The sequence below is a fragment of the Dendropsophus ebraccatus genome, chromosome 3 (assembly GCF_027789765.1).
Source record: "Dendropsophus ebraccatus isolate aDenEbr1 chromosome 3, aDenEbr1.pat, whole genome shotgun sequence".
Lineage (NCBI taxonomy): Eukaryota > Metazoa > Chordata > Amphibia > Anura > Hylidae > Dendropsophus > Dendropsophus ebraccatus.
Genome location: NC_091456.1, coordinates 130020672 through 130309029, shown reverse-complemented (window position 1 = coordinate 130309029; position 288358 = coordinate 130020672). Strand labels below are relative to the sequence as shown.

The window sequence follows — 288358 nt, the reverse complement described above, 5'->3', positions numbered from 1 at the left end:
CAGGAGGCCAAGCTAAAGGTATTGTTTCATCTGAGTTAATCAGTGGAATTAGTGTATACCTGTAGTGCATAGTTGAAGGGGTTCTGTATACTCACAATGTATAGTTTTTAGGGGTCTCGCATATCTGTAGTGCATAGTTGGGGGGGCTTTATACCTATAGTGTATAGTTGGGGGGGTCCTGTATACCTGCAGTGTGTAGTTGGGGGGGCTGTATACCTATAGTGTATAGTTGGGGGGGTCCTGTATACCTGCAGTATGTAGTTGGGGGGGCTGTATACCTGTAGTGTATAGTTGAGGGAGGTCCTGTATACCTGCAGTGTACAGTTGGTGAAGGTCCTGTATACCTGTACTGTATAGCTCGGGGGTCCTGTATACCTGTAGTATATAGTTGGTGCTGTATACCTGTAATGTATAGTTGGTGGAGGTCTTGTATACCTGTAGTTTATAGTTTGAGGGTCCTGGTTACCTGTAGTGTATAATTGGTGGAGGTCTTGTATACCTGTAGTATATAGTTCGGGGGTCCTATATACCTGTAGTGAATAGTTTCAGGGTCCTATATAACTATAGTATAGAGTTGGTGAAGGTCCTGTATACCTGTAGTGTATAGTTTGGGGTCCTATATACCTGTAGTATATAGCTGGTGGAGTTCCTGTATACCTGTATTATAGAGTTGATGTAGGTCCTGTATACCTGTAGTGTATAGTTTTGGGGTCCTGTATACCTGTAGTGTATAGTTTGGGGTCCTGTATACCTGTAGTATATAGTTGGTGGAGGTCCTGTATACCTGAAGTATATAGTTGGTGGAGTTCCTGTATACCTGCAGTGTATAATTTTGGGGTCCTTTATACCTGTAGTTTAAAGTTTGGGGTCCTGTATACCTGTAGTATATAGTTTTGTGGAGGTCCCGTGCACCTGTAGTGTATAGTTTTGGTGTCCTGTATACCTGTAGTGTCCTGTATACCTGCAGGGTTGTATTTACCCGTATGGCAGTGTTATTCAGTCACAGTGTGTCGGTATTGGTCATGTCTGGTATGGCGGTGTTATCCAGTCACAGTATGGCGGTATTGGTCAGGTCTGGTGTGGCGGTGTTATCCAGTCACGGTATGGTGGTATTGGTTAGGTCTGGTATAGCAGTGTTATCCAGCACAGTATGGCGGTATTGGTCAGGTCTGGTATGGCAGTGTTATCCAGTCACAATATGGCGGTATTGGTCAGGTCTGGTATGACAGTATTATCCAGCACAGTATAGCAGTATTGGTCAGGTCTGGTGTGGCGGTGTTATCCATTCACAGTATGGCAGTATTGGTCAGGTCTGGTATGGCGGTGTTATCCAGTCACAGTTTGGCGGTATTGGTCAGGTCTGATATGACAGTGTTATCCAGTCACAGTATGGCGGTATTGGTCAGGTCTGGTATGACAGTGTTATCCAGCACAGTATGGCGGTATTGTTCAGGTCTGGTGTGGCAGTGTTATCCAGCACAGTATGGCGGTATTGGTCAGGTCTGGTGTGGCAGTGTTACCCAGTCACAGTTTGGTATACCTGTAGTGCCCTGTATATACATGTACTGTATGGATGGAGTAGGGGGCCCTGTATATACATGTACTGTATAGTTGGAGTAGGGGGTCCTGTATATATATGTTCTGTATAGATGGAGTAGGGGGTCCTGTATATACATGTACTCTATAGTTGGAGTAGGGGGCCCTGTATATATATGTCCTGTATAGATGGAGTAGGGGGTCCTGTATATACATACACTGTATAGATGGAGTAGGGGGTCCTGTATATACATGTACTGTATAGATGGAGTAGGAGGTCCTGTATATACATGTACTGTATAGATGGAGTAGGGGGCCCTGTATATACATGTACTGTATAGATGGAGTAGGGGGTCCTGTATACATGTACTGTATAGATGGAGTAGGGGGTCCTGTATATACATGTACTGTATAGATGGAGTAGGGGGTCCTGTATACATGTACTGTATAGATGGAGTAGGGGGTCCTGTATATACATGTACTGTATAGATGGAGTAGGGGGCCCTGTATATATATGTACTATATAGATGGAGTAGGGGGTCCTGTATATACATGTACTGTATAGATGGAGTAGGGGGTCCTGTATATACATGTACTGTATAAATAGAATAGGGGGCCCTGTATATCTATGTCCTGTATAGGTGGAGTAGGGGGCCCTGTATATACATGTACTGTATGGATGGAGTAGGGGGTCCTGTATATACATGTACTGTATAGATAGAGTAGGGGGTTCTGTATATACATGTACTTTATAGATGGAGTAGGGGGTACTGTATATACATGTACTGTATAGATGGAGTAGGGGGTCCTGTATATACATGTACTGTATAGATGGAGTAGGGGGTCCTGTATATACATGTACTGTATAGATGGAGTAGGGGGTCCTGTATATACATGTACTGTATGGATGGAGTAGGGGGTCCTGTATATACATGTACTGTATAGATAGAGTAGGGGGTCCTGTATATACATGTACTGTATAGATGGAGTAGGGGGTCCTGTATATACATGTATATACAGGACCCCCTACTCCATCCATACAGTACATGTACTGTATAGATGGAGTAGGGGGTCCTGTATATACATGTACTGTATAGATGGAGTAGGGGGTCCTGTATATACATGTACTGTATAGATGGAGTAGGGGGTCCTGTATATACATGTACTGTATAGATGGAGTAGGGGGTCCTGTATATACATGTACTGTATAGATGGAGTAGGGGGTCCTGTATATACATGTACTGTATAGATGGAGTAGGGGGCCCTGTATATACATGTACTGTATTGATGGAGTAGGGGGCCCTGTATATACATGTACTGTATAGATGGAGTAGGAGGTCCTGTATATACATGTACTGTATAGATGGAGTAGGGGGTCCTGTATATACATGTACTGTATAGATGGAGTAGGGGGTCCTGTATATACATGTACTGTATAGATGGAGTAGGGGGCCCTGTATATACATGTACTGTATAGATGGAGTAGGGGGCCCTGTATATACATGTACTGTATAGATGGAGTAGGGGGTCCTGTATATACATGTACTGTATGGATGGAGTAGGGGGTCCTGTATATACATGTACTGTATAGATGGAGTAGGGGGTCCTGTATATACATGTACTGTATAGATGGAGTAGGGGGTCTACCAGTTATTACTGTGGATGTTGTGAGGCAGCTGCCCTAGCAACCATTGCTCCCTGTAAAAATGAAAGCAGTAATCCTATTGGTTGCTAAGGCTCCAACTGCTGTGTCTGCTGCAGGGCCGTTTTAATACATTGGTGGGCCCAGTGCACAGCCCTCAAGAGTGGGCCCCCCCTTACCTTTCTGCACATTGTATAATGTACTGAATTTGCCCCCACACTGTATCAAGAGCCCCAATACATACAGTAGTTACCTTATAACACTATTTCCACCATACAGTGATTACATATTACAGAAAAACTGCACTAAACAAAACAGAAAGATATCACCATTGATACCATTACATAATACCGCCACACCATGACCCCTATCAGTACAAGCCTATAACAGAGTGAAGTTACATCCAGTGACTCACCGGAGGCGTCTTCTCCGATCAGAGTCTGTCACCTTTTCTTTTTCTCTCCATCCAGCCTGGGCCACCTTGAAGTCTTCTCCTGGCTGTGAATCTTCTCTCCAGAATCTGCCAGACAAATATTTTAGGCTCCAACACATACAGTAGTTAGGTCCCTTGTACCCCTATACAGTAGTTACACCCCTCTGTACCCCTACATAGTTACACCCCTCTGTGCCTCCATAGTTTTAAGGTGTCCCTGTAGTATATAGACCCTCATGTGCTCCTCCAGTTATATACAGCCCTCCTGTGCGCTCCCCCATTAGTATATAGCCCCCCTGTGCACTCTCCCCAGTAGTATATAGCCCCCTGTGCTCACCCACAATAGTATATAGCCCCCCTGTGCTCTCCCCCAATAGTATATAGCCCCCCTATGCTCTCCCACAATAGTATATAGCCCCCCTGTGCTCTCCCACAATAGTATATAGCCCCCCTGTGCTCTCCCACAATAGTATATAGCCCCCTGTGCTCTCCCCCAATAGTATATAGCCCCCCTGTGCTCTCCCACAATAGTATATAGCCCCCCTGTGCTCTCCCACAATAGTATATAGCCCCCCTGTGCTCCCCCTCAATAGTATATAGCCCCCCTGTGCTCTCCATAATATATAGCCCCCTGTGCTCTCCCCCATAGTATATAGACCCCTGTGCTCCCCAATAGTATATAGCTCCCCTGTGCTCCCCAATAGTATATAGCCCCTGTGCTCCCCAATAGTATATAGCTAACCTGTGCTCCCCAATAGTATATAACCCCCTGTGCTCCCCCATAGTATATAGCCCCCTGTGCTCCCCCATAGTATATAGCCCCCTGTGCTCCCCCATAGTATATAGCCCCCTGTGCTCCCCAGTAGTATATAGCCCCCTGTGCTCCCCATAGTATATAGCTCCCCTGTGCTCCCCCATAGTATATAGCTCTCCTGTGCTCCCCCATAGTATATAGCCCCCTGTGCTCCCCCAAAGTATATAGCTCCCCTGTGCTCCCCCATAGTATATAGCTCCCCTGTGCTCCCCAATAGTATATAGCCCCCTGTGCTTCCCAATAGTATATAGCTCCCCTGTGCTCCCCAATAGTATATAGCTCCCCTGTGCTCCCCCATAGTGTATAGCCCCCTGTGCTCCCCCATAGTATATAGCTCCCCTGTGCTCCCCCATAGTATATAGCCCCCTGTGCTCCCCCATAGTATATAGCCCCCTGTGCTCCCCAATAGTATATAGCCCCCGTTCTCCCCCATAGTATATAGCCCCCTGTGCTCCCCAATAGTATATAGCCCCCGTTCTCCCCCATAGTATATAGCCCCCGTTCTCCCCCATAGTATATAGCCCCCTGTGCTCCCCAATAGTATATAGCCCCCGTTCTCCCCCATAGTATATAGCCCCCCTGTTCTCCCCCATAGTATATAGCCCCCTGTGCTCCCCAATAGTATATAGCTCCCCCTCCCATATAACATTGAAAAAAACAAACACTGTTACTCACCTGGGTCCACGCGTTCCTCTTCTCTTCCCTCTTGTGGCCGCACTTCCTGCGGTCACAAGAGGCAGCACTCCCCTTACCCTCGCGACGACGCTCCAGTGACGTCGGGCGCTAGAGGGAGAGTGCGGCCTCTTGTGACCGCAGGAAGTGCGGCCACAAGAGTGACTGACAGGGAGGGAGCCAATGGCTCTCTCTCTGTCAGTGTCGCTGCTGCTGCAGCGCTGAAGCGCCGCAGCAGCAGCGGACGGGGGCAGCGGCGGACGGGGGGGCCCTGCAGGGGGCGCCATGGAGGGGTAAGTAGATTACCCATCCATGGCGCTCCCCCATGACAGGCTGGTGGCCGGAGCCCTGTGCGACCGCATTGGTCGCACATAGCAACGGCCGGCCTGCTCGGGGGGGGCCCCTTTAACCAGTGGGCCCCGGTGCACGTGCACCATGTGCCCTCTGGTTAAAGCGGCCCTGGTCTGCTGCAGCTAATTATATCACCTGTGTGTGCAGTGAGGAGATTTTCCCATTCATCTCTATGGGGCGCTCTTTCCCCTCCCCCTTCCCTCCTGTACATCTGGCGGGGACAGGACCTTCGCAATAACCTTCCCGGGCACCCAATGTATCTGCGTGCCAAATTTGGGGTCAAACGGTTCAGGCGTTTGGAAGTCTATAGAGGACAGACAGACAGACAGACAGACAGAAGGACAGACAGACAGACAGACAGACAGACAGACTTTGATTTTTATGATATAGATGACATGATATATTTGCAATGCAGTATTAGTTATGTGGCAGTGACCTTTAGCATCACTGCTGTTATCTAATGGGTGCTATTTCTTTACTTTTACCAATAAATCACTAATTATTATTCATGCTCAGGGCTCTATAAGCAGGCAGCTAGGTGATGTTTCTAATGTTTCACATTGAAAGAACATCCAATTTCATATTCACAGCTAGAGTCAGAGATTAACACAGCCCTGACATGCAAAACATATAAAACTGCAATCACATTGATGCCAATCAGTAACTTAAATAGTGGAAAGACAATGTTCAACACTCAAAAAGTTATAAATTAGGTATTACAATTTGTTAAAGGGCCTAAAAAGCAGTGTGAATGCGAACCAGAAATCATGGGATATCTTTACCTCACTTTATACATGGGCATAGGCAGTGCAGAGTAATGTCCATAGGAAGCTAATAGGGAAGAGTCTGGGGGTGGGCACTGGTCTGGCCTAACATTCACAGTGACTTTATACAGTCACATGTGGGCAGGTGAGCATTGTTGTGAAAAGGCCATCTTACTAGTAGCTGAATGCTGCTGTAGTTGTCCTCTATATACAGAGCATCTCTAATGGAGATGCTCTGAGTACTGGGTGATGCACAGAGCCGCCCTTGTCAATCACAGAGAGAGCCTCTATGTGCTGCTGACAGGCTAGGTCCTCCCTTCCGGCAATCTAGATTTTACCCTACCATTGACCCTACTGTGTTAGGAATGACAACCCCAATGTGAGGACGACTGTTTTCTGGTGGCCCCTATGAATCCAATCCAATGCAGTGCAATATCTGTTGCAATCCTTCTCAAATGTTTCTAGTAAGGCTTTACTTAAAGGAGAAGTCCGGTCCGGCCAAAATTATTTTTTTATATGTTATTACTTATGAAAAGTTATACAATTTTCTAATGCACATTAATTATGGGAAATGCTCATATACTGCTATTTCCCTTAATTTAGTGTATCAGGAAGTGTTAGAATTATCTCTGAAGCAGTGACGTCACGACGAAAGGTGTAATTCCTATGGAGTGTCCAGCAGGGGGGGCTCTCTATATAGAAGTCAATGAGTACCATTGACTTTTATATATAGTGCGCCCCTGCTGGACACTCCATAGGAATTACAGTGTATGCACTGTACTTTTGTGACTTCATGAATACATTTATGGAATACTTTGGGGAGCAAGTGTCCTTGCTCCCCAAAGTATCCCATAAATGTATTCAATAAATACATTTGCTGGGCACCAAGCAGGGAGGGAGAGAGGTGCCATCTACCTCCCCCCTCCCTGCTCGGTTCTGGGATCATATACAAAGTACTACTCCCCCATTTTCTGCAGATAATGGGGGAGTAGTACCTTTTGCTATCCCTATCACCGCCCGCTCTGCCACCGCCGCCGCTCACACAGGGGCTGCTTTTCATGCCCCCCGCCGCTCCCCCTCCTCCTCCCGGCTTCAAACTTACTATCGCGCTGCTGATTCCCCGCCGTACGCGCCGCTCCTCACTATCCGGCCGGCCGCTGACGCTCGCCCACACGCCCGTTCGCACGCCCGTTCCTCACACTATCTGGCCGCCGCTCTCTGCTCTTGCATGCCAGCCGCATCAGCCCGCCCCCACCCCGGCCGGGGACACCAGGAAGCGCCGTGCTCCCGGCCGGGGTGGGGACGGCTGGTGCGGCCGGCATGCAAGAGCAGAGAGCGGCGGCCAGATAGTGTGAGGAACGGGGCGTGCGAACGGGCGTGCGAACGAGCGGGCGGGCGGGAGTCAGCGGCCGGCCGGATAGTGAGGAGCGGTGCGGGCGCCGGGGAATCAGCAGCGCGATAGTAAGTTTGAAGCCGGGAGGAGCAGGGGGAGCGGCGGGGGGCATGAAAATCAGCCCCTGTGTGAGCGGCGGCGGAGCGGGCGGTGATAGGGATAGCAAAAGGTACTACTCCCCCATTATCTGCAGATAATGGGGGAGTAGTACTTTGTATATGTTCCCAGCACCGAGCAGGGAGGGGGAGGTAGATGGCACCTCTCTCCCTCCCTGCTCGGTGCCCAGCAAATTTATTCATTGAATACATTTATGGGATACTTTGGGGAGCAAGGACACTTGCTCCCCAAAGTATTCCATAAATGTATTCATGAAGTCACAAAAGTACAGTGCATAACTTTACATACACTGTAATTCCTATGGAGTGTCCAGCAGGGGCGCACTATATATAGAAGTCAATGGTACTCATTGACTTCTATATATAGAGCGCCCCCTGCTGGACACTCCATAGGAATTACACCTTTCGTCGTGAAGTCACTGCTTCAGAAATAATTCTAACACTTCCTGATACACTAAATTGAGGGAAATAGCAGTATATGAGCATTTCCCATAATTAATGTACATAAGAAAATTGTATAACTTTCCATAAGTAATAACATATAAAAAAATAATTTTGGCCTGACTTCTCCTTTAACATACTATATCGAACCAAAGTAATGATTGTGCTTTAGCAGACAGATAAAGGGGATGCCCGGGCCTCACCAGCTGTGTCTATGCAAACATTAAAAATATTGTTCCATCTACTTTTCATTTGTCTACTAATCTCTGTATAACATCAAAACACTGGAAGCAAAATAAGTCAGTAATGTTGCTAAAGCAGAGATTGTTGGAATCAGGGTAAGGATTGTACAGCTTATAGTCCGGCTGAGTGGGCTGTCACTGCTGAGACAAGTCCATCTTGGAAGTGACAGTGGAATCGTTCTGTAGAAGGACCCAGGATACTGCAGGTTATGTAAGGTGAGGTAAGAATAGCAAACAATATAAATGCCCAGAGAACTCCTTTAAAGGGGTAGTGCGGCGATTAACTTTTATTTACTAAATAACACACATTACAAAGTTATACAACTTTGTAATGTGTGTTATTTAAGTGAATAGCCTATCTTGTGTCAACGACGTCATCTTCGGGAGGCCGGCCGAACCGCTCCGGCCGTCCCCCATGCCGTTCCCCATGCCGCCCCCTATGCCGGCTGGCTGAGCATAACTGTGCTTGGCCAATCGCGGCTGAGCAGCTGATGACGCAGCAGAGGGGGGCCGGCATGAGGGACGACTGGAGCCGTTCGGCCGACAGCGAACACGTAAGTATAATGCACCAACACTTCCGGGGTGGGGGGAACACGGGGAAGGGGGCACTTCACTTGAATAACTCACATTATAAAGTTGTATAACTTTGCAATGTGTGTTATTTAGTGAATAAAAGTTAAACTCCGCACTACCCAAAGAGTAACATGAAGCTCCTGGGCCCCACTCCATTTGGGTATCCTACATACCACATATAAAAATGGTGTCTTTTTAGGTAATGACTATTTAGTGCCAAACTAACATGCGGTGTGCACAAAGCCTAAAGAGTTTAAGTGATGAGAATAGTTATATATTCAATTATTAAATATTAATTGTAATGCGTTTAACACTTTCTGATTATAGTAGATAATAGCTAATTTATTCCATTCAGTATTGTTACAACATTGTTTCAAAAACATAAAAGGTACTAGGAAGGTGAATACTTTTTATAGACACCTTAGAACACAAAGGAAAATGAACATTTTAATAATTAAAACCCATCTGTTGAAAATCCTTTAAAATGTGATGTTTTATGTAGTCAACTGAAACCAGGCAAGCAGTGCTGCCCACTTTTTATTTAGAGGTAGCGACCCTGTAACCACTTTTACTGTAACTACCCAATTAATGACATTTTTTTGTAGCTTTACAAAAATGTTGTTTTTATTTCATTAACATAGATTTGTTTCAGGAAGACAGCAAGGGTGGAGAACCTCATTACTCAGGCTGTTCACACCTCTTCTTCAAAGGTTAGATTGAAAATTTTCATAATGATTTTGTATAGCACACTTGCAGCGCAGGGTGTATGGAAACCTGTAATTTTATTTCTTAAACATTAAAAGAATCATTGCTGCTGAATTTAATTGTGAGTGGTTTACTTCCAGAGAAGTCATGTTGAACTTTGTATATGACCTGATGTACAAGCTGCTGAGGGTCATTAATAAAACCTATATGACGGTATAAATAATTATAGTGAGGGTGGTATGCATAATGCATAAGTCTTACATTTTACTGCTCAAAAGTGATTAATGACTTTGTTGTGACATGGATTATAATATGTCACACTAGAAACAGCAGGGCATGTATTAGGTTAAAGACAATGTTAGCCTTTATAAAATTGAATTTGGAATATTCAAACACAATAGCTACAAAAATAGTTTGATGTACTTTAATTTAGTGTCTGAAATATAGAATTGTATGTAGAAACAGATATATCTCATTGCAGAATTGTTATGGTATGACATGACCTCTGACCTATGGATGAAAGTATACACTGTCAGGGCCCCAGGGAACAGAGAGACACTGGACAAGTGGGCCCTATGACTAAGACCCCCCCACACTGTCCCTACCTACTTGCAGAGCAGGCCCTAAACACGATTTCAGGCGCGATCATGACATACACTTTATACTTTTGTTGACCAAACCACAAAGTGTATTGGGATCTCTTGAGATCCTGCTGACATCATCTGCCTGGTTTTGATGGTCTCCATACAGGAGCCATCCCTATATAGTGTCCCAGAGCAGGTGTGCCACTACTTCTCAGTGCTGCCCATGCAATACTGCTTGCCTGCTATCTTTTTCCCATACAATAAACGATTTCTTCCCATTCCCTCCAAACATCCTCCCTCCCTCTCTTACTCACACCTGCTATCTCTATCTCTGCTCCTGCTTACTGCTGGAGACGTCTCTCCTAACCCTGGTCCTTCAACCTTTACTAACAGCTTCTTTTCATCGGCCTCATACAGAAACCCTTTCAACCTGATTAAGATTCCCTGCATGCCAGACCCCATCTCCATTAACTGTGCTCTATGGAACTCTAGATCTGTCTGCAACAAACTCACGGAAACCCACGACTTATTCCTCAATAAATCGCTCAACCTGCTGGCTCTCACAGAAACATGGCTTCAAGAGTCAGACACAGCCTCACCTGCTGCTCTGACCCATGGAGGCTTTTAATTTTCCCATACTGCTAGACCTGATAACAGACATGGTGGAGGAGTGGGTGTACTTCTCTCTCAGGACTGCACTTACCAGGTCATTCCCCCTGAGCCCTCCCTCTCATTCTCCTCTTTTGAGGTGCACACCATTAGACTCTTCCGGCCCTTTTCCCTGAGAGTCGCAGTCATATATCGCTACCCTGGTTCACAACGACGCTTTCTTGACCACTTTTCTACCTGGCTTCCTTACTTTCTATCTTCTGACATTCCTGCCCTCATCATGGGCGATTTTAATATCCCTATTGACAAACCACTTTCCCCATCATCCTCTCAGTTTCTTTCCTCCTCCCTTGGCCTCTCCCAGCATTCTGACTCTCCAACCCACAAGGGTGGGAATACCCTGGACCTTGTCTTCTCCAGACTTTGCCCAGTTTCTCGCCTTAATAACACTCCTACCGGGCTCTCGGACCACAATCTTCTCTCCTTTTCAATCACTAATACTCCTCCTGACACCCCAACCTTGGTCATGTACAGAAACTTACGTGCCATCAACACCCAACAACTTACAGACTCTGTACAGTCATCACTGCCTCCTATCTCTTCGCTCTCTTGTCCCAACCTGGCTGCCAAATGCTATCACGACACCCTCAAAACAACCCTTGACAAAATGGCACCCCTCACACCTCAATCAGCAAAACGCAGACGACCACAACCTTGGCACACACCTTCAACTCGTTTTCTTAGACGGTGTTCTAGGTGTGCTGAACGTTCGTGGAGGAAGTCTAAAACTGATGCAAACCTCCTACATTACAAATTTGTGCTTAGAAGCTACTACTCCGCTCTTTATTCTGCTAAACAATCTTACTTTACCTCTCTCATCTCTTCTCTATCCCATAACCCAAAACATCTCTTTGATACCCTCAACTCCCTCCTCAAACCCAAAGTTCAGACACCCGTAACTAACCTCTGTGCTGAAGACCTAGCATCCTACTTCAAGGAAAAGATAGATACCATCCGTCAGGAGACTACCTCCCAGTCCCAAAGAAGTGTCCATCCCATTCCCTCTTGTATTTCCTCCTCTTCCCTCTCAGTATTTGAACCTGTAACAGAGGAATAAGTCTCAAGACTCCTCTCCTCCTCTCGCCCCACCACCTGCCGTAGTGACCCTATTCCCTCACACCTTGTCCAGTCTCTTTCTCCTGTTGTCACTACTTACCTTACTAAAATCTTCAACCTCTCCCTCTCCTCTGGCATCTTCCCCTCGGCTTTCAAACACTCCATTATCACTCCCTTACTGAAAAAACCCTCCCTAGACCCCTCCTGTGCTGCCAACTATCGACCTGTCTCTAATCTTCCTTTTATCTCCAAACTGTTGGAACGTCTGGTCTATTCCCGCCTAACCCGCTACCTCTCTGACAATTCTCTTCTTGACCTCCTTCAGTCCGGTTTCCGTCCTCACCACTCTACAGAAACTGCCCTTACTAAAGTCTCTAACGATCTCCTCACCGCCAAATCTAAAGGTGACCATTCACTTCTCATCCTCCTGGACCTATCTGCAGCTTTTGACACTGTAGACCACCAGCTCCTCCTCTCCCCGCTCCGCTCTATCGGCCTCAAGGACTCTGCTCTTTCCTGGTTTTCCTCCTATCTCTCTGACCGCTCCTTTAGCGTATCACTTTCTGGCTCCACCTCATCTTCTCTCCCCCTTACAGTCAGGGTTCCTCAGGGATCAGTCCTGGGCCCTCTCCTTTTCTCACTTTACACTTTACCCATCGGACAAATCATAAGCAAGTTTGGTTTTCAGTACCATCTCTATGCTGATGACACCCAGCTGTATACCTCCTCCCGTGATATCACCCCCGCTCTTCTACAAAACACCAGTAACTGTCTGTCTGCCATCTCTAACGCTATGTCCTCCCTATTCCTAAAACTAAACCTTTCTAAGACTGAGCTTCTTGTATTCCCTCCCTCTGCTAAACACCCTCCACCTGACATCTCGATCTCTGTCTGTGGTGCAACCATAACCCCTACACAGTAAGCCCGCTGCCTTGGGGTTATGTTTGACTCGGATCTCTCCTTTACTCCTCATATTAAATCTCTTTCACGTTCCTGTAATCTGCATCTAAAAAACATCTCTAAAATCCGTCCCTTCCTTACTGTTGAATCTGCTAAAACTCTTATTGTCGCTCTGATTCATTCCCGTCTTGACTACTGCAATTCCTTACTAATCGGCCTTCCTTCCTCCAAACTCTCCTCTCTCCAGTCCATTCTCAATACAGCGGCCAGGCTCATCCCCATGTCCAGCCGCTATACTGATGCCTCCCCCCTGTGCCAGTCACTACACTGGCTCCCTGTTAAACACAGGATACAATATAAAGTCCTCCTGCACACCCACAAGGCTTTCCACAGTGCTGCATCTCCATACATCTCCTCCCTCATCTCTGTCTACCGCCCTACCCGTGCCCTACGCTCCTCTAACGACTTAAGACTAACATCCACCTTGATCCGCACCTCTCACTCCCGTCTCCAGGACTTCACCCGAGCTGCACCAGTTCTATGGAATGCATTACCCAAGACTGTCAGACTCACCTCCAATACCCAAAGCTTCAAACGTGCCCTCAAAACACATCTGTTCAAGCAGGCTTACCAGGTTCCTTAATTTTTACTCAACCCTCAACGACCCCGCCCCCCCCCCCCCCCACACACACACACAGACACCTCCACCACGTACACACACACAGACACATACACACACAGCATTTAAGCACTTAGACCTGTGCATGCAGGCATTGGCTGGTGACAGGTTCACCCCCCCTTACCCGCACTGCCTTATTTATAAAGATGGCCGGACCATAAGAACAACGATGCACTTTGCCCCTCTGCCATTTTGTCTTGCACCCCCTCCTGGCAGTTTGTAAGCTCATGCATGCGAGCAGGGACCTCACTCCTCATGTATGGATAATTATATGTATCTCTGTAATGTCTATTTTTTGTCTATGTATGTACCCCAGAATTGTAAAGTGCTGCGGAATCTGTTGGTGCGTATACTGACCAGAGACTTGGGTGCACATTTTGTCTTTCAAACTAAAATCCTTTACATTGCTGTCTGCCTTTAATGGGAACCAACCAGCATGATTGGTGCTGTCCGCCCAGTTCACTAGTTGTTGCCCCTCTCCTGGCCTTTCATGCCACAATACAACACATATTTCCCCAATGTAAAGATAACTTAGCAGACTCGGCTCGTATGGTAGGGGAGCTGCAATAAAGATCTATAGGGTGCAGTTGGGAGCCATATCAGCACACTGTTGCTGATTGGTTTCCTTTAAATATATATAGTAATCTATGACTTCTTAAAACTATAGGTAGATTAGAATGTTAGGCAGTACTGGTGCCCGTATGTATGCCAACAATATACATCCGACCTTGTAATTGTAGCTTATCCCCAAAGAAGTAAAATTTTGCTCATGTGAGAGGGAAGGCTGCTTCATGTGAGTGCTTGTAATCACAGTCTAACAACATACTGTACTCGCTTTCAATAAGCAATAGCTTTTTTAGAATCTCGGGATGTAATGGACGGGTTCAGCTGTCACAGTTCCTCTGTTATTCATTTTTAAAATGTCAGCAATTCCTTTTCCATAAGTTAACTTTTATGCTGTCTCAAAAAATGTAATAAAATTGCCAGCAATTCATCAGCACTGTGCTTCTGAGATTTATGTTGAACCCAGGACAATACAGTGGGATGTAGGGTTGCACTTGGCAGGGAGCCCAGATAAGTGGTTGTCTGCGTAGCAGAGTTAATGTGAGACTCCTCCGTTGCCTGACTTGGAATCCTTCAGGAATATTCTGGGATACATCTGCAGTTTATGCGCATCAGGTTACCTCAGGATAGAATTAGGACATATGCGCTGGAAATGGGGTTGCAAACATAACAAATGCTAACAACATGTCCATTGAATTATAAGATCTGTAAAGAAGGGTTTTTAGTGGAGAGCATTCTTTTGAGATGTCATTTTATAGGGCCTGTCTTTGCTAGTGATATGTTGCTGGAAAAGTTGTATGGGCGCTTAAAGTTGTTTAATGTCAGTTAAAGGTAAAGTGATTATAAATCTAACTACCCTTAGGGAAAAGTGATCTAATGTACATGACACAGATGTGAACCTGACTGTCATCTCTGTGAATTATTTTAGGATGACACAAAACAGTGTGTTTTCGCAGGAGCAGATAATTCTAAGTACTGTAACCTGGGGCATCTATTGTAAATTAGGCAGCAATTAAAGTTATTTATCATTTTCATTACAGCCTCACACAATATATGTTATGACCATGTCGTTTGTGTCATAGCAAAGTTCTTCAAGGGCCTCCAAGTTATCCAGATTCTTGAGTAACATAATACTGTCATCCTTTATGTTTATTACGCTACACAATTATGTACGAAAAAGATATTTCACTGTGTAATCGCCCTACAAAGTCATCAATAACGTTATTACAGAGAATGGAACCAAACAATATCCCATGAGAACTGCTGAATCTGAGTTTGTAGCACTAATAACCATGTACATACACCCAGTGGCATAACAATAGGGGTCACAGGTGCAACTGGGCTCTATCCCAAGGAGGCCCCAAGTGCACAAAGGGGGCTATTTTCTGTGTTAGGGAGCACAAAGGGGTTAAATACTAATAGAATCTAGGGCTTTATTACTATCTGGGGCACTATAGGTGGGGAAAAGTTGAGGAGGATGCTGTAAATGTGTGGAGCCTAAGATCTGGCAGATTTTGTAGAGACAAGTCGTGGCAGAAAGAAGTCATTATGGTTGGAAAAAAAGATATTACCTGACCTCAGTCCTCCATAAAGCCAGAATTCCATTATTACTTTTTTTTTTAAGTCACCAGAGAACTGTCTTATTAGGCAGCCTTCACTGGTACCCAGTTCCAAATGGCTTGCACTGCTAGATAGCTGTTAGTTCGGGAAGACACATAGTTTCTCCTATATAAGTGTCGCTACTTCCAGAACACAGAAAAATACTATTCTTCAGTGCACAGTGTCAGAGAGGCTTTCCCAAGCCTCTGATCTGCCGCAAGCTGTAACACCTCCTAGCTGTTAGAGATGAGCAAATCGGTTTGGCCGGTATGGGATCCGGTTCGGATTTTTCCAAAAGTCCGACTCCGGTCGAATTTGGATTTTTGGAAGTCTGCTCCGATTTTTTTTCTTTTCTTGCTTTCTAAAATGCCAGCCGCCATTCTAGAAAGCAGGAAGTGTTCTAGGCGGGAAAAGCACTTTCCCATGATGCCCGGAACACATCCAATCAGCAGGGATCTTGCACTAGCCCACCCCCTGTGTGACGTGGTATTGCTTTAAGAGGAACGGTCTCATGACCGCACAACGCAGTCTGCACAGAGAGAGAGAGAGAGAGAGAAAGAGAGGAAGGAGTCTGTTACTGCACACAGCTTGTCAGTGATAAAACGCTGCTGCTGCTGTACTCTGCTGTACTCTTCTGTACTGACTACTGAGAAGATATTTACAAAAGCAAAGACCACAAAATTATTAGGAAAGCGGATAGGAGAAACATTTACTATGAGAGGGTGAAAGACAGATAGATTAGGCATAGGAAAGCAAAGGGTGCACAGAAGAAAAACGTGCTCTACAGATATATAAGGACTATACTGTCGCCCTTGTGAGAGTGTATATGACATAGGTGTTCTCCTGAGGCACAAATATACCTCGTGCATTTGTTGAGAATATTACTCTACTGCATCCCTTCACTGCATTTGTGACCTTATTCCTGCATAGACCCTGTAATGGTGAATTTCCTGCATAGACCCTGTAATGGTGAATATTGAAGTCTAAAAAAAAAAATTTACTTTGAGATATCGAAAAGATAATGATGTTACTGACATGTAGAGCCCTAAATTCAACCAAATACACTACCCCCGTATCATATAGATGCTTTAAACTATGAAATCCAAAGAAATCAGAAATAGCGCTCTATTGGTAGGGTCTGCTGTAGGCCAGATCAATAGAATACCGAGCCGGGATCAGTGTCATTACAACCCTGAGTCCTGGGTCAGTAAGAGATAGGGATCCCCCCTACATGACCGCATCGCATGTGGGGGGGGGATCCAGCCTCTAGACACCAGGGAAGGGCCTATAGAGGTCTTTTAAATGCAGCGAACGATCAAACGACGAACGAGAAATCGTTCATTTGGATCTTTCAACATGTTATCAAATCATCGTTCGTCGTTCGCAACAAATTCGCAGATCGTTCCGTGTGAACAGTCGTTAACCAATGTGTGAGATAGGCTTAAGCGATCGCAAAACGATTTCCCGTACGATATATCGTACCATCTAAACGCTGATCGTTATGAAAAAAAATCGTTACTCCGACATCGTTAATCATACGATCGGGCCAATTATCGTTTCGTGTAAACGCACCTTAAGCCTACACAGTGGGAATGCAGGATCCAGCTAATTACTAGTCTTTATCAATGACCCTTGAGTTGGGATATTTTCAGGTGTGTCAACTGTAAGCCATAGAAGCAATCTAAAGCAATATACTATACACACAATTCTGTTAAAATTTATCTGACATCCTTTCCATAGTTTTTTTTTGTTTGTTTATTATGATAAAACCCAGAAGTTGTAGAATAAATCTAGCTGGCCAACGATCTGTGTCAAATGTAGGAAATTTCATTAACAAGCATCTTCAAATTGACACAGCCGCAAGCAGAAAATTACAAAAAGAACTTCTCTGCACTCCATTCATCTCTACAGTATGATGATGCAAATGAAAAGAAGAATGAAAACAAATGCAGGTTTATACACTGACTTAGCATTTTAGGTTTCTGATGACCTTTGATGTTAAGTCATTAAAAAAAAAAAATAATAATTATATATATATATATATATATATATATATATATATATAGTGGTGCCTTGGATTACGAGCATAATTCGTTCCGGGACCGTGCTTGTAATCCAAATCCACTCTTAAACCAAAGCAAATTTTCCCATAAGAAATCACTGATATGTGGATAATTGGTTCCACAACCCAAAAATAATGATTTATTATTCTGAATAACATTAAAAACAAAAAAACAAACATTCAGAAACAGCAGAATCTGTGATATTATAAGTTACTGTACAGTAATGGAGAGGATGGAAAACACAAGGGCTGACAGAGACTGCAAAAAGAATGAGGGAATGAGCAGGACAGATGTGGGCACATACATGCAGCACTCTCTGTCCGGGAAGAGAGGGGTTACAGCTATGAAGAGATTACCTCCACAGTCCTGTCCCCTGATGTAAGCCCCAGCCTGAAGTGGATATGCGATGATTTGTAAGATAAGGGAGACTTCCTGGGTCAGAGTACAGGGCTGTAGACCCCGCTATGCAGATCATGCCCCTCCTCCACTCGCGCTCCCACCCAGTACAGGGAGCTCTTAAACCAAAGCAATGCTCTTAAACCAAGTCACAATTTAAAAAAACTGTGAGCTCTTAAACCAAAACGCTCTTAAACCAAGTTACTCTTAAACCAAGGTACCACTGTATGTATATTTTTTAATGACTTAACATCAAAGGTCATCAGAAATCAGAAGAGAGGGAGAGAGATAGATAGATGATTTAACATTACTAATGAAAGCTAAGATCTATTCAGGGCCGTTTCTTGCTCCGGGCGGGCCGGGCGATGGCAAGGGGCGGCGCCAGCTAGGGGGCGCTAGTGGCTCCCCCCGGGACCTCACCCACTGGGGTTGAATAGCGTGCCACGCGCCCCCCACCCCCGACCGTCACCTGGCCAGGCCGCTGACTGCGCTCATCTGCTGCCGCCTGCATCCCGGCTGCATCCCCACTCCCCCTCCGAGCATCAATCCCCGCCGCCTGCACCCCCCCACGAGCGTTAAAGCCCCGCTCAGGCTGCCACCCCCCCCCCCCCCCGACGGCATCCCGGCGGCATCCCTCGCGCTCAGCTGACCGCGCATCACAGGTCCAGGCTGCTGCTACTGCTGCTGCTGCCGCCGCCGCCACTGTACGCCTGCTGGAGGAGCCGTCCCTGCGGTGACAAGTTGGAGAAGATACGAAGATAGAGGGACCTGCTCCATACCAGAAATAGGTGAGTATAATTATTTTTTTGTGTGCTGGGAAATGCAGGGGACAGTACAGGGGGACAGCATTACAATGGGGACAGTACAGGGACGCAGCATTACAATGGGGACAGTACAGGGACTCAGCATTACAATGGGGACAGTACAGGGACGCAGCATTACAATGGGGACAGTACAGGGGGACAGCATTACAATGGGGACGGTACAGGGACGCGGCATTACAATGGGGACAGTACAGGGGGACAGCATTACAATGGGGACAGTACAGGGACGCCGCATTACAATGGGGACAGTACAGGGACGCGGCATTACAATGGGGACAGTACAGGGATGCGGCATTACAATGGGGACAGCACAGGGACGCAGCATTACAATGGGGACAGTACAGGGGGACAGCATTACAATGGGGACAGTACAGGGACGCGGAATTACAATGGGGACAGTACAGGGGGGCAGCATTACAATGGGGACAGCATACAATAGGGACAGCAAAGGGAACAGCATTATAATAGGGACAGCAGAGGGGACAGTATTACAATAGGGACAGCAAAGGGGACAGCATTACAATAGGGACAGCAAATGGGACAGCATTACAATGGGGACAGCACAGGGGGCAGCATTACAATAGGGACAGCAAAGGGGACAGCATTACAATGGGGACAGCATAGGGGACAGTATTACAATGGATCAGCACAGGTGAGAGTATTATGATGGGAACAGAGCTCAGGGGACATTATTCCTATATGGGGACAGCATTACAATGGGGACAGCACAGGGGGACTGTATTACAATGGGGACAACGCACAGGGACACTTACGATGGGGACAGAGCACATGGGAACAGTATTACAATGGGGACAGAGCTCAGGGGGCATTATTCCTATATGGGGACACAGCAGTAAATCCTATATACAGGGGGCAACCCTCATAGCTACTGATTTTATTGCACATGACACAAAGAAGTGGTTGTTGTAAAAGTGCGGAGCCTAAGATGTTTGGCAGGTTTAGAAGAGATGAATTGTAGCTGCAAGTCTTCCTGGTGGTCTGGGCCGGATGGAGAGGAAAAGGGAAAGTGACGCCTCAGATCAAAGAAGACGTCACCTGTGAGTCACTGAATGACTTTTGAAAGGTTGGGTAACACTGCTGTGTGCCATTATGCAATAATACACACTCTGCTTCTTTCTAGCAACAACCCTATCCAACATCGCACAGACATCAATTGGGGGGGGGGCACTTCTATCAAGATTCGCCCTGTAGTCAAAATTACCTAGAAACTGCCCTGGATCTATTCAGTACATAACTGAAGGCATAGCTGTACTCTTAGAGTTGACTGTTTTACACTGAACTTACAAAATTTAAATGGGTGGATAGAAGCTGCAATAGCAGACACCACCCATGAAGAAGAGTGGTTCTTGTCAGTTGGATTTACAGGTAGCATATACTGTATGTCTGCCAGAGGTTTGAACATATGCACAGATGTGCTTGAGTAACATTTGTTTTTGACTTGCTGTAGATTTTACCGTTTAAATGGCAAAATAGATCGGACATGTATCTCCCCTATCTGAAAAAACAAAAAACTTTTCTAGAGAAGTTCTTTAATTTTCACAACTTTTCTATTTACTTTCTCTGAATACTTTGAATACAGTAAAATTTGTCACATATTTCTTTGACAATGGGACAGATTAGTAATCAGAAAAAAGGCCAGGGATCAGAGGTGAAAACACAGACTTGGATTGAGGAGTTCAGGAGCCCTTTGGCAGGTAGCTAATAAAACAGTGCATGGAGCTTTTGGAAATAGCTGAATTTGTGCATATGGCAATTATTGCTACCAATATTCAAGTACAGTGGTACCTTGGTTTCAGAGAAACTTGGATTGAGAACGTTTTGCAAAAATTGTGACTTGGTTTAAGAGCATTGCTTTGGTTTAAGAGCTTCCTGTTCTTGGTGAGAGGGAACATTGTGGAGAGGTATGGTCTGCATAGCGTGGTCTACAGCACTGTACTGTGATCCAAGAAGTCTCCCTCACCTTCCAAATCATAACAGATCCACTTCAGGCTGGGGCCTGCATCAGGGGACAGGACTGTGGAGGTAATCTCTCCAGAGCTGTAACCCCTCTTTCCCCAGACAGGGAGTGCTGCTATTCTTTGCCCACATATGCCCTACTCATTCCTCCTTACAGTCTCTGTCAGACCTTGTGTTTCCCATCCTCTCTATTCCTGCTATAATTTGCCTGCGTTCACACTCAGCTATACACACTGCTGCTATAAAGTGCCTGCGCCCACACTCAGCTATACACACTGTTGATATAAAGTGCCTGCGCCCACACTAAGTTATACACACTGTTGATATAAAGTGCCTGCGCCCACACTCAGCTATACACACGGTTGCTATAATGTGCCTGCACTTACATTTAGTCATTCACACTGCTGTATACAAAGGTTTCTGTCACTGTTCTCCTGCACAGCTCTGTGATTCTAACTTTCTGATTGGTCCATGCTGAACACACACCCTTCCCCATTGCTATAAGGTGACCACACAGACCTCTGACAGCAGCCCTGCTTCTCTATTCTAGTCTGTTGTATTACGCTCCTGCATTATGGGGATCTGCAGTTCCATCCTGTATCTACAAATTGCTGCTGCTTTTCCCTGGTTTATGCACTTACTAGAGATGAGCAAATACGATTCGATTGAGATGGTATTCGATCAAATATTGCGGTATTCGAAAGATTCAAATTCAATCGAGTAGTGTGACAAATACGCAGGAAACATTCGAAAGCCCTCCCATTGCACATGGCGCTTCTTTTAATCCAATCACCATGCAGGGAGGCCGTGAGGGACCCTGGGAGTACGCACGCAGCATGAAAACGGCTTCTACCCTCACTGGATGGCTGAACCACATGACCTCGAATATTTAATAATTGACTTCCGCCTCTCGACTGCAGATGCGCTTTCAACCTAGCAAGTGACTTATAGTGTCCCTGGTTTAGCCCACTGAGGTCACGTAAACGTTATACATCTTGTGCCTGTTGCCCAGTAAAAGTCATGTGATATTTATTGTGCCAGTTGCCCAGTAAAAGGCAAGTGATACCTATTGTGCCAGTTGCCCAGTAAAAGGCAAGTGATACCTATTGTGCCGGATCACAGAAGACATAAGCAAAGAACATAATAAAACCAGGCACAGACTTAAGGTCAAAAGCGCAGTCTTTGATGCAGCGGTCGGATCTTCACCGCAGAGGGTCAGACCTACAAACTTAAGGATGAACATTAGCACATTAGTGCAGCAGCGATCTTTAGACATAAGTGTGAGCAGCAGCGCATGCGCAAGGTGCACGATTTTAGAATCCCACATTAAAGTTTCCACGCAGGCGCATCCACACAGGTAGGGGCGAGATTGTCCTTACAGGGGCGCATGCGCCAGTTGGTATATGCAAATGTTTGCGATTGGTGGAGAGCTGGGAATCTCCCACCTACGTAAGTGAGAATGGCCATAAATAGGCACGCTATCCCAGGACACACCGCCACCTGCCCTGTGCCTGATGACGCCCCTGTTAGGGTGAAACTAGTCGCGGGGGCAGAGTGTGTCAGTCTTTTAATTAGCAGTTTTGGAGTTTTCAGCCGGTGTCAATAGTTTATATTTACATTGGTGGATTTAGCTGCTTTGTTCTACCGGGATTACTCTGCAGTTATTGGTTGATCTGGTTCACATATACACTACTGGGTAGTGACCCCAGGTGGCCCACGGGCCCCACAGTCACCTCAGACTAGCTGAGATACTTAGTGTATATGGGGAAGATCGTTATAACGTGCAGATCCCCGGGCAGCTATCCACCCCTTTAAAGAGGTGTTGTGTATTCAATACCAATTACTATATACCCCAATACTAAGGGGGGATTTTTACAAAGAGTACACGGCTGTATATTCTCCCATAACTGTGTTTTTAATAGAGCACACATCTATTTTTTCCTATTGTTTCTAATATACTAATAAAAGTTATATTTTAATTTTATATTGTATACTAGTGGTGACCCCCATGTGGGAGGGGAAACTTTGAGATAGAGGGAGCCCTGTGGGCTATCGGCCCTATGTGTATTGTATATCACCGCAGAGGGTGGCACTGATGTCTTTTCAGGCACGATCCGGGCGCATGCTCCATTGTGAGCAGCAGGGGAATTCGGATGCAGGCGCACACAGATGTACCCGCATCCAAATTCCGAGGCGGTAAAGATCACCCTGGTAGTACTGCAGTACCAGCCAGGATGATCTTTTCTGACACTAGCCATTCCGTGACCCGGACGGTTCACGGAACGGCTGGTGTCTCACACCATGAGAACATGGCCTTATAATTAATAATTTAGAAGTGGTGGGACCCAAGTGGTCAGACCCCATCTAACTTAAAGCCCATTATCAGTAAGGAGTGTTTCTAGAAACGCAGCTTTGGGTCAATAATTGACACAGGTAAAACTTTTGTGCGGGCAGTAAAATTTATAGCTATTGGCTGCACAGCTACCCAGCTAAAGGTATATGGGCCCTGGTGAAAATAATTTAGCTTGCCCCCCCCCCCCCCATCCCATTGGTTGAGCGCAGTTAGACGACAAAAGAAAAATAATAAAAATTAACACATTCTTCAGTGTTGACAGCCATAACTGAACATTTTACTGAAGGCCACTTTACACCTGCTGAGTATAGTGCGCAGGTCCAATTTTATTCACAAGATGCCTGCACAATTTTAATTTTTTTCTGAATGTCACCAAAAAAAATAGCGATTTTTGCTACTGTGCAATTTTTTTGTGTGGTGATTGCAATGACAGTGTCCTAAACACTGTTTTAAAGTGTCACTGTCACTATAAAATAACTTTTGACATGTCATAGAGACATCACAGAGACACGTCAAAAGTTTTGGTCCGGGTCTCAGACCTCAGACCTGTACTGATTGGGAGAACGACCTGGGAGAAGACCGTGCTGCAGCCAGCATGTCTTCTCTCCGCTCTCAGTTAGAAAAAAAAAAGAGTCAGGCTAATAATGTAAGTCTATGGAGCCTGACTGATTATGCAGACACTGAGCAGGGAGCAGACATGCTGTAGCATGGTCTTCTCCCCGCTCATTCTGGCGATCGGTACGAGTCTGTGACAGTGACACTTTAAAGGGAAACAGTCACTAAATATCCCCTCTGCAGCTATAAATACATTCCTAATTGGCCAGCCATATAAGCAATTGTTATGAGCATTACTTATATGGCCTGAAAAAGTACTTTGTAAATCTGAACTATTAACCGATGGCGGGAAACAACTTTCTTAATAACGCCCAGGGTGGCGTGATTGCCGAAGAGGTTTTTCCGTTATCAGTGACTAGATAGCAGATGAGGACCATCCCCATGCCTTCATAGGAAGGATGTACAAAGTTCAATTTTGGGGCCATACAAGTAACGCTCATAGCTATTACTTATATGGCTGAAAACAGCACTCGGACCATATAGCAATGTATTTATAGCTACAGGGGGATTTCTCAGCGATTGGTTCCCTTTAAAGTGAATCCAAGTTTCAATCTAGTTCTTTAATGGTGCATCTACACGTAACGATTATCGTGTGAATTTGCGCGATAACGATTGAATTCGAACGATAATCGTACGTGTAAACGCAGCGAACGATCAAACGACAAATGAGAAATCGTTCATTTTGATCTTTCAACATGTTCTCAAATCGTCGTTTGTCATTCACAAAAAATTCACAGATCACAGATTCACAGTTCCGTGTAAACAGTCGTTCGCCGATTTAACCAATGTGTGAGATAGGCTTAAGCGACTGCAAAACGATCGCAAAGCGAATTTTCCGTACGATATATCGTACCTTCTAAACGCTGATCGTTATGAAAAAAAAATCGTTACACCGACATCGTTAATCGTACAATCGGGACAATTATCGTTTTGTGTAAACGCACCTTTAGTGTTTTGCATTATTATTATAAACTGCAATAATCGACTATCCTGTTTCTGCCCACATGTATTTGGCACCCATTTTGTATATATTATAATCATCTTCATTATCTAAGGTAGAGATGCCTAATGGATAATGGAGGAGGTAAGGGCAGCATCACATTGAGCTCTGCTTCTTCTCTTATGTTAATTAGCATGCTACACTTCTGAGCCCAGCAAAATAAACATATAGGTGCTGGAATGGTTCAGATGTAGTCATGTTACTATGTTTGGACCAATAAAGTGATTTGTGTTGCTGCTTTGCACTATAGTATATATCTGCACCACCTTTAGCCATGCTGACATGTTATGAGAACAGCCCTAATACAGGGCGCATTGTGTACTGTTGTCTCGCTACATTCTTCCCACTCTGGCTGTACTGGTCTCCTTATGAGGGACATTTACTTTTTGCAGCAAACAAGTGACTAGAAGGGAAGGTGGTAGAAGGGGTAAATCTACTCACTTTTCTTCCATAAGTAAATGTCCCTGACAAGGAGACCAGAGAGCCGCTGACTGTCCTCACCCACATGCTGGACCCTGCACTGCTTCCCTGTGAAGTTGTGACAGTCTGTGACCTCTGATCCCTCCTCCATGAGCAGAAGGATTACCTCAGCCAGTAGAAGCAGTCCGAGGAAGAAGCAGCGTGCAGGCCGGGTGAGGGCGTCCTTTCTCCCTCAGCTGTTACCAGAGCCCTGAGGTGATGAATCTATTTCCAGCTGCTGCAGGGGTCAGTGCTCTCCTCTGTCATACTGTGAACTCCCTGCCTCCTCTTCCTCCTGGTGCCAGACCATGCTCTCCCGCCCCTCCCCCTCAGACAGCAGAGGGAAGCAGGAAACAGGTGATTGGGAGGACTCAGGACCCCACACTGCAGCGTTAGGCAGCCTGTAGGCTCAGTGCAGTTCTCCTGAATCGGCTGCCGTTATCACAGCTAATTCGGGAGAACTGCAGAGAGGCAGGAAGTGGCGAGGAAGCCCAGTGGGCCCCCTGTAGCTAAGGGCCCGATCGTCATGGCGATCGTTGCAACCCCTCTAGCTACTCCACTCAGTGCCGGATCAAAGGGGAGGGCACCCAGGGCACGTGCCTCAGGGCCTCCACCACCCAGGGGCCCCCACCAGCTCGAACCCGGAAGCAGTGTTCCGAGTTCAGACTGATGGATCTATGACAGGGGTGGGGAACTCAGTTCCGCGAGTCGCATCAGGCCCCTGACATCTCCTGATGTGGCCCACTAGACACAGGAGAGTGCTGTGCCTGGCAGCTCCTCTCTGGTGGGCTGTGCGCGATGACATCACTTCATCACGCGCCGCCTGCTGGAGAAGACTTGCGCTGCAGGAGATGACTGAGGACCCGGCGAGTTCTGGAGCAAGGACAGCAGGAGACATTATTACTATATGGAGGCACAGCAGTAGACATTATTATTATTATATGGAGGCACAGTGAGACATTATTACTATATGGAGGGCACAGCAGGAGACATTATTACTATATGGAGGTACAGCAAGAGACATTATTATTATTATATGGAGGAACAGTGAGACATTATTACTATATGGAGGCACAGCAGTAGACATTATTATTATTATTATATGGAGGCACAGTGAGACATTATTACTATATGGAGGGCACAGCAGGAAACATTACTATGTGGGGGCACAGCAGGAGACATTATTACTATATGGAGGCACAGCAGGAGACATTATTACTATATGGAGAGCACAGCAGGGGGCATAATAACTATATGGGGGCACAGTAGGGGACATTATTACTATATAAACGGCACAGCAGGAGGCATTATTACTATACGGAGAGCACATCAGGGGGCATAATAACTATATGGGGGCACAGTAGGGGGCATTATCACTATACGGGGACATAGGAACTTTTGTTCTAACTATTTGGGGGCCCAGCAGGGGATCATACATACAGGGGGAAACCCACATTCCTACTCACTTTACTGGAAATCACACCAAAAAGTGGAATTACTACTGTTTGGGACCTTATGGGTTGGAATAAGGGAAGGAAGTTGCTGGAAAAGTGTCGAGTCTAAGATGTTTGTCTGGCAGGTTCTGAAGAGATAAATTGTAGCTGAATGAAATAATCATGGTGGTCTGGGCCAGATGGAGAAAAAAAGGGAAAGTGACATCTCAGATCAAAGAAGACATCATCTGTGAGTCACTGAATGACGTTTCTTTTGTATTTTTTAGAACATTAGTCAGTAGGGGTGCCCTGGGGTAAAATAAAAGGTTAGCCATAATACCCACACTGCTTCTCCCTAGAAAAATCCCCCCCTATTAACTGATCAATGTCTTTCTACATGTTCAATAGCGTTTAATAGTGATGTGCGACCGATGGCTGATCGAGCCTTATAATAGGCTCTGTAAGCGAGCTCCTATCTAGCAGAACAGTGCTACTTTCCCAAGATATCACACTATGTAATATGTCCCTAACACAGTAGGTAAGAACGCAAAGAAAGTGCCAGGTTCTCACATTGCATTATTAACACAAACACAACGTGAGAACACTGAGCCATTCCCTTTCCTGTCTTTAGGGCCTGGCATCTTCCTCTGCACTGCAGCCTTTTGTGACTATCACGTGCACAACAGAGGAGGGGGGTCTGTGCTAAGTCACCTACTCGCCTGCAGTAAGCGGGCATCTGTATAGATCACGGTATAGTTTTTTTTGAGGGGGTGGGAAGACAACAAGATTGTCGCCTGGGGCCTCCACCAACCTTAATCTGGCCCTGACGCCACTGCATCTACCTGTTTAAACAGAGGATATGTGGCCAACAGCAATATAGTGATCATTTGTGTGGCCTGCTCATGTGCATAATCCTATCTTCTAGAAGTACTGCAAACTAATGCTGATCTTGCTGATCGGTGCTCACTTGCATCCTTTCCTCCTGGCCGTGCAAAGGACCCTAATGGCCCTATTCCACGGGCCATCTAGAGGAGCAAACGAGTGCTCTCACCGCTCGTTTGCTCCTCGTTCCCTGCTCTCTGCAGCTGCGTTGAATAGCGGCGGCAGTGAGCGGGGAACGAGAAGTGCGGGAGGGGCGGCGGGGGACTGCCCGGGTGATCGCTGATCGTCCGGGCAGCCCATAGGATACAGCAGCGTCTGCTGCCAATGTTCCTATTCAACGGAGCGACGGCAGCAGATCGTTGCTGTATCAGCAACATGTTGAAAAACAAGCGACTGCAACAATCAGCCGACATGAACGATGTCGGCTGATCGTTGCACTCTATTCCACGTCTGTAGCGGCCGAATACAGCCGATATTTGTTCCGTGGAATAGGGCCTTTAGTTTTATACCTCTTTCAAAGTTTATATAAGCACAAACTCGAGAACACAGTAAACTATTGGCTTTTTAATACTATATTTTGTACATATACTTTGTCCCTTGTTTGACAGCTGCTTTACAGTGCCTTGGGCATTCCAGTTATCTGACATGCAATTCCCCATTGAAATGTATTGCCTTGGATTTTGTTCATTATAAATGCACAGAACAAGTGCTTTTTATCTGTTAATTGCTGTAATGCACCTTCTAAAGCTTTTTCTAAAAGATATTTTATTTGCATATTGAGTTTCCTTAAACATTAATTTCTAAAAAATAAAAATGTATATGTATATCCAGCGACGCACATCGGTCAAAAGGTAAAACAAGCTGTTTCTGTGCACAATATAAACTCAATCTATGTAGATAATCCTTGCACACAATACACTAGACCTTGGATTTTAAGAAAATGTACATTAGAAATTCCAGTGCAACAAACTGAACTGTTAGAAAATGGGATAACGGGCACCTGGGAGTCTTTACCTTGCTGCCTAAATACATTCTGCTGAAATAGAATGTGAGTCAGATATTTGTATTTAATCTAGGACAGGATTTCTTAGGTTTTGGCATCTGTACTTCTAGTGTCTGTCTTATACTTATGTGTCTATTTGCCTATTAACCCCTCAGTGACCAAGCAAATTTTGCTTTTCATTTTTTCCCTGTCGTGTTTAAAAGGCCATAGTTACATAGTTAATACAGTTGAAAAAAGACACATGCCCATCAAGTTCAACCAAGGAGGGGATGGATACAGGGAAGGGGGAGGGGTGATAGGTTCTATACATATGCATTTATATTCATATGCATTTATATTATTTTGCTCTAAGAACTTGTCTAGGCCGGTTTTGAAGCCCTCTACTGTTTTTGTTGTGACCAGATCCTGTGGTAGACTGTTCCACAGATTCACAGTTCTCATGGTAAAGAAGGCTTGTCGCCTCCGGAGATTGAACCTTTTTTTCTCCAGGCGGAGGCAGTGCCCTCTTGTCCTTTGAGGGGGTTTTACCTGGAACATCTTTTTCCCATATTTCTTGTAGGGGCCATTTATATATTTAAATAAATGAATCATATCTCCCCTTAAACGTCTCTTTAATATTTTCATCTACAAACCCATATGAGCTCTTTTTTCAAATTTTTGGTGACTTTCACCATTTATATAACATATTATTTTAATAAAAATTAAAACATTTAAAAAAATTAAAGTGTTTAAAGTGCTTTATTTTGGCTTCTATGACATTTTTATTGTTTGGTCTACTGGGCGATTTTTTGCGCCATGGGGTACATTTTTTGCTCCATGATCTGTATTCTTTACCGATACCCCACTTGCATATATGTGACTTTTTAATAACTTTTTATTTTTTTTTCCGGGATGTGAGCAAAAAATCAGCAATTTTGCACTTTGACAGTCTTTTGCTTTTAAGCCATTTATGATGCAGGTTTAGGAATGTGATATTTTAATAGTTTGGGTGATTCCACAGAGGTCGCATTTACACGCAATGAATCAGCCGCATGGTGCTGTCATTATAGGGCGGTGCATATGAATACAGTCCCCCTGCTCCCAGAATCTTATCACAGATGCTGCCCGGGCGGGGGAGAAGTCTGTTACATGCATTCCACATGCGTGTTCCGTGCAGAACACAGAATGTGTGAATGTGGCCATACAGTGAAACCAAATAAATAAATAGGGAGGGGTGGAGTAATTTAAACTTGTTTAAAGAGATGGATTCATTTACATATTACATTTTTTACACAATTTTGTAGTCCATGTACTGGACTTCTATGAACGAAACCCTGATTGCTGTGGTGTAATGGTCCTTTGGAAGAATGAGCAAAATTCCCCAGACACACACCACAGTCTTGTAGAAAGTCTCGACAGAACATTGGCAGCTGTTATAAGTACAAGAGATCTGTGTGTGTGTGTTTGTTGGCACTTAGGGTGAGCTCCATCTTAATGTCTATTAAAGGAGAAGTCTGGTGAAAATGTTTATTAAAGTATTGTATTGCCCCCAAAAGTTATACAAATCACTTATTACGGGAAATGCACATAGAGTGCTTTTTTCCCTGCACTTACTACTGCATCAAGGCTTCACTTCCTGGATAACATGGTGATGTCACGACCCGACTCCCAAAGCTGTGAAGGCTGTGGCTGCTGGAGAGGATGATGGCAGGGGGACACTGAGGGACACAGGGCACTAGAGGGACACTGGGCATCCCCCTGCCATCATCCTCTCCAGCAGCCACAGCCCGCACAGCTCTGGGAGTCGGGTCGTGACATCACCATGTTATCCAGGAAGTGAAGCCTTGATGCAGTAGTAAGTGCAGGGAAAAAAGCACTTTCTGTGCATTTCCCATAATAAGTGTATATTGGTAATTTGTATAACTTTTGGGGGGCAATACAATACTTTCATAAACATTTTCGCCGGACTTCTCCTTTAATCTAGAATGTGATGTCCTAAAAGTGTAGGTAGTTACATACTTTTGCCCCTATTTTGTATATAGAAAAAAAATAATGGGGGAGATTTACCAAACTGGTGTAAAGTAGAATTGGCCCAGTTGCCCCTAGCAACCACCTTTCTTTCCTCACAGATTCGTTGGAAAATGAAAGGTGGAATCTGATTGATTGCTAGGGGCAATGGGCCAATTCTACTTTACAACAGTTTGATAAATCTTTAAAAATATTTATCTTTAAAATATTCCTGGGCCAGCTATTTTGCTGACGAATAATGAACCTTGACTAAACTGTATGTCATGGTGCTGTTATGTGTATATGGAGCGGGCTCGAGAGCTGAGTCCCCTCCATACCTAGTATCCGCCTGCTCCGTTCAGCAGCTGACAACCAGCACTAATAGCCAGTAGAAAGAAATATCTGTAGATGACTATTTAATTATTCAAATGCCACTGTCGAACAGATAAAAACACACCAGATATTTCTTTAAAAAAGGTTGACCATAAAAACCTAAATAAAATAATACAGCAATAATATATGAATTGTACATTACCTTTATAATTTAGATTTTCTCTAGAAAACAATTTTTTAGCCTGATAGAAAATATTGATAGCAACATCCAGTTTAATGGTTTAGTTATCTTATTTTTATAATCATTTTACAACTACCATGTAATACTATTCAGAGCTAAAGATATATGATTTACAATATTTATGATTAGTTTTGCTTTCTAATCTGTCTAGGTTATCAGGCTTATATGTAGCTAAGACGGCCACAATGTAAATGAAAGTTGACAAGTTACATCCATTTTCATGCCCCGCATATGTTCAGTTTGGTTGTGAATTGCTATAAAATGTATTGTTCCTCCTAGAACTATTTTCCACATGTACCTTTCATTTTTGTCCCCTAATTTTTTATTTATGGCACCACAGCTGTTTACTTTTGCATCTTACATTTTGGTTACTGAATTATGTAAAATCTATAATATGTCAACTGTCTGTTCCAAGCAATATATAGGGTATCCATTCATTACTGTATTGAAGCCTGACCTTGTACTATCAGATCTCCAGGAAATGAAATAAAATAACACTTTTAGGCTCTGTTCACATCTGCATTGTAGCCTTTTAAGTTTTTAAAAAAAAGTCACAACACGATACCAGATCTGTGGTACCCAGCATTATCTGGGTGACCCTGATGACTTCTAATGGGGTTCAATCATTTTGTTGGCAAGAATACTACGGCATACCATGGTTTTCTTCACTGAACCAGCCAAAAAATTTGACAAAGATGCCAAAAGACCTCCAGGTTAAAGGCCCCAGTACACATTCTTTGAAAGTCATCTAAAGCTGCCATTGGTGGGACCAGCCTTATCCCCCCCCCCACCCCCTTTATTCAGACTGCATGAACATTCGGCTGAGCTGACCATACATGTGTATGTGGGGATTGGATGAGTAGCTGTCGGCTCAATGGACATTTAGTCAATAGCTATTGAAGGTGTATGAGCCTTTAAAAGAGTTATCCAGGGTTTGAAAAAGCACAAATATTTAATTTCAAAAACCTGCAGCATTTCTGTCCTCACAATGTGTCAGGGAATTACAATTCAGCTCCATTCACCCCAATATAGGTGAGATGCAAAACATCAACCAAACTGAGAACAAAAGTGGTCCTGTTTCTGCAAGAAAACAACCATGTTTTTCTAAACCTGGCTAATCTCTTTAAGGCTAGGTTCGCTTTTACAGTTGTTCATTTCTTATTTTTCCTATTGGCTCAACACAACCCAGAATGTGTGTCCCAAGATCAATGGCTTGCAAAAAAAAGGATGATTTTTCATGCTCTGTTGGGAGATATATATGCTATGTGCATGGCCCCCCCAGTGGTTATAATGTACATTGCAGCCCAGTGAAAGTTTTCCTTCAATGTCATGATATTATTAACAAAATGTAAGAAGTAAGGATGCACAGAACTGCAGATCTAATGTGCCATTTAGAGCATATTCCATTATACAGGATAGAAAGATCAGTGCAGTATGAATTTTTCAAACAAATACACCAAACAGAACACGACAGACAATAATGGGGTCTTTTGAGAGAGTTCTGTTATAAATGGAGGGCATAATGTAAGTGTAACTAAAGCCATCAAATTTAAAGATGAATTGAAATTATATATATATATATATATATACACATTTCCCTAATGAATAGCATCAAGGGGATTAAAACAGATATTCCTTAAGCAGATGTAAAGCCATTTGTGATGTCTAAATGAAAACACGGCTGTGCTGGAATGTGCAGCAAATGTTCATCAATGACAGCAATATGTGACCACTTCAGGGAATGTGCACATTTGCTGCTGGTATAGATGCTTAATGCAAGTCAGTGCCTGCTAGCAATGCGCACAAGCCTAAATACATCATTGAAGAACACAATGCAGGGTTTGGACCAAGCAGATGTAGAATACCTGAAATGCCTGCTTGGATTAGCAATTGCAAAAATTCCTGTCACAATTGCTTACGGATGGAGCATATTTTCTGAAAACATTGAAAATATGTTTAGGGCAAGGTTTTGTGTACAATGCTAACCTAAAGTGCTGTATTGTTATTATAAGCTATGGATATTGAAGATGCAAACACGCACCCAAAGCTATGCAAAGCACTAACTACCGTGAGATGAAAAGCAATACCTGCTGGCAGCCCAGTTATACAAATAATCCTGAAATCATAGTTTCCTTTGCAAATATAAATGCAACATCCACAGTGAGCGGAGGTGACTAAAATCATACTACACTCACAAATACAAACAGTGGGACAACAAAAAAGAATATACAGTGGTACCTTGGTTTAAGAGTAACTTAGATTAAGGGTAGCCTCACACATACCGACTCGGCTAGGTCCTGGCAGATCACTTTCATTACATACACCCAGTGGTCTCAACGACCGCTGGGTGTATGTAATTCTGCCTGCCGCTTAACCCCTTTAGCTGCGCCTGGCACCCACTCTGTATACATTACCTGTACCTGTCCGCGCTGCACGGGGTCCCGGCGTACTGCTCTCCCGCCTGGCCAATCAGTGGCTGCAGCAGGGCAACACATTGATTGGCCGGGTGGGAGAGCAGTACACCGGGACCCCGTGCAGCGCGGACAGGTAATGTATACAGAGCGGGCGGCGGGTGCAGCTGAAGGGGTTAACCGGCTGGCAGAATTACATACACGTAGCGGGTGTATGTAATGAAAGTGATCTGCCAGGACCTAGCTGACTCGCAGCATTATTAACGCTGCGAGTCGGTATGTGTGAAGCTACCCTAAGGCTATATTCACACTGCGTATGTTTCCGCCCGTAGTGCGAACCGCGAATATACGCACGTAGTTTTAAGGTTGATGCGTTCGCTTGAAAGTATACAATATACGCCCGCACAGTGCACACTACGTATGAGCTTACGGCCGGATCGTATACGGCGCCGTGAAAAATAAACAAGACCATTGTTTGAGGACGGAAATGTTGAAAATCACGGCCGTGGATTTCAGTGCGGCCCCGTACGGAGTACTTATTTCAGCCAAATTGAACTTGATTTTTCGATCCAAAAGGTTCTGTGTGGTTTACGGGGCTGGGCGAAGATTTCCAAGTAAATGACCTGCTTCAGATCGCTTCGAAACAAGCTAGGGAAGCATAACTGTACTACGGGCGTATGTTCGCGATTCGTACGCATCCGGCCGCATGTCTATTTTTCCCACGCCCGTAGTTTCAGCCGCACATGTACGGCGGCGTACAATCTACGGACGGAAACATACACAGTGTGAACATAGCCTAAGGCTGGATTAACACACAGTATATTTCAGGCAGTATTTGGTCCTCATGCCAGGTCCTCATATTGCAACCAAAACCAGGAGTGGATTGAAAGCACAGAAAGGCTCTGGTCACGTAATGTTGTAATTGAGTGGATGGCCGTCATTTAATGACAAATATTTGCTGTTATCTTAAAACAACGGCTGTTGTTTTGAAATAATGGCCGTTATTTACTGTTATATGGCGGCCATCCACTCAATTTCAACAGTGTGTGAACAGAGCCTTTCTGTGTTTTCAATCCACTTCTGGTTTTGGTTGCTATGAGGACCTGACATGAGGACCAAATACTGCCTGAAATTTGGTTTAAGAGCTCACAGTTTTTCGAAATTGTGACTTGGTTTAGGAGCATTGTTTTGGTTTAAGAGCTCCCTGTGCTGGGTGGGAGAGGGTGGTTTGCATAGCAGTGTCTACAGCATTGTACTCTGGCCCAGGAAGTCTCCCTCACTTTCCAAATCATAGCAGGTACACTTTAGACTGGGGCTTGGATCAGGGGACAGGACTGTGGGGGTAATGTCTTCATAGCTGTAACCCCTCTCTGCCCGGACAAAGAGTGCTGCATGTACAGTATGTGCCCACACATGTCTTGCTCATTCCTTCATGCTCCCTGCAGTCGCTGTCAGCCCTTGTTTTTCCCATCCTCTCCATTATGGGGATCTGCAGTCCCATCCTGTATCTACAAACAGCTGATGTTTTTGCAGGTTTATGCACTTATTATACATTATACACCACATGCTGATTGCTATACTGTACAGTATCTTACAATATCACATATCCAGCTGTTTCTTAATCTTTGTTTCATTTGTTTTACAATTTGTTACCAATGGAACCAATTGTCTGCATTTCAGTGATTTCTTATGGGAAGTTTTGCTTTGGTTTAACCCCTTCAAGACCGAGCCCTTTTATGCAAAAATAGTCCAGGTCAAACTAATGCAATGTTCCTCCCCGCCTTCTAAGAGCCATAGCACTTTTATTTTTCCACCTACAGGGCTGGTTGAGGTGTCATTTTTTGCGCCATAATCTCTAGTTTAATATCATATTGGTGTAGCAGAAAAATTTTGATTGCTCTTTATAAATTTTTTTGTGATATATATTATTTAATAAAATCATCAATCCTGGTACATTTTTTTTGTTTCCGTTTACGCCGTTCACCGTGCGGGAAGAATAATGTTATATTTTAATAGCTCAGATAATTCCGCATGCTATGATATGAAATATTTATATTTTTATAATGGGCAAGGGGGTATTTTAAACTTTTATTGGGAGGGGGTTTATAAGGTTTTTTTAATACTTTTAAAAACTTTTTTGTTACACTTTTTAAAAACTTTTATTTACTGTAAAATATGTAATCATTACATAGCATAGATCAATGTTATTGGCGATCTATGTATAGAGTCTGGCTGAGAGCAGACTCTACACATAGATCGCGGATCCGACAGGACAGAGGTAAGGAGCTTACCCCACCTGTTGGCACATGCGATCGGGACCCCCAATCTGTCACTGAGCACCTTAAACGCTGCAATCGCTGTAGATCGCAGCATTTAAGGGGTTAATGAGACTGAGCTGCGGGATCATTACCTGCAGCCCCGGAGACTGATGTTAGTTGGACCGCTCTCACTGCAGCGCACCCGCTCTCATCAATAACCCCGTCAGTACAGGGAACGTATATATACATTCCTACTGCACGGGGTATGTGCAGTAGGAACGCATATATACATATTACTGACACAAGGGGGTTAAGAGTGGATTTGGATTACAAGCACAGTCCCGGAACGAATTATGCTCATAATCCAAGGCACCACTGTATTGTTTACATAATATCCAAGAAAAGAACTTGGCAGGCATATTTCTTATATGTGCTGTATTGTTTGGAATGGTCCTTATAATGTCAGTGTCCAGTAAAATATTACTTATGCATACAAATTCTTGAGTTGAATTTGAGTAACTGAGGTCTTTTAGGGACACAAAAGAGAAAGTACACAAAAAATACTCCCAGAGATTCTTCCCTTAATCGCCTTCTTTCCTTTGATCTAATTCTGTCTCATATTACAATTACAACTGATTAATATTTACAGAAATGTTCTCTGCATATCCCAGGAGATCAGCTATAGCCCTCCTCCTTCTCACTAACCTGTGTCTGGCTATAAGTCAACTCGGTGTAGAAGTAGCTTCCTGCCGCTTTGTATGTAAAGGAAGACAACAAATATTAACCCCTTCTGATATTTGAATCCTGATGTCCAGTGATGAAATGGGTACAACTTCCCAAATTTTACATGCACAGGCAGTATTATATGGTCATATTAAATGGGATATCAGAGGGGTTATCTAGGAAGCAAAAATGGTGTAACCCTTACCATATTGGCCAATGCATGTAGGTATTGTGATATGGTACCTGCCCTCCCAGTCTCAGAACATATAAATCCAAGACATAGCTGGAAGTAGACTGTCAAGGAGTGCAGAAGTCATGGCCGACAGAATGCAAAGAGGCAAGTTTGAGAAAATCATTAGTCCAAAGAGGTTATTGAGTTATATGGTTTATGTGTTGCAGTGAAGCTCAACTCTATCCAAATAAACGGGGCAGCAATACTAAACAAAACAGGTGGAGAGGGGTTCTGCTGTTTTTGGAAGAAATCTGCCATGATTTTCTAATCCTAAATAATTTCTTTAATATAATCATTTGGCTAAGCTACACCACATTTAAAGGACTACTAGGGGAAAATGAAAGACATCGTATCTGATACTACAGCTAAGCTCAGAACTGTATTTATAGTATTTGTTTACTCACTATAGTACAATAGCATCTGTTTACACACTGTACATTCTCTTGGGATGACATACATTAGTATCTGTTCACACACTGCAGCAGGTTCATGGGATCATGCGCATTAGTATCTGTTCACACACTGCAGCAGGTTCAATGGGATCATGTGTATTAGTATCTGTTCACATACTGCAGTAGGTGTATTGTTTTAGTATCTGTTGTCACTCTGCAGTTGGTCAATTGGGTCATGTGCAATAGCTTTTGTCCATTATGTGTAATGGTATTTGTTTACACACTGCAGCAGTTTTATGGGATTATATGTTTTAGTATCTGTTTACACACTGCAGCAGGTTCATAGGATCATGTGTATTAGCATTTGTTCACACACTGCAGCAGGTTCATAGGATTATGCGTATTAGTAGTGATGAGCGAGTACTAAAATAATCGGGTGCTCGTTACTCGAGCCGAGTATTTCCCAATACTCGAGTGCTTGTTTCAGAGTAACGAACCCCATCGAAGTCACTGGGATACTCCAGCATTTTTTGAGGGGACTCAAGTTCGGTAGAGGGAGGGTCGTGTGAAAACCTGACAACCTCAGAAATTGATGGAAACACAACGGAAATGGACAGGAAACAGCAAGGGCAGCATGTATGCATGCCTCTGAGGCTGCCTAATGGCACCATTATGCCTAATTCTGTGCTATAGCCTGGTTAAAACAAAGGTAGGCATAGGGACCACCCAAAAACACAGCCTGACACAGCATGGCATTGAGAACACAGGGAACCATTAAAACAGAGGTAGCTTATCATGAACCACCCAAAAATTCTGCCTGACACAGCATAGCGGTGAAGACAGAGTGGTAGAAGCGGTAGCCAGTCAGCCTTCCAAAAATTATACCAGACCTAGCATGGCAGTGAGCTCACAGAGAACCATTAAAAGTGAGTGAGGAAGAAAGTGAGCCTCCCCCCAAATTAGGCCAAAGACAGCATGGCATTGAGCACACAGAGAACTGCCGGGATCAGCAGTAGCCAACATGGGGGCCAGGCAGGAGCAACAGTAACCAACATGGAGGCCAGGCAGGAGCAACAGTAACCAACATGGAGGCCAGGCAGGAGCAACAGTAGTTAACATGGAGGCCAGGCAGGATCAGCAGTAGCCAACATGGAGGCTAGGGCAGGCACACCAGTAGTCAGCAGTAGTCAACATGGATGCCAGTAAAGGCCCAGCAGTAGCCAACATGGATGCCAGTAAAGGCCCAGCATAAGTCAACATGGATGCCAGTAAAGGCCCAGCAATAGTCAACATGGATGCCAGTTAAGGCCCAGCAAAAAGGAGGCAAGGGCAGGCCCAGCAGTAGTCAACATGGATGCCAGTAAAGGCCCAGCAATAGTCAACATGGATGCCAGTTAAGGCCCAGCAAAAAGGAGGCAAGGGCAGGCCCAGCAGTAGTCAACATGGACGCCAGTAAAGGCCCAGAAGTAGTCAACATGGATGCCAGTTAAAGGAGAAGTCCGGCCAAAATTAATTTTTGATATGTTGTTACTTATGAAAAGTTATACAAATTTCTAATGTACATTAATTATGGGAAATGCACATATAGAGCTATTTCCCTTAATTTAGTAGATCAGGAAGTGTTAGAAATATCTCTGAAGAAGTGACGTCACGACCCAGGGTGTAATTCCTATGGAGTGTCCAGCAGGGGGCGCTCTTTATATAGAAGTCTATGGGACTTTATTGTTTCTATGTAATGTAATGTAATGTAGTGTACAGTGCTTTATTGAATGAATACATCTATGGAATACTTTGGGGAGCAAGTGTCCTTGCTCCCCAAAGTATTGCATAAATGTATTCATTCAATACATTCAATACACAGTAAGCCCGCCGATCCGCCGCATTTCCGCCGCATTCCCGCCGATCCGCCACACGCTGATCCGCCGCATTCCCGCCGATCCGGACCATATACATTGAACTACAGCTCCCATCATCTGCTTCTAGTATGAACAGGTGATGGGAGCTGTAGTTGGGTAATGGATATGACATGCCGCCGGGCGCAGGGGGGAGCCGCTCAGTACACAGGAGCGCTCCCCCCTCCTCCTCCTCCTTCCGGGATAACTTCCGCCTATACCAATGCTGACTCCCTGCCTGGCCGCCGCTCTCCGCTCTCCCCCCCCCATACATACCGGCTCCCGATGCATCCTGGTGTCCGCGCTGATGCCGGGAGCCGGTATATGTGAGCGGAGAGCGGCGGCCAGGCAGGGAGTCAGCATTGGTATAGGCGGAAGTTATCACGGAAGGAAGAGGAGGAGGGGGGAGCGCTCCTGTGTACTGAGCGGCTCCCCCCTGCGCCCGGCGGCATGTGATATCCCTTACCCAACTACAGCTCCCATCACCTGTTCATACTAGAAGCAGATGATGGGAGCTGTAGTTCAATGTATATGGTCCGGATCGGCGGGAATGCGGCGGATCAGCGGGAATGCGGCGGAAATGCGGCGGATCGGCGGGCTTACTATGTATTGAATGAATACATTTATGCAATACTTTGGGGAGCAAGGACACTTGCTCCCCAAAGTATTCCATAGATCTATTCATTCAATAAAGCACTGTACACTACATTACATTACATAGAAACCCATAGAAACAATAAAGTCCCATAGACTTCTATATAGAGAGCGCCCCCTGCTGGACACTCCATAGGAATTACACCCTGGGTCGTGACGTCACTTCTTCAGAGATATTTCTAACACTTCCTGATCTACTAAATTAAGGGAAATAGCAGTATATGTGCATTTCCCATAATTAATGTACATTAGAAATTTGTATAACTTTTCATAAGTAACAACATATCAAAAATTAATTTTGGCCGGACTTCTCCTTTAAGGCCCAGCAACAAGGATGCAAGGGCAGGCACAGCAGTAGTCAACATGGATGCCAGTTAAGGCCCAGCAGTAGTCAACATGGATGTCAGTTAAGGCCCAGCAGTAGTCAACATGGATTCCAGTTAAGGCCAAGCAGTGGCCAACATGGAGGCAAGGGCAGGCACACCAGTAGTCAGCTGTAGTCAACATGGATGCCAGTTGACTTGCGGAAATGCGCACAGATGCGGTGCACCTGTTGAGCAAGTCAGCCACATTGGGGTAAGTTTTAAGGAACCGCAGCGACATTAGGTTGAAGACGTGGGCCAGGCATGGTACATGTGTGAGGCTGCCGATTTGCAGAGCCAACACCAGGTTCCGCCCTTGTCACACGCAACCAAGCTCACTGCTAATTACACACGAACCTGGGTGCTGACAGCTAACTGGCTAGGCCAGCTGTCAGTCACCATCAAGGGTACACCTGATGCCTCTCGACCGGGGGTGGTGAGGCCCCGACCACAGCTAGACCAAAAAAACTAAAATAAAACAGCTGGCTGGTTGGCGGGGGCGCGATCGGCGGGCCCCCGGCAACCAGTCCCGCTTCTCCGCAGACGTAGTGTGACGTCAGAGCATGGCATTGAGGACACAGAGAACAATACAGTCTGCTAAAGAGGCCACAGAATTTGATCAAATGCACTTTCAATCCTTTAAAGAGTCTCTAAGAGACGGCAAGTGCGGTAGCCAGTGGATTAAAAAGACCTGGTCAATCCTGCCTTCAAAAAGGCTACTACAACATCCAAGAAAGGAAAGAAGCTACTGGTAAAAGGCCTGGTCAATTCTGTCTTCAAAACGGCTAAAACATCCAAGGAAGATAGAAGGTGCTGTTCAGCAGTTTGAGCACTGCCTGTTGGCGCTTACCCATGGCAGTGCAGCTGCGCCTAAAACTAAAATAGCCGGATTATAGCTAGATTTAGCCTCACACCCTCATGCAGTTGTGTGTGATAGGCATCTCTTTGGAGGTAGGGACGAAGAATAACAATACAGTCTTCTTAAGAGGCCCCAAGCTAAAAAATGAAAGGACGGCAGAGAACCCCCGCAAGTTGACATCCACAGATTATATGGTTTGAAATGGATAACACAAGGATGCCAAATTAGGATCCACCATTATCACTGTCTGTTCCTTTGAACAGTGACGTGTATCTTGGAGATACAATAGATGACCAGACAGCCCTGCAAAATTGCACTTGAATTAAAGTCTATTTGTTTTTAAAATTTTAATTGAAGGTTAGAAAATAAAAAAACATAAAGTGGCCATTACCGGCCTTTAGATGAGGCAGATGTGGAATCTCACAAAAATTAGGCTTGACACAGTAGAGTAAGAGTAAAAAAATAAATAAAAAAAGAATAGCTGGCTGGTTGGCGGGGGCGCAATCGGCAGGCCCCCGGCAACCAGTGCTGCTCCTCCGCAGACGTAGTGTGACGTCAGAGCATGGCAGTGAGGACACAGAGAACAACGAGGCAAGGGCAGGCACACCAGTAGTCTACATAGATGCCAGTTAAGGCCCAACAACAATGAGGCAAGGGCAGGCCCACCAGTAGTCTACATGGATGCCAATTAAGGCCCAGCAACAACGAGGCAAGGGCAGGCACACCAGTAGTCTATATGGATGCCAGTTAAGGCCCAGCAACAACCAGGCAAGGGCAGGCACACCAGTAGTCTACATGGATGCCAGTTAAGGCCCAGCAACAACAAGGCAAGGGCAGGCACACCAGTAGTCTACATGGATGCCAGAGGTAGGCATATGGACCACAAATCATTTGGTACGAAATGGTCAAAACAATGAGGTAAAATTAGGGACGCCAGTAAACTATAGGCCCAGCAGTGGTCGACATGGATGCCAGTTAAGGCCCAGCCAAAAGGAGGCAAGGGCAGGCACACCAGTAGTCAACATGGATGCAGAGGTAGGCATATGGACCACAAATCATTTGGTTTGAAATGGACAAAACTAAGGGTTAACATCTGGCATTCCACAATGGCTCTGCGTTGCTGGTAAACCCTGGCTACCATCTGGAAGGTGGAATTCCACCTCGTGGGCACGTCGCACAGCAGTCTGTGAGCCGGCAGTTGCAAGCGCCTTTGCACTCCCCTAAGGGTGGCAGCATCCGTGGTTGACTTGCGGAAATGCGCACAGATGCGCCGCACCTTGGTGAGCAAGTCAGCCAAATTAGGGTAGGTCTTAAGAAACAGCTGCAACACTAGGTTGAACACGTGGGTCAGCAGTGAAGTTCTATGCAGGATGTACTACAAATCCCAGCAATACAGTGTAGTACCCACTAGTTTTGGGGGGGCTGTACAGTACAATCCGGCTAGGCCAGCTGTCAGTCACCATCAAGGGTACACTTGATGCCTCTCGACCGGGGGTGGTGAGGCCACGACCACGGCTAGACAAGAAAAATTAAAATAAAACAGCTGGCTGGTTGGCGGGAGCGCGATCGGCGGGCCCCCGGCAACCAGTCCCGCTCCTGTAGCAGTTGGAGTAACATTGCCTGCATCACGTGATTACCTTCTCCTACCCCCACCACCCTTTCGAATTTTCAATTTGAATGTAGCAGTTGGGGTAACATTCCCTGCATAATGTGACTCACCACCTCTCCACCCACCGCTTTTTTGATTTTGAAATTGAATTTGATCCTTGAGGATCTGGCAATTGTCTCACCATTACAAGTGGGTAAGGAAGCAAGTGAGCCCACCCAAAAATTTGAGTGAGTCCAGGGGCTGGAATATGTAGTGGACATGAACCCGGGTGCTGACAGCTAACTGGCTAGGCCTGCTCTCACTCACCACTCACCATCAAGAGTACACTTGATGCCTCTTGACCGGGGGTGGTGAGGCCCCGGCAACGGCTAGACCAAAAAAATAAAATGAAACAGCTGGCTGGTTGGCGGGGGCACGATCGGCGGGCCCCCGGCAACCAGTCTCGCTCCTCCGCAGATGTAGTGTGACGTCAGAGCATGGCAGTGAGGACACAGAGAACCATTAGAAGTGATACAGAAGCAATACAGTGTAGTGCCCACTAGTTTAGGGGGGGCTTGACGGTGCTATCTGGTATGGGCAACAACTGTACACACTTTGTCACCACAATACAATGAGCAGTGAAGTAAGTTCTATGCAGGATGCACTAGAAATCCCAGCTATACAGTGCAGTACACACTAGTTTAGGGGGGTGCTATCTGGTATGGGCAACAACTGTACACATTTTCCAACTAACACCAAGATATAGAGAAACAATGGTAAGCACACCATGACATATTAACTAAAATTAATGTTTTATTGAAAATCACAAATACAAAATAATACGGCAACAATACATGATGAAACCCCCTAAAAACCATTAAAATCAACCCACATGATACAAGAGTTGTTTGGAATATAACCAACAACCCACTCCCTGGCCCATATATACAACGCAGCTCCCTGGTATATAGTAATGTCAATTAGATATAGCTGTTACTGTGCAAAGTAAACATTCTTCCTGCAGAACCTATAAAGTGCAAGTGCATATATCATCTAAATAATGTAAATAAATATACAGTGATACAAAAATGTGTTAAATAGCCAAATAAGATACTACTAGCAGCAGGGGCGTAGCTAGGGGTTCAGCCTAGGGGGTGCGAGTGAGTCTGAGTGGGCCCCCAACCAACCTTACCCATAGGGAACCTCAGCAGGTGACAAGGCTTTCTGAATAATAAAGGGAATATTCTTCTACATTACTCATAGTGGATAAGGATAAAGAGCAGTGTAAGAGGCTTCTGTACATTTTACATATAGAACCACAAAAAAATTTAAAGTGCTTAAAGGGAACCATTCACCCCCTGGCCCCAGGCAGAAACTGACATACAGTGACATAAAGGTCAATATACTTACCACATCGCTCCCGGTCCCGTCCCGGATCCCGTTGTTGACACGGAGAAATCGCCGATTCTTCTTCTCCCGCCCATTATGGTAATGAGCTGAGATGAGTCCAACGTCCATAGGAAACGACGGACGAGTCCAACTTATTCATGAGGTCCTCTTCTCGTCGCCGCCCATCCACGCCTCCTGGAACTTGATTGACGTCTTCAGTCTTCAGTCTTCTGACGAATTCCCGCGCAGGCGCCGTTGCGATGGTCTCATCACCTCTCTGCGCCTGCGCGGTAAACAGGATACGTGTTCGAGGCAATCGGCGCACGCGCAGTAAACAGTGAAGCTGCGGAGCGGCTTCAATTGTGAACTGCGCATGCGCCGAAAACGACTGTCACGGCGCCTGCGCGGGATCCGGCGAGAAGAAAGAAGACGAGGAGGAAGAGGACCCGGCGTCAATCAAGTGTCGGAGGCGGGGAGAAGGCTGGACTTCGGACTCGGCGGCGCTCATTAGCATAATGGGCGCGAGAAGAAGAATCGCCAATTTCTCCGTGTCAACAACGGGATTTGGGACGGGACCGGGAGCGATGTGGTAAGTATATTGACCTTTATGTCACTGTATGTCAGTTTCTGCCGGGGGCCACGGGGTGAATGGTTTCCTTTAAGATTAGAAAAATATAGCTGCCTTCTTCCACAGACAGCACCACTCTTGTCCTCAGTTTGTGTGTGGTATTCGACTGAAGTGAATAGTGCCAAGCTGTGATACCACACACAACCTAAGAGCAGGGGTGGCACTGTTTTGGAAGAAAGCAACTATGTTTTTTTTTCTTAATTCTGGAGAACCCTTTTAACCAGATTATCTTTGCCTAAAAATAATAGTGGTATAGGTAATAAGTTTTTAGACATTAAGGCTATGTTCACACTGCGTATGAGCCCGGCCGCATTTCGTATGATGGCGTACATGTGCGGCTGAAACTACGTGCGTGGGAAAAATCAACATGCGGCCGGATGCGTACGAACTGCGAACATACGCCCGTAGTATAGTTATGCTTCCCTAGCTTGATTCGAAGCGATCTGAGGCAGGTCATTTACTTGGAAATCTTCGCCCAGCCCAATAAAACTCACAGAACCTTTTTGATCGAAAAATCAAGTTCAATTTGGCTGAAATAAGTACTTCGTACGGGACCGCATGGAAATCCACGGCCGTGAGTTTCAACATTTCCGTCCTCAAACAATGGTCTTGTTCATTTTTCACGGCGCCGTATACGATCCGGCCGTAAGCTCACACGTAGTGTGCACTGTGCAGTCGTATATCGTATACTTTAAAGCGAATGCATCAACCTTAAAACTACGTACAGAAACATACGCAGTATGAACATAGCCTCAAAGGGGTGAGCTGGTTGTGATCATACATGTACAATCCAAGATATGTGATGAGCTGCTAGATATCCATTTCCTATCTATCTATATCTATCTATGTTCTATCTATCTATCTATCTATCTATCTCCCTATCTATCTATCTATCTATCTATCTATCTATCTATCTATCTATCTATCTCCTATCTCTCTATCTATCATCTATCTATTTATCTATCTATCTATCTCCTATCTATCTATCTATCTATCTCTCTATCTCCTATCTATCTCTCTATCTCTCTATCTCTCTATCTCTCTATCTATCTCCTATCTATCTATCTATCTATCTATCTATCTATCTATCTATCTATCTCCTATCTATCTATCATCTATCTATCATCTATCTATCTATCTATCTATCACATTACAGGAGGAGATATAAGAGGACAATGATCACATGTCCTTCATGCACCAGCATCTTCTCAGCCCCGCCCCCTCATGACATCACCACAGGTCCTTCATCCACAAGAATCCTCTCCAGTTCTCAGCCCCGCCCCCTTATGACGTCACCACAGGTCCTTCCTCATCGCTCTGCAGGCTGTCTGCAAAAGAAATAGCTTTTGCAGACAGCATTAAGCCTCTGAGACCTCAGTGGGCCCCTGCCAGTGTGGGCCCAGGAGCCACTGCCCCCCCTGCACCCCCCAAAATTCGCTTATGACTAGCAGGCAAGAACCACAGTATATTACCAGGACCCAACAGAGACACCAGAGAGCCTCTAGACCGGGAGACCGAACTGTACACATTTTGTCACCCCAATACAATAAGCAGTGAAGAAAGTTCTATGCAGGATGCACTACATATCCCAGCCATACAGTGCAGTACACACTAGTTTAGGGGGGGGCTTGACAGTGCTATCTGGTATGGGCAACAACTGTACACACTGTCACCCCAATACAATGAGCAGTGAAGTAAATTCTATGCAGGATGCACTACAAATCCCAGCTTTACAGTGCAGTACACCAGGACCACCAGACCCAAAATAAAAAAGGAGTACACTGAGCACTTCTTAGGGGTGTGTATGCAACACCTAATGCCCCCTTTCTGCCAGCAGCCGGTCACCACAGTGTGCCGGTTAAATCGCGGTAGCAGCGCTGCAACTCCCAGCCAGCAGTCTCTAGCAGTAATAGTATTAATAAAAGCTTTTAGCCCTGAAAAGGGCTGTTTGTTTATATTGCTAGTATTCCCTGCCTACTTGAACTGTAAATCCTACACCGACACTCTCCCTGACCAGCAGCAGCTCTGTCCCTAATCTCTCACAGCATGCGTCTGAAGCGAGCACTGCCGACCTCGAGTTTTATATGGCAGGGTCATCCTATCTTGCCAACCAATCGCTGCTATTGACATGTATGGGTCGCACGTCATCGCAGGATGTACCAAAGAGTCTCCTGCATGTTTATTGGCTGTGAAAAAGCGCACAAACTTACAGGAAACGGATGATGAGATTTCCTTGGGTATCGCGAGATGCTCGTCCGAGTAACGAGTACCATCGATTACCCTAATACTCGATCGAGTACCAAGCTCGGACGAGCACGTTCGCTCATCTCTACGTATTAGCATTTTTTTTACACACTGCAGCAGTTTTATGGGATTTTCTGTACACACTGCAGCAGCTTTATGGGATTATGTGTATTAGCATCTGTTCACACACTGCAGCAGTTTTATGGGATTTTGTGTTTTAGTATCTGTTCACACACTTGACTTCTACTGTTTGCCTAGTTAAGTCCACCAGTTATAATTGCTGATATGGACTTATGCACAGTCATAGTCGATTATGTCCGAGATTATAATGATACAAATATGTGTATTTTTAAAGTGGATTTATATACATGAGAGAGTTATTTATGGTATAGCATATTATGTTTTTGGAGGGTAAGGGTTAATCCTTGTTTGGTTTTCAAAGAGTTTAATGAAGTATAAGTATAAGTATACATACAAGTAGCCTAACATAGGCTTAGCAACAAGGCCTAACATTAGGCCAACAATAAAACACAGGCAGATATTATAATCATTAATCATAAATAACCTTGTTCTATATCCTGTGCCGAACGTCTTATCCAACGTATTCAGGGATACCTATACGGGATCTCGCACAGAAAAGCACCGCCAAGCAATAGACGGTTTTCTGCCTTTAACTCAAACAGAAATATAGAACCAACACAAAACATAAATCAGACAATGTACGGTCAAGAAACAGAATCTCGCACTCACCAAGCTTGAAAGATGCGGGTGGTTTATTGCAGGTACGTCAGAGCCAGTATTGCGGGGAGAGGGAGGGTGGAGAATCAGGTGTGTTCACAGGAGCAACAATGTTTCACGCCTACTGCGGCGCTTCGTTGGGCTAGGAACAGCGTGTACGTGGGGGGGAGGTGCATATATACATGTGATAAGAACAATAAAGTTACACAGACATCAATAAAGTTTTAGAAACTTACAAAACAGGTTATAGCGGAGCATAACATCATAAGAGCGTATTGAAGTCATTTCTCTCGTTAAGGCCGCTTGGCCCTGTAGCATCCAAACGCATAATCCATATGGTTTCGCGTTTAAGAAGAAGCTTAAACCTGTCCTCACCATTGGCTGGGGGACCGACTCTTTCCAGACCAATGTATCGTAGCAACTTAGTATCACCTGAATGTACTATACGCACGTGATCTATCAGTCTGGGGACTCCCTTGCCCGTACAGACAGAGTACTGATGTTCCTTAAACCTGGTCCATAAAGGGCGTTTGGTTTTTACAACATAGTACCTGCCGCACGGGCAGAGGATGGCATAGACCACGTGGGTTGTTCTACATGTGATGAAATCGCGGATAAAGCAATCTCTGCCCCCAAGGTTGATGTAGGCTTGATTCAACATCTGGGGGCAGTATTGGCAGAGGGGGGCAGAGATTGCTTCATTGCTTCAAACCATTTTGAGTGATTAGGCCAACGAACAATTTATTACACCAGGGAGGAGGGTGAGAGAAAAAACCAAAATGAACTGGGCAGAACACATTGGACAAGACAAAACACAAGGACAACACAAGACAAAACAACCACCACAGATGCACAAACATACAGTTCTCTCTTGACCTTGGGGGCCAAGCCCTGTGTACGGACTCCGAGATTGGACCTCACCCGAACCAGTCCAGGGAAACCCCTCTAGAAGTCATGGAGAGCTCATGCTGTAACACTCCAGCTCACCACAGCCTCACATAAAACAGCCCTACCGGTCTAACAGTATCATATCAATAATATATAATGATGTGGGGAAGACAGGGGGAAAAGGATCATCAGAGGAAACTTAAGAGGAAACAGGCAGATCAAAAAGCCATAACCAACATAAATATCTCAAGTCGACTGGAACCCATTCACACTATTTCCAGGATTATAGCTCAGTCCGCCATCATGGTGGGGAGGCTCTGGTAACACTCTTCCACAGCGGCAAAATGGGCGAGCATCTTCCCTTTCCAAGATCCATGTGCGGAGCCGGGTCACCAGACGAGTGTGGCGAGTCCCTGGACAGCAACCCCAATGATTCCAACACCACTTCTCCCTCAGTGAGGGAGGTAAAACTGTGTGTGCGATTCTTGAACAGGAACACCAGGCGGAAGGGGAAGGCCCATCTGTAGCGAATGTCCCGTTTCTGAAGGATTAACAAGAGCGGCTTGCGATTGCGTCTCCTCTGGATCGTGCGTGGGGAAAGATCTGCATAAATTTGAATGGGTGTATCTCGCAGTTGCAGCTGAGGTGCATCCCGCGCAGCCCGTAACAGTTTCTCTTTGGTGGAATAATAATGTGGCTTCACAACGATATCTCTGGGTAGGCCATCTGCTCTGGGGGCCGTGAGGGCACGATGGGCCCTGTCCAGGTCATAGTAACGATCTGCCATGTCAGGCAGCAGTTGATGCAGCAATTCCTTTGTAGCTTCTTCCACATCCGTCACGGATTCGGGTAGACCCCTGATCCGGAAATTGTCCCTGCGGGACCTATTTTCCAGGTCCTCTAGTTTGGAATTGGCCTCTTCCAGTTGATCCGACAAGACCTCCATCTCTTGGGAATGCTGGTTTATAGTAGTAATAGTGAAGTCCACCTTTTTCTCAATAGCTTCTATGCGGCCACCCAATGCCTGGAAATCAGCCTTCAATTCAGATGTAATTTTAGCACATGTCTTCTCTAATTCTTGTTGGAGAAGGACCGAAAATCGTGCTATAAGAATTTTGTCCCCAGAATAGAGGGTGGCAGCAGCAGGGTCCCCTTCATCTGCTGAATTATCATCAGCCTCCTGTGTTTCTGGGCTGGATTGGCTGAAAGGCAGTTCAGCTATCAACCTGTCTAGGGAAGAGGCCTGAGAGTTGTCCCCAAATAAGTCTGAGGCTGGGCTGGGAGTTCTGGGCCGAGGAGTGGGTGTCTCCACCAACCTGGGAGTTTGCTGTAGCCGTGGAGAGCTGTGCTGCGCCATGGGGCTTCTAATGGCAGCGTCCGGCTGTCCTCGCTTCTGCTCCGTCCCCCTTTGTGATGTCACCGGAGCGGTTCGGGTGCGGTATTGTCCGCCGCCTCTTTTTCCCGTTCTGGACGCCATTCAGGACCCCCACTGATATCTGGAGCCTCCCTGCACCTTCCGCTACCTGACCCGACTGGGTAGCGGGTAATAATTGGCTCAAAATCGCTGCGGGTGGCTGGAGCGCTGTCTTATATTTTGTTTCTAGAAGCTCAGAACTGAACTGCAGAAAGATGCCATGGTTGAGCCTTCCAGCTCAATGCACTTCATCCAGGCATTTTAGCTCGTAAGAACAGGTCATTTGCAGGGGTTCCAAGTGTTGATAAGCTATGGATGGCCCATCCCAAATCTAAGCCATTAATTAATTTTCCTTGGAAAAACCCTTTAAGTGGCAAGAATAAAAGAGTCAATGGTTGTAATGTTTCTACAGTTTAGCATCTGTAACAGGGTTATATTTTGGGGCCCAACTATGAGTCTGATAATGGAAAAGAACAGCATCATAAAGATCTATGGTGCTGTTAGTGCAGGTAACTGGACCCACAGGTTTTGCATTTGTAATACAGATGTTAAAATCCAGCCACATTGCAAATATTCCCAGTAGATATGTGACTGTGCCCTTAATCCATCAATTTATCAACTTTTACAACTTATGCCAGGTTAAGCAGTCATGTAGACCACTTATAGATAGGGATATACTTTCGGAAATTTAAGAGGATGGCAAAAACTAAATAAATTGTAAGCTAGATACATTCAATTATTAAACACATTTTTAATCAGAAAGAAATGCTACATGTAAGGTTACAATCTATTTGGCCTCCTTAATTAGCCCTTTATGAGCAATATTCCTACACACATTACACACATGCTATATAAAGAGGAAAAAAAATCACTTTCATTCCTACACTGCCAATATAGTCAGCTGTATGTCATAAAAAATCAGGAATTGTACAAAATGACTTACTAATAAACATGGCCATCTGGTAGTAATATATATTTTTTGGACTCTGACCATAGGAGCTTACACTCTGCAGGGAGACAAGAGATTAACCTGCAAGGTATAAACCAATTTGTTTTTCAAACGAATCATTTACTTACAATGCAGAACAATCAATAATGCTGTATGGGCTTGTCATCCTGCCAAACAGAAAGTGCATTGAGTGATGACACAGCAAAGTTAAAAAGATATGGAGCCACATTAGAGGCAAGTTAAAGTAATAGCTGTACTGGGTACTGATTTAAACTATATTAACAGGCATACCTATATGGAGTTTGGTCTTTGGTGGCGCAATTCATGCTTTTATATGTAGATGAGTGACAAGTGCTTATTGTGCGGGCCAAATTGGCATAAGTGCCCATTGCCTAACCTTCAGTGTCTCAACATTGCCATGCCTCTTTTGACTGCTGACCAACATGAGTCTCGCTAAGCTTTCAATCAAGTCTAAGAATCCTTTTACATCAATCAATCCTTTTACATCAATCAAAAATATCACAATATCGTTCGTGTGGCCATTTAAATGTATTTCCATCACCCGCTCATCCCCTGTTCACACAGGGAGAAGTGCAGCCAATAGCAATATATTTTGCCGCAGTTAAAAAGATGCAATCAACAGAGGATCGGGTGTTTTTCTGCTCCTTAGCTGATTGCTGTCACTTTTACACAGGGCGATTATCGGCCAAAGATGCGTTTCTAGTAACACCCCTTGCCCACAATCTGCCCCTGTAAAAAGGCCTTAAGGGGTACCACATATCATAATGGAGAAGTGACTGAGCACTTGTGGCAATCGGGACCACCCAATGAGCACTTATTTACATAAAAGAGAAACTTCCATCCCATCAATGACTTATAAAGTTTTGTTTATTAGTACCTGTAAACTTCCTGCTAATTCTCCAGGACTGTCCACTCTGGACTGTATGGTTGCTAAGCAACAATATGATGCTTCGAGTGTTGTAGAATTGGGCTTGTGTGCAGAACTTGCTGAGCGTGATATGGTTGCCTCAGCATGTGGATGTAACTGTCTAAAAAATTGATTCAATAGTATAAAGACGGACATAGAAATAGTATAACTATTAGACATGTAAATTTCTTTAGTTACTACTGTCATGCTGAACTAACCTTTTTGATGAGTTACAATAGTGATGGCAAAAATTATTACAAATTTCACAAGGAAGTAATAATTTGGCCAATCAGTTGCCACAATGGTGACCAACCTCAAGCATTTCCTTGTGTTGAGACTGAAACCAGGAAGTAGAGCAGCTGGTCTGAGCACCACTCAAATGGTGGTCTCAGGGAATAGTGGGAACTGTTTTTGTTATTTAGCCTGGCTTAAAGGGATACTCTTTTTCCTTGTACAAAGTTATATAATTTTGTAATATGCTTCAATCACCAATCTGCCCCCCTTCCCTCCCCCCCCCTCAACCTCCCACCAGAAAGCTAAGTAAACTCATTCTTACCTAATGACTGTTGACCCCAGGCTGCTCTGTGGCAGCCATTTTGTGACAATAACGTCATCAAGAGGGAAACTGGTCTAAGCCCTGTTAGGCCAGCCTCCCTTTGTCAGATGACACAGGTTGCTCAGCTATGATTTGCTGAGCAAGCTATAAGCCATCTAACAGTTTTACAGAGTCAGTTAGACATCACAGGAGACAAAGTTCATCCCCAAACCAGGATATGAAAAAAATGACACCAACTGGAGCTTCAGTTCAGTTTTTTTTTTTTATCAGAGCCGAAGTTGTCCTTTAAGGAACAGGCAATATGAATGTATTAGTATGCATCCTTTTATGAGGTGATGCCTTATAAGGTGAAAACTGTTTGACAATCCCAGCTTAAGCTACCCTAGATCCTAAACGATGGTCAAGAACATTCAGAACTATAAGGGTATATTCACACAGGCGTCCTGCTCTCCCGCCCGGCCAATCAGTGGCTGCGGCTGGGCAACACACTAATTGGCCGGACAGGAGAGCAGGACGGAGGACCCGTGCAGCAAGGAGAGGTAATGTATGCTGCTTACAGCGGGGGAGCCGGCGGGAGTAGAAGGGGTTAAGCGCGGTATAATTACATACTCGCTGCGGTCGTTTAGACCGCAGCAAGTATGTAGTTTATGGGAACTGCCAGGACCTGCCGGGCTCGCAGCGAGAATCTCGCTGCGAGCCCGCCTGTGTGAATATACCCTTAAGAAGGTATTAATCTACCACCAGGTGTGACTGTATTGCTCCTAGGACTCCTGCTATTACAAACTGTATGTAGGTGCCGTGTAATTCATGTATCTTACACTATAAAAAAATTATATCTGAATCTTGCTAACAAAATCTCAGTAAACTGAATAAAGAAACATTGCTTCATTATAAATGCATGTATTTGCAATCTGCAATAAATTGGTTCAGCCATCTCATTATAAACACATACAATCCACAATATTGTAATTAAATAAGTGAACTATAAACCAATGCATTTACAATCTGCAGCAAAATAACTCAATTACTGCATTACACATGCAGGCATTTATTGTCCAAAATATAGCTGCTCAATTACCAACAATGCAGGTAGTCAAATCCCAGATAAAAGTGATTGAGTACGCATATTACAAAAGCAAGTGTAGTACTTAAAATCTACACAATTCTACAGGAATGCAGGAAAAATGTACTCTTTATCAATGTACACTTGGTTTAACATGGATATTAATCCTTATCCAATCACAAAAAAATAAAATATGTAATTCACAGGAAGTAGGGAAAATCAATAGCAGAACTAAAATAGAGACTTTTTTCAACCTCTCAAATTTTTCACAACTTCAACTCGTATTTTCATGTTCCAGCCACTTAATTTTACCACTATCCAATCCAATCAATATTCCTGCTGGGAATGTTACAGAACTGCTGACTTAGGCACACACAATGTCAAAAATAGAGAAAAGGCAGACGATTTTGATATTGAAATAAAAAAGTTTTTGCTGCGTTTTAACTGACTGCAATGACAATGCATTAAAGTTAATGGGAAGACGGACGTCCAATGCACACAATGCACTGAATAACAGACATGATCATTATTTTCTGACGTCTTTTGCAAACAGCGGACGTTTTTTATTAGTTGTTCACACACAGTTTCTTTTTCCACCATTCTTTCTCTGTTTTTACTATTATATTCAATGGACTTTCCCATTTCCAAAGGCCAATTAGTAACCCCAAACTAGAATAATGTACCAACACCAGTCATTGCACTAAGGGGAGGCCAGACAGCTAAATAACGTCCGTTATTTTAGACTCAAAATGACGGATATAATTTTAAACGGGGCTGAAAAAACTTTTTGTGAATATAGCCTTAGGAGCAACAATATAAAAACAATGTTGGGATCAGGGCACCCAAGGCTACAAATGGATAAAAAGAACTCACATTGTTAGGTTATGTTCACACAATGTTTTTTCCTCTCCGTTTTTGAAAATAAAAAATCTGTCACTTTGCTGTTTGGCTGTCCGTGCAATGACGGCTGTTGGTACATTATTCTCTTTTGGTTGGACTAATTGCCTTTGAGTGTATCTTTAACTGAAAATTGCATTAAATTTAAAAGTAAAAACAGTGAAAAAAGAAAAACTGTGTGAACAACTAAAAAGTAACGTCCTGTATTTGCAAAAGACGTTCGAAAATAATTGTCCTGATCATTGTTTTAAACACTATGTGCATTGAACATCCGTCAAGGCATTGAAGTCAATCATATAACGGCAATAACGGACGTCTTTTTAAATAGAAAAGGTGCCTGCCTTTTCTTTTTTTTTTTACATTGTGTGAACATAACCATATACTGACACAGATCCTGTAAAAGCCTTATGTGCTTAGAATATGTTGGTACTTGTTCATTTTAAAAGGGGTACTCCAAAAGTATTAGCGGCCATGTTTTTGTAATCCTGGATAACCCGGTTAAATAATTTACAAATATGTTAGGAATGACATTGCTTATCAAATGGAGGGATGTTTCTGAGATGACAGTGTAGGAACATTCTGAACATTCGGGCGGAAAACTTTTGACTGGGTGCACGTTGTTGTCATGATGCAAGTAGTTAAGGAATCTATCCACTAAGCTCTCATGGATGTGACTATATTTCACTTCTGAACAACCTCCACTTTGTATGAAAATTTAATATGGCACCTATATATAGAAGTATATGGAGCAAATCTCCTGCAGTTATTTCTGTTGGATCTTTTTTAAGCCTGACAGGAATGGAGGAACAGAGCCATATTCCAGTGATGAAGCATTCATTCTAGTGTAGAATGATTTTTTTTTATCATATGCAGTCATGTGCAATGTGCATAATATGCTGCTCTGATGCCCAAAGACTTTTTGCCATATACAAAAACACCCATATTTGTCATTGATCAATGAAGATGGGGGCTCAGATACAGATTTTTCATTGGTGCACAGCGGCTGGAAGTTATGTCTGATGCAGAGCGTGCCACAAGGACTCTGTTGTGCTGATATGTATGACAATATACAAGATCAGGATGTCATATGATTATGGAATTAGTGGAAAAGCGTAATAAAATAACCAAAATTGTGACTACAAGTTTATGCTTTACCTTTTTCTTTAGCTGACAGCAAAGTTTTCTTTAGCAAATTAAATAATTAATTCCTAACATGTTTTATTAGTATGCTGAGCCTGTTAATCAGACAGCTTCTATTTGATTTACTTATGTTTGCTGTGTTGGTTTACAACATCTCAGCGCTAGAAGTACTTCGGGGCACAAGCATCAGAGCATGATTAAAAGAAAAAACAGGGCTGCATTATTAATCAAGGAAGAAAGAAAAGTTGCCATTAAGTAGTGGAAGGTTTGCTTCAATGCAAATCTAAAGTAATAGTAGATGTAATTCGATAGCAATGGTTGTATGCCTTTATAAATGGCAAAAAACATCAAAGACCTATAGCTTTATATGGCTACATTTATAAAATTAAGCTGATGTGATCATCTTATCACCATTGGCCCAGCTTCTCTAATCCTTAGTTATTAGCTGCTCTTGACAGAAAAATAGTTGGTAATCCATAGTGGCATCTACTTTGCTGGGGCAGAAGTCACTTTTCCAGCTGCTCTTCATTCAGGCTCATAAAATGAGGTCGTGGACAAGAGACCCCGCTCTACTATTACATCCATATTAGCAGGGATTATGCAAATGAGACAAAGTGGTTGCTACTACAGAGACCATATGGGGGACTGGCACAGCAGGAGAGAAAGAACTTGGAACATTTTCAAGTATATTGTGAAGTTACAGTGAAATGTAATTTTTTTTATCTTTAAAAAAGTGACCTTACCCTGTAAACAATCATACAATAACTAGAGATGAGCGAACCTGGAGCATGCTCGAGTCGATCCGAACCCGAACTTTCGGCATTTGATTAGCGGTGGCTGCTGAAGTTGGATAAAGCCTTAAGGCTATGTGGAAAACATGGATATAGTCATTGGCTGTATCCCTGTTTTCCCGACAACCTTAGAGCTTTATCCAAGTTCAGCAGCCCCAGCTAATCAAATGCCGATCGTTCGGGTTCGGATCGACTCTAACCCAAACCCGGTTCGCTCATCTCTAACAATTACCATACAATGTTTACTGTAAAACAAAAAACCTTTTGTTGATGGCATATCCTGCCCCACTTAGGCATTTCTCACAGTATTGTGTAGATTTACCAAGAGCCTCCATGGGTCCTTATGACTGCTAGGCTTCTGCCTTTAAATGTAATTTGTACCTAACTGGCCATGGTTTCAAACCTTTGAATGTACAGATTTAGTCTTTTTTTTTTTTGAGTGTCAAAACAGCAATGATTTGTGTTGGGCTATTCAGGATATGTGTGTGTGTGTGTGTGTGTATGTATGTTCCTGTATGAGTATACGGTTTGTGTTTATATATATATATATATATATATATATATATATATATATATATATATATATAAAGGAAACCTGTCAGGTTAGAAAATGCCAAATAATCCAAGTATAGCCCCATATTTCATCTGGTAAGCACATTACTTATGTACTTTTGTCCATAACTGCATTGAAGAAAAAAGTGTTTTCATCTTGGTTTGTAAGAGCTGCCCACTAGAATTGAGGGTCAAAAAAAGAGATGACAGATCATGTGCGATGAGGGACACAGAGGAAGTTGGAGAATCTATGAAGGGTACCGTGCTTTCACCATTACATCTTGAGGCACCTGGGCTCCAAGAGCTAGGCTTGGGACGAGCTGTAAATCAGCTAGGCTAGGACGGGCTTGGAAGTATGAAAAAGTCGCAGAGGTGTTAAAAAGAAAATTCTGCACAGGGCACCATTTACCCTAAGGCCAACCCTGAATACAATATATTAATGTGCCAGGGATTGAGGTTGGCTTGCTGCATCTGTTGATGTAGCCCAACTATATGTACAGCAGGAGCAATGTCTCAGACCACAAAGTTAGAAAACAGTCAGACATACACATCAGGGACTTTCCATTGACATGTTTATTTTGCTATATACAATAGCATAGCTATTGTATATTATATACACATATATACTGCATATACCCATGTATTATAGACACACAATTTACTGTGAAACCTGACTTATTTGCAACGTACCCTACAGCACATGAACTCTTCAGTGTTCACGGGATAATGAAAATACTATAACCATTTGGGTTCTCTTGGCTATTGGCCCACTACGACCGCCCATGATTCCCCAGCCCATTGATTTCTAAAGTATGGATCTGCACTGACAGACACTGTACAGGCTACAGGGTAAGTAATCTGCTCCTTTCTGATGGTCACTCACTCTCTGACTCAGGCCTGAAGTTCAGGAGACCTAAAGACAGGAGTCTTGTTTACCTGTGTGGTATTATTGGCATGGATAAGCATCTACCTACACCAAGGGGCTTTACATGTCTGTGACTGATAAAATGTTATCTTGAACCTTTTCTGATTATTGTTAAGGTTAATCTTCAAATTATAAAATATCTGCAGGATATGGAAAGTTATGTACAATGATCTGGATAATAAGTCACATCTGAGTGAATTGTAATAAATATTCTAAATAATTCCATTAATCTAGCCTCTTTTTGTTCGCCCTTTGCCTTTTTTTAAGCATATTATACTTATTGGTTCATTTGTAACCTTGAATTCCTTTTATCATTTCATTATACAAATGCCATTAGCTGCCAGGCTTAATATTTTCTAAGAAACAGAAGTTTACATTGCATATAGGTTGCTTAATGTGATATTACCTGAAAAGAATTTTGAAATATGTATAGTGAAAAGAGTGTTAGCGAACAATAATCCTTTCAGAAAAAAATCATTTCTAGAATTGATGTGTTCTATGTGTGACATAGTGATCAATTAAATCTGCTGCAGAGGTAAAGAATGTATTTCTGTTGTACACTACTAAGGATAAGAAAACTTGCAGTCACTGATAAGAAGCTCCTTTGTGTGTGTGTGTGGGGGGGGGGGGCTGTACAAATTGGAGCTATAGGGGCAGTATGGGGTTCTATTACTGTTAGAAAGTTTTATTAATACCTGGGAAACAGCAGGTACAGTATTGGCAGAATTAGAAGATGGGGAATAGGTTGGGAGGTTGCTGGACAAGCATAGTTGCCAACAATCTCAGTTTTGCCGGGACTGTCCCCGATTTGACAGGGCAGTCCCGGAAAATTAATGCCCCGGGTATGTCCTGGCAAGCCCTTCCAACCATATCACACCATGCCCCTGTGACGTCATGCTCCACACTTGTAATGGCCTCGAATGCATTTAAACATAACCACAGGCTTATAGTTATGGCAGGAGGCAGTATATTCTGCCTCCATCCACCAGAGGCCGCTTTCTCCTCCCAGCTACAGGGCCTGACAAGGACGCGACTCCTGCCTCTAGGCTAGAAGAGCCTGGACAAATTGAAGATGTCTGTGTTCTGCAGGGGTCCAGGTAATGAGGTGCCCACATAAGGGATTATGCTGAAGGAGGAAAAGTTGTACATTGGTGTGAGAGGATAGAAGACTGATAATCAGAGCTGTAACTGTTATACATTATATACCAGTCACAGCTCTGATTACCAATCTCCCAGTATACTAGCCTATCACACCAATGTATAGCTTTTCCTCCTTCAGCATAATCCCTTATGTGGGCACCTTATTATACCACCAGTCTCATACCACTGTATAATAGAGTGTGGGGTGAGACTGGTGGTATAATAAGGTGCCTATGAACTTTGTCAAAGTGCCTCTATAACCAGTGTCAGTTCCCCTTTGAATTGCATCAGGGTGCCCCTATAACTAGTGTCAGTGTCCCAGGAACTGTGCCAGGGTGCCCACTAAACTAGTGTTAGTGTGGCTATGAATTGTGCCAGGGTGCCTCTGTGGCGGTTGCTCAACTGGTCACTTGCTAGATGGAACTGTGTGACACCACTTCTATGGTGGATGGTCGGTGGAATATAGCTCAGCCAGTTAGGAGGTTGTTGTGATGCAAGTGCTGACTCAGCACACAGGTGTGATGGTATACCTGCTTGTTGTGTGTGGCTGTCTATACCCTTTCCCAAAGGTTAGTGACCTGCTGGGCTGTGATGGGTCCCTTGGACGATTATCACGGTGGTCCAGATTGGAGATATGACTCACCTGGACTATCGGTACCACCACCCACAGAAAGGGGAAATGACCCAAGGACGGTGAAGCTTGTGTGTAGGTGCTAGTGCAATGATCACTGAGTCCCAGTAGAATAAATAAACTTTCCTTTACTAGCAAGCCTCTGGTAATACAGGATAAATAGTGACTGAATTTGTGCCGAGAGATACTGAGGTAGTGAGTAGAATAACAGTGCTGACTAGTAATGTGCTGAGAAGAGTAGAGAGTTTAGAGAAGAGGAGTTTGTCCTGAGAGTCCACTCCCAACCCAATATAGTACTGTGCTCTGCCTTAACTTTTAGAAGAAGAAGAATACTTGAAAGAATACTTGTGCCCGTGTTTCGACCTGTGTCAGCATACCACCTTATGCCCTGTAGTGTTGAGTTACCCAGGGTGACACAAGCCCCAGTCCTAGTTACCGGAGTTAAGCAAAGTGTCCTAGTGTGTCCCGGAGTCTGCGAGTATGTAGGCTCTTGGCTGCTTTGCTCTATACGGATCAGTTCCTCTGTCTAGGATACTGTCTTGTACTGTGTTGAGATGTTCAAGGTGTGGGTTGGGGTGATCCCTGACTTGTCCTCTCTTTAGGTGTTTAGCACTGCATCTTTAGTGGAAGTGTTGCTTTGAGAAACAAAGTCTCTGTATTCTCCATTTGCATCTGTACACTACAGCTGGTCTGTCCCAGACAGGGAACCTGGCAGGGTCAGGCTCCACACCACACACCTATAACCAGTGTCAATGTAGCTATGAATTGTGCCAGGGTGCCACTATAACCAGTGTCAGTGTGGCTATGAATTGCACCAGGGTGCCCCTATAACCATTGTCAGTGGCCCTATGAACTGTGCCAGGGTGTCCTTGTAACCAGTGTGCGTGCCCCAAGAAATGTACCAGGGTGTCCCAATAACTGGTGTCAGTTACCCTATGAATTGTGCCAGGGTGCCTCTATAACCAGTTTCAGTGCCCCCAAGAACTGTACCAGAGTACCCCTATAATTAGTGTCAGTTCCCCTACGAGTTTTGCCAGGGTGCCCCTATACCCAGTTTCTGTGTCCCTATGAACTGTGCCAGGGTGCCCCTAAAACCAGTGTTAGGGCCCCTATGAACTGTCTCATACAACAACGGCTTTTGCTACGCTGAAGTCCAATTCTCATACAGGTGTGTGAACCTGGGGCCTACAGCCCAGTACAAAATCCAATGGATGAATGAAAAATGCACACCACCACAACAGGCTGAATTTTATCTTCTATCTTTAGTTTATATATGACATATTTATAAATACATCACACCGGAGCGCTAGAAGTAGCTGTGAAGAGGACGTAGAGCTTTAAATCTTTGCCCGTCACCGGGCTAGCACAGTCCAAGTTAGGAGTAGCAAGACACCAACTGCACTTCACAGATAGCGATGCAAGGGCAACGTCGCACGTCTGCGACGCTTTGAGGCACTATGCCCCCTTTCTCAAGCATGAACTGACATCACCCATCACCAGTTAAAAAGGTTAGGAAGCCTCGCAAGAGTTCTTCCGAAACTATTTAAAAGATACAAATAAGATGTTGAACATAGCAACAATTATTACACATTTTATCCAATATCCTTATAAATATACTCTGTCACATATCGATAATTATCATAAGCCAACTAAGATAAGTGTCTCACGAACCTAGATGAAGCTGCTTTACAGGAAAACACTAAAGTTACAAATTTCTTTTTGGATACACTGCATTTAAGGTTTGTATCCAGTATACCTCACCTTGTAGTAAAGTTCTTTTTCTCGCATCATCACTCTCCCCGTTTACCTCTTTCAAGATAATCCACTGTAGCTCACTTACGTTATGTTTACAGTCCACAAAATGTTTAGCTACCCCTGTATCTCCATACTTTGTAGTTAGTATCTCATCTGTCCCTTTCTTCAACCCCTTTCTTATGGCTGCACGATGTTTCCCATGTCTCACTTTGACACTTCAAGAGGTTTGGCCAACATGACACAGCCCCCACACAGGTATTTCAGCAATTAGATCACACCAGTGCTGCTTCATGAGTACCAACCCCGAATTTTATATGCATTCCCTTTTCTTGGATGCATGACAACTTCTCCTCTGCTAGAGCTACAATTTTGACATCTACCACAAGGAAAAGTGCCACGTTGTCTGGACATTTTTTTTTTTTTTACATCAACCCTTACAAGATGATTGGCAATCGTTTTCCCTAATTTATACACAAACCTAGGGGGTTTAGTGAACCAAACGGCCATATTTAGGATCGTGCCTAAGCATCCTCCAATGACTAGATATAACTCTTTTATTCATCTCTGAATGTCATAAGTAGAAATGCACATCAGGTCATTCTTCTCTTTAGGTCTAGCACACAGGCTCTCTCGTCTAATTTACCAACTTCTTCACCAACCTTAAGTAATTCCTTTTTACCATACCCTCTCATAGTGTATTTCTCAATAAGCTTCCACTTGTTTCTGTGGTGTTCACTGTCAGTGTTACATATCCGTTGGATCCTGACAATTTGTTCACGAGGGAATCCCTTTAAAAGTCTGAGGGGCATGAACACTATTTCTTAGCAGGACATTATTTTTATCTCCAGGTTTGGAAAGTAAAGTGGTAGTTACAGAAGTCTCCACATAAGTTCCACATCCAAAATGTGTATGCATTTCATGTCACACTCTAATGTAAACTCAATTAGTGAGTGACATGAATTCAGATAAGACACAAAGATACACGTCATCGACGTATCTAGACCCTGACCATGTTAACTCAATTCATGTTAACAAAGGTGTCTTCAAACATGGCCATGAAAATATTTGCTACATTTGGTGCTACAGGGGACCCCATTGAGGCAATTAATAATCACCGCCAAAGCTGAAGTAAGTTTTTTTTCAGCATAATGTCCAACAATTACATAATGCCCAACAATCAAAAACGCAATCTGAGAGTTCAATTTGTTGTTAAAGAGAACCAATCACCTAAATGTAACTGTCCCTATTATGTAAGTATATCTCTCCCTAAGTCTATTCATGAAGATACAGACTGCATTTGCAGTCTGTATCTTTATACTTTACCTGATCCTCTGTTCCCTGGCTGTTCCGGTGGGCGCCGCCATCTTGATGATGTCACTTGCGTTCCCGGGGTGCGTTCCAGCGTGACGTCATCAAGATGGCGCCGCCGCCGGAACAGCCAGGGAACAGAGAATCGGGTAAAGTATAAAGATACAGACTGCAAAGGCAGTCTGTATCTTCATAGATAGACTTCATGAAGATACAGACTGTATTTGCAGTCTGTATCTTTATACTTTACCTATCCTCTGCTTCAGGGCCGCACGGCCGGGCGCCGCCATCTTGATTACGGGCCTTGCGTTCCACCGCTGGAACGCAAGTGACGTAATCAAGATGGCGGCGCCGGCCTTGCTGCACCGAAGAAGAGGATAGGTAAAGTATAAAGATACAGACTGCAGAGGCAGTCTGTATCTTCATAGATTAGAGAAGAGGGACTAGAAAATACAAAGCGATCTTGCGCTGTATAGCGCGAGATCACTGTGTATTAACGGAGCGGCGGGCAAAGGATCATGGGAACCTTTCCTGCCGCTCTGCATGACGGGAGTTTCCTGTCTCGCGCCGGCTCTTTTGAAAAGAGCCGGCTCGAGACAGGAAAGTAAAAAGTGAATAATTAAAAAACGTGGCAATAAAAATAATGAATTATATTTACAAATGTCAATAAAATGATGATTTACATCTAATTAGGGAATAACTTTTTTTAACTTTCGTCCATGATTGGTTCTCTTTAAGGCAGAGTTGTTCCCTTACTGCAACCATAGAATCTTCATAAGGAATATTTGTGTACTGAAAGAGCTGAAATGGTTGCGTGGTATTAAGGGACTCTGTGATTTTGCCCAGCTCAGCATTTAGAGAATACCAGCAAGCTAAAGAAGGTAGGGAGGTTATATAGATCGGGGATTCAGAAAGTTGGGGATATTGTCAAGGGGACAGTAATCAAAAGCTGGGTAAGGGTAATGGAGGAATTCAATATCGACCATGGCTTATGGTTAGAATATGAGGGTTTGAAAACAGCATTGATGGCAGACTTAAAACAGAGGTCGTTGCAAGTGGCAGGGCAAGATTGGCTAGTTAAGGTTAAGATAAGGTTGTTTTATTTGTTGTGATTTCTAATCTGTATTTTCATGTAGATATTTGTTCTATTTTCCTTTGCTATTTACTGATGAAAAATAGTGAAAAAAGTAAAATAAAGTTTAATATAAAAAAAAATATTTGTGTACAGACGTTTTATGTCCTTGGTACACATCCACGCAACATCGCTTAAATCCATTTTCTCAATAACTTCTAAAAATTCCTGTGTATCTTCAAACAATTAGATAACTTTTTGACCGAGTTTTGGAGATGGCTATCTACATAAATGGCCAAAGGAAAAAACACAGGTAATGCCCAAAACAATCGGCGTCCTGGTTTTTGTTTTTTCTTAGGTTTTTATGAACCTTAGGCACCAAATATAACAATCGGGTTCTGGGATGGTCATTGGATAAAGCTTGTTTCTCTACCAAATCAATTAAATCAGAATAAGCCTCTTCAAGTAATGCATCTATCTTTCGCTTATATTCAAACGTGGGATCTCCCCTCAACCGCATGTATAGGTTTTCAACCTGTAATTGCGACATGGCTTCTTCTATGTACATTTCCCTATTCATTACAACCACCCCACCCCCCTTGTTGGCTTTCTTTATAATAAACTCGTCATCATCCATCAGTTCTTTTAACCATGCTGTTCTGTTCGAGGGGTTCTTACTAATAGCAGTTTTTATTTATTTTTTTGTTTAATTTTTGTTCCACGTCTTTTTTTTACACTTGTACTGTTCTGTCAAAACAGCCATTTTCTAAAAAATAAATAAAGCAGTTATAATCTCATTTTGGTCTATATAGTACATCTTCTACTATTTATCAGTTTATCTACGTCCTTTTGGTCCATGCAGAGTTACACATACATACATTTTATATAATGCTGGTGAAAATGTGACTGTAGATGGTGTCAGTCAGAGGTAGGTGCCCATTCAGACAGTTTATTCCAAGTAAGCCTACAAACTATGGCGTCAAAATATGGACTCTAGAGAAAGAGCTGAAAAAAATCAAGGTATGCGAGTAGTTTTGGATTTGACACATGGACTCAAAGGAGGAAATGTTATAAGTTACAATTTTTTCCCATCACACCAACTGGGGCAGATGTTGCTGAAAAAAAAAATGACCATGCTGGGTACTGTTAGAAAAAATAAGCCAGAGCTGCTGCTAGGTATCCTCAGTAAGAGAGACGTTTATAGTTCTACGTTTTATTTCACAATAGTAGTTTCTTACGTTCCCAAAAAATCCCAACGTGTCATTCTGATGAGCACAATACACCATGATAATGCAATCAGTAACCGAGACAACAGAAAGCCAGACAGGATTTTACATTACAGTGCAAAAAGGGGAGTGTATACTCTAGATCAGCTCACAGGCACTTACACATGTAAACACAAAACTAATTGGTGGCCAGTGGTTGTTTTATAAAACATTCTTGATGTGTTGGCGTACAATGCATTTGTGTTATGGCGTGAAATAGACCCAATTTTTTTTGCAAGGCTAAAAAACATGTAAAAAACATGGCCGTATTTCATAACAATAGCCATATTTGCACAATAATGGTCGTTGTTTGAGCAAATATGAACGTTGTTATGAAATACCGCCATATTTTTTACGTAGTGTGAACATAGCCTAAGGGTGGGTTCACACTACAGAATTCTCGTGGATAAACTCTGCGGAATTCCGTCGCGTGTCCGCGCGCACGGCAGCGCGCCTTTCCGACGGCTCCATAGACACCATTCTATGGGCCGGCGTATTCCGCAATCCGCCGAAAAAAGTGACATGTCACTAAAATAAAACACTTAAATTAGTTAAAAATCCAAACTTTATTTGGCCCGGTCAAAAATAACCGGCACATTATATGTGTATAGTAGAACCGAACAGAACAGCAGGGTTAAGGCCATTGTTTCATTTTTTTATCCACACAACTTTCCCATTTTTCCAAAACCTCTGATTTAACAATTTCCTTAAAACTATCAAATATAGTACTATGTACCACAGGATCATAGGTGCTTTTCGTCTGCAATTTATAAGGCAATTCGATGTCACTAAGTTTTCTACTCCAGTTGACTAAAAAAAATGAATTTTTAATCTCAGGCTGCGACAGAATTTGGTAAAAAAAAAAAAAGAGGTCATTGGAACAAACCCCAGTCCTTTATTAATCACTCTTTTTTCATCTTTAGTCAGATTTTTAGAAGAGATCATCAGCTCACCTTCGTAGTCTTCTTTTACCCTTTGTTGGTGGGTTGTGCCACGCCAGATAAATCTGCGTCATCCTGCACTAGGATGTCTAGAACCTCTAAAAAAAAGGAGATTTAGACTCTTTTTTACAGAAGATCTTACGGTTATAGGTTCTTTGAACCTTGTGGAAATCTCACCATCCGTAGATGTACTGTCAGAACTTTTGTATTTCCGTCCTTTCTTAAAGAGTCACTGTCATTTTAATTTTTTTTTTTTTTTTTTTTGCAGAAATCAATAGTACAGGCGATTTTAAGAAACTTTGTAATTGGGTTTCTTAGTTGTCAAATGCTTTTTTTTTATGAAAAAGCAGTTTGAGGCCATATTTCATAAAAACGCCTATGTTTGCGCAAACAATGGCCGTCATTTGTGATGAAATACGGCCGTGTTTTTTATGTAGTGTAAACACAGCCTGAAACTCTCCCCCCTGTCTTAATGATTGTCTATGGAGAGAGGAGGGGTTGAGGGAGATGAGGCACCAAAACAGGACAACAAAGAGTTAATTTAAAGCTACATCACCGAGATTTCTCCTCTGACATCATTAGCTTTACACAGCTTCCTGCTGTGTAATCCCTTGTTCTCTGCTCTCTGCTGCAACTAATCTCCCTCCCTCCTTCCTCCTCCCCCCCCTCTCCATAGAACAGACAGGACCCGACTGTGCAAAAGAGTTGAGATTTCCTGATAATGAGCAGTGGATGAGAGATAGGAGGGAGGAGGGAGGGGGGACCTGGGTAAAGTCTATTTGAATGCAGATAATGGCATATTTGCCTAATAAACCCAATTACAAAGTTTCTTAAAATCGCCTAGACTATTGATTTCTGCAAAAAAAACAAAAAAAAAACAACGAAATGACAGTGACACTTTAAAATTATTATGTGTCTCGCGACGTTCTTTAGACCATGTGTATACACGATCCAGTTGATAGTCTCTGATGTCTCTTTCAAATTTAGCAAGTTTGTTCTGTAAAATACATACACGCAATTGATCAATGTTAACTTTCCGTTCATCATTTACTTTCTCCACGTTCTCAACAGTCTCTTTCCTTTTAAATTCTTTCAATGTACAAAAAATGTCAGCCTGAGTGTTTTTAATCGCTGTTTGTAAATGACCAACAATCAAAATCATGAGATCAAGAGAATGCCGATTGCACAATGCAAACCACTTTGTTTTATAGTCAATATCTTTGGGTAGCAATATAGGATGTATTGGACTCCGTAATCCACGTGGAATCCTTTTGGTCTTAATATACTCAGTAAGAGTGGAGGCATGTAACAATAGACTAGTTTCCTTTTTCTTTAAAGTGAATCTGTCATTTAATTTTTTTTGCAGAAATCAATAGTACATTAGTACGTATCTGATACGTCATGGTGCCACGCGGGGTGTTCAGAGAGGGGTCCCGCCGGGACCCCTCTCTGAACGGCGCTGATCCCGGCTGACATGTGCAGCCGGGCAGTGCCTCTATTAGCCGGCGCGGGTCCCGTTGCCGCACCGGCTAATAAAAGCCTCTAAATGCAGCTGTCAAACCTGACAGCTGCACTTAGAGGCTTTCCTCCGTGCATCCCTGGTGTCTAGTGGGTCGGATCTCCCCCCTGCGATGCGATCACGGGGTAGAGATCCGTCCTTCTGCCCGTGCCGGGCCTCAGCGTCGGAATGACGCTGATCCCAGCTCGGCAATAGATTGCTATGGCCTGCAGCAGGCCATAGCAATCTATGACCGATCTAATCGATCTTTGCTGTGTATATACACAGCATTGATCTCTATGAGAGATCAGTGCTGTCTATATACAAGTCCCCCAGGGGGACTTCTAGTTAAAGTAAAAATAAAAGTAAAAATGTTTTTTTATTAATAAAAAATCCCCTCCCCCATTAAAAGTCCAAATCACCCCTCTTTTCCCATTTTATAAATAAATAAACAAATAAATAAACATATTTAGTATCGCCGCGCGCGTAATCGCCCGAACTATTAATTAATCACATTCCTGATCTCGCACGGTAAACGGCGTAAGCGCAAAAAAATTCCAAAGTGCAAAATTGCGCATTTTGGGTTGCATCAAATCCAGAAAAAATGTAATAAAAAGTGATCAAAAAGTCGTATATGCGCAATCAAGGTACCGATAGAAAGAACGCATCATGGCGCAAAAAATTACACCTCACACAACCCCATAGACCAAAGGATAAAAGCGCTGTAAGCCTGGAAATAGAGCAATTTTAAGGTACATATATCTGTTAACAATGGTTTGAATTTTTTACAAGCCATCAGATAATATAAAAGTTATACATGTTATATATCGTTGTAATCGTAACGACTTGAGGAACATGCATAACTAGTCAGTTTTACCACAGGGAGAACGGCGTAAATGCAAAACTCCCCGAAATCAAAAAAAATTCCTTTTTTTTTTTTTCAATTTGACAGCGCAAATGATTTTTTTCCGGTTTCGCAGCATATGTTAAGGAAAAATAATGCCTGTCATTGCAAAGTAAAATTGGTTTCACAAAAAATAAGTGCTCATATACGTCTCTAGGTGAAAAAATGCAAGCGCTATGGACTTTTAAACATAAAGTGGGAAAAAGCAAAAGTGCAAAAACGAAAATTGGCTTTGACCTTAAGGGGTTAAAGAGGATGTACAATCAGGTACATCCTCTTTAATATGACCCACAGATAGAATGGCACAGTCACGGGGAAGCCGATGCCGCAGTCTGGTTTCCGTTTATGGCGCTGTTCTATCCATGGGTACTATCACCATCATTGTCCTTGTCTTCTGTCTCTATCAATGACTGTCTCTGCTTCTCCTTAGAAGTATGAGAAGATCTTGACTGTGAAGGATTTTACAACTATCTGGTGAGTGGCCACTATACACAGGGCACCTATCATCTTATCAGTACATTATATGTGATGTTATATGGTTACATACATGGATGGTTTATCAGAAAGACCATACCCCTATGGAAGCCCCAGTCAAATTTTTGAAGTTTTTAAAATGTCTTCTTCTTATGTCTTGCAGTTACCCCTGCTGTACGTTACCTTGGCTGCCCTACAAAATCATCTCTCATCAGTAGCATTGTCATACTACACTTTGCCATCATGTTGCTGCTCCAGGTCCTTGACCTGCCATTCTCCAATCCCGGGCTGGCATCTGACATCACTGCAGCCTGAAGATCCTTTACGCTCCTCTGAACCTCAGCACAGGCCGGGTAATTACTCTACCCATCACACATCACATCCACATTACACATTGCATGATAGGTATAGACACACACACACACATAGATTAGACATTGGACCGGTTCTGGAATTTATTCTGATCGCCAGATTTGGGGTCGGGAAGGAATTCTAAAGTTCTTTCTTTTACCCTGCCAACATCTTTTTCCTTGTCTGTATTCCCATTGGTCGTTTATGTAGTAAATGCTGTGTGAACCGCAATGTATTAGGATTCCTTTACATTTGCTGATTATCACCAGACAGGAACGGTCACTGCCAATTGGTATGTGTAAAAGTGCCAGTGATCGGCTGATCTTACTGATCAGCGCTGGTTTATGGTGCTTCAACAGGCCATGTAAAAAAGGCCCTTATTCTCCAGGTATATCAGGTGTTAATTTCAAATGTGGTGTGAACAGAGCCATGCTCCTGTCATGACATCTGGTTTTGCTCCATGACAGTAAGGTTCAGGGTTTATGTCCCCTTGCTTTCAGTTACCCTTGGATAACTACCCTTTCCTTTTGCTGACAATGCAGTTCCTAAATACAGTAACCCAAACTAGCAGAAAGTCCAGGACCATAGCAACACCATGGTCTACCTGTATGGGAGGTCCAAAAAGTAGAAGTGGCTCCAAAGCTCCGGATAAAATTTCAAAATCTTTATTGTACCATATAAAAAAAATAAAAATAAATAAAAACTGTCCCAACGCGTTTTGGGAAGGATCCCCTTAGTCATGGCCATGGTCCTATTGAGTGTCCTCTAAGGCCTTGGATGTGTTCACCCCCTCTGCTGAGCTTCTAGCTACATGTGATATAGTTTGGCATCTTCAGAAACTCTCTGACTGCTCATTCACAAGTAATGTGTCTACAGTGTGAGAGCCACATGTGAAATGTGTAAAAGATGCATTTTATGTATAAAGGAAGTATGTAAACTTTGCGACTATAATGGCTTTTCCCATTGCATATCATATCACATTAGCAAATACACAAGGGGCTTTACATGTTTCTATCTGTTACTGGTAACCTGTTATTTTGCACCTATTCTCTTGTTTATTCCCTTTGGGATTATTCTGAAAATTAGAAAATGTTTGCAAGATATGGAGACTTATGGATAAGGATCTGGATAATAAATCACATCTGTATGAGGAAGTTGTAATAAATATTCTTTGTACTGTATTTTCATTCATCTAGCTTATTTCCTGTCCTTTTTTGCCTTTTTTAGCATATTGTACTTATTGGTTCATTTGTAACCTTGAATTCCTTTTATCATTTCATTATACACATGCCATTAGCTGTCAAGCTTAATATTTTCCAAGTTACAGAATTTTACCCTGGTTATGGGTTGCTTAATGTACTATGAGTTGAAAAGAACTCAGAAATACATAGTCAAAGGATCTTTGCAAATAATAAACCTTTTAGAAAAATAATCTCTAGAATTGATGCATTCTATATGTTATAAAGTGATCAGTTAAAACTAAAGTAGAGGCAGGTAATATAATTAATTATGCATAACAATATAGTTACCTTTTTGGTTCCTTCTGCTTTTTCTCTGTGCCCATATATAATTATTAGTAATGCGTGAAACACCCAAAATTTTATTTCGGTAGGTTTTTGTGTCTATTGGTCATCAAACTTCTTTCTGATAAGAAGTCTGATTTGAAAGATGCAGAGCGCCTGGCCCAGGGAGTGTAAGAAGTTGAGTGGAGATACAGTATAGCATCCCTACTTACTTCCTTTGGGGTAGAAAGAAAGTAGAAATGCATAAAGCATCACTGTCTACTGTAGAAGAGGTGTTAAGCCTGTCAAAATTAGGGATGGTCCGAACCTGCCGAGGTTTGGGTTCGTATGAACCCGAACGCTCGGCAGCAGATTCCCGCTGTCTGACCGCTCCGTGGAGCGGGCGCATACAGAGGGAGGAACGCCTGGAAAACTGGGATGCAGCCTATGGCTATATCCCAGTTTTCCAGGCGGTCCTTCCACTGGATCCGCCTGCTGCACGGAGCGGGCAGACAGCGGGAATCATTACCGAGGGTTCAGGTTCGTACGAACCCAAACCGAACTCGGTTCGGACCATCCCTAGTCAAAATGCTTGTAGCTTTCATGCTACTCCATTCTAGGGCACCATATAAACTACATGAGCAGCAAGGCAGATGCTGAATGCATTCCCGCTCAAACAGTTTGCGTGGGCAGTTCACAGGACATCAACATTTTTCTCAGTCATGCATGCTGCATTGCACTGTCCCAGAACCCTATTTGTCCACTTCTGCCGCATATATATATAATTTATTTTAGGGATGAGCGAACTGAACTTTGAGAAAGCAACACATGAAAGCAACTTCAGTGTTCAAGCTTATCAAATTTATTAAGGGAAAATCTCAGTTCATATCTTTACAATTGTGGTTCAAAAAAATAGGAGAACCCCGTTTAGCCGCAACAAAAAAAGTAAAAAAAAAACAGTCCAAAAAAAGGTCCCATCACTGTCCCATGTTGGCGACTCATTGGGATTCTTGGTGTCCAAGACCGTGCACCCCAGTGCTGATGTCTGGTCCTTTAATTATGGGCAAGGGCTGTACATGTCTGTTACTGCCCATTGGGTCAACATTCCTCCAGAAGACCACCAAAAAGTTAGCCCATTCTTGTCACTGTCACCTCCCCGGTGCTTTAGGGGGCTAGTTCTGCAAAAGTTCTGCCTCCACCAGCTTGCAACCATCCACCGCTTTGACTGCAGTCCAACCTTCCCCGGTGTCTTACCAACGAGGTCAGGCCCGGCGCTCATAGACTGTCCTCCATTTTGTGAGCCTGGGTGAACGGAGCCACAGTGGGCAGGAGCTCCTCCTGACCATCAGGTAGGAGATATATGAATGGCTGACCCAAGGTCAACTAACGGTGGGAAGTGTTGTAGCCCACAAATGGAGGAACCTTTTCTCTGCAGTGAAGCAGGGAGGGCTGAGTCATACACCTTGTATGGCACATGTGATAAACCTCATAGTGCACAGGTTTCTTCGAACATGTCGTGCCAATTGTTGATCCCTTTTAAGGACATGAGTCTGTGAGCAGGCATCAACAACATCATCCCACTCGTCCATGTTCTTGAAAGTGCGGTGAACAACATAATCAGCGAGGATTCCCAGGCCACCAATCCAAGGCTGAACATCCTCCTTCTCCTCCTCCTCCATGAATAGTCTGTTCTCAATCATATTGGCCTGGGTGCAATCAGGTACTGTCTCCTCCTCCTCCTCCTCCTCAAATAGTCTGCTTTAAAGCATACTGGGCTGGGTGCAATCAAGTGGTGCCGTCTCCTTCTCCTCCGTCAATTGTCTGTCCTCCACCACACTGGGTCCAATACAGTACTATTACTGCTTCTGGTTCCACTGTCAAATGTCTGTTTTCCACCCTACTGGGTCCAAGGAACTTTGTGTCCTATGTCCCGTGTAATCACTTACACCTAATTTTTTTTCACTATTTTTGCACTTTGATTTTTTCCACTTTTTTCATTGTAATAGCAACTGCAAGTAAACGAAACTATACCCTATTAGAGATGAGCGAACTTTTCAAAAGTTCGTTCCGACTATACTTCCGGATTTTTTTTAAAATTTTGGTTCGATTGAATTTCGGATTTCTTTGGATTTCATAGTTTAAAGCATTTATATGATATGGGGGTAGTGTATTTGGTTGAATTTAGGGCTCTACATGTCAGTAACATCATTATCTTTTCGATATCTCAAAGTAAAATTTTTTTTTTTAGACTTCAATATTCACCATTACAGGGTCTATGCAGGAAAAAGGTTTTATTCTACACACATGCACAAGATAAATATTTGTGCCTCAGGAAAACACCTATGTCATATACACTCTCGCAAGGGTCCAACTATAGTACTTGTATATCTGTATAGCACTTTTTTTAGAGTTTAATTCCACACACATGCACAAGGTATATATTTGTGTCTCAGGAAAACACGTATGTCATATACACTCTCGCAAAGGTCCAGGTATAGTACTTGTACTTGTTCGGAGCGGACTTCCAAAAATCCGAATCCGACCGGACTCGGACTTTTGGAATAATACGAACTGGATCCCATACTGGCCGAACCGGTTCGCTCATCTCTATACCCTATCAGACTCACACTATTGTAGCTGCAATTATGCAGCTGTTATATCCAGATTTGTTTTAGGTTCGGTTCGTAGAAATCCGAATTTCACGATCGCCGGATCGCCGAACTTTTCAAAAGTATGCTCATCCCATATATATATATATATATATATATATATATATGCTCATCCCATATATATATATATATATATATATATATATATATATATATATATATATATATACAGTATACTTCACAATGGAGTGTACTCACAGTCTTGTTGATGGAGTGCCAGCAACTGAGAGGAGATTGGATTCACGTCTCCTCTTAAATATGCCCAAGAAGTTCCAGCACTACATGGAAGTGCTGCGACTTCTTGGGCATATATATATATATATGCAAAAAAGGGGTCCGTGGAGCCTCAGTTACGAGTCTCAAAACACGGGAATAGCCAGATATCCCTCTCTCCAGAGAAGGAAGCCCATTGCCAAGGGGTGCCCCCCAGTGGGGAGAGCACCAAACCACCCTGATACGTAGTCCCTCAGGTCCTCACTCTGTTGCTAGCTTTAGGACCTAAATAAGGAAACACCAGGGTGGCCCCTGTGAGTCAAAATCTAACTCTGTGGCGAGTATAACGACATAAGACAAGGGTTACCAAGGCTAGGCATCCATCCACAGACTGCAGTTTCGGGGTATTTGCCCCTCGTCAGTGTGGAGCAGGATTCTGGCTACTGGGGCAATGATAAATAGATCAACAAAACACAACAATCACTGAACTCAGGGAGAACAGCGAAAAATTCCAATGGAGTACCCATTTACGAGTCTCCATTGATTGTCCCATACAAAATTTAAATATGCAAAAAAGGGGTCCGTGGAGCCTCAGTTACGAGTCTCAAAACACGGGAATAGCCAGATATCCCTCTCTCCAGAGAAGGAAGCCCATTGCCAAGGGGTGCCCCCCAGTGGGGAGAGCACCAAACCACCCTGATACGTAGTCCCTCAGGTCCTCACTCTGTTGCAAGCTTTAGGACCTAAATAGGGAAACACCAGGGTGGCCCCTGTGAGTCTAAATCTAACTCTGTGGCGAGTATAACGACATAAGACAAGGGTTACCAAGGCTAGGCATCCATCCACAGACTGCAGTTTCGGGGTATTTGCCCCTCGTCAGTGTGGAGCAGGATTCTGGCTACTGGGGAAATGATAAATAGACCAACAAAACACAACAATCACTGAACTCAGGGAGAACAGCGAAAAATTCCAATGGAGTACCCATTTACGAGTCTCCATTGATTGTCCCATACAAAATTTAAATATGCAAAAAAGGGGTCAGTGGAGCCTCAGTTACGAGTCTCAAAACACGGGAATAGCCAGATATCCCTCTCTCTAGAGAAGGAAGCCCATTGCCAAGGGGTGCCCCCCAGTGGGGAGAGCACCAAACCACCCTGATACGTAGTCCCTCAGGTCCTCACTCTGTTGCGAGCTTTAGGATCTAAATAGGGAAACACCAGGGTGGCCCCTGTGAGTCAAAGTCTTACTCTGTGGCGAGTATAACGACATAAGACAAGGGTTACCAAGGCTAGGCATCCATCCACAGACTGAAGTTTCGGGGTATTTGCCCCTTGTCAGTGTGGAGCAGGATTCTGGCTACTGGGGCAATGATAAATAGACCAACAAAACACAACAATCACTGAACTCAGGGAGAACAGCGAAAAATTCCAATGGAGTACCAATTTACGAGTCTCCATTGATTGTCCCATACAAAATTTAAATATGCAAAAAAGAGGTCCGTGGAGCCTCAGTTACGAGTCTCAAAACACGGGAATAGCCAGATATCCCTTTCTCCAGAGAAGGAAGCCCATTGCCAAGGGGTGCCCCCCAGTGGGGAGAGCACCAAACCACCCTGATACGTAGTCCCTCAGGTCCTCACTCTGTTGCAAGCTTTAGGACCTAAATAGGGAAACACCAGGGTGGCCCCTGTGAGTCAAAGTCTAACTCTGTGGCGAGTATATCGACATAAGACAAGGGTTACCAAGGCTAGGCATCCATCCACAGACTGCAGTTTCGGGGTATTTGCCCCTCGTCAGTGTGGAGCAGGATTCTGGCTACTGGGGCAATGATAAATAGACCAACAAAACACAACAATCACTGAACTCAGGGAGAACAGCGAAAAATTCCAATGGAGTACCCATTTACAAGTCTCCATTGATTGTCCCATACAAAATTAAATATGCAAAAAAGGGGTCCGTGGAGCCTCAGTTACGAGTCTCAAAACACGGGAATAGCCAGATATATATATATATATATATATAGCTGGACTACTATTGTCTTTGAAGGGTAAATTATCTGAAGTGTCTCTTTAGAGTCACTGGCCTATCAGGACCAAGATGTACTATCTCATGCTCTGTCCAAACCTGTCACAGGTTACACGTACCTCAGGTCTACTCCACCATTGGGAAACTTTCCCTGCAGTATAGGTTGGTATAAGGTGGTAGTGGAAACTTTGAGGTTAGTTCCACTCTATGTTATCCATTGTATTCAAAGAGTGTTCTACACATTGGGCCTGGCCATCCAGCCAGTGCCTGTTGCTGTTCTTCTAGCATGTCACTTATTCCTAATTCCAGCGTTCCGCTCTTTTTCCGGCTATTGCTGGTTAGAAAAGCCTAGGATGTGATTTTTTTCCATGCAGAGACAGCTGTTTCCCCTCAACTATCATTCTTTTTGAAGGATTTGCTCCTATTAGCCAGAATGCTTCTCCACACTGATGAGGGGCAAATGCCCCAAAACAGCTGTCTGTGCATGGATGTACATGTACACTAATAAACAATTCTGCGTCTTTACTGTAATATTCGCCCCGCTTCGATCACTGGAAGTGTATAGTCCAGGTGCAAATGGCTTGCTCATATCCCGCTTTCTGACCTGCTGTATTTTGTGACATGACGTGAATATTACACATCCCATTTGTGGGTGTTCCTAAGTTCAGACACCTGGTTCCAACCAGCATCCTGGGATGACTCACTCCCCTGCTCTTGCAGCATCTCGCAGAGGGGACCACCCCTTGCATTGAGATCAATGCCTCATCATGTGACTGTGGCAATGCTTTGAACAGAAAATATGTAGCCTGTTTCATAGGCAGAAATTAGAGAGTGGGAGGGCCAGCCACCAGGAACTGTGATGATAGGGATCATGGGACTCCCAACAGCTAGCACTGGAAGTGCAAGAAAGATGCCGCAATTGCATAAGCCATCTGAGCATGGTGCAAAGAAAGAATTTTGACTGCAAAATGATACAGACAACAAGGTATGCAGTTCCCCCGTTTACAGGACACTTTGTTTTTTTAAACTTGTGGTTGGATAACCCCTTTAATGGAGTAAAGTTAAACTTTATCATTGTAATTCTATAATCATATAGTTGTAAAATACATAAAAATGATACTAGTCTCCTTGAGCTGCCATTCGCTTCCGACTGTACCATAAATCTTCTATATTCTACTTTTAATGTTTTATTACTTTAATTTTACACGACTGACATTTACAGTTACATCATATAACTGTATAGAAAAAAATTAGCCTGCTGACTTTGTCTAGCTAGCCTGCAAGTGTTTTTCCTAACACAACATAATAGCAGCCAGATTATATATATATATATATATATATATATATATATATATATATATATATATATATATATATAATGTCAGTGTGGAGTGTTTTTCGCTAGTTTTATGCCTATTCAGCCAACTTCTAAATGATAAATGAAAATCACCTAGAGATTTATTGTGCTGGTTTGCTAAAACTACTAAAATGTGAAGCATAGATCAAGTTGTTTATGACTGATGGAACCCAACAGACTGAAGCCGGGCTATTTATTAAAGAAATAATTAAAAAGCATAAATGACAAACTCTTCTACTAATTCGAGAAGGCTTCTGCCTAAATGAACAGACCTCAGGGGGTTACTTTGGATTCTTGTCAGACATATAGAAGCTTCTTTCCTGCTCGCTTTGAATTGCAGACAAGCTCTTCCAGACATTTTGTTTGTGGTTGAGAATGCATCCTGAGCATCTAAAAATATTGCTCTGTGGATAGTCCTTATTTAAATGTGTTAGAAAAAAAAAAAAAAAAAGAAAGAAAGAAAGAAAGAAAGGAGGCTTACGACACTACAGACAGTTTGTCCTTTCACTGACATATTTAATATTTGCCAGTCACTCAGACACAAGCATGTGATAATAAGTCTAAGTCTAATGCAGATATATTTAGAACAAACTGCTGTGTCTTCTCCGCTTTCGCTCTGACGTGCCATTTTATGTCTCAACAGTTTAAGAATTTCACATTAAAGTCATTGTTTCGACAATGTCAGTAATCCTTGCTCCACATTATAGATGGTAATACTTTGGGGCAGTAACGCCAGTTTTTATTAAACTACATACATGTTTCTGCTTCCCAACAAGTTTTTTTTATCATATCTTCCAGTGCCGAGAACACAACAGATGTTACCGAGTTGCAAGTTTTACCCATTCTGTGTGTTATAGACTGTGAATTAATGTAAAGTCACACAAAACAGGAATAATGAAGTCTTAATGCAGATGTTTTGTTTTAGTGCAGATAAGAAGGGGAATTTAATTTGTTTGATTAAAAAAATTTAATTTTACTTCATTTGTCTATAAAGTCAACTAATGCCGCCATGTGTTCATTTGTTTGATGCTAACTTAAAGTGATGTTTTATTTTTGAGTCGCAGCCAATGTAATATCTAGCTTTTCTGTAACATATCTTAATTACAATTTGTACTTTATACATGTTTTTTTTCATTTGCATGTATTGAACTTGAAGCCATTGACAAGCCAGTTAAATTGCCGGTTTACTGTGCTTTTTAATTTTTTTTAAGGGTATAGGTTGGGAGGATGGAAAAAGACAACATTATGAGCAGTTACAGTGACTGGTGACTGAACGTTAAGAAAGTTATAACAAGGCATCAGGGATTGTTTTCACACACAGGAAATAAATATGTTACTGTGCAAAAGTGTTAGGTAGGTATGGAAAAATGCTGCAAAGTAAAAATGTTAGTGTTAATAGTTTATTTTCATCAATTAACAAAATGCTAAGTAAATGAACAGAAGAGAAATCTGAATCTAAATGTGATAATAATCAAAAATTTTATATAGGGTGAAACAGTCATTTAGTGAAAATGAAAAGGAGTGTAGGAGACTTCAAGTGAATCTGTGACCCCCTGACTGACTCCTGTGCTGGCGGCATCACTGGATAGATATCATAATAAAATGATACCTCAACTTATTTGTGTGGGGATATCTGTCCACAGCGCTAACTGGCAATAAATGTATACTGTTAAGTTCTGTAGGATAGCTCTGTGCTAGTACAGTAATTGAAGTGAATTAAATAGAAATAGATTCAGTGCTCAGTACCACAACCTGTGAATGCAAATACTCCAACTAAGTATCCAAAATGGGTAGGGATCAGTATTTTGTACCTTTGGATCCTCCATAGGAGCTGGTGGAAGCAAGGTCGCTGTCCAGGGCTCTCAGCGTAATACCACTTACCACACCAGTACATGGACTTACTTGGTCATATGGTCATATGTCCTGATACAAGACTTATGGACAATTGAACTGTATGAGACTCTAGACCACCATCGATATCTGCTTTACTGTAACATATGCCTGCCTTTTGCATATGTCACAAATTCAGCTACGACCCGTACTTCATGCCCGCTCTGCTCTTATTCTACCTTCAGCAAACACATCAGGGATGCAGGTCTGCCTGCTCCCCCCCCAACACACACACACTTACCCTGCCATGCCCCTGTTTATTCTCTGCGTAGCCAGCGCACATGTTCTTATCTCTTTTATAGGGGCAGTATTCCCTTATTTGGTTAGTCGCACCAAGCACTCCCCTAAATGCCTGCCCCTATACTGACCCTACATTGCTGCCCTAGTATTGTGGTCCCAGCTTCTCTGCCCATAATTCCTTCCTGTGATTCCTGCCCATGACTCCTAGTTCCTGTCTGTAAGTCCTGCCTGAGATTCCTGCTGTGTTTCTGCCTGCTGTCATACTTGTGTGTCTCCAGCTGCACCTCGCCATCTACCGCTAGCAAGCCAAGTTACAAGTAGTGGCCTGGGGGTTGCCTGTCGCAGCAGGTTCATCCTACCTTGCTGCGGGCTCTGGTGAAGACCAGCAGCTCCTTAGACTTCTCTCCATGGTATGGCTTATGCCATCGCTAGCAGCGGTCCAGTGGATCCATGACTCCTGCATAATCAGGGACATACACTGTAGGCACAGGAAACAATAGGCTCGGCTTCTTTGACACTTTTTACATAAAAAAGTGTGTTTTTATTTTAATAAAAATAAAAACACAGACACAGGTAATAAAGATATGGCTTAATGTTTTCACTGATACCTATGCAGCATTGCCACCAGCTTGGTAAGTGGTCAGGGGGTCAGAGATTTACTTTAATACGGGGTGTGGAACAGCCAAACTCTACTCAAGCTTCAAAGGTGAGATTGTGAAAGACAGTTTCACATCGCAGGTCATACACTAGGAGGAGAATGAGCACAGCAACAAGACACAAGGTAGTTATACTGCTTTAGAAACGTCTCTTCCAGGCAAAGACATTGAGAAATGGGCAATGTTGTGGACTGTAGACACAGTGGTTGGCATAGGAAATGCTGCTGCTCTCCACTTACTGGTCCCATCTTGACACACAGAAAATGGGTGTGCAAGGAATCAGGCAGGTGTGCAATGCATTTCACATAGTTTCATATAGTTGACATATAGTAAATGGCATCCAGTCAAATGACCTGTAGACTATGCCAGATTACCAAACAGGAACTATTTTTACATAAAGGAAATAAATAAGTAGTTACTCAGCATTTATTTTTATGGCAGTTACTACAGATGGGTGAAGCAGCTGGCATTTTTTTTAAGTAGGTTCCTGTATTTTGGGTCAGATTTGTAAAAATTTGTGAATCTAATACAAACAAATCTTATTAAAACCAAGCCAAGATATAGGAGCTACAATAGTGAGACTATTACAGAGTAGACAAATTTAAAAAAAATGTCAATTAGCCAGTCAATTATTCAATTTCCACTATGGACATCAGCAGCATAAAATCATAAAGCTTTCTAACAAAACATTTCACACTTTCCAATCCTGCTTTGAGTACCCTTTCACGTTCCCTTGTGTGGCCACTTTTGTGGCATGAATTTAAGTGTCAATCAATTGTTTTCAATTTCAATAATTCAATAAAATTTTATTTTAATTTGAAATCAATTAGAAGTTTTATTTTTTAATTCAATTTCAATTTAATTCAAAGTTTCAATTTTTCAATTTAATTTCTTTTAAATTTTTCAATAATTCAAGTTCAATTCCATGTTTAATTCTTTTAAAATTTAATTTCAATTTTATTTGATTTGTTCGCTATGAAAGTCCAGTGCTCATTAGCTAAGCCCTCATCCCTCCTTTGGTGCTGCAACAGCAACGCTGAATAGAGGTCACACCACTCTGGACACCTAGCCATCCAACAGCCTAACCAACCAACGCGTTCCAATCACCCTTCAAGTACCCTTCAACTCACCTTGTGTTGCAATAAATTGTCCTTTACAAAGATGTCAAGATGTCTAAAGAAGTCTAGCTCTTTTCAAGATTTGGCCAGTGGCAGCGGGAGAGGTAGCAGTCAGGGAGGTGGGGGTGGAAGTGGGTACACAAAGGGGCACTCCAATAGCTAGGGGACAGATTAGCATTCAGGAAGGCCCAGGCACTCAACGGGTACCCCAAGACAGCACCAGCACTCAACAGCAGTCAAGCTACAAAGACATGCCCACTGCGGTCAGAGATGTTGCAGTTTTTCTGTCTCAGTGGTTGGAAAGACAATGATCCTATAAGCAGAATGTTGAAAGGGGGAGGGCACAATCCTAAACTGGGTGCTTTCTATAACAGACCAATAACCAATTGTAGCTGAACAGAAAAGAACAGAGGTATGTTATAAAAAGGAGCACTCCAACAAAAAAAAGCTAAACTATGAAAATATTACAAGTTCCAAAAAGCAAAAAATATACAATGGCATAGGTCAATCAATGACCCACAGTGTATACCATATTATACCACATAAGATATGAGAAAATATAATATATGAATAAATAAATAAGCAAAATAAGCTAGTGCAAAAAAAGAAAATCCAGCACACATAAGTACAGAAAAAAGCAGTTATATCACCATTTCAAGAGGTAGAGGAGTATGCACGTGGCGACCCATGATACCCTGTGCGTTACATCCCAACAGGAACTTTGTCAGGGGTGGGTCATTGATTGATATACTGGTCACACCTTCTTATTCAGCACATAGAACTTTATATGTTACAGGAGGAGGGTTTGTTGGTTGTACTGTTTACCGTTGCAGGCCCGGGGGATTCTTTTATTGTATAGGTCCCTCATGGTTGTGGATATTTCAAGTGTTTTTAAATAGTGTATAGCAGCGCTTCTCAAACTTTTTCTACTGGAGCCTCACCCAATAGACCAAGGCAATGCTTGCGCCTCACCAGACTGACCAAGAGGATGCATGGGCCTCACTATCTGTGGTGAAAGTCCATTTAAAAGCTGAAAATAACGCTAGAGCTACCTTTCACTCATCTCCCAAGCTCTATATACTAATAAAGCAAATACAAAATCAATTAATAATGTTGCTAAAATGGAGATTTTTGTTAACAGCAAGAGGACTATGCAGATCATGGTTAATTTTGTGAAAACTGGCTCCCCAGCTGGGCCTCACCAACAACTAGGGGGCGCCTCACTGGTGAGGCCCACCTCACAGTTTGAGAAGTACTGCTCTAAAGGATAAACCATTTGCAACACAGGCATATATTATCCACAGCTCAATGCTTCCACAAAGTGCACCGTGCAACCCATACCTCATATTATCCAATAAAAAATCCCCACAACATTTCCCTTCTTGTTACCATACCCCTGGGGGTTTTAGCCACTTGTACTTGTGACAAGAAGTAGGAGCAGTCATGACCTATTTTTACGAACATGCATGGTGACTGGCTGATAAATGTTTCGGAGTTCTTACAATATCACCAGGGTAGTAAGATGTCACACAATAGATCAACAAAGGGTACTTATTGTGTGAGTTTTTAACAGATAAACCCTTGCTCCTGCCAAATGACAGTGCTGTAAGTTAACATGAGTTTAATGAATTTAATAACGAATCATTGTGAATTCGCTTTGCAGAATGAAGCTTTGCTAGATTCGCTTCGCTCATTTCTAGCAGTTTTGTGGGGAAAAAAAAAAAACAATCTTGTAATCCCAGCAGAAGAGTATCTGTTTGGCATCTACTGGGCAGGTATATTGTATATAGTTTAACCTTTTTCCAACAACATCCAGCCTCTACATTCAGAGATTTTCCTCAGGTATGCAGTGAACATAAATCACACAATGTCAGCAAGATTAATACAAATCTGTCAGGAAATTCTATCACAATCTCCGAACAGCAATATTGTACAGTTCCTGCATCATCTTAACTGTTTTTAACCCTGCAACAGAAGATACAGTTTAATAACAAGCAGCATGGAAGAACAAGGACCAGCGGGAGGTCAGTTTGGCTTCCAGTTAATGACACACAGCTTAGCAGTTCCTCCTGTGAGATTTCTCCTTGGCTCCTGAGTAAGTGTTAGTTGTCTGTCTGTGCTACCATACCTTGTTCCAAAAACCGAGTTTCTTTCGTCATTTCACCTGAATTACATGTTTACATTTCTATTTATATCACTCTTTTTAGTCACCATAGTAACTTTATACACACATTATATATGACTCAGATCCAGGGCCGGACTGGGACTAAAAATCAGCCCTGGCATTTCCGAGCACACAGGCCCACTCACCGTGCGGTGATAAGTTATGAGAGGATGTTGTGAGTGCAGCCTGGCTACATGTATCATCACGGCCATGACTGGAATTACAGATAATAACACAGTAAAAGGGGTCAGAAGCTTCTGTCTCTGTACTATGTAGCTGAGCTGCAGTTACAGGTCATCACCACTACACAGTGTACAGAGACAGACTGCTTCTGGCCCGGTCACTGTGCTCAGTTTAACACCACCACCACATACTGACTAATACCACCACACACTGACTAATACCACCACATACTGATTAATACCACCGCATACTGACTAATGCAACCGCATACTGACTAATACAACCACATACTAACTAATACCACCACATACTGACTAATACCACTGCATACTGACTAATACCACCGCATACTGACTAATGTCACCGCATACTAACTAATACCACCACATACTAACTAATATCACAGCATACTGACTGACACCTCCACATACTAATACCACCACACACTGACTAATACCACCGCATACTGACTAATACCACCGCATACTGACTAATCCCACCGCATACTGACTAATGTCACCGCAGACAGACATATTAGGCTCCTCACTCTGACACCATCCTCATCTCTATACTAACTGCACATCTGTACTGTCCCCTTTACACCCTCATTTAGTGGGTAGGCTGACTTTATGTGACCCCCTTATTGTATATGCATCCCTCTATGTAGCCCCCTTATAGATGGCCCCCTCTCTTATCCCCCCTCTCTTATAGATGGCCCCCTCTGTTATAGATGCCCCCTCTCTCTTCTCCCCCCTCCTTTATAGATGGCCCCCTCTCTCTTCTCCCCCCTCCTTTATAGATGGCCCCCTCTCTCTTCTCCCCCCTCCTTTATAGATGGCCCCCTCTCTCTTCTCCCCCTCCCTTATAGATGTCCCCCTCTGTTATAGATGCCCCCCTCTCTCTTCTCCCCCCTCCTTTATAGATGGCCCCCTCTCTCTTCTCCCCCCTCCTTTATAGATGGCCCCCTCTCTCTTCTCCCCCCTCCTTTATAGATGGCCCCCTCTCTCTTCTCCCCCCTCCTTTATAGATGGCCCCCTCTCTCTTCTCCCCTCCTTTATAGATGGCCCCCTCTCTCTTCTCCCCCCTCCTTTATAGATGGCCCCCTCTCTCTTCTCCCCCCTCCTTTATAGATGGCCCCCTCTCTCTTCTCCCCCCTCCTTTATAGATGGCCCCCCTCTCTCTTCTCCCCCCTCCTTTATAGATGGCCCCCCCTCTCTCTTCTCCCCCCTACTTTATAGATGGCCCCCTCTCTTCTCCCCCCTCCTTTATAGATGATCCCCTCTCTTCTCCCCCCTCCTTTATAGATGGCCCCCCTCTCTCTTCTCCCCCCTCCTTTATAGATGGCCCCCCTCTCTCTTCTCCCCCCTCCTTTATAGATGGCCCCCTCTCTTCTCCCCCCTACTTTATAGATGGCCCCCCTCTCTCTTCTCCCCCCTCCTTTATAGATGGCCCCCGGTCTCTGCAGCCTGCTCCTGTTACCTCGTATCACCACAGCCCGCTCGGTCCGCCTCCTGTCACCGGAGCCCGCCTCGGTCACCGCAGCCCGCTCGGTCCGAATCCTGTCACCGGAGCCCGCCTCTGCCCGCTCCGGTCACCGCAGCCCGCTCGGCCCGCCTCCTGTCACCGGATCACAGCCTCTGCCCGCTACAGTCACCTTAGCCCGCTCGGCCCGCCCCTGACGTGCGCCGCTAATCCAATCAACGTAGAGCAGCGTGGGGCCGCTGCGGTGCACGTAACACGCGTTCCACGGCCGGCCGCAGCGGCCCCACGTTGATTGGATTAGCGGCGCACGTCAGGGGCGGGCCGAGCGGGCTGCAGTGACCGGAGGGGGCAGAGGCTGTGATCCGGTGACAGGAGGCGGACCGAGCGGACTGCGGTGACCGGAGCGGGCAGAAGCGGACGGGGAAGAGAAATGGGCCGCGGCGGTGATTTTTTTTTTTTGATGCAGCCCGGGCGGCCCACGGACTGGTAATCTGGCCAGCCCAGCGGGCATTTGCCCGGCTTGCCAGATTACCAGTCCGGGCCTGCTCAGATCTGTTGGACATAAAGTCCATTGCTAAAAAAAACTTGTCACCTGCACCTACTAAACATACTTAAAGGGTAGCTGACATTATTTAGGGAACTTTCCGTTATAAGAGTATGTTCACACTGAGCAAATGTTGTGGAATTCCGGGGTGGAGAGTTCCCGCTTGCCTTGCACGCCTCCGCCGCTCTCTGCGCAAAGAAATGACATGAGCGGAGAGTGACGCTCGTGCAGGCGTGCAAGTCTTCCCATAGAGAAACAGTGTAACACTGAGGCGGGCAGGAAGTCTCCACACGGAATTCCACCACATTTGCTCAGTGTGAAGATACCCTAAGGTGTACTGTGTGTACATGAGAAGTAGAATTATTTATGGCCGTTCGTTGTACACGGCAACCTTCACCAGACTACTTTTTAGTTGTCTCTAAGCCAGTGGCTATAGCCTAGCCTGTGTGATGGCTTTTATACTATACACAGACACACACAAAAGAGGAGATCCTGCCCCCCCCCCCCTATATCTCTACAGTATACACAAACACAGCAGCAGCCAAGAATGCGTAATGGAGCAGTAGGGAAGAGTCTAATCTTGCCGTGGGGCAAGGCCTATTACTTACTATTATCTGTTTTTCCACTGTTAAAGTCCTATTAAACAGTCTGATATGAGCCATCTATGGATGTAAGAGTAGCAATGAGCGAGATTGACCCTTGTCTTTAGGGCCTTCACAAGGTACGAACAGTCATGCTGTTGCCCCGCACAAATGATATTTAAATATATTGCTGTTGGATGCACATTCCTTATTTAGAAAGGGAGATGTGCGGCTAATAGCTATTTATTTTGCTCAGTACAAATGATGTGATCAGCTGAGGATTGGGTGCTTTCCGGCTCCTTGGCTGATCGCTGACACTTGACTTTCAGTGGAAGAAGTGTTTCCTTGCTAATAATCCACCCATATAAAGGGCACTTTGCTCAAGGTTTAATTGGGCGTGTTTAGTAAAAAGAGAAAGATGCACTTTTCTCTGATAAGATATATTACAAAGTTTCCTATATTGAAACACACAGTGACCAACATCTATCTTTAAATATGGAATGTCTCTGCAAATTGAGTTGGGAGAAAGTCAGATGGGTCCCTCTTTAAGAAAGAGAGGGATAAACTACAGTATCTTGAAGCTGAACCTAAAACAGAAAGACTTTATATTCAGCATATAAGGAAAAATAAACATAGCATACAAACTATCCTCTTTCAAATGTGAAAAATCAGACCGATCTTGACATCATTTACATATGAAAAAATGATTCCTGCTTCAGAGTATTTTGTTGCTGATATGAAGATGAACACTTCTCTCTGAATTGGTATAATTGCCATATTACAAGTACAATCCCCCCTCAGCTAGCTTTTGCAGCAATTTCAGAAGTACAGTATAAATAAACTACATGCTGCATTGAAGAAGCATTTGGTGATTCTGTCATTTAATGTACATCTCTGTTACAGCTTTAATTTAGAAAACATTGCCTCTGTCACTTCGTTGTCTTTGCAGCTTATTTTTGTTGTTGAAACACATTATTTTCACTCGAGAACTTCCTGTGCGTTGGAATTATTGCACTGTTGCCTTGGAGATGGCTACTTTCTCATCATAAAAAATATGATAAAAATATGGTACAGCTGTTGTGTTACTTATATGCCAATTGTCCCCCATCAGCTAGTCATCTGTCAGAAATTGAGTTTTTTATGTTCACACTTATTTACTCTATTACTCTTACCATGTGAAACCTTAACATGCTGAGATTATTTTTTATCCTGTTAATATTCTTTTTATAATAAATAGTATGTTGTGCTTATTGTTATCACCAAGAAATGAAAATAATGTAGTTGAAGTCTGAGCAAAAGTAGTAGTGTAATTGGGACAAAAATATTTCAAGGTACAAATAAAAAGATCACTAAAAAGGCTAAAGTTACAAGGGACACACAAACTATCCAAAATATGAAAAGGAGCCATGTAAATACATACACTGGATAAAAAATACATAGCTAGCAATACAACTATTGTACAAAAGCCCAATAAAACCAATAACGAGTTATACAAATATTGTGGATGGTGTCAGCTCACCTGTTTGATTCCCAGACTTTGATTGTAGGTTAGGAGGGGGTGCACGGATCCCGGGTAGCCAGCCCTGTTATAACAGAAATTCCAACAAAAAAATGTGGATCCAGCACGTCCAAAAGATGTGAAAAAAACTGTTAAAATATTAAACTTTAATTCATATTGCTATTAAAAATGTGAACCCACTCTGGATGAGTGTTGCGCGCATGCGCGCTTAGTCGTGTCTAAGGCCGTACCTGTGTGTAATGATTAAAAGACCAAAATTGGCCAATAGGGGTTCTGTAAAATGTATCATGGTTTGAGTATTGTCTTAATTTAACAGCTGTGTCAAGATCCAAGTCTTGTAACTTTTTAACAACATAGTGTTTGGTATCACCTGCATCATCAATTGCCATACATAAACTCCCTTATAATAGCCATTGAAATAAACATAATTTGCATATTAAGGGAAAGAATCACAATCAAACAAGGATTATAAGGATTACACACTGAGTAAATACTGAGTAAAATAGGTGGAATTCTGCCTACCTCAGTGTGTCATAGCATCTTTATGGGAGAGCGGGCGCTCTTCTGCTGCCGCCGCTCTCTGCTCAAAGAAGTAACATGAAAGATCGCTCCATGGCAGCTATTAGCCAAAGTCCCCAAGCTGTTGCTAGCAGTCCACTCTGGAAAAGCGCAATACACACGAAACAGCTGTTGCTTGATTACACAGTGTCACATCTATTTATTCTAAGTGTTGGATTTATTTTATACTATAACTAGCAAAACTGAACATTTTTTTTAACATAATAACTTCATTTACACCAGGGGTGGGGAACCTCCGGCCCATATGGGGCCCGAGGCCTCCTGATGCAGCCTGCCGCTCTTCTGTGACGTGCGCCACTCTAGTGAGGCAGGAGCCGGCATACACAGCATCCTCCTGTGTCTATGATGGTTGCCAGACTCAGGTGGATGCTGTGCTAGCAGTCTCCTCCCCACCAGAGCAGCACACATCTTCCTTCTTCTGCGGACCACGCACAATGACTTTATTTCATCGAGTGCCGCCTGTAGGGGAACACTGGCACAGACTAGAGGAGAGAGAAGAGGACCTATGCAGTGTGGGAGCGGAGGAAAGGTGAGTGAGATGTTTATTTTTTTATTTGGGACAGACACTAGGGGTTACAACTAGACTACCAGAGGCATCACTAGGGGTTACAACTAGACTACCAGAGGCATAACTGGGGGTTACAACTAGACTACCAGAGGCATTACTGGGGGGTTAACTAGACTACCAGGGACATCACTGGGGGGGGGGGGGGGTTAACTATGACTACCAGGGGCATCACTGGAGAGTTAACTAGACTACCAGTATAATACTACCAGTTAACTAGACTACCAGTATAACTTTTAGTGCAGCGGCCCTCAAATGATTTTATTAATGCCCGAATGGCCCTCAACAGGGAAAAGGTTCCCCACCCCTTATTTACACAATAGGTAATTTTCTGATTATAGTCCTTTTAATGTTACACCATCAATGTGCATGGATGCAGTTTCTTAGCAGCTGTTAAGTCATTGGAGCATTGCGATTACATCCACATGATGTAAAGGAGGGCAAATGTGCTGTTTAATGGTGCATTTACACAGGCAGATTTATCTGACAGATTTTTGAAGCCAAAGCCAGGAACAGACCATAAACAGTGAACTGGTCATAGAGGAAAGACTGAGATTTCTCCTTTTTTCAAATCCATTCCTGGATTTGGCTTCCAAAATCTGTCAGATAAATCTGCCTGTGTAAACGCACCATTAGTAAAGTAAATTACATCTCTGTCATGTTGTGGCGCTTCTTGTATCTGTATGTTATGAGGAAAAGAAGAGGGAAACAGGTGTGAAAAGGGAGGAGCAAGTCTTCTATGAACTGGCATGTACTGAGGAGAAGTCAGGTGACCTCTGTCTGGGTATTGTATGCTGTATTGTCATACACGATAATCACAAGTGTTGGGAATGACAGGTAAAGAAACGTTTCAGAATGAGATCTGCGTAAATGAGATAGAATGAGATAGCGTAAACAAAGATGTGTTCTCACAACACAATAACTAGAGATGAGCGAGGTGGCAAAGTAAATTCGCTATGAATCACGCTGTCAATTCGCTTCATTCTGTGAATTCACACGGATTCATTAAGAAATTCGCAAAAAACATGGCGGCCACTGACTTAGCTGTCTGGAGTGTCACTGAGCTGAGAAAAGGCTTAAACATAATCTGTAGCAACCGTCCAATCAATCAGCTGCAGGCCCCTCTGTGGTGTCAGCACCTCTCCCTTACCCTCTATACACTGGCGGAACTACCGCCGTAGCAGCCGCCCCGCCGCACCCCGTGACGCGGGCCCCTGGAGCTTACATATCCTGCAGCACCCGGCGGCTGAGCATGCCTCCCGGGTGCTGTAGCCGGGGGCCGGTCCCGTGCTCCTCCCGACCCGGAGACTCCTTTCCCCAACTATAGGGAAAAGGAGTCACTGGGCCAGGAGGAGCACGGGACCGGTCCACAGCGCTCCTGTCACCCCCTGTCTGATGCGCGGCTGCCGTCTGATGCCGCGTCCTAGCCCCGGCAGCGCGCGTATCATAGAGTTCTTGTGCTGCGGTTCGACTTCCGGCACAGAGACGTGTGCCGGAAGTCGCGGCCACAGGCCCACACAGAACTCTATGATACGCGCGCTGCCGGGGCTAGGACGCGGCATCAGACGGCAGCCGCGCATCAGACAGGGGGTGACAGGAAAAAGGCTCGACGGGGGAGCGTGTTTTTAGGTGAGTTTTTTTCTTTTTTTTAAACTTGCTTTCCTCGGAAGGGGGCATCTATAAGGAAGGGGGGGGAAGAGAGGGGGGCATCTATAAGGAAGGGGGCATCTATATGGAAGGGGGGAAGAGAAGGGGGCATCTATAAGGAAGGGGGGGAGAAGAGAAGGGGGCATCTATAAGGAAGGGGGGGGAGAAAAGGGGGCATCTATAAGGAAGGGGGGGCAAGAGAAGGGGGCATCTATAAGGAAGGGGGGGAGAAGAGAAGGGGGCATCTATAAGGAATGGGGGGAGAAGAGAAGGGGGCATCTATAAGGAAGGGGGCATCTATAAGGAAGGGGGGGAGGGGGACATCTATAAGGAAGGGGGGGAGAGGGGGACATCTATAAGGGAGGGGGGGAGAGGGGGACATCTATAAGGGAGGGGGGAGAGAGGGACCATCTATAAGGAAGGGGGGGAGGGGGACATCTATAAGGGGGGGGACACCATATGGGGAGAGCAGGCCATCTATAAGGAGAGAACATAGGGGGAGAGGGGGACAACATAGGGGGAGAGGGGGATATAAATTTACAACATTGGGGGAGAGGGGAACATCTATAAGGGGACAATAAAGGGGGAAAGGGGGCCATCTATAAGGGGACAATATAGGGGAAGAGGGGGGCAACGAAGGGGACCATCTATAAGGGGACAACATGGGGGGGCATCTATAAGGGGGACAGCGGGGGGGCAACATAAGGAAGCTATCTATAAGGAGGGGCGACAGAGAGGAGGGCCATATACTAAAATGGAATCACATAGAGTCAGCCTACCCACTAAATGTGGGTGTAAAGGGGCCAATGCAGATGTGCAGTTGGTAGAGATGAGGATGGTGACAGAGTGTGGAGCCTAATATGTCTGTCTGGCAGATTCTGTGGATTCGTGGCCCGGAAAGGTTCTCATAACGGCCCAGGGCAGATGGAAAAGAAAATGAAAAGGGAAGAACTCCGATCAGAGAAGACGTCTCCTGTAAGTCACCTGATGTAACTGTACTGTAATTTATATAGTGTACAGAACCTGTGTAGAGCTGAGTGTGTTGATGGCATAGTGGTCGATCGAGAGGGGGTGGGGCCCCAATCAAAAGTTTGCTATGGGGCCCAGCCATTTCTAGTTACGCCCCTGCCTCTATATAAGGTGATTCTTTACGGAGGTGGCCAGTTGGTTGTGTGTGGAGGAGAGAGCAGGATCACAGCAGGCAGTTAGAGCAGAGCAAGGAGAGACTAACAGAGCAATTTAGGGACAGAAAGGAGAGGATAGGATAGGAGGACTGATTTGAGGTAGATTGTGAGTGATTTTTTTGTTGTAGCTCTCAACCAAGTGTCCAGTTTACCAAGTAACTGGGTGTCTATAGGAATTCACAGTCTATATTATTCACTAGCTGGGCATGATAAATTCCTGTAAACTCCTATTGAGCTATACCAATTTACTGAGATCAGTAAACTGAGCATGCGCCTTGCATGATCAGTGTTTGTACTCCACTCCCACTGTGTTCCAAAAATTTGTTTTTATTATCAAACTGAGTTTGCTTTACATGATCAGTGGTCGCACTCCATTCCTACTGTATTATTCAAGTTTGGTTTCATTAGTGTACTGAGCGTCCACCTTTCATGATCATTGCTCGCTCTCCACTCCTACTGTGTTATAAAAATTTGTGAAAGTGTAACTTTACACTGCTCATTTACCAATATCCACTGCTGTCCTGGGAGAAAATAGATGTTATGCTGCTATTCCACCGATGGCGGAAATGATTGACTGGCTGATTGACATTTTGTTTAAATTGTCAAATTTTTGACACTTGTACAAGAACATGCATTAACAAATTAGTCCTTCTGCAATAGTCCCAGTACTGTAGCTTCTATAGTTTGGTTGCTTTATTAAAATTTGTTAAAATTCGATTGGCAAATATTAACGAATTTGACCAAAAAATTTGTGAGCCTCATTAAACAAATTTCCAGCTGCTTCGCTAATCTCTACCAATAACTACTGACTCCTAGCTGTTAAAAGTCCAATTCTAGAAAACCTTTTATTATTTCACAGAACATGCTGTCAGGACTAGTCACTAAGAGAGACAAAATGGCGGACACAGACAGTGCACCATAAGCTCAGCCCCGCCCACTGACTCTACCTACTTGCCCCCCTAGGCTAAACCCTAGGGCAGCAACTGGGCGGCGGTCCCTGTACTGGCTTGGTGGGACAAAAAGACAAGACAGACAGACAAAACACAATAAAGAATAGTCGACAGTCCGGGTCACAACAATCGGGCAGAAAAGTACAAAATCACAATCCAAGAAGCAAGGTCAATAAACAGGCAATATGGTCAGGGCAGGCAGCTAGCAGGGATGGTCAGAAATACAAAGCAGAAGAGTCAGAATAAACAGAGCAAGAGAAACAGAACCAGGCAGAGACAAGCTCAATATCTGGTAGTGAGAGGCAGGCTGGCAGACACTATATAGGAGACCAGAGATCCAGTGCAGGAGCTGATTGGACCAGACCCCTGATCTCCTCAGAACACCTGGGGCAAGAGCAACCTGACCAGACAAGCTAACCAGCATCCGGAGTGGCCAGGAGTATCTCAGGCAAAGCGGGTGTGGCTGAACAAACACAGAAGGAAATAGGCCAGTGTTCAGACAAGGCCCAGGACACCGCACAAACATACAAAAACACGGAAATCAGCGCCATCTCAGGCGCGCAGCACGAGCCAAGGGGCGCACGGAGTTCAGCACAGGCACATTCATGACACATGCATGTTTCCTCTCTTGGCCCCACATTTAAAGCATATTATCAGGGGAAAACTCTTTCCAGATTAGCTGGGCATTTGCTAACATGCTTTGTGTCCCTTTCCAAAATAAATTTTTTAAACAAGTGTTCTTATATGTGGTCAGCTTTAGCGGATGAGTGCATGGTGGAAGTGAGAAGTTAAACAGAATATATGTATTCATGTCTCCTAAATGTCCAAATAGCAGTACAGCAGTCATTATTTCTATACTTTATGTAGGAGTACCTTAAAAAAGTCTTCCCATCTGGACAAGTTATCCACAGTATCCATGGGATAGGGCATAACCATGATCTTGAGAACTGGGAACACAAAATCTGAGCAGTGGGCCATGCATATGTGCTGCCAAAGATATTTGAATTAGTCTTTGGTGGGCTCTAAAAAAAAAAAAAAAAAAAAAAAAAAAGTCGACAGTTTGCATGCAAGGCCCTCAGCTCCCCATACTCCATAAGGTGCGGAACCCTTGTGGTTGGGTCCTCTGCGATCTATTAGGTATGCTCTATCCTCTGGATACTGCAAATAGGGCATAACTAGTCCAGATGGGAATACTCCTTTAACCAGGTATGACTGATACCTAGAGCAAATGTTAGACACAATCTGCATGAAAATTCAAATATACATTAAATCACAACATATATATGAATCAAAACACATACATTGAAACACCCTCTCCTTCCCATATGTTCCAGGGTTTGAGTTACATATTTATCTTAGCTGATATCCTAAACCACCACGTCTACAAAAAACAATGAACTAATCGAGAAGTATGTTTATATCATAGTATGTAGTCTTGACCACTAGGAGAAAAAGTGCAATATGTAGAGCTGAGCACTACTCACATGATCCCAAGGGAAATATATGAAACTATATATACCAAGTCCAGAAACCCACTGCAGGCAAAGCGAGAAACACTTTTTGTTAGCTGTAAATTCAATCTACATCAGCTAGAAGCGTCAAGTTAGCTTTATCTGCCCTCCAGCCTTAGAATACAGATAAGCCAGATAATATATTATATATTCTTAACTGAAAAATAAAGAACACTTCAATTTGTGAATTCTTCATGCTATAAATAGGTTTATGTTATTTATTTATTTTACATTCTCTTTTTTAAAAAAAACTGGAAAGGGGGGGGTGATTTTAACTTTTCTTATGGATATATATATATATATATATATATATATATATATATATATATTTATTTACATAATAAAAGTTAAAATCACCCCCCTAAAATCACCCTATTTTTTAAATAAGAGAATGTGTGTGTATATATATATATATATATATATATATTTTTATTAAACTATTGAACAACAAAAATAACTTTTTTAGAACGAAAATGTGTTTTATTAATTAATTATATAAACTATTACAGGAAGCTCTATTAGAGCCGGTTCATATTGCCGGTAATAGAGCTCACTGTAATAATTAATACTTTACTTTAACCCTTAGGGGCACAGCCAGTTTTCATTTTTGCGTTTTCGTTTTTCCCTCCTCGTGTATATAAGGCCATAGCGCCTGCATTTTTCCACCTAGAGACCCAAATGAGCCCTTATTTTTTGCGCAACTAATTGTCCTTTGCTAAGGCAGATGTAATTTTTGCCTAAAATGTGCCGGGAAACCAGAAAAAAATTATATGTGTGGTGAAATTGAAAAAAAAAACGCATTTCTTTTATTTGGGGGAAATGTGTTTTTACGCCATTCGCCCTGGGGTAAAACTGACTTGTTATGCATGTTCCTCAAGTCGTTACGATTAAAACGATATGTAACATGTATAACTTATATTGTATCTGATGGCCTGTATAAAATTCAAACCGTTGTTAACCAATATACGTTCCTTAAAATCGCTCCATTCCCGGGCTTATAGCGCTTTTATCCTTTGGTCTATGGGTCTGTGTGAGGTGTCATTTTTTGCGCCATGATGTGATCTTTCTATCGGTACCTTGATTGCGCATATATGACTTTTTGATCGCTTTTTATTACAATTATTCTGGATTTGATGCGACCAAAAATGCGCAATTTTGCACTTTGGGATTTTTTTGTGCTGACGCCGTTTACCGTGTGAGATCAGGAATGTGATTAATTAATAGTTCGGGCGATTACGCACGCGGCGATAGCAAACATGTTTGTTTATTAATTTATTTATTTATTTTTATTTATAAAATGGGGAAAGGGGGGTGATTCAGACTTTTATTAGGGGAGGGGGTTTTGTGTTATTAAAAATACTTTTTTCTTTTACTTTAGACATATACTAGAAGCCCCCCTGGGGGGCTTCTAGTATATGCACTCTGATCTCTCATAGAGATCCATGCAGTATAGTTATACTGCATGAATCCATGAGATCGGTGTTCTATTACTTTTGGCTGCTGCAGCCAAAAGCAATAGAATGCCGAGCCGGGATCAGCGCCATTACGGAGCAGACCCCGGCCCGGTATGGATGCAGGGATCGCCCCCCCGCAATCGCGCCGCAGGGGGGCGATCCCCCCACTAGACCACCAGGGATGTATAACTGCAAGTATTTAGAAGCAGCTGTCAACTTTGACAGCTGCTTCTAAGTACTTAATTAGCGGGCACGGCGATCGGACCGTGCCCGCTAATAGCCGCGAGCCCGGGCTACTCGCGGCACCCGGGATCGCGGCAGTTCAGAGGGTGGTCGCCGCGCGACCCCCCTCTGAACTCCCATAGCGGCACGAGGACGTTAAATAACGTCCTGGTGCAGCTATGAGTTAATTAAAACATCAAATGTTTCTTCTTATTATGATATCACAATAACATTATTAGAAGAAACATTTTGATTCAGCTGATGGCCTGAGCGCACATAGAAAGAGCAGGTCCCCGGCACAGTGACTTCATTGTGCAGCGGACCGGCAAAGAGACAAGATCGAAACATCGGAGGGTGAATATAAAGCTCTCCCCACCCCCTCCCCTGCACTGCACCCATCCCAGCAAGAAAGGGGGGTCACTTAACGCCTTCCCGATCTGTAAAGATGCTGCATACTGTAAGGTGCACAACACCGCTCACAATGATGGGTGTTGTGCTCCTGTGTTTTTTTGTGTGTTTCTCCCATTTTGTTTTTCAGATATCGGTATCCTGTGGATCACGTCGGATTTGCTGGACTTTGTCGATGACCAGCGGTTGTTTCTATATGTATAATTTTTTTAAAATAATGGTCAATGAGGGGTGTGGGGGTGTTTTTATTTGAATAAACATTTTTTTTCACTTGTGTCTTGTCTTTATTATTTTACTTTATAGACTTAGTAGTGGAAGCCGTCTAATAGACAGAATCCATTACTAAGTCAGGGCTTAGTGTTAGCCGGTATAAAATGGCGACCACTAACCACCCCATTATTACTCCAGTACCCAATGCCACCAGGGGTACTGGAAAAAGCCGGGTGCCAGTGGTCCTGGAGCATCAAAATTGGACTGGGCGGCAGCAGGCTGGTAATATTTAGGCTGGGGAGGGCCTAAACCAATGGCCCCTCCCACCCTGATGTTACTAGGCTACTGTTGCTTGGTTTTCAACCCAGCTGGTTATGAAAATATGGGGAACCCTAGGAGTTTTTTTTATATATATAAATAATTTAAAAAAACGCATAGGGTTCCCCCTATTTTCATAACCAGCCTGGTAACACCAGGGTGGGAAGGGTCATTGGTTTAGGCCCTCCCCAGCCTAAATATTACCATCCTGCTGCCGCCCAGTCCAGGAGAGCCAATTTTGACGCTCTGGGACCACTGGCACCCGGCTCTTCCCAGTACCCCTGGTGGCATTGGGTACTGGGGTAATAATGGGGGATAGTGTTAGCCATTTTATACCGGCTAATACTAAGTCCCGATTTAGTAATGGATTCCGTCTATTAGACGGCTTCCACTACTAAGTCTATAAAGTAAAGTAATAAAGACAAGACACAAGTGAAAATTTGTTTTATTCAAATAAAAACACCCCCACACCCCTCATTGACCATTTTATAAAAAAAAATAAAAAATCAAAACAACCGCTGGTCATCGACGTAGTCCAGCAAATCCGACGTAATCCACAGGATACCGATATCTGAAAAACAAAAAGGCAGAAACACACAAAAAAACACAAACAGGAGCACAACACCCATCATTGTGAGCGGTGTTGTGCACCTTACAGTATGCAGCATCTTTACAGATCGCTGCTTACAGTTTGGCACCCAAGGGGTTAAGGGAGCATGCATTGCATCCCCCTTAACCCCTTGGGGGCCAGACTGATGTCAGACTGCATCTATACCAGCAAGGAAGGGGTTAAGTGACCCCCCCCTTTCTTGCTGGGATAGGTGCAGTGCAGGGGAGGGGGTGGGGAGAGCTTTATACTCACCCTACGATGTCTCGATCTTGTCTCTTCGCCGGTCCGTGGCACAATGAAGTCACTGTGCAGGGGACCCGCTCTTTATATCAGCTGAGCGCACATATGAATCAAAATATTTCTTCTAATAATTCTATTGTGATAGCATAATTAGAAGAAACATTTGATGTTTTAATTAAAGAAAAGTATTAATTATTACAGCGAGGTCTATTACCAGCAATATGAACCGGCTTTAATAGAGCTTCCTGTAATAGTTAATATAATTAATTAAAACACATTTTTGTTCTAAAAAAGTTATTTTTGTTGTTCAATAGTTCAATTAAAATGAATCCATACTTTTGCAATTAAATATACTGTAAATAAATATATAAATAAATATATATATATATATATATATATATATATATATATATATATATATACACATATATATATTTATTTATTTATGGTGCGTTCACACCTACAGGATCTGCAGCTGATTTTCTTCAGCTGATTTCATTTAAATAACTGAACACAGCATCAAATCTTCTGCAGATCTGCTGCAGATCCTGTAGGTGTGAACGCACTCTAACAGTATATTTAATTGCAAAAGTATGGATTCGTTTTAATTGAACTATTGAACAATGAAAATAACTTTTTTAGAACAAAACTTTGCTTTATTAATCTATATCATAAAAATGAAAGTCTGTCTGTCTGTCTGTCCCAAATAGACTTCCAAACGTCTGAACCGTTTGACCCCAAATTTGGCACACAGATACATTAGGTGCCCGGGAAGGTTATCGCGAAGGTCTCGTCCCCACCAGATGTACGGGAGAGGAGGGGGAGGGGGAAGAGCGGCGCCCCATAGAGATGAATGGGAAAATCTCCTCACTGCAAACACAGGTGATATAATTAGCTGCAGCAGACACGGCAGTTTGGAGCCTTAGCAACCAATAGGATTACTGCTCTCATTTTCACAGGGAGCAATGGTTGCTAGGGAAGCTGCCTCACAACATCCACAGTAATAATTGGTAGACCCCCTACTCCATCTATACAGTACATGTATACAGGACCCCCTACTCCATCTATATAGTACATGTATACAGGAAACTACAGGTATACAGGACCCCCTACTCCATTTATACAGTACATGTACACAGGGCCCCTACTCCATCTATACAGTACATGTACACAGGACCCCCTACTCCATCTATACAGTACATGTATACAGAACCCCCTACTCCATCTATACAGTACATGTATACAGGACCCCCTACTCCATCTATACAGTACATGTATACAGGACCCCCTACTCCATCTATACAGTACAGGTATACAGGACCCCCTACTCCATCTATACAGTACATATATACAGGGCCCCCTACTCCATCTATACAGTACATGTATATACAGGGCCCCCTACTCCATCTATACAGTACATGTATACAGGACCCCCTACTCCATCTATACAGTACATGTATATACAGCACCCCCTACTCCCATCTATACAGTACATGTATATACAGGGCACTACAGGTACACCAAACTGTGACTGGGTAACACTGCCACACCAGACCTGACCAATACCGCCATACTGTGCTGGATAACACTGTCATACCAGACCTGACCAATACCGCCATACTGTGACTGGATAACAACTCCATACCAGACCTGACCAATACCGACACACTGTGACTGGATAACACTGCCACACCAGACCTGACCAATACCGCCATACTGTAACTGGATAACACTGTCATATCAGACCTGACCAATACCGCCATACTGTGACTGGATAACACTGTCGTACCAGACCTGACCAATACCGCCATACTGTGGCTGGATAACACTGCCATACCAGACCTGACCAATACCGCCATACTGTGACTGGATAACACTGCCACACCAGACCTGACCAATACCGCCACACTGTGACTGGATAACACTACTATACCAGACCTGACCAACACCGCCATACCAGACCTGACCAATACCGCCATACTGTGACTGGATAACACCACCACACCAGACCTGACCAATACCGCCATACTGTGACTGGATAACACCGCTATACCAGACCTTTCCAATACAGCCATACTGTGACTGGATGAATCTGCCATACCAGACCTGACCAATACCACCATACTGTGACTGGATAACACCGCCATACCAGACCTGACCAATACCGCCATACTGTGACTGGATAACACTGCCATACCAGACCTGACCAGTACCGCCATACTGTGACAGGATAACACTGCCACACCAGACCTGACCAATACCACCATACTGTGACTGGATAACACTGCCACAGCACCTCCACCAACTCTATACTACAGGTATACAAGACCTCCACCAATTCTGTACTACAGGTATACAGCACCTCCACCAACTCTATACTACAGGTATACAGGACCCTCTATACACACTGACACTTTATACCCGGGCAGCGCCGGGTACAATTTCTATTTAAATATATTAACCAATACAGGGATCGGCATTATTGCAGAGGATCGCTAACCCCGGTAATGCCGATCCCTGTATAACTGCTGTTTCCTGTCCATTTTTGTGGTGTTTCCATCATTTTCTGTGGTTGACAGGTTTTCACAGGACCTTCCCTCTGCCGAACTTGGGTCCCCTGCAAAAATGCTTGAGTTTCCCATTGACTTCAATGGGGTTCATTACTCGAAACGAGCACCCGAGTATCGGGAAATATTCATCTCGAGTAACGAGCACCCGAGCATTTTAGTACTCGCTCATCACTAGTCAGCACTCACAATGCTTTTTTAATTATCTGATTGTAAATTTTGTATTTTATAAAAATTATAATAGAGGCAGACATCTTTGTATGCTTTGTAGCAAGCCCCATCTAATAGCCACTGGCCAAGACCCGAGTCACATTAATAGAAGAATGTTATAGAAATAAAAATGAAACAGAATAAAAGCTGTAAAATATCAGGATTATTTGCCGGGCTGCTACAGGTGGGGAATAGCAGGCAATCTGCCTGGAGCATTCCTAATGATGAAGAGGGTGGGGAGGAGGGACAGAGGGGTGGTGTAAAGTTAGGGCACAGATAATCCCGTTTGGCACGGGGCTTCAAGTTTAAAAGTATTTTTTTAGGACAATAACTGCATCACCCTCCGAATGGACCGCAGGAATGATCTTGGATTAAAAGCAGCTATCAAAAGGTACAATTGGTTTGGGGGGGTCAGATTGTGGGTACAGAGTTGCTTTAAAGTTGTTTGAACCCTATTCTTTTAAAAAACAAAACAGTGAATAGGAGGAGAGCAGAAATGAGTCTACACAGTACATACAAGATTCATTCTTGGTATATTCCTGCTATGCTTGCATGCAGAACATACATAGTTGCCAACAGTACCGTTTTTGTTGGGACTGTCCTTATTTCCTGGGTATGTCCTGGCAAGCCCCTTCCCTCTGGGCCGGCCCTCCTATTCCCCTAACTATAAGCACCCATTAGAAGTGCTTTGTAAGCAGCAAGAGGTCTTTGCACTGCTGGGTCAGCTCTAGGATCCAGCAATGTAACATAATGTAACACTTAGAGATCCTGACAGGCATCACTGTGGCTATGTTCCTTTGGGTCCTAATCACAGTGTGTACAGTACATGCATTTTATCACTTGCTCCTCCTTAGGGGTGTTCAGTAACTCCAGGCATGTTCAGTCGCACAGTAAGTTTCTGCTCTCATGTGTGACTCCTTCTCCTCCAGGGGTATGCTGTCCTGGTATGAGGGAGTCTGATGGTATCAGGAAAGACGATAGACATGGAAGGTAAATATATACATGCACATATATACAGTGGGTGTGTTTTTATATAGGTGAATATACTTGAGAGTATAAGTGGATACATGTGTATGCATATAGGTGTGTGTATAAGTATGAGCATATATGTATGTATATATAAATAGGTGTGTGAGTATATGTCTATATTTATTTAGTGCATGTGATATGGTAATTTTATTGGGTGCTATATTGCCCATATATATATATATTGTATGGGGAGATTTATTAAAGGGTGTAAAATATGGACTGGTGTAAACTGACCACAGCAACCAATCACAGCTCCTCTATCATTTTACCAGAGCTGAAAGCTGAGCTGTGATTGGTTGCTGTGGGCAGTTTACACCAGTCTATATTTTTACACCCTTTGATAAATCTCCCCCTATGTGCCTAAGTGTGTTTACAGTATAGAAGCATGAAGTGTACAGAACACTGCAATTTTAAGGTGCCCAAATGCCTTTAGTAGCTGTCAGCTGATCGTTTGATTGACCAAAAGCTATCTGTGCCATTTACACTTTATTTGTGTAGGTGTTGTTTTGTCTTTTTTTCTCTATTTTTCCCTGCACATTGGAGTGCTTAGCAAATTGGCTGTGTAGTAAAATACCACACTGTACTGTTCATGTAATTGGTGTCTGCTGCAGTTCCCCAGATAGCCATGTAGCTGGAAATGCCCCTATGAGGGGAAGACTTGGAAGAGGACAGCTTGCATACAATGAGAATATAGAAAAAATTCAGCAAAAACCCACACCCCCACAAACCACACCCACAATATGCCACACCCCTAACTGTCAAAGGCGAAGTGTCTCTGGGAGAAAAATTTCAAAGGCTGACAACTATGCACATATATTAGGGAAAAGAATATAGTCAACTTTTAAGCACAACTTATAAGTACCCTGAAAGGCTACATTAGGCATATTACAAGTCTCTGATATATTCTCTTCAGCATTTTAAAATCCTTACTACAATATTTCCATTAAAGCATTATCCTATTTTTTTTCCCATTTACTTATTCACCTGCATACTTTGCCTCTGGCCTCTCATGTTAAAATTAGATAAGCTTTCATAGCAACTTTGAGAAATTCATTTTTCAACAGGAAGAGTACCTTACACAGAGTAAAAAAAAATAATACATATATTGTATACTGTATATTCGTACAGCAGCTAATTGAAATCCCTGTCATGTCAAAGTGCTGGGACAGTGCAGTCTTCTTTACTGAGGGTTAGACCCTGACACTGCATAAAATAGAGTCTCTAAGAGGCTACAGGTATAATTGAAGAGTGATTAAAGGTTACATTCTCATTAAATGTTGCCACTAAAATGCCTAAGAGTTTGTTACTCGAGTAGAGCAATGAGCCCCATTAAAATCAAGGGCAGACTCGAGCATTTAACCAGGTGCCCCCTGCTAAACAGAGCAGAGGGTGTCTGGTTTACTCTCAATGGGGGAGATTTATCAAATTGGTGTAAAGTAGAATTGTCTTAGTTGCCCCTAGCAACCAATCAGCAAAGTCCAGCGAATGATCGGATTTGGACATACTCAAGCTGCACTTATATCTAGCTATGACATTTTCGTTTATCCTATAGTGTTACTGTAAGGAAGGTATAACTTTTTTTTCTACTTTTTTTCTTTGATCTAACACTGTATTTTAATGGCACATATGACTTTTTGATTGCTCTGTTTCTGTAACAATCTATAACATCAGGAATGATTTTTTTTAACAGCAATTGAGGCTGGGGGATCATGTAATGCTCTGTGAGCTCACAAGACTCTTGTTCCACTTTAATATTTTGTATGTTGTTACTTGTAGAAAACATCTCATTGCCTTTTAGGACTGGTGTTCTAAGTTCACACCGCAGCACAGTATGAAAGAAGCCTTGGGGGTTGTTCTGTGTAATTTATTTGAGTAGGGGGTCGATGACTCGAAACACTAAGAAATACTGATTGAAAGCGTAATAACATCTATGTTCTTTGCTGGTCAGGAGACTACAATAGGGACCATTTGTTTTATAATTTTTTTTTCTTCAGAAGTGTATAAAGCGAACAAAAGATTCCAGGTAGAACCATACAAGTAACACGGCTCCTCTCAAAACCAGTGTCCTACTGTTCCTGACTGTAAGTATCGACCAGCTTGTAATTGTCCCACACAGAATGGTGTTATGCCATCAAGCACCCAGGAGATATGTGTATAAAGGTTTATTCAACAAATAATACAAACAAGTGAAAAAAACATATTAGATATCTATCTACAATGTGGATAGTTTTGAAAATCTAGTATCTATACATAAAAATAAAAAGGTTTCAGAGAAAAAGCACAGGCATAGCTTCAAAAACATAAAATAGCTACAAAAATACAATTTTTACTTTTAAATTATTCCTATGAATTCTTACATGATAAAATTGCTACACTGTTACACATAGATAAATCCGTATACTGCATATAAGTTAGCTTCACTACAATGGCTTTTATGAACAGATATATAATTACATCCGTTACTTCCATTCATGTACCGGCCAATCACCTGCTTCTAACATTAATAACAATACAGTCCTTATATGGAATAACATAATACCTATAACAAGAAAGGCAATCTTCCAAAAAGAAAACGCATAAAAGACCTCGGTCATTATTATGATATAGATTTAGAAATAGTCACTACGGTCATTATGAGAACTGGTGAACAAGATTCTGTGATCAGAATAAAGCTTGTGAGGGCTAAGCCCATTGTCTACCCCCAGATGTCAGCGGCTGTTGATTGGTGGCTGTCCTGATTGGTGGCAGAAGGGCCCCCACAAACACAAGTGCCCAGGTGCCTGCAGCCATGAAAGCCCCTAATACATGGGACTTCAAAATTCTGTCATATCCCAAAATAAGTAGAAAAACTGGATCTGTAAACAGAGTCCATACCTGTATTGCTTATTGTTGTTGTTTTTCTTTGTTTAGCTATATATACTTTAAAGGCATAGTTATGTAAACCATAATACTCTTATTTGTATAATTAAAAAAATAATAATAGCAAAACATAGAGCTGGTCTATTCTAGCACCAAGAAGGAAATTTGTAAGCTTATTAGGGATTTGCATTATATATACTGTAGGTCCATTATAACGCCATGAACGCCAGGTGTCTTTGAACCTGTCAACAGGCTACAGATCACAAAAAATGGCAGTATATGACTTGTCAATGAGATCTCAGTATATAACTTGTCAATGTGATCTCAGTATATGACTTGTCATGAAATTTATGTTTCACATATTTTACAGAAATTTACATTTTCTGCTCCTGCCTTTCATTATGCAGCATGAAGAATTTGTAATAGTATTATATTAATCAATTCCGGGCTCTGTTGACTGCTATCCCCAGGATAGGCCACCAGTACTGATAGGGATCCGACTCTTGGCACCTGTGTTGATCAGCTTTTTGAAGAAGCAGCCTCTGCATTGTTTACATGTGCTTATATATGCATCTGCCATATTTTTTCATAGTGGCTGTTCTAGGTACTGCAGTTGTGTCTTTTTTAACTTGATTGGTAGGCCGCTGCAATAGCTGGAACCTCAATTACAAAAAAATAAGGTCAATTCCCCCATTGATCTAATATTGATGGCCTCTCTTCAGGATATGTGCATACTTTAATAAAACCCAGATAATCTATACTAGTTAGAGAATCTCCAAAATGGTGGTATTCTTTATAGACCAATACTAATCCAGCATCTAATGATTATTTTATAATAAGGAAAGACATAGCACAATTGAGCGCTTTCATTAGCATAGTACAAGAAGATTGCAGAGAAGGGATTTTGCTTCAACTCTCCTGCTACTACTTTACAATGACTGAGGGACATGTTTATGTAGATTTATTTATATTCAAATTGTCATTACAAGAGGCTTATCCCTTAAAGTGTAGATGTCATTTCATGAAACCTATCACGTGTCACAGAGATATGCCAAATCAATAGTGCTCCAGGTACTGAGGCCTCCACCGATTGCTATGAGTATTGTTTTCTCCCTGCTGTCACTTTGCTGCTAATGACAAGCTCTATGAAAAAAGAAAATCCAACACCATCCATAGTGCAAACAAAGCTGTTCATTGCATGATCGGGTACAAAAAGAATGCAATGTTTCAACCCCAAGTATGAATACTATACTATAGGTTTCCTAAAGACCCTTGGGGTTGAAAAGTTGCATTCTTTTTGTACTTGATCATGGAGTAAAAAGCTTGGATTTGTTTGCACTATGGTTGCTGTTTGATTCACTTCTGTCCTTATGCCTACATATGGAATCGGAGCCTCTTCAGTTGTTCTTGAAATCGGTAGGGGCCTCACACCTCCCACTCCGTTTAGACTGTAAGTCCTTTTAGCTCCTTGACTCTTTATTTGTTACTGTTGCTTGATTGTAAAGTGCTGCAGAATATGTTGGTATTAGATAAAGATTACAATAATTTTATTAAGCCAAATGTAAGTGGCTTGTGTAGCATGTCTATAAGGGTAAAGTAACATTCAGCAATGATAGAATGGTTTATAGTGCAATAACTGCAGCATAAATACACATTTTTACATCCTGTTTTTGTTGCCATTTTCCTGCTTTTGTAGCAGAATCTGTAACCCTCTTTAGAAACTGTGCGATTTGGTTCATAAATGCTTTTTTTGATGCAGTTTTTGATAAAATTTTGGACGTAACATACATATTTATATAGTGTATACTGTATATCAGGGGTGTCAAACTTCAGCTGTTGTAAAACTGCAATTCTCATCATGCCTGGACAGCCAAAGCTTTAGCTTTGGCTGTCCAAGCATGATGCGAATTATAGTTATGCAACAGCTAGAGGGCCGCAAGTGCTGTATATCATATCTAAAACGGTCTACAATTACTGGAAGATGGCAACAACAAAAATGCAACTGTCAAGTCTTAATGCCAAATATATGTTTTTTTAATGGAATGCAGGAGCCTAATGTATATAAAACTATATATTTTGTTGTATAAAACCAATTGAAGATTGGTAAGGTTTCCTTTTATGGGGCCCTCTGCAATTTAGTGCAGTTTGTCTAGTCTCTGTAAGTTACAAAATCCAACACAGTGCCTACATTTTACTAACTGAATGACACTTCATGCAGTCAGGAACCATGTTTGTGAATGTACCTAGAGGTCCTTGGCCAGAAGCATGCAAAATACATAGAAATTGTAGTATAAAGTGTTATATCATATGCCCCGTTATATGCTATAGGGAAAGCATTGTGTCAAAGGAATGCATTAAAACTTGTTACATATTGCTGTAAATTTAAATTCAATATATAGTAGAAAAATAGAAATATTTTAATATCGGCCTACGACACTGCATAGTGATTTAGAAAAATATTTTGTGAAAAAAATTTAATATTAATAAAAATACAAGTTTTCTAGAATAAAATAGAATACCCTTACCATTGAAAAATCTGCTTCTATATAAGTGGAGCTGTGCAAACTAGAAGTATCCATAGGAGATTGAAATCTCTTTGTTCATAAGAAGAATACAATGATATGTTTTACAGTATATGGCAACCTAAGGTTACCACTGGTACCAACTGCACACAAATATTTTGTGCCAAAACTAGTCACTATTGCTTTCCATGGCCTAGTACAGCAGATGGATCCAGAGGATTAAGAGAACGGCTGGGCCTGTGTATTCTACCTCCATGAAGACGAGGATTGCTCTTAAGTGGACTAGGGCCTGCAGTAACATGCTCATTCTTCAGAGAAGAGGAGGTCTCAGTGGCGCCACCACAAGTCCTGCTAACGTGGGTTGCTTCTTTAGAGGCACTGAACAGTTGTATCCCCTGTTGCATAACGCTCACAAACATCTGTGCAGACTGCTGGTGATGTTGAGACATTAGTAGTAGGTTTGAGGCAATTTTTTCCAAAATTGCATTCTGCTGCATGATAAGTTCGGAACTGGACTTCTCTGAAGCCATAATCTGTTTAAGGGATTTGCTAATATCCTTCACATGGCCATTAAGAACATTGAACTTCCTTGACATTGTTTTCCGGAACTGGGTCTGTTCTGAGTATATTAGTGCTGTGTGCTCGCTGATATCATTCCTTATTGCTGGCGGCACTTGATCGCTGTTAAATGGAGACATCATTGGCAGCTCATTGAACGTTTCATCAGACACGGCCTTTTGAACGTTTGCACTATGTTGCTCTTCTTTTGCTGGTTGTATGTCTTGTAACATGAAGTAATCTTTTCTGGTTTCAAAATGGCTCGAAAGGGGAGCCATATAAATTTCCCCCTTTTCTTCTTCTTCTGTATCACTGAATTCTGACTTGTCATGAAGAACGTCAGTCAACGCCATGCTAGTTGATACATCTAAATAAAAGAATGGGAAAGCCATTATATTTTAATATAATAGACTGCTTAAACCTAAACTAGCAAAATACTATTAACTTTAATCGGTTTGAAGACATATATACACCTTTAAAATAAGATTGACAGCATGAAAATGTTACAAGAATGTTAGCCTGAAAATAAGAAATATTTTCTGTAAAGAGTAAATACCATTTTGCTGACATCCCAATTTATACTGGTGATGTTACAAAGTTAATAGATGTGAACATAGGTAAGTTTTAGTGATACCAGTGTGTTTTAACCTTGATGTACTTCTGTCAAGAAGTGATAATAACGAAAGGCGGCTTTCACAGGGTAAACAAGTGCTTGCTTTCCTAGCTTCAGTGTTGCTCCTTATGAAGTGTGTGATTATGGTGAGCAGTGATCCTGTATATATATATATATATATATATATATATATATATATATATATATATTTATTTATTTATTTAATGAATACCAATATAGCTTACCCCTCATCTTGCATGAAAATGTATGAATTTCCAATTCTGTGCCACTTACAGCCCTTTACAAAAGGTGTTTATAATAATAAGTCCTGCCCCACCCCATCCCATCACTGCAGCCATGGTGGCTCCATAGTCCGATTCTTCCTGCTTTAGGTCTTCAATCTCCGGCGGGGTGGCCTGGCCCCCAATAACTAGACTTGGTGGAGGCAACATGACTACAAGCCGCTACAGTTTCACCCTCATGCCTAGTTACCGGGAGCTCAGACCAAACATTAAACATGGATTTTTTTAAATTGCCACCCTGCCTAAGTGAGGCAGTTCCTAAATAGTCACAACATCACAGACCAAAAGAAGTCAAGAGGACCAGGAGCCACTGTGACTGCAAGTGAGAGAGGTGATTATAGCTTGTTTATTATTTTTATGAAACTATGAGCCATTAGTATCTTTTGTGTTCCACTGGACAATCCCTTTAAGACCAGTTCATAAAATGACAATTATTATCAGTATACTCCATTCATGTAAAGAGATACAACATTTCTTTATGTAAAAAAACTTTAAAATTCTAAATCTTAGCTGTCTATATGAGAAAAAGTATCATATCTTCTTTTAGAAGTTTGCATCTTAGAAAAAATACCAGAAAATATTCAATGAAAAGCTCTGAAAATATGATACCAACTGAACTGAAACATTGAGAAAACAACATTTCTGTTCAAGGGCTAGAACGCAGCTTCATAAGATCCAAACACCATCTCCAGAAATCTCTCATCTGATTGTATAATCTTCAGAGGAAAGTAGAATATTGATTTTTGTCAACTCTTAAAATAAACAATTGAATTTCTATTATGAGGGGAAAATGTGTTGCTGCATTCTCTTAGGTAAAACATAACCAAACATAAAACCAGATTATTTTGTTATCATTTGCTTCAAAGTCTTGACAAGGAAGCGGTCAAGTGTTGATTTGTTACAAGCAAGAATCGTCTCTTTTATGAACCAAACTGAATGTATCATGTTCTGTGCGGAATCAAGGTTACAGGTGTTATCTCTCAGCTATTATCTCGCTATTCATTGCAATTCTATAAACATTCTTACACTGGAAGTTTTGGAAACAGTGTGAATCATAGAAAAAGAAAAATACAAGCACATACTTTAATCAATTGCAAAGCACCAAGTGAAGAACGGGGCCAGACTGATAATAGAAACTTGGCCAAAATCCAATCTCCTTGGGCTATTCTGAGTTGGGAAAATCAAGATATATTCTTGGCAGTGACAGAAAATGGAGGAATAGGCAGATAACTGCTACAATACAATCCCACGGCCTGAGCCTAACCGGGTGATAAAAATTTAAGTACCAATGTTTATCTCTTCGGGAAAATTTTTTTTCCTGGTAATGACTGTACATTCGGATATTTTATGGCGAAAATGTTGATAGTTTTCCGTATACATATTTTCTATTATGCTCAAGGGCAATGACTCTCGATGCAGCTGGTAATAGATATTTTAGTTGTAATTGTTTTATTAGATCATATAAAGCGCCAAGCAAACTTTTTTTTTCACAGCTGTTGAACTTCCAACTGAAACATGGATGGGGAATCAAAACTCCCAGCTAATTCAATTAACCATTCTGTTAAATAAAGTAAAACTTTCTCATGAAATACTAAACAGATGGGTCGCTGATTTCTTCTCCAGCCCCAGAGCTCGACTATGTTGCTTTCAGGCCAAGGAGTTGATGTGGATGATTTGACATTACATTGATTTTTATATTTTCCAATTTCTCTGCTATTACCCTTCTGGATATGTTGACAGCCTACGTGGAGTAATGGGTATAAACAAACAAGAGATTGGTTGACAGAACAAAAGCCATGACCTGGATATTGATGGAATGTAATTAAATGCAGATGTGCTCTACTGTCATACTTCACATTGCCGGCAGATTACAATTTTTTTTTGCAGTCGGAAGGAGCTGGTATTTATTATTAGAAAAGATAGCGTGTTCTTTATTAGGTTGTGATAGAGTCGTCACTGCTGTCTGAGGTTGAATTGTTGAATTGTTTCTGTTTTTAGATACATCCTAAGTGCCAGAGCAGGTGGAAAGCTTGTGATCAACGTACCTTGGTGTCATGTGAGTATGACATTTTTCACACTTACTCACTCTTTTGCCTGTATTAATTTTCAGAAAGCACAAAAAGATAACCGTACATATTTTTTTTGTTTGTTTCAGGAGCATAATGAGAGAAATAAGATGTGTGGTCGAAGTAGAATACGTCTTATAAAAAGGATCAGCTCTCCGACAGCTATATTTAGTTGAGTAAAGATGAGCACGCATTTGTGAAGTTTAGGATTTGGAGAAGATTTCAAGCAGCACCTCAGGCCATTCTTGAGCTTGCCAAAACAGATTACATTGATGCAAGTATAAGGTCACTTAAGATAATTTAATGTTCGCAGTTCTGGGAAAATGGTCTACTAGTAAAGTCAAAATCCTTATTTTTTTTTTATCTTCTTTCACATGGCTGTAGAGTGAAACATACTGTTTTTAACCTTCAGTGAGATCTATGCCTCATAGACATTAGACTGTTGCAATATACTACTGTTTGTTTTGTTGCTCTTAATATACTATATACTGTCTGTACAGTATATACAAATAGTCTGCCTTTGAGTAGGTAAATAAATCTTTACAGGTTTATTTACCTTTACTGCTGTATAATTAATATATGGTACAATTTAGCGCCGGAGCTCCGATATTTTGGATTGCTTTCAGGACTTAGTTGCAGAATCTAAAAAAGTGTAAACATTTTTATTGTTTCATTGGGATCATGAAAAATGTTGGACATAAGCGGTCTGTTGCAACATGGTCTGCTGAACTTTATTTGGTCCATTTACCGCTGCGGAAGGGAATCTGCAATAAAGGCCTCAAATGGAGCCTACGGCACAGATGTGACCCTAGCCTTATGGGGGCTGTACTGTTTATTTACATGTAACATGCCATAGAAGAAGAATGCATATCTAACACAGAATGAGTACTGTAAATGTGCCCTACTGTGTTTTATGTCTTGTGCATTGATTAAGAACCTTTGAGAATCCTTCTTTATGGTCAAGGACTGTGCCTAATATGTATGCTGGTGGTTGTGAACATCTATAGAATATTTGAGTATATCTGACCTGGTTTTACGGGAAAGGGGATGGAATAGAGAATGGAAGCAAAAATTGAGGCAGCTTATTTTGGACCACCACTAAATAGAATTTGTAGGCTTAGTGCTAGTCCAAGAGAGGCATATCTATTGTGTATGGTCCATCCCATTTCTGAGCTGCGAGAGTACTGTGGGAGTGCTCCAAAGTATAGGCAAATTTATCAGCTTCCTGCCCTATTTTTTGTACTAGACCACAGATTCCTTGGCTCAGGGCATGTTACCAGCATTACTGCCTGCTCTTAGACACTTATAGCACAAGGTGTTAGGGACCCAAAATGGTCCCACCTGTGTCAGACTGCTAACAAAATGGCATTAAAAAGACCTTGGCTGCACTGCTCATAGCAGGATTTATTAAATTTTTATTTAATTTCAACTAAATTTAAAATGGATATTGTGTGGGGAAAGAACAAAAGGAGTCATTAGTATACACATGTGGAGCACAAAGGCAGGCATGTTGGGCCTAGAAGAGGCATAACGAATGTATCATGCATTACAGGGGCGACATTGGTGTCTATTGTCTAAAGAAATGCACCATTACTATATGGGGTCTAAAATAGAGCAGTTTTATTGTGTGGAGCCTGGATGGAGGCACAAACATTTTTTACTGTGTGTGGGGGCATTATTACTGTCTGGGCCACTACCTATCTGGCACTGTAGATTGCAGAAGTATCATCAAGCTGGTGCTGCAATAAGTCTTCATAGCAATCTGGGCCAGAAAAGGGAACACAAATAACTCAATTCTGAAGAAAAGGAAGAGCTAATGAAATTTCCTGAGTTCAGATGTTTCCATTAATTAAAAAATAAAAAAATGTAATATTTTTTTATGTTACCTGAATGTATAGACACTAACATTATTACAAATACTCAGGAGGAGAATCTATAAAACTGTTTTGCTGGGCCCAGTGGTGAGTTAAAATGGCTCTGACCCTAATGCTAACCAGACACCAGCCTGAAACATAAGGTTCTAACCAGCACCAGTAGTTGTGAGCATCAATGCATACAATGTCCTGCTGCTGACCTAGGTCAGAGTCCAAAACACCAGAGTATTCTGAGAGACTGAAAAAAATCAGACATAAAAGCAGCTCAGGCAAGATGGCTCTCATAATAATGTACTTAAACTCTGTACCCACAATCTGACCCCCCAAACCGCTTGTACGTTCAGATAGCTGCTTTTAATCAAAGATCTGTCCTGCGGTCCGTTTGGCAGGTGATGCAGTCATTGTCCTAAAAAACAACTTTTAAACTGGCAGCCCCATGCCCAATGGGCGTGGCCTAGATTGTGTTTGCATTAGGCTGGCACACCCTCTCTGTCCCTCCTCCCCATCATTAGAAATGCTCCTGGCAGATTGCCTCCTATTCATCAGCTGTGTAAATACTGAACATGGGCTGGATTGTTAAGCAGCTGTGCAATGTTCAGTACATATAATCACAGAAAAGTCCAGAAAGTGTAATCTGACTATATATGGAACCCTCAAAATAAACAATAATCACAGTTAGGATCCTATTAAAACTTAACCTTTATTATATACTAAATTTAAAAATATACTAACACCATAATGTGCGCAAAAAAACCCTCCACTATCACTTATTCGGACCCGAAGTCCACACGCCTATATATATACAGTAATAGCCTATATAGACGTCGGTCAATACAATATAATTAGTTCATAGACAGTATATAAATACGTTGATAAAAATGTCATGTAAACCATCTAAATAAAGTGCATACGTCCGTACATAGGCCAGTCAACAGAGGAGCAGATCCTTGTATGTGGATAGGTGGTAGGAGTAACAATCCCTATAGCTCCCTATAGGTGTACCACACTATCCCTGCTCGCTCAGGGTGTAGCGGGGTGATCGCCCTAGAAAGGGCGACCCCTGCCCCGTACTACCCCTAACGCCACTCACCCTATAGTATCCCTTTCTAGATACACTCCCACATTATGGTGTTAGTATATTTTTAAATTTAGTATATAATAAAGGTTAAGTTTTAATAGGATCCTAACTGTGATTATTGTGCAATGTTCAGACAGCAGTAAATGTTACAGTGGCATTCCTAATGATGAAGAAGGTGGGGAGGAGGGACGGAGGGGTGGTGCCAAGTTAGGGCACAGATACTCCTGTTTGGCACGGGCTGCAAGTTTAAAAGTTGTTTTTTAGGACAATAACTGCATCACCTGCCGAATGGACCCCAGGACAGATCTTGGATTAAAAGCAGCTATCCGAAGGTACAAGTGGTTTTGGGGGGGAAGGTCAGATTGTGGGTACAGAGGCGCTTTAAAAGGTAACTATCAGCAGAAAAGGATTATCTAACCTGGTGATATCTCCCTATAGCGCACAGGGCACTTAGGATGAAGGCAAGATTCTTACCTTTTAATGCCGTCATTATTATAAATTTAATCACTATGCTAATAAGAAACTTACCTTTATACTCAGGGCCCTGTGCACTATAAGGAGATATCAGCACTTTTGATACTTCTAAGCTGCTGATAGTCTCCCTTTAAGTGGAATGTCCCCAACAATTCTTTGTAGTCTATGTTCTCTCTAAACTATGTCGTTGACATTTTCCTATCACACTATTTACAGTAATGAGGTCATTTTTGCTTCTCTTCTGCTTGAATAAAGTTGTTGCTGCTGTCCAATCATAGCCCATGGATTAAACATCAAGCCAGTGATTCCTGTATATATTTTTTTCTAAAATTAGTGATCATGGCAGCATTATTTATTATGTGGTTTATGGGAACAGATTCAAAAGGCAGATAATAATCCAAGCTTCAAGGTTCATGTTTTATTTAGTCATTTCTTTGTATCAGTGAAATAAATATTGCAAACAATTCCACAATTCAACCTGTGAAAGTCATTCAGGCTTCAGCAGGAAGAAGTTATTGGGCGCAGTGAAACCATAGTGTAAAAATAATGATACACTGGAAGAAGAAAAGTACATTGTGCCGATACTGATGTCAGGAATGTTCTTGGTGGAAAACCACAGTTCTGGGTCACTTGGCTTGTACTTCACAGAATGTGATATATACATAATGGTCCCCCAAATTATAGGTTTGTAGCAAGTTAGCAACAATTTGAAAATATTCCAGTGCTATTACTTTCTCAGTTACAGTCCAAGCACAACTCCCTGTCTCTATGATCCCCCTCCTGGTGTAGACCCCTTTACTCCCTGTTTTTACTGTTCTTTTTTTGTATCCCATTGGTTATATGGTTTTTAATATAATTTCTTTTGTACTGTACTTTACTGGTATGATTTTGTTTATGCCCAAACAATCATAAAATATTTTTAAAATTTTAACATTATTTGGAGCTGTCTTCTGTCCCTATCAATCTAGGTTTTATTTATATGCATCTCTTACTCTGTGGGCATAGATTGGCATTTTGGATTTTGCCCATCTACTAGATCAAACAGTGATCTGTCACTTACAGTTATGTGTGAATATATCTCATTTGGTAGAACCTATTCTAACACAATGCCCGCTATGTGAGGCAGGAGTCTGGTGTATCTGTGAGTTGCAGGCTTTTAGTGATTGACAGCTTTCTAAATCTTAGGGGAACATTTATTGAGCCTTGTGAAAAAGAAGGGTGAAGTAGTTGTAGATGGCACTCAGATTACATTTTCATTTTTATTATGCTGCTTGAAAAATTACAAGCTGCAATCTGATTGGTTGCTATAGCTCCAGTATTTGCACATCAAAGTGGACAGTCACAAGTGGTCAAGTATGGGCATCTTACATCTCATAGATACAGTACATTAGATCCCTGCCTCATAGCTAGTATCAAACTTCTAGGATGAATAACATGTATGTTCTAAAAAAAAAAAACCCTTAAACATATTTGCACAAAAATGTTACCTCTGAAAAAAAGCATCAAAGTTGTACCCATAAGAGTGGGATATACTGCCAGGGGCTCAAAGCAGTGCTGTAAGCGGGCACTCACAACACAATTGTGCCCTCTAAGGCACAGATACAGTATATTTACACCATGTCCAAATCGGGTGCCAATGTATCTGTGCATGGACTGGCACAGTCCCGGAATGTTGTCAAAAAGTGACTATATTTGGGTCATTTCCAGCTTGTATACAATTTTTTTTACTCTTCTGCAATGTACATCCATCCGCCTTTATTTTTACTCAAATTTAAATATTGTGAAGGGTAACACACAGCTGCCGCTGCACTGTGATGTCTTTCATAAGGCAGGTGGGGCTACAGGAGTGGAGTGTCTTTCATAAGGCAGGTGGGGCTACAGGAGCGGAGGTTAAGACAAAAAAACAAAATTAACTTATCAGTCTGTGAATCGCTGAGTCTCCTGTGAAAGGGGTTAGAAATAGGTGGCCTCTTTCATCCAAAAACTGCATCACTCTTGTCCTCAGTATGCGTGGGGTATTGAAGTGAATGGTGCCACGCTGCAATACAACAAACAACCTGAGGACAGGGGTGGTGCCTTTTTTGTGTGTAAGCAGTTTTTTTGAACCCTGAATAACCCCTGCAAGCCATAGAAACAGAATAATGAACAGAGGGTGGTGGAGATGGTTTTTCTTCAGTTAACTTTTGAGCCACAAGTAGGAAAAAAAACAATACAATACAAGGGACTTTTCAAATGCCTTAACAACTAACAAAGACTATAGCCATGCATGGAGTTAGATGCTGGATGACACAAAATGTTGTTAAAAAGATGGATCATGTTTAAAATGGACAACCATACATAATACTGAATGCAAGTCTGCTCTCTGCAGAATAAAATAAATTTTAAAGATTTAAAGATAAAAGATAAATTCAGAGAATTTGCAGCTTGCAAGGCATTGTCACAGTTAATTACTATGGAACAGAAGAGACTGATCAAAGTGCATTAAGATACATATTTAATTCATCCATTATGCTACAGAAAATCCACACAAGAGTGATTGGATCTGATGGCAAGCAGATTCTAAGTGCTCTTAGTTCTAGTAAAGTATCAGCTGCTATCTCCCTCGGTACCACTTTAGATTGGAATTTGTGAAAAACTGGAACACCGTCCTAGATGTCTATTTCAATGATCTATGAGACAAATACAGTAAAGACAAGTGGCAATACTTGAAAGATTTCAGAGATAAACTTAGTACAAACATTGTAGTTCTGTGAAAATGTTACAGGAAAAATAGAGAATGGAAAATGAAGGTATCCAAGATCACCAAGATCACAAAATTAGATTGATTGATTTATTTTTATTTCTATATATTTATTTATTTTTACTTCATTTTTTTTATTGTTTTTGCAGTTCTGTAAAAATAAGTTTAAAATATTTAGAAAGACTGGCACAGAATGAAGAAGAATCATCTACCGAGTTACATGTTCCAATGTAATAATTCCTTACAGCTGGTGGTACTTCAGAAATTAACATTTTTCTGAATATAATATCTAAGTATCATGGACAGTCTTAGGCTATGCTCCCAAAGGGAATTTTGAGTTTTTACTGCACGGCCATCATTACCCATGGTCAGCACGTTATTTGGCTCTAAAGTGCAAGCCGCCCAAAAATACAGCTGTCATTTTTACTTAGAACATAACCTTAAAGGATTGGAATGGGATTCTTCACCATAGGAACAGTGATACTATGGAACTGTCTGTAAAGAAGAAGGTCGGGGGGGGGGGGGGGGGGGTAAAGGTCGTGGTTAACTCACTAAGAGTTTAAAAGGGGCCTGAATACTGTACATTTCTGGAGTGTAACAATGTTGCAGGTTAAAGTCAATAGACAACTTAAATATGTTAAAGGGTTAAATAATGTTCAGGAGAGAAATTACTTTACTGAAAGAGTAGTAGATGCTTGCAACAAACTTCCAGCAGATGTGGTTGGTAAATCTACAGTAACTGATTATACACAGTGGATTTTGGCCAATTTTTGTTGTTTCCTCCTCTCTTTCTAAGAGCCAAAGCAATCTCCCTAGAGGACTATTACATGCAATCATTAAATTGCACACACTGTTCAGTGATATGCCATTGCATAGCACTAACCGATGTTATTAAAGCTCAGCACGAAGAGTCTGCCTGAGGCAGACTCTATGACCAGACTGCCGATCGGACTGCACGGTTAGACCTCTAGAAGTCAGGGGAAATTATTGGGACCCTCGCAGTTACACTGATTGTCCACTGACAGGAGCTATCATTGACACTTAAATGCAGTATTCGGCTGCATTTAAGGTGTTATTAAGGGGCGGGAGCACAATCATTGTTGTCTGTCATTAACAGTGAGGACCCGGCTGCTGATAGCAGCTAGTCCTCACCCTCTATGAAGCGAGCTTAGGTCCTGAGCTTGCTTCATACAGCTCCTGGAATTTATGATGTAAATGAATGCCATGTACTGTATCCCTAAATGACAGACTTCTATGTCATACATTTATCTCATATGTGGGGAAGGGGTTAAATATGCCTGGGATAAACATATATCTATCCTAGGATAATAAGAAATGAAATAACAAAAAAGGCAGACTAGATGTTTTTATTCTTTCAACAATCTTCTATGTTTCTAATAAATTATAAAAAGGATCGGTGATCCAGAGATTTATTCCGAATTCCATTTGGGAAGATATTTATCTCTGGAAAATTGGTTTCTAACTCACAGGGTTTTTTACCTTCTTTAAAAATTATCTTACTAGACAAAATAGCATCTGATTTGTTCTTGAATTGAAATAAGGAAGAGTAGGGGCTGTTCTTATCAATAGCGATGATTATGGGTATGGAAGATAGGAAAGCACTCATTGGTATTTTTTCACTACCTTTTTGGAGAGGGAATGCATATGTTTATATTGCTTCCTGGTCAATATCTGAAATTTGGGGCCCAGTGGCAGCACTGGAGGGGACCCACAAGCTTGGGATATTTCTACAATGTCTTTATAAAAAATAGCACTATACATTTCAGTAAAAATAACACAAATGGCACTGACAGCCTCTTGACCTTGATCAGTAGACATCTGTTATTCTTATTAGTAACCAATAAAGAAGACAAATTATTAAAAAAAATATATAAAAAAGATAGCAAAGTTAAATTGGATACCTCCTGGTAAAAGGTGAGAGTAACATTATAAAAACCCTTACTGTGGACTGCAAATAAAGTATTTATATACTGTATTTATTGCCACCAAAGGCCCACTTAGCCGAAGCGTTATTGGCTGTAATCTACACAGGTCCATAGTGTATAGTTTACAGTGGCTTTTGTTTCCCATTTCTGGAATGCAGTTTGACCATACTGTATCTCATCTGCAACGAATATCTTGTCAAAGTATGTATGGTTTCTGATTTTTATACAGAATCCAAGTAAAAAGGAGCTGATTTTTTTCTAAGAGAACTCACACTTTTTAACTCTTTGCAGCATTTATAGTAGGCCTTTTATAATAGCTTGACATAACTACACAAACACTTTCAATGTTCAGTGTATATATATTCAGCAGTAATAACATGTTCCAACAGTAAAACTGCTGACAGGTGAAATGAATTACATTGGCTACCTTATGACAATGGAACCTGTGAAGTGGTGGGATACATTAACCAACAACTGCATATTTAGATCTAGTTGATGTTTCGGAAGCACAAGAAATGGCAAGAATAAAAACCAGATTGACCTTGATAAGGTACAAATTGTAAAGGCTAGATGACTGGGACAGCACATCTACCTGCCAAGAAGGTCTATTGACAACCATGAACTGAAGACTACCTTTACCACCCCCTGCCGAATGGACAGAGATCGCTCACCAACACCACCCCTAAAATGCTAGTTAGGTTTATTTTATTTTTCACTGCCTCTGTATCCACTACAACTGAAACAACTAAACACATTTTGGTTTGTTTAGCTTATGTCCTAGGTTCTTTAAACTTCATCCGGGGAACAAGCCATGTCTCACGTGTATACTCATACTATTCTCAGGCTTTTTCTTTAGGAAGTCTAGCACAGTATAAAAGCACTAGGGGTAATTAATTCTTCAAGTAAGGGTTTACATAATTATTCTGCTTCATTTTAGTGCCTTATATTTTCTGCGCAACCAATGTCAATGTATTTTACTGGAATTTCAATGTTAAAGGAGAAGTCTAGAGATTTTTTTTTTTTTTTTTTAGAATCAGCAGGGGCAGGGGTGAAAATGAAAGGTAGCACCTGCTTACCTTTCACTGTACCTGCAAATCACTGTGCCAGAAGGTACGGGACCTCTGACGGAAGCCATTTTCCCCCAAGTCTATTACTAAAAATAAATAAAACAAATACATATGGTTTCCTAGCACACATCCATTATTATGGTAGTTATAACACAGGTTTCAGCTGGAATACTATATCAGCACTAGTAGAGATGAGATCATAGTTATGATCAAATTAAGGCCTGGAAAAGGCGCAATGTGATTAGCAGTGTAAGATCACTTAAGACGTTCCCCATCATATAATTCATAGCATGTGTAAGTACATTACAGAGCAAGGAACTACTTTTCAAGTGCTGACCTGCACTGTTGGCAGTCATTGGAGAGGCAGCCATTCCCTAGCTATACTATGAGAAACAAATATGCACATTGCATAATTTTATATTTGTATATTATTATATGTTATTACTCACAGTGATAAAAGGTTTTCATCACATCCTGTTGAGCATCATATTTTATACAGTCAAATGAAGCCACTGTAACAAGTAGCAATAAACACTACAACACACCTGTCATTTGACTGTCAAATATGATATGTCTTAAATGGCACCTGTCATTTCTAAGTCTATAAATACCTTTTTCTAATCCATTTTAACTATATCTATTATGTATTTAATATATATTCTGATAAGAGACACAATATGTATATGCATTTTTGTAAATAGATGAAAAGCTGACCCTAGGGGCAGGCCTAAGCTCTCAAAATGCAATAATATGGGGCCAAAAAGTGCATGGTGCAAGCGAACCTGCCGAAGTTCGGGTTTGTATGAACCTAAACTCTCGGCTTCTGACTGCCGCTGTCTACCCCTTCCTTGGAGAGGGTGGATACAGCCGGAGGACCGCCTGGAAAACTGGGATACAGCCTATGGCTATGGCTGTATCCCAGTTTTCCAGGCGGTCCACCGGCTGTATCCACTCTCTCCACGGAGCGGGTAGATAGCGGGAATCAGAAGCAGAGAGTTCAGGTTCATACAAACCCGAACCTCGGCAGGTTCGCTCATCTCTACTCGTAACCTTGTACACTTGTCAGCATTTCAACAATAAGTGGGGAAACCCATGATTTTATATCAGCTTCAGGCTTCCTTTCATGTGTAGGTGTGATTGTCCCACCTGTATCCTTATCATATGTCTCCCCCATCAAAACACCTGCCTAGAGTCTAGCAGCATGATGTACAAGACTTGAACTTCATTATTGTCATGCTGAAACCGCCAACCAATCACACAGTATAGAACTTGAATAATTCCCAACTAGGGCTCTTTTTTCCTACTCCTCCAAAGAAACACTTAGGGCCCTATTCCACCGGACGATTATCGTTCAGATTATCGTTAAATCGTTCGAATCTAAACGATAATCGTTCGGTTGAAATGCAGTAACGATTAACGACCGAACGACAAATCGTTGATCGCTTTATAAGACCTGGACCTATTTTTATCGTTGCTCGTTCGCAAAACGTTCGCAAATCGTTTGCATTGAATAAGACATCGTTCGGTCGTTTGCAATAGATACGAACGCAATAGCGAAGAAATACGGAAGAAGAAACGATCGCAATTACGATCATAAGTAACGATTATCGTTCCATGGAAATGAGTGAACGTTTTCAGGTCTTTCGCAATAGCGGTCGTTTGAGATCGTTAATCGTTAACGATTATGCTAACGATAATCGTCCAGTGGAATAGGGCCCTTACAGTACATTTGCAGCACTGCACAAATTCTAGTAACATTTTACGTACTTCACTCCTCAGACTGGCATTAGATACAAATAATTTTTTTGCAAAAAACAGGAACACTCCCATTCTCAGGTTGTGTGTGGGTATTCACTTCATTGGTACTGAGCTGCAAAACCACACCAGAGGAAAAGAGTGGTGCTATTTCTGCAAGAAAGCAGCCATGTTTTTCTAAACCTGGAAAACCTCTTTAAGCAAATGAGAATAGCTTATTTTTTAGGACAATAACAGCGACAACCCCTTTAATGGTTCTTTACATGCAAGTAAGTTGATAGGCTCCTTTATCTACAGGATGTACATATACAGTATAGTATGTACTCACTAATCCACTAATCAGCAATGAAGAAAGAACATTATGAAGAATGTAGTCCTTGATCAGCTATGAAGAAAGAATTGCTTGTCCGGTTCATTACCCATTTATCTAAATGCTAAAATTGGGAATACACTTTATAATGGTGTTTTTTTGTTTGTTTCTAGAACAAACAGATGTTAAGTATGCTCATAATCAAGCATACTACAACTATATAGCGTTAAAGGCCGGGGGGTGGGGGGGGTTAATCAAACAACTAAACCAATATCCTCTCTCTGTTCATAATATTCATCTCCAATTTCTATGGACACTAATTTAACAGATTACACATAAGCCACAACCGAATTTAGAACAGTCTTTTTATTACCTTATGTAATAAAGATTTTTTTTTCAATTTTTGTACAACATACATTAATTTGTGTATCGGATGTTAAGGGATATGAAGATGGAGAAAAAATTTGGTGACATCACAATATCTTACAACAATACACAATTAGGAGTCTGAATTTGTTCAATCTCTCAGTGTATAGCAAGGGTGGATAGCAAAGGCACACGTAGGTTTATGTAAAACAGAATAAAACCTGATTAAAGTAAATATAAAGATATAGCAAAGGAAAAAATAGCCACTTGTGTAAAAAATGTACGTTCAATGTTTTCATCAATATAAACTTCACCAAATATAAGTTCTCTGAAAAGTGGTAACTTCGTTATTTGGTAAATTTCATTACTTTGTAGTAAACAAAATAACTTTCATTTAAGTATAACTTTTTATGTACTTTTTCTTGCCTATATAAATCTACATGTAAATTAAGTATTTCTTTTTAGTGTACTTTAATGTTCCTCATCACTTCTTTCCTGAAATGCATTGTGATCAACTTTATTCATACAAATAGTCATCTAGGCCTTAAAGGGAATGCTTACCCTTAAAATCTATTTTGATTTAAGGTCCAACACATTTTTTGCTGATACATTTATATTGCTGCTCCAAACCCTCTGCAAGACATAGTTAAAGGAATCTCTTTAATGTTGCCTGAAAAATAAATCATTGGGGTGGTCTCTGGCAGCTTCTCCCCATCCCACTGACTTTGACTAATTGATTTGTCTCCATTTTCATATAAGGAGGGATCTATCAATAAAGGCTGGTGGGAAGGGGAAAAGCTGCCAGAGGCTACCCTGATGACTCTTGGTAACAGGCAACTCAGGCAACATGAAAGTAATGACATTTCTGGGAAAACAAATTAGCAAATTTTTAGGCTTTATACATTGAATTCAGAATTTTAGCAAGAAAGTTATTAGTATATAATGTTGATAATGTTGGGCCTTAAAAATGATGGGGTAATATAATGGGGATTCCTTTTAAAGTTTCCATTGAATCAGCACCAAAGCCCCCTAACATTAAGGATTGGGTGGGGGGTCCCAGATATTGGACCCCCACTGATCATAAAGCAATGCCCTAACCTAGCAATCTGCCATCACTTGAGATGGGAAATAGCCCTTTAAACAGGCGGCTGATAATATTTGAGGTTTGACTTGTTCACCTTATTTGTGATTTTGGGGTAGATCTCTACAGCCCTCTACAGGGAAATGCACATCTACTTTCTCTAGCACATACGTTTTTTAATACAACTATTCCTCAAGCAATGTATTAAGTTTTCAAAATGTAAGCCTATCCTATCCTATATACACATACAGTATTATCACATTCTGATTCTTTAATATTTCATAAGAAACAATGATGTTATCCATTTATTACAGTAATTGCTACCTTCTTCTACATTATCACATTAATTTGGCTCTTCCTTGCTCATTATACATCTTCCCTAATGCTTGTAGCGTGCATAAAGATGAACCCCTCCTAAAGTAGCTGGGTAGATGAATTGCCTAGGAATAGAAATCTCTCTCTGACACACTGAGAATCATCAGTTACATATTCCATTAGTTAAACAGAAATAAATAGCAGTAAAGTGAACAACATGCTAAAAACAATGGTAAATGCAAACAGAGTCATATCAACCTGATGGACATACAAGACTTAGAATCTCAGAGAACAGAAAAGTACACAGAGTTAATCAACAGACAGAAAATGGAATGATATGCAACCACCCTTGTTATTCACAATCTTCTAAACCATCTTGATTTTCTAAAAATCACACCCTAATGGGTCTTACAATAACTCATTTTAGTCAATGAAAAAATTAAAATCAGAAAAACTGGTATAAAAGTCAACAGAAAAAGCGTTTGAAAAAAACAAAACAAAAACCCACAAGGTCTTAATAGAATGATGATGTTAAAGTATTTTAATATACCCATAAACTAAGCAAAGGGGGGAAAAATATCACCAAATGGGATTTTTTTCCATGTAATGTCCTTCAGGTTTACCCTATTCTATCAGTATTCAATTACAGCAGGAGCCAGCCTGCATTAAACTAACTTCATTTCAGACTGTACATATATATACTGTGAGTGTGGTTAGGACAGTTGTTACGGAAGGCAGCTAGTCACATTCCGCATTACATCCAGTGTGCACACCAGACATAAAGACAGTACATTAGTTGATGCATATCCTCACCATACTGAAATGATATGATCGTGTAGAAGAGAGAAGATTAGGAAAAGAAAATGTCACCCACAACAGTCGACATACTGTTTGCATGACACAAGGGTGGACCGAGGACAAAATTGGCACATCCAGAATGATCACATAAATTACCGGGTGCAGTGTTGTTCGAGGGATGATGGAGTTTTGTATTACCGCTACATTCTTCTCCAAGCTACTATGTTATAACCTCCAAGATACCCAGCAGGCACTGCAAGCACTGGTCAGGAAAAGAGGGGGTATGGGTAAATAAATATCTGTAACTATATGTCAGGAGAAGGCTTAGGAACTACAAATCACAAGTACACAAAACTCAGGGTGTAAGGCACAAATTTACATGTGGAAGAGAAGGTTATTCACAGATAAAGTCTTCCCATAAACAACCTGTGAGATCAGTCTTTGTATGGTCTAAAAGCTGGCAGATTACTCAAGTTCGCACCATTGGTGGATTTCAGTTGTTGACTTACATGCAACATGAAATAGGATGGCACAACACAAAATAGTGCCTTCACAGAAAATAGTCACTACTGACAAGGCAATGTTGACAGCAATGGTATATGCAGAGAAGTGCAAGATAAGTAACAAGAAGGATTTTACAGTTCCTACTTGAAGTCAAATTAAAATGAGATCCTGGCTTGTAAAAAAAAAAAAAAAATAGAAATAAAAATCAAAGGCCCAGCCAGTGATTTCTTCCAACAAATGAAAAATAAATATTCCCCTTTAAATCCTGTCCAATCTGAAAAGTCACAAACCCCTTGCCGGATCTGAAAGAGTTACTTTTTTTTAATGGTTTGTTGTTTAAAGAATGATGATGAAAAAGGAAGGAATGAAAAATGGAGAGTAAAATATAATCCAAACACAAATTTTAGAATGCCAGCTCAAAATGATTTCCTCTGACAGTTTATTGGAAAAAAATAATAATAATAAAATAACTCAACTACTCCAGTTAGCAGTATCATGTTAAATAAGAATCATAAGTTCATTGTAATTTATTTCTTTATTTTTGTCCACAAAGCTGCTCAGAAGGTGATTTGCAGGACAGTCATTTCCTTAGGAAAGACAAAATGAACAATAAATAATTGAAGTTACTATTGTTAACTGGTCACATGTTATTCAATAAAGAGAAGAGTAGCAGAGATCGAGAGTAGCCGTGCCCAGTTCGTCGTCCATCTGCTAATCAAGCGGCTGTAACACTGATGGGCATTTCACAGTATCTGTCTGTAGTAAACGTCCGCCAATCTTAAGTATGAGTTAGATCATCTGAAGTCATGCGTCTAGTTCTCCTTCTTGTTGTCTGTTACTCTTCGAATCCAAGAGGAATTTCAGGAGGTAACGTTCAACATTCAACTTTGTGCTTTTGGCTCATGAGATGTGATGTTCTGGGATAAAGTTATTAATAGTGAAAACTGTTTAGATTGTGTGCAAGTCCTGCAGTTGCAAACATAAACCATACATCACAGAATTTCATAAGAAAATATCTCACTTTCCTTTCCAAAGAGTCCTTAGCTTAACAATAGCCTTCTTGGAAACTGAAATTTTTTGATGAAGTTTGCAGTACACTGGCTCATAATGGCAATTTCTTTTCAGCTGGTATTCCAACTTCCGGCTCCAATTATGTACATGCATCATTGGGCATAATAGATGATGAAAATGAAGGTTTGGGTGGTACGTCTGGCTTTAAGGAGGGAGTACGTTTTACACCTGACCTGGGCAGTGAGTTATATGCATTGATACTAGGCTGCCTAGTAAGAGTCACTGTCTGCCCTTGAGCAGCATTGAAATGTATAGAGTCTACTCTTTGTGGAGCAGGAGGAGGGTTGTCCCCTCTACCAAAACTCTGATGTCTGGAGAGATGAGATGAATTTGATGAATTAGTATTGTTTCGTTTGAGGGTTGACGACTGGTGAGTTCTTGTGAGTGAGTTTGTAGGATAGTTTCTCTTGTATTCCACACTGTATGCTGAAGCATGCATGTCAATGCGCTTGCCCATTCCATTTTGTGACATTGAAGAACTTGGAGGACCTAAGGATGCCTCCCTTTGTGGTACTTTTGGAGGTATGCTATCTAAACTGTCCACCAAGTTGACACCATGGTTAGGACTTTTACTGGCGAGATGTTCTTTAATTGTTTTGTACTCTAGTGTGGAGTTCTGGTTTTCGATAGAGATTTGTGCCACTTCAGTAAGTTTTGGCTGGTCTACATAATCATGTTGGTAGCCCTGCTGTGTTATCGGCAGTACTACTACACTTGGAATGTGGCTGGGTGATGCACGAAGAGGCAAATCAGTGGGTATAACAGGTGACGGCATGTGTATGTCTTTTGTACAAGCATTGATAATGTTTTGGTTTCTTTCCCAGTCCCTGCTACCCCTACTAGGCTTTCTCTTCTGTTGCAAAGTTGGTGTAGACTCTGGAGTTGGTAATGCTGCCAAATCAAGGTGATGTTGTTCAGCTTTTATTAACATCTTAGCAGTTGTACTTGGAGTGGCAAGTTTTCCATTGTGCATTAATGGTGTCAGGATAGCCTCCGGCTTAGGCTCTTTGCCCTGACCGTCACCGAAGAGTCCACTTAACTTGGTAACACTTGCCATTGATCCTCTTCGTGAGTGACTCAGGTCTTTGTCCTTCCTCTGGACCACATCCACATCTCTCCTGCGATGGTCACAGATACAATATACAATAATTCCAGAGAAGACAGCACCCATGACAAAGGCTAGAATTACAGCAATGGCCAAGAGTGTGACAGGAACAAGTTGATCATGACCTTTCAGATAGCTTTCCCGAATGATTCCTGCAAAAAATGCAAACAAAAAGGGTTTACTGAGTAAATTATAACATTGACCATGTTTATTTTAGTCTACAAAGTGCTTACAAGTAATACATTTTTTTACAATGTATTTTAATATAAATACACCAATATGATCTGCAATGTACAATATTTCCTTTTATCATATATTAAATATTAGGTCAACAATGGTAAGGCCCAATATTCAATTCATATTATAACCTTTATTGGTAATCATGAAAAATACAGTGCAATTACACATATGTCTTCCAATCATCTAGACAGCAGAGAAAATTAATGTGTCATATTGTCATGTTTCATTAACTAAAGAAAAAATAACATATACTATTCCAAGTGCCATAACAGTGACCTGGGGAGAATTTCATGTACTAAATTTAATCCTGACAGCATTGTAATTAATGTAATGAATTATGTGCAGTATACACATTGTCATACATTGTCAAAATTATCATTTATGTCAGAACTAGTGCACAGTTTATAGTGGGATACATCTAAGTGAATTATGTTGTACGTGAATAAAAAAAACCCTGATGGGAATACATAGCTGTATTGTTACTGTATATAAGATATAAATGTAAAGTAAGTATAAACTATAAACACAAAACACACTTTCTTATAAAAAATAATTTAACATACATTAAAAGGAGCCTTTCACTTTGTTCTATGTGTGGAAGTTATCTTATAGAGCAGGAGGAGCTCAGCATTTTTTTTTTAATAGGAAAACATTCAATATAATATATACTATAATTTTAAATCCCAGCTTATTCTGGGCTTAGGAGTCCAGTGAACGGTCCCACTAAATGATTGATAGCATTAACTCTATTAGCCTGCTACCAATAAATCCACTCTCTGGACCCCTAAGTATAGAAAGGAGTCTGAAGAGCAGTTTTATCAGTCTGACAGCTATCTCTTTATTCAGAGTCCTACAAGAAACACTGTCAATCATCAAAATCTGACCACCCACTGGGCCGCTAAGAAAGAACATAAAAACAAATGAAAAAAGTTAAACTGGATATTTTCCCACAAAATATTATATCAATATGCCCACCTCCTCCTGCTTTAAAACAAGATTTGACACCATGTTCAACATGGCAGGTTTCCTTTAAGTAAACATAGATCACTGTAATTACTAAGCAACACTAGAGATCACACTAAGGTCATGTACTTTTCCCTTCAAATATTCTTATGAGTTGAAAAGTAAACAGCTCAGTGGTAGTTATAAGATAACAATGTCACCGGAACTAATAAAATCAAATACCTAACCTTATAATTTGTAGGGTTATAACTAGTGTAATATTATGAATCATGAAATGTTTGTGTCACAATGCCATCCTGTCATCCCTTTTTTTTTTTTTTTTTTGGGGGGGGTGGGGGGGGGGTTATTGCTAAGTATAGGTATAAATTGTACTTCTATGCTATTTCATACATAAGTACATTTGTTGAAAAAAAAAGCCATTTCCTACTTGCTATTATAGGAGTATAAGTGAGATATGTACATATAACAATAAGGAAAGAAAAATGTCTTAAAAAGTTTTTAACTAATATGAATTATAGTAAATAATGAAAAATGTCCACCTACTGGGATTTAAATAACAGGCTTAACAAAACAACAATTAAATAATTTTTTTTATTTTAATGCTATCTTGGAGTGTGCATTTTGTAAATTATGGTGTTTCATAGAATTTATCACTGGATAACTATATCTAGGGATTGGGTTACAGACAGTAATGTAGTGGATGTCCTGACGACGTTGGAATGTATATGTAGTCACATTTTACTAGAATGATAAAACAGGAAGAGGGCAAATCAAGCTGTACATATAAAAAAAAATATACTTTGTTGTGTGGTCAGATCTTATGGATCCAATCACTATGTCTACAGGTAGTCATTGTCAACACCATCCCAAATTTTTGGCTGGATCATAATGGTCATAACATACTACAAACCTAGAATAACATAAAACATGTGAGTCTTTTCACCTATGGAATGGAAGTTAGATTTCCTATAGTAAAGATTTTTCTTAGGACCAAAACTACCAAAGAAATATCTTTTGTAGAAGTAGCTAATGCACCTACACATTTGGTTGATGCCTAACTTTTTAGGTTGCCCTATATTTATTTTATTGAAAGTTCTAATTGCCTAGTGAATAAAAAAAATATGAGTTTTAAATGGTCTAGGCAGCTCCTAAGGTTCAAAGTAATGTGTTCACCCATGATCCAGATCAGGATTATTGCTTTTCAAATAGTAAATGGTGCAGGGCTGTGACAATCTTTTCTTTCTACTAGTCAAATACTAAAACATTGGAACATCCTAGTTAAGAATTAAAATTATGCATTCCAATTTTCTAATTGTTATATAGGATATTATTCATGAACGATGAGGTCACTATATGATGTCACTATAGTCGAGAGTTTACACTTACAGCAAATCTGTCTATAAAACACAAAATTTGGTAAAATATTTTCAAAGTGACTAGCCTCCTGCATCTTAGCTATGTTAAATTTTGTTACAAAATTTTATAGTTAAGTGCTAAATAAACCTAAAATACAAGTTTATCCTCTTACTTATGCCATTCACAAACATTGTTAATTTAATCAAATTATTTATCATGTATGTAACCCGATTCACTTCACAGTAAGCTATAGACCCCTTTTGTTAAAATTCTATAGGTCTTCTTGAACTGACCCATTTTTTTTTTATGCACACAAATGAATATAATCTATCATATAAGACTATCTGTGTTTGTGAATGGTATTAGTAGCAGTTTTATGTGAACAACTTGTATTTTAGATTTACCAAATCTAAAATTGTCCGGATGTAAAAGGTATAAAATTATAAAAAACAAAATGAAAACATTTACAGTAAAATAATAAAGTTTTCTTGTAGTACCCACCTAATGTTTCTGTGTTAGCGTTATTTGTGTGTACGGTGGTATCACCAGTCTCCCTTTTCTCTATGGGAAGTAGTAAAGGAACAATGGAGCCGTAAGAGTCTACAAGTCATATCCTGTAGACTCCTTTTCACATTTGCGTTTAGAACAATGCAAACAATCTGCATTTTGTAAAGAAATTGTTCACGCGAACGTTTCAAGCAAAAAAGTTTCACGCTGTAGATAATGTGACAGTTAAAACGAATGCTTAACGATAAAACGCACCAATGGATAAAATTGAGCGGGTGCCTTTAATTAGGTTGAAAAAGTTGAAGCTAGGGATAGTTCTAGAGATAGAAAAATAAGAAATGGAAGATTGAAAAGGTTGGTGAAACTAGAGAGGATTAACTTTTATTTGTGACCAGGAGTCCATCATTTTGAAATGTATAAAAGACACCCAAATACAAACAGAATCATATTTTTATTATACTTTGGGAAAACATCTGGGTGTGGCCTAAAATGGCTAAATGGTAGCATAACTATGAGATGTGTACTCCTATGCGAGAAACACAGAGAATAAAAATTGCAATTTTTTTTTAAAATTATTTTTGCCAAAAAAAAAAAAAAGACCAGAACACTAAATAATTATTCAAATGCTCAAGGAGGTTCATTTGCTGAAGAATACAAAAACAAGGTATTTGATAAAAAATAAACTAATTGTTGTACAACATAGGCCTAACTTTAATTTCAGCACAGCACTTTACATCGGTGACTGCTGTTATTCTGTGCTGTTGCAGTGGAATAACACAGCTAGTGAGAAAATAAAATAAAATCTGTTCTAAGCCAAGAAAAGTCTTAAAAGTTCATCTGCTCCATGATATGTCACAGTTGGATGGCCCTTGAGCTTCACTAACCCTTAAAGGGGTTCTCCACCACTTAATTTTTTTAAATATATTTCTGTCCCTATATGATAAAAAACATCTTATCCTTACTTCTCCGTCCTCCCCCCAGTGTCCTCCTGCCATGTCTCCAGATATTCCCCTGACCAGGTCCATCTCTTCTGCAGACAGACTCTTTTCAGGGGCGACAGCCTGCTCAGCCAGTCACTGGCCCCAGTGATACCCAGTCAGTGATTGGCTTAGCGTGCAGTTACTGCTGACAAGGGTTCATCTCAGAGTGGTGGCATCTGTGGTCAGTGGGGAACCCAGGAAAACTGCAGAAGGATGCGTCACGAGGTAAGGATAAGATGTTTGTTATCTTTATTATAAACAGTAACAAAAAAAAGAGTTTTTGAGTGCCGGATAACCACTTTATGATTTAATGTATTGTACTATACACAATCATGAATTAAATTACTAGTCATGTATGCTGCTTTTTATTTACCCCCGATGTGTCCTAAGCTCTTTACTCCAAAAAAAAAAACACTAATAGGCTATGATCACACAACGTCAAAAATATTAAACAGGCAGCCGATTTTCATATTATAAAAAACTTCCGTTTTTGCCGCAATTTAACTGACTGCAATGGCAATGCATTGAAGTCAATGGGAAGACGGACGTCTAATGCAGTGTATTGAATAAGGGACATTTTTGCTGAGGACGTCAAAATAATGAACATTATTAATATTTTCGAACGTCTTTTGCAAACAGCGGATGTTTTTTTATTAGTAGTTCACACACAGTTTTTCTTTTGTCACTGTTCTTTCTCCGTTTTTACTATTAAATTCAATGGACTTTTCAGTTAAGCCACACTCAAAGTCCAGTTAGTAATCCCAAAGTAGAATAATGTACAAACACCAGTCATTGCACTAAGGGGAGGCAAGGCTGCTAAATGACATCCGTTATTTAGACTCAAAATGACGGACGCCATTTTAAACGGAGCTGAAAAAACATTGTGTGAACATAGCCATATATTGACAAAATAAATTCAAAGAACAAAGAAAAGCCTCAGCACTTGTATGGATTTTTGTATGGATTGATCTTGTCAGTCAAGGACCTGTCAAAATTGTATTCTATTCTATTGATTTGGCAAGTTATGCTGTTCATGATGGATGTGTCAGTCACTACACAGCATAGATATGATAGAGATTTGTGATGCAAGTGACTAGTGGCTTCCCAGAGGTTAACAAAAGCCCTTTGTAGTATATATTTATATACAAATACACATTCCTTTTTTTGAAATAGGTCAAATGTCACCACTTCAATATAGAACTGGACTGGAGAACACACAACCAGGGCCGTACTAACAGCTGCTGCTGCCCTAGGCAGTAAACCTGAAGAAGCCTCCCCCCCCCCATCTTGGGGAGAGGGGTTTCGGCCACATGCATTTCTTTACATGTAGAAACATTGTCTGAATCATATTTTTCATGGTTTTTAACTGCTTAAAACAAACAAATTTCCACATTGAATTAATGATTAGAGCAGTCTGCATATTGTCTGAAGGAATTTTCACCAGAGGATTGGTAGATTGGTAGGTAATAGCTCCAGACCTTTACATTTACCACTGCCACACCAGACCTGACCAATACCACCAAAATTTTCACTACGTTCACCCAACATTTTTTGAGACGAAAATATGGCTATAAATATTGATCAGAGACGTAATTATGAAAAAAAGGCCGTATTTTCACACATACACAGAAATTAACATTTATTTAATCTGTTGGAACAATCAGGTAGATGGTACAAAGGCTGCAAAATTTACCCCGACTGGGCTTTTCATGTATGGGCTGTGAATTAAAATCTAGGGATGAAGTAGGGAAGGGGAAAGGAGAGGTGTTCCACTGCCTGCCCTGACATATTGAATAAATGTTTTTACAATCTGTGCAAAAAAGACAGCCTTTGTTCCCACAATGTCTTCTTAGGCAAAATATTAATCGCTATTTTTAAAATAATGGCCACAAATAATGTTCATGGCTGCTGACGAGCGGGTGTTTTTGAGCTTGTCGGTGGGCAGCACGGTGGCTCAGTGGTTAGCACTGTAGCCTTGCAGCTCTGGGGTTCTGGATTCCAAGGGCGACATCTGCATAGAGTTTGTATGTTCTCTCCATGTTTGCGTGGGTTTTCTCCGGGTACTCCGGTTTCCTCCCACACCAAAAAACATATAGATCGGTAAATTTAGATTGTGAGCCCTATTGGGGACAGGGAGCAATAATTGACAAAAATATGTAAAAGTGCTGTGGAATCTGTATGTGCTACACAAATAAAAGCATTATTATTATTATCACTGACATGGCCGATTATCAACTGAACAAGTATTTCTAGGTACTGTACTGTTTCATGTGTCATGAAAAAACATGCAACAGTTTTTTTGTAGCCTAACAAAAAATTAAAATAATGGAGATTTATCAAACATGGTGTAAAGTGAAACTGGCTCAGTTGCCCCTAGCAACCAATCAGATTTCACCAATCAGAGTCTGTGAGGAATGAAAGGTGGAATCTGATTGGTTGCTAGGGGCAACTGAGCCAGTTTCACTTTACACCAAGTTTGGTAAATCTCCCCCATTGTGTTGTATGACTTCTTTAGACTTTTTCCAGAAGCATCTCGCATGACCCGTTAGATATTTACCGCTTGAATTGTGCACACCTGCTTGTTAAAAATGATGGGTAAACACAAACTATGCTGTTAAAAAGATAAAATAAAAAAATAACTGGTGGATAAGAAGACACTACTAAGAAATTGGAGGCATTAATGGAATCTACAAGTGAGGGTTCTTTGCAATGAGCTAAAGATTTTATGACTGTTATATTGGGTGAGACTGAAATGACTTAAGTTGAAATATCAAGGTATCAGATGAATAAAAGCCATATATAACACAAAGGAGGGGGGAAGAACCCAGCCGCAACTCTCCTGAATTTACTGCTAAACCACAGCATTGTACTGTAAAATTTCACTGCCCTGTGTTAATGATCTGAGGTTAAGTAGATCCACGGAATAGAGATTCTATTCGGGCTTCTACGGATGTAGTGTTACATTCAAACACTTGGTAAGAAGCTAGTTGACTTTTATACCTTGTTTAATGCATTATGAGCCAAAGCATCCAGTCAGAAATGTGCTGAGCTGGCTACAAACTCTGACAGATGAACGTACTCCAGACCTGCTCCACTGCTAACAGCTCAAATTCTGAACATTCCCTCTGCATGTACATAGATACACATCATAACTGTGTGATTTTTGGTGGGAAGGCTGTAAAAAGCTCCAGCGTTATTAAGATTCTAGGCAAGAATTTATCATCTCCCTGATGTGAATCCTGAAAAACCGAGCAGTTCAATGAAAGAATGCAGAAAACAGGTCAACTCCCTCATAGAAGCATTAATCATTAACAACAGGGGACATCTACTTGGCGCTAACACAATGTTCTCATTGCACAAAGCCAAACCTTTCTAGCTGCATAGATTGGAAATTCTGTATGAAAAAGTGATTGATAGTTGAACTCCAGATTGATCCTACATAAAAGAACCGTGTGTAATAGACCAAATCCAATGATACCAATATATTTTAGTTCACTTTGCTAATACATACTTGGAGAACCATTACCCATAGGTTGTCTAAAGTAGAGCCTACACACATAAAAGCAGCAGTTTTGTAAGCGGCCCTATAAAGAATGACTCTTTGATCAGGAACACTTCAACATTGGTTATCCCATGTATGAGACATGATGCACTGCTTCACCCAAGGTTTGAGGAACGCTTTTGGAAGGCTGTACAATCTAGGTGGAGATCATTCCATACAGAGAACTGATTTTTTTTTTTTAAGCTTGTGATATCCTTTCTACCTTTGTATCGTTTACCTTTTTTTCTCTGTACCTTCTGTAACTGTAATGCCCTTACCTTGGAGCTTTTTGTATTATATCATCTATGCTGCTGTTACACGTCATTTAGCAGCCTGGCCTCCCCTAAGTGCAATGACCGCTGTTTGTACATTTTTCTAGTTTGGGGTTACTGATTGGCCTTTTGGTTGTGGCTTAATTGAAAAGTCCATTGAATTTAATAGTAAAAACGGAAAGAAAAACTGTGTGAACAACTTCTAAAAAACATCCGCTGTTTGCTAAAGAGGTCTGAAAATAATGATCATGTTCATTATTTTGACGTCCACGGCAAAAACGTCTGTTATTCAATACATTGTGTGCAATGGATGTCCATCTTTCTATTGACTTCAATAAATTGCCTCCCCAAGCCCTGTGGGTAGTAGAACTCATTGCACCACAGATGGCTGAGGGTTAGGCAGCAGAAGCTATTACAGATAGTATCTTCAATAAAGATAAGTTCAGCACTCCTGACCTCTCCTTAAAGGGGTTGGCCACTTTATAGTAAAATTGCTCAGTGTACAGTATTAGGGCTCGTTCACACAGAGCAAAAGCAGCTGAACTTCTGCGCTGAATCAGCGCTGAAATTTCAGCCGTTAAAATAGGTGCAGAGCTAATTTCCATTGTGTTGAATGGAAATTCTGCTCTGCAGTTCACACAGTGGAATTTCCGCACTGAACGTTCTGCGGCTAATCCGCTGTCCGCCAGAAGAATGAACATGTTCATTCTTTCGCTAGCGGAAGCCTATACAAACCAATGGGGCTCTGATTTTCTGATTCAGCGCGGAATACGCACGTATTCAGCGCGGAATACAAGCGGAAATTACGCGCTGAATGGGGAAAAAGGGGGGGGGGAATTCTAGTATATATTCTAGTATAGTCTAGTTTACTCGCCGAATACTCGCTGAATTTCAGCGCTGAATGCATGCGGAATCAGCGCGGATTCCTCGAGTATTTCGCGCTGAATTTGTCAAGAGCTGATTACGAGCTGAACACTTTCCTAGCGGAATATGCAGGGATTCTGCTTACATTCTGCTCGGAATTCAGCGTCAGTTGATTTAAGGCAGAAATATTTCCCCACGTAATCCACCCCCTTTGCTCAGTGTGAACGAGCCCTTAGTAAGTGTACTCACTGTATATACAGTACTGACAGAGCTTACATCAGACTCCCCTCCTCCAGGCTGTGCTGCCCTGCTCTGTGGTGTTTTGGTCCATAAGATTGTCCCAGTCCCCCAGTGTCCACCACTGAGCCGGTGTATGTCTATGGAGGACACAGGGCATGGTCACATGCTCCTCCATGTCAGCCATTTTGTGGACTGAAACAAAACAGAGCAGGGCACCACAGCCTGGAGGAGGAGAGTCTAATTTTAGCTCTATGAGGTACACAGGGAGCTGCTGTCAGTATATACAGTGAGCACACTCACTAATACTTTGTACTGACCTACAGTATTTTACTATAAAATGGCCAACCCCTTTAACTACTGATATACCAAAAGGCATGGAGTCGGTAAAATTAACACATCTCTCATTAGATGAAAGAATGAATGAATGTATGAATGTATTTTCAAAAATATTTAACTCAACAAGCCCTACAAGTTTAAACTTGTTAGTGAGCGGAGAGTGGCAGAAGTGGAGGCGCGGAAGAAGTCCCATTGAAAAAGACACTTTTACTCCTCATGTATGGATAATTATATGTATATCTCTGTATGTAGACTCTGTATGTCTATTTTTGTCTATGTATGTACCCCCAGAATTGTAAAGTGCTGCGGAATCTGTTGGCGCTATAGAAATAAAAATTAATACTACTACTCAGTGTGAACAGACCTTAAGAGGTTATTCAAAAATATAGTCAAGTGCTGCTCTTGGCTATGTTTAGAAGTCCCATAGAGAGCCATTGGAGCAGTGGTCAAGCATACCTACAACCACTCCATGAGACCTCTCTGCTGGGGCCTCACTGATTAGCTAATGATTACCTACTGTACCCTGTGGATAGAAAATAGCTTTTACTTTTGGGAAAAACCCTTTAAGGGTAGCTTCACATATATAGTATCACAGCAGATTTCATGATGGGAGTTCCACAGCAAAATTTGCTGCGATACTCTGTACTGTCATGGTCTATGGCTCTGCATTCTTCATGACTCTGCAGTGGAATCAGTGCACTGGGGCTGGTAATGTATAAGCTTGTTAGAGCCCAGCAGCTAATAGGTTAAATAGGGAGTGGCTACATTCTCACAGCAGAATAAAAATTTGCTGAAATATTGCAGAGTCATATGCCATAACTGTACTAAGCATTGCAGTGGATTTCACTTAAAAATTCAGGGAATGAAATCTGCTGCCATGAGGTACGTGTGAAAATAGCCTTAAAGGGTAGTACTATCTCACCTAATACAGTTTAACTTGTATGGCATGTCCAATAAAATTTGTTTTCCAATACATTTATTTAGCAAACCTGCCCCCTTCTTCTGATGCCCACCTTTTCTCACCCATTGTTGACAGCTTATTGTCTAGGTTATTGACCACCACTCTGCATATCTACTCAACTAAATTATATATCAGTTTGACCACTGCTTTTAGAGCAGAGTGGTAACCGGTAACCAAGACAACGAGCTGTCAACAACGGGAGGGTGAGGGCATATCAGAAAGAGGCACGTTTTCTAAATGAAGGTATTTTAAAAATTACTCAAAAAAAACCCTAAAATTTTAAACTTGTTAATTGAGATTGGAATACCACTTTAAATGTGGCTCCTTACACAATGTTTATTCTAACAACGGTGATATTTTTTAGGCTATTTTTGATGCTTTTCAAAGCCAGAAATTGATTGGAAAGGCATAGGCAATATGATTAAATGTCTGCTTTTTGCTGTTTGAGAGTTGTTGTTTTTTTTTAAATGCTGTATGTAAAATTATCTTTAAGTGTGATTCTTAGGGACCTTAACAGATCTATCAGGAAACACTAAAGACAGATTCTGCCATCTTACTTGGAATTGTTGCCAACAGCTCACACACACTAGATTGACAGACTTATAAGAGCCACTCTCGGTTCACCATGTTTCCCCGTGGCAGAGAAAATTGCAAGAGAAGTAATAACTCTCTTTAGAACATACAAGTTGCATAAATGTATATTTATCACAGCCAAATGACAGTACAATTTATCTAGAAAAAAAAGTATAATTTACTTGGGTAAAGTACAGTACTGTAATATTATTCCAATCGAAATCCACTTTGTGATAAAATGAAAAAAATGGATATCTGCAGTAAAGAAATGGTTAATCAATGTCGGTCTTTGTTTCAGTTGAGGAACATTTGTTGCTGAAATTTCAGTCTGTTTACATCATGATTCGCTGTCCTGTTGAAACATCCAACTAGATTTTTAACTGATCTGTGTCTGTTCGTGTGCTTTTGACAAGTTCTTGTTGGTACATTAAAAAAAAAAAAAAAAAAGAAAAAAAAGCAGAACAGACAAACATAGTCAACGTGTTCACACAACTTTTTTTGCAGTAAAGTGCGGACGCTGATTGCAATGGAATCAGCGTCCGTTCTTTACTGCTGGGGAAGTCAATGCAATGCTGTCCGCTGTATGCACACAACGTTATTTTAACGCCCGTTCTTTAGAACAGGCGTTAAAATAATGTACATGCCTATTATTTCCGGATGCTGTCCACCAAACCACATTCGGAAATAATAGCTGTTCACACAATGTAAGGTCAGCCGGCGGCTGCACTTTACATTGAAGTGAAAGACTAATTGATTTGTGGGCACACCCAATGGTGGCCGCAAGTCAATTGTAAAAAAAAGAACGTTCCTGCAGCTGATACAGAGGTATCGGCTGGAGGCGTCCTGAATGCAGCCCAGCAGCCGGCAGTTTAACAGTGTCTGTGGCAACAGGATGCCACTAATAAAAAAAAAAAAAAAAACTTATAAATCTTATAACTTACAAAAAAAACAAAGACCTATAAAAAGGGATTTTTTTAATTAAAGGATTAGGATTAGTTTTCAAACAGATACAAAAAAAAATAAAATATAATAAAAAAGGCAGTTGAGATGTGATCGTCCCTTCCTGGAGGTTAAAGGTCCTATACATTTTAATTGGGTTTGCAACCATAACATATGCATGAATTTCTGCACACCCTATTCAGATGAATTGGTCACAGAAAACTCAGCAACAAGTCTTCAATGTGTGGATGTACCCATACAGGACAGAAACCTCATATAAAGGATACTCTTTTAGCAAGCACTAAGGAAATCTATTCCCATATTACAGTACATCCAATCACAACAACCAAACTGCTTCATCTGTGAGAATGACCCTATTGGAGCCAATCTCGAATTTCCAACACTTGTGGCTTCAACCTGTTCCGCTAATCACTGGGCACAGTTAGTTAAATGCAAGACCAATTGGAACCATCTGAAATGTATTTAATGAAGCCATCTTCACTTTAGTGCTTAGACAGTAATGCGGAACAGATGGCATTGTATGAAACTTAAACATTGGCAAATGGACGTGGAATGCCATAAATTAAAGACAAGATTTTTTTTCATGAAGCTACTAATTAGTTGCAAACTTCCAATAATGGAGCGTGCTGCAGCCAGTAAGTTTTGCATGCGGTGGGTGTTAAAGCTATTTTGAGCTTTTCATCTTCAGGCAAAGCTTAACGCGAATGAATGTGATTCAGCCCACTTGCCTTCTTTCTACCACCTCTAGATATCATTGCCGGTTGAGCCAATTATAATCTGCACATCAGAGATATTTCAGTGGAATTGTGTTCAATTACTTCCCATTTATATATTCTTCATTTATATGATTCTTAGCTATTGTTAGCACGGAGAAGCCTATTGTATTTGGATAGTGAAGCCGTGTTTATTCCAGACTCATAATTAAGTTACAGGAAACATATAGAGAATTAGTTAATATAGTTCCTGATGTATGTAGTGTATGCTTAGATCTCTGATGAAATATCCATTATGCTATGTTCCCACAATGTAAAAATAAGGACAAATAAAGGCCCTTGTTGGAAAACTATGACCATTATTATGCAAAAACAGCCGTTATTTGCCCTTATTTTTTACATTGTGGGAACATAGCCTTTGACTGTCATCAAATATGGTACAGCATTTTTTTCCCTACTTTGCAAAAATCTATGTTACATGTGTAGTCTATTTACATACAAAGGAGGTTGGTTTGCTCTGGGTGTGGTGCTTTTTTCTGATGTTTTCCATAGGTTTCTTTAGGCCATTTTTTTTTTGTAAAATAACAGCTGTTATTTTCAGTCTTTAACCCCTTAAGGACCCATGATGTATCGGTACGTCATGGGAGCCTGTCACATAAGGACCCATGATGTACCAATACACCAGTGGGTCCGGCAACGCTATGAAGTGAGCTCAGGAGCTAAGCTCATTACATATCAGCCAGGTCAAGGCCAGCCAACTGTTAATGACGAGCCACCACTATTGCGCAGCAGTCTGCCATTAACCCTTGCAGTGCAGTACCCTTGCGGAGCTTCACTGACATTGTAGCTGTGGGGGTTCCAATAATTCTAACTGACTGCCGGAGGTCTCCTTACCTTGAATAGATATTACAGTGAAAGACTAAAGTCTCATCATCACTTAGAGGACTCCTAAAGCCTCATTCATTTCTAAGGAGAGGAAACTTGGTTGCATGGATACCTGCCGCTCACACCGAGGACTGGGACCTATTCATGAGCTCATTGGAAATGAATTTACAGAAAACCTGATTAACTGAGGGACTAGATTGTATATTCACTCCATGCTGGGGTACTACATTCTGCATAACCACTGCAAAGTGTTCCTGACTGGATGGATCCATAGATTACTTTAGTCCAACTATATCCCAAGAAAGGTTGCTTTTAGCACATGTTTGACTAGTATACATCACTGTACCCTTTGACTACAGTTTCCAATATGACTGGATCCCTATAACACGTGGTATACACTTTTTATTATGAGAATCAGTGGCAATCACTGCATACATCCAGCGCATCTGGCAATTTAGATTAATGTGAGCCAAGAACATATGTCCCAAGCATAGTGTGAACAAAGCCTTACTGGCCGATTGAATGCGGATCACGAATACATTATTTAAGCATAAATATATATTTTACTGATCATAATGGATTTGTTAATATTGCATTCCAACATGACACTATGCCAAGTGTGAATGACTCCTAACGTCAAGTTAAGCTTTTAGTAGCCTGCCAAACAGTATATTGACCAGTTGCCATCTCTATCAAAGACAGCTGTTAATCACAGGAAGAATAATAGTGACAGAACTTTGGCTTAACAGACAAGGAGACACTTTAAACAGGGCAACCCCAGAATGTGCTTACAGCAAAGCCTGCTTCAACAAAAATCCCTTTAAATATCGCCTTGTCCATTCGAGACTAATATAACTAGAGACATAACCACCTCTCTTTCAGATGGAAATGTGCACCACTAGATCCTTGCTAGTGTTACAAGGTCCACAAGAAGTATTCTGCAAACAGATGCTTTTTATCAAACTCATCAGATCCCACTAGAGCTCTTGGACTGAATTTTCTCTGCTGATATTGCAAACTGCTCTGCTTTGCATTTGGGAAATATAATAATATGTGCATATGCTAAGCACGTAACCCTTTTGGGTATACTGGATACAGTGTCCTTGTAGTAAAAGTGGATGACAAAGCGGCATAGCCTTCATCAATTTAAACCCTATTTGCAGAATCCGAGTTGACAAGGAAACACTGCTTCTCAGCACATAAGAAAGTTTACCACATTAAGGGTACAATATGACAATGGTCACATTGTTATTTATCAAGGTGTAACGCTTTCTGAAGAAAAAAAAAAGGTCTTTAAACAGAAAGGTTTAACTGATGGAAAGCTGGAGACTTTCCTGACTTCACTGGTATCCATTTCAGTTTGGAGAGACATCTGCTTTGTGAAATATTTATCGGTATTATCACAGGTGCCTCAGCCGGGCATTTTATTGACAGATGAACAGGAGAGACGCTGCAGCTGACTATAAGCATGCATGTGTGAACTGCACCATTTGGCAGAAATTTTATTTCACTTACAATAACAATGGATTACAACTTACCATATGGACAGTCAAAACAGAATTATAATAGAAAGAATATACTTCAGTTCTTTAAGCACCACAAACCTTGCAGTTAAGAAGGCTCATAGTCATTACCAATATGGTCCACAGAAGTGTTTTTTTGGATGAGAAAATAGCCTGTACAGGTTTACATGTCGGTGGAATAGGAGTCGCCCTTTGGGCTCTGTAGCAGCCTTTTCAACTGTACATACAGCACGCACATCAAAATAACCTAATTTCTTCTATGTTTGGCTAAATTCACACAACGTTATATTTCAGTAAAGAATGGACGCTGATTGCAATGGCCTCAGCGTCCATTCTTTAATGCAGGGACGGCATTGCACTGAAGTCAATGCAATGCCGCCCGCTGTGTTCACACTTCGTTATGTTAACGCCCGTAAAATAATGTACCAGCCTATTATCTCCGGACGCTATTCAGTGAACAGCGTCTGGAAACAATTGCTGTTCATACAATGTAATGTGCGGCGGCAGGCTCACTTTACATTAAGTGAATAGTTAATTGATTTGCGGGCACATCCAACGGTGCCCGCCACCCAATGTTGAAAAATGAATGTTCCTGCAGCCGATACCTCTGTATCGGCTGCAGGAACGTCCTGAATGCTGCCCGGCGGCCATCAGTTTAACAGTGTCCTTTGCTATGCAATGGACGCTGTTAAACCAAGTGTAAACATAGACTTAAGTGTATTTTTTATGTTGTGAGGCTATGTTCACACAACATCCAAGAAAGGAAACAGTCGTCCGCTTTTTACTTTAAAAAGACATCCGTTATTGCATCATTTTAAATTACTTCAATACATTGCATTGAAGTCTTTGTAATAACGGATATCTTTTAACACAATTTATTGAATGATGGAGGTGGGCGTCATTCAATACATTGTGGGAACAAGACATCAGTCAATGCAATAACGGAAGTCTTTTTGAATACAAAAGCGCCCGCCTTTTTCCTTTTTAGGACGTTGCGTGAACATAGCCTTAGTGTGAATTAAATAGGTGAAAGAAATCCCTAGTTACCACTACCAGAATACAGTGATAATCTTTCTAGTTTTATCAAAGGGATTATAAAGAATTAGAGAAATTGTATTTTTTTCCAGAATCAGTGCCACTCTTCTCTATGGGCTGGGCCATAAAGGCAACCTGTAAAGTTGCAAATACAGTTCCACCTGTAGGCCACATGTTATTGAACAGGAAGCTGATTGAGGCATTTGTGTGAATAATTTCTATATCTAAATGTTTGCTCATTCTCCTCTTGGGAGTCCAGGGAGTTGTCCTAAATAGAGATGGACAGCCTTTCCTGTAAATACAAAGATAACTGAGAATCACTCACTGATCAGGACCACCTACTGGCCTCCTAGGCAGAGATAGAGCAGAGTTTAGATAGATCCTAGACCACGGGTCTCATTAGTTCATTTCCCTGCCTGCTTAAATATAATATTGCCAGTAAGGAAAATGGAATTCCTAAGTTATGTGAAAATGCAAGAAATGCCATTATACAGGAAAAATAGGCACATCAGCATTTCTAAGTGAACATAGCCTATATCCAACTTTCAAAGACTCAAAGGTGCTTTAAATGGTCTATTAATCTCAATAGACATAAATGCACTGCAATGATTTATCATTTACCATATCAAGGTGTTGCAGGTGTTCCAGAAAAATAGTGCAATTGTTGTCACGTTCCCCCACGGATTACAGCTAGTGATAAATATTCAACTGGCAGACCCTTTTATAAAAGGTGCGGGAGGTTCAATCCACTGAGACTGCTCAACTAAATACCTCCAGTAATGCTTAATGCTGAAAATCTTAAGCATAGCCTCTCTCCTATACCACCTTATTTTATCATTATTTATGTTATTTTACCCATTTATGCATTAGCTATAGACATACTCAAAAGATATATTTAATCCCTACATATAGACATATGTACATACAGTATTTGTAAGTGCATTCAACCATGAGGAAACACATTACAGTCTTCCCATCCTTCCAGCATGAAAGTGTCAACTGAGCTGGAAAATATGCAAATATAAAAATTAGCATTTTCACATGTTATATCACAGTGAAAGAGCTAATTTATGTAAATACAGCACAACTCTGATAAGCCTATTTATCAGTGCTGCATCCTCATGTTTACCCCTGATAAATATTCTTGGGCAAACATTGACTTAAATATGTGTCATTTTACATTGTGTAATGCTAATGCATGAATTGAAATTACATGTCCTATTTTATTAAGGAAGCCAAACACTTCAAAAGCAGGAGAGTGATTCTGTGTGTCACAACATTAGATACATTAACTGTGTCGTCAACACAAAGACCAGTTAATTCTTTCTAAAGAACTGCTTACCCAGGGAAAATAATGGGCTTGGGCTTATGTACTTACTGCCGGGGATAGTAAATGCCTGAAAGATGATGTCAAGAGTTTTAGAGCAACAACTGCTATGATGTCCATAGTTGGAGATCATGTAGAGTCTTAAAGGTTTTGTTACATACATGTTCAAGTATTGAATTATTTTGTTCACTTAAACACCGGTGTATAGTTCACTGCAGAAATTATAAAACTGGCTGGGAACAGGACTCTAAGGGTGGTATTACACGGGACGATTTTTCAGCGATTAACAATAACGATAAACAATCTCAAGCGATCACTATGACAAACGATCTTAATCTTTCATTCTATTACACAGGACGATGATCGTTACTTATGGTCGTTCTTGCACTTGTCCTTTCCTGGCTAATAGACTGGGAAATGAGCAAACAACACTTCATTCCACCGAACGATTTGTGAATCTGAACAGGTCCAGATTCTATCAAACGATCAAAGATTTCTCGTTGGTCGTTTAATCATTGTCTGCTATTACATATAAGGATTATTATTTAAATCCGAACGATCTAACAATTTTTTGAATGATAATTGTCCCGTGTAATAAGGCCCCAAGTCATCTGGGTGGTCCCCAGTAACTTGCTCCCACCTCACTGGCCTTGATAGATAAATCTCTTCCTATATGCAAACAGGGAAAGTTTTATAAATCAAGGCCAAAGGAGTGATAAAAAGGTTCTGGTTTCATGCTGCCTGTGGTTCGGGCACTGTGAAAGTGATGGCAAGCTTCCTTTAATAAGCAATTATAATACCTACACAATAATTTGATCACATTTTGATAATTTCTATGGATAGTTCTCTTTTTAATGGAAATGTAATCTGTAAGGTAACTTGTATTCATTGTATCTGATCCAGACACAGCAGGTTCTCTCTGCATGGTTTATTCATCTCTTAGTGAACAAAGCAAATCATACACTATATGTAAACAGAAGAGATTATATGTTGCTCATGGATGACAACCGTATCACTTCATCATTCTAAAACATAGCCTTTCATTTAGCAGCCATATGTATCAATATGGATTTTGTAGTTGCAGCAAAGTTGTTAATTGCAGAATCTTTGAGGTGCACATACACCTTGATGGACAGGTTTCTTTTTTCAACCGTATAAACTATGTAACCTTATGTTAAAGTCAGCAGGTCAAGCCATCGGTGGTGGGTTCAGCCAACAGTATAAGTTGTATGGCAGATTGTATTGGGAGGGTAAACCAGTACCACAGTTTCTGACTACAGGTTACTCCTCCCCATAAGAAAGACATGAACATTCAGCTGTGCCAAACAGCTAATGTGCATGGAGACGACAGGAGCGTTAATGGTCAGCTGAACGAAGGTTCAGCCACCAGTTATTGAAAAGCTGCATGTATCTTAACCACTTTACTCCTTGACCTAAAAAGTCCACATCCACAACAAACCCTTAGTTGTGAGTTATGCTGCAGATTCGCAGCACAATCCACTAATGCATGTTTTAGATTTAAAGGGGTACTCTGGAAAAAAAAAATGTTTAAAAAAAATTCCTAAGCCTTCCAGTACTTATCAGCTGCTGTATGTCCAGCAGGAAGTGGTGTATTCTTTTCAGTCTGACACAGTGCTCCCTGCTGCCACCTCTGTTTGTAAAAGGAATTGTCCAGAGTAGAAGAATTTTTCAATGGGGATTTGCTGCTGTTTGACAAACAGAGTTGATGGCAGAAGGGAAACAAAACACCACTTACTACAGTACATATAGCAGCTGATAAGTACTGGAAGACTTAATTTTCAGCAAATTTGCTGCTAAGGCTTGCTGCTCCATGGTGGATTAGCTACACTTAAGGTGTCCCAAGTTTTCCTACCATACAGATGCAGTTTAGGACAATCAAAACAAAATGATCAGTCATGTCAAAATTCTAATTGCCTGATCTTTCCCCCCCTGTCATCTGTTGGGGAAGAGTTGAAACAATTCCATATTAATTAGATCCGTTCTCAAATTATCAGCAGGTTTTATTGTGTATGGCCCCCTTTGGATAGGTGGTTTCCAGGTAGGAGAGCCCAAAATTGTATTCATTAAAGGGCCATAATAAATAGTTCTATACTTTTTAAATATATTTAGTTAAAGGAGAAGTCTGACAAAACAATACTTTAATAAAAAATTCACCAGACTACTCCTTTAAGCCCTTAGCGTCCCATGACGTACCTAGTACGTCATGGTGCCGCGGGGGGTGTTCAGAGCGGGGTCCCGCCGGCACCCCACTCTGAACGGCACCGATCCCGGCTGCAATCTGCAGCCGGGCAGTGCCTCTATTAGCCGGCGCGGGTCCCGTTGCCGCGCCGGCTAATTAAGCACTTCAATGCAGCTGTCAAACCTGACAGCTGCATTGAAGTGCTTTGTACTGCACGTCCCTGGTGTCTAGTGGGACGGATCTCCCCCCCGCGATGCGATTGTGGGGGGGAGATCCGTTCTTCTGGCTGGCCCGGGTCTCAGCGTCAGAATGACGCTGATCCCGGCTCGGCAATAGATTGCTATGGCCTGCAGCAGGCCATAGCAATCTATCACCGATTACAATGATCTTTGCTGTGTATATACACAGCATTGATCTCTATGAGAGATCAGTGCTTTCTATATACAAGTCCCCCAGGGGGGCTTCTAGGTTATGTAAAAAAAAGAGGAAAAATGTGTTTTAATTAATAAAAAATCCCCTCCCCTAATAAAAGTCCAAATCACCCCCCTTTTCCCATTTTATAAATATAAATGAATAAATAAACATATTTAGTATTGCCGCGCACGTAATCGCACGAACTATTAATTAATCACATTACTGATCTCGCACGGTAAACTGCGTAAGCGCAAAGAAATTCCAAAATGCTAAATTGCGCATTTTTGGTCGCATCAAATCCAGAAAAAATGTAATAAAAAGCGATCAAAAAGTCGTATTTGCGCAATCAAGGTACCAATAGAAAGAACGCATCATGGCACAAAAAATGAAACTGGACACAGCCCCATAGACCAAAGGATAAAAGCGCTATAAGCATGGGTATGGAGCGATTTTAAGGAACATATATTTGTTAACAATGGTTTGAATTTTTTACAGGCCATCAGATAATATAAAAGTTATACATGTTACATATCATTGTAATCGTAACAACTTGAGGAACATGCATAACAAGTCAGTTTTACCATAGGGTGAACGGCGTAAATGCAAAACTCCACGAAATCAAAATAAATTCGTTTTTTTTTTTCAATTTGACAGCGCAAATGATTTTTTTCCGGTTTCGCAGCATATTTTATGGAAAAATAATGCCAGTCATTACAAAGTACAATTGGTTTCGCAAAAAATAAGCGCTCATATAAGTCTCTAGGTGAAAAAATGCAAGCGCTATGGCCTTTTAAACATATGGAAAAAGCAAAAGCGCAAAAACGAAAATTGTCTTTGACCTTAAGGGGTTAAAGTACAGCTTTAGTTACATTGGTCCCCATTTAGCTTATACTCACTGAATAAGAACCATCATCGTTGTTTAACCTCGAGTAAACCAACTCACTGTCTATGTGTTTGTAACATGACTCTTAACTACAACTATAGAAGCACTCTGGATTGCTCTTTTCTTCAGGGAGTGCAACAATCCTACTCCTGAGAGTCATTGATAAATGCTCCAAAAGAATAAATATTTCTTCTTTAACTCTTTTTTTCCCTCAGTTCTTCCTATCTTTATTTCTGAGTCGTTGGGTGTGACGACATTTACCATGAATACCTAATGAAAGCAGCAGGCACTGTATTCCCGGGATCAGCCTTCTTTTGTACTCTTGACGTCCAGTAAACTACAATATGACATGCTTTCCAACTAATGCTTTCCATTGGCATCACAGGTTGTAAAGCTTTTTGGGACTCGTAGTTTTCTTCTCTTGACGTGACGAAACATTAGCATGTGTTGGACACAAATTCTGCTCTAAGTACCACTGTAGAGAAGTCAAAATCTCAGGCAGACTGGCCGAATCGAATTAAAAGGTTATTATCGAACACTGATAGCCTATCCTGAGATCAGCAGAGGTCTAACTTTCTTTATGCCATTGATCAGCTGTTTAAAGATGCTATAGTTCTAATGCAGGTGCTGCAGCCTCTTCAGTATTTATATTGGCTGTAAGATGGTTCTGACTTGGAACTGTTCCACCATTTGCAACAGTAGCTGCAGTACTGCAGTACCTTACGACACTGCTATAAAAAGGTTGACTTGTTACTACCGTATAAGTTTACTAGAGATGAGCGAACCTCGAGCATGCTCGAGTCCATCCGAACCCAAACTTTCGGCATTTGATTAGCGGTGGCTGCTGAAGTTGGATAAAGCCCTAAGGCTATGTGGAAATCATGGATATAGTCATTGGCTGTATCCATGTTTTCCAGACAACCTTAGAGCTTTATCCAAGTTTAGCAGCCCCAGCTAATCAAATACCGAACGTTCGGGTTCGGATGGACTCTAACCCGAACCCAGTTCGCTCATCTCTAAAGTTTACAGCTCCTAAAGGAAACTAAGTAACTTGCACACACAGCCACAGCCTCCTGAGAATCGGACCTCTGATAATCTAACATTAAACTTTTATCTTGAGGACAGGCAAGTCTGGATAACCATTATAAGATACCCTACCGTATAGTTACTTTGATCTAAAAAATATATTTCTATATCCCCAAATGGCACTACACTCATCCAAAATATCATAAAGATGACCTGTGTTTGCAGTGAACATTCTGATGCTTTCATCTCCTCTGCCACAAGTTGTGTGTGAGGAATAGAAGAGCCATTAGACTAACATTACTTGTCATCTCATCCCACTTGTTTACTCTAAGCTCTGACCTCTGTGTTCAGTAAGGAAAAGTCAGCTCCAGTAAACATCAATATAACCAACTTAGCCTAATGAAAGACAACTCCAGACAGAATGCCCCAAGGAAAAGCTAGCATTCAATCAGTGTTTTTGCCACTCTAATGAACAGATCTGGGGGTGGTTTCTCAAAAGTTTACACTCTGAATTTGAACTAGGGCAGAAAACCCATAAGCTCCATGAAAAATAGTCCATTACATCCATTAGCCTCAGTGGGAAAAAAAAGAGTGGAAATGGAGCATGTATTGAAAACTAACACCCTGCATTTAGGCTGGGAATGGATAAGACTATGTTAGTAAAATCATGACCCATTAGTGCCTTGTAATTCTATTCTAGCTGAATTTCACAATAGTAATAGTAGTTCTCGAAGTTAAATGTTCTGTGTAAGGTTTTTGTCCAAATGTAATTCCAATGTACTAACCAATATGTCTGCTGTAGTCTGAGGGAAAAAAAGAGATATATATATATATATATATATATATATACACACACACACACACACACTGTATATATTTATTGGTCTAATCATAAATATGTTTGAATACATTCCTACTGTAAAACAAAAAGCCATATTAATTTGATGTCATTTTTTTTTAAAGTTTATTTTACATTACACTAGTTAAACCTGTCCGACTGTTCACTTAGGCAGCCCTCCAATTAAAGTTTTCTAATACATCTGCAGAGCATTATTCCTGATCATGTTATTGGGGGGTGGGGGGATTTCCTCTTCCTTAAAACATTTCAATTTTTTCAGCAAGTGATCTCAAAACACTTATGATGTCTTGACAGGAAATTACTGACATCTATCTAGATGAATGTATTTTTATGCTATTTCAGCTAGAGAATTGATTCAGTTTAGCAGGTTTTGGGAATGGTTACTTGCTTGACAAGGTGTTGACAGGATGGCCTTATGCATAAACTCGTATAAAATGAGCCAGTGTTGCCCATGAAAACCAATAGTACACACATTATAAAACATGCTTTGAAAAGTTGAGAACTGGAATGTGATTGCTATAGACGCCTATAGCAATATTTAGCCAAGAAAATAAGTGACTTACGATAACAAATATACACAAATGTTAGTCAAAGATCGTACTAGACCAATGCTGAAATGGCAGCTCAATACATATTGGTGATTGGTGTGCTAGAGCATGAGTAATGCTGCGTTTACACAGAGAGATTTGACAGTTTTTTTTAAGCCAAAGCCAGAAACAGACTATAAACAGTGAATGGGTCATAAAGGGAAGACTGAGATTTCTCCTCTTTCCAAATCCATTCCTGGCTTTGGTTTAAAATTCTGTCAGATAAATCTCTTTGTGTAAAGGCACCCTAAGGGGGTGGACCCCATATTTTAGTGCTGGAACAGAGCAAGATTTGGTATCTAATGCATAAACTCTGTTATGCAAACATTGTGCAAAGTTGAATAAAGTAACAAGAAAAGTTCAGAAGAAGACTTGCACATGTGGTGGTCCGTGAGTTTTTCCATTTCAATTAAGACTAAAGATGAGCGCAACTGAAGCATGATTGTTTGGCATTTGCAAACATTATTTTTTAGTTGTTCACACACCATTTTTATTTTTTCATCGTCCTTTTGCTGTTTTTCCTATTAAAACTAATTAGAATTTTCAATTAAAGACACACACAAAGGCCAATTAGTCCTCCTAAACTAGAATGATGTACCAACAGCAGTCATTGCAATGACAGGCTGCCAAACTGTGAAATGATAGACATCTTTTTTCTTTCCAAGAATGGAGAGGAAAAAACGTTGGATGAACAAAGCCTATGGCTGTAAATCATGGGAAAGTACATTAATCTCAGCATGATATAGCAAAAAACTAACTCACGGACCCCCAAGTGATGCATGCAACCCTTCCTTGCTTCCTCTAGTAGGCTTTGCTCTTGCATCTCTGTGTAAATGTTACTTTGCAAATTATATAACAAAAATCATATTCAATAAAATAATATAAAGACTCCAACAAAGGGTGGTTGCATATATTCTGGAGGGTTCTAAGCAACCAAAAGGTTAAGTCCCAGTTTCTTAAGACATCATTAATCATAAGCTGTCAACTGTGAACAAGAATTTAAAGCATTCTATATGGAATCACTTTCCACCACAAGATATTAGAGAAACAGGATGGCAAAATGCTAATTGTTAGAATAAACCTTGGGTTCACATGTATGTTTGAGGCTATGTTCACACATAATTTTTTTTTTAGGCAAAATAATGGTCATTGTTTGATAAAGACAGTCATAAATGATCAAAAACATTATGGATGGCAGTCATTGTTATTTTGCATAAAAAGTTGTTGTGTGAACATAGCCTTAATAAGACAATGGTCCTTTTACGTAAGACAAAGAAAGAAAGGAATGTCTCCTCCAGCAGCTCACAACTGCGGCTAATTTATCAAGCTCATTAGGTAAGATGGAAAAGACTCCAGACATCAGGCTAAAACAGGGTGATGGCTGCATTTACCTCTAAGTTAGAAACATCTAGAGAAGGGTTCAAGGAGAGAAGAAACCAGATGAAGACCAACAGGAAAGTCATGGGAAATGCATCTTAAGGAATGAAGAAAATGAGTTCATTTTCTTCTCGCTGCATTTAAGAGCAGCTTCTGACACCTACAGGATTGGTTAATATATCTATTACACATATACAAGCAGTATGTCATTACCAATAGGATAAAGCCTTGGAATACGTCACAGAGAATGGTTGTTTTAAATTACTTGACTTAAAAGGACAGTAACATCTTTATATAAAAGCAGACCATTCATTCTGAGCCTCTCTTTGTAAAATGTTCTTCTTTTGCTGTAAAATTGTCTTCCCATGGATGTACATGGAGAGTTATTAAACATGGTGTAAAGTGAAACTGGCTCAGTTGCCCCTAGCAACCAATCAGATTCCACCTTTCATTTTCCAAAGAGTTTGTGAGGAATGAAAAACTTTACACCACGTTTGATAAATCTCCCCCTTTGATTCTATAGCTGGAGCTGGCCATACACGCCACAATTGTGTTACCACAATCCAATAAATATTCACATTTTTAGTCAAATTGGAACAGAATCTGGAAAGGGCCACAAATAAATAGACATCTATGATTGTTGTCTTGTAGGAAAAATGATTCCTTGTCAATTGCCTCAATTATACAATCTGCAAGGACATTTCAAACAATGGAATAACTAATGGTTTGGTCAAAATTGATTATTTTTGAAATAATACAAGCAATAATAATCCTTAAATGATCTAAAAATTAGTCAGGCATTACCGATTATTATTTCTATCACTATCTTTACAAATCAGCTCATGTCCTACTATCTCTTTTTTGCTTGGCTATATTACTTTAATTCTTTTTCTCAATCTTTCTTGGCTCTAATACTGGGGGTTGGTACAGAAACAGCCAAGGAAATATCTCTGCTGCACTTACAATCTAATTATTCTCTTTTCTAAGGGGAAGAAGTGAACATCTTCAGTCAGAGTTTTTCGGTCCGATACAGCCTTCACTCTTTTTCTGTACAGCCAAAAAATTATCTTATTGTTAAAATTTGCCAAAACAATTGTACTATTGTACAATTGGGGTACTAAATTTTCAAATGCTAAAGCTGTAGATAACAGGTTGGAAAAGACAACAATAACCTACAACTGTTATTAACTAGACATTTGATTGGCTGACCCATCTCCCCTGACATCATCTGTCAGGAGTTGGGAGGCTGCCATACACTTGTTGGCTGTTCCTGGGTTTGGCTAACTTTTGACGGAAGATTATTTAGGTCCTATTACATGGAGATAATCTGCTAAATGAGGTAGATATCTCCCTGTGTAATAGAGCCAGTGATCAGCAGATAAGTGAGCCATTGCTTGTCAACTGATCACGGTCTTTTAACATGTTAAAAGATAATCTGCTGCCGGCTGCTCATCTCTCCATGTAATAGGAGATACGCGGCCAATGACTGATTACAGGTGAGGACTGCAAGTGATGTTTATGCAGCCTTGGTTGCACGAATGTGTCATAGGCTGTGTGTCGATCTAGCAGATCGGCGCTTGCTTACATGGCAAGAAGGAACATCTAATGCGGCCTTTAGATCGTTTAGATGCAGCCATTTTGGCAGTGTGGTCCAGCTGGTAAAGAGAGAGTTCCCAAATACAGTCTCACAGCTATTTTCTTCTATCATCCATTGGAAGAGAACGTTTTATGCAATAAGCTTTTAGCACCAAGAAGTCACTTTAACAAATAATTGCTAGGAATGCATGGTGGGAATTTTAGATGTTAATGTCACTTTAAGGGAAAGAACCAAGGAGGGAGGCCAAGTACAATGGTAGCAGGAGGAGGGAGAAGGGTTAGTGTAGAAAGTGATTTTAGTTAAACTTGCATATGTGAGAAACACACAAAAGTCTATGAAAAATAAAAAAACACTGCACAGAAATAAAACATACACTGGAGTTGTAATGATCACAATTGCTCATGTTTGTTTAGAAAAGTATAGAAAGAAGAAAAGTATATTTACTGAACAAGTTACAAGCATGAAGACAAACAAGTTGTCAGCAGCAGATATGCTGCACATACTATAAATGTATATATATATTTTTTTCTTTTTTTTTTTTTACTTGCAGGAAAATATATATTTTGTATGCGCAACTCCAGAGTATATTTAGCTAATTAAGCAGTGGTGTACAAATGTCACATCCCAATGAGCCAAGCAATTTCAAGGGCCACCTAGCACATCCTTATCTTCCAGGTACCTGAGCTTGTGCATATGTTGAACATATGGATGTGACATCATCAAACCACTAGTGTCATTGCAAACCAAGCAGCAAGTGAATTAAGAATTAGTACACAGAAGGAATTCACTGTCAGCGTGAAAACAAAAATGGAAGAAAACACCTCCCAAAGGAATTACACTTAATAACACCACATAGCACTTTGCAAAACAAAAAGTAAAAAACAAAAACTGTAGTTGACAAAATCAAAATCATCAGCAAAAAGTGAAAAAAAAAACATAAAAAATTTAAAACAAAACAAAACATCAAGCAATTGACTGGATTTTGTGTAGAGAACAGTACTCGTTGTCTTCCTGTTTAACGTTGCTGCTGTTAAATACCATTTGGGAATCAGTGCACAGACAGACAAGGAGTATTAAGCACACAAATGTGATAATGATAAAACACCCATGCGTAACCTCTGCCACCATTGTGTAAGTTCTCTTGTATTTTACATGTTGATGTGTGGGATGCTTTCAGCTTAGTCAATATGATATACACAGTACCTATTAATGGGCGTCCCTAGAGACATTATATACCCAAAATGAAGAATTTAATCATTATATAATATTACCACCTAGATAACAAATACACATGCAAATGACTTGGCTCATTGACTCTTCTCCATAGAAGCTTTTATCTGAATAGAAAACAATGACAAAAAACCAACAGATTCTTAGCATGTCCCTGGGTTGCTTTTCTATTTGCAGTGCAAGTTTTCTGGTTCGGCACCTCGTTCATTAATCATGTCTTTCTTTAACACCCATGAGAAGCAGCCAAGCACAATGTGATATCTATTATTTGCTGTAATGACAGGAGAGAAGCATCAAGATAATGTTAAAATTAGTTCTTTGGATGATGCGGATGAGATAATGGGCTGGTTCACTGTGCCATTTCTTCATGAATAGGTCAGAAATCATAAAGAGGATCTGTTCCAAATTTTCTATCCTTTCACAGAAGACGATTGAATTACTCAACGCATAAGGCATTTCACTTTTTCTTATGGGTAATAATCTGAGGGCACTACTTTAATTAGTAAAGAAACTACATTAAGCATTGTGTTCCAATGTGCAGTCAATGGCAAAGCACATCATCATTTAGGGGCTGTTTCTTCTAGGTCATATGTCATCCGATTTCACATTGCAGTCATTTCCTTATTGTAATAAAGAACACCTCCCTTTTCTCCTACTAAGTGCCGATTATGAGGCAAGGTGGGCCATACATGCAGAATGCTCCTAGCCAAGTGTTCACAACAGTAAGGTCATTTTCTCCTTAAACTGATCTTCTTTGATAATTTATAGAAAAGTGGGTGCATTAAATTAATGTACGGTCACAATATTTAGGTTCAATATCATTAAAGTCTCAATCAAATAGCTTTCAGATTGGCTGTGTAGAGGAAGAAGTAAATGAAAAACAATAGGAATAAAAATAGTTCATGTGATTTTTCTGGGACACCTACCTTAGGTTGCTTTCTCATGGTATTTGATTTTATGAAACATACACTAGAGAAACTATACATACTGTATATTTATAAAAAAGAACAAAAATATAAACAAAATAAAACACTTTATGAAATAAACCAACATATATTTTATATACATGTTTATAGACCACTTAATTGAGAACCACCTTATTTGTCCATCATATTGACCAACTCTGCTGAAAGCACCCACACCATGTAAATCACCTCCCTCCCCGATTGACTTCTCATTATACAAAAATGTTTTCTTTTCCAAGGCCTTACCCTTTTTGTCCGGGTGATTATGGAAAGAGTCAGCCACATGGGGGTCTGTGTTCTCAGAAGAGTCAAAGGTGTCCTTCCAGTCCATGACAGTACCCCTATCGTAACTCTCGTGCCCTCTTGAGTGGGAGGTTGTACTGGGATCTAAGGAATTTGAGCGTTCAATTTCATCAGACACATTGTTAGCAACATATTTTCTTATAAGTATATGACTGGTTCTTTAGAACAATGCCTATACGGAAAAGACATACTGTACTGTATTTGCATTATTTTGTTTGAGATCTATCATCACTAAACACTAAACAGTAAACACATTACTTATTACTTATGTGTAACACATTACTTATGCTATTTTAAAGACTAGCTTTTATTACTCATAGGCTATGTTAACATTTAAAAAAAAATTAAAAATGACGTCCGCTATTACAGATTTTAATATTGACCTCAACGGAATACACTGAATTCAAGGAATAATTTTAATGCTCACAGTGTATTAAATGATGGACGTTGTTTGTGCAGACGTAAAAATAATGATTACGACAATTATTCGCGGATGTCTTTTATTTTTTCACCGTCCTTTCACCGTCTTTACTATTAAATTCAATGGACTTTTCAATTAAAGATACACCCAAAGGCCAATCAGTCTACCTGAACTAGAATAATGGACCAACAGTCGTCATTTTAATGACAGGTGTCCAAAATGGAAATGACTGATAATTTTGAGCTCAAAATGAGGGATGTAATTTTGAAAAATAATAAATCGAAAAGAAAAGACATCATGTGAACATAGCCATATACTGTACACTACAAGAACTTTAAAACCTCAATAATGAAGAGAATTTTAACAATTTTTACCTAAATGAACACGGTTGCTTTGGCGAAAATCTTTTGACATTTTGTAAAGACATGAAGAAAATCCAAAGTCCAATAGCATCTTTGGTGAAAAACGTGCAATTTTTTTTACCCAAGTGCCATACTATAGAATAAAAATGTCTTTCGCAGATTCTGTTGGACTTTGGTTCATCTCTATGGGACTGTGAACCCCCGACATGCATCCTACTTAATCTACTTAAATACCTACCAATTTATTGGTGCTGCTGGACTCCCCATTGCCTATATATTGTAAAGACATGTCAAATATTTTGGCCAGCCAGGATTTGGGTGTTCCGACCCTGACTGATCTGTAGAACAAACCAGCGCTATACATGTTCTTGGTCCACATGACCGAGAGAAAGAGACTGCCTCATGTCACATGCGCAAAAATCTGGTAAATAAGTATTTAAATGCATACCACTACCCCCTCATTCTAGCAACTGTTTCTACAACATGTGAAAAAGTTTTTAAACTGACAGTTACACGTTCTATTAATTTTTTTACTGAATTGTCATGTTAAATCTATTAACTTGCTGTTTATCCAGTTTGGTTGGAGACAACCAAAATGACTAATAGGTAATTAAAGCTTTCATCACCTTATCCAAAATTTATTTAAATTATAGATAACAAATCCACCTATTGAAATAGCATTATAGGAGTGAGGCATGGCTTGCTGTGTCATTCAGAACTCTACAAAAACTGTGTTAAAATGTTATCTGGGGTAAGAAAAAAATACTCTTTTCTAAAATAGCTCCACTCCAAGTTTGTGTGTGATGTTGCATTTCTATCACATTAATGTAAAGAAGCAGAGTTATAATACCACACAAAACCAAAGAATAGCTGTGGTGCATTTTTAATGCCATATTACTGACACCCAACATTCAGATTTACCAAGTTTTGGCCCTTTTCATTATTTAATTAAAAAAAAAGTCTGAGGGACACAATTTATTTAAGTATTTTATTTTACCATTGACAATCAGTTATTTTCTAGACCAGTTTTAGCTCCCTGAATTATATTGCATAATGCTTTCACAACGCTCTGTTGTTTTATTTTACAGAGTATCATTATTAAGAATTCTGGTAAGAATTGCAGCCATTGTATGGGATGAATAATGCCTTTTGCATCCATTAAACAACCAGTGACAACAGCAGTCTTGCCATATTTTGTGATTTAAATCATCAATGTATCATGTTAATTGGATCTTAGGAAATAGACAAAAAGGGTTCTGAGTTGTACATACTTCATATATTTTATGGTTTTAGAGTAGCTTGTGAGGTATTAATGTTCAAAATCATCACTGGTAAATTGCATGGCATTTTAGTGAAGCTTTTGTAATATGGATATTGTGTTTTGCATTTTCCAATGTTGCATTATCCAGTACATTTCACATCAGCCTAACTTGAGCGATGTAAGAAAAACTGCATATTCATGCACAACAAAAGGGCCATTTGTGAATTTTATGGATTGTTTAGTGCACTTAGCCTTGGGCCAGAGATTCTGTATGGGAAATATAATTTTCTTTGTTAGAAAATAAACTACATCAGGTGTCAGTAAATATAAGACTTGCAGCAATGTGGGGTTGTTGTGGTCAGTGAGTGGCAAGGTTTAATGGATGAAAGATATACAAAATATAGTTTAATTTTCTGAACATAATCTTTATGGATATGTTCACTTATATAATGGAGAATATTTTCTGCCATACTCACACGTCAGAAGATCAAACACTCTGCAACACTATATAGAGCCTAAGTTCTCAAACTGCTGTACATTTACCCTAGGGGATACATACCATCTCTCCAAAGAGAGCACAGAGAATGAAATAATACATATACAGTACGTATATACAATAATATACGTAAAGTGGGGGTACTTGCTTCAAGCTGGGTATGCACATTAGATTATCTCATCAATTTTGGCAAGAACAGGTGTGTAAGGGGGCTTTGTGACCCTCCTTAATGGCAAATGTCAACTGCCTGATCTTTTTATTCCTGGTGAGATAAGCCATGCCAAAAGAGATTTATTATAGCAATCTGACTGTCTGTGTGAGTATTTGGGATCAGAAAAGATATAGTAGCTGTCGTCTGAATCAGAGTTCAGGCAACAGCTATTTAATGTGTACGGCTAGCTTTATGGCCCCTTTCCACGTGGTAATTATTGTCTGAATGAGCTTATTATTGCCCTGTGTAAGAGGCACAGTGATCGGCCTATCAACTAGCGCTTACTTGACTTGTTATAAATCAGCTATGAATCAATACTCTTATGTATCTTCATGTACTGTAGTATTGCAGTATTTGTATCTTGATGTTGTATTGCCCTAGTAGTGTCTTTCAGCAATATTTCCAAGGTATTACTGGGCATTTGCTGCTACAAGACATGTTGGAAACATTATTTCAAGCTTACTATATTTCCCTACAATTCCTCTAGTTGGAAAGGATATGCTTTCTACATGGTTCCCCTTAAGTCACACCTATAATGACTATTTGCATTATCTTCATTATAGCATTTGAACTGAAAAAAAATGCAGCGTGCCATGTGCATCGTCCTTGGCAAAACCGTTTAAGATAAATGAATTCATCAATATATGGAGCAAACAATGCTGCTTGTGTTTGCTTTGACTATTGTGCTTTCAAACATCTGTCAGTAATGTTCCATGTAGAGTCAATAAAATGGAAATCATGCTACATTGAAACAATACTAGTCTTAGACAAACACAACACTGTTTGACCCACTTGTGGTGTAGTTTGTGCAGGTAACAAAGGGACACCCTTCTTTTTTTTCACAATGAGTCTTTGTCACAGAACTGAACACAAAGTAAACAGTACTGCTTGAATCCGAGTGAATCTGAGAAGAACAGTGGTGCACAGCATGATACTGACTATGTGTTGGGTCATTTAAGGAGAACACAAGAAAAGCAGCACCATCTTTTCTGCCTTTCTTTGGAAAATCCATAGACTTCTCAATAAACCTTTGACTTAAGCAGCAACGTTTATTACATATCTTTTATCCTGTAGTTTGATAATAAGGTGTAACTATAGGTGATGACATAAGAAAATCATTTACCCTTGAAATTTTAAGTTACTTTTTGATCTTACATGTTCTTACATCATATCTTGGTTATCTTCATTTTCCTAACACTAAGAGATTGAATGAAAGTAATACTTTCCCAGTTATAATTTCCTTGAGTTAATGGTTGATATCAGCCTCCTAATAAATCAATGCCATAAATGAAAGATTGGGCTATTATGATAATTACAAGAAATCATAATCTTTATCATGATTAGATTGATCATCCAAATTTCATCTAACTACACCTGTCTAGAATGATTAGTTGAGGAATAGATATAATGAAATAATCTTAGATGGAATTGCTTAAAGGGTGCCTGTAACTAAAAGATGTCCCTCCCCCATGGTCCCATCTTGAGCAACACATATTTCCTCCATTATTTTTAGTTGTCAAAGTTAGGAAAGACTGATGGAGATTTATCAATACTGATGCCAGGGAAAAGTGGTAAAGCTACCCATAAAGAACAATCAGGAAAATGAGAGCTTAAAATCTGGTTGCTATAGGAAGTTTTTTCTTTTTGGAAGTTTTTGAAATATCCTTTAATTACTTTTGGTCACAATAAATGTAACCTTCTATCCTATGATCTATGTCTATACAGTATACTGCATCATTTAGCAAAGACATGCTTCTTTAGGTACTTACATGAAATGCAACAACATGGGCAATAAGGAAATGTTGGACATGCGCTTTTCTATTTAAATAGTTGTTTGTACATGTTTGTTAGTGCTTAATGATGTAATTTGTCTTCTACACAGAAGAATGAATAATTTGGAACTAAATCTGATTCATTCCTAGTCTTACATTATGTTTTTTTTTTTTTTTTTTTTTCTATTCAAAAATGGTCACTAGATGTCTAAGATAAGAATGCCAGTATGGGCCTTGCCACAAACAGGAGTGGGGGGCAGTGAGTATTTCTTACAGGATTCTGACAGGAGTTAACTGGAGTAAATAGCAATGTGTTAAGCCCTGGGGTGATGATATGCAATGTATAACTTCTGAGTATGCGAGCTAGTACTCAGCACAATTCATGTGTCTGGTTGTGTTCAATCTGTTTTGCTACTTGCATGTCCAAACAAAATATGGGCTGTTCGATAGGAGGCGGAAGGATTTTCTCTCTCATAGACCTTTTAGAATATTTTCTGACTAAAGGAGTGCTTTTCTTAAAAGTGCAGCAATGAGTATGCTTGATCTAGGAGTCCCTAACGATATGCGCTTCAGAATGGAAACAAGAAAATAATGTATGCACTGTATATTTACTTGATGTCTCTCCAGCTGTTAAACTACACAATCCAGTAAGCACTGTCAAATCATTATAATTGTAGCTTTCAAGGCTTGTTGGAAAGTGTTTATCAACAAGAGCTTGAAAGACGTATCTTAGATCAACAGTTGATCTAAAATAGATTGTGAACCTACATAATAATTACTATTTTACTTGTTAATACAACTGAATAGTTGGAGAAATTCTCTACCATAAAATAGAAATGTGGTATATAATTTAAAGCAATTTCAGGATTATTGAATTGGTTTACTTCAGCTTTGTCATACACAAAGAGATGAAGTGTATCAATTTTATCACTTAAAATGATTTTCTCCAACACCCAACAACCCAATATAGTACGGAGAAACAATAAAAAAATATGATCATTATGATGGTTGTCTAAAGATATGTTTCAAGGACACTTTCAATAACTGACTGACAATATTTAGGCCATCAGTTATATCTTCCGCCCGCCACCCGTCTTCCCCATGCACAAGAATTTTTTGCACTGCTGAGCAATCTTGAGTTCTTTATGGAAGAGGTAGGCTGCAGCCTGAGAACTCTCACTGTAGCTTATCTCTCCAACAACAAAGGGGTCGGGTTATGATTTTCCATCACACCCGACACCTATCAGCACCAACATAATCTGGTGGTTGTGGGGACCTTTAGGAAGTCATTAATGGAATTTCTTTCAGGATAAACAATGTTCTATGCGTAACATAGTTATAGCCAGTGTCAGATTTGCTTGGGTTTTTCCAAGAAATATGCCATCAATGTCTTGACTGAGACAAACATTTGTAATAATATTTATCTTATAGGCAGTGACAATTAAGTTTGCATCCAAGACATTAATGACTGGAATAAAAGTGGTGGACAAATTAACTTGAGGAACATCCACTATTCTAGGTACACTACTGGTATACTACAACGAGGAAGTTTATAAGAATAAATGTTCTACACATTATGTATTAGCAACTACAGAAACCGAGTTAGGTGGTAAGATTAGGAGGAAGAGTAGTAATAAAGAGGAAAGAGATTGTTTTGTTATAATAATGGTCCAAGTCACCAAAATTGCATCTTTTCCAGTCTTAGAAGAACAAAACAGAGTGTGGTCCCTTATTTCTGTTGTTCTAGTAAATGTACACTGGTGGGAAATGGGAAACCATCACCTAGTCTAATGCTTATTCTGCCTTTAAGAATTGTCAAGCAAGCAACTCAAATCACATTTAATTAGACTTTGAGTGAATATGTCTTCACATGCCAAAATAAGCCCATCAGAAACAATAGGGAGCTGTCTGAGAAGTACTGAAAGTTCTGTATAAATTTAGATATGCCATTTATCCACCTACATGTACTAAGGGAAGAAATATCATTTTTATTGTTAATTTGTATGAAAATACTGTCAGGGAAGCAATTTGGAAGGTCATTAACCAGGCATGATCAGATTAAAGGAATGCAATATATTATTAATGCAATATCAATTTATTAGCTTTGTCTGTGGCAATGGATATCAGACTTCCACAACTGTTCCTCTTTCACTTAAAAGAAATATTTTCCCCTTGCCTGCAATGTTTCAAGTTTCATATCTTATATCCCCTTATCAGTGAAATTTGAGTCTTCTACTGGGAGATAAGTAAATATTAATACACTTGCTACACGGCAGTAATAGCTTAGGAGGTGCTAATGAAATTTCAGCCTTTAAGTTCTTTCAGGGAGGAATACTCTTAATCTGGTTTATAGTATATTGAAAATCTATCTATTTTCCAATCATTTAGCCATTTGTTTTAATTTTGTGGGGTTCCTTTATCTCTGTAATATTATTTTAAATAACCATGTTCACTACTATTTTTAGCTTTCAAATAAAATAACCATAACAAAATCTGCCAAGAACTTAATTTCTAGGGAATCTTCTAAAACAGCAATTTTGGTCAACTCCAAACCACAGATATGGATGTGTAAAAAGATCTAAAAGGAAAAATACTGCTAAAACTAAATCTGCTCTAAGAATGATTTACAAAACTTGTATAAACTGACCATACACTGTGTAATATATTTCCTGATCTGGAGGTGCGGTTGAAAACTCTATGGAAAAATAGCGGAGGGTGAAATTTGTAAGAGGTTCAGCTGCAAGAATATAATAAAATATGTAATAAAAAATAAAGCTGAAACACAAATACGCTTAGGTTATGTTCCCAATAGGTAAAAATAAGGACAAATAATGGGGATTGTTACAAAACAACAACCTTTATCAATGTTCATGATCGTTAATAACGGCCCCTGTCTTGCAACAACAGCCGTTATATACCCTTACTTTTACATAGTGGGAACACATCCCATATATACTGTATGTGTGTATATATATTATATATATACACATATATACATACATACACACACACACACACACACACAAACGCATAATTGTATCTAGTAATCTAGAAGTATGTGCATATCTGGGATTTTTTTTTCTTACCATTTAATGCCACAAAAGAATCTGGAAAAGAAACAAAGAAAGAGAAATGTCACTTCTGCTTCCTCTATACAATGTATGGTCTATGAAATCTAACACCTTCCTTATAGTCCACCTATTACTGTGATTTTTACCGCATCAGCTCAACAATAAAATGCCCTCTCCATTCCCCCTTCTGCAAACATAGAGGTTCCTTTTCATGTCAGATTCACAATGATAGAATTCTTTCAGCTTGTTAATGCAAAGTGTCTTTGCTATTATTGTTGCAGGTAATGTTGACTCTGGGAATTTAGAAGTCTTATTTCACCCAAAGTAAACACAGGGTTGATTCTTTGCTTACTTTGGCAGTCGCCTAGGCCGTCTGTATTGCCATGCTCTACGTCTTGCTCAAATGACACTCTGTGAAGAGGGGGAAAAAAACACAAGATTAGGAACCCCAGCACATAGGCTACATGCAGCTGGTGGTAAAACATCAAAGCTTTCTGTGCACAGTTTGGACAAACAACACAAGTCAAAAAAAGTGTAAAAATAAAAGAAAAAAAATCAAGATGCATAGAGACACGGTGACCTTGACTGTATCACATTAAAAATAAATATAAGACAAACTCTGGGCTTTTGTTTATGTGACATCTGTTCAATTTGTCAAGTACAAAATAATCTTTGTCTGATGTCTTGCAATAAAAACATATTTTTGCCTGTGTTCTGACAGATTTTATTCTCAAAAGTAAACACAGCAAAAAACATTTAAAGTTGGTTAACATGACATTTGTACAATATGAAGCCCAGTAGTGATAATTATTATAATTCAGAGTCTTTGTACACTATGCATTTTAAATTCCTGTTTGGATCGACAAACACACCTAAAATGTCCATTTTAATGGCAAACGGAATACCTACTTTACCATTTAGAGGGAACCTGTTATCACTTTCAAGCGTCCTGATTCATGAGTGATAAAGCCAGTCCCTGGTGACTTCTCCATGCACAACCAGCTTTCATTGATAGATCTCTCACTGGCTAGGCATGGGTAGAGATCTATTAATCAAGGCCGGTGGGGCAGGGAAAATCCGCCAAGGACCACCCAATGACTGTGGTTCAGGCAGCGTGAAACTGATCATTTAAAGAGGTACTGTTATCCGGGATTCCGGCGAAGAGCCCGCCCAACCCCCGGTGGAGCGCCGGATACTTACCCTTTGCTGGAAGTCCCGCTCCTGGATCCGGTCCCGGACAGAGATATCAGCACCCGAAGCTGAGCGCACGCTGTATGCTAATTACCTGACATGAGTCCGATGCCAATAGAGAATGATTGGAGCAGTCATTCTCTATGGGCGCCAGGCTCATCTCTGGTGCACAGGCACACGGTTGCCGATGGCTATATCTCTGTCCTGGGACCGGGTCCAGGAGCGGGACTTCCAGCAAAGGGTAAGTATCTGGGGCTCCACCGGGGCATCGGACGGGCTCTGCGCCAGAATGCCGGGTGACAAGTTCCCTTTAACTCACCAGGGGCATGGGGCTAGGTGAAGTGGTCTAGTCAGTGATTTAAATGCTTTCTTTGCATATTGCATTTATATGTTTTTTTATTCTTGCCTTGACTTTTTAGTACCTTGGATTCTTTCAATATATATTATATATACTGTATATATGTAGTCAGTTAAAAGGTAACCCCAAGATCAGCATAAAGAACTACAAGTGGTGGGTCAAATTTTCTTTTTAGACTGATCTATTGGAGCTGACATAAATGTGGTCTGTGCAAATAGAGGCATGAGGTCTCTTAGCTGACATTTAAACAATGTTTAGATGGATAACTTTGCTCTGTACCTTTCTTTTATGTTAACTATAACTCAAGAGTTTGGTTTTATGGAGCTTTGGTTTGGTTTTATAACTTTTTCAACCTATCATTTATTATACTTATTGTTGGCCTGGACCCAATCCATCCCAGGTAAGGTAATTTAAAGATTACAAAATGCCATAAAATCATTGTAGAATTATTTATAGAAATAACAGTTCTGTTACTACTCTGGCCCTCTGTGTAGATTATACAGGCAAAGTGATTCAACTGGGATCCTGGGTTTAAACTGACCAAGAACAACATTTGCATAGAGCTTGAGTCCCTTTCTTTCAGATACTCTCTCTCTCCTATTCTTCCCATTAAAGGAGAAGTCCGGCGAAAATTATTTTTTTATATGTTATTACTTATGGAAAGTTATACAATTTTCTAATGTACATTAATTATGGGAAATGCTCATATACTGCTATTTCCCTTAATTTAGTGTATCAGGAAGTGTTAGAATTATCTCTGAAGCAGTGACGTCACGACCAACGGTGTAATTCCTATGGAGTGTCCAGCAGGGGGCGCTCTATATATAGAAGTCAATGAGTACCATTGACTTCTATATATAGTGCGCCCCTGCTGGACACTCCATAGGAATTACAGTGTATGTAATGTAATGTAATGTAATGCACTGTACTGTTGTGACTTTATGAATACATTTATGGAATACTTTGGGGAGCAAGTGTCCTTGCTCCCCAAAGTATCCCATAAATGTATTCAATGAATACATTTGCAGGGCACCGAGCAGGGAGGGAGAGAGGTGCCATCTACCTCCCCCCTCCCTGCTCGGTGCTGGGAACATATACAAAGTACTACTCCCCCATTATCTGCAGATAATGGGGGAGTAGTACCTGTGCTATCCCTATCACCGCCCGCGCCACCGCCGCTCACACAGGGGCTGCTATTCATCGCGCCGCTGATTCCCCGCCGCTCCTAACTACCCGCCCGCTCGCCCGCCCCGTTCCTGGCCGCCGCTCTCTGCTCATGCCGGCCGCGTCAGCCCACCCCCACCCCGGCCGGGAGCACGGCGCTTCCTGGTGTTCCCGGCCGGGGTGGGGGCTGGCTGACGCGGCCGGCATGAGCAGAGAGCGGCGGCCAGGAACGGGGCGGGCGAGCGAGCGGGTAGTTAGGAGCGGCGCGGGCGGCGGGGAATCAGCAGCGCGATCGTAAGTTTGATGCCGGGAGGAGGAGGAGGGGGAGCGGCGGGGGGCATGAATAGCAGCCCCTGTGTGAGCGGCGGCGGCGCGGGCGGTGAAAGGGATAGCAAAAGGTTCTACTCCCCCATTATCTGCAGATAATGGGGGAGTAGTGCTTTGTATATGTTCCCAGCACCGAGCAAGGAGGGGGGAGGTAGATGGCACCTCTCTCCCTCCCTGCTCGGTGCCCTGCAAATGTATTCATTGAATACATTTATGGGATACTTTGGGGAGCAAGGACACTTGCTCCCCAAAGTATTCCATAAATGTATTCATAAAGTCACAACAGTACAGTGCATTACATTACATTATATTACATACACTGTAATTCCTATGGAGTGTCCAGCAGGGGCGCACTATATATAGAAGTCAATGGTACTCATTGACTTCTATATATAGAGCGCCCCCTGCTGGACACTCCATTGGAATTACACCGTTGGTCGTGACGTCACTGCTTCAGAGATAATTCTAACACTTCCTGATACACTAAATTAAGGGAAATAGCAGTATATGAGCATTTCCTATAATTAATGTACATTAGAAAATTGTATAACTTTCCATAAGTAATAACATATAAAAAAATAATTTTCGCCGGATTTCTCCTTTGAAATGGCCTTAGTTTGGTAAAGTCAAGAAATTAGATTGTGAGCTCCATTGGGACACAGAGACTGATGTGAGTAGTGAAAATCTCTGTACAGTGATGTAGATTATTTTGGTGCTATCGAAGAAAAATGCTAAAGAAGTAAAAAGCAATGCAGTTTTATTGCATTTTTTTACGTTTTGTGTGTATAATGTGCCATGTAGCCTAGTAACATCAAGTGAGACAAAAAAAATCCTCCTGTTTTTAACAAGATATCTTAAATCTCAGCTTCATGAATTGTCATTCTTAAGGCCATGAAAGGAATGATGCTTGAGTGTTGTAAAAAGGCTATAGCAGTTTAGGACAGAACAGCATGTGTCACCCAAACAACTCCTTGCACAATAATCATATTGTGTCTATGCAGTAGACTTCGTCCTGTCAACTGTGGCTTGGAATGTCGCTCAGATGTCCTTGTATTTTTAGAAAGTTACTCCATACGTTAGTCAGACGTTAGCTCTCTACCCAGAAGCTTTCGTCTCTATTTCAGCTTTGTTAATGAAAACAATATGGAAATTACTTACAGTGGGTAAAGAAGCTTCTTATTATTGTTTCCAGTAAACAAACTTGACTTGTACGCAAGGTTTTTCCACACTGGATGGAGGTTATGACTTACTATGAGCACCAAATAAACTGAACTCAAACTAATGATTTACCCATGGAAGTCATTAAGCTCTCAGTGGTTTATGATGTAATAGACTGCAGTTATTATAAATATTCACATCTGTTTTCAATCTACATTGTCCTTACCATTCATTCCAAGATACCTCTAACACTGCAGAAAATGCAGCCTTGTACTTAAACAGGCTTGTGTACCAATAGCATTATAAACATGTAATGCTAACTATTTTTATTACAAAACTAGTGATACCAAAAACATACATTTCTAATGGAATAGCTAACTATAATCACACAGATGTTGAAAGTCTGCCTGCCAATGGCTATGACCTGTAGTGATCATGGTCAATGGTGAGCTCTGCTAAGCAGGCCCCAGAGGATCCTAACATTTGGAAACTTTGAGAGTGTGTGTGGCCAAATAAATTAATCGCACCATTCTCTAGAGGATATGTTTTAATGCCAGCAATATAGGGGAGGTATTGAAGCATCTCCAATAACAATCAGACCCTCTACTGTGTAAGACACTAAATAAGATCTTCTACTGTAAATCCCCCATTGAGCACAACAAAGCCCCTGTGTTGGGATCGATATGCAAAAACAAATTCAAATTGTTTTCTTTGCTCTCGTTCTCAATCGTAAATTCTACTTGTGGTGGCTCCGAGCAGTTCCATGAATTGAAAAGTCCTATTATATATTTCTTTTCTATAATTACAGCTAGCTATCATGGAGGCACCTGCATGCCAAGGACAACTCAGTCTTGTTATAAGAATTTGCCTATGAATTTTAACAGTGCAAATTCTGTATTTCAGAATGGAAACATTGTGTCACTGTGTCAGGCTGGCTGTATATTATGCATTCTGGTTTTCTTTTCTTTTTTTCCTTTTAATTATAATTACCACTGTTTCACAGCAGTCAGACCTCCAAGACAAAGTCAATTGCTTATCCAATTAAAACATTCACTGACATAATCTCCGGAATAGTTATATCTTGTGATTTGTGTCAACTTACTTAGTACCAGGTGACAGCTGTGAACATGTTCCCGCATCTCGCAACCAAACACAGTATGGGTCTCTGGAAGCAATACAAGTCCTAGACGTAAGGGATGGAGAGCAAAGAATGAGGATTTTTTCTCAGTTTAACCCAAACGGTGACAAAAAGAACATCTACTCAGTGATTAGCAGAAAAGCAGTATACAAAATCTGGCAAAATTTATGGAATCACCGCAATTTATAGCAAATATTCAAATCACAAATAATGCTTATTTGGTATCTGAATAACTGGCTTTGTGAAACATACAGCAAACAGTAAATAAGTTACAGTAACAATAAATAACAGGAGTCAATGGGGAGATTTACTAATGCTAATTCTTAATCAGTCTAATTCTTGAACAAGTCTAATTCTTGAACAGTGCAAGCTTAGACTAGACAGTCTGAAAATGTGCCAGATTTATCAGAGTGTATCATCCCTTTGGCCAAGTTTTTTTTTCCCCTCAGTATTTGGAAAAACTTTAATTTGTGTGAGGTATGTTTCACAAATCTAAAACGTTTGGAGAAGAAACATTAATTTGTGTCATATCTGTACTTCTGTATTTGATTTGAAATAAAATAGCTAGATGAACACCCTGTAAGGCTGGTTATTCCATGATGTTATAAAATCGCCCATATGCATGCAATAAACACCTACTTTTTACACTTCATATGACGTTCACATCTTGAAAGAGGTACCCAGATGACACAGGTCGCAAATGAAACATAAAGAACATTGTTTTGCTTGTCCAGCTGCATTCCGATTATCCTCTTGTCCTCAGTTCCTTCATAGTTACATCTATGCAAAGAGAAGAATTAGGCGAGTTATGCTAGATTATATTTTTGTAATATATATATATTTACAGATTTACTGTAGTTACTAGAGCAACAATTATTTTACATATGGGCAGGTTGCGGCTTGTTTGCTCTTGGCTCGAAGGCCGGCCATGTGCAAGATTTAGGCGATGAGTTTTCATTTCACACAATTAGACTTTACAGCATGTTGGAAAATCACCTTGTAGTGACTCAATTCTTCTCTTTTTTATATACAAGAAAGAATTATATTTTAAGGCCCCCCCCCCAAAAAAAGGCTACAACATATTCATAGGAAACTTTATAAATGATAGATGAAGGTCTATTGGAGAACAGGGACTCTGATGATGCCCATAGCCCTGACAAAAATGGAGTTCTCTATCTTAGTCTAGCAGATAAGACATGGTTAAAAAAACAAAAACAATTGGTGAAACACAGCCACTTAAATAGCTAACACAATATATTATAACTGTACAAAAAAGGAATGTATTCAGTAAAAAACACAATTTAGCTATATTTTATTAATCTCAATAAAAAAGACAGTACGTTATAAAATATGGCACTGAAAACTAGCTAAAAAGGTTGCTACAAACACATAACAAGTATAAACATATTATTCTCTGGATATCCAAGGAAGCAATAAGATTCACACATATCACCCACATATCATCTATAGAGAGGCGGCTGTTGAAAGGTTTTCTCCCACATGATAGGATTAACAGATGAATTGCATACATTAATATTACACTACATCCAGAATGTAGGGTATGAATAGCGGTATAGTAACAAAAACTGGCATGATCTTATGTAGCCTCTTAATCTGTATATTGCCCATTTATATAAGCTGACTGACTTATAGATCTTTTAGATATATATTGCCATGAATGTTTATTTAATTTTTCCATTACATTTGTAAAATGTGATCTTTTTTTTTTTCAGTTCTTTCAGATTTTTTTGCTGAATTTCTCCCAGATTTTCCCAATAGGTGAATTAAAGTTATTATGCAACATTAGCTGCTTTTGCTCAGAAATAGCACAACTCTTGTTCTCAGTTTGTTTGTGGTATTGCAGTTCACTTCCGGTAAAGGAAATGGAGTTGATATTTAATACCACACAAACGCTGAAGACGGGTGTGGCGCTGTTTTTGGATGAATGCAACAATGTTTTTCTTTTTTTTAGTCCTGGATAATACCTTTATAGAGATTTTGTTGCTTAATATACTAGTTTTTTACACTGCTAATGTGTACAGTAAACCCAAAGCTAATTCATGGGAGCAGACTTACAGCAAACCTATAGCAGATTGTAGGTAGATTAACAGCAAGGCATGCCTATTGGGTAAGCTTTTGCACCTATTCACATTGGTTAGATACATTCAAATCAATGGCAACCTAAACATGAGATCACTGTCAATTTGCATCAGTCATTTTTTATTAGCTAACACCATCATAGTATAACTAAGTAAAACATAACGAACATTAAGAATACATACTTTTCTGCATTGTACACATTCATTTCCTCCAAGAAAAGACTGTCGCTAAGGAAGCCACTGTATCCGGTCCTTGCCAAAAACTTGAGCACAACGCCTCTCTCTGACCCCAGAAACACCACTGTGTTATTTTGATATGGACCTGCAGCCGAGTCAACTGCAATTTTTGTCAGTCGATACCTGGAAAACATAGTTAGAAATGTAATTATTCACCATTTTTTTTTTTTAACTCGAACTAATTGAAAACAATATTCTGAAACAGAAAACTTTGACACTTTCAAAATCGTGTTAGGAATTCCTACAGATGTAGCAGGGCTGACAAACCATTAGTTAATAATTCCTCTGAATGTAGCAGAGCTGGATTGTAAACCATTTGTTCTCCGCATCTTAAATCCCTGAGTTCAAATAAATTAAGTTCTGTTTCAGCGTAAGTGTAAAACTCTTTTAGAGCCCTGTGTATTTAAACCCACGGTTTCACATCCCAGCCATGAAGTTAATGTTTTTGTGCAGCTGTTTCATGAGTCTTGGAGGATTTATATGAAACAGTGAATTAATTAAAATAATCTGTAAATCTCATCAAGAGACAGAGGGTAATGGCACAAAAAGTAAATTGGCCAATATGCTGGTGTGATATTGAAAGTTTCCTCCCCACCACCATGGAATCTCATGAGGCAAACTAATAACCAAGGACCTCCTGATCTCTATCTTCACTGACATCTGGTTTTAGCACAGCTGAAATGACATTTCATATCTTGAAAGCAGCCCTGGGACGATTGTGGCATCTGCCCTGAGCTCTCATCACTTTATGTTGGAGAACCGCCAAGAACAGCAGATATGTTTACAGACCTTCAAAGTACCTGAAACGCGTTTCCTAACATCAGTACATACACTGAGCTTTTGTACAAGATACAGGAAACTGCTTACCTAACCATTGTCCGCAGAAACAATGGTTTGTTTACTATAGAGGGCACTGCCTCGTCCATAAGGGGATGCGTTTTAATGAAATTAAGAGTGTCGTCTGGCAAGTCGTTGGATGTAGCGTATCTTTCTGTTGTTGCGGATCCAGCACAGCAGCCTGGCCTGGAAGAGGAAATGGAAAAATATAGCACAAAGCACAAAATGAAGTATCACACAAACTCTGGTTTCCTGAGTTTAACCTCAATAAGTTGTTTACTAAACAAAGCAAATTGCACTATATCCAAATAAAGCAGAAAACTTCCACAAGGTTGTAATTAAATCTTTTGGCTTCAAGGCCCATATAAAACCAAGAGAGGCAATTATTTATACCAGGTGACACATACTAATGTGGTCAAGTACTGACAGATCGCTCATTATCATATATTCCACAAACAGCCAATTAGACTTTAATTAGAAGAAAATGTCAAAAGAGACATTTTAATTGTTTTGTTTTATGTTAAAAGTAACAAACATTGTCTCCGCCTTTTACAGAATAAATGATACAAATTGTCAAGTTTGATGGAAAATTCTGAATTTTATATTTATTGCTTTTCAACCCCTTTGTAGCAAACTTTGACTAAGCACCAAGTATTATGATAAAGATGAACTGGGTTTAATTACTTACTTATGGTATAATTATTTTCAGAATTCGAGACATATCATTAAAGTAGAAAGTAAACCTATACTTATACAGGTTATGTATTTTGGAAAAACTGCACAAGCAACAATATAATTTCTTCCTTTAAGGCAACGCAAAAGTAATCTGATTAAAAAAGGGTTCTGAGCTATAAAAAATAAAAAGGCTTCTCCAGTCACTTTGTTTAATAACTGACAGCTGAATCATCGCCAAGATATCATTTATCTCTCATTCCCACCACCAGTCCTCCCCATGCACAAGAACTTACAGCATGACCAAGTGTTTCTGTATTCTCTATGGAGAAAAGAGGCGTAAGCCACACAGCCACTCACTGTGGCTTATTTTTCTCTGAACAAAGGGGTCAGTTGGGATTGTCCATCATGGTGGACCCCTATCACCACTGATATCTGAGCTTTACATAGCACTTGTTGCCATTAATTTAAAATGATCTCAGGACCATTGGGGGTCCGACTACTGAGCCCTCCTCTGGTCCTGAGAATGGAAGCTAAATAGGGAAACATTGCCATGCCCAGCACTAACGAACACTATTTCAATGTGGTTGTCCAAGCGAAGAAACAGTGGCAAGCATGTCCATGGACTGTGTCTGATATAGCAGTTTATCTGCTTTCACTCCTACAGAGTGTGCTCCCATGTTGCTGCTGTTCATGCTGAAACCACACACAGCTTGCTAGAGCCATTTCAATTAGTGAAAGCATGGCTACTGGCCACTACAAGTAACTCTGGTTTCATCCACCTCCACAAGTTAAACATGAATGTCCTTTAATTGGATTACCACTCATGATGCCCTAAATCCATATGATTTCTCCTCTATTGTTGGAACTTATAGTTGGGAAGATGTGCTTGCATTACAAAATATATATTATGTTAAGCTTAATTCATGTCCTTGGACAAAAATAAAAAAAGTTACATTCACCTGCCTGCACTGTGCCTGTCTCGATGGCAGCACTGCTTTTGTCTTAACATGCGGGAAGCACCTGCACAGGCAATCACTGGCCAAGAGGGGCCAGAGAGTTTCATGGTGAGTTTAATTTATATTACTCTAAGCTGTACCCATGGAAAGTAAAAAACAAAACAAAACTGGGTTTGCAAAAATTACAATGTAATTTCCTGTATAAGACACACATACAAGCATGCCATAAAGCAACCTTGTTAACTACTTCTCTTTATTCTACTAACAGACAGTATCAATAAAGAACTAATGGGAAAGTTGTACCTGGGCTTGGGAACACGTTCATCTGGAACTGGGGTCCATGTGGAATCTGGTGACTTCTGCTCCTTGAATCTCCCAGTAAATACGCTGGCAATATCAGCCATGTCGTAAGCGCAGACAGCAGATCCAGGGATACTGCAATGTGACATTTCCCAGAATTTGTTACTCATTTCACAGTTATGCATACAATTTGTGCCTGAAACACATGCTACATAGAAGCTTTACTGTCATAGAAAGCTAAGCTCTGAACTCATGACCCTTATCTATTGACAACTGAGGGCGATCTGCTGCAAAACAGACAAATGTAGCGCCAGCCGAATTCCTGTTAGCAGTCTTTTTTTTTCTCAATGGCATCTAAAAAAAAGAGCTAATTACAGGGAACTTAAAAAGAAAGAAATCTCCTGAGAAAACATCTCTACCACGGGGTTTGCACAGCAGGTAATGGGCTGCTAGAATTATGGCCTATTATTTTGAAGTGTTGGCCTGTAGACATTATCAACACATTTCTAGTGTGAATTCACAAAAAATCCTACTTTGCCACTGAGACTAATCTAGACCTGCAGTGAATGTTCCCTAATACTAAAGCATCCAATTAAGACTTGATCACAATGACATCATTTGGCATTTGTGGTTCCCAAGATTTCGATTGAAAAGAAAAAAAAATTGGCAGTTTACAATCTTTTTTCAGGGAAGATGTTGCATTTAAAGGGAGCTGTGTAACTGGTGCATCTTTACTTTATGTCACTGGCTGAATCGATAACTTTAGTACCATATTTTCCAGCATATAAGACCACTGGGTGTATAAGAAGACCCCCAACTTGGCCAGTTAAAATATAGAGTCTGGAATATACTCGCCGTATAAGACTACCCCTTTTCCAATGCACACCAAATAAAATTCAATAAAAAACATCAGCCAGCAGTTAGATAGATACAAAGGTAAGAGGAAGATACAAAGGTGGGCCAGGCAGGTGAAATAGGTGTGTTTTTCTGGGCACAGTGTCAATCTACTATATGTCTTTTTTCCATACCCTAGACACCTGCAGCTTGCTCTCCCCTTCATACAGTCACCGCATACGGTAATGATGAAGCCCTCCTAATGAAGAACCCAACCATATGCGGCGACCACAGATTCTCCAGTCCGGTTCCGACGTTTTTTCAGCACCTGCGCTATAAGACGACACACGGCGTATAAGACGATCCCTGACTTTTAAGAAGATTTTTCTGGCTTAAAAAGTAGGAAAATTATGATTGCACCATAAGGCATTCTGTGCCTTATGCCTCTGTGACACCACACGCATTCAAGTTTTTTCTGCTGTTTGTATGTACATATTTTCTTGTCTGCTTTTAGAATCTATTTCAATGTCTCATAAGGTTTGTAATAAAGGGAATTTGTCACATAGAAAACACGTAACAAGTGATTTATTAAGGCAAAAAGACCTATTAGTGGCTTTATTTTCATTGTCTGTTGCTGCATTTGACTAAAAATTCTTCTTTTTACCATGTCCAAGTGTCACAAAGGCATGGCCGTGGCAATAAAGTGCCCCAGGCTGTGATGCCTCTTCATTCTTCTTCCCTGCCAGCTCTCTATTTGGGTGACAGAGCCTTGTTGAACCCTCTGGAATCATAGGGCATGAGCAGGTTTTCAATAGGCCTCGGTGCCGGAAACTGAGCCCTGTCTGTCATTCAAACAGGGAGAAGGTGGGAGAGGATAATGGAGAGGCATTACAACAGCCTAGGACACTTCATTGCCCTTTCCCATGCCTTTTTGACACTTGGAAGTGGCAATAAGAAAACATTTTTTAATAGAATGCAGCAATGGACATGAAAATTGAGGTAGTAAGAGTGTTACTGGCCTAACACCTATGTTACAGAAAAGTCATAAAATAATTTTCAGCAAAACTAATCTAATTATTCTTCAGAGAGTCGTTTAGACCAACAAATATGTTTGTCGCCCGCCTTAACTAAGGAAAGACTAATGCTGTTGTAGAAACCACAAAAACAAGGAGTTGGCCTATAGCAGTGGACCATTGGTTTAGAAATAAGTATATTTAGTATTGCAGTGTAGGAGGAAATCAGAGAAAAGTGGGGCAAACTTTGGTATAAAAGTCTTCCTGCTGTGGATCTTCTTTACGGAAGAAAAATTCTGAGCAGCAGCTTCAAACAGCAGGCATTTACCTGTTGTACGGTGTGGAGAATGTAGCCAGCACAACATCACGGCCATTAATATGGATGACATCAGTAACAGCTTGCAGTATGTTGAAGTAGAAATGGGAATCACCAGGAACAGAGCAATTCAATCGAGCTTTAAGAAACGAAGTCCACTGTTTCTCTAGCACCCTCTGAGAGCCTCCCATGTCATTCTTGCAGACTTGGGCAACTCTCGGAAACACCACCTGCAGAGCAAAACAATATTTCAGTAACAGTGTCACAAAATGCCAGGATGTGTAATAGGATACAACAGCTATAAAATCCTCCGGAGAAAAAAAAATAGCCACCAAAGGAAAAATTCAGTGCTGGAACCATGTGTTGTAGAAGATAAGAACGTGCCATTTAAAGCAGTGCAATAAATCCCCTAAAAGATCAGATGTCTGCAATATATAAATTAATTTCTAGAAAGACTGCTTAGCTTTCCATTTCCACAGACAAAAGCACATTCTGCTGGTACAGAACAGATTACTCAGAAAGCCGGATGCTTCTCCAAATCTCTATACTCTAGAATGTTTAGATCTTCGGTGACTTTATTTTCCATAGCCCCCAACATATCTTTCTTCTTTAGCATTCAGCCTCTGCTGTCTCATTCTGTTTTAATAAGCAGAGTCTCTCAATGACATTTCAATCACTGAAGTCATCCGAATAGTATTATGTTTTGGTTTAATTAAAGATTATGCGGAATTAGCATTTGCACTTATGAATTTAGAAGCTTGTTCTACTAATCGTTTCAAGCACTACATATTCCCCACAATATGTGTCAGATGATCTACAGAAATGTGCTGGTGTACCCGTCTCCATTCTCTACATACTAACCCTACAAAAGCTGACTCAATGGAATAGAAATTTAATCAGAGACAGATATTTAGCTTTTCTGCTTTAATTTTTGTTGACTCTTTGTTTGAAATTCTGGCTTTTATTCTGAACATTGCCCAGTGTTCATATAGGTTTCTGTATATTCATAGAACAAAATAAACCCCAGTACAGAATTCTGTTTCCCTCAATTCACAATAATTGATAAAATAACAGGAGGATCTAACACTTGCTTTTCCTTAAGGCTGCTTTCACATTACGTATATTTCAGTCAGTATATTTCAGTCAGTATTGCAACCAAAACCAGGAGTGGATTAAAAACACAGAAAGGATCTGTTCACACAATGTTGAAATTGAGTGGATGGCCACGATATAACAGTAAATAACTTCCATTATTTCAATATAACAGCCGTTGTTTTAAAATAACAGCAAATATTTGCCATTAAATGGCGGCCATCCACTCAATTTCAACATTGTGTGGACAGATCCTTTCTGTGTTTTTAATCCACTCCTGGTTTTGGTTGCAATATGAGGACCACAATACTGACTGAAATATATGTAGTGTGAACCCAGCCTTAGGCTGCGTTCACACTACGTATATTTCAGTCAGTATATGTGTATTTCAGTCAGTATTGCAACCAAAACCAGGAGTGGATTAAAAACACAGAAAGGATCTGTTCACACAATGTTGAAATTGAGTGGATGGCCGCCATTTAATGGCAAATATTTGCTGTTATTTTAAAACAACGGCTGTTATATTGAAATAATGGAAGTTATTTACTGTTATATGGCGGCCATCCACTCAATTTCACCATTGTGTGAACAGATCCTTTCTGTGTTTTTAATCCACTCCTGGTTTTGGTTGCAATACTGACTGAAATATACTGACTGAAATATACGTAGTGTGAACCCAGCCTGAAACTGCAATAATGCTTCTGGATAAATTCACATTTACTACATGGAAATGGGATATGTCCAATACTGACCTTACCCACCCAAATCCATGGACCTTTTGCATAGGCACATGAAGTCACATCATAAGTAACCCCCTACTTTCCAGAAGCCACACCACTTTTGTTGGTCGTTCTCATCACAGCAACTATATCTAAAACAGTAGGTCATTAAAAGTAAAGAAACTTTGCAATTGGTCTTATTGACCTTATTAGGGCTATGTTAAAACTACATTTAACAGTCAAACTGCCGGCCACCAGGCTGCATTTAGCACGTTCCTGCAGCCAATACCTCTGTATCGGCTGCAGGAATGTTCTTTTTTTAACATTGACTTACAGGTACCGTCGGTTGTGACCACTAATCAATTAACCATTTACTTTAATACAAAGTGTGTCTGCCGCCGCACTTTACATTGTGTGAACATCTATTTTTTCCGGAAGCGGTTCAGTGGACAATGTCCGGAAATAATAGTCATGTACATTTTTATAACGATAATTATACCATAACAACGATTATTATAACCATAATACCGATGTGTGAACACAGCAGATAATGCAATGCTGCCCCTGCAGTACGGAACGGACGCTGATTTAATTGAAATAATGGGTTTGAAATTTATGTATCATAGGATACATAAATATTTTAACCCTTAGGCTATGTTCACACTGTGTATGATTCCGTCCGTAGTTCGTACGCCGCTGTACATGTGCAGCTGAAACTACGGGCGTGGGAAAAAAATCGACATGCGGCCGGATGCATACGAACCGCAAACATACGCCTGTAGTACAGTTATGCTTCCCTAGCTTGATTCAAAGCGATCTGAGGCAGGTCATTTACTTGGAAATCTTTGCCCAGCCCCGTAAACCACACAGAACCTTTTGGATCGAAAAATCAAGTTCAATTTGGCTGAAATAAGTACTTCGTACGGGACCGCATGGAAATCCACGGCCGTGAGTTGGAACATGTGCGTCCTCAAACAATAGTCTTGTTCATTTTTCACGGCGCAGTATACGATCCGTCCGTAAGCTCATACATAGTGTGCACTGTGCGGGCGTATATCCTATACTTTCAAGCGGAAGCTTCAACCTCAAAACTACGTGCGTATATTCGCGGTTCGCACTACGGACGGATTCATATGCAGTGTGAACATAGCCTTAAAATGTATTATTAATACCAGCAGCTGTAGACACTTTCAGAAATATGAACTTTTTAAAATATTTCTAGCTTGTTCTAAGCGTTATTACACAACTACTGCAAAATATGTACTAATAAAGCTGGCAACAATAATTCTGCACACAGGCACATAAGCCATAGGAGAGCAAGATGCTAGGTCATTTACACTGAAGGAGGTTTTATGTGTACTGGTATCATTCTAAATTTAACTAACTGGAAAATGAATGCATTCACTGAAGCAACACACTTCTGATTCTGACACATACATTTACTCCATATGGCTTTAAACAGAAAGACAATCTCCAGAACTTAAGACCAGAAAGTCATCCCAGACATCGCATTTGCACTGACATCATACCCTAATAAAAAAAAGGTTTATTTTTGATTTATTTATTTATTTTTTACGTCTGACTTCAAGTTTATTTCCAGCTCCATATTTGTTTGATGTCAGCACGTGTTGAAAAGAAATACGGGCTGATAAGTAAATGCACTGTAGACGGGAAATGTGAAATGACAAGAGATCGAATTCCACTGCTCCTGCTGGTCACTGTTCCTTGGTTATATATTCTCGCATCAGACAGTTCTCAAATAGAAATAACTCTCTGAGTTTTCTACAACTGCCTGGTGTACAATGCTGTGCCCATGCAAAATTATTTTAGTACTTTATTGAAAAAATCCAATACCAATCGGATATTGAAAAGAACTGTTAAAAAGACTACTTGAGGTCTGGGTGTTACAGGGTTAACAATATGATAAGGATTCTATTGGTGCGATAATCTGTTAAGTCACTGTCTTGACAATTAAACATATCTAGAATGCAATCTTACTTTATATTACTATAATGCAATTTATAAACCACTGTAGATCCTATAATTTGTAAAGAACTGTAGTTTATCCACATATCTGTTCCTAGTCCGGCTGAGCTCCAGTACATGGTATCTCCCTCAAGCAGTAATATCCTATGTAAGAGTATTACACTTGAAAGACATTATAAAGTTTCAAGATCTGCAATGCAATCTTCCCAAAAGGTGGCCTTGTCATGGTGATTAATGGTTCTCATTGCAAGGTCTCTTATTGCTGGGATGACTTAAGAGCAGTTGCACAGGTAATTTACGTCCATTTCTTGCCCTACCTTTCCCATGCTGTTGTATTCGACTGCAATTTCACGATAGAAAAAGTAGATAAGGTCCCCATAATCTACAGCATGTACAAAGTATGGCTCTGCAAACAGAGAAAGAAGATAGGAGATAGGGAAACGTCTTACAAACTTATCTGGGATATAACTCACAAAACTTCATAATAAAAAAAGAAAAAGAAGAACAAAAAAAAAGAAAGAAAAAAACATTCCTTGCTGTTGAACATTTCATCTGTATAGTAATGGTCTTACGTACTGTACTATGTGGCACACACTAATGGCAAAAAGTACAATGGTCCATACAACTTGTTAAGTTGTTTCCAAGGCCATAATACAGGCATATTTAAGGCTTCCTGTACACATTAATGAAAGCTCGCCATTTTCAACAGTCTCATGTATAAACTCCCACTCAAAGGGTAATGTAAGGAGAAACAAAGATTCGACATGTTGGATTTCAACTTCCCAACTTACAGAAAATTGTGTATGGGGGTGGGGGTGGGGGTGGCATGAGATGTTTGGTTGACAGTTGTCGAAGGTCTATATGTACCTTTAGGGGGAGATTTATGAAACATGGTGTAAAGTGAAACTGGCTCAGTTCCCTCTAGCAACCAATCAGATTTAATTTTTTGTCCCTCACAGACTCTTTGGAAAATGAAAGGTGGAATCTGATTGGTTGCTATGGGCAACTGAGCCAGTTTCACTTTACACCATGTTTGATAAATCTCCCCCTTAGTGTCTACATTAAGCATACAATACCTGGACCCTACACAATTCTACATAACAGAAAATAGGGTAGCATGAAGTTTCCATAAGTAGAAGTATGAAAGCCCACATGTTATATGACCACATCACAGAAACAAAAAACAAACAAACAGCCATTTGATGGCAGTGTGGGACAACCCTAAAATAAATTTCAGTTGGTATGAAATCTACTTTATTATCCTGAGCTACACCAACCTAACATTAGTTATTGCTATATTCAGGATACCACATCAATATTAGATTGGGTGAGTGCCCACACCAGTCAATCCCACTGATCAGCTGTTTGCCAGACACATTGTGCCACCATACACAGTGAAAGAGCAGATCCCTCCATACATTGTGTAGTGGCCCTTGTGGTTTAATGCACCTCAGCTTTCAATCTCTTCAACACTAGCTGAGGTACAGCAGCAAGCTTGGCCACTACTTCATTACACTGGCAATAAGTTGGTCGTTGGGGGGAGGGCAGGTGTTGACACCCCACACTCTGACATTGATGATTCAACTTGAGGAAAGGTAATCAATACATTTTGTCTGGAAAAGCCCCTTTCTAAACAAATGAATAAAACTTACCTTTTAGCCATTTTGAATCATATTTGACAGTCCGCAAAGTCGGGCTGTCTCCTAGACTCCGATATATGACGGCATCAATTGCAAGGAAGTCAGTCACAGTTGCAGAATAAAGTTTACCATCTTGAAGAGAAGAGATGAATAAAAAATTAATTATATATAAGTTAGATATCTACTGCAGCATATTGTACAAGTTATAAGACTAGCGGACAAAACTATAATTACCAGATGCAGCGGATTAATGGAAAATGTCAAAATCTCATGATGCAGTTGGGTTGGCTAAATTCCAACTGTGCCATCAATGATATGGTTTTAAGATCATTTAAGGGTCGTGATTTTGTTTTTCTGTGCTATACACAAAATGTAAGGTGATTACATTAGAAATATAAAAAAATAGTGCACGTGCAGGTGTTTATGTCAAACAGACAAATCAATTCCTAATGTCTGGCAATCCATTAAACATTAGTTTTTTTTTTTCTATTTAATAAATCTGTGTTTTGTCAACTTGTCAATCACTAATCTTGGATATTCTTAGCGCATAGGTGGACAAAAAAGGCCCCAGGAAAGAATACCACCCAGGAGGTCATAAAACTCTAGAGAGTACAGCTGCCAGACATCCTTGTGCTTTGCCGGATATCCTTCTGTACAGTATTTGCTGAGCACCAGACATTACCGAGCAACTTCTAGACTTCAACACTCACTGGCAGCTATCTTTATACAGTCCCTTCCAGCCAAGAAACTTCTCTTATGGAAATGGAAAAGCTTGAAATACAAATCCAGCTATGAACTATGGGGTTAAGGTATCCAGAGGACTATGACCAAGAACCCATGATCAGCTTATTCCTACTAACTGGTTCAGGCTCAATGTTATAGCATCTCTTCTGTGCTCGAATACATTACAATGAATACTCAATTGTCATCTATACTGAGCTAATGGACTAAATCCTCATATTAGCCAGACTCCAATTTAAATTATACACGCACATGACTGCACATAAAGTTTTACATTACATTTGCTTGTTTATGGAAGATTATAGGGTTGAAGTATTAGGGAAAAATGTATAGCTCCCCGTAGAACTAATGAGCTCTAGGCTTCCTATGGATTTGTGTCTATTGGATGATTGTTTCCAGAGGAGTCAGGAAGAAGCAGATCTCTGTTCAAGCTGGCAATAATCAGAATACACCCCGACAGGCGTAATATTCCAGATTTCCAGTGCTAATTTAGATTTTAAAGCCAAGTATTATGATTCATTTCACTCATACACTTCTTATCCTTTTTATTTTACATGAAGTCGTTTTTATAGATCTCAGTGGTTGGTGGAAGGCTATAGAAGTAAACAAAGACAAATAAAGTTGACGTATCTTTGTGTTGGTTACTGCTGTTCAGCATTCTGAAACTTACTAAATCTGACACAGCAATTCTTTGGAGCCAAAAAGAAGAAGAAAAAAAATCCAAGAAAAATGTTTTAAAAAAGTTTTGTCATAATAAATCCGTACTTGCTAAATGCTAATTAATTGCATGTGAGGTTTGATATAAATCACCACCTTACTGTCATGCTGTCATAGCTCCAGGTAAAGCTGCTGCTTTTTTCTTTAGCTAAAGAGGTCGATTTTTATAATAGACCCATATTTTTAGAGGTTTAGCAAGAAGAATGGAATGTAGATAAATAATCAACATAATTTCTAGCTTAATATTTGCTCACTATAGTATTAAGCTATGTTCACACATTATACGAACAACGGCTGTTGTTGCACTAAAAAATGCATTGAATTTAATGCACAATGGCAGGAAATAATTCATTGTCAATTATTTTAATTGTCAATTATTTCTGTGGCTGTTGCTTAATACACTCTGTTAACAATGGCCGTTGTTTACATAGACAAGAAATCTTGTCATAAAAAATTTGTGTGACCATTGCCTGAGGGCATGTTCACTCAACGTTTATTTTGCATAAATCATGGCCGTTGTTGCAATTCATCACAACGGCCATGATTTATAAACTACATACGTTGCATTTGAATGAATGGAATCCCGGCCGGAGCTAATACACATAGTATAGGCTCCGGCCAGGACTCCATCCAGCCACACGAAAAACTGACATGTCAGTTCTCTGCATCCGCTATTCATTGAATAGCAGCCGCAGAGACATGTCAGTTCACACAATGTAGAGTGCCGCTCCGGCCGCACGCTCCATTGTGTGCAGCGGTGAATTGGGATGGGGTCACACAAGGATGCACCCGCATCACAATTCAACATAAATAAATAGCATCCAGCTGATATTGCAGAACCGGCTAGATGATCTTAATTTCTGTTGAATTGGGATAATCTTCTCTGACACGGTCATTCTGTGACCCAGACGGGTCACAGAATGGCCGGTCTCATACCATGTGTGAACATGGCCTTATACTGTATTTTTCTCACTTGCAATTCAATGACTATTGGTAGTGGTAGTAGCAATAAAGTAGTGTAAGGGTGGTATGTCAACTTGTATATCAAAATGGGGGAAATTCAGCTCAATAGTACAAAAGCTATCAGTGTACACATGCATTAAAATGTCCCTTTAAAAATGTTTGACATGCCCTAGAAAGAGGTCTAAAGTTTTCATCTGTCAGGTTCTGGGAGTTCAAACCCCCAATGATTGTTAGAGAGAGGATGAACATTTCACTTCCTGGCTTGCTACAATCTCAATCTCATTGCAGAAGACAGACTATATAGACTTATATTATAGACCATCTCCTGCAGTGAGATGGAAAAGGTAGCAGGCTTGGAAGTGAAAGCAGCTGTGGATTCTCCCAGCTATGTGTAACATTCAGTAGGGGTAAGAAGACCCAAATCTCCACCGATCAAGACTTTTGACATGTCTCTACTGCATGACAAACACTATTGGAAGTTACAGTGATTTTTTTATTTAAATGAATATAAAATATAATAAGATCAACATTTTTGAAATGTTCAGTTAAACCTCTCTTGTATGTATTGTATGCCAAGAAACAGATTCAGAATCTTGAATGATTCTGAATGCCAATAGGATGCCCTTGGCAAGTAGTTTGTTAGAGTAGAGTATCCCACAACCTCCCCTAAATCTTGAAAAGTACATTTAAAATCTATCCTCACAGCTGCTACAACACACTCCGAAACTAGACTTTATACACTGATTATTGTGAAGTATCCAACGTTATATTGCAGATGTATTAAATGGAGTTCTCATGTTTGTTTACTTGGCCATTTTGGACCACGTAACACTAGCAGAGTCATGGGAAATTATCCTTCCTTACACTCTCATTATTCCCTCTGGATTATTTTTCTTTTTAGTCTTCATTTCATTATATATGAAATAGAATAATGAGAAACAGCTCATGACTTGGCTCTCCTCTACACTAGCCAGGAATATGTGTCTAACATACAATTGATTGATACCTCTGAGGCATATTTCAGTGGTGGTCGAGTATTATACAATACACATGCTAATAGAAAGTGGCACAAAATGGCATCTAAATCACCATAAAAAAAATATAAAGTTTCTCCAAGGCCACTTGGGGTTAGTACTGAAACATCCACTGCATATAATATATAATGTGATAGACCGCCCTGGGGTCCAATGCAGTGATGAGTTCTTTCTATTTTACCAGCAATAAAATTTCATTCAGACACATCCATCCTGGCTTTAGAAAATAGATTTGTTTTATGTCTCAGTCGCTGCACTGAAATGAACAGCGTTGTAAGTGTGAGGTCATATGCCGAAAGTAGACTTTCAAGAAAAATGGCATCAAAGTCAGAAATAGAGGAGGAAATAAGTCCATATTTGTTTGGAAACAAAGATCTCTATTTGGACTAACCTTTTATAGAAAGAATTAAATGACAAATAGTCCATATGGTTCATAATGCTTGCCATTGGTTGAACGGCTTTCCCCATTAAAAGTGGAGAGCATTCATTGCTTTATAGAAAACCTCCTCAAACTGTATCAGTCGGAAAGCCAATATAATAACTGACCTTGAGATTCAGAATAGAAATTATGCATTGACCTTTATGATCTTTTAAGGTAATATTTCCAATCAGGCCTGACATTTCATTTAAACAATGAAGGTTTTATACAGTCACAAAATTGCACTTCAAAGTCTAATCGAAATTCTACCCAAATGGCACAGATGTATGTCAGTAAGGCAGGACAAAATTTCAATATGCTCCACTAAAAATGTAAAGTACAACATAAAGCTGAAAATTGAGTTTAGCATTCATTAAAAATAAGGCAGTTGATTACCTTCCTACTTTCATTCTCCTCTTTTAATATACAACTTGGCAGATGTAACATATGTTGAAAAGCAATAATGAGTTACGGGAGGTAATATGTAAGTAAACAGTCGCTAATGACTATATCAAAATTCTACACGACCTCTCCTTGCTTGCTGCATGCTGTGATATAATCTTCTGCGACACATGCCCCCCAAAGGCTTCAAGTACTTTTGGCAACCATAGTTTCTTCAAACTTCATAGTAATGTAAACCACACACTGTGTAGACTAACTTACTATGAACAGGAGTAAAAACAATCTGAGATAAAAGTAGTAAGTCATAAATTGACAGTCATACCTGCAAAGAGGGCGACGTTGGCATGCTTGGCATCATAAGGACATCTGGCCATACCACTTATTTCTTCATCTAAAAACTCAAGTGTGTCCATCTGATGGAATAAATGATGACAAGAAGACGTCAGTTTGCAAAGTGTGATGTATTAAAACAGATAAACGTATCAATAAAGATTGTCCTTTTTTATCATTTATGCTTCAATGTGTCCCTTTTACATGGCCAGTTATGGGGCTGTGCAAGAATGCAAGCAATCGTTGATCAGAAGATTACTACAGAACTGTCTACAGGGGGAGTGACTGAGCACATAGCTCAGTAGGTGGATGTGCACACTGCTATACACTTTGAACAGCAGGTGGTACTATTCTATGTAGGTTTTTCAACAGCATATAAATGACACTCATTGTTCTTTTTTATAGTCTATACAATTGTATGACAAATATGTGACATTTAATGGTGGCAAAACCCCTTAAAATCCACCTTCATATTTCATGAAAGAACAAGACTATAAGGATTATGGTACATTATGAAGATTTTGCCTATAAAAACAAAATGACGCAGTTACTAGCACGTCACCTCCACCCTGGGCAATTATAAAATCACCTAACATGCATATTTTCCACTTGTAGCTCTGACTCTGACGTAGCTCTGACTTAAATTTCAGCTGATATTTTATCCCTTTATGGGATTTCTGCTGAACTGTGTCTGATTATGTGGTCTGCGGCGACTGGCACGTTCTCAACATGCAAAGACATAATAAAGTCCCCTCTGTTCTGAAAAACAAACTTGGCTTACCACCAGCAAGAGTTTAAAACTGTGGAGGTGGCTTGTCAATGAGCTGGACTGGTGATGTCATTGGGGTAATCCAATAAGCCCAAGTGCATTCATTATAGGGGTTTATGAGTTTTATAGACTCTTTTTAAAATTGTAAAGAAAACATTCTAAACCAAGATAAAAGTATTTCAAAGTAACCGGTTCCTTTACTTTTAAAATATAGCACACTATAGTATGGAGGAGTTCTTGGTACCAACACAATAACAGTTCCTGGAGCGAGAGAAGAATCCAGTGGTTGGAGCTGCAGGACAATATATATCATCCTCAGCTATTTTGTAAATTTGAATGTCATCTATCACACCGATACATTCATTGGATTGGTCTAACTGACATAAATCCAAAAAACGCTTACAGTTCTTGAGAAGCAACCTCGCTTGCTGTACCGGGCAGCAATTAACTTTCTACTCATATGGTACAAAACTTTCATCATTCAGCTGATGACCTGTCATCATTTGTTTCCTGTCATGAATCTTCGCTGCCCAGTCTTTCAGAAAGCAATTACTTTTCTAGGCAGCACAATTAGACTGGAGTTTGGAAGTGTCAGTATGAAGAAAATAACCAGAGCTCATACAATATGGGAACACCACGATATTTGATGCCCATCTGCATTTTCACTTTACAGCCCAAGAAGAGGCCCTGTCTGCTGTTCTTGAGTCAAAAGGTTGATGGTGTGCCATCTGTAAAGCTAGCAGACCAGACAGGGAGAACACAGGTGTCCATGTTAACTTGTGCTAGTTCCCCTTGCACATATCACTTGTGTTCCGAATGACACGGGCAGCAGGTGAAGAAATCAGCGGAGGCAAGAAATCATTGTAAGGAAACATCTGCAAGGGAGGATGAGATGGATGGCTTTGTATGCTAGAAATTATGCTGCCGAGAAAAAAAAAAAATCAAAACCACCAGAACAGGAGCGCCTTCTTGGGATTTGTTATATGCATTAATTGTAACGAAGGAGAATGAAGCGGTGACAAGGGGAGTTCGAGTAGTCACTACTTGGCACGGTGATTGGAAAGCCAGCTGCATTCTGCTCCCTGCTACAAGCAGAGGACAGTGGAGGAGTAGAAGAAAATATGATTTTCTAACATAACAGCGCAGATAAACAAAGCACTGTAAAAGACTGAAGCACACTCTGTATCTGTTTGTAAAATAACTCCTCTATTCATTGTAGAAACAGATGGCCGGGCTTATTTCTGCTCTCCACTACAAATGACAATGTCCAACGTACAAATCAAATACTAGGGGAAAAAAATCTAAAAACAATATTGATGGAGAGATTTTCTAGGAAGACTCTTTTGTGGTGTTTGTAACAGAGCTACTTGATATTATATCTTTAGTCTGTTTTGGCTACATTTACATTAGTGGTATATGTTGGTATACTGGCAGAAACCTATGCCAACCTATACTTCAGCAGGTCTACTTGGACCAAATGTTGTCACTAATGATTTTCTACCATCCATTTCCCAAAGATACTGTATATTTTTATTTTGTAGCATGATCTACAAAATTAAAATACACATTGTGCGGACACAACCTTAATAATAATGTGCTGGGCATCCCTCTCAATTCATAATTGCATGACTAAAATCATTCAATATGGTTATGTGATGTCACTTTGGATGACATGTTACAAAATCATAAGAAGCATATGTAGGAAAGAGTCATCACTGCAAATTGTTGCTGTAGTATAGTTATGGGCTGCCAGCCCTGTATGTCTCATATGTATGATCATTTGCAAGCCTAAGATTCAGGAAGGCATGTGGAAGGGCATGCAGAACATGCCAGGATAGCAGTGATCATGATGATTTTATAGCAAATAATTAGGGTATTGGTACTGTGTGTTAACCTATGAGCATTGCCCTAAGGTCTGGCATCACTTGAAATCACAAGTATACATTCTGTTTTATGTGACCACAATTTTATCATCACAAAAATCACAAAAAAATAAATAAAAATCTAACACTGTTGGGTTGCGGCCATGAAATTGCAGGAGCGTGATTTAGCATTTCATGTATCAGAGGTTAACGTTAGTGATAACAGGAAGGAAAATTGGGTAATCGTAGCATTTCGAATCACTGTAAAACCCTGTCCTTAAAGTGCACAGGGTGCCTCTTCTCATACATTTGACATGGACATAGCGGTTCTATAATACATCTCTCCTAAATGCTTCTCTACCAATTCACATTACAGATATGAAGGAAGAGATTTGGTTTCTTTTAATTAACTTGTATTTCTGTTACTTCTAATAAAGCAATTAAAACCAGCAAACCCTCATAGCTAAAAGCAATAAAAGCTCCGATAATCATTTTAGGATGTTCATTCAAACAGTGATAGCAAATCATTTTGATATGTCTTTATGGCACTGAAGGAGCTACAGAAATCCTCACAGAGGTAGTAAACAATGAGCTGCCGACCCCCACAGCTATGGATGATTATCAGCGAAACAGACAGCCCCCCAAGCACCAGTTTATTTTTTTAAGGCCTGCAGTAGCAGAAGACAGATAAGGGGAGAGATAGGAAATTCCGGCACATACAGGTGTCCTTCCCCGGCAGCCGCTTTAGCTAGGAGAACAGTGTAGCTGATAAGCCCTTTACTCGCTGAGAGATATCATACAGAAACAGGTCATTTCTGTATAGGATTATTACTTTTTTCAGAAAAGAATACAACGATACATTAAATAAACTGGAAATTTAACCACACATGCAATAAAGTCATAGAGAGAAGGCAATTTGAAAATCTGATGTCCATGAACTCCTGTGTCTCCTTAGGAATATTGTGTCACTTCTTTGTTTTTGCAACAAGGTATTGGTATTTTAATAAGGTATATCTAAGAGATACTTTATGTTTTACTCGTAGTAGGTACTAAACTAGAAACTTGTTGGACCCAGGAACTGTTTATAATTTTTAAATGAATTTAATAAACGTTTGATGTTTTTAACATTGGCGCATGATTTAAGATCCTTTTACACTGGCTGGTTATTGGCAGGGAGGAAAGCTCACTGCTGATAATCGGCCATGTAAAAGGATCAGCGATCAGCCGCCGAACAGGAGGTCTCTTAAGGCCCTATTACACAGAACAATTATCTTCCATACTTGGCCGATAATCGCCCCGTGTAATAGAAGGTAACGATCGTTCATGTCGGCTGATCATTGCAGTTGTTTGTCTTTCAAAATGTTGAAAGACAAACGGCTGATAGCAATGATCTGCTGCCATCGCTTCTCTATGGGCTGCCTGGATGATCACCCGGGCATCCCCCCGCAGCCTCCCCTGCACTAACCCACTCGCTGCCGCCGTGCGTAGTATCAACGGCAGAGTGCAGGGATTGAGGAACAAACGAGCACTCACATCGCTTGCTTGCTCCTCACAGTCCCCTCTGTAACAGGGGCTTTATTCTTTGGCTGATTGTTGTCCACTTATCCTTTCGTGTAAATAGGAATGATGAAGTCCAGAGGCATGACTGACTGAGCCTTGTAAAGGCTTTGCAAACAAATATCGATCTCACTGATCGGCACTCATTTGTTGGGACTACATTGGGCCATATAAAAGGGCCCTTACCCACAGTTTCAAGATCTGTAACGCTGTCCTATCTGAAACAGCAACCATGCGCTGCCAATCATTCTTGTTTCCGTGTGATCACAGTGATCTATATCTAAACTTTGGTCACATACTGCAGTTCATATTACATAATCAACATCAAAATTGCTATCTTCACATCCATTATGTAACGTATCCATATTTAACATCCAGATTAAGAAAAAAATATATATATATAAGTACTTACCCTGTAATTTCTACAGGCAGGATTAAAAGCATTTGTTCCACATACAAACAGTGTTTCTTCATCCCTTTTTAGTAAAACCTTTATAAAATTATGACATTCATCCTGTAGAAAAAGTATTTAGACATTAAACAACAATATAAAACCTGATACTTTAGCACATTTAACCATTCCATTATGGGTCCACTAAATCTACTCTGATAGGATTCTAGATTTTTCATGGCACTTAGTGCATTTCCACCTCCCTCAACTAAGTGTACATAGAACTATACAAGGTCAGGCATAAATCTGTTCATACAACACTGAAAGGAGGCCTCAATACATCAAACCCTGACTTTTGGCGGGTTCCATTTACTAAGAAAATTTTATATATATATATATATATATATATATATATATATATATATATATATATATACACGTATATTCCTATTTGAAAATGTTTGATGTAATGAGGCATCATATCAGTGATAGTGGATCAGCTCCAGGCAATGTTTAATAGTTAATAATGGTGTTGTATGATCTCCTATGGTAGTGGAACGTTTGGGATTGTTTTACCTCTCATAAAAGGTGAAGGGCAGAATTAATTCACATAATTAAGAAATATGTTGTTAAAGGGAAACTGTCACATTAACATTCAGTTCAATCTACCAAGCTAAAGAGAAGGAGTAATCAAGCAGAAAAGCAAAATGTTATATAGTTTTTCTAGAAAAGTCTATAACCAATATTTTTTTCATTTTAATGTTCCCTGTTCCTTCCAGGTTTAGGAGTCCAATGGGCAGCCCTGCTCTGTAATTGACAGCTTTTTTTGCATATTTGTGCATTAAAAAAAAAAAAAAAAGTCAATCACTGATTAGACCACCCACTGGACTCCTTAACCCAGAATGAATGGGGATAAAATATTAGTTCTAGTAAAAAAAAATTCTAGCAAAACTATATGACATTCTGCTCAGCTCGTCCTTGTTTATAATATCGTACTAGCAGAAGACGGCATCATCAACATGATAAGTTCCCTTTAAGCAATTTTTTTTAAAGGATGCGTCATCTCTATGACATAGCCATCACATTCAACAAGCAGGGACTAACTTTTCCTAGACTCTTGTGAGAAATTAATTGTAGCATGACATTTTACCGTAAACAACCAACTATTCCACAAATGAAAATCACAGACTTAATTGAAACAGCAATTATTAATAGAGTAGTGTGTGTTGTGATCCATGGCACATTACAGGGAGCAGCCACATAGACCTGGGTAACCCCTTGGTGTAAGAGAGAGAAATGCCTACCTTATGCTTCCCCTTCATTCTGCAGGTGTCTACATCCGGCTGCTTAGATTTCCATGTCAGCTTCTGCAAAGATCAGGAAAAAGAATCAATTAGAGCCCCTAAGGCAGCCATGTCTTTGATTTTTAATGTCAGAGTTGAAGTGAGGAAACAAGCGGCAGAATAGAAGTCTATGTGTCACATCTGTCTCCCCTATGATTAATTGTTATCTATGTAAAGTAGCATAGAATGCCTTGTTGAAAATGTCCAATGTGTTTCGTCTGACAGGTGCATAGACACTAGGGCTATCCTAAGAGACTTCTTTATTCTTATATACACAAGCCTCATTGTGTTTTTTTTCTTCCTTGTTTTACCAGGCTGTGACACATTTACTGCTTAAGATGTGTGTCTCAGCCTTAACTCATACTATTGCAGATTCAAAAATGACACACGTCAGCACTAAAAGAAGGCCAAGAACTGATGTACATCAAGGGGAAGGATTTTTGAAGTTCTGCAGTTCACCAAAGGTATAAAAATATGCAAATGATGCATACAGACAACTCTTGCAGGCCGTATAGAAGTCCCTGGATAGAGTTTCACGCCATCAGCATAATAAAATTGATAGAAGCATAAAGTTGAAAAAAAAAAAAAAAGAGATGCTCAGCATTCCAAAAGCAGATTCCGAGCGCTTTGATGTCAGCTCTGGCACTAAAGCAAGGAGTACGGCACCTATGCATATTCAGGAGGTTTTAAAGGCTTCATAGTTGGCAACAACACATGCAGTACAGTATCTCCAGTGACAACACATAAGGAGTAGGTCATTTTATATGTGCACAACAGCACACCAGAAAGAATATGGCACAGTAGCCTAATGGCTAGAAAGGTCTATTCTTGTTCTTTCTACCCATATTGTCTGAAAATGATATTAACAATTGAAATACTATTCTTGTAAGAGAGAAGCAAATACAATCTATATTGTTGAAAGAGTTGTCTATATAATGGATAATCAATATACTGATGGAAGTGGAAGGGCAGACCAATACAAAAATTAGTGTTTCATAGTCTTGTCTGAATGTATCAATTTCCATGTGGAATTCATTTGAGTGATAGATTTTTCATTAGACTGGGATGAGTGATGTATATGTAACATACTGATAAAACTTCAAAGGGGAATACAGTGAATACATTACCTTAGGGATTACAGTGAATGCAATGTTATAGGGGAATACAGTGAATACAATAGTACAAGGAGGACACTGCTAAGTAAAACCGAATTGTGGAGACCGATTGCAACTACACAGGCCTTGTGCACATGACTTTGCTCTGGGTACGAATCTTAAAGCGTTTTTGTCATTAGCAGGCAATTCTGATATGTCATTAGACATGTCAAAAGTTTCTGATTGCAGCAGGTTTCACTCCTGAAACCCACTGAAATCCCAAGATACATGTCAGGAATGTGACTTTGCGCTCCTCGGTCCGTACTGGGCGACCGAGGAAGCGCTGAGCCTCTGGTTGTTTTTTGTTTGCAGTCCTGTCTGAATGCTGTCTTAGTTTCCCAGCCACACCCGCATTGCCTGTTGCACTCTGGCAGTGCAGGGGTTACTCCTTATAGACCTGTCCAGCTGAGCTGGGTGCTGGGTTCAGGGCTGATCCAATCAAGTGCTGGACCCAGTCCCTGATTCCAGATAAAAAAGCAGCAGGCTCTTCATTTCCCTGCTGGCTATTGAGTGTTACTCAGCTAAGCGCTTCAGCTCTCCTGGTTCTGTTACTTCTGTTGCCTGACCTATTGCTTGATCTTCCAACCTGCTTTGTCTGCTGCCTGCCCTGACCTCCTTGTCTGTCTCTGACTCTTCTTCTGCCTTACGTTTTTGTACCTCGCTGACCGCCGTTGCTGACCCGGACCGTAGACTTTGCATTATTGTGTTTGTTTCGTCTGTCTTGTTTTGTGTATCACTTGGTGTAGGACAGGGACTGACACCGTGGTTGTCCACGGCCGTTTAGGGCTGTTGAGGCAAGTAGGTAGGATCAGAAGGTGGGTTCTAGTGGTTAGGGCTCACTGTCTTGTTCTGTTCCCCACCTACGTCCGGCGAGTTTGTGACAGAATAGCCAGCCAGAAAAAAGATTTTTGGGTCACCTGCATCATGGACCCTATGAACACCCTGGTGACCCAGATGCAGGGTCTGAATACGTTGGTTCAGACCCTTGCTGAGCGTGTGCAGGAACAAGAGTCCTTGCCCAGGCAGATGTGTCTGACCCCCCCGCAGGCTCCTGAACCCCCAGTGCAGCTCCCTGAGAAATTTAAGGGGGACAGGAAAAATTTCCGGACCTTTCGGGAGGGGTGCAGATTATTTTTTCGGCTACGTCCCCGCTCCTCCGGAGATGAGACCCAGAGGGTGGGCATTATTATGTCCCTCCTGCAGGGCCCACCCCAAGAATGGGCATTCTCACTACCTTCTGACTCCCCTGATTTAATGACCGTTGACAGATTTTTTTCAGCCTTGGGCCTTCTGTATGATGACCCAGACCGAGCAGCAGAGGCAGAGCGCCAATTGACGACACTCAGACAGGGTAAGAGACCAGTGGAAGAATACTGTGCTGACTTTAGGCAGTGGTGTGTACCCTCTACTTGGAATGACCCAGCTCTGCGTTTCCAGTTTCGTGCGGGCTTGTCTGACCAACTGAAGGACTTGTTAGTAGCCTATCCTAATCCTGAGACTCTGGAGGAAACTATGACCTTAGCCATACGGGTAGATAGGCGTATGCGGGACAGACGCAAAGAGAGAGAAACGTCTAAATTCCCTTCTGGTTTATGTCCTTTGACCTTACCTCCTAAACCTTCTTCTTCCTCTCCTGTGTCCCCTCCGCAAGACGAACCTATGCAGATCGGGTCAACTGACGCCAAGGCCAGACGTGCATATCGCCTCCAGAACCATCTGTGTCTCTACTGTGGCAAAGCGGGGCATCAAGTACGACAATGTACCGCTAGACCTGGTTCACCGCCGGAAAACTTCAGCGCCTGAATGATTATCGAGGGGGTCATTCAGGTGCACAGGTAACCTTCGACAAGAAAAAGAAGTTGTTGTTGCCTATTTCTTTGACTTTGGGAGATAAATTTATCTCGGGATATGCCCAGGTTGACTCTGGGGCTTCTGCTAACTTTATTAATACTGTTTTCTGGTCTGGTCTGGGGGCATGTCCACTTCAGCTTAAATGTCCGTTGAATGTGACTGGAGCGGACTCTGCCCCTTTTGCTCAGGGTAATATACGCTACATTACCCCCCATCTTGAGGTAAAGGTGGGATCAGTTCATTTTGAAAAGCTTGACTTTTTGCTTATGGAAAATTTGTCTGCTGATATTATTCTGGGGTTACCCTGGTTGGACCAGCATAACCCCGTGTTTGACTGGCCCAACAGGGAACTGGTTCGATGGGGACCAGAGTGTGCTCCTCATTGTATTTCTTTGTCGCTTGCTGAATGTTCTTCTGATGATGGGGAGATTCCGGAGTTTCTGCTTGATTATGCTGATGTGTTTAATGAGAGATCGGTGGATGGATTACCTCCCCATCGTCCCTATGATTGCACTATTGACTTGATACCAGGGTCTAAGTACCCTAAGGGTAGAATATTTAATTTGTCCTGTCCAGAAAGAGAGGCTATGCGAGATTATATCAAGGATAGCTTGCGTAAAGGTCACATCCGTCCCTCCTCTTCTCCCATGGGGGCGGGATTCTTTTTTGTGGGTAAAAAAGATGGTGGTCTACGCCCCTGTATTGATTATCGAGAATTGAATAAGATCACTGTGAAAAATCAACACCCTCTGCCTCTCATTCCAGACTTGTTTAACCAAATTGTGGGAGCCAAATGGTTCTCTAAGATTGATTTGCGGGGAGCATACAACCTAATAAGAGTAAAGGAGGGAGACGAGTGGAAGACTGCCTTTAATACTCCTGAGGGACATTTCGAATACCTCATTATGCCCTTTGGATTATGTAATGCTCCGGCAGTCTTCCAACATTTTGTTAATGACGTGTTCCGTGAACATCTGGGTCGTTTTTTGGTGGTATATCTAGATGATATTTTGATATTTTCTCCTGATTGGTGCTCTCATGTTCAGCATGTTCGTACTGTATTAGAATTGCTAAGGCAAAATCACCTCTGCGCCAAGCTGTCAAAATGCCAGTTTGGGATACAGGAGGTCTCATTCTTAGGGTATAAGATCACCTCCAACTCATTTTGTATGGACCCCCTTAAAGTGACAGCCATTGAAAATTGGGAGCGACCCAGTAGCCTTAAGGCCCTACAAAGGTTCCTGGGATTCGCCAATTACTATAGAAAGTTCATCAAGGGTTTTTCTGTTATTGCTAAACCATTAACTGATCTAACCAAAAAGGGGGCAGACCTGGTTAATTGGAGTCCTGAGGCTATCCTGGCATTTGACAAGCTTAAGAGGTGTTTTGCTGAAGCTCCTGTGTTAACTCAGCCTGACTTTGAACAACCCTTTGTCATTGAAGTTGACGCATCTGAGGTTGGGGTAGGAGCAGTTCTCTCACAAGGTTCAGAGACCCTCACCAACCTCAGACCCATAGCCTACTTTTCTAGGAAGTTCTCCAAAGCCGAAAGCAACTATGACATAGGTAACAGAGAACTTCTGGCCATTAAATTAGCCTTTGATGAATGGAGACATTTTCTGGAAGGGGCTAAACATAGAATTAAGGTGTTAACAGATCATAAGAATCTGATATATTTGGATAAAGCCAAACGTCTCACTCCTCGTCAGGCCAGATGGGCTTTGTTCTTTACACGATTTAATTTTGAAATTTCTTTTCGACCTGGGTCTAAAAATGTTAAAGCTGACGCCTTATCGCGCAGCTTTGACATCGACACGGTTCCCAGGGAGCAACCAGAGACCATCCTGTCACCCGGGGTGGTGGTGGCCACTTTGCAACCCGATCTGGCAGCTCGGATTGCGGAATCTCAGTCTCTGGCTCCCCGGAACACTCCTGAGTCTAAACTGTTTGTTCCTCCAAACCTTCGCCTTAAGGTTTTGGAGGAGATTCATAATTCTGTGTTGGCTGGTCACCCGGGAATTGCAGGTACTAAGTACTTACTCTCACGGCATTATTGGTGGCCTTCATGGGCAAGAGATGTCAAATCATTTGTCGACGCCTGTGAAACTTGCGCCAGATCCAAGGTTCTGCGTAGACTACCTGAAGGTCTCCTCCATCCCCTTCCGGTGCCTACCAGACCTTGGACTCATATTTCTATGGATTTTATTACCGATTTGCCACCCTCTAAGGGAAAAACAGTCATTTGGGTGGTTGTTGACAGATTTTCTAAGATGTGTCACCTTATTCCCCTGCGTAAGCTCCCTAATGCTCGTACCTTGGCTACATTGTTCATAAACCATATCTTACGTTTGCATGGTGTTCCAGAAAATGTAGTTTCTGACAGGGGGGTACAATTTGTCTCCAGATGTTGGAGAGAATTTTGTGGTCGGCTGGGCATCTCATTATCCTTTTCGTCGGCTTTTCACCCACAATCTAATGGCCAGACAGAAAGGGTGAACCAATCTCTGGAACAATTTTTGAGGTGTTTTGTTGCAGGGAGCCAAGATAAATGGAGAGAGTTTCTATCCTTAGCGGAATTTGCTCTAAATAATCGTGAAAATCAGTCACTCAAGATGTCGCCATTTTATTGTAATTATGGCTTTAATCCCAGATATTCTTCTGTACATGCGTCAGAGTCCGTAAACCCTTCGGCCGAAGGTATTTATTCTAAACTGTGCACAGTTTGGGCCCAAGCTCTTCAGAACTTGGTCAAAGCCCAAGAGACAGCTAAGAAACAGGCGAACAAAAGACGCATATCAGGTCCAGATTACGGTATAGGAGAAAAGGTATGGCTCTCAACTAAAAACTTGAAATTGAAGGTTCCCTCTGGTAAACTAGCACCGAAGTACATTGGTCCGTACGTTATCACAGAGATCATTAATCCTGTTTCATTCAGATTACGATTACCTGGGTCTATGAGAATTCACAATGTATTTCATAAGTCTCTTCTCAAAAAATATGTTAATCCTGTGCTTCCTTCAGTCCTCCCTGCTCCTCTGGTCATCCAGGGGGAGCTGGAGTTTGAAGTGCACAGGATATTGGACTCTCGTCAAATTCAAAATTCCATCCAATATCTTGTCCAGTGGAAGGGATATGGTCCTGAAGAAAATACGTGGGTTGCCAGTAAGGATATACATGCCCCACGTCTCATCCGGAAGTTTCATGACCATAACCCCTCTAAACCGGGTCCTTTAAATAAGGGTCCTGAGGCCCCTCATAAGAGGAGGGGTACTGTCAGGAATGTGACTTTGCGCTCCTCGGTCCGTACTGGGCGACCGAGGAAGCGCTGAGCCTCTGGTTGTTTTTTGTTTGCAGTCCTGTCTGAATGCTGTCTTAGTTTCCCAGCCACACCCGCATTGCCTGTTGCACTCTGGCAGTGCAGGGGTTACTCCTTATAGACCTGTCCAGCTGAGCTGGGTGCTGGGTTCAGGGCTGATCCAATCAAGTGCTGGACCCAGTCCCTGATTCCAGATAAAAAAGCAGCAGGCTCTTCATTTCCCTGCTGGCTATTGAGTGTTACTCAGCTAAGCGCTTCAGCTCTCCTGGTTCTGTTACTTCTGTTGCCTGACCTATTGCTTGATCTTCCAACCTGCTTTGTCTGCTGCCTGCCCTGACCTCCTTGTCTGTCTCTGACTCTTCTTCTGCCTTACGTTTTTGTACCTCGCTGACCGCCGTTGCTGACCCGGACCGTAGACTTTGCATTATTGTGTTTGTTTCGTCTGTCTTGTTTTGTGTATCACTTGGTGTAGGACAGGGACGGACACCGTGGTTGTCCACGGCCGTTTAGGGCCGTTGAGGCAAGTAGGTAGGATCAGAAGGTGGGTTCTAGTGGTTAGGGCTCACTGTCTTGTTCTGTTCCCCACCTACGTCCGGCGAGTTTGTGACAATACAGCTGGGGAAGAGCAGGGCAGTGCGTTCCACTCCCCACCAGCAGAAGATCAGATTTATTTGCTTCCTAGACTCAGAAGAAGGGAACGAGTCAGATTTGAGTGACAGCCAGGCAGAGAAGAACACTGTGCATGCTGTATCTTGGGATCACAGGAGGAGCAGGTCTTAGGAGTGAGACCTGGTGCAATCAGACATGTTAAAAGTTATTGCAAATGACAGTAATGCTTTAGATGTACTTTATGGCTGGCACACTCCCATGCTCAATGGAGGGTGAGAGTTGTACCCATAGAGTGGTAAAGCAAAAACAGAAAAAAAAAAGTCCGGGTTAAATGTAACAGTTTGAGAAAAGGAATAGCCCAACTACAAAACACATAGCTGTATTAGGAAGATATTTTCTGATGTCTAAATACAGTAGAGATTCTTGCACATGGCTCCTGACTGGCAGCATCCAGCCTGTCTTGCTCTGGTTTTGCAGTTCCAAGCCAAACGTCCCATTTAAAAGCTTTTGTAGCATGACAGACCATAACAGGTGGAATCACATTGCGTCAGACCTGAAAATAAAAGCCTTATGCAAAGAACGGAAATATCATCCATCCCGTTCTATGCAAATAACCAACCAATGGAGTAAAATGTACTCTACTATATGGTTTCCTAAACCAGGTTTAGATAGTGTGTGGTTTGTTTGCTTTCTGGATCCCATGCTTTCCTTGTGTTTGACTAAAACATAGATTTTTTTAAAAATGTATGCAACATTTTAGACAGAGTTTATCCATGGCATTAAGTGGATGTGGTTATGGATATAAGTTTTACAAAAATAATTTTTATGGCTTGGTGTGTGCTATGTCATAAATGGTTAAGCAGCAGTTGTTCCCCACTGACAGTGCTATTCTCCAGTGGTATATACTTTAAGCCAGAATGAAGAGGAGCTTCTCTGTCTTTGAGGGACATAATGCTTTTGTGCCTTTTACACACAACCTATAACTGGTCATCGTGTAATTCTTCACTCTTCACTTCCCCTGTAGAGGCAGTGAAGAAGAATTAAACGCTTGCTGTCAGGGCCCCACATATAACAGCTGCCCAATGGGAGAGGGACACCCTTTTATAAATTTTTACTTCTATAACAACAAGGTATGATAATAAATGGACAAGTTAATATGGGCGAAATAAATAGCTGCCAATTGATGGAAAAATCATAATAAAACTGGGTTGATCCTAAGCTGCCATGGTGTGGCTTTTTGCCTGTGTTGGGGTTTTAAGCTGTTACATGTGAACCAGTAGAAGTGGAACTTTATTTTCTCAAATATCTGTCTCTTCACTGAATCGTTCCTACAAATACAGTATGTATCTCTGCCTATATAGTACACCTCAGTAAATAACTACAGTTGAAGGCGAATGAGTGACTAAAAGCACTGCGCTGAGGCAATCACTTATTAACAGCGAGACGAAAACACTGCTAAAATGGCTGTTTGTGTTTTAAGCAAATGTTAAAGCATAATGCAACCGCACAACTCAGCTGGATGAAAGCCATTTGATGGATAATCCTGCAGGGATTCTGAGATATTTCCATAAAGAGAACATACAGCACAGGATAAAACCCTTCTTCACAAATGCATGTATTAAAAAAAAATGTGTTTTTACTATTTTCAAAGGTGCTTTGTCATCCCAGAGTTTGATGGGCACATAGAGAATCAAAAGGCATCCTATGGGGAGTAAAATACTAAAGTTATTATTATTATTATTATTATTTTAACTAGAGACTATACATGTGTTTAGTAGAAACTATATGTAAGGTCGACCAAACCTTTCTTTAATTTCTTTAACGTCATGAATTGCAGGATATAAAACTAGAAGGAAATGTGTTTTCACCTAAGACCGGCTTATGTGTAAGTATTAACCCTTTAAGGACCGGGCTAACTTTCGTTTTTGCGTTTTCGTTTTTTCCTCCTTGTGCTTAAAATGCCATAGCACTTGCATTTTTACACCTACAGACCCACATGAGCCCTTTTTTTTGCGTCACTAATTGTACTTCGCAATGAAAGGCTGAATTTTTCCATAAAATATGCTGCGAAACCAGAAAAAAATTATATACGCAGTGAAATTGAAAAAAAAAACGCAATTATTTTTCTTTGGGGGGGGGCTTCATTTTTACGCCGTGTGTCCTATGGAAAAACTTACTTGTTATATATGTTCCTAAAGTCGTTACGATTAAAACGATATATAACATGTATAACTTATATTGTATCTGATGGCCTGTAAAAAATTAAAACCATTGTTAACAAATATATGTTCCTTAAAATCGCTCCATTCCCAGGCTTATAGCGCTTTTATCCTTTGGCCTATGGGGCTGTGTGAGGTGTCATTTTTTGCGCCATGATGTTTACTTTCTATCGGTACCTTGAGTGCGCATATGCGACTTTTTGATCACTTTTTATTACAATTTTTCTGGATTTGATGCGACCGAAAATGCGCAATTTTGCACTTTGGGATTTTTTTTGCGCTTACGCCATTTACCGTGCGGGATCAGTAATGTGATTAATTAATAGTTCGGGCGATTACGCACGCGGCGATACCAAACATGTTTGTTTATTTATTTATTTTTATTTGTAAAATGGGAAAAGGGGGGTGATTCAGACTTTTATTAGGGGAGGGGATTTTTTATTAATAAAAACACTTTTTTTTTTACTTTCACTTACAGTAATATGAAGCCCCCTGGGGGACTTCTATATACACAGAACTGATCTCCCATTGAGATCAGTCCTGTTTATATAATAGAGCAATGATCCATCAGATCATGGCTCTATTATAATGGTTTGCTGCAGACCATCTAAATAGATTGCTGAATGGGAACAGCGTCGGAGCGACGCTGAGCCCCGGCCGGCTCAGTACAACGGATCTCCCCGCCGCGATCGCATCACGGGGGGGGAGATCCCCCACTAGACACCAGGGAGAGGGGCCACATTCACTGTTCAAATGCAGCGGTCAGCTTTGACAGCGGCATTTGAATGGTTAATTAGCCGGCCGCGGCGATCGGCTGCGCCGGCTAATACACGCGGTTCCTGGCTGCACATAGCAACCGGGGACCGTGCGCTGCAGAGAGGGCTCACGCCGGGAGCCCTCTCTGTTTACCCTTAACGGCCGGGTATACCCATGCGTTGTAAAGACATGTGATGTAATTGTTTTACAGATTTATGCACTTAATGTTATTTTTATATTGTGAAGACACCCTAGTAGACGAGCTTGAGCTGATCCTTCTGATCTCTGAATCGGAGCACATGTGCTGTCATATGGTTCCTCAGTAATACAATACTCATCAGGATATGCCTTTGTTTATTTTTCTATAAGCATAGCACTCCCACTCAAGTATGGCTGGCCTTTACTGCCAACAGTATAATGCATCCCAGGAATGCTCTGGTTCATAAAACATCTTTCCAGAAAGATGACTGCATTAACATGGGTGTAGTAAAAAAAAAAAAAAAAAAAAAAAACTGTATTACTCCATGTTCGACCATTTCACCCATGCAGCTCATGACCCCCTCCATGGGTCAAAATGTAGCCTTATTTTTGGTAACATTTAAAAATACTTTATATTGTTTTCCATTTCTATGTGAATATTGTCACCTTTATTTTTCTGTTGCAATCAATACCTCTAAACCCTCCGTATAGATCCATATGGGGTATTTTGAGGTAGAGTGTAACACCAAAGACTTCTACTGGTGCCACATTACAACTTTGTACAACTCACTGCATGCACAGAGCCATAATCTGGCCATGAACAACCTTTAGATACAACGTCATAACTTTCTTAGGTATCTCACTTTATGACATAGCATTGAAACAGATGATTACTTACTTTACTGAAATAAATTTCTTCTGCGTGTGATGTGTCCAGGTCTATTGTGTAGATGTGGTCCCTGAAAAAAAAAAAAAAATTATATATACACACACACATATAAAAACATTTGTAATATTACAGTTATCAGTTATACTTTATATGTTAGCTCCAAGAGAATGACCGGTCCACAGCATGGTTGACTGTTACGATTGTTATCCCATAAGTGGAAACACAAGGGAGGAGATTTATGAAAGGGTGTAAAATTTAGACTGGTGCAAACTGCCCACAGCAACCAATCACAGCTCAGCTTTCCTTTCAGCACTGCCTAAAGCTGAGCTGTGATTGGTTGCTGTGGGTAGCTTGCACCAGTCTAAATTTTACACCCTTTGATAAATCTCCCCCAAGGTGTGAATGCACTTACCTTTACCTAAACCTCGATCAGAGTGGTAGAACCACTCATCCAATATGTAATATGTATGACTCTTTCCTGTCAAATGAAGTTAGGGGAGACAACAATTGGGCAGTTGGATTTCATATTATAAATATTCTTATATAATATATGATCTAAAGATCAACCATTTTGACGAGTATCATTCATGTTCTCCTGACTAAACCACTCTAAAGACCAAAGCTGGACATACATAAGATAATGGTTGAAGCCAATTTTGACCATTTCGGCCAACCATCAGTTGTAAATTATGGGCAAACATTTGCAATAGACGGGGGCAGGCTTATATCTGCTGAAAGAGTTTTTTCACTTGCCCTCTTCTGGAAAAAGGTGTTTGGCGTGATCAGCTAAATTCAGACCAATCATTTGCCACTATGTCCAAGACAAGGATTTGTCAGGTTAGGCTGGCATGTACTTGGCACAACTGCTTATACAGACAATCTTGTAGAAATTTGATTAATATGCTGTGGCCAGTCCTATGTGTATGGCCAGCTTTACATCATCTATATAAATCTCTATGTAAAATACCATTTATGAGGCATAATAAAGTATAAAAGGATAAATGTTAGGACTAGCAAACCTACAAGTCTAAAAAGGTACTTACTATATGAATATACCAAAGGATAAATTAATACATGGAATATGACAACTTTAAAGAGCATATTAAAATATTTTCTTCCAAGTTCGACAAATTAACAGAATATGCATAATATTTTCTATTACTCTGAGCATGGTGATTTAGTCCTAGATCTCATAACATTTGGCCCCTCATGTCCACCCATATCTGGAATGGTCATTAGCAATTCAAGCGTTTGATCTTTTCCTGAAGTAGTAATGACTAGTAACACTTTTTTCAACTTTTACTTAATAATGTTGATTTATTAAGACAGCAAGATGACCCCATTGAGATCAATAAGAAGAGGTGGCGATGTTCATATGTGCCGGCAATGTTAAGGAAGCTACTGTAATTTATTCCAAATAAAGGAGACAACTGTATGACACTCCTTAGTTGGAGATTGTTTCTATAGTAACTTTTTCCATACGGCTACGGAAGGAATTACAGAGCTGGCATTAAACAGGTTAATAGGAAGCATCTGGGAGCAGACTATTAAACCATTTACGTTTTAAACCACGTGCCAAAATAACTAGAAATGAGTTGAGGATTTCCAACAACTACTTAACGCTTGTGGCTAAATTCTTTTGTAATTAGGTTCTGTTGTCTGCCAAATGTTGCAATATGGAGTGTTCTGGATTTTCTAAAGAAAAGAACTTCTGTTTGCTTCCTAGGAGCTGGACGCTGCACTTTATCATGCAGTTCACTTTAATGGCTAAACCGCAGTCTGGGTCATTAAAGGAATAACATTAGCTTTCAGCTTAATTTGCTGTGCCCATTCTGTTCTTCTGCAGAGCAATGCTGCACCACAACAGACACAATAATCAGGCTGATGGTTTTTTAGCTAAACACTACAAAGTGAGCATTAGCGGACACCCCCCATGTCGTCTGGGATGTGCCTTTCCAGTGTTAATTTACAGTTTTCATTTTTGTTCTTACATTATGCTTCACTGAACCACATTAGAAAGCAGTCACAAAACAGCAATATAGGACTATTCACTTGGATACCTAAAAATTGCCAAGGAATCCTCATTAATATGGCTGCATTGAGAGGACCTGAAAACCTCTCTGCTTGGTTTGCTCTCTCACATATTGCAAAGTCCAGTCCATGACATAAGCAGTCCCGTCTCAATGAAACCTAATAACAGTATAATTGCACTTCCCACCTCTGTTTGCTAACACAGTGAGAAGCTTCCATTCCCTGTGCAACCCAACTGGTTTACTAACTAGACTCTTTTCCGTTCTGGACAAAAAGACTTTGTTATGCCCAAACACTAAGTTCCATAAATTGTATGTAATAAACCAGCTCTTATTTCCGCTGCTTTAGCACAAACAGAAACAAAAATTCTCCTTCTCTTACATCAGGTCAGCAGTGGCAGATTTTGTTACCATGACTTAGGCTCGTTCAGGAAGACTATTCTGTAGTGTTACTGGCTCTTTGTGACCCATGACCACCCATATAATGTATGTCTACAGGAGTTGTGCTGCAACAGCTGTTGAATGAACAACCCTGTAGATTCCTGAAGGGTGTGAATCTTTTGACATGTGCTCCTGTACACAGTGGGAAACCTTTCAAGGCTTCAGGCTAGGTGGGTGTTCAGTGTGTTAGTGCACATATATTTCTGATTTAACCCATTCAGGGTATAACACACTACTATTTGGGCATTTGCATGCACAGTCAAGTAATAGATATGCAAACTCTATCTATCTATCTATCCATCCATCTATCTATGAACCAATTTCTCCTACTAATCCAGGACAGTAATCCTGTATGACATATAGTCTTACATCTGTCTTAACTGGGCATGTCATGGTCCAGACTAGTAGGTTAACACTTTATGGTCCCCATACAATTTAGTAAAAAGTTGTCAGAACCATCCAACAGTCTAAAATGTATGGAACTCCACCCTGATTGACCATGTCAGGGAAGAGAAGGTTCAGACATGTTGAATTTCATCTGCCCCCTATGTTGACAGATAATCCACTGCCAAAAGGGTCTGACAATAGTTTACCCCTTCTATCCCTACTGAGAACACATGAATATTTTGGCCAACAGTTTTTGAAAGGATATGGATGACAAAAAAACGTACAGTGGGCCAACAACCCACTAATCCAGGGATAGGGAACCTTGGCTCTTCAGCTGTTGCAAAACTACAACATCCATCATACCTGGACAGCCAAAGCTAAAGCTACCCCTGCACTAATTTACAGATGGGGGTATGCATAGCATGCTCTTGTGAGGTAGAGGCCAGTATTAGGTCAGAATCTTCCATTGGGCTCAGTTTTATTTAGTTTAATAAACTTTTCAGTGCTTGGGGCCATGGTATACTTAGCTATACTAAGCAGGAAGTCTCCCAATGAGGGAAGAAGAGTCATCATCTAAAACAGCAAGTTATAGTGATGCTGGCACTAGCAGGTGCCTTCTTACATATATTTGTTTCACTCAGTTGCTCTGACATGATGGCAGTCCCTCGGTATGCCAATCAGGAACACAGTATTAAAATCGTCTTAGAGTAAATTACTGAACACCTAGAGAGATACAGTGGAATTGTATTAACATTTTTTTTCATGCTCCAAGCAATGTTGAAGGCTTGAAGCTAACATGGATTTTCGCATTATTATTTTATCTCTCGGTAGAGTGCAGATTGTACTTTTTGTTCATAAAAAAGTCAATGAATGCATATGCATGATTGACGTGAACATTTCAGCTGGTAAATAATCATCTATAAATTACATTCAAAGGCCGGTAATTAGAACAAACCCATATCTCTGCATTTATTCCAGTCTGCTAACACAAGACGAGCAAATCTTATCGCCTCTATTGTCTGCTATGGTAATTACCCAGGTTCTTTCAACTGGTTCTGTATTGTGCAATAGAAGTGGTAAGAGCAGCAAGATGAAACCGTACACTGCGATAATGAGAAAAATATCATGCCAGTCAAAGGTCTAAGGCCCGTAGTAATTAAAAGAAGCTCAATACTTCAGCATAGATGCCACAGTGATGGGGATGATCTGTGCACATTGCTCACTTACACCTTGTAATGGAAAATATAAGAAATTGTGTCAAGCAGGAGCCTGCAATAGCCAATCAAGAGAGACCTCTGTGTCTCCTAAGTCCGCAGTGGCATAATGAGGTACCAGAAGCTGCATGAAGTCTATCGGATCTCATCTACACATTCCTGAACAGTGTTAGACAAACAATGGTCGTTCTGTAAGGGACAGATGAGATTTTTTTTCTTTCAGCAATAACAAATCATTAGGAATCATCTCTAGTGAGTGAATGAAAACTAGTAGCAGGAAATTTTTTCTTTTCTTCTTCTCGCTTTAATCATTAAAATTTTGGGCAGCAAAACAGCAAGGCCATTGAATCAAGATTTATATTCAACAAGCTACACGTTTTATTTTAAAGCAGTATTGCTCAAAGGATACCTTAAGCCAGATATTAGTTGTGCTCTATTTGGACTTTGGTGTTCATTGACTAGAGAAGCACCAATTCTATTGCATTGACTAAATAAAAAGATGCTACCTTTAGCATATAATTAAAATTTGCTCAGGTAAACCAAGATTTATGATAGAAGGCTTACTAACCTGGCGGCTATGTATAGCGTCCGATTCATTATCATGATCTGTTGGATGTCCATTTTGTGCCTTTGTGTGTTGTTTCTTCCTGGTTTGTGCCCCACAAATACCGGATACTGTTTTGTATCTGTAATAAAAAAAAAAATATTGGTAAAGCTCCTTGTAAAGACAAAGTAAAAAAAATATATATTTTTCAATGTTCTTGTACAGAGCAGAAAGGTCACACAATGTGCCCTTCCATAATACCGTACAAACCATTTTTCGTTATGTCCTTTGCAGCGCTAACAATTGAAAGGTGACACATTGGAAATTCAAGAGCCTTACTCAACAATACATCAAAAGGTTACAGCTCTAAAGTAGTAATTCACACAGGATTTTGCAAAAATTTAAGGAGCTTAAAGGTTTCATGGGTCAGTTTTCTTGAAAACCCCCAGTAACCCACAACAATCATCTAAGATTTACGACCAGAAACTTAAAACTAATAATTTGATAAATTACATATGCTGAAATATTCCATTGTAAGAGTTGTAAATGCCTCTTACAGACGTTTGATAAAAAATATATTATTCTAAATAATTTATAGGGATAAGTATGTTTTTTTCTATATATTTTGAACTTTTTAGGCTAAGGTTCATGTTCATTTTTTGTATGCTTATAATTGTGGGGAATATTGTATTACATTACAGATTACAGTGCAATAATGAATGTTTATACAGTATATATATATATAAAAAATTTTATTTGAACATTATGGAAAAAATATTCAGATTTTATATTACATACTAAGGTATTACCACATTTACAATTTCTTATCCCCCAAAAAATGCTAGTTCAAATGACTTTTGAGTAGTTTGAATGTCAGGTAGTCTATGTTGAGTAGTCTATGAATGTCAGGGTTGCTGTGGTTTATTTGAAGATGGAATATTTTACTTTTTTTTATTATATTTCCCCAGCCTTTTCAGCACTAAGCTACCATTTTTTTTCATTGTAATGACACTACTGCCGCTTATAAGTCATAATCAACATAAATTACTCCATTACTTTACCAATTAACATCTAATTCATGAGGCTATTTGCCAACACATTCTCCGATAAGTACCATCATTAACTGATCTAATACGCTAAATCTTATATATTTTTTTAAATAAAAGAGAGCAATTTATTTAATTTCCAAAATAACCAGGGACTAAAAACATAGAGGTCATCTAATTCATGGTATCATTTCTCATTCCCTTATGAACAGGAAAGTTACACATCTAAACATCGCCTTCTACTTGGAACAACCTTTGCTTTAACACGTGAAGTCTCATTTTGAAGCCAACATTTATAAGAGAACTTCAATACTTTGTTGAAAACAAGCCAGAATTTTGTGCATTTTTAATTTTGCTTCCAGAATTTCATAAACATGTGGTATGTTCTGTTATTTTTCCTTTCCCAGTAATTTTAATACATGTAATTAAATTTGTGTTTCTTAATATCCCAATTATAGTTTAGTAGTTACAGGAGAATGAGTTGGTAAATATCGTAAGATGTCTTTGGCTTTCGCACAGACTTAAATGATGCAGAGAAGTCATCTGCATACAAATCCAGGTTAAGCCAGTCGGAAGCGCACTTTTCAGTAACACTAAATCTATTCTGCAGGCAGATAATGCTCAACAGTAGAGGACTGGTCATGTTCTTAAGAACCTACAGCTCTTAAGAAGGTTAGTTGAGGAGATTAACAGTAGATACGCCAAGAGTTTATCCGCTGTACAGACATAAGACTTTGGATGTAGTCTGCAACTTAAACTACTTTTCCAAGAAAGTTTTGAGCCTACCACAGACATTACTGTAAATGAAAGGGATATACACTTTTTTTTTTTTAAAGATAGATATAAAGATACAGTAACATATCAAGGGAAGTTAAGAGCTTCACCCTTACAGAATCTAAATTGAAATTTCCTGAACTGAAGCGGAGGGGATCGCTCAGAAAAAAAATAATATCTATGTGGTGTATACATATGATTTAAATCTAGCAGAAAGGAATGTGTTCTTAAAGGAGAAATTTTTATTTAAGTATTGTATTGCCTCCCAAAAGTTACACAAATCCCCAGTATACACTTATTATGGGAAATGCTTATAAAATGCTTTTTTTTCCTGCACTTACTACTGCATCAAGGCTTTACTTCCTGGATAAAATGGTGATGTCACGACCCAACTCCCAGAGCTGTGCGGGCTGTGGCTGCTGAAGAGGATGATGGCAGGGGGACACTGAGGGACACAGGGCACTGGAGTAACACTGAGCATCCCTCTGCCCCATCCCCATCATCCTCTCCAGCAGCCAGAGCCCGCATATCCAGGAAGTGAAGCCTTGATGCAGTAGTAAATGCAGGAAAAAAAAGCACTTTATGTGCATTTCCTGTAATAAGTGTATATTGGTGATTTGTTTAACTTTTTTTTTTTTTAGGGGGGGGGGGCAATACAGTACTTTAATAAAAATTTTCAGGACTTCTCCTTTAATATGAGCAGTGATATTGATAGCTTGCACTTGTGTTGTTCTCAGTGTGCTACCTCCCCATCTCTTAGTGTTGATAACATGCTTGTTGTCTGTGTTGATTTCAATAGTCAAAGGTTTTTATACACCTTAATTAAAGTCTGCCAAAACCACCAACCTTTTATGTGTATGGCGGCCTCCTGACTCCCCCCTTCCCCCCAAAAAAGATGATGTCATGGAAGAGAAGTATTGGGCATGTTGGATTTCAACTGTCTATTTTGTTCTCAGAGTGACAAGCCACCACCAGAACTGTCTGGCTTCCACTTATGCTTTCCATTGTCAAAACATGTTCTCTTGGCAGTGCTGAAGGTTTGTGTGTGGGGGGAGATATAAAGAGGTTGCTGTGGGCCCACAACCCAATGGGCACCTTAAGCTAGCCCTTTTCTCTGACTCTTGGATCAGTAGTGATGGAGAAAGAGGCAGGCATAACTAATAAACCGAGCCACACAGCTACCCCTTTCATATATGTTACTGACACTGAAAGCTTTGAGGAAGTGCTCTGTTGCATCAAGACCAACATGGAAGTGGAGGTTATGGAATCCTAAGAACAGCATTTGTATTCGGAACCCTGCATCTTTCGTAATTACATAGGTATCTCCATTTTGCTTCCTTGTCATTCTTTTTACGTCAGCCTGTATCAGGTAGAATACAGGCTTCTGTAAACTATGCCTGGATCATGATGACAGATATATGAGGAAACATATTAGACTAGAAACTGCAGTCTTGGAAATTCCTTACATCACATAGCCCCTGTATATAAGCACAAGGACTTCTTGCATTCTGCCTACCATTGCATTGTGCTATATTACAGTATATCTAATATCTAGTGGAGCATGGCATCATTTTCTTTCCAGTTGCGTTAATATATAAACTGGTACAATAGAATCACAAAGAAGTCGTGGGTGCCATTTGAAGCCTCCATACAACTCAGAGGTCTAATACTATATATTAGTATATGTTCGACTCCAGTGAGCCTACTCCATATTAAGTTGAAGTATAATTTCTATACTAAATGCTTCCTATGGGCACTGAGCCATCATTTCACAAATCATAGGTTCTGAACCTTTTTAAATATTTCCTCTTAATAAAGTAATTGTTTAAATAGTTATGTAGAACATTTTACACCAAGTACAAGTGCAGTTAAAAGTGTCAATTTATTCAAGTGCCACTTACACGTGTATAGAAATATACCCTTTCAGACTTGTTTTTCTCGTATGACATTAAAACGACCATAATGTAACAGATGGAAGTGCCTGATACAGTGTGAAATGTCCCAGGAGTGGAGGTAATATTAGTTGGTGAATTATGCAACAAATTATCTTGTTCATAAAATAGGAGCACGGTTTTAATATAAATGTTATTTTCAAATATTTTTCTACCGTCAGATATTTTGCTTTTACTGCCACTGTAATAGATGCACATTTTAAACATTAAATAAATAAAAGGATCCACTCATCAGGGTTTATCAGGACATGTGCTTTGGCCCTCTAAGTGGGGGTGCCAATATATATATATATTTATTTATATCTCATAACCCATCCATACATGTGCATTCCTCCCAAGTGTCCCTCTTTTGGTGGAACAGTCCCTACTTTTAAGCCAAGTCCCTCTGTTCCTCTTACATGTCCCTCTTTTGGTGGAACAGTCCCTACTTTTAAGCCAAGTCCCTCTGTTCCTCTTACATGTCCCTCTTTTTGACATAGGAATTAGATTTGGATTCATAGGAGATTTATCAAACTGGTGTAGAGTTGGCTCAGTTGCCCCTAGCAACCAATCAGATTCCTTTCATTCCTCACAGATTCTTCTCTGATTGGTTGCTAGGGGCAACTGAGCCAGTCTCACTTTACACCATGTTTGATAAATCTCCCCGATAGTCTTTTTATTTTGCTCTAGAACAGTGCTTCTCAATTTTTTTCTACTGGAGCCTCACCCAACAGACCAAGGCAATGCCTGGGCCTCACCAGACAGACCAAGAGGGTGCATGGGCCTCACTATCTGTAGTAAAAGTCCATTTAAAAATAATGCTAGAGCTACCTTTGACTCAACTCCCAAGCTCTATATACTAATAAAGCAAGTACAAAGTAAATGAATAATGTTGCTAAAATTGAGATTTTGTGCATATCATAGTTACTTTTGTGAAAACTGGCTCCCCAGCTGGGCTTCACCAACAACTAGGGGGCGCCTCACAGTTTGAGAAGCACTGCTCTGGAAAATGTCTGGTTTCTGAATGTATAATAGACCCAAACTTGCATATTATTCTATCATGTGGTGGATCCTAAAATTTGTTATAGTCAGATGAATCATGTGACATTATGGCCCCTTTCACACATGCAGACTCATTGATCTCTATGGCCCCATACACACATCTGTAGGTGTAGATCCATTTTTGGGCCATGATTTGGGGCCATTCCTAGAATGAACCAAAAGTGTCCTCCTTTGGCCATCCAAATAGTTGGGAGGTATGCATATGGGTAGTTGAACATGCATTTGTTTTCAATGGGGAGACACCAGTCAGACACCAATAGTTGTGGCTTACCTTCCCTGAGAACAAAACAAGGATTGGGCATGTTGAGATACAACTGCCTGATTGTCTCTCCCCAAACATCATCAATTGGTCAGTGTCCGGAGACCCTTTTCCTTTTCGAAAGTTGGTCACAACTGCAGAAATTGGCAGGTTCAGCAGACATCTAATGTATGTGGCCAGTTTATAAAGCTCTAGATTCAGCACAATACTTCTACCTCCCCAGTAATCTAATCGCCAGTATGATCAAATGTGAACAGACGCACAAGTGTCTATTACTCACAGTTGCCATGCGAAATACTGATTGGCTCAGAATCTTCTGGGAATCCAGCCCCAGCAACTTGCAGTACTGTGAAATATAGCAGCAAAGCTTCTGACCTCATAGTAGTTTAGCTCAAAGACTTTACTTTTCACTTCACCCTGCAAGAAGACACAAAGAAAAAAAATATTTAAAACTTATAACTTGACATCTGCATGTTCACCCCCCCCCCCCCAAACGGTTAGTGTTGTACAGAATGAATTACTTATAAAATAAGGGCAAATGAATTATAAATGCATTCTTACTTTATGTAAAGATAATACAAAAACTGATTGCAGATTCTCTTTGAACTATTTAATGCTGCAGGAAATAGCTTTCTTAGATATTCACTAAACACATGAAGATTAATATTAAAGCAGTGTGAAATAAACCAGTCCTGGGACATCCTATGAATGTAAAATAAGTTAGTTAATGAAGGTCTGGAAATATAACCAGCCCTTACAATCAAAATAGTAATGGCTTCTGGGGAAAGCTGAAATACATCAAGGCCCTATTACACTGAGCGATTGCCAATACAAGCCGGTATCGCCCCATGTAGTAGAGACAGCTTTCAGCTGCTTGCCGGCTGATCGTTGTCTTTCAACGTCATCGAAAATTATCGGATGATGGCTGATTGAAGCAGGGGCTGCACGGAGATTCCTAACAATTCTCAAACTGTGTAATAGGCTCCGTAACCAAACACCATCAGGTTGTGTAATGGCCTTTAAAGTCATTATTTGCATCAGAAAAACAGAATTGTGTCTGCTGCCGATTCTCTCATGAATCCGGTAACAATGAAGGTATTTAACGTGAATAAATCTCTAAACGATCGTATAGCCATCAGTTATCTCTCCTGTCCAGCCCCTGTCCATCCCAGTATAGCTGAGTGCAACTGTATTCTCTATGGGGAAGGTGGGGTTAAGGTGTAGCCAGAGAGTGACTGTGGCTTATCTCTCTCAGAACAAAAGGGGTCAAGCAGTGATTTTTCATTACTCCTGACCTCAACCTCCATGGACATCCTTGGTTGATGGTCGCTCAGGAAATACCCACACACCTTATAAAGACAGCTGACAAAAGTATAATGTGCATGGGGACCTTAAGACTGGGTAAACTGCGTGCTCACCACCACTCAGTTTCTAACAGGGAAGCCTCAGGTTCATGCCCTGTCAAGAGCAGTTTTGACTTCTCCCTGGTCATTCTTTAGATTTCAACAATGTCAATAGACTGTAAAGGGCTGGTCACCAGTACTCTCAAAGGGGTGTGAACCTTAAACTATGTCCTCTAAGAATTTAGCAGTAGTGACCACCCAGTTCCCAGTCTAGGACTTCATTAGCATATGTGGTACTGAAATAATGGGGACCAATGGGTCTTTTTTAAAGATGGCCATTCACTGTGAGATTACACCTATGTTAATTGATGAGTCTCAGCATTTCAAGACCACATGGAAAAGAGAAGAATCAGGCACCTATAAATATTTTCCAGCTTTCACTGAGCAGTTTAGGTTGCTAAGCCTGCTTTGTTTCTCAACATATATGGGTTTGTTCTCTGAATAATTATGAATTTGTCTATGTATGTCCGTCCTCCATTTTTTTTTAATTGTACTATTTCATTACAACTAGACAAGCGGTTACAATATGGAATGATCACAGTCTATTTACATATATGCAGGGAGAATTTTTCAAAGTTTGCAGGCCAGTTTCCTGGTGAATGAATTGTGCAACTATTTGCCCCTTTTTTAACACCAATTTTTTGGTTAAGCATTGGTAAATCCCCCCATTACGTTTTAACTCCCCTTCCATTATAGTTTGGGTAAAGAAATAAAATTCTAATATATCTTGTTGACAGAGATGACATATTGTTGACATATTCCCCGGTGCGCTACAGTCATCACCATAATTCACTTTATCCCATTTCCGATGGGGCTCACAATTTTCCATATAATATGTTTTGCCCCAGGCAGGGTTTGGATATGCTGCAAAAATGATAGTAGTTGAAACAGAATGTGGATATGCAATAGAAATCTGTCATATAAATGGGCTTATTTGCTGCAGCTTTGAATCCCTGGATGTATAGTTAAGAACATATTTGGCAGAGGCTTGGCCTTTTCTCCTTTCTTTTAATTCTTTTGCCAAGTAAAGGGTAATCTTTTAAGCTTAGCAATACATGGCCTGGGGGACATCAAAGAAGGCCAAAGTAATTAACTGTAGATTTCCATCAACTCTCTTTAACTGGATTCATACCGGTGACCTACTGTTCAATCACTTGTTCAGGTAGGGGGCAGAAAAACAAAAGAAACACAAGGAAGGTATGTGCAGCTGAATGGAATCTTTTCAAGAGCCTTGTTTAATGCTAGTGAAATGTTTAATGCAATGTCTCTATTTGTGTACTGCATTAATCTAAACAGCGAATATAGCCTTCCCCTGAGGGTTCTGCTTCCTCTTGTATGTCAACAAGTTAATGCTGTCAACAAGTTAAGAACACACATATTGTGGAACAGACAGCCTCACTGAGAGCAACACACGCAGATCTTTTCATTCTAACACCTAGGCAGCATACATCTGCTTGTGTGATTGTCTCATTTTGTGGTTTGAACATGTTCATCTTACATTGCTGTATATTTTGGTAAGGATTATATGGATAGGGCTCTCTTTAAACATATCAATAGTAAAAGGTAGGAATAGCCATGAGATCAACAGTCATAATAGCAATAGTCATGAGATCATTGTCAGCCAAAGCTAAAATGGGGAATTTCCCAATTTTCAGGCAAATTACTGATTGGTTCTGCCATCAAATAGACCAACTAAGGACAGATGATCATTTGAGCAGTTTATCTTCTGTTCTGGATGTTGGATTTTGTTTCCCTTTATTTAATTTTTTTTTCAGTCATACATTTAAAGGGGTACTCAGAGAAAACATGTATCTTCCTAATCAACTAGTTTCAGAAAGTTATACAGATTTGTTTATTTTATTTAAAAATCTCAAGCCCACAGTACTTACAGGAAGTGCTTTATTTTTCCCAGTCTGACACAGTGCTCTCTGCTGCCACCTCTGTCTGTGACAGGAATTGTCTAAAGCAGGAGAGGTTTTCTATGGGGATTTGCTGCTGCTCTGAAAAGTTCCTGTCACGGATAGAGGTGGCAGCAGAGAGCACTGTGTCAGAATGGAAAATATACACCACTTTCTGCTGGACATACAGCAGCTAATAAGCATTGGAGATCTGACTTGAGATTTTTAAATGCAAGTAAAATACAAATCTGTATCATTTTTCTTATACCATTTGATTCAAAAGCAATCCCCCCCCCCATTGTTTGTTATGAGCTGGTACATGATCAATTGCACATTATAAAACGCGCACTAAAAGGGGTGTTCCATTTTATTCATTTATTCTCCTTTATTAATCCCCTAAGGCAATATTTATATGCAGTTGTGGCAGAAAAAGCATTCCCATTCATCACAAGTTTGTTTTGGCTGCTAACACATTTATTTAAGCCTTACTCAAGACTGTTGCATAAAATTCACCAACAAATCTGTAATTAGTGACATTAAGGTCCTTTAGATTACACCAAACAATTATTGGCCGTACTTGGCCAATTACTGGTCATGTCGGCTGATAATTGTTTGGTGTATTGAACATATTTTAAGACAACAATCAGCCCACATGCACAATGTCAGCTGATTTTGTCTTAAAACATGTTCTATTAAAAGGACAACAATAGCGACGGTTTATATTCTATGGGCCACCCCTCCTGCTGCTCCCTCCCTGTGCCCCCCCCCCCGCTCCTCCTCACTCAAAGTCTGTGCTTGTTATAGCACAGACAGCAAGTGGGGAACAAGTTGCATGCAAGGGTTGATCTGACAGGTCGACAATTGCTTGCTCCTTCATTTTGGGCTATGTAACAGGGCTCTTAATGATCATGGATCCATACTTATCTACTAGTCATTTTCCTTTCTGCAACTACCTGCAAAAACCTTTTTCTTAGCAATCCTTCTCTTAAAATAGTATGAAAATGAATTAGTCATAGAGTAGGCAGATCCACTGCACAACAGATACCAATGGGGCTAGACGGAGACCCCATTGACTTTACTGAGTTCGGTTGGGTTTATGGCATGGTGTCCATTATTAGTGTTGACTGTATATTGGAAAGATTCGGTAAATGAGGACCCCAACAAAGCCTTCAAAGCAGATGTGACCATAGCCTTACATGTATGGGACATCATAAGGCACACAAGGACATCTACAAAAATTAATTGAATGGTAAATTTATCTTCTGTAATTCTGTTGTTTTCATCAAAAAATACAGTACAAGGCGGCTTTGTAAGCCACAGTATTTCTTTAGGTAAAATCATATCATTTTTGACTCGCTGTAAATTATTAGTATGCAATCTCTGACTTACATGGGGATTTTCATTTCCAATTTTCTAAATGTTCAGAGTTTACAAACACTCCATGTTTCCATCTTCCATTTTCAGATGAGACAAAAAAAAATGCAAATGATACCTTATGGCTATGTTCATTATATTGATGGCCGCTAATAATATCTATACAATGAGACGGCCACCTTCCCCTGCTACGTTCTCGAAGTGGGAGTATAGCCTATAACTAAATTCTTAATTATTTTTTTCTGGACTCTGGCATCAGATTTAAATCCCATAGGTGTTGTCGCTTGCAGTTCCTGTTTTTTCACCAATACCTAATTTCTATATTATCACACTATAAGCAGATTGGTCATTCTGGTGACCTCCCGGCAAGCAGAGACAGTTTTTTTTATATACAGCGCTGCAATGTAGGCCAAGCTGTCAAAACAGCAGGAAAGGGTACAGCCAGAGATCACACCAAGGGACCCATGACTTGCATGGGTCAGGAGATGGGTCATGTCAATACTCCAGACAAACAGCATTGTCCTATTAGACCTGTTTTATTCAGTTTTCTAGTGCAATGTGGTCAAAAGCTAGGCCACAAACTTATTATCGATATCCTCAGTTCTAGGTTTCACTAATATACTTGGTTAAACTAATATACCAACAACTTTTCTGTTTCTTAGTCAATTGAACCTTCTAAGCGGCATTGATCTTTCATAACTACTGAATTCCAGCAGTCGGTTGCTAGCAGAATTGCTAATTCTGGAAAGTATAGAATTAAAAAAAGAAAATATATCAGTAGGCAGGTTGCATCTCGCCTTCCTAACAGAGACAGGAACCTTAATAAATGCAGCTCTAATGAGATGCTGCCACTTTGGGCAGCGAAGACAAACAGCCCACACTGAAATTGAAAGCGGCTGAAGGCGATCGATTCTGGTTGTAACCTTTACTGTAAACAGTCTCTGGGGATCCCGTGAGCCACCTGTTCAGTGATATTTGCATTGATATACAGCAGAAATAGAAATGAGAAAGCAGCTTCCAGTTTTTGATAAAGCATCTGTTCCTCTCCACTTCTCATGTTTTCTTTCAGAGATGCTTTTCAAAAAAAAGGGGGGAAGTGGAGTCAGGTGAAAATCCCAAGGCGTTATAACTCATGCACAGCAATAGGAAAACCTGCTTATTCTACTCCCTGAAAGAAGGATGACACTCACATAACAAGAAATAAAACCCTTGTGTGAGGTTGCAAAGCCCTTTGTACGTGTTGCAAACGCTGAATTTGTAAGTGTGACCCTGCTCACCTTTCACACCTTAGAACCACGTCATTGTAACCATTTTAGAAGATGTTCTTCCATACTTCAAAAGACTTTTTATTCTGTATTACAATACAAAAGATAAAGGTATAGCTAACTACCTGTAACAGGGATCCAAGCTTACCCTGAACACGCACATGGTATAATATTTCACTTGATATTAATATAACAAATACTATTTTTCATGGATACATTTATGTTGGAGATGTACATATTGTTATTAAATCTGGTGAAATCTTGTTCAGTGTGGCATAGAATGATTAGCAGGTTGAACATATCAGACACTGATACAAAACCTAACTGAAATTTTCACCACCACCAGAAATCAGCGGCATAAAGATCATCCGCAGTAGCAGCCGGGATGATCTTTCCCGAGACCGGCCGTTCCGTGACCCGTCTGGGTCACGGAACGGCCGGTCTCATACAGCAAGTGAACATAGCCTAATATAGTTTTCTTTTCTTTTTGAGTAGCGCTAATTTGCATACATTGTTTTTCCCATGAACCACTTAGTTCCCAAACTACAGGATACTCAAAACCAAAGCAGATAATCTATTTAGAGAAAGGCAACAATGTTATATATTGTAAATATATCACTATAACATTTGTCTAGTATCTTACAGCAAGAAGTTTACAAATACGTGTCAATTCTCCTACCAAGATCCAAAAGCATCTTTTTTATGTGCAGGTCTAGTACTGCCCACTAGACTACTTCATAACATTATGTTCCAGTTTTTTAATAATGATCTATTTATAATGATATATCATTATTACACATCATTATGTACACGTTGTGACCGAGTTTCTGGAAAAAGTCTAAATAAATTTTAATAATTAAAATCCCATTTATGGAATCAAAAACTATAAAAATACATGCCTTGTTGTTGGGCTACAAATAATCATTCTTTATATGACAGCCTTTTAAAAATGAATTCTTTGTTGTAATTGGTTGCTATGGCCAACAATGACCAGATGGAGACTAAGAGGCAGACATCTTGTTGGATGGCCAATATTAAATAATGGGCCAACATTTGTCATAGACATAAGAATTAGAAGGTAAAACTTAGCTGTGGTTCTGTTTCTTGTTAACAATTGTTCAAAAACTGAAATTAATTCATGAAGTAGAAATGTTGAGACAAATGGTGTGTATGTTTTCTGTGTATCTGTGCATTTTGTTGCCTTTTTGCTGACAAGTCCGCCCCGTTCCAGGCAGTTGTTTTGAAAAATCATCTAAAAATAGTGTAACTAAAACAACATGTTATAATGAAACCAACATGAGCGTGAAGAAAAATCTATGAAATTCATAGACTAGAGCTCATATTTCATCTCTTATCTGTAATATAGCGTAAGCCATAAAAACAACACAAGTCTGAGCAAATCTGCATAACACCACTTGTATATAGTATGTTCACAGCTGAGATCTGCTTTATAGCAGCTTTAGAGATTATATTAAGGGATTGCCCATAGCCTTCTGTATTCTCGTAATGTACTGCAATCGCAATTTGTAATGTCATGGAGAGTTCTACATCAGCCTGAGTTTGTAGAGCATTGAGAAAACACAGGCTAAAGCTAAAGGGTGCAGTTGACCATTTGGATAGAATTCTATTTCATTAAGCTGCACACACTTACAATGCTATTGCTATTATACTTCCCTAAAGACTCCCATATACATTAGGCAAAAGAAAAGCCTTCTTGTCACAGCCCACCTGTGCACCTGGCTCCCTCTACTGGCAGAGTGCACGGACACCCCAGAACGCGCCAACGGCGTCCCTAACAACGGGCCCGGATGGTTGATAGGAGCGTAACAGCAGCATCCATAGATACTGTGCGCCACGGCTGGGACTTCACCCCCCTGGCCGGCGCAGCTACAGTCTATTATCATCTACTGACTGGCGGCCAGCACCGCCAGTCATCTTTATAGTGTATCCTGAGGGCTAGAGTCTCTGCTCCAATCACGCCTGGGGCTGGGATTACAGCCTTCATAAAACTACTGCTCTCATCATGCCCCTTGCCTGCGTCAGAAGCTAGCAATGTATCCCGATTGCGATTTCCCTGGTTTCCTGATTCTGGCTCTCTGACTATCCCCCTCCCCTGACTTCTGATTTTGTACTGTGACGACTCATAGATACTGACCCAGCGATTATTGTGTTTGTATTGTCTTGTGTCTGTCTTTGTGTTACAATTAAATCAGCATAGCAACCAATCTTTAGGTTGGGGCCGGCCTGCTAAGGAGCAGACAACTCCAAGAGGAAAGGACAGCGGGGCAGGCAGTGGCGTAGCTACAGTGAAGGCAGGGAAGGCGACTGCTATGGGGCCCCTGCATGAAGGGGGCCCGAGGAAGCCTGCCCTGCCTTCTTGTTAGGTACCCCGCTCCCCCAGGGGTCCAGAGAGGAAGAGGGACCCCCACTGCACTGTTCAGCCCCCTCACTGTAGTGCCGGGTGAGCGGGCTGAACAGAGAAGCAGGACCTGCCAGACGGCACAGGAGAGGGATTAAGGACCTTTGGGTCACATGACCCAAAGGTCCCCAATACCTATGTGAAGATCAGCCCGGACTACAGGAGGAGGAGGGGGGAAGCCTGGGAGCTGTAAGTGCTGTGTATGTGTGTCAGTGAGTGTATATATGTATCTGTGCGTATATGTATATGTCAGTGTGTGTATATATGTATCTGTGTATATATTTATATGTCAGTATGTGTATGTGTCTGTGGCTATATGTTTGTGTATGTGTATGTCAGCAATGTCTGTAGCACTGGTGTATGTGTGTGTGTTTGCTCCCAAAGATGTTCTGCAGCAGCTTATATTAATGCTGGGCTCTAATAATAGAACCCACCATTAATATCTGCAGCATCTTCTTTTATTTCTGTTTGAGTACTTTTATTTCTGGTTGAGTATTTCTTATTACAATCAGATGATTTCCCTGTGTACAGTCTACTCATGGTGTATACATCTGCACTAGTGTAATCACATTACAGCGTATATATGTGTGTCAATGTCAATGGTGTATCTGTATATATGTTAATGGTGCCTCTGTGTGTGTATATGTGCATCAATGTCTGTGTTTGGCGGGGGGGGGGGGGGGGCGTACAGGATTTATGGGGCCCCATATAGTTTTTTGCTATGGGGCCCCATGAATCCTAGCAACGCCCCTGGGGGCAGGTGCCAGCATTAGGGCTTCACTTGTCCTGTGTCTCTAGGTCCCAGCCTGACAATTCTAATGTGTGTATGTCCATGACAGATGGATGTTGGGGAAGAGAAAGACTGGGTATTTCTCTTGGGATTTCAACTGACACTTTGGCTTACATCTATTGAAGCATATATATCCGAATAAAGAAAAAACTTTGAACATGTGACAAGGACATGTCAAAAGTTGTGGTCAGTCGGGTCTCACTGATGAGACTTACACCAATCAGACAGGAACGAACAAGACACGATCCTGCTGTCAATCACCTCCATCAAGGCAATCTCATAGACATATAATAAAGGTGGCTAGATAACGATTGCTATGAGCCAGGGAATTACATATGCTACTCAAGTGACCCCCACAACAAACAAAATGGTACAAACAACTGCAAAGCTCATGAAAAATCAAGACAAATAAAAAAATAACAACCATCCATATTTAAAAATGGTTTCTGTATCAAAAGAGTTACTTATAAAGGCAGATATAATATTCCCTTTAACATAGAGCAGCCATAGAGCAGATGATAACTCTGTGGCCTGTCGGTTCTCCCATTACTGCATTCATAATGAATGTGCTAAGCAGCATAGGGCTCGGAATATTGCCTAAGGGAAGGGGGACAAGCAGATGAAAGTGACCTACATTACTGACTTTTACAATAATATATTAGCAGAAGAAATATAGCTCTATCTTGACTTTGATTCTACCTTTAGATGGGTTATCCATTGTTCTAGCAGTATTCACTCATTTTTTTAAGGAAATTCTCTCCTCCCTTGACAGACTATGTACATGGCGCATTAACAAATCACAAGAAAGTTGACATTTCAGATATATATTACAGCTCAAACCTTTTTGGCTCTGATAAGTCCTCTGTCACACAGTGTTCTTTTGCTGAATTTTATGCTGTTTTGGAAGGAACCTGTGACATTGAAAATGCAGTCCAATCTGCAGGCATCATGTTATAAAGCAGGAGGAGCTCAGCCGATTGAAATATTCTTGTAAAAAAAAAGTAATGTAGCCATGATGATTGACAACCATCTGTGTTTGTGTGTGCTTATGGAGAACTGTTAATCACTAAGTAGGACCGCCCACTTGACTACTTAGCCCGAAACGAGCACACCTTTACATGAATTAATGACAAATTATCCTGGAACATATCCTCAAAAACTATAACCTATTTGTTTTCTGCTTTCAAGTCACACACACACGTACACCCAGGTATCAGGTACATGTGTCCTGGTTTCTCGGGATGGCCCTACAGCACAGATGCCAGGGCCCACTAAAGGACTGTACTGCAGTCTGTGCAGGCCCCAGTGTGGGACTGGGGTACCTGTGGCCAACAAATAGAACTGATCATGGGGGCACCCAAATAAATAACCCGTCAGAAGCAACATACTGACCTTGTCCCATCTTGGACTGATGTATCTGTGACCACAACTCTTGGAATAACAATAACTACAACTCCCAGAATGCCATACACTTATGAAGCTCTCAAAAAATGCTGGGAGTTGTAGTTTCCGAGAAAACAACCCCTTGAGTTGTCTGCTCATTTGTACTTCAAATCCCAGCATATCCTGAGGGCTGCAGACTGCAGTAAATGCTGGGATTGGTAGTGTTTGCAGCTGTTGTACTTGCAGGGTCCTGGGTGCATTGTACAATGGATGCTGTGTGGGTGATGAGAATAATCACCCACTGTCAGAGCTGCTGCTGTTGCTCCTCTTCACAGTCCTGTCCCTGGAGCCCCTGTCATCACAAGCTCTCTGCTCTCCTCCTCACACAAGGTATGCCGGACAATGGAATACAGGAGGGGGAGTGGCTGTCAGCAGCAACATGCAGGAGGAAAGGAAGAGAGGAGAACCAGCCCTGGCCGGGCCCAGCATCCAGTCACTAAGTAAGCCCGCACTTCCCGTGTGCTGATACCACCTGGGGGGCCCACTTTAGACATGTGCCATGCTAAGCTGACACTTTAGAGTCTGAGCCTGGTGGGCCCCTCTATTGGCCTGGGCCCCTGTGCAGCTGAACAGGCTGCACAAGTGATAGGTCCGCCTCTGATCAGTTCCTCTCCCCTTGCTCTGTAACACAATACCTGTAAATCACACAGGTTACTTTTAAGATCTCAGGGTTTTATTTATTTTTTTATGTAACATACAGTGTTAGGCCATGTTCACACAACATAAAACTACGGCCTTATTTGCAATGGGATCCCGGCCGGAGCGTACACACATCGTATACGCTCCGGCCAGGATCCCATACGCCGCCGGAAAAAACTGACAGGTCATTGACAGGAATTCACTGAATTCCGGCCGCAGTAAGCCCTGTCAGTTCACACAGTGCAGCAAGCGGCTCCGGCCGCTCGCTTCACTGTGTGCTACACTGTGCAGAGCTCTGCGGCCGGGATGATCTGGCCAGCGACCGGCCGTTCCGTGACCTGGCCGGGGTCACGGAATGACCGGTCTTTAACAGTGTGTGAACATAGCCTTAGGTATATTAATGGCATTTTTTATTTTGGCTTATTTTATACTACTTCTCCCAGCATTTACCTAGTTGTGGAACACTGTGCAACAAAATGGCATTACAACATTAAAAATGCCGAAACACTGTGTACGAAAGCAGTCTAAATGATGGTTTTAGATAATCTGAATCATCATGATCATCTTGTTCCTTATTGTGAAATTAATCACATTAAACACATTATCAAGTACAAACAGCACTTTGTATAATCTGGACCATACATCTTAGTCTGAAATAATAAAAGACACAATGAAGAATTATTTATACGAATGGGCCAGTGCAAACCAAACTACAGATAACCATAAAACCATGCAGCTGTATAAACCAAATACCTCATTCTCAATGTGGCAATCATTCATGGCTCAGCGCTCATGCTCACTACAAATATTATTCTGTTCTTACAAAAAAAGTTGATATAGCCCTGAATTTATAACTGGTTTATTTATTATACCTTTTTTTAGCCAACCTCTATGAAGCTGTTAAGCCCTCTCTTCAAAAACCCATAGTGTTAGGACATCGCCAAAGGTTTCCTTTGTGTCCCACCTACAACGAAGCCTTCCTGTCAGTCAGGAGTGAAGATCTAAGCAGTTTTGGAGAATGCCCTACTTGCAAAAGGCATATCAGGGCAGGATTAGCAGCAGTTAAGCACAACTTTCTTTCGTCTGTGTGCAGCATTAACACATTACATAAAGGCTGCTAAAAAGAACTCGGCACAAATGTAGTATTACGGTAAGAAGAAAAGGAAAAAAAGGAGGCCTCCCAACATAAATGAGCAAATTAATCCATGTATGGATCTATTTATATGTCTCTAAATATAGAGCGTTACCTAGTTAGAGGAGAAATTGCTATATCGACCCTATAATAATGTTATCATGTGCTATAAAAAGTTGTCTCCTACCTACGGTATATGCAAACTTTTTCGCCTTAAAAGGAATCTGTCAGCCCTATGTCATGCTCAAAGCTGCAAATATGGACAGGCAGCTGATAGGGAGATAAAACAAATGGCACTAAGCTGCAGCATCTGTTTGTCTTCCATACAGTCCCATACATCAATCATGAAGGGCATGAAGAGGTTGAGGAGGGAAAAGACATGCATGCTGCAGCTCAGCATATCCTTTTTGATACTTGGAAGGAAAACATGATTTTATAACTTTGCAAACAACCATCAGCTAAAGCCCCTATTACACAGGGCGATTCAGAGGCGCTCGTCTGCTCCTTGTTCCCCACTCGCTGCTGGCGCTACACATAGCGTAGAGTCGAGTGGGGGGGGGGGCGTGGGGAGCTGCAGGGATGCCTGGGGGATCACTGGATCATCCGGGCAGCCCATAGAAGGTAGCAGCGTTCTGCTGCCGCCGCTCGCCGTTCCTGTTGTGCAGAGCGACAGCAGCAGAATATGGATGATAATCGCTTCATGTAATAGGGCCTTAAGAACAGGTATTGATTGTTTTATCTCCTCTTCAGCTATCTTCCCATGTCTGCCCAGCTATCTTCCCAAGTGAAAATCATACTAGGCTCCATTCATTTGTTTTTAGGGTACATCACCAGTATTTATAGGGATACCAGCAGAAATATACTGTGGCGTATACTTAGTAAGTCAATTGACTTTAATGGACTGGATGTAGTCTACTGACAACAATATTCAGCCTCTTTACTAAAAATAGAGACTGCACTCGAGTCCCTCAAATATGTATACACAAAAATAGATTATATGTGGTTACTAGTTGACTATCCTACCTTGTTACACCATGAGCTAGGATCATTTATGGTTTAAAAAAAAATTGAAACATGTCTTTTAAAAAAAAAATAGCAGAAAAATGGCAGACATTTATAAATGCTTTTTCAATGAAAATGGCAGATTTCTTTTGGAATATAGATACAGACCAAAAAACTAAAGCAGGCACATGGTCAAAAACTGAATACATTCTTTTATCTATTATTTAGAGGTTTCTGATTTTGGTCACCTGCATATGATAATCCGATTTTAGTCAAATGACCAAACTAATCCCCTTACGGTAAATCATATACAAAAACTATAATAGCCAAAAAACAAAGCTAAATGGGGAAAACACCAATAAAATATAACTTTTAATCACAATCTTTAAAATAGATAACACCCCACACACATTAAATACCACAAGCCGTAGTCCTTACTAGAAGTTTTTGCCACGCATTAATATCATGGTACTCTTAGGACTCAATTCACACTGAAAATCATTTACAAGTGGATAGGAGAAAAGAATGATACAATCTCACCCACTCCACGATCAGTCTCAAAATTCTTTTTCTTGGAGTCCAAAACGATATGATGCAAGGGTACACAGCCTTTCTGGGCAGTCAGGATAAATCACCCTAAAAACGCCCCTAGTTGTGTGTATGTGTTGTCTACCCCTGCTCGCACAGGGTCCGTCGGGGCACTCGCCCTAACAAGGGCGACCCCTGCCCCGAACTACCCCTTTGGGATACAATCCCTATATACACCCTATATCCACATCCCGACGTGGCCAGTTTCTATTGGTTTCACCAAATATCATCAGGGGATATATTGGAAACAACAAAAGGTAAGTATATATGTAAATTAAACTATGCAATACGAGGAGAGTACCTCCTAGTCATTGATCACAGTGGCGATCCTAAAGTGACTCATGCAAGAAAATCGTGCAAGGTTTAAAGTGCTATGAATAGTGCCTATGCCAGTGGGCAAGGAGTATTGCACTACCTCGTAGCTAAAGTGCTATGTGCTGTATCACAACCAATAAGATAATGCTAAAATGATACTTAAGCTACTACACTTGCTATAATACGATCTTGCTGAGGCACAGTCTGGTGCAGTGGCTAACTACAGACTATCCTAGTGGTCACCTGCATATGATTAATAACCAATGCAAATGACCACAGGCTGAAAAATAAGAAAGTACATTGCTACAGGTCTCACCCTTATAGAGAAGCACAGTAATGCATAGAATTGTAGACAATAGTTAGAATGTGAATAATAAAGTCAATATATTTTAAACACAAGATAATTTCCTGAAATTCTCCTGGAATAACTCTATTACTGAGTTTTCTAAAGTTGCTTTCCAACCTCAGCAGAGCAAGTGACATTCTGAAACAATTCCAGTATGAAATCATATCCAAATATCACAAATGGAAGGTTCTATACTGTGAGCGCAGACAAGAGCTAGGCAGGAGGGCTATGTAAATCTTCACCTTTACCTCCATTGTTCTGTCGCCAAAGGTCATAATCTCGTTTCTTTCAAATTTCTATGTATTTACTATGTGACATTATGCAAGTCTCCTATGAAAATGGTTTATTAATTGAATCAGCGGTATCAAGCTCCACAAACCAAATTATTTCCATAGCAACAATGGACGGCTAGCAGAGAAGCCAGTGTCTGTTACACTGTAATTGTTACATGTAAAAACAAAAAAGGTTCATTCCGGGATCTAAATCGACCTCCTCTGCCAATAAAAAATAAATTACACAACTTTAAAATAAAATGTCAATTAACCACTAGCCAACAGCACCACATTTACTCTAAAGCTAGTTTTATGTGAGTGTAAACTGGACACAGTAACATTATGGCATGCTGCCCTGACCCAATCATGGGTGTAATGACCCAAACTTATGACATAGAGATCTATGATGAGATTACATCATGTCATTAGGATGGCAGTCAGTTCAGGACACTGGCTTTATTTTGGTAGTCTGCTACTGAAGTTGAATAGGCTCTTGCCTAGACCTATGTTCTAAATACATATTATTGGGAAATAATGATGTATTTGTGTTTATTCTATGCAGAAGCTGATTGAGTTATCACAAATATAACCCTCATGTGTTAAGATCTGCTAGATACCCATTGGTATTATATGTGATGATACTTTTACATATGCCAATTTGATGCACTCTAAAGCCAATGTTAGGAGTGAATTCTAATCCTTGGATTTCCAAAGCTGCTTCAAAACACACATATGCAATTACCCTTGGGCTGAAAACACACACGTATGTCTAAAGTTCAGTTTTTGAATCAAAGGCTGAAGTGGACCCTGCACGGAGGAGAAGGCTAAGCCCTTGCTTTCTTGCTTTATATTTCCCATTCCCTTCAAATCCATTTCTGGCTGTGGCTAAAAAAAAAAAAAAGCATAAAAAAAAAAGAAAAGGCACATAAATTGCTTTATGTTTTTCCAGTCAAATAATTCTTTTAAAGTTCAAACATACCTATACACTAAGATCCAATAAATAGAATTTTATTTTTCAATCCATCTGGCTGTGCTTTCCTGCAGAAGACCCGCAAGCCTTCAGTTGCCACAAATTACCCAGCTTGTGTGCAGCATTGATACTCTCTACAGCACTAACCCCAGAGAACAGCTCCTGTGAATCATCACTAATCCTTTTTCATAAAAAACCATTCTATATGCCTAATCTGCAAAAGCAGGTAGACTGCGTGAATGGAGCGAGTAATAGAAGCTGAAGAATCAAGCTTGAAAAAAAAATAGAAAAAAATTCCATATACACATCATTCAGGAAAGGCTGTAACCTAACCTCTTCAGAAAAACCCGTCCCAAAGACGACTTCACAGCTCTATATCCTGTTTATATGGAAACACAAAGAACATCAGTGTTTAGAAGAACTAAGGAAGCTGCCGGCTTTCAAAATATATACGTTACCAGGCCCAGGGCTAACCTAAAAAGGGTGTTTTCAGTGACAGTTCTGAACGGAAAAATTAGTAGTTTTCAGTGAACGAAAAACCATTCATATAGACTCACCCCTAAGCAAAATAGAGACAGATGTGTGTGAACCTATATTTAGCATATCAATGTAAAAGAATATAATGAGGCAGGCGGCTCCACAATGCCTTGTGTCTCAATATTTCCACTACTTTCTATATTGAAATAAATATTTGTACAGTCTATCCAATTTATGGAATGATCAATTATACAAACAATTGTTCCCTTCTGTGCACCAACATTTTGGCAAACCAGCATAGGAAGGCTATGCTCTATTTAGACTTGGTAATAAATTTAACCCATAAAACACCCAATCTAATACAAAAAAGATAGATGTTGGCTCTTCCAATCCTCCTGGTATACACATGAACACTTGGAATGAGGGGAGGGGTCATGTGGTGGCTCAACTGGAAACTCAAATTCAACACGCCCATTCATTCTCTTCTCCATCATCCTCCTTTAGGAGGCCCCCATAAGTTAATGATTTGCCTTGTGAATGTTTATGTATATGGGGATGTCTGGAGAGATAGTTAACAGCCAAATGTACATTGACCCGACAGCTTTTGAAGGTGTATGGGCACCTTGGGCCTCATTTACAAACCTACACATCAAGGTTCTGGTTTCCTAAACCTCTAGATTTTTTTATAAGTCCGATGCAATTAGTAAATCTGGCATGTTTTTTTTTTTTCAAGATAAAACTATAAACCGATCTCCCATCACACTAGAGGTGTCTGATGTTTAGAATGCAAAAACCCGCCAAAAATAATAGTTTAATAAATGTCGGTTATGGCGGCACACGGCTATGACACCCATTTTTCAGGTTTTTAGACAAAACCATGGGTGAATTGGGTTTCTGGATTTTCCTGACAGAACAATATTAGTAAATAAGACCCCTTATGTCTGGTTTTAGAGCTTCTATGCAGCAACAACAGGATGTAACATATTCCCGGCAGAAGATCTCAGTAAGGTAAAATAAGGATACCATTGTCACGTGTTTATAAATTGGTGTAGACCATAAGTGCTTGCAATGAATTACACAATACATCCCAGCAATAAACAATCACAGTCCATGAAGAAGCTGTTATAACTAGTGGAAGCCAAGAAAGATCAAGACAACTTTATGCTCACTTCCATAACAATATGTCTATGAGGTCTTCCCTTAAGGTATTATTTTCAGCATTATTATGCGCTTGTCTTTTCGTCCAAACCTGTTTATTTTGCATTGAACTTTTCTTACTTCTCTTACATCTCATTTGCCCCTTGATCTGCTCTGAATCTTACTTTATTACTGTAATTAAATTGTTCCTACGTTCTTCCCTTTTATTTATTTTCTAAAACCTCTTTAGCTTCATCATTATCATGGCGAGGCTTCCACAGGTCCTCTGCAATATCTAGCAATATGTAATTTATCTGTACAAGCAGACATTTAAACACTGCTTCATTGTAAAGAAAGTAAGGAAACAAAATGCCATGCTTGATAGACTTATTTAATAATGGTGTGCTTGCCTCCCACACTGTATGAACCCTATGTCTAATTACAGGTCTGTACACATCATGGTTTCTAATGAAGCCCATGCTGTGTCAGGGAAGTCAGCACACTACTGGCATACAGTGTACAGAGCCATTCTCCCTGATTTGTTTCCTGTAGTGTATGGCATGGCCTTTATTTAGTTATTTGGATCATACATGTCACAGCATACCAATGCATAAGAATATATGAATAAGTAAAAAAAAAAACAGGAGGTGGCCTTCAGGTGAATGTCTGCCATATTACTCAAGCAGTATCAAATACCTGACATGTGAGGGCATACAATGACTGTTCATTGCTATTGACAATCTTTAATGAATGTTTGTATTTCATAGATCGATTAAAATAAATCCAAAATGCCATTGTGTAACGTCAGGATTATACCGAATTGCCAGGTTTATGGCCGCAGACAGTTTAGCAAAAAATTATTAAAATTACACATTGATGGCACAAGAAAAAAAAAAATACACCTATACTCTTAAGATCAGTTACAGAATCTAATTAAATTTCATGTGAACAACAAACCCTTACAGGAACCAAATACTTGTATAATGCATTACTTCAGTAATAGTGATGGCCCCTTTACATGGAGCGATCATTGGGCTAGTAGGCATTCCTACTGAAAACTGACCTCTGTAAAAGCATAATTCGAAGGGAAGCCACGGGATGTATCTAAAACCTGTTCTTGTCAGGACAGTAGAACAAAAACAAAACTAATTCTGATGGAAACTTGGCAGAAAAACACAAACCTATTAAAATTAAATGGATCAGTTAATAGAAAAATGAAAATAAAAAAAATAAAAAAATCAAACGGATGTTTCAAAATGTGATGTGAACAGACCCAAAGTAAACCAAATAAAGCTGCTACAAGCTAAAAAAGGAAATTCTTCATACAATGATGTTTACATCAGTAATCAGTTTTAAGGTTATGTTCACACTTGGTTCAACGGCGTCCGTTACATAACAGATGCTGTTAAACTGCCGGCCACCGGGCTGCGTTTAGGACGTTCCTGCAGCCATTACCTCTGTATCGGCTGCAAGAACCCTCCTTTTTTTTACTATTCATTTGCGGCCACATTATAATTGTGTGAACACCTATTATTTCCCATAATGATGTGTGAACACAGCAGGCGGCATTGCATTGACATCAATGCAATGCCGCCCCTGCAGTAAAGAATGGACGCTGCAATCAGGGTCCGTTCTTTACTGCAAAATTACGTTGTGTGAACATAGCCTATGGGAGGGATATATTTTAATGGACCCAAGAGGGAAAGAGGGAGACTTCACATCCAGCAGAGGCGTTTCTTAAACTGGTCCTTATAGAACATTCCATCAGTCAAGGTGATTATTGCCCAAATAGCAGCATAAATAAAGGAGTGCCAGCCTAGACGTTTTCACTGCTTTCATTATCATTTTCATGTATCCAGTCAAACCAGTTAATTCTAATTAGGTCTAATTATTAGTCTCCTGACAGCTGCTTCCAACAATAGCACACCTGTTGTTATCAGGAATAAGAATGAAATAACAAAATCTTGCTTATAACAATGTCTCATATCATGTCCCTTAGGATTTACATCAGGTATAAAGCACATCGTAGTCTGTAAATGTGTGTGTGTGTGTTGGGGGAGGGGGGGGAATATCTGTGAATGCATTATGGAGGTCATTTATCACAGTAGTGCCAGGCAAAGAAGCAGAATGTCTGTGTTCTGTCACCAAGTCCAAATTGAGACAACAGTACAGCAAAGAGATATAAAGACAAAAGCGTGCCAAGTTTTTAATCAGATACAGAATGATTAGTTTATTCCATCAGTTAGACAATTTACAGTACACAAAGTAATGTGACACTGCTGTATTACCATGGCCCCAATGCAACGGTGTACAAAAGATCATCACTGTATTTGGAGGCAACCACCAAAAACACAGGCACACCATACCATATACTGTAGCTGTAGATGTTGTTCTTGTTTGAATATGAAGCCAGGACCCCTGTGTTGCAAGGCAACGGTACTAACCACCAGGCTGCTCATCCCCAGGAACACTCAACTGAATGGGGAATTTCCCATTTTTACCCTAGAAAGACTCTTTAAAGATATTCTCTGCCCCAAAATTCAGGTTGTGGTTGCATAACTAAGCAAATCAGAGAAAGCAGGATGACAGCTCCTGTAATGGTAGCCCTTTTCTATTTGTCACACTTAAAAGAAAAAAAAAAGAAACTGCTTATATAGACTCATTTTTATAGGCAAAGGCTTACATTTACTGGCATTGTGGTATAGACGACAATAGGCTTTAAATTACTGCAATATCTATATGTTTTAAGTAGTAAAATACATTTTTATTAAAAGTGTGAACAATTGGAAAACTAACAAAAACACGATGGGATATTTCCTCGTCAAGTGAGACTCTTCAATGTATCAACCAGGATATCCAAGCTCATCCTCTACAAGTGCTTTCATGTTCCAGACTGATGCCAATAACAATCAAACCCACAGACAACAAAATGGATGATTAAGGGGAAAATTCACATGCTAAAATAAAAGGAGACTTAATTGCGTTTGAGAATGCATAGCATTTACTGTGAACTTCAGTTTTTGTCTGTAAGTACAATGGTGTGGCCCATGTGATCTAAATTTCAGATGCAATTATTCTCGCCCCCAAGTATCATCACTTATTAAAGTAAATGCACAGGAAGTAGCAGATTTCGCTACTTGAGATACTTATAATATACGTGACTTGCCAATAATTTGTTGTACGTGTAATACATACACTTGACAGTTAGCAAAGGATGACTGCCACTTATGGTAGCACATACTATACTCACAATGGCATCCAGAAAAGTTATGTTCACTCTATTTAAAAAGGCATCGGTTTTTGCAGGAAAATAATTTACCTCAATGCAATGTATTGAAGGCAATGGAATGATAGGCGTCCAATGCATACAATGTATAAAATAACGGATGTTGTCTTTGCGGACATCAATATAATGATCATGACAACTATTTTCGAACGTCTTTTGGTTAGAAAAAAATAGTATTTACCGAACGTCTTTTGCAAAAAGTGGATGTTATTTTTCAGTTCACACTTTTTTCAACATCCTTTAAGCGTTTTTACTATTAAATTCAATGGATTTTTCAATTAAAGACACAACCAAAGGCCAATTAGTCCACCCAAACTAGAATAATGTACTAACAGCCATGATTGACAGGCATCCAGACAGCAAAATGACAATGTCATTTTGTCTGTTCAAAAACAGAGAATAAAATGTAGTGTGAATATAGCCATATACTGGTTAGAGATGAGCGAACCGGCTGATGTTCGGGTTCGTATGAACCTGAACTATCGGCTTCTGATTCCCGCCGTGTGCCCGCTCCGTGGAGAGGGTGGATACAACCTTGAGGACCGCCTGGGATACCAGGCGGTCCTCAAGCTGTATCCACCCTCTCCACGGAGCGGGCAGACAGCGGGAATCAGAAGCAGATAGTTCAGGCTCATACGAATCCGAACCTCAGCCGATTCGCTCATCTCTAATACTGGTACCGAAATTTTTGAGACCCTTTGTGTATAAAACATTAGTTGAGTCTTTGGTACGAAAACAAACCAACTTCTCTAAAGCAAAGGAAAGGTATGGAGAGTATTTCTTATCCTTTGGCTCGTGCATAGTTTTTGTCTGTGAATGCTACAGTATATTGGATATACATCTGCATCATTATGGAATGTAACTCTATAACATAGTACACATGTCCAGCCATGCATTTCTAAAAATAACCCAGCAGAATATTCCAACAATTCAGGAAAGAGGAGAATTCAGGGACTTAGGAACTTACGACTTAATACATTTTGATGGTACTGTAAATCTAAAGGCTATGGTGCTATAACCAACTATATAATCTCTCAAAACATATTACTGTCAGGGAACAATGGGTAAATGATATGCAGAAGATTTCTTTTACTCTGACCATATCAGACTTCTCAGGAAAGGGCATGTGCTGAGGTTTTAACAGGATATATACAAGTTTAGAGAAAACTTTTCTCCTGTGTTCCCAGCAAACTAAATAAACAGAGAATAGCTCAGCAGACAGTCATTTTCTTTGGCCTTAGCTGTGCATTGGGTAAAGGAGCAGCTCCTAGGGACAAGAAAATCACAGCTGTGTTTTTCTATAGACTTGACTGCTATTTGAGTAAAATAATAGCGCTATTGGAACAGCTTTCCATATACAATATGTGCGTATTAAGCTTCCATTTGGAAAATCATTAGCACTCAGGATATCCCCAAGACATTTACCATAAACACTGTGAAGGGAGTCAAAAAGTTCACATGACCTGAATAAAGTGGTACACAAAAGCTGAAATATTAAACTCATAAAACACCCTAATAACCCTATAAACTTATAGAATTATTAAAAATGCTAATTATGTACTAAAATCGCTTTTCCAAGACCAAGAATAAGAAAACTCATAATAAAAGAAAAAAAGTAAATTAAAAGTAATATAATGGTGGAGGCCATTTTGGTAAAGTACATTTTAAGGCCAGATTCACACTATGTAAAAACAACAGCTGTATTTCATAGCAATGGCCGTTGTTGCACAAATAACATCCACTAATTCACAAATAACAGCCGTTGTTATGAAATACGCCCGTTGTTTTTTACATAGTGTGAACCTAGCCTAAAACCCCAAATCAAGATTTGACCTGATTCTTGGGGTCTCCTACAGTGATAGGTGTGTGTTCTGGTTTGTACAAGCTCTGGTGGGTGGTGAGAGTAAAGGCAGTCAGGACAGGTCAGCTGAGTCTATCATTTTAGCAGGTTAAGAAAATATATATGTTCGGTTGCAATGAATGGTGGAGTTAAAGGGCCACACACATGAGCCTGCTGGAAGCTATGTAAAGACTGTTTAAGTGCTGATCTAGAAGACCAAAACAAATCAGCATACTGTGTGTTCCTTATATATATTTTCTAAGTGGTTAATTAAGAGTTCGGGTATAGTAAAGACATTATTACACGGGGCGACGAGAGGGAGCAAGCAAGCACTGACGTGTTGGCAGAGAGCGGGTAAGAGCCGGGACGGGGGCACGGGGAGCTGTGGGGGCTGCCCGGGTGATTGTTAGACCAAGGATCACAATGGCCGTCTGCTGCCACCGCTCCTATTCCATGGAGCTAGGGCAGCAGATTGCTGCTATCGTGATTGTTGGTCTTTAAACATGTTGAACGACAACGATCGACCGGCATCGTGTATGTCAGCTGAAAGTTGCCCGTTATTACATAAAGCAATTATTGGGCGTAACGGTTGGTATTGGCCGAATAGGGCCGATAATCGCTTCGTGTAATAGGGCCTTTAGTCATTTGCTATGGGAGATCATCAATTTTTGTTGGGTCATTTCCCATTCCTACGAACCACATAAGCACTGTTTTCAGCAGAATTTATAATATAATTAAAAGAGCATCATGTGTACTACGCACTCAGAATGATTGTTACTGGAAGGGTTAAAGGTCCAGTGGTCTAGGGCAGATGAGAATGTATATCATGATTATGATAGAGACACAACATTGGTTACTTTGTGGCCACGCAAAAAAAACTTTAGTTTATTATTTTTTTGCAAAATTAGATAAGGTTATAATTTATTAGAGACAATGAGATTAGGATAAATGCACAGTAATGCATCTACTTTCTAAGTACCATGAACAATCCAAATTCCTTTACATGCATGCCCTTAATTCACCAGCCATCATTCAAGGTCAGCAGTTCTATGTGGAGAACTGGATTGACACTTAAACCATAGTTGTAAACCCCGGGAAATTAGCTTAATGAAAGAGAACACTGGGTCTCCTCTTGCTTTATACCAGGGAGTTTCAAATATCCACTCAGCTAATGAGAGCTGACAGTAACATGACAGCGCCCGTCTACCTGCACTCTGGTTGCTTTCCATAGTGCAGCCTGCTTTATGCAAGAGACAAAGCTAACGGTATACAGGTGAAGACATTTATTACATGTGTGCACAGGAAGGTATAAAAAAAATAAATAAATGGAGATTTATTAATGTAAATACCTAAAAGAGTTCAGTTGTCTGTATACTATTTCCCATCAAGCATGATCTTTGTTGGAGGTTACAATGTACCATACGGTGCACAAGCCCATAGAGAACTTTTTTTTTTCCTCCAATTTCCATAGTTGTTTTTCTATGTGTCACTGATCTATGTCTAACATGAATGGTTAAGGCAATATATAGTTAAAGCAAGTTTCATCAGAAGAAAACATGATTGTGTAGGTAGCACGAGATCAAAACAAAATAAACAGACGCTAATCACTCTGATGAACCCACGGCAGGTTGCACCTACATTGGTTCACTCAGGTCCCAGCTGGCAATGTTCCTTTAAATAGATTGCTTTAGCTGTACAACTCCCCTCATTAAAGTCAGCTGGATGGCTCGACGCCACTTGTTCTCAGACGACTTAATCACACATTGCCCTACTAAAGGCAAATAACCACTTTAGGTGTCACTTGGGAGTGGGTGTGCCAGCGAAGATGGTCGTTTCCTTGTTTTCAACATTTTATGTTACATATAGTCTCCATTATTGTGAGCATGCTTAAAGGAGTTGCCCAAGCTTAGGAAAACATTTTTTTCTAGAAAAAGAACCCCTCTTTTCCTCACTTTGGGTGAGAATGGTGATGGTGCTGTTTTTACAAGTATCGTTTTTCAAGTTCTGGATAACCCTTTTAAAGGGGGTTAGATGAATGTAACCTGCTGATGTGTCCCTATTGCAAAAGAGACGCAGAGGAGGAAGGTATGTGTCTTACCTTTCTCCTTGGTGCCAGTCTTGTGCAGTTAGTCGTGTGCTCCTTGGTCTGGTGAGACCATTAGGAGTACTGCCTGCCTCCATATTGCCAATCCATCCTGCCCACGGCTGTCACGCTCCTCCATTCATTATCATAAGAAAGAGACAAATCGGCACTATGGGGATGGGCAGTGCTCCTAACGGGAGCCCCAGTGCTCCCAGTGGTCTCAATGGACTGTGGAGCAAAAGACTAACTGCACCAGAACGGCACCAATGATAAAGGTAAGACACATATGTTCCTTAGCTATGTCTCCTGTGCAACAGGGACATATTAGCAGGTTAGATTCATCTAGTGACCTTCACACACTTAACATGCAATTAAATATTTTACTCAGATGAAAAATTTCAACTGGATTTATTTAAAGAAAAAAAAATTGTTTAAATATTGAACTAACACAGTGGTTGTATTGATTTCTAATGCACTAATTCTTATTGACTGGTCTTATTTGGCGGCAGCTACATCTGTATGAAACAGCAACATCTACACATAACATCGGAATGAAAAAAAAAATGCAACATTATCTAAGAGGCCATTAATATTTAATCCCTATAAATATACTGAATATCGGAAAACTTTATTTCAAATGATTTCTTCCCCTAAAAAGGTATCGCTGCTGCGAGTACACTGTATCATCAGCCATGATCTACTTGTGCTTGGAAAATAAAGCAATATTGTATATAGTGGATACCTTGTGGCCTTTCAGCGTTCATAATTCTGGGTATTACTCTTAGACCTAAATAATAGACTGGGTTTTGGAACAACGGACCTGTGCCCCTCTATTTTTAGATCAACCTGCCTTAGTAGGGCGTATCTCAATGGGTTGTCTGCTGTTAGGAGAGCATTACTGCTCCAGTTCACTGACACAAGTGTGTTTGACAGCGTATAGTCTTTATATATAGAACCAAAGATACATTTCTGCTAGTAGCAGTCTGTTTTTGCAGGTGTCTCTGGTCTCAGTTAAGTCTGAATTATCCAAACAGACAAGTCCATACTGCTGCTGTTGTTACAATATCTCCTATCTGGACAAAGATGTATAAATATAAGTAGCCTTACAATGACAGGTGTTTATATAGTGAACGTTGGATGAAAGCTGAGGACTTTTATTACATCAAATCTTTATATTACGGGTTAGAAAGCACGGTAATGAGTCAATCTCTAAGGCTTTGAATACAATTAACAGGGGATTTTTGTTACAAACCACCAGTGTGACAGTCTAGGCGTAAAGTGTTCTCATTTATAGAAGTGTATAAATTGCATCCAATTCCTTGGCGATAGGTTGCAAACTAGGTTACAATAGAACAAAAGCAATGCACAATGTCTTAATATAACATCATTTACATTGCTACCATAAAAGATGAACACAAGCAAAATGTAAGAGAATATTTACTTGTAATGAAATAGGAACAATAAAGATAGAAAGATTTTCTTAGAGTGGTTATTACTAGTATATGTTACTAATGTCAGGTCAGCAGGGTTTTAACCCCCATGATCACTAGTGCAGGGGTTAGGGGTCTCACTATTGTGATTCCTGGCAGCAATACTAGGAAAGTTCCCTGCCACGTCTTCTCCTGTTGGCTTTGCTCCGGTTAGCACAGAAACCACATGGCTGGGCCAATAAAATCAATGGCTGATCTGAGTCCAAAGAGAAAAAGCAAAGCAGCGCCAACAGTAGTGGAAGTGCCATGGAGTTTTCCCAGTGATCAGTGGGGGTTACAATGGTTGGTAGCTTTTTCTAATTATAAACAACAACCTCTTTAGTAATTTCATTTAGTGGCCGATACGGATAAATGATCTTCTCTGCTAATCTAAATAACCGCTGCTCCATTGGACTTGTTTTGAAAAAGCTTTTAGCTGACCTGGAAATGTTCAGTATAATGAAGTGTCCTTTTCCAATCACATTGCTCTAAAAATCAACTAATAACTAATCCAGTCAGATACAGCAATGCCAAAAGTAGTAGTAAAAAGGAAAAAAAAAAATCTGTGTCGAAAAGCACCATAGATGTGATCACCAAAAGGCATATAAATTGAGTTGATCAAATATTGCTCAAGCACATATTTGCCATGCCTTGTAGTTAAAGAGACTTTCGAGGGAACAGAAAAGGCTTTACTTTTTTTCTGCTCCCCAGCTTTCCACATCCACATTCTTCTCTTCTTGAAATGATACATATATCACACACTGAATTTCCCCATGGTGGGGCTATTAAAGGATTATCTTATCTAAATATAGAGGAGACAGGTGCAATATTGCAATTATCACACGCAGATGGATCCACAGCGGCATGCTATGTCCAGTATCTGCATGATGTCACCCATATGTTACCTGCCGCCTCTTCTATAGGTGAACTTTGAGCGCTGGGGAGGAGAAAATTTAATACCTTTCTTGTTTCCAAACCTCTTTAATGGGTTTTCCTTAATTCCCTATCAGAGGATAGGAGATAAGTACATGTTTGCTAGGTCTGAGCACTTGGACCCCAAGCATTTCCAGTAAAGCGGTATTGAGTCTCCTGTCAGAATAGGGGGCCAGTAATGTGTGCACATTGCTGCTCAATTCACTGTGTGTGGCAAAAGTAGCAACGAATAGTGCTCAGTTATTTCTAGGTTTCCCACAGTAGTATTTTTTATGTCTTACACCCATAAAAAATATTCAACGGGTAAAAAAAACACAATCTGCACAAAAACATGTTTTACATGAGTTACAAAACACAGCAAACACTCGTGAAGTCAATTCTGCCTAAATAGCTGTAGGTATTTTAAGAAAGATAATTGCCTTAAAGTATAGAGCATATGTTATACAGTATAAGTGCAATACTCTTCAAACGCTTAAGAGGGAATTCTCACCTGGAGATTTTGGCAATGTATTATGCATGCTGATAGGAAGTGGAGATTAACATCAGAATAATTACCAGAAGATGGAAGGAAGTCATTTTTACTGACAATGTATTAAATCATTGGCATGAAACATAAAATAAAGATAAGTTACTACCTTCCTGCCATAATGGATTATAGTGGGAGTTTCACCACTTATCAGAAACTCTTAAATCCAGAACACTGCCAGCTGGAGGACTTCTTAGTGGGTGGCAGAAGTCTCTTTTGCCAGTTTTGTGAAACCCAAGCTTCGCACATTGGTGTCATGCCAAGCACATCTGATTAATAGCCAGTTTAGCTGTCATTTCACTGCTAGTCTTGTCACCTAATGGGATGTATTGAACAGTGGACTTTAGCAATAGATAGGACTTAAGCTTATACAATTTAGACCTGAAAGGGAATCTGACAGAGAAAATGCAGTTTAATCTGCAGCAGAAGCTGAGTAGATTGATATATAGATTTCTGAAAATTCTAGTGTAACTTGTCATTCACCCATGTAAATCTCTGCTGATCAAAGTAGTCATGTGGGTGGTCCTTCTCAGTGACTGACAGTTATTGTGGAAATGTGCATGTGGATAAGAATTGATTAGGGCTGCCTACTTGACTACTTAGCCCAGAATAAGAATAGTAATCAAGTGGGTAGTCCTATTGAGTGATTAACTGTCCTCTACATGCTCATGTGGGTAGGACCACCCACATGACTACTTAGCCCAGAAAGGCAGACATTTATATGGGTAAATGACATTGTATCCTTAAAATTTTCCCACAAAACCACATATCAATCTACCAGGCTCATCCTGCTCTATAACCTGATGCCTGCAGATTGGATTGCATGTTTAGTGCATAGTGTTCCCTTTAAAGGGGTTATTTAAGAGTATATAAAGGAAATTTGTACAGGATATCTTTGTTTTGTGGTTATAGCAAACCTAGAGACAAGTTTTAGGTATACAGATCCTATTCTACAAGCCTATTAAAGGATCCAATATAGCATATAAAGCATTGGCAATAGTTAAAAACAACATAGAGCCACAGCACTCACAGCATGTCTCCCTTTTCTGTAAGAACGGACAATGAAAAAAGTTTCAATATTACAAGGATTTGTTAGGAAAAGGTCAAACACGCCATGGAGCAACCTGGCAAAACCCCAGTTTTCAAGCTCTCTGAAAAGCTCAGAGTGTTAGTGTTCCCTGTGGGTTCTATACTGTCAACAACAAGATGTTCTTAGTCAGCACTAAAATGCTAGATGCCTAATACAAGAAACAAATGAATGCTTGACCAGCTTTTTTTTTAAGCAACATGGTGTGACAATGCTGGTGTTCTTTTGTTCGAATAAAAATATGTGTGTGCTCTGTTTACAGTCATTGCAGAGCTTCACGGTAAAGCAAATATATAAATGGGAATAATAAATGGAAAGTCTTTAGCATTGACACCTCATTTACACATGCTTAAATTATGTACATCACATCAAAAAAGTGACATTAAGCTTTCAGATTAAAAAACCATCCTAAAAAAATAATAATATGATTTTGAGCAGAGTTCCTGTTACATAAGCAAATATACAAAGCTGACAAATGAATCAGTGACAAAACTTTAGTATACATACATACACTGCAATAAAACAGATTACACTCAGGATTAAAGTTTAAAGATGCATAGTATTACCTTATCTATGTAACAACTTTTTCATTAGTGATAATGGTAGGCGGTCATAGACAAACTCAGGACAAACAATTACAACCTGAATGAACAACCATCAAAAAGTAAAAGTATGGCTTAGGTCCTTTGTTCCTTGCACTTTCTATCCTTAAAGTATCCCCCCCTCCCCCCCCCCCCCCCCCCACACACACACACTCTCACTTCATTTTATTAGTTAAGAGTGTCGACTAGGTTGGGATCTATCTCCCGGCCGGGGTAGGGCCCAACTGTCTTAAAGCCCTACCTAGTTGACACTCTCCACCCCAATGAAATGAAGTGACTGTACAGACACAGACAAGTTTTATACAAGTGTATATACAGCATCTAAGCTTGTGGATGTTGTAGTGAACCGCACATAGAGTAAGGGGGGGTGGACTGTATCACCTTAAATGTGTTGGTATCATGAAGAAAACTAGTCTATAGTGATGCATTATGGTAAACAAGATGTGCAAACATTTCTTAAAATGTGTCATTTACAATATATAAACTCACTAATGCCCCATGTACTGCTTTGTTTGAAAACCTGTTGCCCCTGGTTAAGACCCGCCTGGCATCCACTCGGTTGGGTCCCTCATACTCAGTTTTATCCTAGTCACATGACCTGTCCCATTAGTACTGGCAGTTTGTTTTCAATTTACATGCAAGCAAGAGGGATTGTGGGAAAGTATCTGCACTGTAGGAAGGAAACAGCAGGGTCACCGTTCAGAAAGGAAACCAGGAAGTGAATAGATCCATGGGGAGGAAAAATGCTATGAGAGAAGTGCACTATGGCCTCACAGACTTTGATGGATGCAATATTATGTCTCAAAATTCACAGAGCCATCATTTCTAGTGTCTGTGGCTATGAGGATGGTGGGAGCAGGCTCAAGCAAGTAACAAATTTATAAAGCTTTTAATTTACATACAAAATGCCCACAAACCATGTTTTATGATGATTTATAAGAAACCCCATATCATTGTGTGCCTTCTCATGTGGAGTAACTTAGGTTGTAGTTAAAGTAGCACTAGCACTAATGTAGTAACAATAGTAAACATATTATAACTAATTACACCATTCAGCCATAACAGTAAAACAAACTGCCTAATATTGTGTAGTTCCCACTCAAGACACCAAAACAGATCTGACTGAAGGTGTCCTGTGGTGTCTGTCACCAAGACATTAGCAGCAGTTCTTTATAGCCCTGTCAGTTGTGAGGTTGCATCTCCACGGATCACTTTTCCAGCACATCCCAGAGACGATCTGAGAGATCTATGGAACTTGGAAGGCGAGTCATCACCTTGACCTCTATGTCATGTTTCTCATTCCTAAACAATTTTTGCAAGGAGCATCATCCTGCTGAAAGAAGCCACTGTTACTAGGAATGACACTGCACTGAGGGGGTGTATCTGCAACAATGTTTAGGTAGGTGGTACATGTTAAAGATCCATATGAATATCAGGAAACAAGGCTTGCATTCTTCCTATAGTACATCCAGCTGAATACATGATATAAAAGAAGAACCTAATTCATCTGACCAGGCCACCTTTTTACAATGATCCATATGTACTCATATGTACATTGTAAGCATGTGTGAATTGTCTGCAGCTCTATAGCCCCATACAAAGCAGGCGGAGATGCACTCTCTATACTGACATTACCTTTTTCAGCAGCTTGTGCTACAATAGACCCTCTGTGGGATCAGACCAGATGGGTTAGCCTTTACTATGCACATGCATCAATAGCTGTGGGTGGCCATGACCCTGTTGCTGGTTCATCGGTTGTCTTTCCTTGGACTATTTTTGTTAGATATTAACCTACAGACCTGCCATTCGTCAGATGCTCTGACCCATACATCTAGTCATCACAATCTCGCCTATGTCACATTTACTCAGACCCTTACATGTGGCCATTTTTATTGCTCCTAAAACATCCAGAACTGATGCCTTCTGTTATAACAAGATTGTCAATGTTATTCAATGTAACTATTTTATGTCAAAGCCGATCAGAGCACACACAAAAAAAAAAACCTTAATTTCTAATACTTTGCATATCATAGAGTACTTGGTGTGTTTACAGCGAGCAGCTCAGCAAGGACAGAGTTAAGTGCAAAGCAAGAATATCCCAAGCTATTTATAACCAGCTAATTGCTTTCAAGCGAATATTGCCATCAGCTGTGACACGGGCCTTGGAGAGGTCAATAAATGCTGCTTCAACAATATGGCTGGGATGCATTTTATAGCTACATCATAATATGTTATGGTGAATGCAGTGATTGCTTGATGGCTTTTTTCTTGAGTCTAAATGTGAGGGGATGAATCTACAGTATTTATGTTGTGGAGCTGAATAGAATATTATTAGAACAAGTGAATGTTTATAAGGTGTCACCGGCCGCAATCAACACATGTCTGCTGTCAGCCGTGATTTGCTGACATCTTGTTATTGGCTTGGTATATATGGAATAACAATGTCTACAGTTTACCCTACAACTAAAGCTGCAAAGCTACAGAGCGGAAGAGAAACCTAAACCTTTAACTCTAAACTATAACCTTCTTTCATTGGAGGTTGATGATGATTCATGAGTCGGGCTATGTATCTTGAGGATTGAGATGGGACGCTGGTACAGACAAGTACAAATATGTTCCCAGGGATCTTAGAACGGCTGAAAAGATTTACTGTAAATGATCAGATATGTTTAATGGACTGGAAACAGAAAAGATTGATTAAGGGTAAAGGGAGCCATACACATGACATACAGAAAACATTCATCGCACATATAGTCCTATTCTAATAGGATAGATGTCCATATAATATTAATACTAGCAATTCAATTAGGGTTGTCAGCCATACACTTTATATAAGCACTGTCAGTTCTTGGGGTACAATGCTGGTTACATATGTAACTTGGAATTACAGTAAAATACAGATATAACTACATATATGTTGCAATGTGCATATATATATATATTATATATATATATATATACATCTCACAGTCACATGCCATGACTCACTAGTTTACATCACAAGCTATTTACATATGATTTTATACATTGTGTATCTAAGATTACCTTATAATCTTGCCTCATAAGAGTTTGATGGAATTTTGAAAACACTGTGAAATTGATGACCTTCAGGGAATACCATGCTGCTCTACTGGACACCTACCAGGCGCTGTTTAACCATTAGAGATCTGAAATATTTCATAGCAGGATAGATAGCAATGAAAACTGAATAATCTCACAGAATAGAAAGTGTGGCTTCCATATGTGGGTATAAATAGGAAACCTAAATGGGAAGAGGTAACGCTCTACAAGGAAACAGCTATTTACCTTCTCTGAAACAATGTGATGTTATAGTAGTGTCTGAATGTCAATACTTCAATGGAAGAATAGATTAGCGCAGCAGCCTGAACATTTACTACCATTGTTTTTCCTCATTCACTAATGTAGGCTAATTAGAATAAGAGGTCCTTCTTCACTAGAGTCATTTTGCGGCACACATAGATTATCGGTACAGACCAGTCTACTACATCTTAGCTGAGCTTTAGATTCACTTAGCTTTAGATTGTAAGAATATAACAAATCAAACAAATAAAGCTAAACATGTATTCTTTTTATGGTCTCATGTACCAAAAAAAAACAAGTTGTATGCCTAAGAATAGAGGGTGCCCACAAAAATATATTTAAAATTAGCCTTTATTAACAATAAAAATAAATAAACATTTAAAAATCCAATATCTCTCAAGGGAAGATAACAGTATCAAATCTCCCTTAGGGTGGTATTACACGGGCCGAGCAGGGCCCGATAATACCTGTAAACGAGCAGCGATCTGCTAGATCGTTGCTCGTTTACTGGGCCTATTACACGGCCCGATAATCGTTTGACAAGAGCTGCAAGGACATCGTTACCGATGTCCTTGCAGCCCTTGCTAAACTGGCATACATTACCTATCCACGTTCCAGGGCTGCTCCTGCCGTCCGCTTTTCCCTGGGTCCCGCGCGCTCTCTAACTTCACATCGTCCTGTCAGCTGATAGGCCGCTCAGCCAATCACAGGCCGGGACCGCCGCGGCCTGTGATAGGCCGCTCAGCCAATCAGCTGACAGGCCTCTGTGAAGCTAGAGCGCGCGCGGGACCCCGGGAGAAGCGGACGGCAGGAGCAGCCCTGGAACGTGGATGGGTAATGTATATCGTTAGTCGTCGGTCACGCACCGCTATTACACGCAGCGGTGCACGGTCGGCGCCCTACGAAAATAGGGTCTAACCTATATCAACGATCAGCCGATGATCGTTGTCATCTGCTGATCTTTGCATTTATTACACGGAAAGATAATTGGCCGAATCGGGCCAATTCGGCCGATTATCGTTCCGTGTAATAGTACCCTTAGTCTCGAACAACCAATAGCAACTAGAACATCAGATGTCAGTAATGTGCAAATATGTAGTAAACCCAGTATCACAGTATGAAGATCCACATAATAAAGTGAAAACTATCAGTTTACAAAGTGCTATACCAAAGGACAATAATATGGTAGAGAGCTAAATAATGTAGATTGGAGTCCCTGGTTCCTCACATGGTCTGTCACAATTAGTTCCTTCCACTGGGACCCCCACCACTCTTAATAAATTCTCCCTTATGTGTTCATAATAACCATCTGCTGCAACTTTCTGAAAACATGTCTGAATAATTTCCTAATCAGACTGGCCAGATTTCCATTGGTATAAATGTTTTGGTGCTATAGTAGATCATACATGATGTAGTCTACTGTTTAGACTGGATTGTCTATAGCTATGGCTCCTTCTACCGTTCATCTGAACAGGAACAAAATTGGAATGTCAACAAAGAACCTTTGCATTCACTGTACTGCACTTCAGTCCTTCTCCAGCCACCACACAGTATAAACACATTCAGGTCATAGAGTGAAATTCATGTTGGTGAAATCACTTTGACCTCAAGTTGTTCAAACAGAATAATTTACTGTCTTATAAAAAAATATATATCTCCCTTCCTGGATCAGGTGCAGCCAGTAATGTGTTACAGAAGCACTCAGCTCCCATCCTGGCACGGCTCACCTTGAACCTGCCAGCGATGATTTATTCAATGGCAACTCTACGGTCACCTATATCTCTGCTACCTCTGATAACCTTAACTGAGGGAACACATAAAGCTACAGTTCTCAGTATCTCAACTTCAAAGTTTCAAAGTAAACGTATTTGATGTTGTACTTGGTAGAACAAACAGAAAACAGACTGCAATTATGTCTGCCGTAATAGGATTTCCTTGTTTGATACAGTTATTCAGCACTTCAGTCAGTCTCTGTTTGCCCAGATAGGATATGGCACCAGTCATACCACTTATTATTGTACCTGAAACGTCAGAATCGGCAGACATCAATGCCACGTAGATTACATTGTCGCACAGAACTGCAACATTTGTTCAGTGGAGAACATCTAAATGCCGACAAAGTCAACAACCTATTAACTAGTAAGAAAATGAAGAAGTGAGTTCAGAGCAAAATACTAACAGTCCTTTTATCAGACAGATGTCTAAATGGCTCAATTAGTTTTCCAGAAGAGGTCTGTTTTCCAATTGCTTTTGAAATGTCATTAGCATGATATTACGCTTGATGTATCGTAGACACAGTTCTGCTATTATATTGTCATTTTAACTGGGCAATCACTTCAATAAAGCTGATTCAATTGGTGTGTGTCTGCCTAGAAAAGAGATTTAGTAGTTAAGGTCATGGAGGTTTTCTCAAGTAAACGACTTAGATGGCCATTTTGTGAAAAGACCTCATATTTTTTTTATTTCTTTAAAGTGAATGTACCGTTAGGTACATTCACTTTAAGTTTTGTACATGTACATAGGACGGCACCATCGTGGGGAAACCGGTCCTGCAGTCCTTTTTTTGAACCACGGCCTGGTTCCCGTATACATCGGCGTTCTATTTCCAGGCACTGGCTGGGGCTGAAGCACTGAAGGCGGGTCGGCCTGCCCCCAGTGGGAGGAACCCCCCGCCCCTCTATGACGCAGCTCCATTAGAATGAATGCAGCCAAATCATAGAGGGGGGGGGGTTTGCTCCCATTGGGGCAGGCTGAGCCACCTCCAGTGCTTTAGCCTGGGCCAGTGCCTGGGAACAGAATGGCACCATATGCGGGAACCGGGCCGCGGTTCAAAAGAAAGGACAGACTTCCCGCCCCCCCCCCCCCCCCCACCACCACCATTCTAATTTACTGTTTATTATGGACTCCTAAATGGACAGCAGACAGTATGAAACTAAACAACCATCTAAACAGCTTCAGGGGATATAAAAAAAATAATTTCTTCATAACAATAAAATGACACCCATGTCATTTGCATTTAAGCTGTCTTTGTCATGCTTGCACTGCTATTGATAACATGGCTAAAGTCTTAAAGTCTTTCCAATTTTTTTTAGACAGCCACAAGAAACCATTTTAAATACATGGTTATACCATGGTTAAATACAATATTAGTTATATGAGTAACATACAAATCCGAGATGATCTTAATTATTATCAGATATGAAACTCCCTGAAAGGATTTTCAGATGGACATAAATAACTTTTAGGCTATATTCCCACTCTTTCCCACTCCCAGTCTTTTTTTATGTGAAAAGCATCTGTGTTTTACAAAACGATAATGATCATTAAAAACGTCTATCTTCAACAAAAGACGGACGTTTTTCAAGTAAAAAAGACGCTGTGGGAACATAGCCTTAAACCTGAATATATCCATTTTTAATCTAAAATTCTAAGATCCAAGTATCCAAGTACTTGTATTCAAGTTTCCAAGATTCAAGTATTAAGTCAATTAAAATATGAAACAAAGGCTGCAAGAAAACTTATAAGATACCAAATTGCCCCTTAATTAATAGCCTATAGTACATGCTCTGATCCTGTCTTCAATGTCATTTAGTATACATGAACAACATTAGGTTACTCTTACATGTTGCCTGGGGGTATATAGTTTATATACACAAATTTAATTATAGGGGTCGACTGATAACCTGCTATACAAGATCTATTTTTTTTAGACATGGGATAAAAGGAAGCCAAATCTGCGAGCAGCTGGGAAACACATTGCTGCTTTATGAAGGAGAGCCGGAAAAGGTTTACAATGCTGCAATGCCATAGTCGGACAAGGAATTCCATTAGACCTGTTCACATTTGGTATCACTGTTTTGAGCACTTAAAACTTATGTAGTTTTGTGAGACAGCCTTGAAATATTGTTCAATTTGCACAAACTAAAAGTCTGATATTGTAAAAGGTTAGCTGTCAAAGTGCACAGAGGCGTTTGCTTTCAAGGAACTGATTTAACAACGCAGGTTGATCACATATTTCTCAATGTCAGCAATGTTTACATGACTCTGTAAAAGGTTATACAGAGAAATATTAACTACAATGTCTTATACTCTGGTATACTGTATATCTACTCTGGTTTACAATGGCTACAAATTTCAAGATAATATTTTAATAAATTTGTCTATATATACAAGCCAATTCAACTTGAAATCACATAACTATAAACGGGTTACCTGACTTTTTAAAATTGAGAACGGATCAGAAGAAGTGCCGGGTATTAAACCCCCAGGGATCTAATATTGATGACCTATTACCTGGTTAAGTGATAAACTGTAAAAGGTCAGGTAACCATTTACATGCTTTATTATCTATTTATTGTTTACTAACACCAATGGTAGGGAGACATATGCTTGTCTTTGAGCACCCTATGCACCATCACCTGTGTATAAGGAAGGTAGATTATAATTATACATTGATTATCTAATCCTTCGTGTACATGTCCATTCTAGCCCATAGTTCTGTACAACATATCTCAACTGGTAGCAATGAACCTCCATCTGCACTGGGCAATAACGGCCCATATTCGGTGGGGTTGCTTATTTCCTGAAACAATTTTTAACAAGCAGAAGAGTATAGGAGTGTTCTGTGTATCAATGTTGCTTGACTGAGAAAGAAGTCCTTTAACTCCTTAAAGACAGAGCCAATTGCGATTTTTGCGGTTTCGGTTTTTCCTCCTTGTGCTTAAAAGGCCATAGCACTTGCATTTTTCCACCTAGAGACCCACATGAGCCCTTATTTTTTGCGTCACTAATTGTACTTTGCAATGACAGGCTGAATTTTTGCATAAAGTACACTGCAAAACCCAAAAAAAATTCAAAGTGTAGTGAAATAAAAAAAAAAAAAAAAAAAGGCATTTGGCTTATTTGGGGGAAATGTGTTTTTACGCCATTCGCCCTGGGGTAAAACTGCTTTGTTATATATGTTCCTCAAGTTGTTACGATTACAACGATATATAACATGTATAACTTATATTGTATCAGATGGCCGGTAAAAAATTCAAACCATTGTCTACAAATATATGTCACTTAAAATCGCTCCATTCCTAGGCTTATAACGCTTTTATCCTTTGGTCTATGGGGCTGTGTGAGGTGTCATTTTTTGCGCCATGATGTGTTCTTTCTATCGGTACCTTGATTGCGCATATACGACATTTTGATCGCTTTTTATTACAATTTTTCTGGATTTGATGTGACCAAAAATGCGCAATTTTGCACTTTGGGATTTTTTTGCGCTGACGCAGTTTAACGTGCGAGATCAGGAATGTGATTAATAGTTCGGGCGATTACGCATGCGGCGATAGCAAACATGTTTATTTATTTATTTACTTTTTATAACCTGGGAAAAGGGGGGTGATTCAGACTTTGATTAGGGGAGGGGGATTTTTATTAATAACCATACTTTTTTTAACTTTTACACTTATACTAGAAGCCTCCCTGGGGGACTTCTAGTATATACACTTTGATCTCATAGAGATCTCTGCAGCATAGATATGCTGCAGAGATCCATGAGATAGGCATACTTCCGGCTGCTGCAGCCGGAAGTAAATTAGTGCCGAGCCGGGGACGGCGCCGTCTTGGAGCGGTCCCCGGCCGGCTTCAGAAACGAAGATCGCTCCTCCGGGATAACATCCTGGAGGAGCGATCTCTGCCACTAGACACCAGGGATAAGCTGAATCCGGTAATCGGATGCAGCTGTCATGTTTGACAGCTGCATCTGATTACTGTATTAGCGGGCACGGCGATCGTACCGTGCCCGCTTATATCTGCAATCCCGGGCTACAAGCGGCACCCGGGACCACCGCGGTTCAGAGCGGGGTCGCCGTGCAGCCCTGCTCTGAACTCCCTTACCGGCAATAGGGCGTAAATATACGCCCTTTGTTGTTAAGGGGTTAATGTTGCTGCACCACTACTGAAAGTGCAGAGGAGGTGGCCTTCTTGCTAAATGCCCAGAGCACTTCCCTGGCACAACCTCTCAGCCCTAAGTGACAGCTTAAGTGTCCAATCGAAACTGAGGGGAGAGGAAAGTCCACTAAGCTCTTGGCAGTTACCACAAACCATTCACCCCCTGGGTATGTGGTACACATGCCTGGGGCACTACATAGGTGTGTATTTTTACTGTTTACCTCATCCTCTATATATGGTTGCCAGTAGTGTTGAGGCTTAAAACTGCTGACAAATTCAACAATTCAATGCCAACAATTGCAGCTTTAGGATTTTATATTATGGCGGTGCTTTAATGAAACCTCTAAATGCAATACAAAAGGCACCAAAGACAGGCAAACAATTAAAGACGATCATCACCACTGCACTTTCAGGGCAATAGCAACCTCAACAAATCAACAGGACAAGAATGGATTTTTTGGTGCACTAAGGAGATTTCTTGAAGTAGGCACACATCCTTTCATAAATAAGTAGGTCTCCTTAATAATATATTTTTTAAATTCTTGTTTGATTTGTATTACATCCATAACTTACAAGTACATTGCATTCCTGATTTATTGGTACATGGATGAAGTTTAAAGAAATAGACAACGATCCTTTCTATAAAAGACCAAATAATCTTCTACATTTATACTATTTATCGGAATCAATAATAAACCAGACGGACGTTACTCACTTAAATCGTTCAGTTGGATCAAAAAAAACACAAACATCTCATTTGCTTCAAATCCCAAAAGCTCCCAACCCATTAGCAAAGTGTAGTCAGAGGACAAGATATTGGAGACATTGCGAGCTTTGTCTGCTAGGCTCATTAGTATGGCAGTCATACATTATTCTGTGTCCCATTTCATGAAAGAGCAGAATATCTGAGATGAGAGTTATGATTGTACATGTAACTGCAGTGATAAAAGGCAAGAATAGAGAGACAAGAAAGCGTGTTGTCTTATTGAAGTAAACAATTCTACCAGATATTGTGCTATAAATGAGATATGGGTTCTCAATTGAAACGGGAAGACAATGGATTCAATAGCACCGAGCATCGCCAATTCAACTTGTCCTAGCTCTTTTAATCAGGACTGTTTTCCATGCAAGTCGTAGTAGAAGGGAAACAATCAGAGCTCTTACATTCTGAATGCTATCACGTTCCAAGGAGCACTGCACCATGAATAAGCCAATTCAGGCATGGGTCATAAACAAACACTAATGCCGAATATAATAAATATGAGCAACAATAAAATAGGTGTTCATGACTTTGCCTTTATTAATGTTCTTTTTCCATGTTTTGAACATAATAGTTGTCAGAATCGCTGTTTACTGACAACAGAAATCTGATTTATTTTAACAATTTTGTGTAGCGGGAGTGTTGACCTGTCATACCATCCTCCCATTAGATATAATAAACTGAATTCAGCCTATTCTATAATGCCGCTCAGCAATCCACTTGTTTAAATTATAAGCTATATGGTATCATCTTGTCAATATAAGGGCCAGTGCACAGGAGCTGTGCAGTTCCTTAACTCCCTTGAGTGCTGTATACTTACAGCTATTCTTCTTATAGAGGCAATGTATGCCAACCCATGGTCACCACTGTAAATAAAACGAAACAAGATATAAAGTTTAGTAACTCTGCAAATAATTTGCATCGGATATCCCGTATTATCACTAGAGTTATAGCCTGAATTGTAGTCCAGAGCTGCATGGGCAAATAAATCTAACCGCATTACTTGCTGCCTCAATGTTTGCGAAGCACTTTCTACAATGATTTGCATTTATAGAAGGCAATGTACATTAATCTGATGTAGGAAAACCTACTGTCCCACTGCATTATAGGAATTTGGCTAAGTTGCTAACAGTGTAGTTGATGCTAATGTCGTTGACTCTTCACCAGCAGAATTGTGAATGCAGCTCTGGACTAGAGGATGGACTATAACTCCGAATCGATAAGTATTTCAATATTTTTTACAAGACTAAGCATTTTTTAGAATTTCATCCAAAAATTCTACATTACATAAATCACAAGGCAGTCTGTTCATATCAGCTATCAGTTCAGGAGGTCAACTAGATTCATGCCAAGTACACACCATACCAATGCACAGGTGTGTACGACATGATTTTATGTTTCATATGCAAACTGATCTAACTCGTTTTAAACTTGGCTCTCATACTGTGCTGGAATTTTACTTTTTAGGATATTAAAACAGCATTTGGCTTAAGTCCTCATTCAACCTAGACATTTTAATGTTAACCGGCAACATAAAGCTGCCAAAACTGTCAGCCAAAATTTAGTGAAATAAGTTGTGCCTATCCTCTTCCTGCACACTGTACACTGCAATATACATTCCAGTGCTAGAAATTGCCAACATTACTGAAAGTGACTCATCTGGATCTGAAATCACTAAATACGTACAGTATAATAAAGGCATGAAACCAGATATAAACAAGGAAATTCTGAAACGAACATGAATGTATCCATACGTTTGGACTTATTCCACATTCTTAAGTGGTAAGAAAATCTGGCACAACAACTGTAATGTGTAATAATATGGGGATTTACACATTTCATTAAAAAGAAGTCGAAGAGAAACACAAAAATGGATGGTTAATTAAAAATGGCTCCTTCCTGCGGAAGTTTGAGAGTCTTGTGTTCTGGGCCCATCAATCTTAGTTATTAATTAAGAAGGTGGTTTTATGGATGAATTTTCCTTCTCAAAGACACACAGCAGTTTGTTCTTTGGATGAATCAAAAGATTAAATCAAAATCAAAAGATTAAAAATCACATTTTTTTTTGGGTTCTATAATTAAAATACAGAAGAGCAGATGTGTCCACCAATGCGTTACCATGGATTTTATTTAAGTATGTCTGTCATTATAATAATAAAAAAGAAAAGTTTGACATGTCCTAGGAAGTCTGAGTGTTTAGATCCTGATTAATCACTAGAATGAGCAGGGAGCATAGTGCTCTGTGTCTATGTGTGAGAGACGGTCCCATAGACATATATTATGAAATAATCTCAGTCATGTGACAGATAGGCTAAGCCTGCACTACTTGTAGCACTTTCTACTGATCAGTAAGGGGCTAAACATCAAGCATCAAGCGGGTGAGTCCGGGGGGGTCTGGTTGGTGCGGGGGGCTTCCCGGGTGACCGCTAGATCGTCCGGGCAGCCCATAGGGTACAGTGGTGGTCTGCTGCCACGGCTCCTATTCCACGGAGCGATAGCAGCAGATCGCTGCTATCCTGGTCTTTTGTCTTTCAATATGTTTTAAAGACAAATGACGCAACGCTCAGCCAACATGAACGATGTCGGCTGATCGTTGCCTTCTATTCCACGGGACGATGATCAACCGTAACGGACAATAATCATTTCGTGGAATAGGGCCTTAAGGACCAACTGATCAATACTTTCAATATGTCTCTATGACTTATCTACAGTTTTTTTTTATACTGTCTGTTCCTGTTTCCCATCTCAACTAATATTAGTAGGCCTTGTCAAGTTAAATATTTTTACAAGTACATTCATTTATCAAACTAGCCTCCTTCTTAGGATGTGGCACTCTTCCTCCAATTGTTGATAGCTCATTGTCTTAGATTATTAACTACCACTTTGCTCTAAAAGCAGTGGTTTGGCTGGTGTATACATAAATATAATGTACATCTATATATAGGGATAATGCTAGAGAGGATTAGCGGTGGCTGCTGATCACCTAAGGCTATGTGGATATAGTCATTGGCTGTATCCATGTTTTCCAGACAACCTTAGAGCTTTATCCAAGTTCAGCAGCCCCGCTAATCAAATGCCGATCGTTCGGGTTCGGATGGACTCTAACTCGAATCCGGTTCGCTCATCTCTAGATAATACACACACACACACACACACACACACACACACTATACCTCTATATACACAAGCCAGACCACTGCTTTTAGAGTAGAGCGATGGTTGATAACCAAAACAAGGAAATGTCAACAATAAGGTCCAAATCAGGTCCAAAGAGGGTCCAAATCAGGAGAACGAGGCAAATTTGCTAAATGAATGTACTTGAAAAATATTTAACTTGACAAGTTTACCTTTATTAGCTGAGGTGGGAATACCCCTTTAAAGGACTTAAAGTTGTCATTACAAAATTTCAACACATTATCACAACATGCTAGCAAACCCCTCAATTGGCTGTAGTCCACATCCCAACCAATTACTGGTCACATCTATGCACATATAGAATAAATATCTTATGACAAATAGATTTTTATTTTTTTTTTTGTAAAGCTTACGCCACTCATGTCAAGTCAAGAGGAAAGGTAGGTAAGGCAACATTTGTTGTTTCTATACCTTAATACTTCATGATCAATATCTATGTACTACCTTGGAAATGAGTGAGACAAATGCATTGCATGTATCCAAGGTTTTCATGCAATGCTTTCTAAACATAAATCATTTACATTTGTTCCAAAATAGATTTTAAAATATCGGTTACATGTAATGTGAGTGTTGTTTAAATGGTATGCAGATGTATTTATGGCAAACACATTAAAATATACACATGCTACAAGCTATTGCGATGCTACCTGGAGTTACATCCATAAATTGTTAGGATATTACCTTAGTAAGCAATTAGTCTGTACAATGCCGCAAGTCAAGGCATGTTCCTTGACTAATGTTTCAATTCGACTAGTGAGCACCATTCAAAGGCTTAGACAGTTCTTAGGGGTTGTTTGACAAGAGTATATAGTTTCACTTGTGTTAAGCCGAGATGCAAATCAATACACTCCATTTTGCAAATACCCAGAGCCATTCTACACGTACTGGTCAGCAATTAACTATTTCTTTTAAAATATAATCCCCTAACTGTGAACAATGCACTTTTGACATTCAGATATGCCCCAATACTACACCATGCCATTCGTCAGCCAGCATGGCAGCCATTATTTCACAGTGAATGACAAGTGTTTGACAAGTCTGAATTTTAATTCATCTCAATTTCTCGTTCGCATTGAAATCAGAGACTTTAATTAAACACAATATCTTAAAATATGTAACTTGTGCCTGGGTGAACACGCATTTTCACTCAACTTGGCAATATGCTTCTGCATTAATAGCAGGCTGACGGGCACATCAGCATAAATACATTGCACTAGGAAGCCGGTTAAATGGATTCTATCAATTAATTTAAATAATAAACCAGATTCAAATAACTGTGAAATCTCATGCTTGGAGCTTACAACACACAGGCCTTACTTTTTACAGATGCCCTTTTCTGTATCTTGCAGCGCTCAATGTTTTTTAAAGGTCTCTTAAAGATATTATCCGCCATTGAAAACATTTTTAAATAAGGCTGGGTTCACACTGTTTTTGTAGTCTGTTTTTTGCTAAAAAAAAAAAAAAAATGAAAAAACTGATATATTTGTATGCATTTGTTTTGATCAGATGCACAATGGAGTGGTGTAAGTTTCTCAAATAATAAGCTACAGATTGAGGGTTTTTTGCTATTTGCTAATGCCCTTTTAGAGATTGTAACCATAAGCCAATATTGGATATAAAATAGTAGAACCACATTTAGGCTAAGTTCTCGTACAGTATAAAAAAGGCAATTTCTAAGCAGCGGCCCTTGTTATACGGGCTAAACACTAGACGGTTTTTGCATTTTCCTGTGGCCGTTAGCGCTCAGATGAACGCAGAACATTGTTTTCCAAACAGCCCCATCCGGTATGCATGGAAAATTAATAGTGGCCACTAACAGCGGCGGTTATTAATTGACATAAAAATTATTCCCTCGGTCGCACTGAACAACATGCGACCGTGTTAGAATGGAACGGGCGGCATTGCATTGATTTCAATGCAATGCCACCCAGGTTGAAAAGAATGGCCGCTGTTTTCATTGCTGAAAAGTTACGCTGTGGGAACATAGCCTTATAGGTTGCTATGCCTCAGCTATGCATCTGAGATATTTCTCAAATCATTCTACTATTTGGATTTAGCACAAAAATAAATTGAAAGAAAATGAAGATTGCTAAAGACAGACTTTTTTTAAACCCTTTCCTAAACCAAAGAAATAATAAAAAGAAAAAAAAAAAGACATGTGGAATTGCTTATTACATTTTCAAGCTTTATTTTTTCCAACCAGACAAATGGAACACAAAGGCATCCAAACAAAACAATCTTCTACAATCTACTTTAACAATGGGCTACAGAAAATTGTATACTGCAGACATGATAATGTTTTTCAGTTAAATGAGAAAGAATATGGACATGTGAATTATCTCTTTATTTATCAAAGGCGGATATGGCGCTAATACAATACCTCTTGACACCACCACCCAAAACATCCAGGTAAGCAATAATTACATATTCAAAACAACAATATGTGTTTAAATGGTTATTTGAGAAATTGTGTGCAGGCCTGAAAGCTGAGGTGTGCCATTGTATAACACTATGATTGCAATTTCAGCATTTCCGTAGAGTTAACTAAGGTGAATATTTCCTGAATGCTTCTCTTAAAGTTTTATTGTGTTGCTAAAAAAAATGTGTACAACTGCACAGTAAAGTTTGGATCTAAAAACTGTATGAAACTGTAGTTACATTTAGAAGTGAAAGACATGGCTAGAATTTTACAGAAAGTTAATATTAATTCAGAAACTAACATGGTGATGTCACGACCTGACTCCCAGAGCTGTGCGGGCTATTGCTGCTGGGGAGGATGATGATGATCGTGACATCACCATGTTATCCAGGAAGTGAAGCCTTGATGCAGTAGTAAGTGCAGGGAAAAAAGCATTTTATAAGCATTTCCCATAATGAGTGTATATAGGTAATTTGTATAACTTTTGGGGGGCAATACAATACTTTAATAAGAATGTTCACTGGACTTCTCCTTTAAGGCCTAAAAAAAGCCAATGGAGTATTCTTTTGGTGTACATTTGGTGAGCATACACTAGGATATGTTTTCCCAACTATATTGAAAAGACATAGGTTTTTTTTTTCCAATATAGAAAGCGTTTACCAGGTGGAATGTTTTTTATGACACATGTTCATCTTTAGGTTAAATGTTAACAGTCATCCTTCTCATAAAAACATTAATAATAGTAATACTAAAAGTCACTAGCATTCTTTTTAGTTCTGACTTCAGCATATGCTGTACTCAATAATGATATACTGTATATATATATATATATATATATATATATATATATTATATATATACACATTATACTGCCTTTATTTAATCATAATTGACCTTAAAATTTGAATAATTTTAAATGTAAAGATGAATTACATTCACCGTATTTCTCATGATATACAAAATGTCTTTTCACACAATGTATACTGCACAAAAGCAGCATGCCATGAAATTAGTTAAGAACTATGATCCTAATGCATTCTGGTGCAAAAAAAACACCCACAGTTTGCTGACACAATTAATGTGCGTGCCTAAGCATTCTAAATTAATCTACGTCTAAAAAAGCTACATTGCTGACTAAAAGCAACATGCATCAGCAGAAGCAATGAAGGCACGAGCAGGGCATAAGAAACAGGACATCGACTTTGTCAAAGGGTAACTACTTTGGCGTTCCTTAATGGTATTCAGGAAATATATTAATTCCACTATCTGGGCTTGCAAGGTAGACAGAAAAGGGAGCTGCCTTAGGCAAAGCTTGACATAAAAGTACAAATTCGGGACTAAATAAAACATTGATTTATGCTCCAGAATACCAGGAGATGTATGTTATCATCTGTGTGAACTTAGCACCAAACTATAATCTGCATGGAGAATCGATTGCTGGTTCCTGATGGTAACTATTTCTAACAGCAAATAGAAAATATGTTTTAAAGCCGTGTTTAAATTAAAGGGGTTGAATAAGATTACAAAAAGGTCTTATTTTGAGAAAGAACACCATGCTTGCCTGTGGGCTATATCTAGCTTTGCTGCACAGCCCCTTTGAAGTGAATGTGGCTGAAGTACACTACGAGACACAGCATATGACCAAGCGTAGCACTATTTTCAGAAAATACTAACCTTTTTATAATTTCATACAAGCCATTTAACAACATTAAAACTTCCAAGGATGTCATTGACAACTAGGTTTTGACTTTGCTGTCATTACCCTTTATCTTAATATATTCTTTAAACCTCTATGATCAAGGAACAAATTAAGCCATTACAGGAACATATATTGAAACATAAGGCAAAAGGTCATTGGTGTTCTAACTGAACAATATTACTTTCCATCTGCTGTTGAAATGAGCACAGACATCATTCATTTGCCAATCCTTGAGTCTGTTAAAAAAAAAAAAAAAAAATCACCCAAGGCTGTAGTGAATACATTTTATTCTACTATATTAGTAGGTCAACACATTTTCCATGCAAAAGCTTCCCCTCCAAGAAGTCACTAAGTGTCAATAGCTTCTTAATATACAAGAAGAACTCACTCTGGAAATCTCATTGTATCTGCTCATGTTAGGCATGGCCACTAGCTACAGAAAAATAACATTGGGGAGTAGAAATATTTTATTCCTTTATATGTAGCTCTACAGGCTACATGCTTGTCCCAGTTCTCTGGTCATCACAATTTAGTAATCACATGCCTGGTAATTGTCAGCAAAGGTAAAATATGGGTTATGGCTGAGAATTTGTTACATGAGAACATGTCCACTGACCAGAAATAAATCCTCTTGCAGGGTCAATGAGCACAAGCTCATTGAAGAAGTAGCTAAGATCCCCTGCATTTATAACTCAGACTCGCTGTGGTCTCCAATGAAAGGAAAAACAGGATTTTCAAATATTTCAATAAAAACCATCGGAACCAAACACCATCTGATCACATTTGTTTGTTTGTTTTTTTTAACACATTTTAACCACAGGCATTTATTTTTCCTGTGTTTAATACTCAGCCAAGGTGGTAATCTAGAGGACAACTACGCATTTAGACAAACACTATTCACACAAAGAAGGAGTTTTTAGCTTAGCAATGCAAACATAGATACTGCTGGGTTAAATGAGCCTAAGGGTATGTTCACACTGAGTAATAAAGGTGGAATCCCATCTGCCTCAGTTTCCTTATGGGATTTCCCGCGTGCCTTCGCTCCCGCCACACTCTGTTCAAAGAATTGACTTGTCAATTCTGAGTGGAGAGCGACGGAAATGGAGGCAGGCGAGCCATCCCATAGATACACTGTATGACACTGAGGCAGGCAGGATTCCGCCTGTATTACTCAATGTGAACATAACCTTAAGAGGCGATAGACATATATGTCAGCTAAATCTGCAGATTTGGGCATGATCAACCAGCCAGCTAATTCATGAAAGTCTCCCAACTCCGCCCTAGTGAGAAAGAAATGGGTCAGACATGTTGGAATTCTACTGCCCAATCCTTTTGTTCTTAGTGAGATGAGTCCCCACCAGGGGAGTTCTGGCCTGCTATACACCCTCTACATTTTCTGAGCACATGCATGTTTAGATACATTTAGAGCTATAATGTGGCACTTATTTAGACATATAGGATGACATTATACCCTACTGACCCATACTATATGGCTACCATGTGCACTTGACCTTATTTTATAAAGCTATATTCTTTAAACTGTTAACTCTTGTGGCCTGACATGATGTGTAGTTTTTCAAGAGCTGGAGAGCCACAGGTTGGGGATCACTGCTGTAAAAGCCAATACATCTCAATTTAGAAGTCAACAGTCCATGAAATTTTACCATGCATGTACTGACCTAACAAATATGAAAAATGACTGATCAAGATTGCAAGCACTACAAGAAATGTGTGCTTTTTGGGACAGGAAATGCAGACCCCTAATAGCACCGTCTAAAATAACATTTAATATTTGCTATAATGCTAAATTAAAGCCCATTGGACTAGGTAATAATCATATCATGGGATATAACAACACAGTGAAATCATGGGGGGAAATTTATCAAACATGGTGTAAAGTAAAACTGGCTCAGTTGCCCCTATTTTCCAAAGAGTCTGCTAGGGGCAACAGAGCCAGTTTCACTTTACACCATGTTAGATAAATCTCCTGCATGGTCTTTATCTTACCACATCATCTTGTCTCTATTTACAGTAATACCGCTCTAATAAGACCATGCTGACCATCAGACTAACCTAAATGCAGAATCATGATAAACATAGACCACTTATGACTATGTATTCTATTTCTGTTTGTACAGACTATACAGCCACACTCCTAATATACGCTGCCATACCCTGCCTTGATGAAATATGGTGATAGAAGATAACTGACTACAAATAATCTGTCACTGCGCTTTAGAAGACATCATCTAATTAGAAAGTACAGATAATTCGCAAGTTTGTGGTTAGATCCTACAACGTTTGTAAGCTTTAAAGCGTGTTGTTCACACATTGGAATTAAATTCAGATGTTAGCACATGATATGTGCTTTTTCCCCCCATGTACAAAAAAGGCGTCTGTGAAGCTTAATGTTGAATCCTGCCTGCAAATTTCATGCCAGGAGCGGTTGTGAAGCACACAGTAAGCAGAGTAAGGTGTTGCTCACAAGATATGATGTGGCTAAGACAGTGCGCCAACAATTTCATACTCCAACTCCCTTAAAACAAGGGAGTGCTTTGTTAGACCTGCTCTGCAACAACCAGATCATCACAGCTCTATTGTCTTAAGGTTCAGTAAGCTTTCTGCACTGTAATAACCATTGTCAGCAGATTTGAAAATGTATTTGTTTCTCTGAGAAACATATTTCTGCCTGTGCATTCATGAAATAAAAGATGCGGCTATATAATTTTTTTTAAAAAGGAAAGCCGCATGCATTATTACTGTGCTGAATAAAGAAGATTAGGAATTATTACTAGAATTTTGTTCCAATGGAACTAAATTAAAAATATCGGATTACATTTAATAAGCTACACATCTAACCTGGCACCGGGTCTATGTAACAAATGAAAAGAACAGATATACCCTATACCAATAAACGGCTCCTTTGGCCTCTGCATGAGGCAGATAGCTGATAATTGACAGTGCAGATTACATTGATTTGTTACTTAAAAACCTTTAGTGTCAGGTTAAATTAAAAGCAGAAACAAGTCATTAGGTAATGGCTGCCATATGAGTCCTGCATCTGTTACTTCTTTCTATAGCTATTGCTAGATTTAGTAGTATGTGACACTAGTGGTTTTTTTTATTTATCCTATTAAACAACCAGTTTATCAAATGAATATCACTAGGCAAAAGGGAGCAGATGAAGCCAGGGCCAGAGAATGAATAACTTTAAGGTGTCTCCTTAGCAATGAATGCAAAATGATGAAGACTTCTTATGATATAGCCTTTGCTGGTGCCTTGAACCCTCTTCAAAAGACCACCTCTTTGTTTATTCATGTTAACCAGATCAGTTCAATTATATATTATGTAACGTTTGCCATCTCTTTTGGGCAACCACCCCTCTATAAGACTATTGTGTGGGGTACATAGATACTTATGCACCCCTTTTCCATTGCCTATGGTGAAATAGATGGAAATTGACAATTTATTTGCATTACCTCGACCAAATAATCAAGAACTAGATTGATTCTGAAAGTTTTTTCTGGCCTATTTACCATTTATGCTCTAAGAAATTATACATTTTGCTTTGCACATATTATGTTTCTCTTTATGCATAACACATATCATATTATACCTTTGTCCAGCCTTCGTGTTTAGAAGCTTTAGATTACAATACTTGGACCACCCAATGGGCAAATGCCGAACAATAGAGGGCTCCGCTTAACCACAAACGGATAAGAAACTTCCCTCTAGGTATAATGTCTCACTGTGGGGTAATATTAAGGGATGGGATGGGGGGGGGGGCATGTGCAGTCTGCTGCCAAGACTATGGTTTGGTCAGCTATGCTATTTTTGTAATATGACCAAGACAGATCTATTTTCCAAGACTGGTTCATTCATATGTAGCACAGGGAGCAGGATAAGTCAGCACATGTTTTCTTTTCATAGTAGCTGGGGTTCGGGTGCTAATTGCAGGCTATGGTAAAGTCAGACGGTGAGATCAAACACTACTGTGGTGCTTAAAAGCGTGAGACTACTCCCCAAAGAGTTTTGGCGTCTGGGATTCTAGAGTAGCTAGTCACAATAAAAGCCACATTATCCTGTTTTATTGCCTTTAAAATATTGCACTTTCTTTTGAAGACTCTAGATTTTCAATGCTAGAAGAGGGAGCGCTATATGTATAGGCAGAATAGAGAGTAAATATGTATTTACATTGACCGATGTTGCAAATAACAATTACGCTGGGACACAACAATATTATATTGATTAAAGGAAAAATACAATATCAGTAATGTAATACATTCAATGCAAATGTAAAACAAACCTTATTGTATTCAATAATCTAATATACTAGGAACATTGGCATGGATACTTAGAAATTACACTATTGATGACTACAAACCAGAAAAATTGTAACAGAAAACATTTAACTGCTAGCTATCTATATATGAGACTCGCAACCAAGGCTCCACGGAATCCTTTTTGCATATTTAAATTTATAGGGGGCAATGTATCAATAGAGACTCCTGAGTGAGTACTTCATTGGATTTTATTCACTGATCTCCCTGAGCTCAGTGATTGCTGAGTTTTGTTGGTCTACTTTTCATTGCCCCCATTAGCCAGAATCCTGCTCCTCACTGACAAGTAACAAATACCCCGAAACAACTGTCTGTGGATGGATGCCTGGCTTTGGTAAACCCAATTGCAAGGGGCCACCCTGGTATTCTCCTATTTATGTCCCAATATTCACAACCGAGTGGAACTTAAGGGGCTACGTATCAGGGTGGTACATGAACTTTCAGATCATACAAGACCAGCTTGTGGGGGGTCAAGCAATGGTGAACCCTATGCATATAAAGATTGCTGAAGTCCTGTTTCCCATTAACCAATAGTTAGCTGGCCGTCATGCTATATTGAAGTAACTGGTACTTTGGAAACCATTAACTTATTTGATATGTCTAAAAATGTCAGTGTCTATGAAAAAACCACCAATGTTACAAAACTAGGTGGAAGGAATTAGGCATTGGCTAATCTATTCCCTCTGCCTTACATACAGATTACATTGTCAAAAGCAGTCTATTATGAAGGGGGCTAACAGGTGTCTAAACACCTGTCAGCCAACAGCTACCTCTGCTGATCTCCCCGTACACATGGACATTTTGCATGGCCAATTTTCATTGACAGATGATATTGGTGAAAATAGGGGTCTGTTGTGCTGGATTTCTCAACCCGACCATTATGTTTTGGGAGGGATAAGCTGCCACCAGAGCTGTCTGGCTGCGGCTTACCCTTCCCCACCTCATAGGATACACATGAACATGTATATGGGGGAGCTGGGAGAGATAACTGTTGGACAAATTATCGTTTAACAGACAGTTATTGAAAATGTATGTCAGCCAGGTGCCAGGTACTATACTCAGTTATACAGTCAGCCGATTACCTTTTTCATAGTAAGGAACTGGACAGCATTATATATAATGTTTTATGAAAACCCCAAAAATATTCCATTAAGATACCTATTATTTTATGTAAATAAGTATTTCAGTCTGCCCTGACTTCCTGCAGCAGTCTCTATTGTGAATACAGAAATTCTAGAAAAAACCTGCCTCCATGCTCACTACTTTGACATCTCTCCAGTAACATTTACATAGACATTGAGAATCTATCACAGGCTGTTTATAAACTGTGTACTTACACAGTGCTAAAAATGAATATTTTATTATACATTCATGTTTCCAAGATTTTCCATCTTTTGGCCTGTCCTCTTATACCATAAAATAACATGTTTACCCAATGCATGCTGTTACCAAGTCAAAATGTGTCATTTCCCAATCAATCACTTGTTTTCTGCATATAGAGTCCAAACTGCTAATTCAATAGTTATCGACAAGCTTACTGGGGAGAGCTGTAATAACATTCTAAATCCACAAACAAAAGCATATGATTTTGCGAGGAAAAGATTGCAATTAAAATCCACCAAAAGGCCATGTTATTTCTGTGTCATGAATAAAAACTAGAAGGTAAAACTAAGATCCAACCACTTGTAAATGATCGCTTAGGTGAAAAATACAGCATAAGTAATTTAGCATGCTGTAAAGATTATGTTTCCTGTTTTGTTCTTAGAACAGTATACTCCATAACAACTCACCTCAACCTATCACTCCAATCACCATTTTGCTTAATTAACTGGTAAGAAATACCCCAGGCATTTTATCAGGAATTACACAGGTTAAACATACAGAAAGATCCTTTTAATCAGTCACGTCATTGTTTAGCAATTCTCCCCATTGCCTGCATCTGGAATCTCATATGTATTGTAGTATAAATTTAAGCAGACATATTACATTAAAATCATCCAAACCTGCTGATTTTGGCTGTTAATTAAATGTGTTTGAGGGACTTCTGAGACTTGACCCCTACCCCCAATGGCGGATGTCAGGGAAGAGAATGGTTAGCTGCACAATCCCTTTGTTCTCTGGGATATAAGCATTTTGGTCCCTTGAAAGGTGTTCCCCTGTAGAAACATGCATGTGCATCCAAGCCGAGTGCCTGTACATACATATGATCAAGAGAGAAAATGAATGCTTGGCCAGCTATCTGAAAAGTATGTCCCACTTAAGGGTTAACTTGGTGGAACTCATAACAATAGGTGACAAAGATTACAGTTGTACGAGCATTACCACAACAGCTACCAGTATTACAAATGGCACTGAGAATTGTCCCCGCCAGAGTTTGTGTTGGGCCCCAACCTTTTTCCTGGAGAATGTCTTCTGGGCATAGTATGTACTTACTTATACAACATACTTCTAATAATAATCCCTTATTTGTTGAGCCCTGACAATTCAGAGGCTCATGGGAACTGGACATAATCTAAACCTTCATTGATCCTATTGAAGAATATTCCTATCTTTTCTAAGTCTGATATTGTTTGTAACAATAGACAGCAAATCCTGCTTTAAAATGGCTGACAGGAGCTGACCCCTTCCTTTGAGAAATCTCAAGCTTCTTGGGATTTACACCACTTTGACAACCATGAACTTGAGTGATCCAACACTTGGCCTGAGATTTCCATTAGTTTTCAGAAGCCTTTCACCGAAGACCAATAAACATCCATTCACTACCCAACAGTTCAGTCTGTCCAAAGTGTTTCATGCCACAAGACATGAAAGAAGATATATATGTTACCAGTCTCATACAGATGGAAGACATTCAAAAGAGACACTGATAAAGAATAATATATAGTATATATTCTATTATGGAATAGTTAAATGTTTATGGTTAAAATAAGAACATATTCATCAACAGAGATAGAATTACAGCCTTCATGTTATACTCCTATAATGGCACTAAACCTTATCCTTTCAGTAATGGAGACTGCCTAAGCAGTTATTGAATGAATGAGGAATAGGCTTCTACCATATGTAATTTCATCCTTCTGGCAGATAAGGCCAGTTACTTAAAGGAACAACCTAAAGAAAGAAAAAAAACACAATAGGATCCATACTGATTACACCTGGAGTGACTGACACTACCCATTTAAGTAAAGGTCTCTGAAAATGGGAGCAGATGGCGAGCTGCACGCAGCAGGGGCTGAACTGATGAATTTCTCTCTCTACACAAGCAAAGACGGCCCAAAATATAGCTAAACCATGTGTCCCAAATACTATTAAGAAAAACCTAAAAAGGTAAATGATTTATTTCTCAGGGAACAATATAGTGTTACACTATATAATAATAGAAATCATTGTAGGATTGTTATGCATATGCAATAATGGTTAGCATCACCTAAAGGTTAGATTAACCACTTCTGTCCTTTTGCCATCCGACAGTCTAAAAAAAACATTCTACAAACAATAACTCATTTTTTTTTGGAATCTCCAACTGTACACAGAGAGAGGAACAGCGGAGCTTATGTCAAGGCTTGGACTGCGATTTGTTTACCCAACAAAATTGGTTGAATTTCCTTGTGATGCCTAAATTCTGTCATTAGCCTGGACATTTATCACTGGGAGTGAGAAAAACGTGTTCTCTGTTCTCGCTGATAGATTAAAGTCACCTCTACTCTCTCAACTGTGTTTCCTTTTTCATTCCGCAAGAACAAAGAAAAAAAGATATTCCAGAAAAATACATATCAGCTGGATGTTCACATAACAAGGTCCACAGAGACACATCTAGGAGTTGCCTCTTTTAATCCAATACTGAATAATGTTGGATATTGCTCTCTGTTCTTTTCAAGCTCGGCTACTGCCAAAATTACTGCAAGGCTTGCAAGTCCTGTTATACAGAGAGCCTTCCCCAAGGCACCCCAACACTATCTGAGGCCCTGCCGCTATGGCAACCGCATAAGAAAGCAGTTTCCATGATTAATAGATGAAGATCAGGCATACGGTCTAGATAGCTTGCTAGGCCATCATTTGAAGATGCTAAAGGAATTAACTAAAAAAGCCAGGCATGTAAAGCAATGTCAGCTACAGCCCGAGACATCCCCTGAATATGGAAACCATCAAGATTGCATAACAAAATAGACAAGTTTATGGTCTAACAACAGGAGCCACAAAGTCAGTAAATAACCCCTTTGTTCTCGTAAAAATCTGCCTGGTAATTGCAGGTATGAAGACAAGGCAGGAGCTGTTATGAATGGAGCTTTCCTGCCGCCCAATGATCTCACTAATGCCACTCAATACAAATCCATGGCCGGCTGTATTAGCAGAAGAGACATGCAGTGCCTCATGCCAGGGCTTCATCGCTGGAGGGTCTTTTAAGTCTTATTTAAAATTAATGAAGACTGAATCTTTTTATGCATTAATGCAAATCTCCTGGAACAAAAATTGTAGAGTATATCATACAATGCAAATTTGAGAAAGATTAAAACTCTCTCTCCTTGGAGCTATTGGATATTTAGAATTATTTTTAAAAAATGATATTTGATCTTAGTAACCATAGATTACCTGTGGATTATTAGAGAAATCTACTATTTTTGTCCAGGATTAAACGACACATTTCAGTTAATAAACTCAAGTACGTTTTATTGTACATATTTTCTAACCTATAAAAGTAGCAGTGTAATTGCACAGTGCCTCTAGTGGCCAGCATTGGTTTAACACTGTGGTGAAAAATATGTTCATTCATGGAAAACAAACTTGTAATGTAAAGTCATGTTGGTAAAATATAGAAGGTATATTGGGTCAAAAGTTAATTATTCTCCTTCTCAACTGCTCCCCCTGCTAAGAGAAGCCTACTAATAGCCATAACAGCAGTGTGTATTAAGTAATCTAGCCACATATGGATGAGCTAAGCCAATACCATTAGCCGGGCCTCATACTATGAGGGGTCTTATATGATTACTTAATTAATCTTCTCACATGACCTTCTGTACATGACCATCTTCAAAGTAAAACAATCCATCCCTATTACCCTGTCTGGACTGAAGAAAAATAGCTTCCTATAATATGTGTCTACAATCATACAAGCCAGAAATTAGAAAAGAGGACGAGAATCCTTTTATGGCAGGCGCATATAAAACTATGTCCATATTAGAACAGTCAGTACTAAACACCAAACATTTCCAACAGGTTCTGGTACATATCATCTATGGCAGCAACACAGACAGCTAAACTATATTTATCTGAATTTTGCCTATCAATCCACAGAAACAGATGACATCACTGAGGTATGACAGTGATTAGGAAGATTGTATCCAGCTGATAGACAAATGCGTCACTATTGCACATTCACAAAAAATCTTTCATGTGGTTTGTACAAGAAAAATATAAAGAAAGGAAAATAAAGAGTGGTTTTACTATGGTCACGTTCTACACTATTCGATCCAAATGATATAATATATACAGTAGTAGTCATAACGGTACATTCAGTAATACATAAGGACATCAACAAGGAAAGCGGAATGTTTGCTTGTCTATAGATCTGCAGTTTACAAAGGAAACATGTGGTCACTGTTATTCAAAGAAGTGTTCCCTGTACCCCATGGAGACCACCAGGTTCACCAGTTAACTAATTCACAAGTAGAGCCAGCAACATAGGACTCCATCAGGGATAAAGACCACATCCACCACTTACTCATTCATTGACTAGACAGGACAAAGGATTCTCACTTAACACTGAAATAATGAAACAACTTGTCAGCCATTAACATCATTGTTTAACTAAAGGTGTAAAAAGTTTACACAAAAGGAATAGTGTTGAGAAATAGCTTGATGAATTGGAGTGAAGAGTAATCCATCATTGCAAATCACTGTGTCTCCACCAGGGGAGCCATAGACAACTCATTGAATAAACCCTACAATTCTTTCTATGCTTTGTTAGCCAGTGAACAATGCTGACGTACAAGTCAAATCATCTGTATACATTGCTGCTGTTTAAACCTACCACCACTTTATCCATTATTCTTCATTGAAAGTGAAATTATATAAAATTATAGCGGCTACAGGCCCATGCTGTGCCTTTTTAAGGCCAGAACAGAGACAATAAAAGTAGGTTGGTGTTGTTTTTCTCATATGCTTCCAACATGGACTCTTTCCAGTGAAGTGTTAACATGCAATAAATTAATTTCCTCTTTGATATAATGATGACTGACAGATAAACAATGGCTAAGGAAACAGGGTTGCAATCAGCCTATCTCTCAGCACTGCCCCCATGCCAATGTCATTCCAAGGGGCTAGCCTTGAAATTAAAGTTCTATTTGTATTAAAGGCAAACAAACAAATCTGCTGTCATTTATACAAATATACTATTGGATTCATCCCAGGAAATCCATACTGGCTGCTTTAGCAATAAAGGCACCTAATAACCCTTAAAGACCCCCATTCACTGGATGCATTTAGCAGACAAGTCTCCCACACATCAATTACCAGCGCAGGAAAGAGACAGAATCTGCTTTTATCTTTAAGTAGCAATGTATCACAAATCCATGTGTTCTGAAACACCACATATACAGATATACATTTCATCCTTCATCCATTGAATAAGCTTGCTTCACCTTATCAATCATCAAAACTAAACAACCTTACAAGACTGAAGGGCATGAGGCGTGTGACTGGCAGACTGTGGTCACAACTGGAAGGCTTTCTTGGGTGTGCAAAGCTTAAACCTTGCACATACAGGGTTACTTCTGTATATTGTTAACCCTTCTTTATAAGCGTGCAATACTCCTGTGTGATCAATTCTCCAAACATTTATTGTATGAAACATTTTTAGCAGACTATCAGCAGAATTCCCATGTCCACCAAGATTCAGCCATGGAATGGAACAGGAAATAGCTCATGTGATATGAGGTTTCAAAACAGACTAGTCAACTATTAGGTTAAACAAAGTTGTTTTTCTTCCATCCATGGGTCTATACTATGTTGACCTGACAAGTCTAGGTATTAGGTTACAATAAAATGAGGTTAATCAATGCTGGAGTCAGATTGTGTTGGCACGAGGTAAATAAGTGTCAATGGTTTTCATTGTAGTCCTAAAGGAGCAATAGACTACATGCAATGTATAAGACGGCTAAAATACAACAGCCAGTATCTACACAACATGGTTTTCATCTACACAACATAAACATTATCTACACTGAAACTTCTTGGAAGCTGGACAAGACCACAACTTTCAGATAAATGTTAATCAATGGCATCCATCCACCCCTGAAGATTGGAGACACAGTTCTGTCTGGATAAAGTTACTTATTAACTTTTATAGCACTTGAGCCGGGACAGAATAGAAGCCAGCACAGCAGCAAGGGGTAACCAGGCGGTTGGAGTAGTATGCCCTTTCTATTTTAGTTGACCGCCCTATAATAAACATACAGTAAACACTTTCTTCCTGCACTATACATGCTATTAATATTTTATCATTGGTGCCTGGGCTTTCCCTTATAGGAACGACACAGCAAAATGTGCTTTCAATCCAAGTTCAATAAAAAAAAGAGGACTGAAATGGCCACATGGGTATTAAGTGCAAAGCATTGATCCAGATGAGATTTAAACAGAGCCTTCTCTATTTTACATGCTTGATAGTTTGGAAATGGGAAAGACAAATCAAACCTTCCCAAAGCAATAAAGAAATGACTCCTGACAGAGCGGTTAAAAACAGAAGCACACTTAAGGGAAATAAGCTCTTTTATATTGTATTGCCATTAAGAGATTCACTGCTGTGGGCACAATTGACTTCCTAGGAGCAGTGAAACCGCTGGGTGTCCAGATTACAAGGTACTGCAGACACAGAGCAGACTCCGAGGTTTTGCACAATTAACCTTTGTTGTATCTTCCAGGCACCACGTGTGTTTTCTACTTTACCGACTGACTAAAAGAAAAATCCATGTTTATACAATCAATAAAACTTGAATGTCCCTATGCCTCTTTCTGCAGGCACTAGAGCAAAGTCATTTGTTCTGCACTGTCTAGATTCCTTCATTAAGCATCAGTATTTGGTTTGTCACCATTTCACTGCCCAGCAGTACTATTCCACTGTATAATAGCTTTCCTGGGTTACACTATGAAGGGCACACTACAGAATCCTGCACATAAGGCTTCCTGGATTTAACATGGCATTGACAGTGGGCACTTAGCACCAAGACACAAGATGCTTGCAGAAATTTATGACATAGAGCAACCCATTCTTTCCCTAAAGCCATCCCAGGCATTTGATTGTAATGATCTCATTTTGCTTTAGGGCCCCAATGGGAGGAAAGCAGCCCACCAGCTCCCTGACTTTCTGCTCCATTTCCCCAAATGTACCAGGCAGAACCATGCTCCAGAAGGCAGCCGGGAAAAACAACACATGGGGGGATTTGCAGCCAGGTTCCCAGAGCTCCCACTAGCTCTCCTTCAAATTCACAGCCAGAGCACTTAGAGAGCATTACTCTCAGCTGACTGCCCCTCATACACATGGGAAAGCAGAGCATCAGGCACCCTGCATTTCCACACCAAGCAGCCAGGCTCTACATGCACATGACACCCTGGGCTGACTGCTAGCATTATGGATATAGATAGATAGATAGATAGATAGATAGATAGATAGATAGATAGATAGATCCTACTTTTCAAGCAGTAATGTGGCCAATTTCAATGTACTAGGGCATGTCCGGAGTATGCCAAGAAACCACAAGAACAATGAGAGAACATACAAACTTCATGCCTACATGATGTCATAGTGGAACCAATAACCCAGGTTCTCATTTCATTGTACATGCACTTAGTGTGCTACCCAAACTTGCTAGATGACCTCATTTTACTACAGTAAGAGGATGAGCACAATATGCATTTTATTATGTAATAATCAGATGTCTCTAGCTGTCCAGATGACTAAATGATCTCTGCTTGGCACAGAGGTGCCCTGTAATTGTGATGTATGATACCAAGCAATGCACTAGAAGGAGACAGAGGCATAGGTGGGTGTGCCAGGGCTGAACACTCATTCAGCTTCCTATTCCCTTCTCTTTAAATTCCCTACACACAGAGGGTTAGTATATGCAGGATTAGGGAATCTAAGGTTAAAAGCAATGCCATCCCCAGTGGAGGGGGCAGGGATGGGGAGGACATCTGCCCCCTGTGATGTGCTGCCTCCAGCAGACCCCTTCCCTTCTGCTAAGCCTCTAAGTGCTGGAGGGGTCTGCACAGCTGTAGAGAGCCCACCACCCCTAACCCTCAGACAGGGGGCACAGGCAGCCGTTCAGCAGCAATTAGCTACCCCTGGGCCACTCACAAGTTTCTTTAACACTCGCATTTCCACGCTTGGTTCCAAGCCATTCACTCACAATGGAAGAGGAAGAAGATCCAGCCAGACCATCCCTGCCTTTGTATCCTGTGAGCAGCCAGGCTGCTGCCAACCAGGGGGAGATAGGAAGAGAAAGAGCTGCCTGTCCCCCACTGTGCTGTGTGCCCCCATGGGCAGCACCACCACTAGCTTCATTCATTCCTAGAAACACGCCAGGCACCATGCCATAGCCACACACCAGCCATGAAGAAAGAGCAGAGGAGCGTACCTTGGGAACATGCAGAAGCAGTGCAGAATCAGGGCTAGCTCATGTAGAGTCCCATTAGTAATCCACTGAGAGGGATCTCTCCAATCCACTGGGTTCTCCTGTGCAATCCTTAGTCATTACTACACATGGGACACAATGTTACTGCAAAGGCTGCACTTTCTTCTGGATGCAGAAACTGCTATTCCTTCTAGTACAATCCAAATCCCACAATGACTCCACTGGGAGGTTTCCTTCAATGGCATACAGGAGAAGAAGTCATAGCAGGGCTGTGATGAGTGGGGGGACAGTGTTCACCCAAACTCCTCTCGTGAATCCCAGCAGGAGCCCAGCTCTCCACACACTGCTGCTGCTGCTGCTGCTTCTGCTGCTCATTGAACTGGATTTGGAGAAGAGTTGAGCTCAGCCTCCCTGCTCACAAGCCCAGCCTACTCCCTACTGATGTCTCCTAACTCCTCTGCTACTGGCACTGGCATCGTGTGCAGCACGAAAAACATGGACTGGATCTGCCCTTCCAAGTGGGATACACAGTAACAATAAACCTCACTGCAAACATTTCCATACACTGCATGAATCATAATATGCAGCAAGTTATCCCTGAAAATAAGAAGTCATTTCTGAGATTCCATTAACTCTTAGGTTGCTGACTCATTTCCCAAAGTGTTGCATTTAATGATAATATTCAGCAAGTGCCAGCAAGAGGTTACATTTATTTCTGAAACCTTATTCCTGGAGCAGAATGGATGATGTGAGGGAGTAATATTGGGACCATTATCCATTTTATAGCGATAAGCTACTTCCTATAGAGAAAGGAAACAGCAGTAAGTAATATGATATTTATTATATTTAAAGGGCATTTACTGGTTGTAAAGCAAATATTTTCCACTATTCCTTATCTGCCGTAAACACATGCAGTGGCAGGAGATTTTATTTTTTCCATTAGCAGATTGACTTCTCATTTTTTTCCCCACACTAATGGTGACAAATATTTACAAAAAAAAAACAAAACAGCTTAACGCAGCTTAATGCACACCATGCAAGCAGGATTACATTAGACCTAGACAATTCATATTTGTTTGCACGTACGTGTATTCATTGTGCTGTCTGTAGGGATAGTTGTAATTGTCACTATTGACCTGTAGGTGTCGCCAGTCTAGCTGAACAGAGCAGATCTGCTCAGGCTTTTGCTGCTTATGGCTCATTGCACACAGAGCCCTGTGCAGCCAGCAGCAGGTGCCAGACAAGACCAGCTGTATGAAAGCAGCTCTTCTCCCATTGGCATTCAACTGTCTTTTGGGGCTGACTGTGTGTGCTGGTTGATCAAGCCTCATTTGTAAAAAACCTACTGTACAGAAGTAGTACTACAATAAACATGCACAAGGGAGCATGCAAATCCCAAAGCTAAACAGAAAAGTCTAAAACTCCTTTCTCATTTATTTTTAGTGATTTTATTTTTTATTTTTTGCATAAGAATAATGTGATGAGTATCTGCCATTGCTTGTGATTTCCATCAGGGAGTTTGACTTTCGTGTTTCCTCCACCCCTTATCATAATATAATTAGTTATAAAGAGAGCTGCAATCAGATTAGTCCTATTCCCTGCGGGCACAGAGAGAAAATCCAGGAAAGTGCAGGGTCAGGAGAACCGCAGTCTCAGGAGCATTGAACGCACTTTATTCCCATTGTTTGTCTATTCATAGTTATCTTCCGATGACAGATCTGGGGATTAGGTTTCATTTACAATATATATGTGTGAGTGCTTAGCGCCTAATGTTTTCTTTATCAACTCATAGGAAGTATATTTAGATAAGCAAATAATCAACAGCTACATTGTTGTTATTGATTTAAAGGGGAATTACTATAGGTCTGAGAAAAGTAGCCGTGGCTAGTTACATAATTCACTCTGTCAGCAGGCTTTTCATGTATGTCACTGCTGGTACTTAGACGCCACTGGCTTCATTCATGGCAGCAGGAAAGTCATTGTGCTTAATCTGTCAGAGGCATGGATACACAAGCAAACTGTTTTAATAACTAGTTAGTTTGGCTACCACTCTCAATTCCTCCAAACACTGAAATCCAACATGATAGACCAGGAAAGTTTCAGGAAGCCCCCATACACATTAGTTATTGAGCAGGTCATGCCAAAGTTGATGGGTTTGGCCAGCCATCTAAAGCCCCTATTACACGGGGTGATGCAGAGAAGCAAACGAGCGCTGTCAGCACTCACTTTCTCCTCATTCCCTGCTCGCTGCCAGCACTATTACACCCGTCGGCAGCAAGCGGGTAAGAGCCAGGGGGCTGCAGGGAGCTGCGGGGGCTGCCCGGGTGATTGCTAGATTGTCCGGGCAGCCCATAGAAGATAGCAGTGCTTCCTATTCCTTGGAGCGACGGCAGCGGATTGTTGCTATATTAGTCGTTTGTCTTTCAGCATGTTGAAAGTCAACGACAGACAATGATCAGCTGACATCGTTCATGTCGGCTAATCATTGTTTTCTATAATGCTGCGTTTACACAGTGAGATTTATCTGACAGATTTTTGAAGCCAAAGCCAGGAACAGACTATAAACAGGGTGCAGGTCATAAAGGAAAGACTGAGATTCCCTGTCTTTTCAAGTCCATTCCTGACTTTGGCTTCCAAAATTGGTCAGATAAATCTGCCTGTGTAAACGCACCATTACACAAGCTGATTATCGCCAAATACAGCCAATAATTGTTTTGTGTAATAGGGCCTAAAGTGAGTAATGTGCATGGGGTCCTCCCAATTCAAGGGTCATGTAACTTCCCAACCCTTTTTTTCTCAGATAACCTGCTGCCCGATGAGTCTTACCCCTCTTTTCTCCAATGAGATTACATGAACATTCGGCTAAGCGAAAGATTTAAGTTTATGGGATCGCGGGCAGTCTCCTCTTCCCCCATGTACCAGTCTGCCATTTGCCTTCATGTAATATGTTTTTGATCTTGTATTGTTCCTGTTTGTTACCCCTATCGCTTGTATAGCGTTCTGGAATTAAGGGTGCTTTATAAATAAATAATACAAATGGGGCAATTAGGAGTGATAGCTGTTAGTCAAACAAATGTTCACTGACGGCTACTGAAGGTGTATGGTCACTTTCACATAGAGGAATTTTGGTACTAACACAACTGAAATAATTGTAATGCAAATATACATTTATATATTGATGTATATTACTTGTAACAAACAACCATGAGCACCATCAGATTTTTAATTATCTACTATAAGGCCATATTCACACACAGTGAGAACATTGGCCATTATTTGACACAGCCACTGTTTGCCGTGCCAAACAAAGACCAATGTCCACCCGACTGATACTGCAGTATTTCAATTGGAATGTGGCCACATTCGGGTGTGCCCGCACTTCAATTACCATAGCGCACAATGTAAAGTACGGCTGGGAGCCATACTTTATATTGTGAGAACAGGCTGTTCTGGACGACCACTGTTCAATAAATAGCAGCTGCACAAAAAAAACCTGTCAATTATTTTGTGCAGCCGCAGAGAACCGCATCTGTAGTATATACAGTGTGTATACACTAAGGCTGTGGTTCCATAGACTGCAATGTAATCGCCTGCTGCAACGGCCGTTATTGCAACAATGGTCAATGACAAAATGCGTAGTGTGAATGTGGCCTTATAGAATATTTGATAGGTACGATATAAAGAAAAGCTAGTAAATGTTATTCTGTATTGTTTTAGGACCTGATATAAAAGAGCACATTGTTCTTTTACCAACACAGAACAACTGAATGAGGTGACAAAGGGGTCTTGTGTGTCTTCTACGTCAGTTGAAATATTTCTGAGATATTGCCCTTGGGGCATGCAGGTCTTCATTTCACTACACACATCTGACAGCTTATGAGGGATTGCGGTATGCTGACTTCTTTAAAGTTTTCCCCAGGTTTTAGTAAATAAGGAAGACGGCTAGGGTTATACAGCAACTTTGGCCACTTGACATGAAGTCTCAGACAAGCTCAAAAAGTTCTGCAATTTGTATGTGAACTTTGTTAGACTTTCAAGACTGGGTTCCCACAGTTTTTTTGTCTCGCTGTTACTGTTTCTGTTGCAGTACTTTTAATTTAGCATTCTACGAAAACTTAGTTAACTACAACTTTTGTACGCATAAAAAGAAAAAAGTATGCGCAATCCATTTTTTTAAATAATGTAAGTCAATGGGAAATGCATTTGATTGTATAGCACACACCTCTCTCTTTTACCACCCGCTGTGTTAAACAGAAAGAAAAACATTATGTGACCCCAGCCTTAAGCCCCTATTACACGGGACGATCTGCTGGAGCAAGTGAGCGCCGACCTGTCTGGTCAGCACTCACTTGCTCCTCAATCCCTGCTTGCTGTTATCACTATTACACGTGCCAACATGGAGCGGGTGAGTGCGGGGGTGAGAGGTGGGGGGGAAGTGGCAGCGGAAGCTGTGGGGGGCTCTTCGGACGACCTTTAGATTGTCCAGGGAGCCCATTGGAGTTAGTGGCGGTCGGCTGCTGCCGCTTCTATTACACAGAGCGACGGCAGCAGATTGATACCAGGCTTATTGTTGCCGTTTCAGCCTGTTGAAAAACAACATGCACAATATTGGCTGATTGCTGTCTTCTATTAACAAAGCGATTATCGGCCATATCCGGATGATAATCGATTCGAGTAAGAGGGCCTTTACATTAATGCTGGCTTGCAAATTGTGACCAAAAATCCAACAGATTTTCTTGCAATAGTCGTCTTTTGGTTCTGTTAGGTCATGTGACCACATTGACAATTATTGAAGAGGTTATCCAGGATTAGGTAAAATACAGCAACTTTGTTACAAAAACAGCACCACCCCTGTCCTCAGGTTGTGTGTGGTATTACAACTCAGCAGCATTCAGTTCAATAGAATTGTGCTGCAAAACCCACCCCCAAACTGAGGACATGAGTGGTACTGTTTCTCGAAGAAAGCAGCCATGTTTTTCCAAGCCTGGACAACCCCTTTAAATAAGATGTCACAATGAAACATTGTGATCTTTATGTCACATGACAGTAGCCTGACAAATGTCAGTAAAATACTTTCTGGTGCCCATCGTGTTTTATTGCTACAGTTTCTCCCTTCTGGACTGTTTAAGGGTTTGTAAACAGACAGACAAACAGTGCTGTTGCCAGATCTCAAGGGAGATGTCCGTGGATGTCTTTACACAGAGGGAGGACTGGCTGTAGGTCTCTTTATGCCTGTAGTACTCCCTGTTGCCTAGGTTTCTAAGCTCTTCAGGAGTTGTAAGACGATTGAACACATTATAAAACATAAAGGATATTTTCTCACATTGTGGACATAAATATAATTACTGTTTAGAGGAAGGTTTTACAAATTCATTATATACTTATTCTGTTTGTCACTACAAGATCTTTGTTTGCTGTCAGTGAATAGGAAAAGTCTTGTTGGGAAAATGTTTGACTACATTTTATTCAGGCAATGCCCAGCCAATTCATAAAATGCTGCAAAATTTGCAACAGACACCCCCCAGCTGTATTCTAGGGGCTCATGCACACTGAGTAATAGATGAGGAATTGAAGAGGAATCTTCTCTTAATTTTTGCTTGAAATTCCTCCCGTAAAATCTGAACAGAGCAATTTCCCATTGTGTTTAATGGGATTTCCGCTCTGTTGTTCACACTGCAGAATTTCCAAGCAGAATTTTCTGCTGCAGATATGCTTTCTGCCCAAAGGCCCGTTCACACTGAGCAAATGCGATGCAATTCCGCAGGGGAGCTCTCCGCCGCGGAATACCGCCGTACTCAGTATGCTGCTGTAAGTGAATGAGAGGGCGCGTCCGCTTCCTCCCCTCTCCGCTCAAAGAAATGACATGTCAATTCTTTGAGCGGAGAGCGACGGCAGCGGAGGAGTGCACACCCTCTCATTTATTCACAGCAGGAAACTGAGCACAGCAGGATTCCACTGCAATTGCTCAGTGTGAACGGAGCCAAAGAAGTGACATGTCTCTTCTTTGGGCATATTTTGCTAGAGGAATCCTATAGAAGTCAATGGGTCTTGAATTCTGCTTAAAATTCTGCTTAAATTCAGCTTGCATTCTGCTTGAATTCAGCTCAAATTCTGCTCACATTCAGCTCCTATTCTGGCAGAGCAGAATAGAAGAGGAATTTCAAGCAGAAATCTTTCCTCTTCAGTTCCTTGTCTTTTGCTCAGTGTGCATGAGCCTTTATATGGTAAAGGGCCATCATACTGCTGACGCCTGTCTGACAAACCAATTTGAAGTTCCTGAAGAATAAAGATGCATTTTTTGTATATAGACAACAGTACCTGTATTAATCAGCTTTGTCTCTGCTTAGTATGTGTCATCTGGAAATAGTGGCTGAGACAGCGGAGCAGGCAGTGTTCAGACATGCACTGACTCATAGGAGTTACTGTAGCAGCACTGATTGTTAAAGAACTTGTCAGTCACCGGCCAGCATACTGACAGATTGGGAAGGCAAGCACTGAATCCCAACAGCTGCGTCAATAATGCTACACAGTTATAGTGCACCTCTAGTTATAACAGAATAACCGTATTCAGCTGGTTCACTTGCCATTAGTCCCTGTTCCCAAACCTGGCTCTGTATAATAATACCAGTATAATAAGGGCATAATAACACTAAAAATGTTTCTACACCTAGAAGTCAGGATTCAGCTTAACTGTAATGTACCCATGAGAATAAAAGATCTGTGAATTATATGTGAGTAATGTAAAAACCAAAATCCCAGCTAATATGAGGCCAGATAAAAAACACTTTTCACTCCTCATAGACTCTTTGGAAAATGAAAGGTGGAATCTGATTGGTTACTAGGGGTAACTGAGCCAGTTTCACTTTACACCATGTTTGATAAATCTCCCCCCAATGTTTTCTTTTTTATTTTTATTTTATTTTTATTTTTTTTTAATTAGCTCAAGTCCAATGGTCCAGTGGGAACCAATAGGTGCAAAGCAGAGGGATATCAGGTCAGGAAATAGCATTATTTTTTGTTATAGGATATACCTGTACATGGTCATATCCACATTTTGTAACCACTATGGTTGGTCATCTTCACGTCTCATTCAACAACTGGTTCTCAAAGTCAGGGAACTGTATACAAAAACTCTGTGAGAAACTGACCCATATGTGGACTGAAAAGGATACTGTTCGAGTGATGAGGTTATAAGAAAAAGCCTAGTGGTAGGGGGCCAATATATAGAAACCCCAAGTGGGAGCCCCTGGGGAGAGCAGGGTCTAAAAGAGGACATTGTCCAGGATATTGTGTCTTGAAATGAGAGGCATCATAAAGAAGTTTAATATCTGTAGGGGGTATGGGAATCTTCAGTTTTAACTGCACTCGCCAGGAAGTGTGCATTCATTGAATATTCTTGAAAAGAAACATATCCTATGGAACCTTTCACAATCACAGCTTTTTAAAAAAAAGTCAGAGTTTAATGGAGTGTACAAAGAAGGGGCAAATGGATGGTCTTTGTCACTTACCACCTCTTCAGCAGAAGTGCATCCACACCAAGGGCTGTTTTCAGGCAAATGTTAGTTATTCGGTAGCAGCAAACCTGAACTTATGTTATATACATCTGTACATCACTGATAGCTTCTCTGCAGTTGGCAGAACTACTCATAGACTTGTACAGAGACCTCTAAACATACTGTGCCATCAAGTGTGTATTGCTACCACCAAACTTGTCATGTCACCAGTGTGAAGAAAACAACAGTTTGTTTAATAAAAAAAAAAAAAAAAGGTTCTGTGCCATTCTAGAAGGGGAGCCCCCACTTATGAGATAAGTGTAAAATTTCCAAATTTTGAGGAACTATCTTGGTAAAGGATTGTTTGAAGGACCATAAATCTGTTGGATGGATCTACAATATGGCTTATTGCACTCCACATTGATAGGCAGAGTTCATATGGCTTATTGCACTCCACATTGATAGGCAGAGTTCATATGACTTACTCCACATTGATAGGCAGAGTTCATATGGCTTATTGCACTCCACATTGATAGGCAGAGTTCATATGGCTTACTCCACATTGATAGGCAGAGTTCATATGGCTTATTGCACTCCACATTGATAGGCAGAGTTCATATGGCTTATTGCACTCCACATTGATAGGCAGAGTTCATATGGCTTATTGCACTCCACATTGATAGGCAGAGTTCATATGGCTTATTGCACTCCACATTGATAGGCAGAGTTCATATGGCTTATTGCACTCCACATTGATAGGCAGAGTTCATATGGCTTATTGCACTCCACATTGATAGGCAGAGTTCATATGGCTTATTGCACTCCACATTGATAGGCAGAGTTCATATGGCTTATTGCACTCCACATTGATAGGCAGAGTTCATATGGCTTACTCCACATTTATAGGCAGAGTTGATATGGCTAACTCCACATTGATAGGCAGAGTTCATATGGCTTACTCCACATTGATAGGCAGAGTTCATATGACTTACTCCACATTGATAGGCAGAGTTCATATGGCTTATTGCACTCCACATTGATAGGCAGAGTTCATATGGCTTACTCCACATTGATAGGCAGAGTTTATATGACTTACTCCACATTGATAGGCAGAGTTTATATGGCTTATTGCACTCCACATTGATAGGCAGAGTTCATATGGGACCAATTAAATTTTTATTAACATATTCTCTCACCTGCCTTAGACATCTTCCATTACAGAGGCTTTATACTTCAGTGCAAAGGATATATACAAATTTCTAGTGCATACTTATTCTGCCTTACAGGTTCTATAGTGTGTCAATGTCATGCACATATATCCTAAGATGTATAAGTCTAAAAAGAGCAGTACTTTTTACATTATACAGCTCTTACACAGACCTATGCCAGACTCCATTATTTCTAGTAATAAATAGTATTACTATACAAGTAAATAGTAGTAATAAAGATATTACCTTACCATATTTTCTGGCATTTTACCCCATTTATTTGTCTGAAACACAAGCACTTCAACATTCCTATTACCTGGATTACCTAAAGTCCTAAAGTTGAGTTTTAAATTGTTTCCAAGCAAAAACTTCAAAGCAAGCAGCAGGATTGGGCATGTCCATAGCAGACAAATGGGGAATTTCACACCATAAATTGTGTGTTTTTGTTTAGTAAATGACCCTCATAGTGTAAATGAATCCAGAATTTTTGCTAAAACTGAGAACTACAAGGAGCCATAAAGAGAGTGAAATCATGACTTTTAACTGAAAGTGCTTTTAAGCACTTTTCACACTTGCCTGATAATATTTAGTTATTAAAAGAGAGAAGAGAGAAGGAGGTAAAGCTGTGGTTTTACACATAGCTGGTGCTAGACGTATGTTTGAACCTCAGGTATAGTTACTCACCAGGTGTCATTCTTAAGAAAGCTTTGAGTCCTGTCTATAGTGAGTCATGTCTGGATGGTATACTAATGATATCTACTTACATAAGGGAAGGCTTTTAGTTACTTTTAAAGCATCTGATGTTTCATCCCTGTCATCTCCTAAAGTCATGTCCTATAATTTGTGATGATAAATGAAAACCTGAAACATTAAGCCGTGCCTTTTTTTAGGTACCAGTCGGGCTAAACCAATACAACAGTAATAATTTATGTATGTGTATCATCTCCCCAGATGGCATAAACTTGATTTATTATTTACACAGAAAAGGAATAAAAATAGGATTGCTGATAATATTAGCTGACTGCTGGAATTTGTTTATTTATAAGAACAGATTAATTGGTCCATTTCTTAGTATAATCTGGTGGTGTGTCTGATAGTGGGAGGCAGTGGAGAAAAGTTGTACAAGTCTCAGACATGCACTCGGTTTTGCAGAGTTGGCACCAAATCTAGACTGGCAGATTCTAAAGCAGTCACTGCATACAAAAATATAAATTATTGATACACATTATAAAAATTTATATAACAAGGTAAAATAAGGTTGCTGAGGTCCGACATTTTTGCTTCATTGCAAACTTTAAAATAGCTGATTCATTTAAAGAGACTGCATCTATTGGGGAGCCTTTAAAAAAACATAATCTACATTGCCAGTGTGTTTCATTTCAGTAATCTATTTACATTGGGTATGGTCTACATGCTTCCTCTGACACCTGTATCATAAATAACGCATTGTAGGTGAGTCACAGATTACAGACTGCATTGGAGCCGAGAAGTAAAGGGTCACAAAGGACAATTATTGACCAAAAAGGCAGAAATACATAGTGATAAATCAGTGAGCAAAAAAATCAATCATTTATTGTTCCTAAAAATCATTGTTGGTTTGCAATAAATGCTCCTTTGTAAATAAGGTGTGTGTGGACAACAACGGTGCAGGCCAAGGGCCTCGTGAATGGTCCAGTGATCTTTTGTGCAACCCTGGCCGCACAATAATTGAGCCACATAAAAATCTCATCAGTTAGATCAATGACATGCATGGATCTGCCCATATAATAGGTCCCTAAGGCTGGAGATTACAGTTGTCACAGAGTTTTAGGGCCCTATTACATGGAGCAATAATCAGCCAAATCAGGCCAATTATCACTCTGTGTAATAGAGAAAACGATCAGCCGATGACAACGACCTAAAATCATTGGGCGTCAGATGAGCATCACTATGAGTAATAGCGATGCGCAGCCAACAGCTGATGATTATAGTATAAAATAATAATGTATTTACTTACCTTACCATGTTCCCTGGTGTCCTTGGGCCTTCCCCGGTGTCCTCGAGCCTTCCCTGGTCTCTACAGTTGCAGCTCTGCCATGGCCAGTGACTGGCTGAGCGGCCGTGCCCTGTCAGTGCAGAGACCAGAACAAAAGGCAAAGCTACAGAGACCAGGGAAGGCCTGAGGACACAGGGAAAGGTCCAAGGACACCGGAGAAGGCCTGAGGACACCAGGAAACGAGATATGGTAAGTTGATACTTTATTATTTTACACTAAAGGCAAGGGCTTCACAGACATCGCTAACAATGTCTGTGTAGCCCTTGCTGCCCGGTAGTTGGTCTGTGTAATTGCTCAGTGAACAAGTGCCGATCTAGCTGATCAGTGCTCATTTACACTTTATGAACGGGTCGTGTAATAGGACCCTTTACCATAGCAAATAGAGACTATACATGCGGTATGTTGAACGGAAAAGTGTATTTTTATTCATCACAACTATAAACTGAAAAGAAGAATGTTTTTCAGCCTGTTTTTGCACCCATGATTGTAATCATGTAAACTATTTTATATGTTTTTTTTTATTTTGTTTAACGTGTACCTGTTATCATAAAAAACTTTGGACATATCACAGAGATACGTCAAAAGTTTTTATCGGTCCAGGTCTGAGTGTTCAGATCTCTACTGATCTTGAGAACAATCCGGGAGAAGACGGCACTAAGAGTTGCCCTCTCTTGGCTCTTCATTACATGATGAGTCAGACTCCTAATTTAAGTCTATGGGGCCCGACTGTTCCACTGACACAGGATGGAAGGGAACGTTCACACTACGTAAAAGCACGGCTGGTGTTACTATCGGCAACAACTACTTTATGCAGTGAGGAACATTGCCTACATTTATACATTCGTATACGCGGCGGCTGGGATCCCGTGCGGACCCGCAAATAACTGACATGTGAGCTCACTGTGAGTTCACACAATGATGCGAGCGGCTTCGGCCGCTTGCTTCATTGTGTGCTGTAGGAGGTTCTGATCAGAACACTGCGGCGGGAAAGATCATCCGGCCGGTACTCAAGTACTGTCCGGGATAATCCCGGCAGAGACCGGCCCGGCCGGGTCACGGAACGGCCGGTCTGATACGTAGTATGAACATAGCCTAAGTTTGTTCCCATCATAAAAGAATATTTTTTCTTCTATATGAGCAAGCAGATGATGGTCCTAAAAAGGATTTTGAGTCTGAGTGGCACTAAAATTTGTATTGCATGTCATATATAAGTCCTCTCCATAGGAGAAATGTAAGATAAAAGGGACACTGCGTTCACTTTATTTTAATCTATAATAAATAAATGAACCTCAGAGCGGAGAGCTTTAAGATATATTGCTTTGCTGAAAACAATTATCTTTTTGCTGGCTTATGCTGGATAATATCTGTGCATGACTACAAATTCTACAAGATCTAAAATGTGTAATCTAGACAAACAAAACTTTTTAAGAACATCTTTAGTTTTCTCTTAAGATAGTATTAATTTTAAGATGTGAGACGTATACTGTAGCTTTGCAAAGTAGCTTGAGTTTTGAAAAAGTGACTAAAGTAAGAGTTGATGTTATTTAAAGGGGTTGTCCAGGAAGGGGACTTTTTTTTATATATGCCTAGGGAGGGGGTGTTTAAAAATAAAAAGATACGCTCAACAACATGGCTCCCGGGTCAACACCAGTATGTTACTTCTCTGTCCCCACTGTGTCGCAACTTTCAGGTTCTGGGGTTGTGATGTTGCAGGCCGAACAAGCCAGTCAGCAGCAGCAGTGTCCTGTGCCATTTGCTGATTGGCTAAGGCGTCCTGCAACATCACAACGCCAGAACCTGAAAGCAGCTGTGCAGTGGGGACAAAGCAGTAAGGTACCAGTGGCGCATGAAAGGTGTGTGAATTTTATTATTTTTAATCACCCCATGTGCCTGTTTTGTTTTTATAACCTGCTGCCCTCTATTACTTATGACCCAATAAAATGGGCAAGAAATGCTCAGTTCAACTGCAACCTTAAGGAAGCACTGGTAGTTGGTCTCCACTGCAGATACAGTCAAAAAGAATTGTGTGAGACTGTGTGCACTGTTGCATAGCAATCACAGGGTCACAGTATAGAGAGAATACAGGGAAGTGGTTATGTCACTGTGGGAGACAAACAGGGATGTAAGATATAGCTGTAAATGTTTTTCACTTACCTTGTTACAAAGTTTTGAAACTTACTGCAAAAAATATGAAGACCTGAGATGCTCTCAATGTTTAAAGGGGTATTTCACTCAATATTATGATCCCACTGTACAGAGCTCTAGTGAGACCACATCTGGAACACTGTGTTTAGTTCTAAGACTTCACCGACATAAAATATTGATAAAACAGAACAGGTCCACAGATGGGCTACAAAAAGGATGGAGGGTGTCAGGAACAAAACATATCAGGAAAGACTTAGGGATCTAAATCTATATACCGTACCATACCAAAAAATCAGGCTTAAAGTCAGGGGTCATCTTATACACCGAGTATGGTCGCCCCATACGGTGGGGGGGCTCAAAAATGGCCCCATCCCCACCGTATGGGACGACCACCATAAAAAACAAACAAACATTTAACTTACCTAGTGCCCATTCCCGTCCTCCGCGCCCCTCCTGTACCCTTCCCGATGCAGGCAGTGTGACGTACACTACCTGCGCCGGAGACGGAGATCGCCAAACTTCTCCCGGGCAGCAGAGCGTCTCATCAGAGAGGCTCAGAAATGCTCGGTTGCCGGGAGAGCTTCGGGAGAATGAGAGAGGTTTCAGGAACTTCCAGCTCCTCTCTCATTCTCCTGAAGTTCTCCCGGCAGCTGAGCGTCTCTGAGCCTCTCCGATGAGATGCTCGGCTGCCCGGCAGAGGTTCGGCGATTTCCGTCTCCGGCGCAGGTAGTGTACGTCACACTGCCTGCCCCGGGAACGGTACAGGAGGAGCGCGGAGGACGGGAATGGGCACTAGGTAAGTTAAATGTTTGTTTGTTTTTTATGGTGGCGCAGGTAGTGTATGTCACACACACACAGGGGTTTAGCTGCAGTTAACCCCTGCCTGACCGCAGCAGGGCTGCGGTCAGGCAGGGGTTAACATTTTCTGGGGTATAAGGCGAACCCCTGAAAATCTGCTGAAAAGTCTGGGGTCGTCTTATACACCCAGTCGCCTTATACGCCAGAAAATATGGTAAGAAGAAAGAAAGGAGGAAATGATCAAAAATGTTAAATATGTTAAGGACTAAATAAGCTTTTTAAACATTTATGACAAGCAGATACATTTTAATTTCCAAGATGTGAACCAGTTTGTTCCACAATATCTGTGTACTTAAACAACTATCTTAGACCAACCATACAGACAAATATGCTGCAGCAAATTGCAAGTGTCGGGACTCACCACATTATCTTCCTCCAGAGTACACATGATCTGTTCTAAAATTTGTTTGCTTTTTAATAAAAAAATTTGATTCTTAACAAACCATTTGATCAAACAGAATTCACCAACTCACCACATTAAGGTGAACCCCAGAGAGTTCGTCCCTATACTAACAATGGCCACTCTCGGACTATAAATCTACAAAACTGGGCATACAGCATCCAACTAAACTGTGTAAAAGACTCACAAAAGATGGGTGAAGTGCAAGCCACAGCTTCACATCTGACACAAAAGGTCTGTATGTTAAGGCCCTATTACACTAAATGATTAACGGCCGTATTTGGCCGATATCAGCCGTTAAGGCCCATAATCGTCTGGTGTAATAAAAGAAAAGGTTAGCCGACATGAATGATGTCAGCTGATCGTTGCTGTTGTTTGTCTTTCAAAATGTTGAAAGACAAATGACCAGGATAGCAGCGATCTGCTGCCGTAGCCCCAGGACTAGGAGCGGCAGCAGAAGGCCGCCGCTATCCTCTATGGGCTTCCCAGACGATCTAGCGATCACCAGGCATTACTGAGCATCTTGCAGCGGTAGCAAGTGGGGACTGAGAAGCAAACGAGCGCTAACAGCTCTCGTTTGCTCCTCAATATCACCCAGTGTAATAGGGGCTTTAGCCATAGTAGTGTGCAAACTGGACAGTGTAAAAAGGTGTTAGATAAGTGCTTGATATTCGTCTGCTTTTTGTGTTACATATGTGCCCAGTTTTGTAGACTTATAGTCTGAGAGAGGCCATTGCTAGTATAATTACCAACTCTCTGGGGTTCACCTTAAGGCCCTATTCCACGGAACGATTATCGTTCGTATTCGGCCGATATCGGCTGCTACGGACGATAATCGTCCGGTGGAATAGAGTGCAACGATCAGCCGACATCGTTCATGTCGGCTGATCGTTGCAGTCGCTTGTTTTTCAACATGTTGAAAAAAAAGCGACTGATATAGCAGCGATCTGCTGCCGTCACTCCGTTGAATAGGAGCATCGGCAGCAGACGCTGCTGTATCCTATGGGCTGCCTGGACGATCCCCCGGGCAGCCCCCCCCGCAGCTCTCCACTGCCCCCTCCCGCACTCACCCGCTCGCAGCAGCCGTGCTGAATAGCGGCGGCAGCGAGCGGGGAACGAGGAGCAAACGACCTGTGGAATAGGGGCATTAATGTGGTGAGTTGGTACAGATTTTTATTGTGTATACGCTGGAGGGAGTATATGCGGGAGTCCTGACACTTACAGGTTACCCCAATATTATTTTTTGTTTTTGTCTCTATGTTGGCAGACTGCACAGTATAAGTGGAGCTCTGGCTATTCGTTTGCTTTTTGTTTAAGGCCAATCATATATCATTGGTATTAGTCATCTATCTATCTATCTATCTATCTATCTATCTATCTATCTATCTTTTGTTTTTTAATTTGTCTATTTATCATATTGATCTGTGAACATAAAGGGGATAAATAAATATCAATATGTATGTAAAAAAAACTGTGCTGAAAAAAAAAATAGAAACCCTTGCTGAGGATAGCTTATCAGTCACGGATCAGTGGAGTGCCCACTCCTAATTCACTTGAAAGGGTGCTGGGCTGCAGTTACAGTTTACCACCATTACACAATGAATGACATACAAACTCTGCTTAATATGTAGTGCAGCCGATTGGCTTGCTTTGCCTAAAAAAAAAAAACCCTTAAGGCTATGTTCACACTTTGTAATGACAATGACCATTGTTTGACACGGCTGTGTTAAACAACGGCCAATGTCTTACATGTTGACCAATCCAGTACTGCAGTATCGGTTGGATGAACAATCTAATTAACCATTGTCTGTGGCCGTGAGCACCGCCATACATTGTGAGAACAGACTGTGAATAGCGGCCGTTGTTCACAGTCTGCTGGCCGTAAATAATCGACAAGTCAATTATTTCCACGGCTGCAGGGGCA

General features: G+C 40.5%; 1 protein-coding gene across 5 annotated transcripts; it reads right to left on the bottom strand.

Annotated features, from left to right (window-relative positions):
• Positions 1-103200: 103200 nt before the first annotated feature.
• SEMA6A (semaphorin 6A) lies at positions 103201-272670 on the bottom strand. 5 transcript variants are annotated; one of them, XM_069962681.1, is made up of 20 exons: positions 272299-272670; positions 211980-212116; positions 206652-206769; positions 202021-202081; positions 191200-191262; positions 189917-190018; positions 185309-185399; positions 180724-180843; positions 179389-179477; positions 175287-175504; positions 173115-173246; positions 171211-171366; positions 170290-170466; positions 168647-168787; positions 167972-168052; positions 163024-163082; positions 162687-162707; positions 162248-162295; positions 155021-155161; positions 103201-107262 (listed from the first exon to the last, which is right to left on the bottom strand). In XM_069962681.1, the coding sequence occupies exons 2-20, from the start codon at positions 212077-212079 to the stop codon at positions 106514-106516; spliced, it is 2667 nt and encodes an 888-aa protein (XP_069818782.1). In that variant the 5' UTR covers positions 212080-212116; positions 272299-272670; the 3' UTR covers positions 103201-106513. The 5 variants fall into 5 exon arrangements, with proteins under 5 accessions (XP_069818782.1, XP_069818783.1, XP_069818779.1 ...); XM_069962678.1 differs by lacking the exon at positions 103201-107262 and adding an exon at positions 121472-126512; XM_069962679.1 differs by lacking the exons at positions 103201-107262; positions 162248-162295 and adding an exon at positions 121472-126512.
• Between the last annotated feature and the right edge of the window lie 15688 nt (positions 272671-288358).

Coding starts and splice junctions, on each gene's coding strand:
- SEMA6A (XM_069962678.1), bottom strand. CDS start 212,079: ATGAGGTCAGAAGCTTTGCTGCTATATTTCACAGTACTGCAAGTTGCT. Junction 190,019..191,199: donor GAATGAAGGGGAAGCATAAG/GTAGGCATTTCT, acceptor CTTTTTCTACAG/GATGAATGTCATAATTTTAT. Junction 168,053..168,646: donor CGTCATATGAAGTGTAAAAA/GTAGGTGTTTAT, acceptor CCTTACGTCTAG/GACTTGTATTGCTTCCAGAG.